A 264,685-nucleotide genomic window follows, 5' to 3' on the forward strand; every position below is an offset into this window, starting at 1 on the left:
CACTCGGAAATTCTATAATGCACACTTACACACAAATGCATAAATATATATATTTGCATGCATGCACATCCACATCCACATATATTTACCCATGTCATTATGTTAAGCGTTTTGGGGTAGTAGCAGCAATAGTAGCTGATAGCTTAGTTGAGCAGAGAGTTGCTGCTGCTGCTGTTGATTTGTGCAAAAGGAAACATGTTTTAATTAGCAAAATTGTAATTCCCATGAAGTCAATAACAATAAGCCAGGCAGCCATGCAGCTAGTCAGCCAGCGAATCATGCATCCAGCTCCCACTCCCTCCCACACAACATGGAAATCTTAGTTTGCCTTCTTCCTTGGGGAAATTGTAATGAATGATTTGAGACGGAGGTGAGGAGGGGGCGTTGGCAAACGGTTTTTGGGGTCGGGTTAGAATATTGGGCAATTACGAATTTAAATAATTACAAGTTGTGCAAGCAAATGTATAATTAACAATACCAATTTACATATGAACTGGTGGTGTAGAGTGTTGCAATTTGTGAAAATCGATATTTAATCAATTGAAGATATGTTTAAAGTCATTGCAAATTTGAAGGAACAATTTTGGAGGTATTTTAAGTTAAGGAAACGAATTTTTGATATGGAAAATAAAATCATTTGTGAAAGCATAGAAAACATTTAAAATTTCAAAATATCCAAATTTAAATTAACTCTTAAATAAATTAAATATCCCCTTTTTGTAAAAGGAAGTGGGAGTAAAATTTAACACCACGTTATAAAATACGTCCCAAAATTTAACCTCGTTAAAATTTAAGCCTCGTTAAAGGTTACAAACGTTGACCCGTTCGTGGAAAAGTACCTAATAAATTTGGAACGAAAAAATACATCTTCCTGTAAGATCGAATGCTGTCTAATTGGAATATGCAAAGCTTGAAGAGAATTGAAAACTGATTTCACATTTTTTATACCCTACACCACATAGTGGTAAGAATATTAAGTCTTTGGGCATTTGTTTGTAATATGGAGAAGGAAGCGAGGTAGATCCATACTTATTTTCGAGGATCTCTATAGAATCACTTTCTCAGTCGATTTTTGCATGTCAGTCCGTCTGTGCATATATTTTTGTAAACAAAATACAGGTCGAATTTATTATCAGATTTTCCAAAAAATATATGTGTTTAGCCCAAGGACGAACTCATTGAAATTAGTGAGAATCGGTACAAATCTAGATATAGCTCTTTTATATATATCTTCAATTCAATTGTGTGTCAATTGTGCACCAAATTGCTAACATCAGTCCAAATAGCCTGAATTTTGACACATTCGACCGAATTCAATCTAGAAGCAACTACATCAAAAAACAAGTAAGCAAAGGCTATAGTGGTGCGGGGCCGACCATGTGATACCCTACAACACTATAACATGTTAGAAGCCCCTTTATGTCCGAATCCGCGTTGGAAGATTTCGCTTTTGAAATTATGTCACGGAGCACTGACCAGATATTACCCTTAGCATTTTGAAAACGGACATTTGCCCAATATTTACACACTCCGTCGTGCTGTTAGTTGTTGTGGTCCATTTTACAGATAAATATAATCCAATGGCCATCTAGAATTCTTCCCAATCTTTAACTCTCTTCTCAGGCGTGTCGATTGACTTCAATGGTGTGATCAGGAAATTTTTTCTGTTTTTGGTCAATTTCAATCCTTAAATATATTGCGGATATCTTTGAAAACAATAGGCCGAACACTTCTGAGCCTAACCCTACCCTTGTGAAAAATTTCGTGAAGATCGGACGATAATTGCAGACTGTATATAATAACCCCAACCTGTGTTGTAAAGTAAAAATAAGTCAAACTAAAAAAATCGCATGCGCTAAAATATATGAAAAAATAAAAATATGTCACAAAATACTACAAAATCTATATTAACATCATTTTCGGCATCTTTTTATACGATTTTTTAGGTTTTGTTCTTTTATGGCAAGGCGGCATTCTGAATTGACAAAATTTGTCAAAATCGGTCCAGCCATTCTTGAGATACAAGCATTCTAGCTAAGGGGATGCCCTTCCTTTGTATATAAACATTGTACATATTTCGCTATATATATCCGATATTTTTACTATCGGCATTTACGTAACGATCGGAATTGACCTGTTCGTCTATTTGTAATTTCGCCGGGATTAAAAATATTCGCGGTTTAATGGAAAATTTGACTTTCATTTAACAGAAATGTTATGGTCTATTTCACCTACTAAATATTACCCGACGACCATCCAAATTGGAAGACTTCTACCCAGCCCTAAGTTCTAGCCCCATGCTAACTTCCGCGACGATTGGTCTATAATTGTGACCTGTGGAGCAACTGCAAACTCAGGAAATTTTTCAGTGTTTGGTCCATTTCAACCCCTAAATATTATGCGATCATCACGGACGGACGGACATACATGGCTAGATCGACCCAGCTCGGCGAGATAGGAATATCCATATATACTTTCCTATGTGGGAAAACAATATATCGAGGTGTTACATAATTTTTGGCCCAATCAAACTTATAATACCCCCAACACATAGTGTTGTAGGCTGCAAATAGCTTCAGATATAGCCATGGCTCCCAAATATGTAAATGTTTCATCCGATTTAGTGTTTAAGACCCTCACATTCGCAATATGCATTCGACAAAAATGATATTTAATACCAGATACAGCCCAGAAATAAGTGCTAATCGAGATCGGTTCAGATTTGGATATAGCTTGCATATATCTTTATCCGATATCAGGTTTATTGTGCACCAAGTGGCTAATATTAGCCCAAAGATCTAAATCTCGGCAATTCCGACTGAATTCATCATAGAAACAATTGCTTCAAATTTCGTGAAAATCGGTTCAGGTACAGCTATAGCTCCCACATATATATGTTTTATCTGATTTGTTGTTTAAGTCACTTACATGCGTAATATGCACATCACAACAATGATATTTGGTAACAGATACCAGATACAATACCTCTCCCAAATTTTATCAAGATCGGTTCAATTTTAGATGTAGCTCCCGAATATATATCTTCAAACGCGTTTCGCGTTAACTTTGCACAAAATAGCCAAAATCAGTTCAAATGACCTGAATTTTGGCACATCCGACCGAATTCAGTCCAGAAGCAACTACATCAAAAAAATCACTTCAGATATAGCTATAGCTTCTCTATATATATTTCATTCGATTTGGCGTTTAAGACTCTCACATTCGCAATATTCATTCGACAACAATGATATTTGGTATCAGATATCAAATCTCAAAAATACCGAATGTAGCTGTATATTAGGGTCGATATGACGAATTGGACCTGCATAGGCAACTTCTGTCACAAGCTATTACGATATTCAAATGCGAAACTTGAAAAAGAAACTGTTTATGTTGTAGCTAAAATCATCAAAATACCGAATATAAGGGGGTACCATGGGGGTTATAAAGGAACCTGCCCAGACAATTTTCTGTCATAGGCTGTAGTATCCATTACGAACTTCAAATACAAATTTGAAATAGTTCCGGTAAATAATGTCGCCGAAATCATCAAAATACCGAATATCCGGGGGTACCGTTATATGGGGGCTATACGAAGACGTTGACCTGCTCAGAAAATTTTCTGTTATAGGCTGTAGTATTCATTATGAAATTCAAATACCAAATTTGAAATAGTTCCGGTAAATAATGTCGCCGAAATCATCAAAATACCGAATATCCGGGGGTATCGTTATATGGGGGCTATACGAAGACGTAGACCTACATAGCTCATTTTTGGTCTTAGGAAGTAGTATTCATTACGAACTTTAAATACCAAAATTGAAACAATTTCCCTGAGTAATGTCGCTAAAATCATCAAAATACCGAATATCGGTGGGTACCGTTATATGGGGGCTATACGAAGACGTTGACCCACACGGCCCATTTTCTGTTTTATGCTGTAGTATCTATTACGAACTTTAAATACCAAAATTGAAACAATTCCAGTAAATATTGTCGCTAAAATCATCAAAATACCGAATATCGGTTGGTACCGTTATATGGGGGCTATACGAAGACGTTGACCTACACGGCCCATTTTTTGTTTTATGCTGTAGTATCTATTACGAACTTCAAATACCAAATTTGAAACAATTCTGGTAAATAATGTTGCTAAATTCATCAAAATACCGAATATCGGGAGGTACAGTTATATGGGGGCTATACGAAGACGTAGACCTACATGACCCATTTTCAATACTAAAAGTCCTGCAGACATAGTACACATTTGAGTAAAATTTTATCCACCTACTTTATTTCTTTCGGAAGCTAGAGTGATTTCCACAGACGGACGGACATTGATAAATCGACATAGAATGTTATGCTGATGGGGTCTAAAATGTATATTTCGAGGTGTTACAAACGGAATGACAAACTTAATATACCCTCCATACTATGGTGGTGGGTATAAAAATTGATGTTCGAAGCCTATCGAAGCATCACTTTCAAATGTATGACACTATGGTGTATGACAAGATACGATCAACCACCAAAGTCTGTTTTTTCTAACGTCCACCGAAATTTGAAGCCAAATCAATTATTTTTCTAATCCCCATACATAAATGTGTCCTCCAATAGGAAAAAAAAAACATTCTCTAAATTTGTTAACGAGGCTGGAAACTAATCCGACAATTTTGTTTTTGTTCGCACACGGACTCCTTCTCCTTCATACTCATAATACATGGCCGTTCACATGCGTATGCAACCATCTCCGTGTTTACATGTCCCACACATGTGTTTCTTGGATAAAAGTGAACAATTTCAAAATTGTCCATTCTCTAACAAACGAAGAAAATGGAAAAAACGAAAATGACTTCATAAACTAAGTACTCGTTTTTTTTTTCAATTTCATTTTCATGCTTTAAATGTGATTTTGAATGTAGAACATGCATACTTGCATGTAAATAGCCACGGACACAAGAGCAGGCATGTACACACATATACAGCCAAAGACATAAACGTATTTAATGCACAAACACATGCAAATATTAGGACATTTGCTATGCCATCTTCTTTATTTTTGTTTGTTACTTCTTAAACAAAAACGGACATATAAATACATTTATTTGTGCACGTTTTGTAGTAGTGGTAGTGTGACTTTACAAATACCCGCACACAAATACAGAGGCAAACACATTGAAGTTTATTTTTTTTTTCTCATACATGTGTTAACACAAAATTTGTTGTTGATAACATCAACATCAAAAAAACAACAAAAAAAAAATCATCCAAACAGAGTAGAAAACTAAAAACATATTGTTTTCCAAATGAGATCACAACACAAAATATTTTTTGAAAGTAAGTTTTCATTTTTTTTTTTTTTTTCAAAATAGGTCAGTTGTCAAACAAAAACAGAAACTGAAATAGAAATGGCAGCAGCAGCAGTAGTCGGGAAAAAAACTGCAGTTGTTGCTGTTGTTATGGTTGTCATTCGTCTCATCAACATCATCGTCGTCATCAGTCAGAATGTATCACCACCACCACCACCAGCAGCTGCACCAGCAACAAAATCACCGACAAGCGATTTTGATGGAAAACATTAAATAGTCATTAAGTCTGTTCGCCAAACAGCAAAATTCAGCAACAGCCACACTAACAACACACACACTTACACACTCGCATATGGAGGGATCACTGCTATACCGAACCAAGTCATGAAAAATAAAAAATGCCGAAATTAGTGCCAATGTCCCCGTATATGGAAACTCTGTTTACTCTGTAAAGCACAATGTCAAAAAGTGTTTCGTTCCAAAGATAACGGTAAAAAACCTAAGTCAACGACTGTCATTTTCGACATTTTTCAAAGCAAAAATGAACCAAGTCAGTGTGTTTCACTTTGAATCAGTACTATTAGTGAGCACGTATTTATTGCCGTTCGTTACTAAATCGATAGTAATAATAGCAGTGCCAGTGATTTTTCCAGTAATGAAGATAAGGAATATTTGCCAGCCCCAAAAATGATGAAGACGGACATGACGATTTTTTATGTGTAAATTTTGTTGTATGGTAAAATTAAGAAGGTAAAGTCATTTCAAATAAGCATATCCATCTCTGCATTTTGTGTAATTTACTCTGTCAAATTTCCCTGCATAGAAAGCAGGTTCCCATCTCTGATTTGTATGTATAATGGATTTATAAATATACATTTTGACAATAAGATGTTGTTAAATGGTTAATTTTGAAAAAAAAAAAAAAAACAAGTAAAAAAGCTGTAAGTTCGGCCGGGCCGAACTTTGAATACCCTCCACCATTTGGTACAAATATGGCAATTTTCAAAAAATTAAAATCCATTAAAAATTCTGTTAAAATCTTAAAAATACCGAATGTAGCCGAATATTGGGGCCTATACGAAGATGTGAACCTGCACAGACAATTTTCTGTCATAGGCTGTAGTATTCATTACGAACTTCAAATACTAAATTTGAAATAGTTGTGGTAAATAATGTCGCTAAAATCATCAAAATATCGGGAGGTACCGTTATATGGGGGCTATACGAAGACGTGGACCTACATGGCCCATTTTCAATACCAAAAGTCCTGCAGACATAATACTCATTTGAGTAAATTTTTATCAACTTACTTCAGACGAACAGTCGGATAGACGGACAGCCAGACGTACCTCGCTAAATCGACATAGAATTTTATGCTGATCAAGAATATATATACAGTACAGGTTCTAAATTGTATATATACAAATGGGTTCCAATTTTTTACATATAATTGCATGACTTTACCTTCTTATTTCTACCATAGTTGAAACCTTAAATTTTCCTTTGTCCTTGTTAACATTAATTTATTTTTTTAAAAAATGGATTTACTTTATTTTCCTAAAAATCACAATGATTGTCAATTACAATAGAAGCACCTGCAGCTGCCAGCCGCCAATCCAAGACATGACTTAAAATAAATCTCCGAAACTAGTGGGAAAGTAATCACTAAAGTCAACTATATTTAGTCATATAACGAACACTTTATTTTATTTTTTTGACTTGGTTCGCTTTAGCTGTGAAATCTTGAAATTTTATTCAGAGTAATAAAGAACCAAAGTAGATTTTTTTGTTTTTGAATATTTTTTTAGTAATATATTTAAATTATTTTATTTTAAATTAATATCAGTAGTTAATTTTGAATGTAGACTTTTACATTTTCTTTTGGTAGACTAAAATATTCCTTCCAGAAATTAATGGCAGTGCATTTACTTTACCTCTAAATATCTTCGAATTATGTTTTTATGACTTAGTTCGGTATAGCTGTGAGCCCTTCATATGTGACTGCATCCTCGAATATTTTCGCATTACCGAAACGACATTTAAACACTATTTGAAATCTTTCACAGCATTTGTACGCCAAACAAATGCTGCCACGCACACACAGACTGCTTTAAGTAACAGTTGTGCTCAAGTAATGTAGCACTAATATGCATAGCACAGATTTGTTCATTTTCACTTGGGCGAGAAACTTTCGAGCAGCATTGCTCGAAAATAAGGAGTTTATGACGGAGTCTACTCTTTACTCTCCCGAGCCACTGCTGTTTGAACAATGAGAGTGGGAGCAAAAATGCCCAAAAGAGAGCAAGAGTTTGCTCTAAGAGTGAGAAAATGAGAAGAATAAATTGTTTTTGTTTGATGACCGGTGTTGTTGCGTACCAAAAAGAGGGGGTTTTTCGGGAAGAGAGCGTGTGATCGTGTACAGAAAAAAACAGTAAGGAAAGGTCAAAAGTCGGGCGGGGCCGACTATATGATACCCTACACCACAAAAAAGCTTATATTGGGATTTTATGTGAAGTAGATCATACCGAACCTAATTTGAATGCGTATCATGGCTTTAGAGAGCAGTCATAATTTGGGAGCTACATCCAAATCTGAATCGATTTTCAACACATTTGACAATTTTCAAAAAAATAAAATCCGTTAAAAATTCTGCTAAAATCTTAAAAATACCGAAAGTAGTCATTATATTAGGGTTCATACGACGAAGTGGAACTGCATAGGCAACATTTGTCATATGCCATTACAATATGCAAATGCGAATCTTGAAAAAAATCTTGTAGCTAAAATCATCAAAATACCGAATATAGGGAGGTACCAAATATGTATAGGGGGATATACCAAACCATGGTTCTGCACAGACAGTTTTCTCAGACAGTCATCGGCTATAGTATCCATTACGAACTTCAAATACTAAATTTGAAACATTTTCGGTGAAAAATGTCGCTTAAATCACCAAAATGTGGAAAATTGGGAGGTACCATTATATGGAGGCTATACCAAAACATGGACCTACATCACCCATTTTCAATACCAAAAGTCCTGCAGACATAATATACATTTGAGTAAAGTTTTATCAACCTACTTCATTTCGTTCGGAAGCTAGAGTGATTTCCACAGACGGACAGACGGACAGACGGACAGACGGACCATGCTATGGTGGAGGGTATAAAAATATTTATTGGAGCAATATACCAGACCGAGTTTCAACAAATGGAAAAATTTGGTTAAATATGAAACAGTTTATCTAATTGGGGCTAATATTACGTATATGGTGAACAATAACCGTGAAATCGAATGAAGATGTATATCGAAGCTATATCCAAATCTGAACCGATCTTGATGAAATTTGGAAGAGGTATTTTCGAGCTGTATCTGATGTCCGGTATCAAATATCCTTGGTGTGTAGTGCATGTGAGGGACTTAAACACCAAATCGGATGACACATATATATGGGAGCTATACTTATATCTGAACCGATTTTCATCAAATTTCATGTATTTGCTTCTAGACTGAATTGCATCGAAAATGACAAAGTTCACTCAATTTGAGCTAATACTAGCCATTTGGTGCACAACAAACCGGAAATCAGATAAATATACATATATGGAAGCTATATCAAATTCTAAACCGATCTTAAAAAAAAATTGGAGCTGTATCTGATATCTGGTATCAAAAATCATTCTTGTGGAATGCATATTACGCATGTGAGGGACTTAAACGCCAAATCGGATAAAACATATACATGGGTGCTATAGCTATATCTGAACCGTATTTCATTTTCAAATTTGACAGACTTGTTTCTAGACTGAATTCGGTTGGATGTGCCAAAATGCAGGTCGTTTGGACTGATAATGTACATTTGGTGCATAATTAACCCGAAATCGGGTTATATGGGAGCTATATCTAAATTTGAACCGATTCTCATCAATTTCAATAGTGTACGTTCTTGGGCCAAACAAATACTGTTTCGAAATTTTCATCTCAATCGGATAGTAAATGCGATCTGCATTTTGTTCTCAAAAATACATGGACGGACGGACGAAGAGACAGACTGACATGCATAAATCGACTCAGAAAGTGATTCTATGAATAACCTCAAAAGTAATTATGGGTCTATCTCGCTTCCTTTTCCATGATACAAACAAATGCACAAAGATATAATACCATTATCCCTATGTGGTGTGATACCCCCAAAACGTGGCTCATAGGTATAACCGGTCACAATTTAGACCTAGGCCTCTTTGAACCAAATCCATTTGAGGGCGTTTGGAGTCGATCTAGGGGTTTCCGTCCGTCCATCTGTCCGTCAGGCGTTTGGTGCGCACGATAACTATCTAAGGGAGTTGCCGATTTGGTCCAAACTTGGTACATCGTAATATTAATGTCAAACTTAGATCGAGTTCGGAGATGGACAACATCGGTTCACTCCTTCTAATACCACCCCACAAAAGTTTTCACATTTTCACAAAAATGGGTAAATTTTTTTTTTTTGTCGTAGAAGTTAAAATAACTTCTAGGGAGAATATCCCAGACAAAAAAAAAACAAGGGAACTGATGAGGATTTGTGGCTCTTTCCGAAACCTAGGTATTCCCGGCCTTACCCCCTGATAAACATTACCATCGTTCTCCAATAATAAACAAACGTTGTTTTTATAAAAACAACAATAAAGGGATTAAGCCTGACAATTTTGCAACAACAAAATACTATGGTATCCCGAACAAACAAGCCAACATTGTTCTGAAAATAATTATCCGTAAAGAACAAAAGAGGATCATCTAATTTTGTTCAAATTTTGCAAAACCTCTACATTTCTATCAATGCTATATCAGGTGCGAAAACGGCCCACTCCCTTATGTACCTCCCACACAAAGGGTCAAAATTCGTAATAAATATAACTTTTATAAAACGTTAAATAAGAGTCCGATTCTCTTCAAATTTCACACGTCCTAATATTGTTATTGATATGAAGATGGAATATATCGGTTCTCTCCCTATGGTACTTTCCCCACAACGGGTCAAAACTTTGAATATTCATGAAGCTCATAAAACGCGATATGAGTATACGATTCCTCTCAAATTCGGAACGTCGCAATATTTCTATCAACACAAGATCTGGTGTGAATAAGGAATATATCAGACCACTCCATCAGGTACCTCCCCCACAAAGGGGAGTTATGATTTGATTTAATCACAACTCTTATAAAATATCAAATAAAAGTCCGATTCTATTCAAATTTTAGTCATCCCAATATTTCTATCAATACAAAATCTGGTATGAAGATGGAATATGTCAGACCACTCCATCTGGTACCTCCCACACAAAGGGTCAATTATATCTCTCATAAAATGCGAACTAATCATCTTCAAATTTTGTAACACTTCTATAAACACAAGATCTGCTGTGAAGATGGAATATATTGGACCACTCCTCCTGATACCTCCCCCAAAAAATATGAACAATTTTAATTCCATGAAGCTCATAAAACGCGAAATTAACATCCGATTTCATTCCGACTTGGTACTTAGATGTAGATTCCCATCAACACAAAATCTGTAATAAAGATGGTAGAGATCGGACCTCCCCCACATAGGGCACATGCAACTCTCTTCAAATTTTACACATACAAACATTTTTATTAACACAAGATCTGTTGTGAGGATGATGTATATTTGCGAAGCCCTTCTGGTACCTCACCCAAAGGGTCACAATTTTCAATACTCATATGTGTCAGAACTTGCGAAACAAGTCAGCGATTCTTTACAACTTGCTATATCTATATATTTATCTCAACCAGAAACCTGAGATGAATGTAGTAGAATTTAAGATTTTTATCTGTATTAGATGAAGTATGAAAATGGAATACTTCGGTCGAATATATTTGGCACCTCACGCACATTGTAACATTTTGTAAAAATTATCACGTGTCTTGTGAAGGAAGTAACCAATATGTGGGCGGGGAAGGGGATGGGTAGGAAATGCTATACGAATGTGTAGCACCTTTTTATTTCAATTCACTTTCATAAATATTTATCTTTTGGCGTTTTTGGTAAGGCTTTTCAAACTTAAATGCCGACTTAAGCGATAAGCACAAGTTTTGTTAGGCTAGACTGGATTTTTATCGATATTAAGGTGGCTTCATCCGGTATAAGTTCTTTAACGTATACAAGAACTATAGAAGAGTTGTAGCAGCTCTTCTACGTATCGAAGAGCTATAGCAGCTCTTCTACGTATAGAAGAGCTATAACAGCTCTCCTACGTATCGAAGAGCTATAGCAGCTCTTCTACGTATAGAAGAGCTATAGCAGCTCTTCTACGTATAGAAGAGCTATAGCAGCTCTTCTACGTATAGAAGAGCTATAGCAGCTCTTCTACGTATAGAAGAGCTATAGCAGCTCTTCTACGTATAGAAGAGCTATGGCAGCTCTTCTACGTATAGAAGAGCTATAGCAGCTCTTCTACGTATAGAAGAGCTATAGCAGCTCTTCTACGTATAGAAGAGGTATAGCAGCTCTTCTACGTATAGAAGAGGTATAGCAGCTCTTCTACGTATAGAAGAGCTATAGCAGCTCTTCTACGTATAGAAGAGCTATAGCAGCTCTTCTACGTATAGAAGAGCTATAGCAGCTCTTCTACGTATAGAAGAGCTATAGCAGCTCTTCTACGTATAGAAGAGCTACAGCAGCTCTTCTACGTATAGAAGAGCTATAGCAGCTCTTCTACGTATAGAAGAGCAATAGCAGCTCTTCGACGTATAGAAGAGCTATAGCAGCTCTTCTACGTATAGAAGAGCAATAGCAGCTCTTCTACGTATAGAAGAGCTATAGCAGCTCTTCTACGTATAGAAGAGCTATAGCAGCTCTTCTACGTATAGAAGAGCAATAGCAGCTCTTCGACGCATAGAAGAGCTATAGCAGCTCTTCTACGTATAGAAGAGCTATAGCGGCTCTTCTACGTATAAAAAAGCTATAGCAGCTCTTCTACGTATAGAAGAGCTATAGCAGCTCTTCTACGTATAGAAGAGCTATAGCAGCTCTTCTACGTATAGAAGAGCTATAGCAGCTCTTCTACGTATAGAAGACCTATGGCAGGTCTTCTTTATATAGAAGACCTGTGTAAGGTATTCTTTGTTTTGAAGACCCTTATAAAGTGTTATATATCTATGAAAGTTAGAGCCATACAAGCGTATGATTAACATGTTTACCAATACTGCGTTTATCATACGCCTTAAACTTAACCCAGAAGAAAGAAACTCTTCGAAATTTCTGCCATGTGTAGACAATATGGATTTTACACGAATATAATTTGTAATTAGTGATCTGAAGTGAAAATGTTTGCCGTTTGTCCTTGTTGGAAGTTGACTATTGTGGACTTAAAAAATCTAGTCCTCGAAAATATTAAAAAATCCACATTCTTAAAAAATATTAAAAAAATCAAGGTCCTTAAAATATTAAAAAAATCCTTAAAAAATATTAAAAAATCAAGATCCTTAAAAATATTAAAAAAAATCTTTAAAAAATATTAAAAATATTAAAAAAATTCACGTCCTTAAAAAATATTAAAAAAATCAAAGTATTTTTCAAAAATATTAACAAAATCCACGTTCTTAAAAACTATTAAAAAAGACAAGGTCCTTAAAAAATATGAAAAAAAAATCAAGGTCCTTAAAATATATTAAAAAAATCAAGGTCCTTAGAAAATATTAAACAAATCAGGGTCCTTAAAAAATATTTAAAGAATCCACGTCCTTAAAAAAAATCCACGTCCTTAAAAATATTAAAAAAATCAAGGTCCTTATAGTCCTTTAAAAACTAAAAAAAAAACACTTCCTTATAGTCATTTAAAAATATTTAAAAAAATCCACGTCCTTATAGTCATTTAAAAAATATTTAAAAAAATCCACGTCCTTATAGTCATTTAAAAATATTAAAAAATCCTCGTCTTTATAGTCATATAAAAAATATTTAAAAAAATCCACGTCCTTATAGTCATTTAAAAATATTAAAAAATCCTCGTCCTTATAGTCATTTAAAAAATATTTAAAAAAATCCACGTCCTTATTGTCATTTAAAAATATTAAAAAATCCTCGTCCTTATAGTCATTTAAAAAATATTTAAAAAAATCCACGTCCTTATAGTCATTTAAAAATATTAAAAAATCCTCGACCTTATAGTCATTTAAAAAATATTTAAAAAAATCCTCGTCCTTATGGTCCTTTAAAAATATTAAAAAAATCCTCGTCCTTATGGTCCTTTAAAAATATTTAAAAAATCCACGTCCTTATAGTCCTTTAATAGCTCTTCTACGTATAGAAGAGCTATAGCAGCTCTTCTACGTATAGAAGATCTATGGCAGGTCTTCTTTATATAGAAGACCTGTGTAAGGTATTCTTCGTTTTGAAGACCCTTATAAAGTGTTCTCTGTATATATATATGAAAGTTATAACCATACAAGCGTATGATTAACATGTTTACCAATACTGCGTTTATGATACGACTTAAACTTAACCCAGAAGAAAGAAACTCTTCAAAATTTCTGCCATGTGTAGACAATATGGATTTAACACGAATATAATTTGTCGAATAAAATGTATTAAATTAGGGATCTGAAGTGAAAATATTTGCCGTTTGCCCTTGTTTGAAGTAGACTATAGTGGTCTAAAGGCAATATATGTGAAAAGACAGATCGGTTCCTCAAAGAAAAAAAGATAAATATTTTTCCCTTATTTTATTTCGTATCTATCTCCAGTCCCTCAAAAGGCACACCTCAGCATTCCATTGTGCCTCTTTTTCCCTTTGGAGAAATTCTAATCAAATAACTTGCCATTTATTTTGAAGTAAAACCATCTCCTCGCTTTGTAGTTGCTTTACAAGTCCCACACAAACACACACACATTGCCTCATATCAATTGCTGGTTGGCTGCATTGCCGCAAGAACCCTGAGATAGAAAGCATCAACGACTTCTCTTGACCACTGCAATCATTTAATGTGTCATGACTGGAGGAAAGACCTCAAGAAGACCAATGGCCGTTGGAAAAAAAAAACAAAGAAAACGAAACCCCATCAACGAAACAACATTGTCACCAGTCAACTCATTTGAACTATCTGTCACACCACAAAACCACTCTTTCGTGTCGCTCTCAAAGCAACAAGGTAAAGTTGAAATGGAAGAGGCTATGAAGTGGAGAGCAAGAGTGAGAAGGCAGGACAGTGGGAGGTGAGTTTGAAAGAGAAATTTTAAAATATTGAGACCCCTAAATAATGGAGAGTCATTTGGGTTAGAATGGTGTGTTGGGAAAAATTACTCAGGTATATGAGGGCATTCTTGAAATTTTTTTTTTTTCAAGGGGGGACAATGGCGTTTTTTTTTTTAATTTTTGAAATAAAAAATAAATATTTTTCAAGATTCTATAATCGTGAATTTTTAAGAGTATATTTTGACCCCACTTTCCCACTGTTGCAATACAACCTTTCCTTGCCCATTTTCTCCTTCCCATGTAGCTATATATGTGGCGGACCAATATCTACTTGACGTGTGCAGGACTGACTACTGACTTCTAAGTGTGTTTCTTTTCATATTCTATATAAAAAATAGATACATAAACATTCTTACATACAACTGCATATCGCTCACTTCTTGCAACCACGGTAAGTGGCATGTTGCCTTAGGTCAACCAATTCACGTTCAACCATTCACACTCATCACTTGCGAGCTTTCTTGCACCCGGCACACTGGTGCTTGCTCAGCCATTTAGTTGGTCGTGGTTGTCGTCGGTTCACTAGAGTAACCATGAAAGGATAATTTGCCTGTGCATTTCTCTCTCCCACATGCCTGATATCAGTCAGCTTCAATACCTCACTCCTGCTCCCTCACAACCTGTCTCGGTGTTCTGGCTTTCTTTTTTATCGCTCTTGAACATTTTTCATCATGTGCCAAATGCTACTCTCCCACTCCCACTAACACGGTGATGTTCTTTTTTTGTGAGAGAGAAAAAGGAGCAGATTTTAAATGAATGATATGTGTTGCTATGAGTGTAGGTGTGTGTATGTGTGCATGTAGATGAGGGAGTGTATGTGATTTGTGCAATGTTTGTTGCTGCTGGCTAATGTTGGTTGATACAACATGCAACAAAAAAGGACAAGACACATTGCCTATTAGGGATGCCCATAAGGATTTGAGGGGGATTTTTTAGAATACCTTAAGGACTATAAAGAAGTGGATTTTTTAAATATTTTTAGAGGACCATAAGGACGTGGATTTTTTAAATATTTTTAGAGGACCATAAGGACGTGGATTTTTTAAATATTTTTAGAGGACCATAAGGACGTGGATTTTTTAAATATTTTTAGAGGACCATAAGGACGTGGATTTTTTAAATATTTTTAGAGGACCATAAGGACGTGGGTTTTTTAAATATTTTTTAAAAGACTATAAGGACGTGTATTTTTTAAATATTTTTTAAAATTTTTTAAAAGACTATAAGGACGTGGGTTTTTTTTAAATATTTTTTAAATATTTTTAAAGGACTATAAGTACGTGGATTTTTTTAAAATATTTTTTAAATATTTTTAAAGGACTATAAGTACGTGGATTTTTTTAAAATATTTTTTAAATATTTTTAAAGGACTATAAGTACGTGGATTTTTTTAAAATATTTTTTAAATATTTTTAAAGGACTATAAGTACGTGGATTTTTTAAAATATTTTTTTAAATATTTTTTAAAAGACTATAAGGACGTGGGTTTTTTTAAAATATTTTTTAAATATTTTTAAAGGACTATAAGTACGTGGATTTTTTTAAAATATTTTTTAAATATTTTTAAAGGACTATAAGTACGTGGATTTTTTTAAAATATTTTTTAAATATTTTTAAAGGACTATAAGTACGTGGATTTTTTTAAAATATTTTTTAAATATTTTTAAAGGACTATAAGTACGTGGATTTTTTTAAATATTTTTTAAATATTTTTAAAGGACTATAAGTACGTGGATTTTTTTAAAATATTTTTTAAATATTTTTAAAGGACTATAAGTACGTGGATTTTTTTAAAATATTTTTAAAGAACTATAAGTACGTGGATTTTTTTAAAATATTTTTAAAGGACTATAAGTACGTGGATTTTTTTAAAATATTTTTAAAGGACTATAAGTACGTGGATTTTTTTAAAATATTTTTAAAGGACTATAAGTACGTGGATTTTTTTAAAATATTTTTAAAGGGCTATAAGTACGTCGATTTTTTTAAAATATTTTTAAAGGACTATAAGTACGTCGATTTTTTTAAAATATTTTTAAAGGACTATAAGTACGTGGATTTTTTTAAAATATTTTTAAAGGACTATAAGTACGTGGATTTTTTTAAAATATTTTTTAAATATTTTTAAAGGACTATAAGTACGTGGATTTTTTTAAAATATTTTTTAAATATTTTTAAAGGACTATAAGTACGTGGATTTTTTTAAAATTGTAAATATTTTTAAAGGACTATAAGGACGTGGAATTCTTTTAATATTTTTTAACGACGTAGTTTTCTTTATTTTTTTTTAAGGATGTGTACTTTTAAATATTTTTTAAAGAGGTGGATTTTTTTAATATTTTTTAAGGACGTGGAATTTTTTAATATTTTTTAAGGACGTGCATTTTTTTAATATTTTTAAGGACCTTGATTTTTTAATATATTTTAAGGACCTTGATTTTTTTAAATATTTTTAAGGACCTTGATTTTTTTTAATATTTTTTAAGGACGTGGATTTTTTAATATTTTTTAAGGACCTAGATTTTTTTAATATTTTTTAAGGACGTGGATTTTTTAATATTTTTTAAGGATCTTGATTTTTTTTAATGTTTTTAAGGACGTGGATTTTTTATAATATTATTTAAGGATCTTGAATTGTGTTAATATTTTTGAAGGACCTTGATTTTTTTAAATATTTTTTGAGGATGTGATTTTTTTTTTTAATATTTTTAAAGGACGTGGATTTTTTTAATATTTTTAAGTACCTTGATTTTTTTAATATTTTTTAAGGACAAAAATTTTTTTAAGGACGTGGATTCTTTTTAATATTTTTAAAGGACGTGGATTTTTTTTAATATTTTTTAAGGACCTTGATTTTTTTTAATATTTTTTAAGGATGTGGATTTTTTTAATATTTTTTAAAGAACTTGATTTTTTTAATATTTTTTTAGGACAAACATTTTTTTAATATTTTTTAAGGACCTCGATTTTTTAATATTTTTTAAGGACGTAGTATTCCTTTAATTTTTTTAAGGATATAGATTTTTTAAATATTTTTTAAAGAACTTGATTTTTTAAATATTTTTTAAAGAACTTGATTTTTTTAATATTTTTTAAAGAACTTGATTTTTTTAATATTTTTTAAGCACGTGGATTTTTTTAAATATTTTTTAAGAACCTTGATTTATTTTAATATTTTGAAGGAAGTGGATTTTTTTAAATATTTTTTAAGGACCTTGATTTTTTTTAATATTTTTTAAAGACGTGGATTTTTTTAATATTTTTAAAGGACGTGGATTTTTTTAAATATTTTTAAGTACCTTGATTTTTTTAATATTTTTTAAGGACAAAAATTTTTTTAAGGACGTGGATTCTTTTTAATATTTTTAAAGGACGTGGATTTTTTTAATATTTTTTAAGGACCTTGATTTTTTTTAATATTTTTTAAGGATGTGGATTTTTTTAATATTTTTTAAAGAACTTGATTTTTTTAATATTTTTTTAGGACAAAATTTTTTTTAATATTTTTTAAGGACCTCGATTTTTTTAATATTTTTTAAGGACGTAGTTTTCTTTAATTTTTTTAAGGATATAGATTTTTTAAATATTTTTTAAAGAACTTGATTTTTTAAATATTTTTTAAAGAACTTGATTTTTTTAATATTTTTTAAAGAACTTGATTTTTTTAATATTTTTTAAGGACGTGGATTTTTTTTAAATATTTTTTAAGGACTTGGATTCTGTTTAATATTTTTAAAGGACGTGGATTTTTTTAATATTTTTTAAGGACCTTGATTTTTTTTAATATTTTTTAAGGACGTGGATTTTTTTAATATTTTTTAAAGAACTTGATTTTTTTAATATTTTTTAAAGAACTTGATTTTTTTAATATTTTTTAAGGACGTGCATTTTTTTAGTATTTTTTAAGAAACTTGATTTTTTCAATATTCTTAAGGACGTGATTTTTTTAATATTTTTTAAGGACCTTGATTTTTTTAATATTTTTTAAGGGCGTGGATTTGTTTAATATTTTTTAAGGACCCTGATTTTTTTAATAATTTTTAAGGACGTGGATTTTTTTAATATTTTTTAAGGATGTGGATTTTTTAATTATTTTTAACGACGTGGTTTTCTTTAATATTTTTTAAGGACGTGAATTTTTTAATATTTTTAAGGACCTTGATTTTTTTTAATATTTTTTAAGGACGTGCATATTTTCAATATTTTTTAAGGACGTGGATTTTTTAATATTTTTAAAGGACCTTGATTTTTTAATATTTTTTTAAGGTCGTGGATTTTTTTAATATTTTTTAAGGACGTGGATTTTTTTAATATATTTTAAGGACCTTGATTTTTTAATAGTTTTTAAGGACGTGGATTTTTTTATTTTTAAAAGAGAATTTGATTTAAGAATCCAAAAATTCCGAACCTTCATCCCTGCATGCTCTAAAGGCACCGCACAAAAGACAGCTTTAGAGAAACATAGAGGAAATGTTAGCTATTCAAAAAAATGGAAAAATAAGACTAAAAAAGATACAAAATAAGTTGGTCATACTACGACTACCAGAACGAAGTCAAGTTGAACTGATTTGCTGTCAGCAGCCTCATGGGGATTTGTAACAGTTTTTCATTCATTCTCAGCTTTTTTGAGTTAGTGGGTGTGTGTGTCTGTATCTGTGTCTGTGTGCTTTTTTATAAAATGTTCCTCAACCTCTGCGTAGCTTTGGATATTTTATGGCTACACTGAAATTTATGTTTAAGAATTCTCTTTTACCCCACATCTTCGCTTTTCATCTTCTTCTTCAGCAGCCGTGGGCTGGGGAACGCTTTGCTCCACACTTTCCGCATTTATTTACTCCTGTGTGAAAGGGAATTTTAAGTGAATGTTGAGTTAGACGACGAGCAGTGATAACAACTCGTGGTAAACGGCTAAGAGCTTTCCTGGCCGGAAACATGCAGTTTTTTTCTTTTTCTTCGCACAATTTGCGTTAGGACTGGAGGTGAAAGAAAAAAAAAGGGAGAATGAATCACAACTAGATTATTATTAGCTAAATTAATGTGAGCATTAGGGAGAGTAATATTAATCGTGTTTTAAGGATTTCGAGGGACCATGACGGGTTTCCTGATTTTTTTTTTTAATAATTTCAGAGAACATACATCAGATTATGTAAGTCTTTACCAATAATTCTAAACGTAATCCAAAGATCTCTGTAAAATTTCAAAGTTCTACCCTGCATGTTGCGTATTACAGAGTGAGATGAAAAAACTGCAACCAAATTCAGACTGTTGTCATTTGGGGGGTAAATCTCAATGTGGACCTCCATGTTATGCTGGAGATTATAAAAACGAATCGTGTTTTTTTAAATTCAATTTTTGTCAAATAATTGTTTAAGCACCGGGGATTTAAAAAAATTGAGAATATCAATTTTTCTAAAAAAATGTTTGTTTTTAAGGATAAAAAATTTGTGTTGAAAAATCCTAGATTTATTCCTGGGATTAGATGCATTAGTTTGTTAAATTTCTTGTATTTCTTGAAGAATTATCAGATTGTGGGTTTGAATATATTTTTCAAGGACTATAAATGATTTCGTGGATTTAAATACATTTTTGTTTCAAGGATATTGGAGTATAAAAATAAAAAAAGATTTTAAGGATCTTAGATTTTTTTAAAAAATTTTCAAATGTACTGGATTTTATAAAAAATCCTGGATTTTCAAAAAAAAACCCGGATTTTATAAAAAAAAATCCTGGAAATTCTTTGATAGTGGATTTGCAAAAATTCAAATATCCTGGATTTTTTTAAAATATTTTTTAAGGCTGTGGCGAGCTCTATGTTTTTTTAGAAAGTACTTTTCAAAGGACTAGAAAGTCGTTGATACCTCAAGGAATTATTTAAGAACTTAGATTTTTTTAAGAATTTTTAAATTATCCTTCATTTAAAAAAATAAAAATTTTTTAAGCCTTTTTAGAAACATGGAAATTTTTAATCGTTTTTCGAGGTCTGTGTTTTTTTTTAGAAAGTATTTTTCAAAGGACTATAAAGTCATTGATGCTTCAAAGAATTATTTGAGGACTATTAAGTCCTTGATAGATAACAATTTCAGAGATCGTAGTTTTTTTTAAGAATTTTTAAATTATCCTGGATTTAAAAAAAAAATATTTTTAAATCTTTTTAGGAACAGGAAAATTTTTTAATCGTTTTTCGAGGTCTGTGTTTTTTTTAGAAAGTATTTTTCAAAGGACTATAAAGTCATTGATGCTTCAAAGAATTATTTGAGGACTATTAAGTCCTTGATAGATAACAATTTCAGAGATCGTAGTTTTTTTTAAGAATTTTTAAATTATCCTGGATTTAAAAAAAAATATATATTTTTAAATCTTTTTAGGAACAGGAAAATTTTTTAATCGTTTTTCGAGGTCTGTGTTTTTTTAGAAAGTATTTTTCAAAGGACTATAAAGTCATTGATGCTTCTAAGAATTATTTAAGGACTATTAGGTTCTTGATTGATAGAAATTTCAAAGGTATTCGATTTTTTAAACACTTTTCAAGTATCCTTGATTTTTTTATATAAAACATTTTTAAAGAGTTTTTTCAGGACATTGAATTTTTTAAATTGTTTTTCGAGATCTGTGTTTTTTAGAAAATATTTTTAAAAGCACTTTTAAGTCCTTGATTGATAACAATTTTAAAAATCTTAAATTTTTTATAAAATATTTTTCAAAGTATCATGGATTTTTAAAAAAAATATTTTTAGAGAATTTTTTAAGGATATTCAATTTTTTTTTAAAAATTTTCGAGGGTTCTTGATTTTTTAATTGAATTTTTTTTTTTTTGAGAAAATATTTGCTCAAGGAAAATTAAATTAATTATTATTAATTATAAAAATTATTAATTATTTAAGGACTATAATGTCCTTGATTTTTCAATGACTTTATTTTCAGAGACTATAAATAACATCCTGCAATAAATATTATTGCAACACTTCCTGCAAACTAATATTAATTGTTGACATCCTGACATTTGTTTCCCCCCTTCCTGCCAACATGTATCCATCCATCCATCCATCCACCTCATGAACTCATTTTAATTACACATTTCCCACTCATCGCTGTAGACAAAATGATGTCAATTAATTAATTGACTGGCTGGGATATGTAAATTTTGCCCAATTATGGTAGTAACTTTTACTGCTTTCACTTCTCAAGGTGCAGGTGCTTCTGCTGCTACTAGAGACTTAAGCTGCTACAACAAAGCGGTAGCAGCAGTAGCATCAACATCATCGGCAAGAAATCCATCATTATGTCGACCCAAATGGCAAGGCATGGATTCATTATGACATTTATAAATCAGATGTGTACCTGGGCCATACCCCTTGACAACCATGGTTGCCAGCCTTGGAGAGGGGGGAATGGGTAGTCATGCAAAGCCTGACTGCATGCCTGCCAGCTCGCTTCTTTTGGTCGTTCTGCCAAGTTAATGGGCAGGGAATCCTTTAATCCCTTTGAATGTGAATCGTGACTGGAATTTGTGTCATTCGTTGAAGTAGCAAAGGATCTTCTGAAGATGCAGCCAGCGAAAGGCGTAATGTCGCTCTCAGGTATGGAGTTTGTTACTTTTTGACTGCAGTGCAAGGCATCGAGCGAGTGACTAACTGACTGACTGGCTGGGTGAGTGAATGATTGAGTTTCGTTCTACAACTCTCTTAAGGCCTTAGTTTGTGCTGTTCGTCTGTATGTTTGTCGCTAACTTCCATCCATTTGTTTGTTCCGCCTGTCTTCCATTGCCATTACTTCTGCCTCCAGCATCGTTGGAACAATTGTGGCCGAGCTGCAAAGTGTGTCATCATTTTCAATATCGTCGTGACAAGACACGACACGATAACATTCAAAAGCACTGCCGGATAAACTTGAATGACAAGCCAAGAGATTTGTTTAAGGCCGAAGGACGATGGGGAATCAGGCTGCTCTCTCAGTGGTGTCATATGCTTATTTTTTATAGATGGATTCCAGAATTCGGTCTTCCTAATGGGGCATAATTTGAGTGAGGAGATTTTGTCAGGTGATATTTGAAATATTGATAGATGGGAGTAATGGTAGTTGAGACCTCTACTTCGTCCGCGAAAAGTCCACTTTAAAATGGACCTACATCCAATTTTTCTGTCCCAAATTATTTCGACGTCTCCATGTGTAAACCGTGACTCAATATCAAATTTCTACATTATCCCTTCACACAAAACCAAATTTAATACCATTTAATACAATTATTGTTCGCATATCCAAAACCACCTCCATAACTTATTCCCAAATACCAATAGACACCTCAATATCAAATTTCAGAATTTCAGCTCTATTCCTTAACCCAATACCCATTTTAGTAACACTTAGTACTTTTAGAACAATTGTAGTACACATTTCCAAAACAACTCTCAATGTCAGATACCCACAGAGACTTCAATATCAAATTTCAGGATTTCAACTCTATTCCTTCATCCAATACCGAATGTAGTACAATTTGGTAGTTTTCGTACAATTATAGTACGCATTTCCCCAACCACCTCCATAACTCAATCCCAGATACCAACAGAGACCTTAACACCAAATTTGGGGATTCCAGCCCTATCCCTTCACCCGTTATCAAATTTAGTACCACTTAGTACAGTTCGTACAACTATAGTACACATTCCCAAAACCACCTCCATATCTCAATATTAGACACCAACAAAGGCTCCAATATCAAAATTGAGGATTCCAGCTCTATCTCTTCACCCAATATCCAATTTGGTATCACGTAGTACTTTTCGAACACTTATAGTACACATTTCTAAACCACTTCCATATCTTAACCGCAGACACCAGCAATGACATCCATACGAAAATTCCGGATGTTAGCTCATACCTTCACCCAATGAAAAATTTAGTACTATTTAGTACTTTTAGAACAATTATAGTACACAATTCCTAAACCACCTCCATAACTTAATTCCAGATACCAACAGAGATCTTAACATCAAATTTGAGGATTCCAGACCTATCTCTTGACCCAATATCAAATTTAGTACAATTTAGTACTTTTCGTATAAATATAGAACTTATTTCCAAAATCACCTTCATATCTCAATATTAGACACAACAGAGGCCTCAATATCAAATTTGAGGATACCAGCCCTATGTCTTTACCCAATACCAAATTTAGTACCATTTAGCACTTTTCGTACAATGATAGTACACATTTCCAAACCCATCTCCATATCTCAATTACAAATACCAACAGAGACCTTGACATCAAACTTCGGGATTCCTGCTCTATCCTTTCACCCCATACTAAGTTTAGTACCATTTAGTACTTTTCATACAATTATAAAATACTTTTCTGAAACCACCTCCATATGTCCAGGCTATACATGAAAAGCGACCCCAACACCCAAATGTCGGATTTCAAGCACTATCTGTTCACCCAATACAAAATTGTACTAATTATAGTACTATTTAGTACTTTCGTGCACTTGCAGTACACCTTTGCAAAACCCCCTATTTTTCATAAACCTAGCCGGAACCCCAATACAAAATTTCAAAATTCTAGCTTCATCCGTTTAACCTAAACCAAACTGTACTATATTTAGTACCATTTAGTACATTTCACACACTTAGTACACATTTCTAAAGCCATCTTCATATATAAAACTTACTTTCCAAACTTGATTCTCATATCAAATTTAAACATTATTAGCTCTATCCGTTCACATAATACCAAATGGTACCATTTAGGAAGTTTAGTACCATTTTAGAACTTTTCGTAACCATAAAGTTATAATTTCCAAAATCCTTTTTTTACATCTATCCTGCACTCCATCAGTGATTCTCATTCCGAGTTTCAGAATTCCAACTCATTTCATTTGTTCAATACAAAGTATAACATTATTTAGTACATTTTAGTACTTTACGTAACCTTTTATTACGTTATTACACAATACAATGTTACAGCTCTGATATTCCTTGGAAATATATTTCTTAAAAGTCCACTATAAAATTTCCTTAAAAAATCCGCAACAACGATAAATGATCTTTGAAAACTTCAAAGTCATGAATAATTAAAAACTTAAAAAAAATCTCCAAAAAACTTTGATGGTCCTCAGTATTTCGTGTTTATCTTCTCCGTTGATATTCATTACAAATTCAACAATAATATTTTTAAATTAATCAACATTGAAATTATTTAAACCAATCATGTTATCTCCTTCTTTACGTGCAACTTTTTACTCGAAACGTGTTCGCTTAAGGGGAGTCGTGTTTACACTCTGCTATTTTTGCAACTTTTATTATTTTGAGAAGTAAGGAAACAAAGCTATTGATTGATTGATAATTGTTTAAATAATTAATGTTGATATTCTCAAAATAATACACATTTTTATTCTTTAAAAAGTACACTTTGATATACTTTCAAAATCCTTTTCCAATTTTTTACTTGAAACTTGTTTCCTTACAAATAATGGCAACTCAAAGACAACAACGACTCAAGGGGTCGTGTTTACATCTTTCTATTTTTGCAACTTTTATCATTTACCAATCATGAAAATAAAATTCGTTTAAAAATCCAATTTGATATTCTCCAAATATTCCTTAGAAAATTTTCTTTTATATTCTTTAAAAAAATCCACTCTTATAACTCAAAAAATTATATAAATTTAAATTACCACTTCAATGTGCCTTTCATCTTGTGTAAATACGCCTCTTCTGCCGTTTAATTCGTTACACGTCATTACCGACATGGTCTCTGCTACTCACCGCTAAATGATAACACTGTTCCATTGTCAATTCGATGACAAAAGAAAAACAAATCGACTATTATTGCTATTGGAGTTTTTTTGTGCTATCGGATTCGTACTAGTGACGACTACAAAAATAAGTTTAATCATTTTCAATTTTCTGATGGAAAACAAAAACAATTGTGTAAATATTTATTTTAAATCGTTTGCCGACAATTGATAAGGAAATAAATCTACACGTTTGAGGCGAGAGAGTTCGTCTATATTGACAGTTTCTTGGTATCCCAGATCTGCTAACTGGTAAAGAGAAGGAGAAAAGAGCGATAACGGGGGTATGTAAAATTGTGATAAATTAGTTTCAGGGAATCGTATAAATTTTCCTAAAGATAAAATGGAAAAATTGCACACTAGTACATATCTAAATAATGTATATTTTTTTTAACAGGCAATGTCCGGCGAAAATAATGAATATACAAAAGAAATTGCAGCCTCCAGCGTAAGTACTTTGGCATAATGAAATCTCAACCCCGGCATATATTATAAAAAAGAACACATCATTGTTTTTGTAGATACGTTCTGGTTTGGCTGAACTAGAATTGAAAACGTCACAGGTATTGCAACGTTTGGAGAATGTTAAGGCCGTACCCGTTGAAACCCCACCCGATGGGGCACCGTCAGAGGCATTGGAGAATCTAACGTTGGAAGAACGTACTGCCGCCCAACAACAACAGCAACAAAACTCTGCCAATAGCACCACTACACCCACTCGTGTTGCCCAGCAGTTACATGGCATACGCAAGCCTCCCTCAGAAATTCTCAAATCATTGGAACTTCTTATCTCGTATTCTGATTCCGATGAAGATCCTGAATTCCCCCTACCCGCTTTAGATGATGTCTCACACCTGGCATTGATTTCTCACAGCATTGTGGCCTACTTGTCACATTTGGATGCCAAACAGTTGGTACGTGTTACCCGAAGTATTGCTGGCGATACAACCCATTGGCTGGGAACGTTGTTTCGTTTTATGGATCCATCTAGCAGCTTTCATAATGACAATGCCGATGCTATATTACGTGTGGTACGTTTAGCCATTGTGGCCCGATGTCCAGGCTATTTGGAGGGTGGTATACCGGCATTGGCCCATCCCTGCTTGTATATATCGGAAAATACAACACCAATGCGTTTGCAATATGCGTGTCGTCAATTGGGTATACCCTTGGATGCAATCCGCCTAATACCCGGCAATACAACATTTGGTACAATGGATTTATCCGTACTCCAGAGACAAATACAAATTGATCTACAATCAAATCGTACCCCCTTGTTGGTCATTGCCGATGTGGGCGCCTCCTTGTGTGGTTATGTGGATAATATTATGCGCATGCATGAGATTTGTAAGGCAAACAATCTTTGGCTACATGCCACAGGTCATGGCCTGGCGGCATTGGTTTGTTCTCAAGGTCCGGGGGTGGTGAGTATGGAGAGTAACTTGAAAATCGATTTGAATTATTATTATCCTACCTCTTTTTAGATAAGTTCATTGGTTGATTCAATAACTTTGTCCCTGGGCAGTTGGTTGGGTATACCCAGTTTACCCATTGTGGTATGTCGGATATTGTTTAATTCATTCTTATAAGTTTTATTAATTTTAATCATATTTCCAGCTATTGCATCGCCAGCTTAATAACTCAGCTCTGAATGCCTTTGATCAGGATCCCATATTGTCAAGGCGCCTCAACTCTTTGGCCTTGTGGACAAGTTTACAGGCCTTGGGTCGTGATGCCATTGCTGAACGTATACATGTAGCCTTTCAAACTTGTAGTATTCTCTTCGAAATGGTATCCGAATGTGAGGGCATTAAAGTTGTGGTGAGTAATACTCTGATAGAATACCAATACGAGAAATAAAGGGAAAAGGTGATATATTTATTCAGCTTACATAAAAGATAGAGACACGTCATATACTATTAGATAACACCAAACAAAGAATTTAACAAGAATATGGACTCCAATTGCAACTGAGAAAATATGTACCTCAAACATGTCCTATTCTGACAACCCAGAAGTTCGTTATGACGTTATTTGTATTGTGTATGTTAAGTAGTCGCAATATCGTATCTCTGTTGACACAAAGATAACATTGACATACCTAAAAGGTGTTCCGTTTTTAACATGAACTACTTTCAATTATTAGAAGAACATCACTTTGATTTTTGTGTAAATGGGGTTGCTTTAATGATAAGCTAAATGTAGGGTAATTAATTCGCCACGCGTTATAGAAGCATTCCTTAATACTTTTCAGTCGTTATTTTCAAAAAAGAGCAGAATATCATGTCTAATTCATTTTTTTTTACAGAGCCGTCCACCAGGAGCTCAATCTGGAAAAACATTATCCGATGTAATAAACAAACCTTTAGATGTGAATGTAAGTATTTGAATATCAAAAAATGTAAACGTTTTTTAACTTTGCCCCTTCATAGTTGCTCTTCGAAACAGCAGCTCCTGTTGTGGTGTTTCAATTCGATGGAAGTGTTACGGTGACAGCTAGCTCTCCTTCTGACAACAATACAAGTCATGGTTCGGATGAGATCAAACCCTTAGAGAAAGTCAGTAATCCCTCATATTTTGACCGTTTAAATTCCTGGCTGGGTCAAATTCTGCAAAGGGATTGTCCAAACGTAAGTAATTTTAAAATTTCCAAATACATATTCTTTACCTCTACCTCTTTTTCAGTTCGATTTTGAAATAATTGAGCATGCCACACATGGTACATGCATACGTTATTGTCCACTTGAGCTGAGCCTAGGGGAACAACCGCCTACAGCGAAAAATCTCGAGAGTTTAGCCCAAAGTTTGGAGACACATGTGGATATCTTGAGGGCCACCATAAAGCACAAAGCCACATTTATGTATTTGGTTGAGAAAAGTGATGTTTTACGTTTTGTCAATCTACCCGATTGGGCTGGTATGGGTGGTGTGCGATTTGTTCCCGATGGCTGGGAGTCACTGTTAACGGATCAAGCCAAAACTGAGCTAAACAAATTAAATGCTGATTTGGTGGAATCTTTGAAGGCAACTGATAATGCATTCTCTTTGGGTGAAGGTCCAGATGGTCTCATATGTGTACGTTTTGGTATGGTGACCCATGAAACCGATGTTGATGAATTACTCGATTTGGTGGTATCGGTGGGCAGAAATGTCCAGGAAAATTCAAGGGTATTGGATACGATGTCGGAAATTGTTAAGAGGGTAAGAAAGAAGTCTAGCAACATAAAATGAACAATTTCTAATGTGTTTTGGTTTTTCAGGGCATTGAGGCAGCCACTGCTGATTTGCAAAGAGAAAGTGAAGAAAAGCTATGGCAGGAGGGTATATTGCGTCATGTTCCCGTTGTGGGCAGGGTATTTAACTGGTGGTCCCCTCCACCCAAGGAAACGGGCATTAAGGGACGTAGCCTGAATTTGACCCAGGGTGTGGTCGAATCAACGGAGAACATTTACAAGTATGTTAAAGATTTGCAACTCCTTTTTTGTCTGTGAAGATAGTTAATAAAATTTCCTTTTTATTTGTTAGATACCACATGCAAATCTCCGCCACGCATAATCAACTGCCGGCAAACAAGTCACCACCCACACCAATGGTACAGACACCACTTATAGATCCAGCCGATAAAGTGCCTCCAGTATTTCCTACTTCTTCAAATAATTCACCGACTTCACAAAAGTCCCAAAGTGGTGATGAGGCCTCAAATTCACCAACGAAAACAGCTACAGCTGCCGCCGCAACAACTGGCAACGCTGATCCAGGACATAATCGCAATGTTAGTCAAAGTAGTGCTGCTTCTTCGGTACCCGAGTTGGTGGCAATAAATAATAGTGCAATTAATGGTAGTGAAACAACCGTAACAACAACAACAACTAATGAAAATAGCAAATCATAAAATCACCCCCCCCCCCCCCTCAATTCAAAAAATATTTAGATATTGAGACTCTCTTTACTTTAACAACTATCTATGGTTTTCCGTTTGCGCTTGACACCTTCTTCGACTACTTTGTAACTCTTTTTACCAATGCCACAATGCACCTCCCCATACACAACCCACACCACAGTCATATACAAAACTTATGCTTCCCTGACTTTCAATGCATCAAGCTTTACAGTAAATCCACACTGAAAAAAGTGAAAGAAACATAAATGTATGGTCATTTATTATGGAGGTCCTCTCGGGATAATTTTAATAATACTAGAAAAAATACAATTCACGTAGTTCATTTTTAATGGAGCTGTTGGACCATAAAGGCCATCATGGGCAATTACAATATACACTAAACAAAATACCAATATTTATATAAACAAAACAAAAAAAAAAAAAACAACCCGTAAACAAATAGTATATTATTTTTATTGTATTGTATTATTATAACTATGATTAGAAAGTGATTTTTTTCTCAGCTTTCTTTAAAACGTTCCATTTTTAATTTATATAAATTATAAAAGAAAAATACAATTAAAACAAATGTTAATCTTAAAGATTAAAAGTTTAATAAATCTTTGATGCTATTACAGTTTGATTAGAAAAAGAATGGAGAGTTTTTGTTTATAAAATGGAATATTACTTTTCCTTGGCTTTGTGAGGACAGAGAGGGGTAGCCTAATGGTCTAAAGTAGGAAGTTTTCGACATAGTACCTTCAGTGTGGTTTTGAAATTTTGAATTTAATTAAAAAACAAGTAAGCAAAGGCTACAGTAGAGCGGGCCGACCGTTGAATACCCTACAACACTATAATAAACCATACAGTTTATATAGGCGAAGTACTCGACAGTATTCCACAAGATATTGAGACAAATAATTAAAGAAAACCATCAGGTTTCGTTCTCTAATTTTCGAAAAATAGCAACTTAAACTAATTTGCTCATTTCCAATTTATTGGTAGATGTTGCACTTAAATGGCCTTCCTAGATCTGGAACCAATATTTCCCAAAGACCTATAATCTCTCAGAAGTGGCAAAAGATTAACATTTATTATTGGTTTTTGACTGAAACACATCTATATGAGATACAGACACTTGACTATATTTTTCAACGAAATAGTCAGAAGTGCGTCTTTCCTGTATTTGTGAATTCTCCAAAAAGTCTCTGGAATGGACATTTTCGTATTTTGTCTACAAAAGTTGGCAAACTATTTCACACATTGAATATTTTTGGATGGCCATTAGAAACTGCTTGACTTTTGCAATGTCCGGTAACCCCCATTCAAATGTGCGTGAGGATCGGGCGATAATTACGACCTGCCGACAATTTTGCAGTTTTTTGGTCCATTTCAACCCCTAAATATTTGGCGAGAGTAGGCTCCTATTCTGACCCTCATCTTATCCCCATGCAAAATTTCGTAAGGATCGGGCCATAAATGTGATCTGTATATGATATCCTGATATCCCAACTACTTAGTTTTGTTAGCTGTAGGAATATTACCAAATGTTTAATTCAAAATGAAAATATGCCAAAAATATGACAAAATTGAAAAAATATGAGAAAATTTTACAAAATCAATATTTTCATCTTTAGAGAGATGTTTGCATGCGATTTTTATATACGTTTTTTCTTTCCTGCCAAGAGGCCATTCTGAATTAATGAGAATTGTCGAAATCAGTTCAGCCGTTCTCGACATATAAGAGATCTTTCAAGCATATCTTCTTTGATAGACATATATATCGCACATATTCTGCTATATATCCGATTTGTTGGATGTTAACATCAATGTAAAGATCAGAAGTAACCTTGTCATGGCTTTATGATTTCGCCGGGATTTAAAATATTCGCGGTTTGATGAAAAATTTTGAATTTTTTCAATACAAAAGATATGGTCTATTTTACCCGCTAAATATTATCCGATGACCACCCAAATTGGTAGGCTTCTTCCCCTCCCTAAACTCCAGCTACATGCGAAATTCCGTCGATTGGTCCATAATTGAGACCTGTATAGCTTCTGCAAAATCCGACATTTTTTCAGTATTTGGTCCATTTCAACCCCTAAACATTTGGCAATCATCTCCAAAAGCAATAGGGTTCTATTCTGGTCCAAGCCCCACCTACATTCTAAATTTCGTGGAGATCGGACCGTAATTGCGACCTGTAGAGTGATTACAAATTAACATGGACAGACGGATAGACAGACGGACGGACGGACATACATAGCTAGATCGACTCAGTTCGGCGAGCTGGCTATCGTTAGAGCACTCCAGCATTTAATTATGAATAAATCGTTTATGTCTCGTACCATCGCTCGTTACCGTGATAGCGTACCGTGGTAGCGTAACCCGACGTCAAGGAAGTGGACAGAAGAAAACAGCATCATCAGCAGAAACGGTTCGAAAAGTAAAGAAGCGACTTGATCGAAACCCGCGCCGAAGAGGCTGAAAAATGCCTCGTGAGCTGAACATATCACTATATTCCATTTGGCAAATATTAAAAAATGGGCTCGGGGTAAAGCCATTGAAATTCCAAACAGTGCAAGAACTTACACTGCAACGGAAAGAAAATAGACTCTGAAGAGCTAAAGACGTGCTTCGCTTGGCCGAAAGTGGTAAACTGCCGAATTTGGTTTTCTCCGATGAGAAAACATTCGTTGTCCAGCAATTTGTAAACAAACAAAGTGATCGTGTTTACTTGCCAAAGAGGTCAACTGAAAATGTGCACCTTCAATTGGCCAGCAGAACTCAATCGCCGGCAATGGTGATGGAATGGGCCGCCATAACAGCCGATGGTCGCTATCCGCTCGTATTAATCGACCGTGACATCAGAATAAATGTCCTTGGACCTTGGACACTCCAACACGACTCCACTCACCATCGCAACAGCACGCGCCACTACTTTGGAAAGTAAGGTCGGCACTTAAAAATACCAAAGCGTCGATCACCTCAAGCAAGCGCTTCGCCGGGAATGGTCCAAAATACCGCAGAGCAACATTCGGGCAGCGTGTGAAGGTTTCATTGGCCGTTTGAAGGCCATAATTCGTGCCAATGGTGATCAATTCGAACAAATCTAAACTTATTCTTAAAATTGATGCTATTTCCGACATTTTTGATTTCATTTAACGACATTATTCACCGGAATTTTTTCAAATGTGGTATTAAATGTTCGTAATAGATTCTACAGCGAGATTGTCTGTGCAGGTCCACGTCTTTGTGTAGCCCTCATATAACGGTACCTCCCGATATTCGGTATTTTGATGATTTTAGCGACATTATTCACCGGAATTGTTTCAAATTTGGTATTTGAAGTTCGTAATGGGTACTACAACCTATGACAGAAAATTGTCCGTGCAGGTCCTCGTTTTATTACCCCAATGGTCTCTCTATATTCGGTATTTTGATGATTTTAGCTACATTATAAAAATAATTTTTTAACATACGGCTACATTTTTAAGATTTAAGAATATTTAACGGATTTTATTTTTTGAAAATTTTCAAATTCGTTCCAAATGGTGGAGGGTATTTAAAGTTCGGTCCGGCCGAACTTACAGCTTTTTTACTTGGTACATCCCTATATTCCGTAATTTTAAAATTTTAACAGAATTCTTAAGGGATCCTATTTTTATTTTTTTTTTAAATTTCCCAATTCGTTCCAGTTGGTGGGGGGGGGGGTTCATTCAAAGTTCGGCCCGGCCGAGCTTACTTATTATTAACATGTTTTTGGGAGCTATATAAGAAATGATTGTAAAACTGACTTATGGCAACATTCCTGCCTTGTAAATGTGTTCCCAACATACCAAATTGACTTGAGAATAATATTTTAATAAGCTTTCAAAAATAAGCCTTAAGCTTGAGAAAATCTTGAGAATGTATTGAAAAATGCTTGTTTAACAATTATAGAATAATCGAAAGGGAACCCTTATTCATAAGCTTATTCTTGTAATTGCAGAATAAGCTTACGAAAGTAATATTATATCAAGCTTATTTTTTCAATTGTATAAAATATTTATTTTTTAATTATTTTACACATTTCATTCATTGATCGCCATCCCAGCTGTCGCTGCCTCCTGTTGCATTGATACCTAGATGATTTCTTTCCCCTTATTTGAGCTTCCGCATCTCCTCCACTAATTCTTCACTTCTCTTGAATTCTTGCAACTTTTTGACGCCTCTATTCTGAAATGAGATTGAAATAATATACACTACAGATTCCCAGATTTATTATTCATCATTACTTTAGAGTTTCGTCCAGAAATGGGTCTTAAATTCGCGTGATTTTGATTTTAACCAAAGAAAATATTTTTTGTCGACAATTTTCACAAAAAAAAAAATCAAAACAAATTTGTCAACAAAGGACAGATTTGAGAAAAGTTTGTGCAAAAAAGTTTTTCTCTAGCATTGTTGAGGAATTCTTACGATAAACTATTTTCATAATATTATTCTCAAGCTGTATTGTATTTTTGGTATGTTGGGATATAATTCAATGTTATTTGGTATTAAAGTTTAAAATGTCTCCGTCAAATTCAGTGAAAATCAATTTAGCATTGCATATGCCTCCCATATATTATTTTCTCCTGAAACCAAACTATAACTGCTCTAAAGCCAAAGGTTGATAGGAAGGCTATGATCTACTTCAAATAAATTCTTTTGTTATGGAAACACTAATAAATTGGTATAGCCTATCATATAGTAGGCCCCAACCGACTTTTGACTTTTCCTTACTGGTTTAGCTCTACCTTTTAAAGTCTGCTAGATTTCCCCAGCAATAATTTTTATACCCTCCACGTTGGAAAGGAGTGTATATTAACTTTTTCATTCCAACATCCTAAATATTCGTCATAAACCCCATAAAGTATATATATTCATAATTAGCATAAAATTCTGAGTCGATTTAACGATGTCTGTCTGTCTGATATATCGGTCCACGTTTTGGTATAGCACACATATAATGCTGCATCCCGATATTCGGTATTTTGATGATTTCTGCCACATTTTGTCACAGATTTGTCTAAAAATAGTATTTGTTGGTCATAATGGGTTCTAGCTCCGGTGGAGAAACATTGCATACATAGGTCAACGTTTTGGCATAGCTCCCATATAACGGTACCTCCTCATATTCGGTATTTGAATATTTTTCCACGAATATGTCTAAAAATTAGTATTTGTGAGTCATAATGGATTCTAATGTTTCCTTTACTCTAAGGTGGAGGGCATTAACATTTAAATAAAACACCTTGTGCATTTTTTATGGAATATATGTATGCGTGTTCTGTGTATATTTATTTTATATCCGGTTTTTTGGTTTCTCTTCTCTTTTTTTGTTAAATATTTTTTTTGTCTTTGTTTCTTTGATTTCTTTTTGGTTTTATTTATTGTTACTCATTTTGCTGTTACTGATTTTAACATTTTGTTATAATATTTTATGTTTTTTTATTTATACATCTACTATGTACTCGGTTCTGTATCTTTTTTTCTTGAGGGAATTTTTTTTTCATAATTTTCAGTTTGAGTTTTTGTAAATTTTAAATTGGGGATTTTCATTGCATTGTTTTTTTTTTGGTGTTGTTTGCTGTTGTTGTTGTTGTTCTTTTTTGTTGTAATTGAATATTCAAGTTACATATTTAATATATATTTTAAACATTTGTTGTTGTTGTTGGTTTCTGCTAGTTGTCCTTTTTGTGTGAATTGTGAATTGTTGTTGTGTCCGTTTGTTCAATTTTATTGCATTTCTCCTGCTATTGCGTGATTTCTTCCATGATTAGGTTTTGTCTATCGGATATTCGGCCTAACTGCAACTGGATATATGCTTTGAAGTTGAAATTTTCAATATATTTTCTTGGAATTTTCCTTTTTTGTAGTTGTTTTTTTTTTAGTTTAACTTATATATAAATTTGTAATTTATTTTGGTTTTTTATTACTAATTTATTTTTGTTTTTATTTTAAGATTTCTTAAGTAGTAATTTTACAATATGATACGTAATAATAACACATTTATTTAACGAAAATTACAAAAGAATTGTTTAGAACTAAAATAGAAAACACACAAATTATTTCTAGATTTGGTTTTTTTTTATTTTTTGGAGTTTTTAGTAGCTAAGAAAAATGGTTTTAAGAGCCGTACTATATTCCCTTGAGCCCATTTTTCTTTCCCACAATAATTTATTATTTGATTTAATTTTTGGTTCATTTTTTTAAGTTTTAGTTTTCTTTTTTTCTTTATTAATTACTAATATTAGCATTTACAATATATATTTTTTGTTGTTGTAATTGATTCGTTTTTATTTTGTTTGTTATGTCTTTTCTTTTCATTTCTTTTTTGTTGTTTCCTTTTCTTTGTTTTTTTGCGGGTTTTCTATTTTTTTTTTTCAATATATATTATTTTTATTATTTGTTTTGTATAATAAATATAATATAATAATAATCATATAATAAAATTCGAAATTCAAAATGTAAAAATCGAAACTTACAACTTATATAAATGCAATACATTTCTTTGTTTTAATTCCTTATTATTTGTTGTTTTGTTTTTGTTTTTTTATTTTAAAGTATACTTTTAAGTACATTTATCTAAAAGTTGTTGTTGTGATGTTTTATTAAATTTTGTTTCTGTTGTTGTTATCGCTTCCTTTTTCACTTTTTTGATACAATCAACATTGAAGAATTTAATGGCTACAAAATTCCCAAAGTGGGAAATATTTTGAAATTTGAAAAAATATTAACTCTTTAATAGTTGCCGGGAAATTCAAACCATTAACAAGTTGTGAGAACATTTTGAAATTGAAAATATTCATTTGTAATTTGGGAATTTGGACGTTTTAATTGAAATTTATTTAAACAAGTAAAAAAGTATCAGCCGGTTTTTCCGACCCTCAGCCAATGTTCGATTGTTTAAACATATTTTGGTAGCAGAAGGGGTTCGGATATATCTCCGAATCATATTCACAACACATCTTTCTATAGAAAAAACTCAGCCTCAGTTCTCCGAGGAGTTTTTTCTTTTGAAAAAAATCAGAATCAGTTCTCCGAGGAGTTTTTCTCTACAGAAAGAAATCAGAATCAGTCCTCTGAGAAGTTTTTCTCTATAAGAGAATCAGAGGATTACTTCAGATTTTATAATTATTATGGTTATGGAGAGGTACCAGAAGGAGTAGTCCGATATTGTCTATTTTCACAATAGATCTTGTATTGATAGAATTATTGGAATTAGCCGAGTTTGAAAGAAATCAGATCCTTAATTCGCGTTTTATGTGTTTAATTGTTCTTCCAAATTTTGACCCTTTGTGGTGAAGGTACTAGGAAAAGTGATCCGTTCAATCCATTTCTTCATAGCTGGTATTGTTTTAGTGGAAATATTGAAATGTGCAAAATTTGAAGAAAATCGAATTTTATTAAATGTCAAAAATAAAATGTCAAAATGTTAATTAAGATCTTGTGTTGATAGAAATATTGAGATGTGCCAAGTCTAGATGGAATCGGATGTTAATTTTTCGTTTTATGAGCTTCATGAATATTCGAAATATTGAGCCTTTGTGGGGGAGGTGCCAGAAGGAGCGGGCCGATGTATTCAATCTTTACAACAGATCTTGTATTAGTAGAAATAATGGGATGTGTGAAATAAAAAGAGAAGCGGATGCTTATTTAGGATTTTATGATCGTTTTGGTTATTCAAAACTTTGACCCTTTGTGGAGGAGGTACCAAAAGGAATGGTCCGATCTCTAGCATTTTTATAACGGATTTTGTGCTGATAGAAATATTAAGATGTGCCAAGTCTAAACGGAATTTGATGTTAATTTCGTGTTTTATGAGCTTCATGAATATTCAAAATTTCGACCTTTTGTGGGGGAGGTACCAGAAGGAGTGGACCGATATAATTCAACTTCACACTAGACCTTGGGTTAATAAAATAATTGGGATGTGTGAAATTTGAATGCAATCGGACTCTTACATCACATTTTATAGGAGTTGTAATTAGTCAAAATTTTGACCCTTTGTGGGGGCGTTACTTGATAGAGTGGACCAGAAGGAGTGAACCGATACTGTTCATATCCGAACTCAATCTAAGTTTGACAAAAAGATTACGATGTACCAAGTTTGGACCAAATCGCATACTCCCTTCAATAGTTATTATGCGCACCAGCCAGACGGACGGACGGACATCACTAGATCGACTCCAAATGTTCTGAAACGGATTTGGTCCAAAGAGACCTAGGGTCTAAATAAGTTATTTCGGCTAGGCACATTTTGACTGATATATACCCTCTCTAGCCATACATAAACAAAAAAATATCTAAATATCCCTGTAATTTTCATTCACTGTCGCTTTAACATCGAAAAAGAGTAAAGGAGCAGGTTCGTTAAAACTTTTACTAAAAATCTTCTTCAAATTAAATTAGCACGACAACTCTGATCATTGCATTTCTTCAGTTTATTTTGTGTTCTTATTTAAATCGGTTGTTGCATACTTCGTGCGTGGTTATGGTGGTTATATAATTCTCAATTTCAGTGTGTTAAATTAAGAACTGCACTGCTATTAGGCGGTTTAATATGTTTATTGCAAATAAAACAATAAATTTTAAACATTAACATTATTGGAATGCAGTTAATTTAAGTTAAATTGTTAATAACTTTAACAAGGAGTTTCGCTTTTGTTTTTTAATTTTTATGTGCTTTTATAATTGTGTGTATCCATTAGAACACTCTCACGGGAGAGTTAATGTGGTTTTTTGCTCCATTACTTTTCAAAAGAAGAGTAGGTATCCTCTTTATATTGTACTGAGTGCAACAAAGACAGTGCGAGAGGGAGAGAAACAACAAAGGGAGGCTTTGTCGAGCGCAATTTTTTTTGGAATTGTCTAGTTAACTACCGTCTCCATTTGATCGGGCTTCCGTTTTATTTTGCAGTGACACCATTAGAGATGCAAATACAAAAAATATCCGCATTTTTTATAGAAACTCCAGGGTTGTATATTTAAAAAAAATAATATATGGATTAAGGTTGTGTATTAAATGGAAATAGGCATAAAAGCATAAATGCAAAGTGGACGATAATCTTGGGCACGCCCTTATTCGGTTCTTTATCTATGATAGAGGGTAGAAAAAATCAACAAAACTCTTCAAAATACAGGACATTTATAAACAAATAAGCAAATAAAATAATGCTGTACAATCCTGCACAAATGTTACATTTGGCCTTGTCCCATATTTACGCTTTTTGTCGTGCTGATAAGATAATTTCACACGAAAATTGTGGTCCATTTGACACGCTAAATATAATCTCATGATAATCCAAAATGCTAGACCCCTGTCTTGTTCCAAACTCTCTCCTCATGCAAAATTCCGTTTCATTTGGTTTTCAATTGTGACCTGTAGGGCGGCTTCAAAATCAGGAAAATTGTTTTTTTATACCCTCCACAATACTATGGAGGGTATATTAACTTTGTCATTCCGTTTGTAACTCCTCGAAATACTCATATCAGACCCAACAAAGTATATATATTCTTGATCAGCGTAAAATTCTAAGACGATTTAGCGATGTCCGTCTGTCTGTCTGTGTGTCTCTCTGTCTGTTGTAATCACGCTATCATTCGAACAAATTGAGACAGGTGGCAAAAATGTTGTACACATGTTTATTTTGCCAGTAGGGTCATATCAGGTCCACGTTTTCATATAGCCTCCATATAACGGTACCTCCCGATATTCGGTATTTTCATGATTTTAGCGACATTATTCACCAGAATTGTTTCAAATTTGGTATTTGAAGTTCGTACTGGATACTACAGCCTATGACAGAAAATTGTCTGTGCAGGTCCCCTTCTCCATATAGCCACCATATAACGGCACCTCCCAATATTCGGTATTTTGATGATTTTAGCCTCATTATTCACTGGAATAGTTTCAAATGACGTTTTTAGAGTTCGTTATGGGAACTAGAGTGTGTTAAAGAAAATTGTCTATGCATGGGTATGTATGTAGATCTTCGTATAGGCCCCATATATCAGTACCTCCCTATATCCGGTATTTTGACGATTTTAGGTACAATACTCACCGAAATTCTTTCAGATGTCGTATTTAGAGTTCTTAATGGATGCTACAGCCTATGGATGCTACAGCCCACCTCCCTATATTCAGTATTTTAATGATTTTAGCGACATTACTCGCTGGAATTCTTAAAATTTTGTATTTAAAGTTCGTAATGAATACTACAGCCTATGACAAGGCTATAGCGGGTCCACGTCTTCGTATAGCCCTAATACAACGGTACCTCCCAATATTCGGTATTTTAATGATTTTAACCATATTTTTACCGGCATTGTGTTGTACCGCCCAAGACTATTAATTCTTATGAATAATTTGATTTGTGTCACATTTTTCACCGGATTTAAATGACATTTGGTGTTTGGAGTTTAAAATGGACACTACCTCAAATGAAAATTGCATTATTGTACAATTATTATCAATTCAATTCATGCATTTTTAAAAATCAAGTCAAAATAGCTAAAATACTAAATATCGATATTGGCTCGATGTCAGGTGAGGTCAGGTAATTTTTTTTCCGATATTTCAACCATTATTTGTGATCATTGAATTGACTTTACTTTTCTCGCTGATCACCACATTCTGCTTTCTGTTCTCCTTCGAGTCTAATATTCAAAATGTGGTTATCAGCGAGAAAAGTAAATTCAATCACCTGATGTTGATCATAAATTATATTATTTATATTTTGCCCTCTCTAAATCGTCTGCTACAGCAAATAAATATGCTGCATCTTTAAAGATTCCAATCTTAGCCTTAAGGGCATATTTTATCTTCCTTTTTTTTTAAACATTTTGTTTTCACACGAACAATGTGACGCCATTCAATAAAAATGTCATCAAATTTTTGGGTTATTTCAAATGACATTTATCAAAATAGTTCGAAATATGTATTTTTATGAAGTTCGTACCACTGTGATTTACTCAATTCTCGCTTGAGTCAAAATATTAAAGAGCTATAACTAAATTGTTGTTTCTAAATGGCAATTTTTAATCTAACCCATTAATTAACTCGCAATTCCCCACATTTTTCAATATTGTTTGTATCATAAAAAAGAGGAAAGCTTTTCCTTTTTTCTTGGGTTGGGATCCATCTAAAAAAATATTTATGTATGTTTGTATGTATGCGTGTATGCTGTTAATGTATGCATTGTAATGTAATGTTTCTTGTTTTGTTTCGATATTTGTTTTAATAATTTTTGTTAAATTTATGATTTGTACACGTCCTTGTATGACCAAGGATATTTTTTTTTTCAATAATTATTATAAATAAATATTATCTACAAACATATTACAAATAGGTCCGATCAATGATTCGATCAGATGATGATAATCTGCTGCTGATTTTGAAAAAAAAATTTTATCAGCCTGTAACTGGTAAATGTCTCAAATTGTGATAAATTAATTTAATTAGTTTTGTATTGTTCGGGTGTTTTTGTTTTTTACTAATGTACATGAGAAGGATGATTCTACAGACTCTTTTTCACATATCAATGTAAGAATTTTTGAAGACATTTAAGGAATCATAAGGATTATTTATAAGCCATTTGAAAATGCCATGAATTTATATAGAAATATCTATTTCAAATATAACGACTTTCGTAAGAAATCATAAAAATACAATTTCTAACGTAAGAAATTTCAATAAAGAACCGGATTGTAGTATTAGAAAGTTTGCCTGAAAGCAGTTGCAAAAAAAACTTGTGAAAAATACTCAATTCGTAGAGGGAGGATGTGTGAAATATGTTAAAAGCTCTTACGTACTGAACAGGGACATCTGGATTTATAGCAGTCCACTTCTAGTCGGTTCAAACATGAACAAGTACTAACTGAACCGATTTTCACAAAAAATGTAAAACACTTGCTTATGGGCTAAATTCCGTCGGAAGTGCCAAAATTCAGTCCATTTGGACTGATCGGATAAATATATAGCTATAGCTATTTCTGAACCGATGTTGTTTCTAGGATGAATTCAGTCGGAACTGACAAAATATAGGTCATTTGGACTAATAATATTAATTTCGTGTGCTTTAAACCTGATATAGGATAAAGAAATATATATGGGAGCTATATCCAAATATGATCCGATCTCGATAAAATTTGAAAAAAAGGTATTTTTGAGCTCCATAAGTTATCTGGTACAAAATTGAGCTCCATAAGTTATCTGGTACGATTTTCTCCAAATTTGACGTACTGAATTCGATCGGATGTGCCAACATTCAAGTCATTTGGACTAATATTGGCCATATGGGGCACAATTAACCCGAAATCGGTTGAATATATATATGAAAGCTATATCCAAATCTGAACCAATCTTGACTAAATTTCAGGTACTTATTTCTGAGCTGTATCTGATATCTGGTACCAAAGATCATTGTTGTGGAGTGCATATTACGCCTGTGAGGGACTTAAAACCCCAAACATATATATGGGAGCTATAGTTTTATCTGAACTGATTTTCTCCAAATTTGATATACTTGCTTCTAGACGGAATTCGATCGGGTGTGCAAAAATTCAGGTCATTTGGACTGATATTGGGTATTTGGTGCACAATTAACCCGAAATCGGTTGAAGATATGTATGGGAGCTATATCTAAATTTGAACCGATTCTCACCAATTTCAATGGGGCTTGTTCTTGGAAAATGTCATCTAAATCGGATAATAAATGCGATTTGCATTTTGTTCACTAAAATACATTGAAAGATGAACGGACGAACAGGCGGACAGATATCTATTAATCGACTCAGAAAATGATTCTATGAAAATCTTCAAAAGTAGCTATGGGCCTATCTCGCTTTCTTCTCCATGTTACAAACAAATGCCCAAAGACATAATACCCTACCCTGGTGTAGGGTATAAAAACAGACCCTCCTTTACGATAGCCTAAATATTTGTAACTCCTTCAACCAACGACTTCATTGTTTTCCAGACGGAAAAAATAAACTTCACTATAACGGTATCTATACGTCGATACGTCGATAATCAGGCGGACCTGAAAACACTCAAATCACGCACCATCAAATCTGACATCGATGGTCTGGCTGACTTGAAAGCACTCAAATCGCGCACCATCAAATATCTGACAGTTTTGAAGCGTAGAGCACAGGATATGTTTAAAGGGCTAAGTACATAAGAAGCTTGAAGTCATGGCTAGGCATATTTTGTGACAATTCACAAAGGGATTACAGAGCCGCACTAAAATCCAGCCCTCGATCCATTATAATTTGACATTAATATGCCTAGCCATGACTTCAAGCTTCTTATGTACTTAGCCCTTAAGTCCTTGATTCCTGTTCCTGTGTTGGATTCCTGGCCATCGCAACATATAGGGTAATGATACAGCGAATCTAATAACAAGCTGCAGATCCGAGTCAGTCGATATGTAAATTACTCGGTGAGGATAGTGGGGCCCTACATCTTTAGAATGATATAGAAACATTATTCCGGGAAAGTCCTGGCTAAATGAGAAGGGATGCAATATCTTGAAGACAATTTGGCCAACACTTTCTTGGAAGAGAACAAATTCCCTTAAAGATATTACAGTTAACTGCAAGATGGCGATCTCACCGACTACGGCAGGCTCTATCAGTTCACTGCAAGATGGCGATCTCACCGACTGCGGCAGGCTCTATCAGAAAGAGGAGGAGCCTGAAAATGTCCTACATTTTCTCTGACACTGGCCAATGCTCTCCGGAGTAAGGCTCAGGCTTATGGAAGAACAAATTTGCAACAATTAGTCTTCCAACTCCGATTCCACTGACTAGAAGATTAAAGTGGCTAAAACCTTAACATTGATATGTGAAAATGTTGTAGATATATAGTCTTTTGGATCTTTTACTTTTGCAAAGAAAAAGAACGCTCATCATAAGATCATGGCTATGCAAATGAAGGTTGAGATGAAGATGATTGTTTAGGTCCCCAGCCCGTCAAATAGTGGCATTGTGTGTGTGTGTGCGTGTTTGTTGATGTAGAACTAGAAGCAGAGAGCAACTCTTAACGAGTCACATTTCTCTTTTCTTCGCCTATAGTTCAATGGAATAACTATTTCCACAGGATAACTGATATTGTGTTGAGAGTTTGTGTGTGTGTCTGTATTTATTTATGGGTAGATTCCTCTTCTCTTTTATATTATTGCTACAAAAAATCCTTGGGTTTTTCTTATTTCATTATCTATAAACTACAAAAAATGTTACCACAACTTTCTGTTTTTGTTTCTTTGCTTTTTTTGGTTTCCTAGGGGAATGGGTTCCTTTCTCTCTCTCTCCCTCTCTTTCTCTTTCGGCTGTCAACATCAAGAGCGCCCTCTACATTCAACGATCACCCATTGCATGATTGACATAACATTTCTTTTGATTCGTTCACTCTGCTTAAAGTTCCGTTACGGCATAATTCGAATCATCATTCATTGCAGGTGGTGGCGGAGGCGGGGGTAAATCATCTTCATCGTTCATATGTTGTGCTGGATTATTCTTGTTTGTGCTGTTGTTATTGTGATGCATTATATTGTTCGTCTTGGGTCCACTATCCTCTGGTGTGTCCAGAGGCGGCGGTGGTGGCAGTGATGCATCGTTGTTCATTTGACGATTAGTATCGGACACATTTGTCGTGGTATTAGTATTGGTGGTATTTGTTGAGGCGCCACTGGATGTATCAATGACGCCACCACCCATGTTCAGGGTATTACCACCATTCTGATGGCTATAGGGTTTGGGCATATTGCCACCATTGTTGTCCGTGTTCTCTGGCGGAGGTGGTGGCGAATTGGGTGTACCAACTCGTGGTGGTGGTATAGCCTTCATTTGTGGGGGTAATTTCATGGGTGGTCTTTGTAGAGTTCTGCAAAGGAAGAATAGAGAATTGGGAGATTAAATAGGGCTTTAGTCGGATTTGTAAGAGAAGACACAAAGCCGCAGGCAGAATAGGATTTCCTTTAGGAAAACTTCTATTCAGCCTGCGTGGATAGAGTTTCCTTTAGGAAAACTCCTATTCAGCCTGGCTGGATAGAGTTTCCTTTAGGAAAACTTCTATTCAGCCTGGCTGGATAGAGTTCCTTTAGGAGAACTTCTATTCAGCCTGGCCGAATAGAGTTTCCTTTAGGAGAACTTCTATTCAGCCTAGCCGAATACAATTTCCTTTAGGAGAACTTCTATTCAGCCTGGCTGGATAGAGCTTCCTTCAGGAAAACTTCTATTCAGCCTGGCTGGATAGAGTTTCCTTTAGGAAAACTTCTATTCAGCCTGGCTGGATAGAGTTTCCTTTAGGAAAACTTCTATTCAGCCTGGCTGGATAGAGTTTCCTTTAGGAAAACTTCTATTAAGCCTGGCTGGATAGAGTTTCCTTTAGGAAAACTTCTATTCAGCCTGGATGGATAGAGTTTCCTTTAGGAAAACTTCTATTCAGCCTGGCTGGATAGAGTTTCCTTTAGGAAAACTTCTATTAAGCCTGGCTGGATAGAGTTTCCTTTAGGAAAACTTCTATTCAGCCTGGCTGGATAGAGTTTCCTTTAGGAAAACTTCTATTCAGCCTGGCTGGATAGAGTTTCCTTTAGGAAAACTTCTATTCAGCCTGGCTGGATAGAGTTTCCTTTAGGAAAACTTCTATTCAGCCTGGCTGGATAGAGTTTCCTTTAGGAAAACTTCTATTCAGCCTGGCTGGATAGAGTTTCCTTTAGGAAAACTTCTATTCAGCCTGGCTGGATAGAGTTTCCTTTAGGAAAACTTCTATTCAGCCTGGCTGGATAGAGTTTCCTTTAGGAAAACTTCTATTCAGCCTGGCTGGATAGAGTTTCCTTTAGGAAAACTTCTATTCAGCCTGGCTGGATAGAGTTTCCTTTAGGAAAACTTCTATTCAGCCTGGCTGGATAGAGTTTCCTTTAGGAAAACTTCTATTCAGCCTGGCTGGATAGAGTTTCCTTTAGGAAAACTTCTATTCAGCCTGGCTGGATAGAGTTTCCTTTAGGAAAACTTCTATTCAGCCTGGCTGGATAGAGTTTCCTTTAGGAAAACTTCTATTCAGCCTGGCTGGATAGAGTTTCCTTTAGGAAAACTTCTATTCAGCCTGGCTGGATAGAGTTTCCTTTAGGAAAACTTCTATTCAGCCTGGCTGGATAGAGTTTCCTTTAGGAAAACTTCTATTCAGCCTGGCTGGATAGAGTTTCCTTTAGGAAAACTTCTATTCAGCCTGGCTGGATAGAGTTTCCTTAGGAAAACTTCTATTCAGCCTGGCTGGATAGAGTTTCCTTTAGGAAAACTTCTATTCAGCCTGGCTGGATAGAGTTTCCTTTAGGAAAACTTCTATTCAGCCTGGCTGGATAGAGTTTCCTTTAGGAAAACTTCTATTAAGCCTGGCTGGATAGAGTTTCCTTAGGAAAACTTCTATTCAGCCTGGCTGGATAGAGTTTCCTTTAGGAAAACTTCTATTCAGCCTGGCTGGATAGAGTTTCCTTTAGGAAAACTTCTATTCAGCCTGGCTGGATAGAGTTTCCTTTAGGAAAACTTCTATTCAGCCTGGCTGGATAGAGTTTCCTTTAGGAAAACTTCTATTCAGCCTGGCTGGATAGAGTTTCCTTTAGGAAAACTTCTATTCAGCCTGGCTGGATAGAGTTTCCTTTAGGAAAACTTCTATTCAGCCTGGCTGGATAGAGTTTCCTTTAGGAAAACTTCTATTCAGCCTGGCTGGATAGAGTTTCCTTTAGGAAAACTTCTATTCAGCCTGGCTGGATAGAGTTTCCTTTAGGAAAACTTCTATTCAGCCTGGCTGGATAGAGTTTCCTTTAGGAAAACTTCTATTCAGCCTGGCTGGATAGAGTTTCCTTTAGGAAAACTTCTATTCAGCCTGGCTGGATAGAGTTTCCTTTAGGAAAACTTCTATTCAGCCTGGCTGGATAGAGTTTCCTTTAGGAAAACTTCTATTCAGCCTGGCTGGATAGAGTTTCCTTTAGGAAAACTTCTATTCAGCCTGGCTGGATAGAGTTTCCTTTAGGAAAACTTCTATTCAGCCTGGCTGGATAGAGTTTCTCTTAGGAAAACTTATTCTTAGCTACAACAAAATTCCCTAACTTACTTGGAATAGTTCTGCTGCTGTTGTTGTCGTTGCTTTTCGTATATCGACTCCACACTGGGTGGATCTGCATCTTTGGGTATTTCTGGCAGTGGACAATTCAAAATCGATGGCTTATATTTGGGATCAAATTTACCACCCTGTCTCAGAGTTGAACACTTATATATGCCCTTCTCACGATCATATATAGCCGTATCCATTGCCTCGGATCGCGAGGGATCACGCATGCCATCTTGTGGCGATTTCACACTGATCGACTGATGATGTGATGTTGGTGGCATTCGCCCGCCACCCTGTTGCTGTGACATGCCATGATGCCCGGGGATCTGAGGATGGCCGGCATTACTTTGTTGCGAATTCTGACGACGCATTGTGGCCAAATTTGAGACATAGATGGAACCCTGGCTAACAGCAACTAATGGCTGGTAAATGGAATGAGGATTTGCCTGGCCGCCATTCTGAGACATTTGACCCATATGCGGTGGTATCTGTTGATATATTTGACTCTGCTGTCCATGTGGTCCGGCCGCCACCAAATGATGTTGTCCATGAGCCGCTGTGGAATAGGTGCCATACTGTTGCTGCTGTTGTTGATGATAGATGGCGTGCTGATGCTGGGCAGCGGCCACGGCTGCGGCAGCTTCGTGTGAGTGAGGATGTGGATGAGGATGGTGACAATAGATTGGTTGGGGAGCCATCTGGGATTGTTGCTGCTGCTGAAACGTCGCCTGTTGACTTCGGTTGGGATCGCTACAGACTGATGATGATTTTCAGTAAAAATCATTTGCTTCCAAAGTTTTGCATTGTTTGCTTAAAGTTGCATATTTACCGTTATTTGGGCCTAAAAGAAAAACGAAAGAAAAGAGAGGAAAATAAGCAAATTGCTCGCCAAACACACAGACGGAAGACTATAGCCAAGGAGAAGTGCAGAGAGAGATACAGGAGAGTTAGAGACAGAGAGGCCATTCCAACTTACCAGTCAGGTGTGTGGGGCTATGATTGTGCGACGGCAAACGACCCAGCGTATGCGTGCCCATAGCCCTCATATTCTGCTGCATGTGCACGTGAGCCATCATCTCGTGCTGCTGACGCTTCGATGGGTGCTGCAGGGTGTGCGAGCCACTGATCACCGGTGGACTAAAGTGCCTGTAAAGAGATTGCAACCAGAATTTAAATAAAATCACTCTCATTTATTGCGCTCACCCATTGTGGTTCCTGGGCAGGGTACGGGAAGCATTCAACATTTGTTGATGATTCTGCGGGGCAGGGTGGGAAATATACGATGGTTCATCCACTTGAGCATAGTCATTGCGTTTCCTTATATAGATCCATGTGTGTGAATCGACCCAAACCATGATGGTGAGCAAAATGGCAGCAATAAAGCTGGCAATGAGCATTAGGACAAGTCCGAGGAGGCCACCCTCGCACAGACCCCTTGAGGCGGCCAGGAAGTTGTGATGCACAGTTTTACAATCCACCAAGGCAGTCAGTTGGGTCAGCAGACGTTCGCTGCTATTCAAATCGGCATTAACTGCTCCCAATTTCGGCTGTAATCCCGAGGATTTGAATAACACCAATGAGATTTTCATTACCGTGGCCATGGCACTGCGAGCATTGTTTAGGGAATTTTGTGATTCCCTGAGACGTTGGGTAAAGGGATTGGTGTGTCCGGGTTCACATTGGGTATAGTGCAGCAAAACATTGGTGGGAAGATCACGGGGTGCCACTGAGACCAAAAAGTCCGCTGGGCTAATGCAAAGATCACCCACAGCCACCGATGAAGACAAATACAGGCCAGACATTAGCCAGGAGCCGGTGACAGCCAATAGACCGCAGACACTGAACAAAATCAAAGCACAGCGGGAGTGGCGGGCCACTCCCACCAATAGCACGGCACACAAGACCAAAAGCAAAGCCAGGGTGGCCACTGTTCCGGGCCATCGTATCAATTCCATTTTATCACCCTCCTAAAAGAGCAAGAAATATAAATTTCTGTTCATATCTTCTTCCCTACTTCCTACTTACCGAAAGAAATTTCGTCATTGTAACACTTGTCAATGGCCTCCGTATATCACTGGCCGCATTGGTTGCCAGTGTGACATTACCTTGCACAATATTCAACGATACAAAGAGTATAGAGAGAGCTGTAGAATTTGTCACCGGTTGATCGAAAATATCGGCCAGCTCCACCAGCTGAGGTCGGATGCGATTTTTCAAAGTATTTTCCAAAATCAATGTTTGATTTCGTACCGTTGTGACCAATGTGTCCACCTTACGTCCAGCAGTTAAAACTTCCAATAAACCATTGTGTAAATCATCATTTCCATATAAACCTGAGAGAGAGGGATAGAGAGAGAGAAGTTCGTAAGTAACTCTTCAAGAGATGGCTGAAACATCACTTACCCAATCCAATGGCAGCACAACACATAACCGTCACAATGGAGAGTGCCACCTTGAGACTGGTAATCGAATGGGCAGGTCTGGGTTTGCGATCGCAACATCTTGTCATTAAATACAGCAGGAGACCCAACAGTGAAACGATGAGCAGGGCAGCTGGCACAGAGCCCAAAATTCCCAGGCTCTGGAAATATAAAAATTATTAATTTTTCTTCAGAGAAACACATAGGTCCCTAGAAGTTTTCCCAAGAATTCCCTGGATTGGACTGGATTGAAGTTACCGTACAGGAAACCCCATCTAGCCGGGCTGACTTGAAGCCTTCTTATAGAAGTTTTCATCGAGAGCCTCATTTACCAAGGCTAAATTGAAGTTTTCTGTTTAGGAAGTCTCTTTACGGAAAGCCCTCTTCAGCCGGCCTGAATTGAAGATTTCCTATTAAAACCACCATTCAGCCGGCCTGAATTTAAGTTTTCTCATGGCAAAGGTATTTTCGAGCTCTATAAGATACATTCTTCGAATTCGGTGTACTTGCTTCTAGTCCGTATTCAATCGGATGTGACAAAAATTCAGGTCATTAGTTCTGATATTGGCCATTTGGTGCTCAATTGACCCGAAATCGGCCGAAGATATATATGGGAGCTATATCCAAATCTGAACCGATCTTTATGAAATTTGGCAGAACTATTTCTGGACTGTATCTTGTACCAAAGATCATCTCTGTGGAATGCATATTACACTTGTGAGGGACTTTAAACCCCAAATCGGATGAAACATATATATGGGAGTTATAGCTATATCTGAACAGATTTTCTCCAAATTTGATGTGCTTCTAGACTGAATTCGGCGAGATGAACCAAAATGTAGGTCTTTTGAACCTTTACTGGCCATTTGGTGCACAATTAACCCGAAATCGGTTGGAGGTATATGGAAGCTATATCTAAATCTGATCCGATTATCACCAATTTCAATAGGGTTCGTCCTTGGGCCAAAGAAATATTATTTGGAAAATTTCATCTTTTTCGGATAATAAATGCGACCTGCATTTTATTTATCGATAGACAGAGGGACGCACGGACGGACTGACATGCATAAATCGATTAAAAAATGATTCTATGAAGATCCTCAAAAGTAACTATGGGTCTATCTCGCTTCCTTCTCCATGTTACAAACAAATACACAAAGACATAATACTCTTGCCACTATGAGGGGTAGGGTAGGGTATAAAAAACTCACCTCCAAGTAGATTTCATCATTTGGCCGAAATGTGCTGTTAATTTTATGGAATGTTATGTTGTAGTGGGGCAGGGCATGCAGCAGTTTGGCAATAACCGGCACCTTATATTGATCCGTATACTCATGATAGTCACCCATTGTGTGAGATTTTGCTTCTGTGTGTGTGTGTGTGTGTGAGTTCGTGTGTGATCGTCTAGTGGCAGTGACAGGTGCTGAGGGGTGGTGGTGGTTCAGAACTTCTAATGGCAGTGACTGGTGCTGTGGAGGGCGGTGGTGCTTCTTCCGGTCTTATGGCTGCTGGTGTGGTGTCTTGGCTGTGCGCTGAGCCTCTCTTAAGATAAACCAGAACGTATGGAGTGTTCATTCACTTCTGTTTGCCGCAAACCAATACTGTGTCCAAAAGCTATAAAAAGAAAAAGAAATAGGCAATCAATCGATTATTTACTAATGTGTGGTTCGGCTTTTTTTTTTTTTTTTTGAGGAGAATTAATCTTTTAATGGCAAATAAATTTGAGTTCTTTTTTTTTTTTTTTTTTTTTTTTTTTTTTTTTTTTTGAGAAAATATTGGCCTCTTGACTCTAACACTGCCAAGATAAGTGTCAATGATCCCGAAATAAAGCGAAAACAACAAATCAACTGACTAGTATTACAACAACAGTAACAACAATAACAAAACACACAAATAAAAGAAGGCGAGGCAAAATATTCACGAACTTCAGTTGTTACTCTGGATAATGTTGCCGTTGTTGTTGTTGGTTTTATCCTCTTTAGGAATTCCTTTTTTGTTGGATTTGACCGCATGTCGTGGCGGCCCGACTGCCACCACAAACCAAATGAGAGCCAATAAACAGAACGACCAAAGAACGAGTGGCGGTGGTTTGCTCAGAAAATATAAACACTCACATTTAAGCAAATATACAGACAGACAGACAGACACACACACATACTTATACAAAGTAGTACACAGTTAAGTTCTTTTGCTGTTTCTTCTTCTTCTACTGCTGCTGCTGCTCTTTGGGTATCCTCTTTGGTACATTATTGCCACTGCTGCATTTCATCATTGCTACAATAAAGAGGACAACAGACCGACTGTCAGACAAAAGTCGTCAAATAAACAGACGACATACATTTGCACATGAAAGAGCCTCTTAAAAATGCGAGCAAACACACACACCCTGCCACTCACATCCTTTATCCTTACTTTTAAAACACAATTTGTTTTACATTCATTCATCTAAAAATACACACTTGCATAGAGGCATGCACACATATGTCACACTCGTCAAAAATAGAGAGAGAGCGAGCGAGACGCAAAGGCACTTATGTAAGTGTGTACGACACACATTATCTCACAAACATTTAGTATATCACCGTTAGCTGTTATCCCCATGCCTTTCTAGGCTAAATTGTGTTTTTGTTGGTCCCATTCTTCTTCTTCTTCTTCTTCTTCTTCTTAATTGTTGTTGTTGTTGGTGATGTCCGTCGTCGTCGTCGACATCATCATTGTTCGACGTCTTTAACATCTTAAACATTTGTCAGCATGAGAGTCGTTGATACCGTTATCTGTCATCGTAATCGTTTCAACAAATTAGAAAATGTCGACCATTTGATACCCTACAAATCAAAGTGTTGTGTTTATAGCCTCAGCCTTATGTTTAGAGATGGTATTTATTTGATCAGGCAAAAAAATTAACACATTTCCCATACTCGCCCGAAAATTGAAGAGAACATAGGAGATATGGCGACCCTATTACTATTTTTTAAAAAATAAATTTAATTGGGCAAAAAATATAAATCACGGTTACAAGGATCTCATTGACTTATATGCTGATTGTAATTAGTCGCGTACACGAGCATCCACTGGAGTCGCTGTCCAAAAAAGCCATCATTCAAGGGAAAACAAAAATGCTATTTTTATACCCTCAGCCATATGGCTAGAGAGGGTATATATCATTTGATACGGCCAAAACGTTCCCTCTCGAAATAATGGTTTTAGACCCTAGATCTGTTTGGGCCAAATCCGTTTGAGGACATTTGGAGTCTGGTGATGTCCGTCCGTCCATCAGGCTGTCTGGCTGGTGCGCAAGATAAATCTCGAAGAGAGTATCCGATTTCATCCAAACTTGGTACATCGTAATATTATGGTCAAAGTTAGATCGAGTTCAATCCTCTCCTTCTTTAACCTCCCACACAAAATGTCAACATTTTCTAAGAAAATGTACAGAATGAGAAAAAATAATCCGATTTTGCAACAACATTGCATATTTTAATATTTGCATCAGTGCTAGGTTAGGTGTGAAAATGTGCAATATCGGTACACTCCATCAAGTACTTCCCCAACAATGGGTCAACATTTTAATAATTGTAACTCTTATAAAATGTGAAATAAGAGTCCGATTGTCTTCGAATTACATATATCGGAATATTTTTATTAATCCAAGGTCTGGTGTGAAGAGGGTATATATCAGTCCACTCCTACTGGTACCTCCACCACAAAGGGTCAACATTTTTAATATCCATGAAGCTTATAAAACACGAAATTAACATCCGATTCAATTCAGGTAAGTCTCAATATTTCTATCAACGCAAGATCTGTTATGAATATGGTAGAGATCGGACCATTTCTTCTGGTACCTCCCCCACAATGGGTCTAAATTTCGAATAACAAAAACGTTTCCCATTCACATAGTCGCTTTTTCACTATCTAAATATATATGATCTAGGATCAAGGCCCAGACGAAACGGATGAATCTGGAATCTTGAAATTTTGCACAAGAGCCAGTTTTGGTGCATAGGCGTGGTTTTTTTGAAATTCGTACTAAAAGGGTACGAAAAGTACTAAAATATACTATCGGACTGGAAAGTTAGTATGATCTATGAAGTCTTGTTTGGAAAACTTTTTTTTGGGAAATTCGTACTAAAAAAGTGCGAAAAGTGCTAAAATGTACTCTGTATTTGACAAACAGAATGAGTTAGAATTCTGAAATTTCGAATGAAAGTCACTGATGGTGTGCAGGATAGATGCGAAGTTAAAAGTTACGAAAAGTTATTAAATGGTACTAAACTTCTACAATTTTGCCATTTGGTGTTATTTCAACGGATAGAGCTAAAAACTTAAAATTTGGTATGAGAATCAAGGTTGGAATGTAAGTTTGATGTATGAAAATGTGTATTAAGTGTGCGAACTGTACAAAATGGATGTAGTAACATTTTGGAACAGTTTGGTTTACAGTTGGTTGGAATGTGATAAAGAGGTGGTTTTGGAAATGGATACTACAAGTGCACTAAAAGTACAAAATAGCAGAGTATTTGTTACAAATCTGAAATTTGATATTAATTGAAATTTGATAATAATTGTACAAAAAGTGCTAAATGGATGAGATAAAATTCTGAAATTTAATATTTAGACTCTGCTGATGGTATCTGTGTTTTTGTACAAAAATATTTAAATGGTTCGAAATTTGGTATTGGGTGAAGCGATAGGGCTGGAATCCCCAAATTTGATATTGGAGTCTCTGTTGGTATCTGGAATTAAGACATAGAAATGGTTTTGGAAATGTGTCCTATATTTGTACGAAAAGTACTAAATGGTATAAAATTTGGTATTGGGTGAAGCGATAGGGCTGGAATCCTCAAATTTGATATTGGGGTCTATGTTGGTATGTGGAATTGAGATTTGGCAATTTTTTGGAAATGCGTGATTCAGGGCGGGTTTTGGCAGGGTGTATTATAATTGTACTACATTTTATATTGGGTGAAAAAATTAAACTGGAATTCTGAAATGTGATATAGATGTCACTTTGGTATCTGTGGTTGAAATATAGAAGTGGTTTCGGAAATGTGTACCATATCTGTTCGAAAAGTACTAAAGTTGGTATTGGGTGAAACGGATGATGCTGGAATTCTCGAATTTTATTTGTTCATATCTGGAATTGAGACGTGGAGCTGATTTTGAAAATATGTGCTATATTTGTAAGAAAAATACTAAATTTAGTATTGGATGAAGGGATAGGACTGAAATCCAGAAATTTGATATTGACGTCTCTATTGGTATGTGGAATTGAGATACTGAGCTGGTTTTGCAAAAGTGTACCATAATTGTACGAAAAATACTAAACGGTACTAAATTTGTGTAAAGGTATAGGCTAGAATCCAGAAATTTGATGGCACTGTGGTTAAGAAAAAGAGGTGGTTTTGGAAATTCGTACTATTTACGGACGAAAAGTACAAAATGCCACAAATATGTGCCTTTTGATGTTGGGGTAAAGATATCGAGGTCTCTGTTGGTGTCTTAGATGAGGTTTGGGCATGCATAGTATAAGTGATCGATAAGTGTGGTAATAAATTCGGGATTAGGTCTTAGGATAGAGCTGGAATTCTGAAATTTGATTTGGAGACGACTGTTGGTATATAGTTTTGAGAATGTGTACTTTAATTTATTTATTTATTTGTATTTGCATGTATACAAAGTACTAACTAGTACTATATTTACCGTAGAACTTGAATCCTGAAATTTGATTTGAGGTCACTGTTAGTTCATAGAAAAACAGTGAAAAGACGTTGAAATAGTTTTGGTCCGGAATAATTGGATGTTGAACGATTGTACAAGGGCTCTTCTGAAGATGTTGGTGCAAAAAGTAATAATTTTTCGCTTATCCTTTTCGGAAAAAAACTTGAATTGGATTAAGTGTTATTGTTACGTGCTGAGAATAGTGTATAAAATTTTGTTAAAAAATTGAAAAAATGTGAATTTTTAAACAAATCTAAATCTTCATAGGCTGTAGTAACTGTTCCGAACTTTATATACGAAATTTGAAACCATTCCGGTGAATAATGTAACAAAAATCAAACACCGAATATCTGTGATACCGTTTTATGAGGCTGTACTAAAGCGAGGACATATTTAAACAATTCGCTTCTAGGGGGTGAAGTACACAAAAGGACCCCTTGAGTGGATTTTAATACAATTCCATTGAAAATTTTGTCTGAAATCACAAAAATACCGAATATCGGGGGGTACCGTTAAATGGGGGCTATACGATATCATGAACCTATACAGACAATTCTCTTTCAGGGGGTAAAGTACTCACAAAGAACACCTTGTGTCGAATTTCAGACAATTCCGTTGAAATATGTTGCTACAATCATTAAAATACCGAATATCGGAGGGTACCGTTATATGGGTGCTATAGGATATCTATATAGCCTACCTTCGAACTTGACCTACCTACAGACAAAAGACTGATCTGTGCAAAATTTTAGTTTCCTATCTTTATTCGTTTTGAGTCTAGCATGATTTGACAGACGGTCGGACGAACAGGGCTAAATGGTCTTAGAATTTTACTCTAAACAAGAATATATATCCTTTGTTATGTCTAAAATTATTATTCCGATGAATTACAAACGGAATGACAAACTTAATATATACTCCATACTATGTATGGTGGAGGGTATAAAAACAAATAAAAAGGCATAGGCCGGACCGAACTTTAAATACATTTTACAATGGTATATACCAAGGACAGGCAAAGGATGAATGTATGTGTGTTCACCAACATATATCAGCGTTACCTAAAATTCGACGTACTCAGTCGACGTTTATTGGTAATAAAACTTTATATTCAAGCTATGTCAAATGAATGTCTCAATTTTTAAGAACAACTATATGATCCCTTCAATTCTGTACCTTAAAATGCATGCATATTTCTAATATTATCCGACTTTACTAATTGTTCGAAAAAGGCAACTTATTGCACCCTCTACCCTAATCAGAGAATGATATAAATTGTAATCCTTCGTTCGTTTTGTTGTTGTTCAAACTAACCTAGAGTGCATGAAAAATTTGTCATAAATTTCATTCCGTCATGAAAAAAGGACATACAAACACACCTCGTCCGCATGGCAGGCGGGGTGCTATGTAGGTGGTGCACCGACCAGCTTAGACGAAACGAATCATTTGGTCACACAACAAACACAATGGTCGGACGCAAAGCGCAAATATACTTGAATGTTGTTTTTGCATGGACCTCAAATTGAATAACATTAACGAGGACATGTGGGCTTGTCAGAGTATTCGTGTGTGTGTGTCTATGTATTGTTGTTTGTCTCTTCACCATTGTTGTTGTCGCTTCAGCGGTTCAGTAAATGCTTGCAAAAGGTAAATATAGAAACGGAACTCCTTTGCAAACAACATGAAAAGCAAAAACAAAAAAAAAAAGAAGAAAAAACAAACGGAAACAATTGTCAATTGTACTCATCATAATTGCATTAGTTTGTGCGCACAGAGTCCTGTTTTTCTCTCCCACTCTGTCTCCTTTGGTTTTATTTTGCTCATAACTTCTACCATTGCTCTCATGTGGTTCTTTCATATTGTGTATGTCTCTCTCTCCACTCTCGCTGTGAACATGTGTATCTCTGCTCTTTACATCTGCTTCCTGTCTGTATCAAGAGATAAAATAGTTTATGTTCCTCTCTCCTAGTTGGAGAAAAACGGAAGTAAAATAAGTAACAGTGTTACCATTCCTTTGTTATTTGTTTAACTGTGGAACACAATTCGGGAGTAATGTAAACAGGAAATGCTTTGTCAAAAGCCGAACATTTACGAGTGTAGTACAATAACAATTTATTTTGCCCGATGGTTAAAGTCGAAATATTGGTCAGTTTTTATTTTGTTTCATCGTAAGCCGTTGAGGTTTACATTTAGCTTTCTAAGGAAAAAATTTTCTTTTGTTATAAACTATTTGATATTAAATTGTGAAATAGATTTTCAAACGAAATAGTTCCAATTAAAATACAAGTGGAATTGTATTTCAGTGGAAACTTCTGACCACGGTACAATTAAATCAAGATAACCACATTTCAAATAATAATAATAATAGCCAACGCTAAATTTTTCTTTAATTTATCTACATTTTAGTTATGTAATATCCTTTAATATTTAAAACAATGAGAAATCGTACCGGGTTAAATAAATTTTGATATTCAGAAAAATAGATCACAGGGTCTGGCAAACACACTGCCCTTCTAAAGGGTGTTTTTTAAGCTAGATAGAACTTTAAATTGTAAAAAGTAACACAAAAAATTAAATTTGGATGAAACTTTTTTTTATTTGTTCTCTGACAAATCATCATGAATAGACTCACGCTCGAACAACGCTACGAAATTATCCAAATTTACTTTGAAAATCAGGCTCTAGAGCAGTTGGGAAATGACCCGTTGTTTTATCGCAAAATTGTGTTGAGCGATGAGGCGCATTTTTGGCTTAACGGGTTTGTTAATAAGCAAAATTGCCGCATATGAAGTGAGACCAATCCACAAGAGACCCTACATACTCCATTACATCCAGAAAAATGCACCGTATGGAGCGGTTTTCACACTGGTGGCATCATCGGACCTTATTTCTTCAAAAATGAGGCCGGAGCTTGCGTTACGGTCAATGGAGATCGTTAACGCACCATGATCAATGATTTTTTGTTAACAAATATGGATGACATTGATCCGGAGACAGGATGGTTTCAACAGGATGGCGCAACGTCGACTTATTGAAATCAAAAATTTGGTGATAAGTTGATTTCGAGAAGTGGACCTGTCAATTGGCCTCCAAGGTCGTGCGATTTGACACCTCTCGATTATTTCCTGTTAGGCTACGTAAAGTCACTGGTTTATGCTGATAAACCAGCAAAAATTGACGCCTTGGAGACCAGCATTGTTCGTAACAGCAGTGCTCGAAAAAGTGGCCACAAATTGGACGTCAAGAATGCACTTCGTCAAGAACAGCCGCGGTGTCCATGTGCCCGAAATCATTTTCAATGTTATTGTCATGTATTGATCTTTCGAATAAAAAAAAAATTGATTAAAATTTAATTTTTTGTGTTATTTTTTACAATTTCAAGTTCTATCGGGCTTAAAAAACACCTTTAGTTACAGACCAAACTCTTTCTGAAAATATCATTTTTAACGCGATAATATAATAGCAAAAAAATGGAGACTTTAATCTTTTTATTACAAAAATCCTAAAGTCTAATTGTACCCACTAGAGTACCACATGATTTTGTTGTGAGTCCAGCCTGTGTATCTAAAGGTATCAAAGTCACCAGGTGGCTTTTCTTAAAACGACAATGTATTTCCACATTTCAATTATGGACCAAAATAAAACTAAGTCAACTCAAAATCTTTTTTTACGTCTTATGCAAGAAAAAATCCTCTTATATATTCTCACATTTATACTTAGCAGATATGCCACAACCATCATCATCCTTACAGCAACAACACATGCAAGAGTCAAAAAAGAAAAATCAGTACCTATGTCAATACGTGTCTATAATACTAATACTTGTCTAAGTATAACAAACCTTGAAACCATGGTACAATAAGGAGGTAGAACAGCTTCATAAAACTACAGAAATACAGCCCATAGGCTATGCCCGCTTCCTGTCAGACTCATTCAAAATTATATACCACAAGTTGTTTTCATTTTTTTTTTTTCATATTTTTCATCATTTTTTAAAATGCGAAAAATGAGTGAAACGCCTGGTATACTCTCAAAAATATGATCCAAACTGTCCAATCTTTCAATTTCATGGCTAAACTGGTTAATAGCTTCAATGCGCGTCTCGCAATTTACACGCCTTCCAATCATTGATTTTGAAAATATTCTGTTTTTATTTTTCAAAACAATAAATACACACAAAATTGGAGCCGGGCACACTTAGAAAAAAATTGTAATCAGCTGGTAGCTTTACCTTACCTTTTTATTGTACTATGCTTGAAACTGTCTTCGAGTAGATTTCAATAATACATGAGTTTTAATGTCAGAATACAAAAGAGGACTTTATTCTGGTATAAAAGGCATTAATTTTGACTTCGTTCAATTTCGGCCTATAATTTAAGGTTGTTCACACCGATGTCCAGCCGGCGACTTATGTTAGAAAAGAGACCTTCAGATTCCAATGCTACTACATATTACCATAAAAGATAAATTGTCTAATCAAATAAGTTAAGTCACCTATCAACAAACAACTTGTTAGGCCCACAATGGTATCTGCTCTTCCCGTGTGGTAATATTTTAATTTACTAGAATATTTCAAAAAAATGCTTTTATACTTTCCACAATAGTATTAAGAGTATATTAATTTTATAAAACCTCGCAGTAAGCCCCTCACAGACTTCTGTGGAAATCACTTTGGCTTTCGAATGAAATGAAATAGGTCTTAAAATTGTTTTCTTATTTGCATTTAAGGTCCGTTGAACTCTTGGTATTGAAGTTGGTATTTTCTGTAATTTACCTTGTCATGTTTCACTGTCTAGAAAACAGGCTCCCATCTCTGACACAATGAGATGATGTCAGATGAATAATTTTCAAACATCCTTCTTAATTCTACCATGAAGTTCCGAATAAAATAAAGTCCGAACAATATTCCATTCATATTTTGTAGTTTTCTCCACGGTGCAAAAAAAACGTAAAAACGTAGAGCTTCCAGCTGTCTGCATTTTTTTTTAAAGTGTGTGTTATTGTTTTGAAAAAATAAAAATAAAATATTTTCAAAATCAATGATTGGAAGAAGCATACATTGCAATGCAGAAAAGATGTTACAGTTTGGCCATGGAATTGAAAAATTTTAAATAACATTTTTGAAAGAAATCCAGAAATTCATTTGACTCATTTGAAAAATGAGGAAAATTATAATATAAATAAAAACAACTTGTTGCATAAATATTTATGATCAATTCAAAATACGACTCCAGTACAGAGTTGCATTTTTTCTAGTTCCTTTGAAGTTGAACAAATATCTTTTTGACCCATGTTTTGCACGAGATTGTGGATTTTTTAAAAGATTTTTCAGAAATTTGTTAAGGATTCTTGGATTTTATTGAACAACGTTTTTTTCAAGCACTCTTTCCAAGGATCTGTTTTATTAAATCGAGGATATAAAAAAATAACAAGTTTGGTTAATGAGTCCCCAATTTTTCAAAAGATTCGTGGGTGTTTAACAAGATTTTTCAAAAAACTTGTGGATTTTTTAAGGATTTGTGGATTTTATTGAATAACTTTTTTTCAAGCACTATTTCCAAGGATATGTTTGTATTAATTCGAGGATATAAAAAATAAGCCTTGATGGATTTTTAAAATAAAAAAATAAATTTTCAAATGAAAGATTTGTGGATTTTTAAAAAAATCCTTTGATTTTTTAAAGATTTTTTTCAAGGATTTGTGGATTTTTTAAAGGACTTTTTTTCCAAGAATTCACAGATTTTTAAAAAACTTTTATCAAGTACTCAGATTTTTAATTTTTTCTTTTCAAATATTCGCAGATTTTTATTGTTTTTTTTTTTAATATTTGCAAATTTTTAAGAATTTTTATCAAAGACTCGTAAATTTTTAGACATTATTTAAAGGATTCGTGCATTTTTAAAAATTTTTTCAAAGATTCGTGAATTTTTAAGAATTCTTTCAAGAATTTGTGGATTTTCAAGAATTCGTTCAAGGCTTCGTGGATTTTAAAGAATTCTTTCAAAGATTCGCGGATTTCAAAGAATTATTTCAAGAATTCGTGGATTTTTAAAAGAAAAACAGTTATTTTATTTTTTTAAGAGTTATGTTTTCGAAGTATTCGTGGAGTTTTCAAACAGTTATTTTATTTTTTTACAGTTTACAGTATTTTATTTTTTTAAGAATTCTAATTTAAAAGAATTCTCAAAATAATTTTAATGACGATCATGCCAACAATTGAGGTTATTTTAATTTATTTCTAAAGACTTCTTTATATTTGGGAATTTTAAGCAAATGTCAGGGAAAAACAGCCATGACTGTTGATTTTTCTTAAGATTTTTCCACAACATTAAGGAATTTTCAAAGTTTTTAGTATTTGTGGAACCGTAGTCGTGGAATTTTTAAATTAATTTTTGTAAGTATATTCCGAGGTTTTTCATTCACCATCACATTTTTTCGGCCATTAACGGGATTTTTAAATACTTTCATTCGGTTAATTTAGTGGGAATCACAGATGGTCCATCTCTCTTGGGGAGTATATCCCAGACAAAAAACAAGGGAACTGATGAGGAATGGTGTCTCTTTCCGAGACCTAGGTTTTCCCTGTCTTAGCCCCTGGTAACATTACCATATCTCTTCACTAATAAACAAACGTTGTTTTTATATAAACAATAATAATGGGATTAATCCTGACTATTTTGTAACAACAACATACTACGGTATCCCGAACAAATATGCCAACACAGTTTTGCATCTTAGAAACGTAAAATTCGGAAAATAATTAAAAAAAAAAATAGGAAGAGCTTCAAAAGTATATTTAGACTAAGAGAAGTTAAAAGGATCAAATCAAATGTATAAAAGGCATCTAATTTTTCCAAACGTAATCCTCCTGATTCTACCAACTTCGATTTGAATTAAAATTCGGCAAATTTCAACATCCCTTTACATGTTTTGAAACCTCATTTACATGCAAACTTAAAATTAGGATATTTTTTTAGTAATATTTACAAATACACAAACCATGTTGTGTATTTGAGAGAACGACAACAAGAAAACGAACAAATGTGAGAAACAATTGATGTTTGAGTACTTTGCAGACTACCTCACACCGCATACCGATGGTGGGTAGTTTTAGTTTTATGTTAGTCCTTCGGGGAATCAAAAACACTCTCCCAAAAAGAGGCTAACAAAAAGGGAAGAGAAGTCTCAACATTTGGGATTTCTGTTGACCTGGCATCTCTGCGCCAGAGTTACTTCAAAAGACGAAAGTATCAAACCACCAACATCGAAACTGTAGAGATGTATAAACTATTGCAACTTAAGAACTGCAAGGACATCATGCATGGAGGATGGCTGGATGGAAGATAATGAAGATGATGGGTGGTAGCTGTGATGGTGGTAGTGGCGGCGGCGACGGTGAAGGTGGTGTGATTAAAATCCTCTGTTCTTTTTTTGCTTTAGTTGTAATGAGACCAGCCAGACCAGGAACAATTTTTTTTTGGCAAAAAATTTGGGTGTGGGGAGACCAAAGAAAGGAAATACTCAAAAGGAAGTTAACTAAGGAGCTGAGGGGGCGAGGGGATTGTATATGGGAAAAAATAACAAAGTATGTGATATGACGATGAAAAGTTTTGCTGCAGACAGGGAGTGACTACTATGCTTAATTCTATTAAAATAATTGAAAAATAGTACGAAAGTCTCACACACACACACGTACACACATAAACACAAGTTTTGTTGTATCCTTTTTTCCTGGCTCTGCTATTGTTCAAATGTAGCTGCTGATTTGTTCCATTTCGCTGAGCTAATGTATGTAGATTTTCCTTTGAGTGGGATGGAGTAGCTAGCTCAATGGCTTGCTTGCTTGCTTGCTGGTTGGTTGGCTAAGTGGGTGCCTCTAGCTGTAAGGCGAATTCGTATCTGTGGCACACATATATCCGCGGTTTTGCACTATTAATTCATGGCGTTTTCCTTTGCACTGTTTTAGGATTTTCTTTTCACATTAGTTATGTATGTATCATAGCATTTTTCAATTACAATACGAATTGGAAAATTTTTCTTCATTTTTTAATGGGCACGTCTCGGTTACACGGTTTTCATGTTTTCACAAATCGCCAACATTTCAATGATAATTGATCTTTTTTTTCTAAATTTCATTTTGAAAAAAGGTCGATTTTGATTCACAATTTGTCTTCTGATTGGAAATATTTCGAATTATTCCAATTTTTCTTTTGGTCGCAAAAACACACACAAATGGACACACACTTAGAATTTCTTGTCTGCGGTTTGAATTTTTACTATCACACGGCGAGGACGACCGTAAAACAGAACTTTACATTTTGAGCAGCGAACAAAGTATGAAAATTTTTCTATTTAACCCGGTCACACCCTCAATATACAGGATAAAATACAGGATTCGATTATGCGTACGAATACACACAAAAAGCAGAAACCACACACACACACACTCACACACACCCCGACGAGTAAAGGAAGAAGAGCATAAAAAGGTAAGCAAACTGTGAGTGCAGAGTGTGTGTCTGTGTGTCAGCCTGGCCACTGTTGTGTCACCAGTGTATCCTCTATCCTTCGTTGATTGTTATGCTGCCACACAATTGTATGCTTCTGTACAAATTACTATTCTCCCACACTCTCTGGCTCTTGTGTGTTCCTGTTGCTAACACACGTTCTCATATCCATGTTCCATTAATTTTACTCTCCTCTCTCTCTCTCTCTCTCTCTCTCACATGATTGCTATGTTCAGGGGTGCTCAAGAAAAAATACCTCTTTTCAGTCAAATTTCTCTTTGCTTATTTAAATCAAGAACAAAACTGTGTTAAGTCATTATTTATACAAATATTATTTATCCATTTGCTTTTTAAATTAATTTGGCAAACATTCGTGTCTAAAAACAATTTAATAGAACCGTAAAATATAAAGAAAAACAGAATTTTAATTTTCTCTTAAATTATCTCTCTTTTCGGTTCATGTTCTAGAACACGGTTTTGAGCACCGCTGCTATGTTTCATTTATAGTTGTTACTCTTTACCGTAGCATCATCATAAATATTGTCGTCTGCCATCCATGTGCCATTGTTTCCTTGCCTTTGCAGCTGTGGACAAACACTTAACACTGTTTTCAATGAGTCAGTGGTGAGTGCAGTGTGTGGTGAATATTAAATTGTTCTGTGAAAAAATTTGATTTTTGACTCTCTGCTTTCTAGCTCTCTTGAGAAGTAGTATTCAAACACTACAGTAGTGGTCAAAAGTTTTGAATTATTTCTATATTCGGGGAATTTCCTATATATAGATCTGATTTCAAAGCATAATATATTTCCTATTCTTAAAATTGCTTAAATAATTGTCATTCGAAGACTACACAACAAATGAAAGCGCCGAGAAAATTTATTTAAGATGAAAAATATAAAATCACGAGCTTTATATGTTCTAGCCCAAGAAAATATAAAGCATTTAAGCTCTATAGAAGAGGAACAAAAGAATTAAATAAAACTAAAATTCTTTTGGCAAGTCTTCTAAATCTTACAACCGCACTTATAAAAATTTTCAGGTTTAACGAAAGCATAACAAGTGGAGAAAGATGTAAATGTTTATAAGTGCTGTTGTAAGATTTAGAAGACTTTCCAAAAGAATTTTAGTTTTATTTAATTCTTTGGTTCCTCTTCTATAGAGCTTATGATCTCGTCACTTGGGTAAAAATGTTTTTTTTTCATAGAAGTTATTTTTAAAATAACTTCTGGGGAGAATATCCCAGACAAAATACAAGGGAACTGATGAGGATTGGTGGCTCTTTCCGAAACCTAGGTATTCCCTGCCTTACCCCCTGGTAAACATTACCATCGTTCTCCACTAATAAACAAACGTTATTTTTATAAAAACAACAATAAAGGGATAAAGCCTGACTATTTTGCAACAATAAAAATGTTTTCTTCACCCAAAGTGGACGGTATTAAATGTTCGGCCGGGCCGAACTTAATGTTTTTTACTTGTTTTATATATATTCACACAAAAAACTATGTTGTTAAATACGGAGTGAGATGAAAAAACTGCAACTAACTTCAGACTGTTGTCATTTCTAGCCCCTCGTCCGACAGCTGTTAAAATTATTCCAGTTACCGCTCATTATATTGTTTACAAGCGTAAAAAAGCATTTTGGTGAGAATATTTGAGAAAAAAAAGTTATTCGTCATGGAATTCAAGCGGAATTCGAGTGTGATTTCTTTACATTTGGCTGCGAAACCACAAGTGGCTATCGTTAGAGCACTCCGGCATAAATAGATTTTTTGTGTCTCGTACCATCGCTCGTTACCGTGATACTGGTAGCGTAGGCCGACGTCAAGGAAGTGGACGGAAGAAAACAGCAACATCAGCAGAAATGATTCGAAATGTAAAGAAGCAACATGATCGAAACCCGCGTCGCAGTGGCCGAAAAATGACTCGTAAGCTGAACATATCGCAATATTCCATTCGTCAAATATTAAAAAATATGAGATCGAGCCATTGAAATTCCAAAAAGTGTAAGAACTTACATCGCAACAGAAAGAAAATAGACTCAAAAGAAATTAAGAGTTGCTTCGCTTGGCCTAAAGTGGTGAACTGCCGAATTTGGTATCCTCCGATGGTTGCAAATTAATGTTCCTTACTTCATTTCCAGCGCACATAAACCACTAAAATCTCCGGATACCAATCCGTTCGACTATTGTGTCTGGAGTTTTTTACCACCTCAAACAAGCGCATCGCCGGCCATAATTCGTACCATAGGTGACCAATTCGAACAAATCTAAACTTGATATAAAATTTGGTGACCAATTCGAACAAATCTAAACTTGTTTGCTTATGTGGCGTTTCCACTGCACTTGATTCGCTCTCTTTTCGTTTGGCCCTTAACTATGTTTGGCCCTTAACTATGAAAAAACTATCTAATTCTTCACACAAAATTTCCTGAGCGAACACTCATATTTGTACGTTGTTCAAATCAAATCACTCTCAGAACAACGAAAAAATATGTCCCATCCCTAACAAATGAAAGCATTTATCGAAAAAATAAATTATGACATTTAAAAATTAAAAATAGGAAAATTTAATGAAATTTTAAATTTTTTTGGGAAGACTGAAAATTATGTATGAAAACTACAATGTTGAATGGCGTATGTACATTCAAACGAAAGTAAATTTTGTTTTCTCTCTCATTCGAAGTACGCATTTGGTCCACGAGATGAAATTTCCACAGAAAACTGCAAACAAAAGAGGCAATATTTTCAAAATGTTTCTATTGGCAGAAAAAAAGTTGGACAAGTGTCTCTCCAGTAGAATTTAAAAATGGAAAAACACAAAAATATGTTCAAAATTTCAAGATTTACACAAAAAGTTGAAAACGTGAATGAAAATTATAAAATTATTGATATAATACATATTTGGGAGAAAAACAATCATTTCTTTTATTCATATTAGTGAGAATTTAATGTATTTTAGTATAAATTCCCATTAAAATCAAGAAACAAAATTTTTGAAAAAAGGAATTATTTTACTATGAATTACGAATCGTGCCGTATGAACGGGTTAATTCGTGTACCTAATTCTGAGAGCGAACAACGTTGTTCGGTTTCCAATGGAAACATGCTATTAAAATTAATTTATTTAATCAAAAATCAACCTAAATATGACACATTATTTAATAATCGTTAATTTATCGATTACGAATATTTCGTAATATCCACTATCGATTCTATTAAAAAGCGACCTGTATATCCATATAACACCCACAGCTGTTCGAATTTCACCATTCCCTTTTCGTAAACAAAGAACCATTTCGGACGTTATGCATCACACTCATTCGTAAACAGCAGAGTACTCCGAGTCTTTGCTTTCTGTTTATTTTTTAGCGGGTATTCCTTTGTGGCCTTCATATTCGTTTCGTTGGGACGTTTTTAATTTTGGTTAACACGCTCGCAACAAACAACCAACCTTGGAGCAGAGACGACGAGAATCAACCAACTCCTGAACACCAATAGGATAGAACTAATAAAGAAAGGAATTGGATTGGACACATTTATTGGACAGGATTATTTAAAAAACAGGTAAGTAAAGTAATTCTAATTGCTTTGCTATGCATACACTTTGGACAACCAATAAAGTGGATATATACATTTTCTCAATTTTTTTGAGACATTTGGTGGAAAATGATTTAATTTATAAATACAACGAATATTTATAATATTTATACCCCCAAACATTGTTAACGAAAGCAGGAAACAAATGATTGGTGTTGGAAAATAGTTGGATAGTCTGTGAAGCTTGCAATGCCGAAACACCAAAAGACCAATCAGACTGTGGGGGATGGTCCACCATACAACGAAGAGAACGGTGGTGGGCCTCCAAATAACATCAAGGAAGGCTATGGATTAAGTACAAAGGTAGCCTTGGGTCGTTTACACGATGAAATTGAAAAAATTCTCAAGGAATTTGAGCAAAAGTGGGAGGCAGAGAAGTGAGTGTTTTGCACAGAACTCATTTTTTTATTGACATTTTAATTAACACTTATTAATAATTCCAGCTGGTACCTCAAGATACGATCGGCATTTGTTAAACGTTACGATAGTCCCTTAGGATGGTCATCAATTGCCACCTCACTTCTGACGACAGTGGTATTGCTTATCGCCCAGTCATATTTAGCAGCGTTTTGTTTGGCAGCTATCTTATCTTTAGATTTATATGTTGTCATACGAGAGAATAATCTGCGACGCACTGAGGTTTACCGCAAAACGCGATTAATATTAAATGATATACGTTTGGCTGAAGTTGAGCTGTGTGCCGATTGGCAGCCATGTAATTATCCGCACAATTGTTGCCCCCTGTCACCCTGTGTGTCCTTGCAATGGACCTACAGAGATGGAGTTATTGTCAATTTGCCATGGGCTTTGTTGGTGAAGGGTGATTATATTGTAATGCGACCGGGTCACATTACTCCTGGGCCCTGTACAGAACTGAATGGAAAACGTAGCTTCAATGCTCATGAAATTTATGGCGTTACACATAGTGAGCCGCCACCATTAAAGCCAATTGCACGTACCCCCTTGCCGGATATGGTGTGTTGCCTGGAATCGACACCGTACTTGAGTAATTTAAGATTAATTTTGGAAAATTGTTCCAAGCGACCACCGACAATCTATAATCAGCAGAGATATTTGGTAAGGTAGCAAGAAATTAAAGTTTTTAAGAGACTATTGTTATCACAATCCTATTTGCAGCTGGTTACAAAATACATACAACAATGGGGTTTTATATGTGCCATTGCTGTTACCTTTTTTGCCGGAATTCTGAGGCTACATGGTTTCGGAATAAATTCTTCCAACAACCTTTATCATGAAACTTGGATGGATGTAATGATTGACTCGCCTGCCTCAGCAGTCATACCGCTATTGCCGTTAATATTTCCTCTTCTCTGGATTTCTATGAATCATTGGGGTGTGGCACGTTTACAGTGTTTCTTGAGGACGCCACAGCTGGTTATGGGCAAAGACTCGGAGAAATCCTTTGAAGAAGACGATATGCCGGCATTTGACTATGAAAATATGGCATTACATCGTTCAAAAGTGTTTCGCAATTGGTTGCAATTGTGGCGTGGTAACAGTGAATTGCTACCACGTTCGGCAAACTTGGTACAAGTTTTAGGCTCTATAACTGCCCTCTGTTGTGTGGATAAAAAGGGTATTTTGTCATGGCCAAATCCAACTGCCGAAAAGGTATTTTTTCTACACGATACCGAAGAAGATGAGATGGAGGAGAAAAGTTGTCAGAGTTCATTTAATTCGGAAAGTGACATTGCCGACAATGCAGTGCAAAAGGGAAATGGTGTGGTTGCTGAAGTCTTGGATTTAACCCATGATCAGCACTGTCCATTTCGTTTGGAATTTGATGATCAAGAATGGAAAAATCACATAAAGTCCTTGAAGCCTTTGGGTAAGATGATTTATATATATGCAAAATGCAAGCAAACATTGGTCGATTTTTAAACAACTACGATTTTGAAACAGTACACCAGAATTATTTAAAAAGTTATATTAAACAAAATTTTAAAATGTCGTAGTTTGTAATACCTTATGCTGTGTTAAAAGGCGGGTTAATGATAATTGTATTTCCGGAGTTTGCTTGCTTTGATAAAGAAAGAATATCTCTTTGTCTCTTCCAGGTCTTGCCATACTCTTAAATACCTGCTCACCATTGACCCATGGCCATTATGCCCAATTTTGTGGCCATGTCACAGCAGTGGCTATGCTAGATTCAAACTTAGTTCCTGTCACTAACCGGTATGAGCTCGTAGAGTCCAGTATGAAAAGCTTTTTGCATGGGTATGTTGTTCATTTTCATTTTTTATTTGTTGTACTTTTGTCTTTCATTTTCAAGTATATTTATTTAAACTTATTTTCAAATTGGCACTTCTATTCCCAGCACATGGATTAATTATTTATATTTTTATGACGGTGTAATTATTACCCGCACAAACAAAAACCCCTACCGAAAATTTAAAATATTTGGTCCGAGAAAACTCTACAACAAAATTGTGTTTCCATCATGGTACAATGAAATCAAGATAGGCATATATTTAGAACATGTTTTTGAAATTAAATCTTCAAAATTTCATTCCGTTTTTGCGCTTTAATTTATTTATTCAAAATCAAACCAACATAGTGGTTTTGTTTATTTGATACAAAACTACTTGTTGATGTTGTAATTCTGGACATACAAGTAGGCCTCTTCAATTGCAACTTTCTCTAATTTATCCTACGTTGTCTTTATTGTACCATGATTTCAATCCCCAAAACAAAAACACACATAACAAGAATTACCCTTTTGTGTTTTTGCCTTTTTCTGTTAGATTTCCTATAATTGTATCCAAATTATTGATGTTTGCAGTTTTTCTCTCATCCCTAAAATGGTAATCAATAAAAAAAATTAAAGGTTTTTGTACCAATGAGCATTTTCCTGGACAATTTGGGTCCTTGTTACAGTAAACGGATTTATAGAAACTCCCTTTAATCAAGAGACTATAATCCTTCTACATTTTTGCTTCTCCCTTAAAGGCAAGGAAAAATTCCAAATTTCTAAAATTTTAACTCAAAATTGAGTTACAAATTTCCATTGTGGTTTTGCTGATTTTTGGGAGTTTTAGAAAAAAATTTAATTTAAACTCCAACATTCAAATTTTGTTTGAGATGATATATTTTAAAAATTTGCAGTGTGAACCTATTTGAAAAAAGATACAAATAATTTGTAAAAATTTTAAATTCAAGCCAATGGTAATTTTTTACAATTTTTAGCACCATTTTAAAATTCAATGTAATGTTTAATTAATTTTTTGATGTAAATTCCTTTATTTTGTAATCTTTTTGGAATAGCATCTTTGGATAAAAGAAAGTGCCTCACAGGAACTTGTTTTTCTTTGCAGCCAAAGACATATTCATTTATTTATTGGTAGTGTTGATATCATAACATAATTTGAATTTTGTATATATTTTTTTTAGTTTTTAATGTAGATCGTTGTTTTCATTTTTTTTAAATAATGTTTAATTTTATATTTGAAATAGAAGAATGAGAATTTATTAGATTTAAAGACTTCCAGATTATGTTAGGCTTTCTGGTTGTTAATAATATCCGTAGTTATGTCGCCCGGTTAAATTGAGACAATTCTGAAACAAATAAGTTAAAATGTGGAAATAGAAAGGCTGGTGGCTTAAAGTTGTCAACTTATCTCCTCCTTATTTTTTCAACGATTTTGGTGGAACCATCGATACAGGCTTTTTGCATAAGTTATGTAGAAAACAAGTAAAATAGTAGCAGTCGGTTTGTTCTGACAGATGTATACCCCAATGGATACGAGATGGCATAGCTAATGGCTTAAAATTGTCAACTTTCCATTTCCTCAGTTTTTGACCGATTTGGAGGATTTAGGTGGGCTCCTTGCATAAGTTCTGCAGAAAACAAGTAAAATAGTATTATTCTGTTTTGCCGATAGATGTATACCCTCAGCCTTAAGTTTTGATTAGTCAAACTGTTGACCCTCTATGGGGAAGGTTCCGAAGCAGTTGGCCAATATTGTCCAATTTGTATCTGAGCTAAGACTGATATAAATATCACAACGTGCCATGTTGGGACTCGGGGGTTTTCCAGTAATAAGGCAATGTAGCCCATGAGAAACACACATATCTAGATGATTTTTGGAAAATGTGGAATTATGTGTGAGATAGCCGAAGTATTCCATTTTCATATTTCATCTAATACAGATAAAAATACTGGTATGTTCAAAATTTAAAGGAAATCGAACATCCACTTTTATGCGAAATCAAAAATTCCGATAAATTATAATTATTGGACCGATAAATTATAATAATTGGAAATTTTGTGGGTGAGGTATCAGATGGGGTTGGCAGATATATATCATTTTCACAACAGATCCTGCGTTAGCAAAAATAGTTGGGTGTGTGAAATTTAAAAGAGAGTTTGATGCATTTTGCGCTTCCTTTGAGTGTTTTGTTTTTCAAAATCTTGAACCCTATGTGGGAAAGGTACCAGAAGAAAAGGTCCGATCTCTACCATCTTTATAATAGATCTTGTGTTGATGGAAATATTGAGATGTACTAAGTCTGAACGGAATCGGATATTAATTTCGTATTTTATGAGCTATATGGATACTCAAAATGTTGACCCTTTGTGAGGGAGGTACCCGAAGAAGTGGACCGATATATCCCATCTTCACACCAGACCTTGGGTTGGTAAAATTATTGTGATGTGTATAATTTGAAGAGAACCGGATGCTTATTTCAGATTTTATGATCGTTTTGGTTATTCCAAACGTTGAACCTTTCTGGGGAGGTCCCAGAAGGTCTCTACCATCTTTATAGCAGATCTTGGGTTGATAGAAATATTGAGACTTGCTAAGTCTGAATGAAATCGGATGTTTATTTCGTGTTTTATGAGTTTCATGAATATTCAAAATTTTGACCCTTTGTGTGGGAGGTACTTGATGGAGTGGACCGATATTGTCCATTTTCGCACGTGACCTAGCACTGATGCAAATATTAGGATTTGCAAAGTTGGTACAAAATCGGATCTTTCTTTTTCTGTAAAGTAAATTATTTTCTTTGAACATTTTTACCTTTGTGGGGGAAGTACCGGAAGGAATTGACCAATATTGCCCATCTCGAACTCGATCTAAGTTTGACAATAAAATTACGATCAACCAAGTTTGGATCAAATCGGATATTCTCTTCAAGAGTTATCGTGTGCATCAGCCAGTCAGACATATGAACGGACGGTCATCGCTAGATCGACTCCAAATTTCCTAAAACGGATTTGGTCCAAAGAGGCACGTTTTGGCCGTATCAAATGATATATAGCCATATGGCTATATGGCTGAGGATATAAAATGAAGAAGGAATCTCCCACATCGTCAGTGTTTCAAACACATTGGGTATATCATTAACCAGATTGAGTATTCCATAATACGATTTATTTATTCTATTTTAGGTTTAAGTTATTTAGATGCTTAGTGTTCAGTTGAGGAACATAGATTTGACTATTAGCAAGGAAGCGTACAAAAATTTTGGAACTGACTATAAGCTTGGAGCTTGCTATGGGGTTACACTTGTTTAGAATTTGCTACGTGCTTGAAGCTGGCTAAGAACTGGCTATAAGCTTGCTAAAAGTCGAGAGCTAGGACTAACAAAATACGAAGTCTGTGAAGTCGAAATAATAAACATCCTTCTTGATCAATATTCTAATTATTTAAATGCTGCACAGTGGAGTTCGGATCGGAGGATGTAAAAAAAAATCTAAAAAAGAAAACTTTAAAATTTCTACAACAATAAGATCGGCCAGTAAGCCCATCTGACAACTAAGTTTTCCGTCAAAAAAAATATTGTGACTTAAAATTTAAAGAGAGCCAAATCACAATAGTACAAAAACAACTAATTTGATTGTCAAATCCTTGTCAAAAAGTAGCCTTCCAGGCTGACTTTATGTAGGTCTTGTTTCAAGTCACAATTATTTTTTTTTTTGACAGCAAACAGAGTTGTCCGATGGACTTACTGGCCGACCTTATATAGGCCATGACTTTAAGTACATTTGTTCAGGGTTGGAGGTATTTTATGATTTTATCTGGATTCATCAGATTGCTAAGAAACAAAGTTAATCAGTTGGTCTGTTCCAGAATTTCAAGAAGAAAATTTTTTGGTGCGATAACCGATATTCTCTTTATGATATCGAAAAAAAAATTGAAAAACTGGTAGATTCTTGAAGGTTCTGGAACAGAGAAAATAATACATACTGGCGCCCAATGTTAAACATCGTTTTTCAGTTCACAGAACATTCAGTAGGATAAATTCCATCTGATCATTAAACATAGTTTTCAAATGCGAATTTCAATGTAATTAATTAATTTCTTTTCCGAACAATTTCAGTTTTCATCGATCTTAACTTCTTCTTCTTCTTGATATTAACTAATTCAGTTTGTTTTCTTCTATTAACTTCTATCTGCATTACAAACTCTGATTCGAATTTCAGAGCATTCTTCATCGTTTTTGTTCCTTATTTGTTATTTTTTTTATTCTGAAAAATTCTCTTCCAACCAAAAACACACCACCATTAATTCGTGCACATTAATTGGCCTCACACATTTATTTTTGTTAATTTATACAACATACCTACCTAGTCCATAGTCCTTAGCGTTGTTCTTCTTCTTTTTAATCACAATCACTTATTTTGTTTTTCTCTCAAAACATTTGTACTCTGTCGATTGTTTTTTGGATTTTCTTGTAACAAAAAGCTTCATGCCTTCAGTTTTCTATTAAAAAATGAAAAAAAAGAAAATTCGGTTATAAATATAAACTAATCTCTATATTTTACTCCAAAACTAATCATCAACCAACTGTTTAGACGATGCCTTTGTGAATTGGCTAAACAAATAGGTTTTACAGATCATGCCACCGACTGTTTCAGTTTGGAGGGCCAATTGGCCACGTATAGACATTTAGTAAGTAGTTTGTTTTCCCCCCACCGAATAGTATATCCGCATTAACGTCACCTCTATTTCAGCAACCTGATGTTGTGCGTCGCGATATACGTTTTGCCCGCCAATTGCAATTATCCTCAAAAGTTAAGGTACCCTTTCCCCACTCTCTGTCGGTGGTTATGCGTGAAAACCCCGGTGGCTATTTGTCGCTCTTCACCCAAGGCACTGCCGACATAATTTTGGATTGTTGCGACGATTTTTGGGATGGCATCGATTTGCGTCCCCTCTCGCCACAGGATCGTAAACGAGCCTTGGATTTCTATCAGCGTAGTGCCCTAACTGCCTACTGTACAGCCTTTGCATATCGCCCACTAAGACATGGCATCAATGGAGCCTTGAGTGGCGGACCCAATAATGATGGTAGCATTGCCTATTTGGAACTGCCGCCCGAATCTAAATTACGCATGCAACATGTCGATAAAATGCATTGTGATTTCGAAGGTGGCCATGGTAAATTGAGTCACAGCATTAGCACAGATTCTCTGCTGTTTTCGGAAAGCAAAGAGGAAGACATTACCGATGTGGAGGGTTGCTTTGAGATGCAGTGTCATCAAGTATTCATAGGCATGGTGACAATGCAGTATCAGGCTCAGACAGATATAGTACAGTTAGTGGAACGTCTGGAACGGGCCTGTATACGGTTTGTCCATTTCAGTAAAGAGAACGAATTGCGGTCCCGTGTTTTCTCAGAGAAAATGGGTCTGGAATCCGGTTGGAATTGTCACATTTCATTGTTGAGTGAATCGGATGAGAAATCAGCGGCGGCCACGCAGCAATCACCCAAAATTGCGGGTAAAACAGATCTCACCAACACCACCACTACTACTACGACTGCGACGAACAATCCCATTACCCCGAGTTCTCATGTTAACACCAAAATCACCACAGCCCATAAAACCAACAACACCACCACCACCACTACAACCACTTGTTCTACTAATAAAAATCGTAATAATCCAACCATTATCGCCACCTCCACCAATTCCACATCCAATAACCGCTCATCAGTAGTATCTCATGATGCGAACGACCTCATACCGACTTCAGCCACAACCACCACCGCCATCATAACAACAACAACCTCAGCCACATCTGACATTCATGATAATTCCATTGCAACTAATGTTTTAGGTAATATGGCCACGGACGATGAAACATCCGATTTGAATTGTCTCTTGCCGCCGGTAACCAATTTAGAGTCTTCCAAAACTTTGAGCTCATCAGCGCCCGGTGCCATATCGGATCACGATTGCACTTTACTAAATGCCACCAATGGAAACCATGAAACCTATTCGAATGCCAGTTTGGCGGGTTCAAGAGAATCCCTCAACGATCGCCGGCGACAATCGCAAGACTCGGCACTAGATGAGAATTGCCGTTCCATAAGCATTCTAACCGAGAGCACCGAACAAAGTGCTCCGGTACATTTTGACATGTCAAATCGTGCCAAATTGCCACGTGGCATAGAGAATATACGGCCTCACTTGGAGAAGGTTGACAATGTTCCTCTGCAAGTTTCCCTCTTCACGGACTGTTCAGCTGAGGCCACTAGGCAGATGTTGGAAATAATGCAGTCGTATGGAGAAATTGTGGTTTGTTTGGGCTCGTCGGCCAGCAATTCCAATGCTGAGATCTTTTTGCAGGCCGATTGTAGTATAGGCGTGGAACCGCTCTATCCTCAAGTATGTCAGGATATTGAGGCCTATACCGAGGCAAATATTGTCAACAATAAATTGAGAGCTAAGACAATAAAACATTCGACAGCGGCGGAAACTTTGCAGGACGAACAGTGTGCCGCTGAAGAACTATTGGAGACAGGACAATATGGTGGTTGTTCGAGCAATGCTCGTCCCATGCAATCGCCGGGCAATACCATTTCACCGATCTATTTAAGTCGTATGCTCAATTCACTGCCCTGTTCGATATCGGTGAAACGTGAAGACCCCCTGTCGCTTGTGGCCATTATTGAGTTGTCACGACGTTTCTCCTCTGGCCTCTGGAATTGTATACAATTTTGGGCATGCTGTGCAGGCTCATTGTCATTGATAAATATGTTGTGTGCTTGTTTGAGTCTGAGACCCATACTGACGCCACTAATGGTTATCTACTTGATGTCAATACCAGTTCCATTGATCTCCTTATCATTGGCCCACATCGATTTGGATCCGAAAATAATGAATCGTGCAACGGGGAAAAAGCAAACGGAATATGATACGAGAGTTTTTGGTTTTGTCCTGTGGTGTTATGGTTGTAAATTTCTGGCACCGGTACTGGTAGTGGTGAGTTGGCAATTGGAGATGAATGTTTTTTACGTTGAAATATATTCCGCTTTTATTTGTAGATTTTATCTTATTGTGCATTTATGGATCATCCATTTAAATTTATGGACGTGGAGGAGGACGATAAACATATCAATTTGGAAATTGCCCGAATATTTGGAGTATTGGGAGTATTATTGCATTTTGGTATGTACTTGAAGTGGAGGATGGAAATTTTTGGGTGAAGTGAGGTTTTATAGGGCCAGTGTCCAGCCTTAGCGTGGCAGTTTTTTCATAAAATATTTTTAAAAATTTCTCAGTAATAGTCTTTGAAAATGGTTTGATTTTTTATACCCTCAGCTATAGAGGTAGGTTGTATATCATTTGATATGGCCAAAAGTGCCTCATAGAAATAACGGTTTTAGACCCTAGATCTCTTTGGACCAAATCTGTTTCAGGACATTTGGAGTCAATCTAGCAATGTTCGTACGCCCGTCTGTCTGTCTGGCTGGTTGGTGCGCACGATAACTCGCGAAGGGAGTATCCGATTTGGTCCAAACCTGTTACATGGAAATTTTGAAGGAACATATTTTTCTGCAGAGAGAGAGAGAGAGAGAGAGAGAGAGAGAGAGAAAGAATAATCCGATTTGGCCCCAACTTTGCAAATCCTAATATTTTTATCAGTTTTAAGTCAGATGGAAAAATGGACAATATCGATTCACTCCATCAAGTACCTCCCATACAAAGGGTCAAAGTTTTGAATAATTAAAACACTTTTATAAAATGTTATGTAAGAGTCCGATTGTCTTCAAGTCTCACACATCCCAATATTTTTATTAACCCAAGGTCTGGTGTTGGTAGACTTGGTACATCTCAATATTTTGATAGACGCAAGATGTGGTAGAGATAGGACCATTCCTTCTGGTACCTCCCCCACAAAGGGTCAATGTTTTGAATAACCAAAATGATTATAAAATCCGAAATAAGCATCCGGTTTTCTTCAAATTACACACATCACAATATTTTTATTAACTGTGAAATTGGGATATATCAGTCCTCTGTTTCTGGTACCCCCCTCACAAAGGGTAACAATTCTGAATATTCATGGTACATCTCAAAAGTTCTATAAACACGAGATATGATATAAAGATGGTAGAGATCAGATCATTCCTTCTAGTACCCCTCCCACAAAGGGTCAAAGTTTCGAATAACCAAAACGATTATTAAATCCGGTTGTCTTAATATTTCACACATCCCATAATTTTTACTAATACAAGGTCTGCTGAGAAGATGGGATATATCGGTACACTGCTTCTGGGACCTCCCTCACAAAGGGTCAAACTTTTGAATATCCATGAAGATTATAAAACGAGAAAATAGCACCCGATAATAGTTCAAAACTGCAACGTCTTAATATTTCTATCATATTTATTTAGGTTCGATACGAAATGGACAATAATGACCTATTCCTTCCAAACCTACTCCATAGAGGGTTAACAATTAGAATAATCATAGCAGAAGTCAAATATATATTTGAATAATCGAACATTGGCTGAGGGTATACATTTATCGGGAAAAGCTACTGACACTTGTTTGATTATAGTTCAAAAACATTTAGAGGTTTTAAGATCTTGTCCTAAAAAAATATTCATAAAATAATTAAAAAAAAAATTATCCTCAAATCATTTAATATTTTCTACCTCCAGTTACGGTATCCGCTTCCTTTGTGCATCGTGATCATTCGTTGTGGCAAAAGAATCCTTTTCGCAATAGTATTTGGACCCTCAGCTGCTGTAGTATTCTTGTATTTCATGCCTTGGTAAGTGTCACACAAATTCTTCTTGATGAAGAATTGCGCGATCATGTCGCAGAAGCATGGCCGGCGATTGTTTTCATATTCTGCGGCATCCTGATAAGTCTGATTGTATCGGAAATTTGCAAATGGCAAGAAATCAAGTAAGAACAAGACAAGATTTATAAAATATTCCTTGAATGTTTCAATTTCGTGTTCTTACAGAGTTAACACAAGATATCAACGACGTGCTCGCTTAGATTTTGGTACCAAATTGGGTATGAATTCGCCTTTCTAAATCCAAACTTGGTTATAAAATGAACGGAGAAAAGGCGAATAAAAAAGAACATAAAAGACTTCCATAACAAGTATACATTTTTTATTGGTTTTAAACTACATTCAATGGATTTCAAATTGATAATCATTGGGGGCAAAAGTGTAAATGTTATAAAGGTAGGGTAAGTGTATAAGATTAAAATACAATATCTGAAATATTGGGTGTCCTAAATCCAATTACAACAGTTTCCAGTGACCTACCTTTGTGAATTTACAATTTTGCCAAAGAAAAGAAAAAACTACTACTACTTTTGGCCAAATATTTTTTTAAATTTATGTTTCCCTCTTAGTTTAGAATGTGTTCAATTGTATAATTTTATGAATTTGTGTATAACAGATATATACGTATGGATGAATGTATGTACGATTTTATAGAGTTAACACAAAAACAAAAAAAAAACGATTTCAAATTACAAAATTCTGTATAAGCAGCCTACAAGTACATATATTTTAAAAAATAACATATACAAGTATATAGATTTAGAACGTATACATCATATTTAAATTATCATCCACATTTATACGAATATTTGACATTTGAAAATGTCAACGTAGGTTTTATTCAATTGTACTTACAATTTTATTGTGTTTTAATACTTTTCCCCCCTCCCAAACTTTTTTCTTTGTTATTTATGAAAAACACTATTAATATAAGTAAATTGTATATAAATGATAAAACATTTTTTTTTAAATAAATGTATGTATTATATAAAAAACAAATGAGTGGATTTTATGTGTTCTCTTTAATGGAAAGGATTATCAATCCCATTTTATTGAAGGAAAAGTAAAAAAATCTAAAGAATATTTTTCAAGGACCATCACATCAATAAGCGTGGATTTTTGGAAGAATATTTTTCAAGGACCATAACCAATAAGCGTGGATTTTTTAAACAATTTTTTTTAAGGACCAAAAGACAAATAAGTTTTAATTCTTTAAAGAGTATTTTTAAGGACCATCACATCAATAACCTTGGATTTTTTAAACAATATTTTTCAAAGACCAAAAGACAAATAAGTTTTGATACTTTAAAGAGTATTTGTCAAAGACCATCACATCAATAAGCGTGGATTTTTTAAACAATATTTTTCGGTGACCAAAAGACAAATAAGCGTGGATTTTTTAAACAATATTTTTCAAGGACCAAAAGACAAATAAGAGTGGATTTTGAAAGACAAATTTTTTAAACAATATTTTTCAAGGACCAAAAGACAAATTTTTTAAAGAATATTTTTACGGACCAGACTATAAAGCATGGATTTTTTAAAGAATAATTTTTAAGGACCAGACCATAAGGTGTGGATTTTTTAAACAATATTTTTCAAGGACCAAAAGACACATTTTTTAAAGAATACATTTTAAAGCATGGATTTTGTAAAGAATAATTTTGTAAGGACCAGACCATAAGGCGTGGATTTTTTAAGGACCATAAGGCATGGATTTTTTTAAAATCGTGAATTTTTTGAAGAATATTTTTCAAGTACCATATGGCGTGGATTTTTTAAAATCCTGAATTTTTTGAAGAATATTTTTCAAGGACAATAAGGCGTGGATTTTTTTAAAATCCTGAATTTTTTGAAGAATATTTTTCAAGGACAATAAGGCGTGCCTTTTTTTTTAAATCCTATATTATTATTTTTCAAGTATTATAGGCATATTTATCAAGGATTATAGGCATGGATTTTTTTAAAATCCTGAATTTTTTGAAGAATATTTCTCAAGGATTATAGGCATGAATTTTTTTAAAATCCTGAATTTTGTTGTTGCAAAATAGACAGGCATTTTTTGAAGAATATTTTTCAAGGACCATAAGGCGTGGATTTTTTTTTAAATCGTGATTTTTTTGAAGAATATTTTTTAAAACCCGTCAGACTCAAAATCGTGAATTTTTTAAAGAATATTTTATTAAAAATCATGAATATTTTAAAAAATACTTTTTAAAATCATGATTTTTTTAAAGTATTTTTTTTATTATATATATATATTTTTTTTATTTTATATTTTTTAAAAAATCGTGTATTTTTTAAAAAATATTTTTTAAAAATCATAAATTCTTTAAAGGATTTTTTTTAACCCGTCAGACCCAAAATCGTCCATTTTTTAAAGAATATTTTTTTAAAAATCGTGAATTTTTGGAGATGAATTTTTAAAACTTCAGACCTAAATCTTGATTTTTTTAAAGAATATTTTTTTAAAAAATCTTGAATTTTTTGAATGATATTTTTTTATAACTTGTCAGATCCAAAATCGTGAATCCCGTCAGACACAACAAAATCGAGAAATTTCAAAAGAATATGTTTTAAAAACCTCCAGACATGAAATCTTGAATTTTTTAATTTTTTTTAAGTCTTTCAGAATTATGAACATGCTTTTATTTTAAAGAATTCAAATTCAAAAAACTTCGGACACAAAATCGTGATTTGTTTAAAGAATTGTTTTAAATCCTTCAGAATTGTAATCGTGGATCTTTTATCGAATATTGTATGACCTGAAAAGGCTCTCAAATATTGGCTTAAAATATCCATTTTCCTAATTCCCTTAATTATTGATGATAGATCTCAAACACATTATTTTTAATTTGTTAATATATAATTTTGTTTTTATTGTTATTGGCTTAACAAAACAAATTAGAAACGAGAATACAAAAAAGAAAACATGATTATTATTATTTTATGTATTAATTTAGAAGATGTGATTTTTTTAAGTAAATATGCATGGTCCAGCAGTCAATGATTTCGAAACTTCTTCCTCTTCTTGTTCATCTTGATAGAAAATTTATGGATATAACTGAATACCATCAATAGCTGGGTGATGATATTTGTAATTTGTGTTTTTTATATACAAAAAAAGCTACATATATAAATTCGCACATTTGTAACACAACAAATAATTCAGAGACATATTCGGCTATGAATTTTGGTTGGTTGGTTGATTGGTTAATAGATTTATTGATTCTTCATAATTCACAGTAGATTTCCGTTGTGGTGCCTGGTGTCTAAGGACTTTCCTCCATATGGGGATGTTGATGAACTTTAAATATATTGGAAAGTTCATCGAGCAAGGTCTCCGAACGATAGGCCACACGTATATCGGGTACATTAGTGCGTGTTATATCGTTGCCGGCAACACCCTCCCGGGTATAGTTGGGTCCCAGCCAATGTTGTTTCATCTGAAAAAGGGAATTTTATTATTCCACGAAATAATAAAAGTGGAGAAGAAACACCCCTTACCTTATGTGGAAAACCACTCATCAGAACACTGTTACGTGCCAATTCACACATATCGCATGAGCTCAACTTCCACACCTGTGCGGCAATACTGTACTCTTCCATCAAGGGTTCTTTGGTGAAATGGAATTGTAGGGGATCATCAGTTGATAGCGACACAATGAGACCACGTGCCAAATACTCCGGCAATGGATTACGATGATAGTTAAGGAAAAGTGAATTATTCGACAGCGGCGACATGGCAATACCGATTTGAGATAAGTAATATAAATACTGTAGTACAGGTACTTTACGCAGCAACAAGCCATGGGAGATATTCTCCGCCATTAGATAGCCACAGACCAAATGTTGCACCGGACCAGCTTCACCACAATGGGGACGTAAGACAAAGGTATTTAGGCCACGTTCCCTTGGAAAGGAAAATTAAGGTTTTATTAAATTTAAAAATCAAAGACAAAACGGTATTTTTTTTTAATTTTTTAAAACAAATATTTTAAGGATATTCAGAGCTTTCAAAAATATTTTTCTAAGACCATCAGTGCAATAAACGTAGATTTTTTAAGAATATCTTTAGGGACAAAAATTGTCGATTTTTGAAGAATATTTTTCAAGGATCATCACATCAATGAGCGTGGATTTTCTAATGAATATTTTTCAAGGACCATCACATCAATAAGCGTGCATTTTTTAAAGAATATTTTTCAAGGACCATCAGACCAATAATCGTGGATTTTTTAAAGTATATTTTTCAAGGACAATTAGAACCATAAGCGTGGATTTTTTAAAGAATACTTTTCAAGGACAATTAGAACAAAAACGTGGATTTTTTAAAGTATATTTTTCAAGGACCATGAGACCAATAAACGTGGATTTTTTAAAGAATATTTTTCCAGGACCACTTGCACCAAAAGCGTGGATTTTTTAAAGAATATTTTTCCAAAACCACTTGCACCAAAAGCGTGGATTTTTTTAAAGAATATTTTTCCAGAACCACTTGCACCAAAAGCGTGGATTTGTTGAAGAACATTTTTTCAAGGACAATTAGAACCAAAACTTGGATTTTTTAAAGAATATTTTTCAAGGACCATTAGAACCAAAAGCGTGGATTTTTTAAAGAATATTTTTCAAGGACCATGAGACCAATAATCGTGGATTTTTTTAAAGAATATTTTTCAAAGACCATCAGACCAATAATCGTGGATTTTTTTAAAGAATATTTTCAAGGACTTTAAGTATAGAAATCGTGAATTTGTCAAGGACCTTCAGACCAAACATCTAGCTTTTTAGCTTATTAAGAACCTTCAAATTTATAATTTTTAAAGCCACTTTCACAATTAAAATTGAGGATTCTTCACACATATTTGACAAGAGCATTAAAACAGAAAATCATTAATTTGCTACATTTTCAGATCAAAAATCGTGTACTTTGTTAAGAACGGTTTTAAGGCAATCAAATAATCGTAGTACCATCAGATTAATAATAGCGGACTTATAAAGTCTATTTTTAAGGGTCATAATAAAAATATGTTTTTGGAATACTTATTCAATCTCCAGTGTGATTGGTCACTTACTTTCTAAACTGATTCAAAACAGCCATATTGGCATACATATAATAAATATAGTATGCATAGGGAGGATTCTCATCATCTGTCCATTTGGGTGGTGTGGTTATGTCACCATCAAACAAGGGATTCTCTGGCTTCGATTCATCATCGACCGAATCGAAACCAATGACATAACGCAAGAAACGATGTAACTCCGGGTGTTTGCTGGGTTGGGCTGTGGCCTCGAACAATGGCAAGAAGATGTTATCCAAAATATCTTGGAACGATGTCATCAATTTGTTGGATTTGAAAATATCACTGGAAAAAAGAAGTAATAAAACGTTACTTTCAAATTTGTTAGAGTTTATAAAAAAAAACAACAACTTACTAAAGACGTGGAATTTGTATGAGCCAGCGTATATTGGTGGAATAGACATTATAGTCAATGGCCCATTTGGCCAATTTTTTCCATTCATCACGAGATTTACCATAGATTGACAAACGTAGCTCAGCATTTTGATATTTAGATTCTTCCAAATCGAATGCCACTTCCTGGAAACCACAAACGAAATATATTTGTAAAAACTAATAAAATTTACGAATTTAATTGTTTTTCCTCACCCTTATAATTTGCGCAAAATATTTGCCATTCAAATAGTTATCCGTCTTCAGGAATACCTCACGCAAACGTGACTCACCAATTGGATTATATTTGGCATTGAACTTATCGAAACGATGGAAGGTATTACGATCGGCATGTACATCCAACATATCGACAGTTAAGTCATAGGTTGTCAAATTCATGGACTGAAATACTTGGGCCAATGTCATTTGCTGTCCCTTGGTCACCGTCACCACTTCATTGGCATTATTTTTCAAAGTCTTTTTAATGAAACGCAGTAAATGTTTTTGATTCATACACGAGGCGGCATGAATGTGGGTATCAACTTTTCTGTAATGGAAGAAATGGAAGAGTTAGAATATTTTTTTAGTCGATATTGAAGTGTTTGTTTTAAGAATATTCCTGGGCTATTTTGAGTTTTTCCAACGTCTTTTCTTCAAAATATTTTTTAGGACTTTTGAGAAACATTTGGATTAAAAAATGCTAGCTTGGGCCCTAAAATCCAAGTTGGTTATAAATTATATTTTAGCCCATATATAGCTCAATCAGTTTGGAATTTTAGGACTATATCAGAGCTTACCAACACAGATTTTTAAAAATGTTTCAGGAGCAATCCTAAGATTTTTTTGATGTGAATTTTTTGAATATATTTTAGAGCCTAGCCGAGCTCTTTTAAAATTGTTTTTTTCAATGGCTTTGTTTAACTCTAGTAAATAGTATTTCTGAGCTCTAAAAGCATGGATTTGTGAAAAGAAAATTTTGTGTTCCATTCTAAGTTCCATGAACCTGGTTTTGTGAAGAATAGAATTCGTAAAGTTGCTTCAACTGTATCCACGTGAATTTTAAAATAATACTTTCTGGGGAATTCGTAATGAACGTTTTCTGGACTATTCTGAGCGTTATTAACGTAGTTTTGTAAAGAATTTTTTTTTTTTTAGCAAAACTTCCATGTTTTTTCTGACCTCTATCAACGTTGATTTTGCAAATCATATTTCCCGAGATTTTTTGACTTCTATCTATTACTTCCAGTATTATTGTAAACTCTATCAAAGTGAAATTGTAACAAGTTAAAAGGTATCTGTCGGTTTCCATTGTTTAAATATATTTTGACTTATATGATTATTCAAATTGTTGACCTTCTATGGAGTAGGTTCCGAAGGAATGGACCAATATTGACCATTTCATATCGGACCTAAATAAATATGATATAAATATTGTGACGTGCCAGTTCTAAACTACGTTGGTTACTACTTCTACTTCATGTGGGATGTGTGATAATTTTTAAAAAATGTTGAAATGTGCATGAGTTGCCAGATATAGTCATTTTTCATTTCCATTTTCATACTCTATCTAATACAGATAAAAATTTTGGTATGGGCAACATGAAAAGAAAATTTAACATTTATATCCAAATTTATTCGAAATCATAAATTCCATATTCAACTCAGGTTTCTGCTTGAAAGAAATATTAAGTGGTAAATAATCGCTGATTTGTTTCGCAAGTTATGACAGAAAAATGTATTGAAATTTGTGGGTGCGGTACCAGAAGAGGTTTGCAGATATATCCCATCTGCACAACAGGTTAGCGTTAGTAGAAATAATGGGACGTGTGAAATATGAAGAGAACAGGATGCTTATTTTGGATTTTATAATAGTTTTGGCTATTCGCCTTTGTGGGGAAAGTATAGTCCGATCTCTACCATCTTTATAACAGATCTAGTGCGATATGCCAAGTCTGAATGGAATCGGATGTTAATTTCGCTTTCTATAAGCTTTATGGATATTTAAAAGTTTGACCCTTTGTGGGGGAGGTACCAAAAGGAGTGGACCTATGTATTCCATCTTCATACCAGACCTTGGATTAAAAATAATATTGGGATATTTGAAGATAATCAGACTCTTTCATCACATTTTATAAGAGTTGTAATTCAAAATTTTGACCATTTATGGGGAAGGTATTTGATGGAGTGAACCGATATTGTCCATTTTCGCACCTGTCACAAAATATTATTATTAAAATATTTTCTTTGAAAATTTCGACCTTTTGTGGGGAAGGTACCAGAAGGAGAGGATCGATATTGCCCATTTCCGAACTCTATCTAAGTTTGACAATAATATTACGATGTACCAAATTTGGATCAAATCGGATTTTCTCGTCGAGAGTTATCGTGTCACCAGCCAAACAGACGGACGGACGGAGATCGACTCCAAATGTCCTGAAACGGATTTAGTCCAAAGAGACCTAGGGTCTAAAGCCGTTATTTTGATATACCCCCTGTAGCCATATGGCTGAGGGTATGTAAAGAGTAGTGAAATAACTGACTGACTGATTGACTTATCTAGAATCATGGCCAGACGAAATGGCTGAAGCTAGAATTTTCAAATTTAGCATGAGGGTTAGTCTTGGTGCGCAGGCGTGTGGTAAGGCTGAGTTTTTGGAAATTCGTACTAAAAGGGTACGAAAAGGACAAAAAATGTAGCACTTTAGACAAACGAAGCCAGCAAGAGGATAGATGTACCAAAGGGTTCTTAAAAATTCGAACTTTAAGGTTACGAAAAGCTCTAAAATGTTAATGAATGTCTAAAATTATACGATTTCTTATTATGTAAACTTATAGAGCTAAAAACTTGAAATTTGATATCAGAATCAAAGTTGGAAAGTAGGTTTTATATATGAAGGAGGTTTTGAATGTGTACTAAGTATAGGACTGTATTAAATGATGTTAAATTTGGAACAGTTTGGTTTAAAGCGAACGGATAAAGCTGGAATTTTGAAATTTCGTATGGTGGTTCCTGTTGGTGTTATGTTTGAATATGTGCAGGAAAAGTACTAAATGGTACTATATTGGTATTGAAATCCTAATATTTGTTATGGATGTCAGAGTTGGTGTCTCTGGTTTAGAGAAGGAACTGACTTTGGATATGCGTACCATAATTGTGCTAAATGGTACTACATTTGGTAATGGGGGAAATTAAATAATAAAAAACCTAAAATTTGATATTAAGGTCACTGATGTTGGTATCTGAGGTTGAGATATGGAAATTTTTTTGAAAATGCGTACTATAATTGTTCAAAAATTTCTGAATGTTACTAAATTTGGTATTGGGTGAAGGGATAGGGATGAAATCTTGAAATTTGATATTAAAGAGGTCTGCTGGTATCTGGTGTTGATATATTGAATTGGTTTTGAATAAATGTACTATAAAAGTGCAAAATAGTACTAATTTTGGATCACTGTTGGTATCTAGAATAAAGATATGTACATGGTTTTGGATATGGGCACTAAATGTTACTAAATTTGGTATTGGATGAAGGGATTGAGCTGAAATTCTGAAATTGAATATAGAAACGATGAATTAGGCTTGGCAAATGAATTGGCAATGGTTTTACTAATATCCTCCTCGCTAAACTTAAAAAATGAACGATTTTAAAGACTTTTTGGTGTAAAAGGTAGCGGGCACTTACTAGTATTTAATATACAGCTTTGACGATTTTAGAGGGCTTGCTTAAAAAATCATTGATTTATAAAATAGGTCATGTCAGTCTGCTACTTCTCATAGTTTCGAATCAGGACATTTTTTTACGTTTAATTATATGTTCCATTTAATATCGCCAAATATTGCTGTTTTGAGTTCTTATGATGTAGAAACGCTACTTTTTAATAAAGATCCACATTTTAATATAGCCCTTATGTAAATATAGCCCAGGATTTATTTTTATAGCTCTACTTTTATTTCATGTGTTGCACAGAGTTAACGTTATTTTCTCTTTCCTTTTCTTGTAAATTGCTCATTCCCTCATTCCTCAATACAAACCTTATATTGTAGAAGTCACGATGTGGCACGGCCTTTTGAGAAGCCAGTTCTCTCAGTTCATTGAGTAAGACATGCAACTGGAACTTGGAGGACAAATAACATAAACGGCGATAACAAAATGATTTCCTAGAAAAAGCATACAGGACAAAGTTAAAATTAATTCATAAAAAACTGCATTCACAATACTCACAAGGGTCCATCGGCAATCATGTTGCACATGATTTGCATGTCATTGCAGAAGTCCTTAAGTTTTGGATAATTCTGGATCATGGGCTCTTGGGAATCCTAAAAAACATACAATGAATTATTACTTTTTTATGAAAAGGTCTTAAGTTGGAATACCAATTCGGACCTGCAACGCATGGATCGCATCACTTACCTCATTGAGAAAAACATTGTAGACACCATCAATGGCACGAATGCTGTAATTCTTATCGGTTGGAAATTCAATGTCCCAGGGATCGCTGGTCTCCGTTGGTGGGTGAATGGGATGATCTACATTTTACGCATGTGAGAGTTTTGCCGCAAACAAATGTGTGTGTGTGTTCGCATGATGACGATGATGATGTTGGTGGATTCGTGCATTCGGTAACAAAGTGCATTGTTTCAAAAATTGTTTTTTGTTTTTCGGTTCGGTTGTTTCATTATGGACGGACGCATGTGAAAACAAATCGAATGAAATGAATAAAAAAATTGTTGTTGAAATTATTTTACCATTACTCAAGAGACGAAAGAACAGACAAGGAATTATTTAACTTAAAAACAATCTTATTTCATTAGAAAAAAAGTAATTAACAAAGGATAAGAATTATGTAACAAACGAACGAACGAATTAACTCACATACAAAGTAACGGTGAAATGTGGTTATAGGGAGGATTTCGGAATTATATCCTAAGGCCCATTTTTGTATAATGATACGAAAGTAAAAGCGAACAAAAAATACCATTCCAAGGTCTATATACGGTCGGCCAAGAAGACAACTTTTGACAATAAGGTTAGTAGTTTTAAACCCATTGTGATTTGAATCTCTTTGCATTTCAAATCACAATTATGTATTTTGACAAGAACCTTAGTTGTCAGATGAGCACACTGACCGACCTTATTATATAGACTATGTACTACTCCAAATAAGATTTTAAAATTTTTTTAATAAAAAAAAGGATTTTTTAAAACATTTTTGGAATAGAGTATTTCTTTTGCTTTCGTATCGTCATAGAGAAATTGGATCTTTAATGTTTGCTTTAAAAAAATAATTTCGAATTTTTATTATAACCATATTCCACTTGAATCGATTTGAATGCGTTTGTGTGTTGTTGTCGCTTTTGTGTTTGTCGAATCCGCAATATTTGGACTGTAAACATAGCATTTTGTGTTAAATGGACATATTTTTGTACAGGATAATATGTATGATAAGAAGGTAGGTTCGAATCGTATTTTTTTATGAGATGCTAAAACGATGAAATTTCAAAATAGTCCCCAGAGATAAATGTCTTGATGCAGTGAAATGCTGTTCAGTAATGTAAGTCGTCCAGGTTTGTAATAGGATATTAGTTGGAGTCAAACGGAAATCCTTTGATATCAATACGACATTGTCGAGTAAGGAGATACTTCTCCGCTTTAAAATCGAAAGTGTTATAATTACAAATAGGGATTCTGAAGACAAGGTCGGGGAAGAAACAATGGGTCAAAGTTACGAATATCACAAGCAAACCGCTTGTGAGGCAATGCATCACTAGTTGAAGAAAAGGTGACAACTAGATTTATCGGGAGTAAACGTGATTGCTTTCATATCCTGAACTTTTTCGTGAGCTACTGAGGCAAAGTCCCTTGGAGGTAGCATTAAAAGAATTCTAGACTTCAATGTCAATACTAAAGCAGCCTTAAAGTTCTCAATTAATGTACCACAAACCCAAGATAAATTTCTGACGACAAGACGGATTTTCTTTAAATACATGAATGAGCTCTGCGTGGATCTTAGTCGATTGATCTTCTAAACCTCGACATGATCAAACTGCCTATTAAATATTTTTTTAGCTGTCTGAACAAGTTTCTATTCGAGAATACTGGCTCAAGGTGGCAATTGGAAACCGACTTTAAGGTATCCAAGTGGATACGAAGGAGCTTCTGCTTCAAGTTATATATGATATAGATTACACTGGCCGACAAATTTATTTTTTATAATTATAGGAAATGTCCAGTAGATTATGAAAGTAGAGATAAAAATGGAGGACACGAAAAGCGCCATGTTGACAGTTTATAATTTCAAGTGACCTCAGCAGAGGATGCAAGATTTATGATGTCTTGAAATTCTCACATTTTAGGTGAGATGAAAAACTGAAACCAAATTTAGACTGCTGTCAATTCTAAGCCAATCGTCCGACAGCTGTTAAAATTATTCCGGTGACAGCTCACTAATATTCCATTCGACAAATATTGAACAATGAGCTCGGGGTAAAGCCATTGAAATTCCAAAAAGTGCAAGAACTTACACCGCAACAGAAAGAAAATAGATTCAAAAGAGCTAAAGAGTTGCTTCGTTTGGACGAAAGTGGTGAACTGCCAAATTTGGTTTTCTCCGATGATAAAACATTCATTGTCTACCAGTTTGTAAACAAACAAAATGATCGTGTTTACTTGCCGAAGAGGTCAGCTGAAATTATGCACCTTCGGTTGGCCACCAGAACTCAAGCGCAGCCCATGGTGATGGTGTGGGCCGCCATAACAGCCGATGGTCGCTCTCTACTCGTATCAATCGACCGTGGCATCAGAATAAATGCCGAATATTATCGCGAAAATATTCTGGAGGGTGTATTAAAGCCTTGGGCACGCAAACATTTTGGCCGCAGACCTCGGACATTCCAACAGGACTCAGAGTCACCCAAGAATGGTTACAAAATGAGGTTCATCGCTTCAATAGCCACCAAAATCTCCAGATACCAATTCATTGAACTATTGTGTCTGGAGTATTTTGGCAAGCAAGAATGGCACTAAAAAATACCAAAGTGTCGATCACCTCAAGCAAGTGCTTCGCCGGGAATGGGCCAAAATACCGCAGAGCAAGATTTGGGCAGCGTGTGACGGTTTCATTGACTGTTTGAAGGACATAATTCATTGCCAAAGGTGGCCAATTCGAACAAATCTTAACTTATTCTAGAAGTTTATGCTATTTCCGACATTTTTGGCTTTCATTTAAAATTAAAAAAAAATGCGTTTGACTTTCTTGCAGTTTTTGTATCTCACCCTGTATACTTGAAATGTAAGGAATTTAAGGAATCTTAATCCGAAAATTTTAATAAAAGGACTCCTCCATTGAGTTTACTTTTCGATGTGAACTTTCAGAACTCCGATACAGGGGCTTTTATTTGTAAGTCTGCTTTCGTTATCTACCGAGTTTTTTACTTTAATTCTTTTTTGTAGCTTTCTCGCGCTCTGATTGTTAAGTCACTGGTCACTTCAAATCAGCTATATCAGGGAACATGTGCCGTAATCGGGTGTCGCGTGCCATCAATGTTCTTTATAATAACCCTAGGAAGCCATTTCCGTCTGTTAGGGCAAAGGTGTGAAAGAAAGCCATTTTAGGAGCAAACCCCAGCGTTTATTTTCCACTAACAGATTCTAATCATTTTTTCTTGTGTCAGGCGTATTTTTATTTTCATATAAGGGTATTTTTGTAATTGATTCTTTTTGAATTTTGGTTAAGAAAAATATAAAAATTCATAAAAATGAATCTGGGTAGATTACATAATGATAAAGTAAGCAAAATGGTAGCAGTTGTGCCTTTCGTGTAAGGTGTTCATTATGGTTGAGCTGATTGTTTAGAAACAGAATTTAAAGATTTTCTACTTATTACTTAAAACTATTTTCTACAGTCCATTTAGAAGTTCTGATTTATAAAACAAAAAATATTTTTTTATAAAAGTTGAATTTTTCATTTAAAAGCTAATTTCAAGTACAGCATGAAAACTGACGTTGGTCCAGCAAAAATGTAAAAAAAAACAAAACGGTTCTTTTTGAAGAAAATCCGATTCTGGAGGATTTTTGATAGATTATCAGCAATTTTAAATAGACTGTAGTTTTTTTTTTTTTTTTTTGAATTCTTAAGGACAAGTGTACATTTTTGATAGTGTCAAATAAGGAGGAGAAGTTTTCTTCAGCAAATCGGTACATTTGAGTGAAAATATAAATCGAAAGTTCTCCTCCCAATGGGCATAACAAAAAGGGCAAGAGAAAAACAAACTGCAGTAAAAGCATTGGTATTTTAGTGATTTATAAGGCGTTGTCAAACAGCTGGTGTTACAGAACTATTAACAAAAAGCAGGCAATTAAAATTAAACAAAAATTAAAAAAAACAGCAAAGAAGAAAAGAAATAAACTTTCACAAGTTCCAACATATTTACATAATTTTAAAACCAATAACGGTGATCAAAACAAAGTAATGCAGTTTGTAATCGGTTTTCATCAACTAGTAATGAAAACTGTAATGTCTTTATAACTATATGTAAAATTGTTAATTTTCTTAAAATTTTTTTTGTAACTTGTGAAAATCTCTCTTTCAAATTTAAAAGCATTCTAAAGGCACAAGAGACACATTTCACTTAAAAAACTTCAAACATAGTTTTTTTCTTCTTATTTTTATATAAGGAAAGCAGATGAAAAGAAAAATCATAACTCAACATAAAAAAGAAAACACAACTCAAAATATCAACAAAAGAAACAAAAGCAATTAAAGAAACAACTTAAAAATTGTCTAAAACAAAAACTTATTCTTTCAGTTTTGTGAACAAGGAGATCATGTTGTACCTCTGGGTGGAAAATGGATCATAGGTAGACTGATCTTGCGGATTAATTCTATAAAAGAATAATGAATGAAATCAAGGTGTGTACCAGAAACAAGAAAGGAAATAATTATAAAATCATAAAAAATAAATAAAATAATAATGGAAAGAGAAGAAAATAATAAAAGAAAATATTATGATTTATGAAATGGATTTTTTAAGAAAATTGTCTATTGTGACTCACTTGAAAAAAATGTTAAAAAAAAATTAAAACCGATAAACTTTTTATTCATTTTGATTTACACAGCACATTCGAAGGTAAAAAACAAAGTTACGACAATCCTTATGAGCTCCGTAAATGGGAAATTCTTAAATGCCAGGACGTTGGCAATAACGAAATTAAGCAGTTCAATATTTTCCTAAATTACAAATATGACAAAGTCCCGAGAATCTCAGAAATCACTTTCTTAGAAATGAAAGCAAATGAAGGGTTAAAACTTTTTTTCGAATGAGAACGAAAATAAAAAGAATAAGAATTTTCAAACTATTTTTTATTTACATCTACAATTGCCTTTTACAATTGCGGAACATTTATGTTGAGCATTTATGGAGTATAGTCCAAAAAGGTTAATTAAAAAATTTTTGGGCTCGCCTTAAAGTCTGCTATAAAATTGTTAACTATAAAATGGGTCATAGTCATTTTACATATGACTCTGACACGATGTGGAAACTGACCTTAACGAAGTTGAGTATTATATACCCATTATATAATTTATTTTACATAATCTAAACCCTAGTAATTTACTATCCCGAATGAAATTATTTATTTTTTATGGTTTGTACGCAAATTGAACACAATATCAAAGAGACGAGACATTAAAAAAACATCACTATGTACTACAAATAAAAAATAAACCGATTAATGTTTAAGTGTTCCTTGGAAGTAGACCTCCTCGAGCACTGTCTACTCAAATTCGAGCGGGGGTACATTTGCGAGTAACCTTCATTAAATATATATGGATTTTCCTATCTCGCCGAGCTGAGTCGATCTAGCTATGTATGTCCGTCCGTCAGTCTGTCCATGTTAAATTGTAATCTTGGTGCAGGTCGGAGTTATGGCCCGATTCTCTCGAAATTGAGAATGATTTGATGATTGGGTTAGAGTCAGAATAGAAGCCTATCGCAAAATATTTACGGTTTGAAATGGACCACCAAAAACAGAAATATCTCCTAATATTGCGGTTGTTTTGCAGACCACATTTATAAACCAATAAATTGTTGTATGGAGTTAGAGTTTAGAGCTGGGCAGAAGCCTACCAATTTCGGCGGCTATCGGACCATATTTAGCGGGTAAAATAAATTATAATGCGAAACTTTCCACTGAACCGCGAATATTTTTAATCCCAGCTAAATTACAAATACATTACAAGGTCACTTCTGACCATTACAGTGATGCTGATAGATTTTAGCCAGAAAATGGTAAAATCTAAGAAAATAGCGTAAAAATATAAGAATTAATAAGTGTATATTTTTTGTTTTTGTTTTTTTATTTTTTGTCGTATTTTTTATCGCGTGCGATTTTTTAATTTGACTTATAATTTTGATTTGTACATTATGTAAAGTTTTTCTACACCCCGCAACATTTAAGGGTTCAAATTTAACATAAAATTAAAATTTTGAGAATAGAATTAAGGAAAAGGAAGAAGTCTAGTATTTTGCATAACCATTGGATAATATTTAGTTGTAAAATGGCCAACAACTTTCGCATGATATTGTTTTGAATACCCCGGATCTAAAAAACGTGTAAAACTCCTACAAGCAATCTAGAAATTACAAATATTTGAAGACTTCTGAAACACTTAAACATTAAGAAAGCGAAATACCTATCTAACATATTTGATTATTAGAAATATAGCAAACAATATTACCAAAAAAATCAAAATTAGTGCAATAACAATCGGTTATAGCCATAGCATGTGATTTTATTCTTACAACATTAATTTTAATATTATTATATGCAAAGTAATTATGAAATTATTCCCTAGCTGACTACTATGTTGTCTTGAATACAGGGTGAGATAAAAAAACTGCAACAAAGTCAAAAGCCATAATTTTTACATTATTTTTAAATTTTATTGAATTAAAGCAAAAATGTCGGGAATAGCATCAAATTTTAGAATAAGTTTAGATTTGTTCGAATTGGGTACCTTTGGCACGAATTATGACCTTAAAACGGCCAATGAAACCGTCACACGCTGTCCGAATGTTGCTCTGCGGTATTTTGGCCCATTCCCGACGAAGCGCTTGCTTGAAGTGATCGACACTTTGGTATTTTTAATGCCAACCTTGCTTTCCAAAATACTCCAGACGCAATAGTCCAACGGATTGGTATCCGGAGATTTTTATGACCATTGTGCGCTGGAAATGTAGCGAGGAACCTCATATTGTAACTATTGTGCTGAGTGCAATGGTGCTGAGTCCTGTTGGAATGGCTAAGGTCTGCGTTCAAAATGTTTCGCGATAACATTCGGCATTTATTCTGATGCCACGGTCGATTAATACAAGCGGAGAGCGACCAACGGATGTCATAGTGGTCCACACCATCACCATTGCCAGCGCTTTAGTTCTGATGGCCAACCGAAGTTGCACATTTTCAGCTGACCTCTTTGGCAAGTAAACTCGATAATATTGTTTGTTTACAAACTGCTGAACAACGAATGTTTTCTCATCGGAGAAAACCAAACTCGGCACTTCACCACTTTCGGCCAAGCGAAGGAACTCTTTAGCTCTTTTGAGCCTATTTTCTTTCTGTTGCGGTGTAAGTTTTTGCACTTTTTGGAATTTCAATGGTTTTACCCCGAGCTCATTTTTCATTTTTTACCGAATGGAATATTGCGATATGTTCAGCTCACGAGCCATTTTTCGGCCACTGCTACGCGGGTTTCGATCAAGTCACTTCTTTACTTTTCGGACCATTTCTACTGATGTCCACTTTCTTGACGTCGGACTACGCTACCAGTAAAATGCTTTTGTACGCTTGTAAATATTATAATGAGCTCTCACTGGAGTAATATTAACAGCTGTCGGACGAGTTACTTAGAAATGACAACAGTCTTAAGTCGTTTGTAATTTTTTCATATCACCCTGTATATATGCTTTGTTGGGTCTAAAATTATTATTTCGATAAGTTTCAGATGGAATGACAATCTTAATATACCCTTCATACTATAAGGGGTACCGATACAAGTCCAATTTTTAAATTGAACTGTTCATAAAAGACAGATATTTTCCAGATCAACTTGTTCCGAAGATATCGTAATACCAACAGAGAGGCGGATTCGTTTCAACGTTTAAGTAGCATTTTAGGTTGCTAGTGGCTGCAAGTCTACCATGGTAGCACCCAATTTGCTTTATAACTTCTGGGTTTTTTACACAATAAAGCTGAGTGTGGGTCAGAGTAAAACTATCAATCCAGAACCACATTCTTAGGAAACATGTTTAATTTTAAAAAGTCTTAAAAAATTTAAAAGGGAATAATTTCATAATTACCTCAATTTTTTACATAAAAAATTTAAATATTTTATACAGAAGCTTATTCTTATATACTAAGACACACAACATCTAATATTTACAAAGTCTCAGTGATAAAGAATCCAAGTGCTATTTACATTTGACAATTTAAATTCCAAACACATCTCCCTCTTTCAATAACCGAACAATTGCTGTACAAACCATAAAAAAGTGGTGAATAATTGGTGAAGAAAAAAATTAAAATAAAAAAAAATCAAAAGAAAAAATTATAAAAAAAATGTACAAATATTTAGCCTTTATTTTTGGAAAAAGATTTAAGTAAATAAATTTTCAAGTAAATCGAAGTAATAAAACTTTCAATATATGTATATAAATTAATAAATAAATATATGTAAATAAAAGAAACCATCAAAAAGAATACAACATCAAAAATAGAATTGAAATTGAACTTACCGGCAATGGATTTACGATCTTCGTATTGGATTTTATTGAAACGATCACTTTCGTGTACGGTCTTCAGGAAACGTAGAGTGGTAGTGGGAAACGATTGCTCCGAGATGGACATGTAGCGTGAACGCATTTCCAGTGCCTGGATGAGGAGAGTGGAAGCTCTTTCTAAATCTTCCAAAGGCACACCGCTGGTATCCTCACCGGAAATGGAGACACGTTGGAAATTTGGTATCAAATCATGATCCAAGACATTTATGGTATCATCGGTTGTGTCACCCTGTATCGAATGCTTATCGGTCATGGCACTGGAAAGAGAGGCAGAGGGAAAATGCTATTAATGTTTTTTAATTGAAATAAAAAAGAGAGAGTGCTGGCGTTTAATATTTGAAGAATTAAAACAAAATATTACAAAATTTAATTTTTTAGGAATTTCTTAAAGGTTAAGATTTGAAAAATTCAGTTTTTTAAAATCGAGAAAATTTTCAATAAAATATTTACAAAATCTTTTGTATATAAAAAAATGTTTTAAAATGAGGTCAAATGATAAAGGTTAAAGGTTGAAAAGGGCAATGTTTACCTTTTCCCATTGGTTATCTTTTGAAACGTGTAACAGTCATCCCGAAACGACATTGCTGAGCGTTTTCGATAACTATTCAATTATTATTTTGCGGGTAATGACAACATTTATCTTGATTACTTTTTTTTTTGACCGAACCACACGAAATATCGATGAAAGTCCAATAAAATTATGCCCAAAAAACACGTGTCACTTAAATTGAGTTTTATTGCCACTTTGTTGGTGTCGGAGGGGAAAAGCGGGAGTAGTGTCAATATTTATTGCCCATTGGCAGAAGATATGTCTTCATTTATTACACAATAATTTTATTCTATTTTAATATCCTTCTAATTATTTTTGACAATACCAAAGCAATGAATACATTTTTTAAAGAAATGATGTGGGGGAAAATTGGAATAAATTCAGAAATACCATAGCAATTTCAATATTTCCAAAAATATCCTTTACTATAATTTTTAAATCTGGCATCTTTACAAAAAGCCAAATTTTAAAAGTAAAAAAAAAACAAGTTAATAGGTATCAGACGGTTTTGCCGACAGATATATACCCTCAGCTAATGTTCGATCATTAAAATATATTTTGACTTCTGTTGTGATTGCTCAAATTGTTGACCCTCGATGGAGTACATGCCGAAGTAATCCCAATATAGTTCATTTCGTATCGGACCTCAATAAAAGTGATATAAATATTGCGACGTGCCATGTTTGGACTAGCTCAACTAATTCCTTCACTTTAAATGAAATATGTAATAATTTTTAAAAAATGTTGAAATGTGGGTGAGTTACCTGATATAGTCGGACGAAATATTAAATTTCCATAATTTTTCTAATACAGATAAAATATTGGCGTGACCAAATTACAAGAAAATCAGACATTTGTATCCAATTTTAGGCGAAATCATAAGTTTCATATTTATCTCAGGTTTCTGGTTGAGAGAAATATTTACATAAAAGTATTGAAAGTTATGACCCTTTGTGGGTGAGGTACCAGAAGGGGTTCGCAGATGTATATCATCTTCACAACAGATCCTGCTTTAGCAAAGATGTTTGTATGTGTGAAATGTGAAGAGAATTGGATGCTTATTTTTTTTTTTTTTTTTTTTTTGAGCGTACCAAGTCCGAATGTAATCGGATGTTAATTTCGCGTTTTATGAGCGCCATTGATATTCAAAATTTTGACCCTTTGTGGGGGAGGTACCAAAAGGAATGGTCCGATCTCTACAACCTTTATAACAGATCTTGTGTTGATGGAAATATTGAGATGTGTCAAGTCTGAATGAAATCGGACGTTATTTTCAAGTTTTATTTTTCATTATTATTTTTGATTATTCAAAACTTTGACCCTTTGTGGGGGAGGTACCAGAAGGAATGGTTCGATCTCGATCTCTTTATAAAAGATCTTGCGTTGATAGAAATATTGAGATGTGACAAGTTTGAATGGAATCAGAGGTTAATTTTGCGTTCTATGAGCTTCATGGATATAATTCAAAAATTTGACCCTTTGTGGGTGAGGTACTTGATGGTGTGGACCGATAAATTCCATATTCACACCAGACCTTGGGCTAATAAAAATATTGGGATATGTAAAATTTGAAGACAATCGGACACTTACATCACATCAATTATTCCAAATGTTCACCCTTTGTGGGGGAGGTACTTGATGGAGTGGACAGATGTTTTCCATTTTCTCACCTGACCTAACACTAAAGCAAATATTAATATTTTCAAAGTTGGAGCCATATCGGATTACCGTTTCTCTTTCTGTGCAAAAAATATATTTTTTGGAAAATTTCGGCCTTTTTGCGCGGGAGGTACCAGAAGGAGTGGACCCATATATTCCATCTTCACACCAGACCTTCAGTTAATAAAAATATTGGGATGTCTGAAATTTTAAGACAATCGGACACTAACATCAACTGTTATAAGAGTTATAATTATTCCAAATTTTGACCTTTTGTGGGGAAGGTACTTGAAGGAGTGGACCGATATTTTCCATTTTCGGACCTGACCTAGCACCAATGCAAATATTAATATTTGCAAACTTGGAGCAAAATCGGATTATCCTTTCTCTTTCTGTGCAATAAAATATTTTCTTTGAAGATAGCGACATTTTGTGGTGAAGGTACTAAAAGGAACTTGACAATAATATTACGATGTAACAAGTTTGGATCAAACCAGACAGACGGACGGGCGGACATCGCTAAATCGACTCCAAATGTCTTGAAACGGATTCGCTCCAAAGAGACCTAGGGTCTAAAACCATTATTTCGATGAGGCACGTTTTGCCTGTATCAAATTATATATACCCTCTCTAGCCATATGGCTGGGGGTATAAAAAAACTATTACAAATAATTTCAAAAAAAAACTTAAATTTCCAATTTTTAATTTTTTTTTTCTAAAAATATTGATAAATTATATTGACGTAATTTCAAATAAAATATCGTAAATTTTCAATTTTTAAAAATATATTTTTATTTAATTTTGTACTTTTTTCACTACCTTTTGTGAATCATTTATCAATATTTGCTTACGAAGCAATGCAATGCAAGCGCAATTTAGCAAAATATTTAAATATTTCTTTTTTATTAACTCAATATTTTCACCCCCGCGATAAAAATAGATTCGATATTAGCAAGTGGTTCTCTCTTTTGGTGTTGTTGTGTTTGCTGTTTTGCGTTCATGATGACACCAGACGTTATTGGTTATTTATTATTTTGGCCGTATTAAAAATGATTGCAGTTCGCTTGGATTCGATACGAAAATAAATGTCAGTTCGAAATAAATGAGACGCGTGTGTGATCTGTTTTTGTTTGCATTTTGTTTTATTTTTTTTTTTTTTTCAGATTTGTTTAGCAAAATTAAAATTTTTTTAGAACTTTTGAAAACTTGCAAAAACCTTATCTCAACTTTCAAGCCAACCCATTTTGTAGTTCTGGAAACGCTATTTTTGTATTTGCGGTTTCTCAGCACCACTTCTTTTTACCCAAATGCATCAATTTCCCCTCTCAGAATCCGGTCCTCTCTGAGTTAACTGCATTTCACCACATATGGTGGTGGTTATCAGACATATGGCTAGAGAAGGTATATATAATTTGATACAGACAAAACGTGCCTCATTGAAATAACGGTTTTAGAACCTAGGTCTCTTTGGACCAAGTTATCCAATTTGGTGCAAACTTGGTACATCGTATTATTATTACCAAACTTAGATCGTGTTCGGAGATGGGCAATATCGATCCCCTTATTATGGTACCTTCCCTACAAAGTGTAAAAATTTTCAAAGAAAATAATTTTCTGCACAGGAAGAGAAAGGATAATCCAATTTTGTTCCAACTTTGCAAATCCCAATATATGCATCAGTGCTAGGTCAGATTCCACTTCAACAAGTACCTTCTCTACAAAAGGTCAACATTTTGAATATGTCTGATTATCTGAAAATTACACATATCCCAATATTTTTATTAACCGAAAGTCTGGTGTAAAGATGGAATATATCGGTACACTCCTTTTGGTACCTCCCCTACAAAGGGTCAACATTTTGAATATCAAAGAAGCTCATAAAACACGATATTAATATCCGATTCCATTCAGACTTGACATATCTCAATATTTTGATCAACACAAGATCTGTTATTAAGATGGTAGAAATCGGACCATTTATTTCTGGTACCTCCCCCATAGGGTCTAGGTTTTGAATAACCAAAACGATTATAAAATCCTAAATAAGCATCCGATCTTCTTCATATTTCACACACTACATTATTTTTACTAACACAATACCTGCTATGAAGATGGAATAAATCAGTCCATTCCTTCCGGTACCTCCCCCACAAGGGGTCAAAATTTTGAATATTCATGAAGCTCATAAAACACGAAATTAACATCCGATTCCATGCAGAGTTGGCGCATCCCAATACTTCTATCAATACAAGATCTGTTATAAGAATGGTAGAAATCGGACCTTTCATTTTGGTACCTCCCCCACATAGGGTTTAGGTTTTGAATAACCAATACGATCATAAAATCTGAAATAAGCATCCGGTTCTCTTCAAATTACACATATCACAATATTTTTATTAACCGAAGGTCGAGTGTGTAGATGGAATATATTGGCACACTCCAAGGGGTCAAAATTTAGAGTATCCATGAAGTTCATAAAACGCGAAATTAACATCCGATTCCATTAAGACTTGACACATCTCAATATTTCCATCAACACAAGATCTGTTAAAAAGATGGTAGAGATCGGCCAATTCCTTCTGGTACCTCTCCCAAAAAGGGTTACAATTTTGAATAACCAAAACGATAATAATCTGAAATAAGCATTAGGATCTCTTCAAATTGCACACGTGACAATATTTTTATTAATCCAAGGTCTGATGTGAAGATGGAATATATCGGTACACTCCTTTTGGTACCTCCCCCACAAAGGGACGCGAAATTAATATCCGATTCCATTCAATCTTGGTAAATCTCAATATTTTCATTAACACAAGATCTGTTATAAAGATGGTACAGATCGAACCATTTATTCTGGTACCTCCCCCAGAAAGGATCAAAGTTTTGAAAAACCAGAACGATCATAAAATCCGAAATAAGCATCAAGAAAGCGAAATAAGTATCCAACTCTCTTCGAATTTCATACATTTTTGCTGACACAAGATCTGTTGTGAAGTCAGTGAACCCCTTCTGGTACCACATCCACAATGGGTCAAATTTTTCAATACCTTTATCTGTCATAACTTGCGGGAAAAAGTCAGCGATTCTTAGCAACTTGCTATATTTAAATATTTCTCTCAACCAGAAACCGGAGAAGAATATGGAATTTATGAATTAGCATAAAATTGAATATAAATGTTCGATTTTCTTGTAATTAGGACATGCCAACATTTTTACCTGTATTATATAAGGTATGAAAATGGAACACTTCGGTCGACTATATCTGGTACCTCACGAATATTTTAACATTTTCTAAATATCACATATCTCATATAAAGAGAAGGAAGTAGTCGCTATATAATTCAAATCTGGCACGTCGTAATATTTATATCATATTTATTTAGGTCCGATGCGAAATGGGCAATATTGGCCCATTCCTTCGGAAACTACTCTATAGAGGGTCAACTACATGAATAGTCGTAACAGAAGTCCAAAAATATTTTAATAATCTCACTTCGGCTGAGAATATACATCTATCGGCAAATCGGAATGATACTTTTTAACCTGTTTTTTTTTCTGCTTTTAATTCCATATTTCTCAGGACGAACAGATGGTCCGACGGACATGGCTGAACCGACATAGAATTTTACTCTAAAATTGAATATATTTACATCAAAAGGTGTCGAACAGTTTTACCAACGAAATGACAAATTTAATATAGCCTCCATTCTATGGTGAGGCATTAAACATTTTTATACCCTCCACCTTGGAAAGGTAACATCCCTAAATATTCGTCGTAGACCCCATAAAGTATATATATTCAGAATCAGCATAAAATTTTAAGTCGATTTAACGATGTCCGTCGGTCTGCCTGTCTGTCTGTCAATTGAAATCACAACCACGTTAGAGCTCAAAATTTAGCAGAACAATTTGTATTGTGTCTAGGATGGTTGTTATTGAAAATGAGATGTATCGGTCCACGTTTTGGTATAGACCCCATTTAACGGTACTTCCCGATATTCTGTATCTTGATGATGGTACTTGTAGGTCATATATGTAACAGTACCTCCCAATATTCTGTATATTGATGATTTTTGATACATTTTTCACGGATTTATCTAAAAATTGGTATTTGTTGGTCATAATGGGTTCTAGCTCCGGTGGCGAAACATTGCATGTATAGGTCCACGTTTTGTTATAGCTCCCATATAACGGTACATCCCGATATTCGGTATTTTGATGGTTATTGTCACATCTTTGACGGATTTGTCTAAAAATTGGTATTTGTTGGTCATAATGGGTTCTAGCTCCGGTGGCGAAACATTGTATGTATAGGTCCACGTTTTGTTATAGCCCCCATATAACGATACCTCCCAATATTCGGTATTTTTATGTTTTTTCCCCACATTTCTTCGCGGATTTGTCTAAAACTTGGTATTTGTGGGTCCTAATAGGTTTTTGCTCCGTTGGCGAAACATTGTATGTATAGGCCCACGTTTTAATATAGCCCCCATATAACGATACCTCCCAATATTCGGTATTTTTATTTTTTCCCACTTTTCTTCGCGGATTTGTCTAAAAATTGGTATTTGTGGGTCCTAATAGGTTCTAGCTCCGTTGGCGAAACATTGTATGTATAGGCCCACATTTTTGTATAGCCCCATATAGCCGTACCTCCTGATATTCGGTATTTTGATAATTTTTGCCACATTTTCCCACGAATATGTCTTAAATTGGTATTTATGGGTCATAATGGGTTCTAATGTTTCCTTAACCCTAAGATGGAGGGTATTAAAAGTTCGATTCGGCCGAAATTAATGTTTTTTTTAATTTTTTATAAAACATTTTGAACGAATGTATGCCGGTATATTTCCCAATGTTTTCATTTCCTCATTGAGTAGGGTCTCATATGATTGGTTCGTCCGAAATTTAGGTATCTTTTTTTACATTTGTCAAATTTGATTTTTTTAAACTTTTGTATCTTTTTACTATTTTTACAGAATTATTAAAAAAATTTATGTTGAACAATATGTGACAAAATTTATGATTGATTTGAATTTTTTTCTTTTTGGTTTTAATCCCATATTTTCGAAAGGCAATAATATGTACACACACTTTTGTTCTTCACTGTAAATCACAATTTATCACTATTCCACGGCTTTCTTTATGTAACATCTATTATAATTTGATTTACAACGACTACGGAATAGGCGGTCACATATTAGCGTTATTGTAGCCGTAGAAACACTTAAAAACATTTCAAAATTCTCAAGAAAAGGAAAACCGGTCGCTAATGTATTATTGCTTATATCACGCACAGTTTACGCATAATTACATTAGATACTTTTCTCCGAGTTATACACAAAATTAATTTTTATAAAAAAATTGAAATAATAAATATTTCAAAAACATGCCAAGATATCCGACCCAATCAATATTTTTTTTTTCTTTCTTTAATTTACTTTCTCCGATTAATTTTTATTTATTACCACTTGAGCATAAATTCAAAATATATGAGCGAAATCAACTAATTGACTGCGTTAATTTTTACCAGAGAAAGAACAATTGTAACTAAAACTGGCAAAAATGAAAATGTATTGACAAGCCCGCCTGCAGGCCGAATATGGTACTGAGTGCGAAGACAACTAATTGTATTAGAAAGGTGTTTGGCGCAAAAAAAAAAATGAAATGAAATAAAAAAACGCTGAAACAATTGACACTTTACATCGCTGCTTGCGCTGGTGGTATTGGGAGGCCTAAACTGTTCTCTTTTGGCTTTGGCATGTTTGGCCATTTTCCCCAAACGCACACCGGAGGTCTCAAAGCGGACAGCTGCCGCTGCCTCTGCAATGGTTAAAAACCAGCAAGACCATGTGCAATAGGTAAAATGGATGAATGGGGATTTTAACCAAAACACGGAATATTTTAATTCATGTGAACGACGGACGGACCGCCATCACGAAGAACCTTTGCTGCCGCCGCCATTCATAAAAATATCGCTGTCACAAAATGACAACAATGATATTTATTTTTCCTCTTGCCATACATTTTGTTAATCTTCGCAATGAAGGAAATCGCCAATTTGACGAAAGGTTAAAGAAATGTCGAAACCATGGCAGGACGCGTAACGATTATGGCATAGAAATGGATATAAATACAAACTTAGAAAAAGGTTTAGGCCTTTATTAAAAACAAGATATAAAACCAATGGGTTGTTGATGAACAGAAGGGAACAGAAATAAGCAGTAAAGTAAGGTTAAAAGTCGGATCGGGCCGACTATATGATACTATACGATATGCGTGTTTGTTTGACTTGTTTCAAAGGTTGTGAGAGATAAAACTTTTGAAAATTGTGATTCTTTGTGGGGAAGGTACCAGAAGGGGTAATCCGATATCTATCATATTCATATCATAACTTGTGTTAGTATAAATATTTGATAGTGGGAAGTTTAGATGGAATGAGATGCTTAGTTCACATTTTATGAGAGATATAATTATTTAACATTTTGACCCCTTTGATGCCTTTTTGAGGGATGTGCCCAAAGGACTGGACCGAAACATCCCACCTTCACACCAGATTTTTCGCCAGTAGAAATATTGAGATGTGCGAAATTTAAAGAGAATTGGATACTTATTTTTAATGAGGGATATGATTATTCAAACTTTTGACACCTTGTGTGGGAGATAACAGAAGAAGTGGTCCGATATATTACATCTCATACCATATTTTAGGATGGTAAAAAAATTCAGATGCGCGAAACTTGAAGACAATTGAACTCTTATTTTACCCTTTATGGGGGACTCTTTATGGGGGAGGTATTTGATGGAGTGGGTCCATTTTCCCACCTGACATAACCCCAATACATATATTCGAATTTGCAAAGTTTGAACTAAATTGGATGATCCTTTCTTGTTCTATGAGGTATATTATTTTCTATGAAACTTGTAACCTTTTATGAGCGAGGTACGAGAAGGGTTGGACCACTATTATCAATTTCCGAACTCGATCTAAGTTTGATAATTATATTACGATGTATACTCCCTTCGAGAGTTATCGTGCATACCAATCAGCCAGCCAGACGGACGAACGACTCCAAATGTCCTGCAACAGATTTGGCCCAAAGAGAGTCTAAAAAAGGATTAGGACCTATCTTTTAATTTTTAATAATTCATCAAAAATTATATTTTTAACTATTTTAATAATAGGATCTTTAATTGCAATTTTAGCAAATTCTTGAATAGGAGCCTGAATAGGCACGTTTGGATAGTATCGATATCAAATGATATATATCCTCTGTATCCATATGACTGAGGGTATAAAAAAACATTGGCTGTCTAAATAATACTGATCATGTCCTGGTGACAAATCAATAGTTCAATTTTTAATATTAGTTACAATGTCTCCATATGCCGCTTAAGAGGTACTGACCATGTCACTAGAGACTTCTGAGTACAAAAGTCGAGAAGAAAAATCATTACTTATCCACACTTGGTAAGTAGTACTGGTGATAAAGTCAATAGTAAATCAGCACTTATTTAAATCATCATTATTTAAATCAATACGTATTTCCTACAGGGTTGCAATTTAAACTTTCAAAACTCCGATAAATGTGTCTTCTATTTTTAGCTCTATTTTCAAAATCGACCTGGTTTTCCGGTATTTTTTCTTTTTTGTTGCTTTGTGTCAACATGTTTTTTCTTTCTTTTTGAGAACTTCTAACCCTTGTGATTTTTTTAAATTCTTTTAAAATTCTTCGGTCTGGAGTTTTTCTTTAACATTCCTCTACTTACCGGACATTAAGTTGTCTCTGTATTTGTAGTTTCTTTTCAATCTGCTCAATGGGAAATTGTGGAACTTCGTATGGTGCGGAAATCTCATTTGGCAAGACATCATCGACAGTGGCCTCATCGAGGGCGCCGGGTGTTTTTGGTGGTTGTAGCTGGCCCGCAGCAACAGCACCGGCCAAAGGTGAATCACTTCCTGAAAAAATAAACCAAAAAATAATAACGATTAATATCTAGCCCATCGAAAAAAATTACAATTTCTTTCTGGAAAATACTTTTCGCTTCTTCGTATGAGTGGAAACTTTGATAGAGCTTTTCAAAAGTCGGAGTATTCTCCATTAAATCGGAGCTATTAAAATTCATTGTTAAAAATATATTTTTTTTGCTTCCTAAATGTTTTCACTGCCAGCTTCTAGCGAGGACTACCGATGAGATGCTTCTACTACTGCCGCTGCTGCTGCCGCTCTATGAAGATGTTTATGACTTTGTGATGAAAAATATTGTTGTTGTTATTATTGTTGATTCTTTTTTTTTTCGTTGGTGATAGCAATTGCCGGCTGATGAAACATATCTACGTACGTACAAATATACACATAGTGCAGTTTGATTTGTAAACATGTATGCGGGTATGTGTGCGTGTGTATGTTTTGTAATCAAATTATGGTCTATGGCAATCAAAATAAAATAAAATTAATCGCTCTGGCCCACTCTCGCACCAACAACAAAAAATAAATAAATAAAAGACAAGCAAATTACATTCACGTTCACATTCGCAAATCATGATCACAAAAAAATGTTCTGCTACGGATCAGCAAAAATTGGGTTATTATCATCAGAATATCGGTGTGAGAATCTGAGTGTATGGGTCTGGGTCTGTGTGTGTGAGTCGATTTGTTTGTTTGCTTGGGTCAATTAATTTTGTCTGACATGAGAATGGCAAAACCTGGTGTTGATGCCTGTTTTTTTCTAAAAAGGGCGATAAGTCCCAGGGTGGTAAATATTTTGAGGCAGGCGAGCGAGATAAGGTTGGGAGGTAAATATATTTAACGAATTTATTGGTGTTGTTGCTAATGTAAACGCAACTTTGTCACTATCTGTAAATATTATGAGAGCGTATAATAAATCTATTAAAGAATTGATTAGCATTAAATGATATGGAACCATTGGAAAAGGCTTATTAAGATATGGTTCATGTAACTACACAGTAAAGGTTTGGTAGGCACATGTGCCACTTTTAGCCCGACTGGTAATGACAACTGCATACAATTTGAATTACCAGAAAGGTAAATAATAATTAGTAGAGGGTATAAAAAAATCAGAAACCACAAAAAATTTGTCGATCCACATCAAGTTGTGAGTTCATGGTGTGCCTAACTACACGTCCGAAGATCGCAAGTTCAAGCCCAACATTAGGCAAACCAAAATATTGACCAAAAGCTCAAAGGTGGCGAAATTAAACACAAATGCAATTCTAGTATTTAAACAAGTTAAAAGGTATCAGTCGGTTTTGCCAACAAATGTATAGCCTCAGCCTTGCCTTATGATTGTTCAACCTATTGACCCTTTATGGTGGTGGTTCTGAAGGAGTGTGCCAATTTTCATCACAATTTATAAGATAAGTCATAATTTTTGTAAAATTTTGAAACATACCTGAGGTTCCACATTATATAGCGGACCAAAGTACTTCATATTGATAAAAATGATGGTAAGTGCAAAATTTAAAAAAAAATAAACATTTATTTCCAATTTTATTCCAATAATCAAAATATTGAACTTTTGTGGGGAAGGTAGCACAAGGAGTGAGTCGATAAATTCCATATTCACATCAGATCTCTGGGTGAGAAAAATATTAGAAGGCACCAAGTTTAAAAAAAAACTTTGACTTTTTTCGCAAACTATGAGAGATATAAGTATTGAAAATTGTGGTACTTTGTGGGGGAGGTACGAGAAGAATCGGATGGATATGTCACGTTTATGAACGTTTTGTTATTCAAAATGTTGACTCCATTGTGGGGGAAGGTACCAGAAAGATGGGATCGATATCTACGATCTTCACGACAGATCACGTGTTAGTAAAAATATTGGGATGTGAGAATTTATAAAAAATTCTGATGCTCATTTCACATTTTATTAGCGATTATTAAAAATTTTGACCCGTAGTGGGGGAGGTACCAGAATGAGTGGGCCCATATATCCATCTTCTGCCACCAGATCTTGTGTTAGTAAAAATATTGCGATGTCTGAAATTTATAGACAATCTGACGCTTATTTTATATTTTATGAGAGATAATTACTGTGGACCGTTGTGGGGGAGGTGCCGCAAGGAATGAACCGATATATTCCATCTTCACACCAAATTTTTTCTTTATAAACATATTAAGTTGTGTGAAATATAAAAAGAATCGAGTGCTTATTTCGCATTTCATGAGAGAAATAGTTATTCAAAATGTTGAACCCTTGTGTGAGAGGTACCAGAATTAGTGGTTCGATATTTTTCATCTTCATACTAGATCTTGTGTTGGTAAAAAAACTAGGAATTTATAAGAGTTATAATTATTCCAAATATAGACCCTTTGTGTGGGATGTCCTTGATGGGTCGGGCCTATGTTGCCCATTTTCGCACTGACAAAAAAATTGGGATTTACAAAGTTTGGACAAAATTGAATGATCCTTTCTCTTTCGATGAGGTAAATTATTTTTTGTTAAAATATTGATCTTTCGTAAGGGAGGTACCAGAACGAACTCGATCTAGGTTAATAAAATTATTACGATGTACCAAGTTTGGATCAAATCGGATACTCCCTTCGAGAGTTATCATGCGCAACAGCCAGCCAGACAGACGGACGGAGGGACAAACCTAGATCGACTCCAAATGTCCTGAAACGGGTCTAAAACCGTTATTTCAATGAGGAACCTTTTGGCCATATCAAATGGTATATTCTGTCTGTGGCCATATGGCTGAGGGTATAAAAATTGGTCAGCACCACTATGTCTAAATCAATATCAAATTTCAGGTTTCGAGATCTATCTATTCACTCAACAAATTTATTACCATTTAGCACTCTTCGAACAATCATAGTACGCATTCCCACATCCACCTCCTTCTCTCAAAACAATATACCAAAAGTGGCCTCCATATCCAATTTCAGAATTCCAACTCTACCCTAAAACCGAAGTCCATATTTACTACCATACTGTTCGTAGAGATATACTACGAATATCCGAAACTACCTACTACATACACCAACAGTGACCTCGATACCAAAATTTAGAATTTTTGGCTGTAAGATTTTACCCAATACTCAATTTAGTAACCCTTAATACTTTTCATAGAAATACAGGTCGCATTTGCAAAACCACCTCCATATCTTAACCACAGATACCAACAATGGCATCAATATCAAAATTTCAGGATTACGACTGTATTTCTTCACCAAATGACAAATTTAATACTATTTAGTACTTTTAGTACAATTATAGTACAAATTTCGGAAATTATCTACATACCTCAATCCCAGATACCAATAGAGACCTTAATTTCAAATTTGAGGACTCCAGCCTAACCCCTCCACCCAATACCAAATTTAGTATCATTTAGTAATTTTCGTACAAATATAGTACATATTTTCAAAACACTGCCAAATCTCAATTCCAGATAATAAAACAGACTTGAATTTCAAATTGGAGGATTCCAGAAGGACCTATTCACCCAATTTAGTACTATTTAGTACTTTTCCTACAACTATAGTACACATTTCCGGAACCACCTTCATATCTCAATCCCAGATACCTCAATTTCAAATTTGAGGATTCCAGCCTGACCCCTTCACCCAATACCAAATTTGGTAACAATGAGTACTTTTCGTACCAACATAGGACATATTTACAAAACACTGCCAAATCTCAATTCCAGATAATAAAACAGACTTGAATTTCAAATTGGAGGATTCCAGAAGGACCCCTTCACCCAATTTAGTAATATTTAGTACTTTTCCTGCAACTATTGTACACATTTCCGAAACCACCTCCATATCTCAATTCCAGGTACTAATAGGGACCTTAATTTAAACTTTGAAGATTCCAGTCGGATCCCTTTACCCAATACCAAATTTAGTACCATTTAGTACTTTTCGTAGAAATAAAGGGCATATTTCCAAAACACATATTTCTGAAACACAGATACCCATAGTAATCGAAATATTAAATTTCAGAATTTTATCTCTGTCCCTTCACCCAATACCAAATATAGTACCATTTAGTACTTTTCATACAATTATGGTACACCTTTCCGAAATCATCTCCATATGTCAGGCAACACATGAACAGCGACCCTAATACCAAATTTACGATTTCAAACACTATCTGTTCATCCAATACCAAATTGTACTAAATATAGTATATTTTAGTACTTTTCGTGCACTTGTAGAACACATATCCAAAACCAACTCTTCTTTACAAACCTATCCCTAATAGCGACGTCAATACAAAATTTAAAAATCCCTGCTTCATCCATTCTCCCTAAACCAAACTGTTCCAAATTTAGTACCATTTAGCCACCTTCAGAATTTTTCGTAACCTTAAAGTTCGCATTTCTAAAAACCCTTGGTACATCTATCCCTGGACTCTCTCAATGTCTCTCATGACCCCCATAGATTATCCCCTCGATCAATTTCGTCAGAGTATAAAGAAATTTTTTTCACCATAATATTCGGCAATATATCATTGTCAGATAATTATTTGCCCGGCATTCTGGCGCTGTTTGTAGGATAACGACAAACAATAGAATGCCAAAAAAATATTATAAATTGGTATATAAATACATATATGTCTGTCTGTTTGTATATTTTAACATCATAATCAACCCCATTATGTTGGATAAAACATCAACCAACCTCTCTGTAGTTTTTGTTTTTATTTTTTTTTTTTTCTTTTGTTCGGATTACAACATTTTTGTTTTCAAACAAAGCGTGAACAAGCTAGCTAACTCAAATACAAAACAAAACGAACAATGCGAAAGCAAACTAAATTACAAAGCAAAGAAGTGTTTGGCCGCAATGGTGTCTAAAAATCAAAATAATTTTCCCTAGCGTCCTTGACCATATGAAAAGGTTAGTTGAAATGCGTTTTGGTAGGCATTGGTAACAAAAGGGGGAGGGGGAGGATTGAAAGTCTGCAATACAGTATTATTGTTATTGTTTCATTTTTAACAATACCAATACACGCATGGGGAAAGTGAAACGCAAAGGAAAGCATTGGAAAATTATGAAGAAATATTTTAGAATTTTTTTCAATAATCGTGGATTTTTTTAAAAATATTTTCAAGGACCCTGAGGCCAATAAACGTGGATTTTTAAAGAATATTTTTCAAGGACCAAAAGACCAATAATCTCGGATTTTTTTTAAAAGGACTACATGGTCAATAAACGTGGATTTTTTAGAGTCAATGGTCAATATTTGTGAATTTATATTTTTTTAAATCAACTCTTATTCGATATCTTGATTTTCGTAATATATGGTCGAACTTCCATTTGTTTTTAATTTTAGGCCCAAACCAGAATTATTTACCCCACCCTCCCATTCATGACTTGGTGATGATGTCTAGTATCTCTGATATTTCTAATCTCTTGGAAATGAGATTTACTATCTCCATATATCAAACAGATTGGAATTATTTATAGCACGATTCTTATCAGTTAATATTCTATTTATTTATGATAGCAGCTCCCCAGAGGAATTTGTATATAACCTCTGTGGCGCTAATCAATTACAATCAACAATCAACCCATTTATATATTGAGCAATTAGCAGCTAGCTCAGAACACACAAAATATTTGATTTTTTTTAAAGAGTTTATAAATATATCTACCCAACCCCTGCTGGGCCTTAAAAATATTTAATAGAGACATTTCTATGATTGATTATCAGCTCCATTAAAAATAAGGTTTGACATCGCGAACCGCATGGAGTAATTGGTAATAAATTAATTGTATTAACAATTATTGTATTATTTATAAATTTTCTAGGTAAACACTTTGGTGCGCCAACCAGTGGTGTAGGTAGATTACCCAGCTGGGAGGGTGGCTGACTGAGAGATAATAAATGTCTCAGCGAGAGAGAGAAATGTCACCAATTTTTAAATATTTTTCCATGAAGCATAAGATCAGTTTTTTTTTTAATATTTGCTTTACTTATTTGAAGACCAATAACAATTTTAGTTAAAAAGTATAGCTAAAAATTATTTTTTATTTATTACTTTTTTAATTTTTTTAAAATTTAATATAACAGGGGTTAAAAGGAATATTTTTTAGATTTTTTTTGATTGACGCTGATATTTGATTTGGCAGAGTTTTTTTCGAAAATAAATTAATCCCCCCTCTTAATATTCCTTTCTACGCCAATGTCCGATACAAAATGCATTTGAAATTCAAACAAACGTAATAACGCCGTGGCCCTCATTTTTTTTGGGTGTTTGGGAATTCTATTTAAACGTCATTCCGTTTTGCCAAAAATTTTCCTTTCTTTCATTCATTTCATTCGTTTTCAGTTCGTTTAATGACGCTTACCGCTTGCCATTAATTTTGTGGCGAATTGTGGTGTAAATTGTAAGCAAATTGTCTTTTTGGTATGTCGCGGTCATGCAACGAACAAATAATGATAAATTCTTAGATAAATATTTGGCCACAGTTTCGTAGTTCTGTGTTTTTTTTTTTTTCTTTTTTATATCGGTTAAATGGTCTTTGACTCATTTCGAAAATGATGGGGGACAGATACGTTCTAAGTAAAATTCCCCCAAAGAGCTGTTTTTTTTAAAGAAAATAAATTTTTCTCAAACAACATCGGACCACCAATTAACATAGGCTAAAAAAATATTTTTTTTTCAAGAATCTTTGCAACAGTAATTTTGGATTTTATAAATATTTTCTAAGGTATTTTTTTTAATATTTTATTTTTATTTTATTATTTCATATAAATAAAATTCTTTTCTAGAAATATATTTTTAGGGCCATCAATTCCAGGATTAAATATACTCTTAGGAAAATTTTGCAAGTTCCACCAGATCAATAATAGCCGATTTTTTAAAGAATATTTTTCAAGGACCAACATTTCAATAATCGCAGATTTTTTAAAGAATATTTTTCAGGGAGCAGCAGACCAGTTAGCGGGGATTTTTTAAAGAATATTTTTCATGGATCATGAGGTCAATAATATAAGAATATTTTTCCAGAAATGAAGAATATTTCTAAAAGATCATCAGACCAATATTCGTGGATTTTTTAAAGAATATTTTTCCAGGACCATTAGACCAATAAGCGTGGATTTTTTAATGAATATTTTTTAAGAACCACGAGACCAATAAACCTGGATTTTTAAAGAATATTTTTTAAGAACCACGAGACCAATAAGCGTGGATTTTTTAATGAATATTTTTTAAGAACCACGAGACCAATAAACCTGGACTTTTAAAGAATATTTTTCCAGGACCATTAGACCAATAAGCGTGGATTTTTTAATGAATATTTTTTAAGAACCACGAGACCAATAAACCTGGATTTTTAAAGAATATTTTTCCAGGACCATTAGACCAATAAGCGTGGATTTTTTAATGAATATTTTTTAAGAACCACGAGACCAATAAACCTGGATTTTTAAAGAATATTTTTCCAGGACCATTAGACCAATAAGCGTGGATTTTTTAATGAATATTTTTTAAGAACCACGAGACCAATAAACCTGGATTTTTAAGAACAACGAGACCAATAAACCTGGATTTTTTAATGAATATTTTTTAAGAACCACGAGACCAATAAACCTGGATTTTTAAGAACAACGAGACCAATAAACCTGGATTTTTTAATGAATATTTTTTAAGAACCACGAGACCAATAAACCTGGATTTTTTAAAGAATATTTTTTAATGACGATGTGACCAATATGTAAACCCTAGAAACCAAATTTCTCTCAATATTACATTTCCGGATTTCATCTCTATTCCTTTACCCAATTTAGTACGCCTATCCAAAACAATATACATTTTTCCATTTTAGACATCAGCAGTGATCCAAAATTAGTACAATTTAGTACTTTTCGTGCAATTATATGGAGCATTTGAAAAAATCAGCTGCATAACCTAACCTAATAGAGGCCTCAATATCAAATTTCGGGATTTCAGCTCTATACATGCACACAATACCAAATTTAGTACCAATTAGTACTTTTCGTACAAGTATAGCACACATTTGCAAAACAACCTCCACATCTCCATTCAATATACCAACAGAGATCTCAGTATCATATTTCGGGATTCCAGCTCCGTAATTTACCTCATTAAAAAAATTAGTACAATTATAGTACGTATATCGAAAACCATCCCCTTCTCTCAACAACAGACACCAAGAGTGACATCCATACAAAATTTTCAAGATTTCAGGTCTTTTTCTTCACCCAATACCAAATTTAGTACTATTTAGTACTTTTCCCACAATTATAGTACATATTTCCAAAACCACCTTCATATGTCAATTCCAGATACAAAAAAAAGCCTCAATACCAAAATTGAGGATTCCAGCCCTATCCCTTCAACCAATACCAAAATTTAGTACCATTTAGTACTTCTGGTACAAATATGGAACGAACTTGTAAACCACCGCCAAATCTAAAGCACAAATGTAGTAATCTAAATATCAAATTTAAGAATTTTACCTCTATTCCTTCACCCAATACCAAATATAGTACCATTCAGAACATTTCGTACAAGTATAGTACACATTTCCCACACAACCTGCATATTTCAAAGTTGAAAAGCGATCCTAACCCTTCACTCAATGCCAAACTGTACCAAATATAGTAATTTTCGTACAAGTATAGTGCGCTTTTGCAAACACACCACCAGGTACCAACATAAACCTCAATATCAAATTTCTTAGACACCTACAATTGTTACAATTTAAAAACTCATGGTTTCTAGTATATCCCTTCACTCAAATCCAAATTTAGCTCAATAAATATAATACGCATTTCCAAACCTACCTCAGATACCAATAATTATATATAAATCATATTTAAGAATCGTATCTCTATTCCTTCACTCAATACTAAATATGGTACCATAAAGTACTTTTCGTACAATTATAATACACATCTCCATAACCACCTCCATATGTCAAAACTTCAAATGAACACCGATACTATTAAAAAAAATGTAAACTGGAAGCACTATCTGTTCACCCGATAAAAAACTGTCCCAGATATTGTATTATTTAGAACTTTTCGCACACTTGTAGTACAAATTTCCAAAACTACCACTTTATTATAACGTCAGGGAAGCCAATACATAATTTAAAAATCACTGTTTCATCCGTTCACCCTAAACCAAACAGTTCCAAATTTAGTACCATTTAGTACATTTCGCACACTTAGTACACATTTCCAAAACCATCTCCATATCACAATTCCATACACCAATAGAAACCTCAATATCAAATTGGAGGATTCCAGCCCTATCTCTTCAACCAAGACCAAATTTAGTACCAATTTGTACTTTTGATACAAATATAGGACGCATTTCAGAACCACTGCCAAATCTCAAATACAGATTTCACCATATTATAGAGTTCGCAAACTGAGTACCCATTTTCAAAACCACCTTCATATTCAAAACTTACTTTCCAACCTCGATTCTCATACAAAATTTCAAGTTTTTAGCTATATCCGTTCACATCTATACCAAATGGTATCATTTTAGAAGTTTAGTACCTTTTAAGGATTTTTTGTATCCTTAAAGTTTGAAATTTCCAAAGACCCTTTGGAAAACCCGCACACTTCATCAATGATTCTCATTCAAAATTTCAGAATTCCAGCTCCATCGGTTTATCACAATTCCAACTTGTACTAAATTTAGTACCACATAAGTACGAATTTCCACTGCTTCGTATATACCCCAATCCTATACTCCGCCATCGATGTTAATTTTAAATTTCAAGATTTCAGCCCTATCCGTTCCTCCAAATTCAAATTGTACTAAATTTAGTACCGTTTAGTACTTTTCGTATACATGATTACACGCTTCCATAACTAACTCCTTGAATTGACTCTACTCCTCAACCTTTATTTCATTTCCAAATTTCAAGTTTTTAGCTTTAACCCCTCACATGATACGAAATGGTACCAAATGTAGTACATATTAGTACTTTTCGTACGAATTTCTAAAACTCTTGGTACATCTATCATACACTTCTTCGGTAACCCTCATCCCAAATTTAAGAGTTCTAGCTGTTTCTCAAATGCAAAGGGTACGATGTATATAGAACCTTTTAATACTTTTCGCCTTATCTAACACCTCCGGACCAAGAGTGACCTTCACCTAAAATTTTAAGTTTTTAACTTCAGGCGTTTCATCTGGACGTTGATGAATTGTTAAATCAGTCAGTCAATTGCTTCACTCTTTTATTAATATAAATGTAGATAATATATAATATTTTCATGGCTTAAAATATTTTTTTGGAGGATTAAAAAAAATATTCCTTAGTAGCCAGATATTAAAATCTTCAGAAGAAAAACTCATATTTTTGAAAATGTGTTTTTACAAAAAAAATTAAAGAAATTTTAGGAAAATTTTTTTCATGAATGATTTTGGATTTAAAGCAATATTTTTAAGAACAAAAAAAATAAATTTTGTTTGTCATATTTCCTTTAGACACTATAAAAATGGATATATTTAAAGGCCATCAAAAAATATTTCGAATTTCCCACTTCTTTTAATACGAACAAATTTGTTTTCCTTAAATACTAACCTTCATTCGGTTGACACTTGCACTTGGACAGCTTTAAATCGCTAAAACACTTGCAAACCAGCAGACAGGGTGTAGCACTGCCACTGCGATTGCCGGTGTTGGGAGCGCTCGTTGGAAAGCCAATATCTTCACTGCTACTGATGTTCAAGTGTAGAGGGGGTGTTTTCGGGGTGTGGACATTGTAGGGATCCAGCACTTGAATATCCATTGATTCCATGGAATCGGTTGCAATTAAAACGCCACGCGAACTCATTATTTGTTTGTTTTTTTTTTTTTTCTTCCTTTGTTTATTTATTTTATTCCTTCTTGTTGTTGGTAAATACACAAAAATTAGTTTCCTTTTTTCTTTTGTTCAAAGAGGGGAATACCTTGTATTGTATGGTTGTTGTTATTCCTTTTGGTAAAATTTATTTGTTAACTTTGTTTATTGATGTCAGTCGTAGACACTTCGTAGAAATTACACAAAATTAAGGTGATATTATTAATGACACTCCGGCCAGCCAGCCAGTCAGCCAAGCAACCAATCGATTCCAAGCTATTGGATAATGTTGTTCTGGGAATGTATGAATTATTTTGAATGTAGGTGAGGGTTTTCCCAACCCCTCCCCTACACTTGCTTTGTAAAACAATGACCATTTTCTTGTTTTCAGAGAATAATTAACCCAACAAATAAACAAACAACCCACATTTCCCTTTGTCTCTGAATTGAAATACCAAGAAATAAAGATAATCACCAAATTCTATTGCCAATTATAAGAAAACCCTATTAAAATTAAATACTTTGTATTTTTTGTCTCATATAAAAAAAGTTAATTTAAAATATATATTTATTTATTATAATATAAAAAGATATATATGAAATACCACTTCTTGTTTATGCAGATGTTTTCAATAAAATTTTTTTTTGAAAAATTTCGAAATCAACATTTCGACAAACAATAAATAAAGTGCATCACACTTAAATCGGGCCACCGGGCGGACCGTCAAGCTGTCGCACGTCGTAATAAATAACATGCCTCGGACTGACTGACGTCATGGCCATTGAGGAACATCACAGCCAGAGATGGCCACACAAGATGGCATATTTAAAGGAAAATTCCCACTTAAAAAATATTAAAGGAAAAATTGCCAGAGTGAAATTTTGCACTGAAAAAATTCGAATAGTTCCCAAGTAATGTACTGTTCTCAATCAACGGTTAAAACCTTAAATAAAACCAAGTACGAAAGCTGTAAGTTCGGCCGGGCTGAACTTTGAATACCCTCCACCATTTGGTACAAATTTGGCAATTTTCAAAAAAATAAAATCCGTTTAAATTCTGTTAAAATCTTAAAAATACCGATTGTAGCCGTACATTAGGATATAGACGACGACGTGAACCTTAATAGGCAACTTTTATCACAAGCTATTACAATATTCAAATAAGATACTTGAAAAAAAAATCTGTTTATCTAAAATCATCAAAATACCGAATATCGGGGGTTCCGTTATATGGGGGCTGTACGAAGACGTGAACCCGCACAGACAATTTTCTGTCATAGGCTGTAGTATCCATTACGAACATCAAATGCGAAATTTGAAACAATTCCGGTAAATAATGTCGCTAAAATCATCAAAATACCGAATATCGGGTGGTACCGTTATAGGGGGGCTATACAAAGACGTGGACCTGCACAGACAATTTTCTGTCATAGGCTGTAGTATACATTACGAACTTCAAATACCAAATTTGAAGCAATTCCGGTAAAAAATGTCGCTAAAATCATCAAAATACCGAATATCGGGTGGTACCGTTATAGGGGGGCTAAACAAAGACGTGGACCTACATGGCTCATTTTCTGCCCTAGGATGTAGAATCCATTACGAACTTCAAACACCAATTTTGAAACAATTCCGGTAAATAATGTCGCTAAAATCATCAAAATACCGAATATCGGGTGGTACCGTTGTAGGGGGACTATACGAAGACGTGGACTTACATGGCCCATTTTCAATACCAAAAGTCCTGCAGACATAATACATATTTGAGTAAAATTTTATCAACCTACTTAATTTCGTTCGGAAGCTAGTGTGATTTCCACAGACGGATTGACGGACGGACATTGCTAAATCGACATAGAACTTTATGCTGATCAGGAATATGTATACTTTGTGGGGTCTAAAATGTATATTTCGAGGTGTTACAAACGGAATGACAAACTTAATATACCATCCATACTATGGTGGAGGGTATAACCAGTAAAAAACATTAAGTTCGGCCGGGCCAAACTTTTAATACCCACCACCATTGGATAAAGAAAACATTTTTACATTAAAGTATCTGAATGCAAATGTGTTCCTCTTTTAACTAGAAATTCCAGTAGGACCGTTTTGATAATACTGTTAAACTTTTCGAAAAACCATAAAGTGAGTGAGGCCGTTGTATGGGGGCCACACCAAAACGGGAACCTCTATAGACAATTTTATACTTCTTAAATACCAAATTTGAAGCAATTTCGTGGGTAAATGTGACTAGGATTACCATAAAATCTATGACCTACAAATACCAATTTTTAGACAAATCCGTGAAAAAATGTGGGGAAAATCATCAAAATTCCGAATATCAATATCAACAATCCTAGACACAATACAAATTGCTCTGTTAAATTTTGAAGCTCTACGTCAAAAATATAATGATTTTAACCGACAGACGGATATCATTAATTTTTTTCCACCTTTTCTAAATGGAGGGTATAAAAATGCAAAACGTACTGAAAGGTACATAATTATATGAAATATGGAACGTAGAATACGGTTGCATACCAATCAGATCAGATACGACAAAATTGGTATGATATATTGTTGTATTTTTTGGGAATTGGAATCAAAAGAGGAGAAAAGTATTAAATATAAAGAACTAGGAAGTGCCACCTACTTCGTCAGCGAAAAGTGGACCTAAGATTGGTTTCAACAGTTTGTGTTGGGCCTTTTTATATCCTACAAAATGTTCAGGGTATTATGTCTTTGTGCATTACGTTCAGGGTATTATGTCTTTGTGCATACCTGTTACGAACAGGCTAAAGGAAACGAGATAGACCCATAGTTCCTTTTGTTGATCTGCATAGAATCCCATTTTGAGCCGGCTTATGCATGTCTGTCCGTCGTCTGTCTGTCTGTCTGTTTGTCCCTGTATTTATGTAAGCAAAGTACAGGTCCCATTTATTGCCCGAAATGCCCAAATGAAATTTTGCACAAGTCATTCGTTTGACTCAAGGATGAACCCTATTGAAATTGGGGATAGTGGGTCGAAATTTAGATATATCTCCCATATATATCTTCGTCCGATTTGCCTTTTACTGTGCGACAAACGTGTAATATTAGCCCAAATGGGATGGAATTTTGCATATACGACCAATTAAGCCTGGAAATAAGTATGCCAAATTCGATCAAAATCGGTTCAGATATAGCTATAGCATAATTTTGTCCTCCTATGCACTCTGTAACAACAATATTTGGGGAAATATAACAAATACGGCAAGACAATTCCGAAATTTTATCGAGATCAAAATCGGGATTCAGATTCGGATATAGCTCCCATATATATCTTCGTCCGATTTGCCTTTTATTGTGCACGAAACGTGTAATATTAGCCCAAATGGAATGGAATTTGGCACTTGCGACCAAATTGGGTGTTGGGTCAAGGAATAGGGCACCCAATACCCAATTTAGAACCACTTAGTACTTTTCGTACAATTATAGTACACATTTCCAAAACCACCTCCATATCTCAATTGCAGATACCAACAGAAACCTGAATATCAAATTTGACGATTTCAAATCTATATCTTCACCCAATACCAAATTTAGAAGCATTTAATACTTTTCGTAGAAATTTCGGACGCATTTGCAAACCACCGCCATCCATCTTAAACATACATATCAACAATAACCTATATATGATATTTCACACTTTTATACCTATTCCTTCACCCAGTACCATATGTAGTACCATTTAGTACTTTTCGTACAATAATAGTACACATTTCCAAAACCAACTTTAAATCTCAATCCTATGCACTAACAGTGATCCTAATACGAAATATCAGATTTCAAGCAATATTAGTGTCTTTCGTTACCAGCTTCTATCGTTCACCCAAAACGGAATTGTACTAAATTTAATACACATTTCCTAAACCCCATCTACAAAAATTAATTCTCGTACCAAAATTCAATATTATACCACTATCTGTTTTCAAATTGTACCAAATTTAGTGAATTTTTGTACTTTTGGTACAAGTATTGTTATAATTTCAAAAAAAAAAAAAAACTTTAGTTTGTCTAACCTACACAAAATCAAGGGCTCTTAATTAAGATTTCCAATCTTATTCCATTACCCAATACCCAAATTAGTACTATTTAGTAAATTTCTTACAAACATCGGACGCATTTTTAAACAACTAAAAAATCTCAACCTCAGATGCCAACAGTTATCTAAATATGAAATTTCAAAATGTTATCTCTATCCCTTACCCCAATACCAAATGTAGTACCATTCAATGCTTTTCGTACAATAATAGTACACATTTCCGAGGCCACCTCCATATGTCAAGGCTATACACAAACAGCGACCCTAATACCAAATTTAAGATTTCAAGTAATATTTGTTCACCAAATACCAAATTATGACAAATATGGTACTGTTTAGTACTTTTCGTACAATTATAGTACATACTTCCAAAGTTATCTCTCTAGCACAAACCTATCACCAACAGGGAGCCCAATCAAAATTTTCAACTTCATCTGTCCACCCTAAACCAAACTGTTCCAAATTTAGTACAATTTTGTGCAGTTCTAGTACACATTTCCGAATCCACCTTCATACATAAGACTTCCGTTGACATAATACCAAATGGTACAATTTTAGAAGTTCAGTGCCATTTTAGAACGTTTCGTATCATTTAAGTTCGAATTTGCGAAAATCATTTGGTACATAATAACTATCCTGCACTCCATCCGTTACTCTCATTCCGAATTTGTAAATTCTATCGTTTTCGAACCCTCGTGTAAAATATGAAGATTCAAGCTTCAGCCATTTCGTCTAGGCGTTGATTCTAGACCACACAGTCAGTTATTTCACTACCCTTTTATATTTAGATTATTACTTTTTTTTATTAAAATTATTATTTTTTATTTATTTTATATTATTATTTATTTATTATTTTATTTATTATTATTATTACTATTTTTTTTTTTTTTTTTTTTGATCAAAAATCGTAAAACCTAATTTTTTCTTTAAAAAATATTTACGGTCACAAAATCAAATATCTATGTCCCAAAGAAGATGATTTAGATTTCTTTGCACTCAAATGTTACTTTATAAATTGCACGCTAATTATAATCAGCATTAGCATCTGAAAAACGAATTGCCACACACACACAAAAAAGTGTCAACGCGGTATGCAAAAATACTCCCACACCAGCGATGCCAAAGACACCAGCCGCCTTGGAATAATATGCAAATTTAGCAAATTCAATTTCTATTTTTACACTCCGAGCATTGGCGTGGACGGATCGTTCTTAATGAGGAGTTGTATGGTGCAAACATAATAATTATTATTTTTCAGAGGTCTTGGCTACGCCACTGGATCCTGTAAATTATTTGCACTAATTTTTCTCACTTAGCGATCAACGAGTGGCATAAATCTTTTTTTGAACGTTGTCATAATTAGGCGCATAATTAGAACTATCATGATATTCATTTTTGTCATATTTCTTTATTATTTTTTCTATTTTTCCGATTTCAAAATTGTAGATTTATTTATTTTTCTGTGCATTTATGTATCTCGGTCATATCAATTGAGATGAATCATTTCCCATGACACAATGGACAGCGTAGTATAGTTGAGTACTACAAAACGCTGATATTCTGAAATTTGCTACATATACCGCACTTGGGGTCATTTTAGAATTTCAAATTCAGGAATACGGCGGTCAGATAACTTGGCATTAAATTGGAATGTTATTTATTTTAAGAATAAGAACAAAAAAATACACAGATGGGTAGAATTAGAATTCCAAAACTAATCTAATTTACTGTTAGTGTACAGTGCCAAATTTCAGATTTCAAGCAATATCAGTACCATTTAGGACCTTTCGTACACTTGCAGAACAAATTTCCAACCCCAACTATTTATCTTAAGCCTATTCACCAACATTTCAAATTACCGGCTTCTTTCGTTTACCCAAAACATCATCCTTATATCAACCCCATTTCTAAGAATTGATTCTCATACCAAAATGTTACCAAGTTTTAAATTTTACCAAAATTAGTGCATTTTAAGACTCTTGGAAATTTCGAAAAACATTTTTTTTGTTTTTTTTTTTTTTGTAAAACTTTTTTCAACCTTATGCCTTCACCCGAATTATGTACCATTTAGTACTTTTCGTACAATTATACACATTTTCAAAACCCCTTCCATGTCTCAATCCCAGATACCAACAGAGACCTTAATATAAAATTTCAGGATTCCAGCTCTATCCCTTCACCCAATAACAAATTTTGTACCATTTAGTATTTTTCGTACACATATAGGTCAAATTTCCAAACCACCGCGCAGATACCATCAGTAATCTTAACATCCAATGCACCACGGAGATATGAAAAAACTGCAACCAACTTCAGACTGCTGTCATTTCTAAACCACTCGTCCGACAGCTGTTAAAATTATTCCAGTGACAGCTCAGACAGATAAAAAGTTATTCGTGATGGAATTCAAGTGTGATAGTGTGATTTTTTTATATTTGGCTGGAAAACCACAAGAGGCAATCGTTAGAGCACTCCAGCATTTAAATGTGAATAAATCTTTTGTGTCTCGTACCATCGCTCGTTACCGCGATACGTGATACTGGTAGCGATGCCCGACGTCAAGGAAGTGGGGGGAAGAAAACAGCAACATCAGCAGAAATGGTCCGAAAAGTAAAGGAGCGTCTTGATCGAAACCCGCCTCGCAGTGGCCGAAAAATGGCTCGTGAGGTGAACTTATCGCAATATACCATTCGGCAAATATTGAAAACATGAGCTCGGGGTAAAGTCATTGAAATTCCAAAAAGTGCAAGAACTTACACCGCAACAGAAAGAAAATAGACTCAAAAGAGCGAAAGAGTTGCTTCGCTTGGCGGTTATAATAAAATTCTATGTCGATTTAGCGATGTCCGTCAGTCTATCCGCCTGTGAAAATCACTCTAGCTTCCAAACGAAATGAAGTAGGTTGATATAATTTTGCTCAAATGTATATTATGTAGGACTTTTAAATTTGAAAATGGGTCATAAAGATCCACGTTTTGGTATAGCCCCCATAAAACCGTATCTCCCGATATTCGATATTTTGATGATTTTCGGGGATTTTCACCGGAATTGTTTGAAATTTGGTATTTGAAGTCTCTAATGATGCTACAGCCTATGACAGAAAATTGTCCGTGGAGGTCCACGCCTTCGTATAACCCCCATATTCGCATTTGAATATTGTAATGGCTTAGCTCGTATAGAACCTAATATAACAGCTTCATTTGGTAATTTTAAGATTTTAACAGATTTTTTAACGATTTTTTTTTTTTGAAATTTGCAAAATTCGTTCCAAATGGTGGAGGTCATTCAAAGTTTGGCCCAGCCAAACTTACAGCCTTTTACTTGTGGTTTTCTTTAAACATTTTTTTGTTCATTCGTATCTTGTATTTGTTCAGATCTCCTCTCATAATCTACTTGTGTTTCCTTGTACATATAATGGAACTCGTCCATATAATAAGACTCTTCCACACAACTAAACTCTGTTTTTTTTAAGATTTACTCATATTTTACTATAACATATTTATATATTTTTTTCTAATTATAATCATTTGGTTGGCAATGAAGCACGTCCACCTCTGTTGTAAACAAAACAAATAGAGCAAAATCGTGAGAACAAAATATGTGAGAGAGAGTGAAAAGAATAAAATGAATCATGCCATATCAACTCTCTCTCTCTTGTTCTTGTCCCAATTGTGTTATTGTTTTGATTTTTCTTAATTCTTAAATGCAATAAAATTTTAATTTTTGTTTTTCTTAACAAAAAATGTATGATAATCATCCAGATATGGCGACGACGATGACAATGATGTTATCTATGAAAGTCGACAGACCACGACGCAAAATACACAAAAGAAATTATGTGAAAATGCGTCTTGAATTTTCGAGGGGCAACCCAAAAAAAAAAAAAAAAAAAACAAAGCAATAAACCTGACAGCGACCGTTTTTGGTAGAGAGATTGGTTGGTTGTCTGATGGGGGGAGCGGTGTTTGGAGACAATAAAAGGATGCAGTTAATTTCCAATGCTTGGCATTCAAATCTTGGCTTTGATGGCGTTCGTGTCATTTCAACGTCACAAGGCATTTTATATGAATTTCCATTGGGTCTTTTTTCTTTTGCCGACAAATGTCATTTGGCTTAACACAAATTGCATAATGATGCATTTTCTTTTCAATTTTGTTTCACAATTTTTTTTTTCTTTTTGACACATTTTGTAAATTATTCCGCCGGAGCACACACTTACAAATGACACACACGGATTATCGAACTAAAAATTTTTTAAAAGTCAAATTTTTTAAAATATTTTTTGTGTTTCTTTTATTCTGCTTGATTCCTTGTTTATCGTTTGACACAATCTTTCTTTTTGATATCTGCTCCAACACGAAGTAATACTGTTTCGCTTGCTGATTGACTGACTGAACAAAACAATTTGGTTTTTCAAAGCAACGACGGTCTCTGGGTTTTTGGTCGGTCTCCCCATCAGCTGGCTGAGTGCTTGTTTGTATTGTTTGTTTGTGTGGGAACCAAAAACAAAAAAAAAAACAACAGAGAAAAGAAAATAGGAGAGATGTTTGTTTTCGGTCGATAGGTGCTTTTTTTGTTGTGGGACTGGTGCTTATCATGTTTTATTCCTTTGCCGGGAACGTATTTAGAGTAGACTCTCCTCATTGTCATTTAAAGTACAGAATAGTGAATATGTCGTCAATTTATATTTGACGTAATTATCGTCATGGCTCGTTCGTTTGGTACTCATATGAATGGAAATTCAAACAAAATGCCGCTCTCCGTCGTTCGACAGCACCCTCCCAATTAGACCCCTTTATAGCTCAACACATGCAAAGAACAACAAAGTCAGTCAGTCAGCCAGTGAGAAGTAATAAATGAAAACTTTGTGTTTGATATAAATTTAGCCATTTGTTTGTTTTTTTACTTTGCAAAAACAACAACAAAACAATGAGGTGTTACTTTTTGCACAAAGTATTGTTCGAGGGAGGTTCGTTAAGACAGTAGTGTTTGGCTGGCTCTATTAGGGAGGGAAAACCAAAAATTGTATAGGGTGCTTTTTTAAGAGCTGTAGGAAAGTTATTCGAAATCATGACTTAACTCTAGTTTAGAAAAAACTCTTAGATTTTTTCGAAATTTCAGAGGTTGGTATTTTTAACCTGATTCTGGGAAACTATTTTTTCTTGGGGGACGGACTCGGACCGAAAGTCCGGGTCAATATATGTTTTTAATAAAAAAATACTTTATTTCGCGTAGCCTACGTTGGATTTACAAAAGTATCAAGTTTAGAAAATTTTGGTTTGCGATAGCCATACCCAGAAATAAAAACCTCAAGCAACGGCCAAAGGCCGGTTACTTTCAATAAGTATTAAATTAAAAAAAACCGAAGAGAAAACCTCAAGCCCCGGCCGAAGGTAGGCTACTTACAAAAAGTATTAAATGTAGATACCTTATTTCGCATATGCCCGCGTGGGACATACCCAGAGGAGAAAATCTCAAGCACCGGGCGAAGGCCGCCTGCATACAACCACTGTTTAATTTAGACAAATTTTAGTTTGCGTGGCCAATTTAACATACCCAGAAGAGAATATCTCTTAACCCAGAAAAGGTATTAGCACAAATTGTAGCATTTTGGAAAGATAAGAGTGTAGGCTATAATTGGAATTTCTTTGTTGTTGCCCATAAATGGGCCCTTTTTCGACTTTTTGGGGGTTTTACAAAAAATCCGGGTCCAAAAAATCGATAATTTGACTATAACTTCCGAACCGCTTTAAACAACCACCTCACGTGTCCACTTATTTTCTATATCGGGTAAGTGGATGCGGAGCTTTAACCCGGTCTCGGGTCCGTCCCCCTAGAAAAAAAATAGTTTCCCGGAATCAGGCTATACATACCTACCTCTAAAAAAAAATTAAACTAGAGCTAAGCCGTCTTCATGGTTATGAAAAGGGAAATTTGGTTATCGTTGTAAAAAGTTGTACATTCTTGCAGTTCTGGAAAAGGCCGCTTATTACATCTTTGTGTAAAAATTATGTTGCCGGACAAATACAACGTTTTTCGTTGTTACAAGTTTCGTTTATATGTGAACTGTCCGATAAGCCAAAGGTTTGCCATAATTTAGATTAAAAATATGGCAAAATTCATTCAAATAAAAAATGGATATCATTTTCGCTGCAAATTAAAAATGTTGACCCTTTGTGGGGGGGGACTAGAAGGAGTGGACCGATATTAAATTTAAATTGATTTGAATTATTTAAATTTTGTAAAAAAAAGCACTAAACAAGTACTAGTCGACATTAAAAACTATAAGGCCGGACCGAGCTTTGGATACCCTCCAGCATTTAGAACGAATTTAAAAATTTTCAAAAAAAATAAAATCCGTTAAAAATTCTGTTAAAATCTTAAAAATACCAAATATAGCCGATATATTGGGGACGTGGACCTGCATAGACAACATTTGTCATAGGCCATTACAACATTCAAATATGAAACTTGAAAAAACGGTGAATAATGTAAGTAAAATCATTAAAAATACCGAATATAGGGAGGTATCGTGGACCTGCACAGACAATCTCCTGTCGTAGGCTGTAGCATCCATTATGAACATCAAATACCAAATTTGAAACAATTCCGATGAATAATGTCGCTAAAATCATCAAAATACCGAATATTGGGAGGTATCGTTATATCGGGGCTATACAAAGACCTATACCTGCATACACAATTCTCTGTCACAGGCTGTAGTACTTATTAGGAACTTCAAATACCAAATTTGAAACATTTCCGGTGAATATTGTACCTAAAATCTTCAAAATACCAAATATAAGGAGGTACTGATATATGGAGCCTATACGAATACCTGGACCTGTATAGAAAATTTTCTGTCATAGATTGTAGTTCCCATTACGAACTCCATATGTGAAATTTGAAACAACTCCGGTGAATAATGTCGCTTAAATCATCAAAATAACGAATATTGACAGGTACCGTTTTATGGAGACAATACGAAGACGTGGGATTGTATACGCAAGTTTTTGGCGTAGGCTGTAGTACCCGTTACGAACTATCATAACGAAATTTCAAACAACTCTGGTGAATAATGTCCCCAAAATCTTCAAAATATTGAATATCTGGGGGGTACCGTTGTATGTGGGATATACGATATCGTGGACCCATATAGATATTTCTCTTCCAGGGGATTAAAGTGCTTAGTGTGGATTTTTAGACGATTTCATTGATCATCAAAATATCGAATATAGGGAGGTGTCGCATATGGGGATATACGATATCGTGGACCCCTTCCAGGGGTAAAGTTCTCAGAAGGAACTCCTTTTGTGGATTTTCGAACAATTGCATTGTAATTGTATAATTGCATATGAGGGGTTCCGTTATATGGGGGCTATACGATATCGTGGACCAATATAAATATAGCCCATCTTCGAACTTGACCTGCCTGCAGGCTAAAGACTGATTTGTGCAAAATTTTAGCTTCCTATCTTTATTTATTTTGACTCTAGTGTGATTATAACAAACAGACAGAAGGACGGACGGACAGAAGCACAGACGGACAGGGCTAAATCGTCTTAGAATTTTACGCTGATGAAGAATATTTACACTTTGTTATGTCTAAAGTTATTATTAGACCTCCAAAGTATGTATGGTGGAGGGTAAACAAAAACACACAACTATTGATAACTGGTAATATTGACACTTACAATACCGATTCCCGACCAACGACGTTGAATCGGCTTCAACACATAGAAAAAGGGCAATAACTTATATATATAAGGGCGAATAACTTATTTTTCTCATTACCAAAAAATGAAAAAGGGTGAATAAAGTGTACGTGTCTGACTACAGAACCAAGCGTCGCGTTTTTAAAACTCATCGCCGAATATAAAATGCAACGATTTGTTAATGTAGATGTTACCAGAAAAATTTTGGGAGTCCCATTAGCCGAATAACTCATTACATGGTAATATAAACAACGCATATTCTGCATTACCTGTAGGTTCAAAGTAATATGTTATTTCTAAAGGCAAATTAACTTATTTTCACCGATACCAAGTAATTAGTGTGTAGTTAATGCAACTACAAATCTGAAGATCAATACCAGCAGCGAATAAAATAAAAGAGTAGAAAGCTGAATTCAAAAATGCTGGAAACCTATTATTTGGTAATGAGAGTTTTTACCGGGATTCATCCGGAATGTATCACACGAATGCTTCGAAAAGCACTATTAAAAACAACAAAAACTGGAAGATTTTTATTTGTGGATTTTAATATAAAATTCAAATTGTTAAAAAATTGTTTGCTGGGTTAATTTTTCTTCATTACCACAAAAAATTAAAAATTTTTCTCACATTTATTTTTTGCAAGTAATAGATACGCTTGGCATCGGCGTCACCCCTGCAGTTAGTCACCTTTTGTTTGGAGTGTGGCCAGAAATTGAGTAGTCCAATGAACTGCACAGTTCAATTAATTGGATAAACAAAATCATAATGTACGATTAATGGTCTAAATTTATTATAATTTTTAAATTTAAATTTAATAAATAACAACAATTTATGACAATATAACAGATTTGCGATAATATGTAAAGACAGTGAAAACATTTTTGTATTAAAGCTTCTGACGATGATGTAATGAAGTCTTCTGGTGTCGTATGCTTGATTACTGCATGTAAACAAAAAATAAAGGGATTTATTTTTAGCAAAGAAAAGTATCTTCCAAGAACGTGAAATGAAATTCCGATTTATTTCAATATTTTGAGTAACTAACATTTGGGTTAACTGTTTTTGTTTTAATGAAAAATCTTTATCGCTTTCAAAAGATTGACTACAAGGTGAGATAAAAAAAACTGCAACAAAATCAAACGCCATAATTTTAACACTTTTATTTTTTTAATTTTATTGAATGAAAGCAAAAAATTTCAGAAATAGCATCAAATTTTAGAATAAGTTTAGTTTTGTTCGAATTGGTCACCTTTGGCACGAATTATGACCTTCAAATGGCCAATGAAACCGTCACACGCTGCCAGAATGTTGCTCTGCGGTATTTTGTCCCATTCCCGGCGAAGCGTTTGCTTGAGGTGATCGACACTTTGGTATTTTTTAGTGTCAACCTTGCTTTTGCAAAATACTCCAGACACAATAGTCCAACGGATTGGTATCCGGAGATTTTGGTGACCATTGTGCGCTGGAAATGAAGCGAAGAACGTCTTTTTGTAACCATTCTTGGGTGGCACGTACTGAGTACAATGGTGCTGAGTCCTGTTGGAATGTCCAAGATCTGCGGCCAAAGTGTTTGCGTGCTCAAGGCTTTAATACACCCTCCGGAATATTTTCTTGATATTATTCGACATTTATTCTGATGCCACGGTCAATTAATACAAGAGGGGAGCGACCATCGGCTGTTATGGCGGCATACACCATCACCATGGCCGGCGTTTGAGTTCTGGTGGCCAACCGAAGGTGCACATTTTCAGCTGACCTCTTTGGCACGATTATTTTGTTTGTTTACAACTGCTGGACAACGAATATTTTCTCATCGGAGCGGAGAAAACTAAATTCGGCAGTTCACCACTTTCAGCCAAGCGAAGCAACTCTTTAGCTCTTTTGAGTCTATTTTCTTTCTGTTGCGGTGTAAGTTCTGGAACTTTTTGGAATATCAATAGCTTTACTCCGAGCTCATTTTTTAATATTTGCAATTTTTCGGCCACTGCGACGCGGGTTTCGATCAAGTCGCTTCTTTACTTTTCGAACCATTTCTACTAATGTTGCTATTTTCTTCCGTCCACTTCCTTGACGTCGGGCTACGCTACCGGTATAACGTTAACGAGCGATGGCACGAGACACAAAAGATTTATTGACATTTAAATGCTGGAGTGCTCTAACGATAGCCACTTGTGGTTTTCCAGCCAAATATAAAGAAATCACACTATCACGCTTGAATTACATCACGAATAACTTTTTTTCTAGAAAATTCTCACCAAAATGCTTTTGTACGCTTCTAAACAATATAATGAGTTGTCACTGGAATAATTTTAACAGCTGTCGGACGAGTGGCTTAAAAATGACAGCAGCCTGAAAAGTGGTTGCAGTTTTTTCATCTCACCTTTACAAAAACAGTTTTTCGTTTGGTCCTGCATAATTGAGTTTAAATATGTAGAAACAATGCCCCAGCCTTCCCCACCCAACAATATTTTCAACAAAAACCAAACAAAGCTATCAACTAAAAAACCTTGTGAAATGGAATTTCCATTCTTTATACTTTTGCCGGTCACCACTCCCAAAACAAAAAAAAGAAAAAAAAAAAACAAACAAGCCAACAAATTTTCAATCGATATTTTGTTTGTGGAAAACGTACATTGACCTCTCATGCATCAAAGTCGCCTAGAGGTAATTTGACGATTTTTTATGTCAATATTTAAATGTGTGAATAAGGTAATTTATTTGTGTTGCGGAAAATAGACAAAGGCACAAAGGAGGATATTATTATCCGCACAAAAAAAAAATAGAATTCAAAGATATGGGCTCTTTGTATGGCTTTTATATCTATTGAGAAATGTTAAGAAATATCTACCATAGGCAGTTGCAAAAAAACCGCTTTACGTGTATGTGTGTGTGTTTTTTTTTTCTATGTGAATACAGTCGTCATAATCTGGATAAGATTATTTCACAAGTTATTGCAACAAAATTAAAAAAAAAACAAAATATTCCACCGGCCGGTAAATGAGAGGTAGAGTAAGCGATAAGCCGAACAAAGCAAAATCATTTAACCCAATGGAATGTTGAACCATCACACATTATTTGTTGTGAAAGCAATTTTATTACACGTTGATAAACTTAATTAGAATTTAATTTTTTGAATTGTAATTGAGGGATTTTCATAGATGAAACTACCTAGAAATGGCAAGTAGGTCATATGGAGCCGGGAGCAAATGTCGGGTTTTGCCTTAATTTGAGAATTTAAATTAAACCCCAGCACTGTAAATATAAATATATAAAGAATTGAGTGATTCACTGACTGCGGATTAGGGCTAACCTGGGGGCGTTGGTGCCAGATATGTCTGCCTTTTTATACCCTCCACCATAAAATGGAGACATTGTCGTTCCGTTTGTAACTTCTCTAAATAATCACAAACTTTATATATTCTGGATCAGGGTAACATTTTAAGTCGATTTAGTGATGTCCGTATGTATGTGGTAATCACACTTTCTTTCGAACGAATTGAGACAGAAAGCTAAAATATTGCAGACATGTGTATTTTTCCAGCAGGCTGGTTAAGTTCGTAAATGGGCCATGTAGGTCCACGTCTTCGTATAGCCCCCAAGTAACGGTACCTCCCGATATTCGGCATTTTGATGATTTCAGCAACTTTATTCACCGGAATCGTTTCAAAGTTCGTACTGGAAAATTGTAATGGGTACCACAACCTATGGCAAAAAAATTCGTATGCAGGTCCACGTCTTGGTATAGCCCCCATATAACGGTACCACCCGATATTCGGTATTTTCATGTTTATGGCGACAATGTTCACCGGGTACTACAGTCTGCGTGACAGACATTGGCTATACAGGTCCACGTCTTCGTGTAGCCCCCATACATGGTAAGATGAAAAAACTGCAATCAATTTCAAACTGCTGTCATTTCTAAGCCACTCGTCCGACAGCTATTAAAATTATTCCAGTGGCAGCTCATTATATTGCTTACAAGCGTACAAAAGCATTTTGGTTAGAATTTTCCAGAAAAGAAGTTATTCGTGATGGAATTCAAGCGTGATAGTGTGATTTCTTTATATTTGGCTATAAAACCACAAGTGGCTATCGTTAGAGCACTCCAGCATTTAAATGTGAATAAATCTTTTGTGTCTCGTATCATCGCTCGTTACCGAATTCGTGATACTGGTAGCGTAGCCCGACGTCAAGAAAGTGGTCGGAAGTGGACAGCAACATCAGCAGAAATGTTTCGAAAAGTAAAGAAGTGGCTTGATCGAAACCGGCGTCGCAGTGGCCGAAAAATGGCTCGTGAGCTGAACATATCGCAATATTCCATTCGGAAAATATTGAAAAATGAGGTCGGGGTAAAGCCATTGAAATTCCACAAAGTGCAAGAACTTACACCGCAACAGAAAGAAAATAGACTCATAAGAGCTAAAGAGATCCTTCGCTTGGACGAAAATGCTGAAATGCCGAATTTTCCGATGAAAGATGAGAGAGTTTTCCGTTGTCCAGCAGTTTGTAAACGAACAAAATGATCGTACCAAAGAAGCCAGCTAAAAATGTGCACCAGAACTCAAGCGCCGGCCATGGTGATGGTGTGGGCCGCCATAACAGCCGATTATCGCTCTCTGTTCGTATTAATCGACAGTGGCATCAGAATAAATGGCGAATATTATCGCGAAAATATTCTGGAGGGTGTACTAAAGCCTTGGGCACGCAAACATTATGGCTTCAGACCTTGGACATTCCAACAGGACCATCGCACTCAGCACGTGCCACCCAAGAATGGTTACAAAATGAAGTTCCCCCCTTCATTTCCAGCGCACTATGGCCACCAAAATCTCCGGATACCAATCCGTTGGACTATTGTGTCTGGAGTATTTTGGAAAGCAAGGTTGGCACTAAGAAATACCAAAGTGTCGATCACCTCAAGCAAGCGCTTCACCGAGAGTGGGCCAAAATACCGCAGAGCAACGGTTTCATTGACTGTTTGAAGTCCATAATTCGTGCCGAAGGTGACCAATTCGAACAAATTTAAACTTATTCTAAAATTTGATGCTATTTCCGATATTTTTTGTTTACATTCAATAAAATTAAAAAACAAAAAGATGTAAAAATTATGGCGTTTGACTTTGTATTTTTTATCTCACCCTCTATGTGTGGCATATTCAATTCTGAATCGATTTTCATTAAATTTTACGGGCACATTTTTATTTTTTATACCAAATAAAATTGCAATAAATTGCATGACATCACTTCGAGAAGGATTATATTAAAGAAATATATATCGGAACCGAGTTCCACCAAATGGAAACGTACGTCCCGAAATTCACTACATTTGGACTGATGTTAGCCATTATTTGCACAATAAACCTGAAATCGAATTAAGGATATATATGGGAACTATATCCAAATCTTATCCGATATTGATAGAATATAGCAAAGATATTTCGAGAGCTCTATAAGACATATGGTATCATATATCATTGTCGTCAAATGCATATTACGAATCAGAGGGACTTAAAGACCAAATGGTATTAAACGTAAATATGGGGTCTATAGCTATATCTGAACCGATTTTCTCCGAATTCAATGTACTTGCTTCTCGCTTGAATTCGGTCGGATATGCCAAAATTCTGGTCATTTGGACTGATATTGGCCATTTGGTGTACAATTAATCCGAAATCGGTTGAAGATATATATGGCAGCTTTATCTAAATTTGAACCGATCCTTACCAATTTTAAAGGGGTGCGTCCTTGGGCCAGACAAATATTGTTGGGAAAATTTCATAGCAGTCGGATAATAAATGCCACCTGCATTTTGTTCACAAAAATGCATGGATAGTCGGACGAACGGACAGACGGACTGACATGCATAAATCGACTCACAAAGTGGTTCTATGAAGATCCTCAAAAGTAACGATGGGTCTATCTCTCGCTTCCTTCTCCATGTTACAATCAAATGCACAAAGACATAATACCCTTACCACTACGTGGTGTAGGGTATAAAATTGGTTATCAGCTGGTAGCTTTACCTTACCCTTTCTATCACGATTTTAAATAAAATTGGAATCTACATAGAGGAAATCAGCTTAGCCTCGATTGGGAATCTTATAATGTTGATGTAACGTATATTGATGAAGAGATGTCCCACTATAGTGAATAGTAGTGTAGAGTATCATATAGTCGGCCCGCCCATCTTCCTCCTTTCTTTACTGGTAATAAGAAATAAAAACTTTTTGAATTGTGCACCTAATTTCCATATACTACCTACTACAATGGGTTAAATGATAATACAAGCGAGTTATCTTCATCAAAAAGTGCCCACCAGGGTACACACAGTTTACGTATGTAAATATGTCTACCTTGTCTCAATTCGCTTTTTTCTTCTTCTTCTCCATTTTTGATAAAACAAAATGCCCATTTACTTACTTGATTTAGTTTTTCCGATATTCTGCCTCTCGCCATTCATATCCATTTCCATGTCGGTATCGAAGCCATAGCTTCGAAAGCATTCATCTGCATAACTTTGCATTTCTTTGCAGCAGAGCAACGGCAACAACGAGGGGAGGACGGGGGGTTGATTTTAATTCACCTAGTTTTGTTTTGGAATTTCTTTGTTTTTTTTTTTTATTCTTCTACTTTTTTGCGTTTAATTATTGCTTTTCAAACAACACAATTCTTTTTCGCTTTTTTTGGAATGTTCCACACACAAACACACACGCTTACACACTGACCGAATATAGTGACGGTGACTGACAAACTTGTATTTTTTCAGATATAAAATCGCAACACTTCCAAGAGACGACGACGACTACGACGTAGTTGCCGACAAGTTTGCTGTGCTATATATCTTTTCTCTAGCGCTGTAGGATTGGTGTCGTCGGCGGCAGCGGCAGCTCACACAATGCAATGCAATCACCACCAAAACACAATCACTTAACTACCTCAAGTCGGCACTTCTTTGCACTGCTCCCTCTTTCCGGCTCAGAGAGGAATGACGTGTACAAACCGGCAGGAAAGATTTTCTACTGCTGTTGCCTGCGTGTTGAGTTACCGAAAGAAATTTCGCAAAGGATGTTCTAGGCAGGCGGCAAGGATTAAAATCACCAGCTGACTGGCTCTCTATTAGTGCAGATGTTTGATTGTTTGAATGTTGCTTCGTTTAATGATGGCCCGTTTTGTTTGTTTGTTTGTTTGTGCTGGGGCCGACTGGACTTGGTTTGCAAGAGGAAAAAAGAACTCTGAAAACACGCAAGTATCCAAACCACCACACACAGATACACTAACTACGGGTCCAACAATATGTTTGTTGATACGTCACAATGTAGGTGTAAAAAACACGGCTGTAGAAAAAATTTAACTTTGTAAAAAATCTTTGTAAGATATGAAACACTTTTGTTGTGCGCTCAGTTGTTGTTGTTATTTTTCTTCCTTTTTTAAATATTTTTTTTATCACTTCTTTAATTGTTAAATTTTAAAAATATTTTCTCTGGTTCACAGATGCCTTCTTGTTATCTCAAGAAATATGTTAATATGCTGTGCTTCTTTTGCAGAAATAAATTTCTATTGTTGTTTTTTTATTATGTTCTTCTCCACGGTAGGTAGTTGGCTCTCTCTCCGTACGAATTCAATGCGAATTTGTCAACTGCTCAAAATAAACTGAATTCATATTCCTTTATGCGCTTGTTATTAAGTTCAGCATATTGAGATAGAGTCTGAGAACGAAAGAGAACGCGTATGTGAAGGAGCGGAGAAAATATGGGGAAAGAGTGTAAACAAGCCCCCCATTTAATGAGTGTTGCCAATCAAAGTATTTGTAAAAAATCGTATTTCTGTGTCTTTGTTATTAATGCCACGTCTTGGCGGCCGTTATGTTTTGGGGGGAAAATAGGTTGGAAGCCTTGGAAATGAAACAAAAAATCAAAGGAACATCGTGAGAACCGAACGACGGAAATTAAGGAAGACCATTGAAAGGAAGTAAACATGGTGATGGAACAATAAAAAAAAACTAATAGCACGTTTACATTGGATCTTTTGCGGGTTAACCTCAATGCAATGCAATGGAATCGGAAATTTAGATCCACTATATTTACTTATCCGTGTTAACTGTAAACTTACTGCTCTAGTTATCCAAAAATTTAGAAAAAAATTTGAAAATTGTTACTGATAGTCGTATGTTAACCCAAAAGATCTGCGAAAAAACGAATCGAGTTTATAAATTCTTGCCAGACAAAGCAATTTAAAAACATTATCTTTAACAAATTTGTAAAATAACAATTTTTTTAGTTTTTATAAAATACAACATTTTTTGTGGTATGTTTCTTTTTATGGAGGATACAAGATCTATTTAATAAGGTTACAATGGAGGCAATTCACCCATTAAGGAGAGAATACATAAAACGTTTTTTGACTGGCTTAAGTTATCGGCGTCTTCGGAAAGGAACAAATGATCGTAGGGCCAAAATCGTACTAAGTCAACCTTAAACTTCTTTTGTACCTCGTTGAAGAAGCCAGTCGATGACTTAAGCCAGTTAAAAATAAAATTTATGTACTCTCACCTTTAGTATAACTTTGCCTATATTTTTTTATCAACAACAAAATGTTTCTCAAATTTTTACACTTTAAGGCCATACAAAAATCTATAAAATAATTAAAATAAGAAATTGAATTTTAATAGCAAAACAATACCCCTGGGCAGGCTAATTGTTTTGTTTTGACAAATCAGCTGATAGTTCCCAGATTTAAGGTGAGGGTAAGCAGCTTGGCATCATTGTTAGGCATATTAATGTCAAATTATAAATGAAAACGACGGCAGGATTCGAGTGCGGCTCTGGCATCCCTTTGTGATATGTCACAAAATATGCCATGCGAAGACTTCATATTGCTTATGTACCCTCACCCATAGGTACCATTTCAATTCTAATTTATTAATTTGCATGGATTATCATGTCAAATTTAGTTTTGAGTATGTGTGTCTATGCTTTCAATTATAGCTCTATTCCAGAACCTTCAGGAATATACTAGTTTTGCTAATTTAAATATTTTAAAATACTTCTTAAAATATTTAATTTTAATGTTTTCATTTTATCCCTCTAAATGTATAGTTGTTAGGTTAAGATCCAAATTCATAATTTGAAGTACATGCTTTTGGGCTGAATTCCATCTATATATATATATATATATATATATATATATATATATATATATATATATATATATATATATATATATAATAAATTAATTTTCAATAAAAAATTAATTTTCAATAAATTATTTTAATTTCAAACATCGCCATTTTTCAAATTTAGATTCTTAATTTAAAATACAAAAAAAAAATACTTCTTAAAATATTTAATTTTAATGTTTTTATTTTATCCCTCTAAATGTATAGTTGTTAGCTGAAGATCCAAATTCATAATTTGAAGTACATGCTTTAAATTAAGAATCTAAATTTGAAAAATGGCGATGTTTGAAATTAAAACAATTTATTGAAAATTAATTTTTTATTTTCATTTTTGTACATAAAAGTCCGACATTTGTATTACCTACAAAAACAAATTTATATGCGATTGTTGTTACGTTCGTTGTACTGTTACCTGTATTATGCTACCATGGATATCATACAGGTTATATTTCCCAAAATAATTTAAGGTTTAAAATTGAGAGTTTGGTAACCCTACTATGACCGTTTGACAAGTGTTGCCAATATTATATTTCTCTTCTTCCATCAGGTTGGCAACTCAACTAACAGGAAGACACAAAATAGTGAAACAAGAGGGAATTGAAACAAAACTGTTAAAAATGAGTTGTTATAATTATTTGAATTAATCGTATTTGAATAAATAGTTACATCAGTTAGTTTAACATTTAATGTATCGAAATTAGTGGAGAAAACAATATAATCGAGACAAACGAAGAAAATAAACTTTATAATTTAACATCGGCAATGAGCAATGGGACTCACGTTAATAAGTGTCAAAGTTTATCGTTGATGTATGTTTTTTTTATACATACACTTGATATAAATAATATAATGCCATAGTATTTTTCTGGAATAGTTGTTTTAACGCTATTATTATTCCGAAAGAGAATACCTAAAATAATAAAGACCAGTATTAATAAAGAATACAATGCAATGTTAACAACGGACGAAGATAGTGAATCCTAGTATAGTTTCAAGTTCGTTTGACGTTTATTGTATACAAATACCCTGAAGATGATATTTAAAGAATTGCGAAATATCGGAAAACGAAAAAAAAATCAAAATTTGGTTTAGATTGTATTATGATTCTTAAATTTTAAAATAAGTTTTTAACTTAAGTTGAAATAAATGCCTCTGACTATGACTGTTGATGGCAATAGAGATATTCATAAATATTTCCAAACAAAAAGGACCAAAATCATCCATAATATATTTTTGTTTTTCTTTGAATAAACTAAAAATCCATGTAACAATATTGTATTAAAAAATGCTATTCGTTGCTATAGCCCTAGATCCAATTTCTTGAAATTGAAACCTTAATCAGTTTTTACAACATTTAATCATAAGAAGCACTTGTTTTTAATTCGATTATGACCGATATCAAAACTTTGTATGTGTGTCACTTAACAATCAGCCAGATGTTGGCCGTCTCGTTTCATATTGTATCTTGAAATACTAGCCGGCTGGGTAGCCAACAATAGGTGAATGAATAATTCCCGCGGACTTATCAATCTTTAATTGCTTTTAGCTAACCAACCAACTCCCTTAAGACGTCAAGTTGTATTCAAGAAAAAAAAAATGTTTGGAAATATCAACAGGTGTTCAATTCGTTATCAGAATGAAATTTGGCTATAAAATGTGATAGCTAATCTTACACCTGTATTAAGTGTTCATTTCATATGTAAAAGAATGTGTTTTTTTGTTCTTCTAGGCAAGGGGAAGAAAATAAATGTCAAATACCAGTGACTATGCAAAAACAAATGTGTATGTATTTATTTAAAAATTTTATGACACTTAATCTGTTGAAAATTCCAATGATTTTTAGAGTTTCTAGACTAGACTGAACATTTGTTTTAATTTGTTTCAAAATTTTTCGTTTTTATTAAAATATATATTTTTGCGGGATTGTTATATATTTAAACCAATTTTTATCCAGGTTAAGAGTGGAACTCTTATACATCTTTATGTATAAGAGTGCAATACTTCCCAGTTGCAAGTAATATCATCTAAAGTTTAAGGAATATAGATGTAATAGATGTATTTCGTTACAAAAACAATACATTTTGTTCATACAAAACTTTTACTACCATTGGGTGTGTCTGGTTACTTTTCGTGCATGAATTGTCCAGCAACATCTTTCTGAGAGAGAGTAGAGTAGTTTTTTTCTCTTTTGCAAGAAAAATGCAAAAAGTAAACAGACGGTATTCTTGCAGAAGTTTGCAACTAATCAGCTGTCTGGTCAAAACAAACCAATTTGTCCCCCATTAAAAGAATTAAAAGAAAGGAAGCACCAACAATTTTACAAGTTTTATTAATAAAAAGGAAATTATCAATAATAGAAAGATAGATTTGATTTTTCCCGTAATCCTTTAAACGTGTTGCTAATGGCGTTTGTCTAAAAATGTTGGAAATAGTTTTTTTATTTTCTCATTACATATGGATATTTATGTTTTTCAAATTTTATAAAGTTGTTCTCCATAAACAATTAGTCTTGCTAATTCCAAAAAAATATTTTCAAATTGAAAGCAGAAAAGGAAATAAACAAACAATGGAAAACATCTGATTGAATGTCGATGAATGAGAAGAAGAAGAGTTGCAAGTGATTGCAAGAAGAAATTTGTCCAGCAAGAATGTGCAAACTCTCACTGAAAGAACTGTCAAAATTTCTCTCTCCAACCGCTCTATTTTGCAGAATTTTCGGGTTAACAGAAGACTTTCAGTAACAATTTTTAACAATTGTTACAAATTTTAGGATAACCAAACACACCTATTTTTGTTACAACTGAATTGTAATTTCTTCCAAACGATTTTGAAAAGGGAACACATAAGTTTGACTGAATCTGTCTTGGAAATCACAAGTAAAAAAGTATCAGTCGGTTGTGCCGATATTGCCCATATTCGACGGACCCATCTGGCAACGCCATAACTTTTGACAGAGATGTCACATCGCTTAATGACATACCGCGTTTGAAGCGTCAGTCCAAGCAGATTTTTACCATGAACCAATACACGCCACGCGAAATAGTTGAAATTTACATTCAACAGAAGAAAGCAATTGTGAAAACTCAACGTGCTTTTAAAACATTAAAAAATGTTAGAAGTGCGCCATCTAAGAACACCATTAAGCGTTTATACGAAAAATTTTCGACTGGTAAGGCTCTTTCTAATCCGAAGAGGCCATATAAAAGTCGACCAAGGCGATCGGCCGAGAATATCGCTGCCGTACGAGCCAGTGTTGAGAGGTCCCCAAGAACATCCCAAAAACGCCGTTCTCAGCAGTTGGGCATGGCTTGGTCCACTTTACAACGGATTATTCGCCTTGTTTTGCATTTGTTCCCGTACAAAATTCAACTGACGCAAAGAATGTTGCCTGCGGACAAGCCTCGTCGATTGGAATCCGTCGAATATGGGCAACCCTGTGCCCTCAGTTAATGTTCGATTATTTACATACAAGGTGAGATAAAAAAAACTGCAACAAAGTCAAAAGACATAATTTTTACATTTTTTTTTAAATTTTATTGAATGAAAGCTGTTAAATCACTCAAATGATTTTTTAATATTATTTAAATTTGATTTGTTGCTCAAAGAGCATTTTTGAAAACATAACATTATTTAAATTAATTATTTTCAGTACTTAATATTTTAACGCTACAAGAGCCACCTTAATGTCATTTTTTCTGTTTTCCCTTTTCTATTATTTACTTTGAATTCGCCCTAAAGAGAATCCATCATAACTAGCATTGTTATTGTAAATATGGATGAGCAGTCAGACGATCAAGTGATAGGCAGAGAACGCACATACGTACAAACATACATACATACGTTGAGTGCATCATATCTGTTTATGTTATTGCTCTGCCTCTGCTGATCGCTCTGCTGCTATTCAATGCAAAAAATATTGTCCCGCTATTCCTTTGGTTGTTAAACCAGAATAGAAAAGAAATAAAACATTCTTATTTGAAACAATTAAAGAGTGAAGAAGTGTTTTAATTTGGTGACGGGCTAGAGGCAAACAAAAAAGGAAAAAATAACCCAACACAGTGATGAGTAAAAATTGCAAATTAATTTTGGAGAAAATTGCATAAAAATTAAGCTAAAAGTGGAACTAAACGAAGGCGAGAATTGTGGCGTGTCTCAATAGAGGAAGATAATATTTGGACAAATTGCTCTTCCAGGAGAAAGAACTTGCTCAGGGAATTCTACTTGCTGTTGGATAACCGTGGTCAGATTAAAGGCGGAGAGGTGTATTAAAACACTTTTGTCGTAAGTGGCCCTATAGACAACACAATTGCCCAGAGTAAGTCAATTTACATACTCAAGTCGAACCCTTGAGTTAGGAGTGTGTTTAATTACATATGAAACATATTCCGGGGTTGTCAAAATAGGCAATCCTCAAACATTGGCGACCGTGACAGGACACTTGTGTCTTTTTAACCTACAATTTTTGCTCCATTTTACCCAAGTGCATTTGGATTTTGTTTGCCCGCCTTTTTACTGTCAGCCATTACTCCGTCATTTTGCGAAAGAATCGAAGCCATTTTTATAAGCGATAAGGAATATTGCTGAATTGAAAATTTAGAGTGAGACAGCATTCTCGCCTACTTTTCATCTAATTTTTTGGTGCCATTTTTAAAACTATCGTTGCTCAAGTGGCTGAAGCTGAAAATTAAACTGAGACGGCATTCTCATAAACCGGCTTCTCTTTCTTGCGAAACATAATCCTATCATCGGTAAACAACGGAAAACATTTTTACACAAATTTATAAAAAATTATAATTCCAAATGACCGATGAACAAGTCCAGGGTTCCCAAAGGGACACAACCATTGAGGAATTGAAACAACAACGTGGCTCGTCAAAGGGGAGTATGACCCGAATTAAAAATATAATTGAATCCAACACTTCATTGTCTCATACAGAACTTGAGTGTCGGTTGGGAATTGTAGAATCCCACTACAAGCAAGCTTCTTACTACCAAAGTCAGATAGAAAGATTGTCTCCCAGAGATAATGGAAGAGCCGAAATTGAGGAACTATATGTTTCAATTAAAACAAAAATTCTTACTCAAATTGGGCAAGATAGACGTCCTAGTGTAACTGATCAATCTTTTGTGTTGCCTCATGTCCCATCTAATAGATTACCCAGCTTAAAATTACCGAAGTTTGACGGGAAATATCTGGAATATAAGAACTTTATAAATACGTTTAACAATTTGGTCCACAATGACCCAAATATTTCTACTTCGGAAAAATTCAACCACTTACTCTCGTGTCTTAGTGGGGAAGCGCTTGCAACCATAAAGGCATTCCAAGTCACTGATGAAAATTATTCTAGTGCCCTTAAAAGATTGAAGGAGCGGTACGATAATGACACACTAATCTTTCTTGAAAATGTGACATCAATGTTTGAACTTCCGAAGTCCAATAAACCTGTTCCAAGCAATTGAGAAATATTGTGGATACAATTTCTGCTCTCTATAGCTCTTTGAAATCCCTTGGCTCCTTTGAACAAATTTGTGATGCCTTCATAATTCATCTCGCAATGAGCAAGGTTGATTCTGAAACCAAACAACGATGGGATGAATACATCGATTACTCTAAATTACCCTCTTGGACTGAATGTTGCTCCATGTTGGACAAGCGTTGTCAGCAATTGGACGCACAGTGCCGACGGTCTTCAAAACAGCATAACCCTACCATAACAACAAATTACTCACATAGTAATAATCAAAAACAACATTCATTCGTAACAAAAAATGTGGCTCAAGATTTTGTGTGCAGTCATTGCTCCAAATCGGGTCATATGATATCAACTTGTCAGCGGTTCATCGTTCTTACTCCTAATCAACGAATTGAACAAGCTAAACAACAAAAACTTTGCCTCAACTGTTTATCAAAAGGGCATGGTTACATACAATGCCCCTCAAAATATTCATGCAGATTTTGTAAACAACGTCATCACTCGCTTCTTCATAAGCAATCAGAACCAACCTGTCTCCGGGAAGAAGAAGAACCGTCATCATCATCTGCTACCACCCATAGCACCTTTCAAACCAAACCCAGTCCCCAAGTGAGTACTGTAATTCTTGCTACTGCATTAGTATTGGTTCGTGACTCAGAGGGAAAATATCAACTGGGCCGTGCTCTGCTTGACTCTTGCTCTCAAGTTAATTTCATAAGTGAGACATTATGCAAATCTCTTAATCTCAAGAAATGCACAAATTCAACAGATGTCTCTGGAGTTGGTTCTTCTAAGTTGAGAGTTACTCATAAAACACAAACGACAATAAGATCTCGTCTTAATAACTTCAATATGTCATTAGAGTTCCTGGTTTCTCGCAATATAACTGGTTATCATCCTGATGAAAATCTTTCCGCTAATAATTTCAATTTGCCCTCCAACATAGAGCTAGCTGATCCAGAATTTCATCGTCGACGAGGAATCGATATTTTACTCGGAGCAGAATCATTCTTTTCGCTCTTATCCGTTGGTCAAATTAAACTTGGAGAAAATTTGCCCACTTTACAAAAAACTCTCTTGGGATGGATTGTCTCTGGAAAGTATACAAGTCAAACGGCAATATCATCACAAAGGTCTACTTACTCCATTGTACAACACAAAGATATTTTCCAAGAGATAAATAAAAATATTGAAATGCTATGGAAAATTGACGTCGTTGAAAGCAAATGCCAAAATATGTCCCGAGAACAAAAAGTATGTGAAGACCATTTTGTGAAAAATGTATCAGTCCAATCGGATGGACGCTTAATGGTGAGATTACCCTTTAAAGGTGACCCAATTGTGCTTGGCGATTCACGAGACATTGCCCTGCGTCGTTTCTTTTCCATAGAGAGAAAATTGAACAAAAACCCTGAATTAAAAGAGGATTACTCACAATTTCTTAAAGAATATGAGGAATTGGGCCATATGTCTCAGGTGGACGACACTAATATTTCAGTTCCCAACTATTACATACCACATCACTGTGTTCTTCGCCCCAGCAGTGTGTCGACCAAGTTGCGTGTTGTTTTCGACGCATCATGTCGAACCACTTCACAAACATCCCTGAATGAAATTATGATGGTGGGTCCAACAATCCAGAACAATTTATTAATTACTCTGCTTCGTTTCAGGTGTCATCGTTACGGAATGACAGCTGATATCGTCAAAATGTATCGTCAGGTTTTGGTTCACCCTGAGGATAGACAACTTCAGCTTATACTGTGGAGAGATGACTCCACCAAACCGATAAAAACATTTGCCCTCAACACCGTTACATACGGGACAGCTTCGGCACCATATCTCGCAATTCGAAGCCTACATTATGCCGCAGAACGTTTTCCCAACCCATACGAAGTAGGAAAAGGCATAATCATGAATGATTTTTATGTCGACGATATGGTTACTGGAGCGGATGACCTTGTATCTTTAAAACGCATTAAGAACGAAGTCACCGAAATTTTATCTTACTCGAAATTTTCACTCTCGAAATGGCATAGCAATTACCCAGGTTATGTCTCAAGTGAAGATGAAGTAAAAGAAATGAAGCTAAATGATGACGTCACAAGTACTTTGGGTATGACATGGCACTCAGATAATGACACATTCCATTTTGAGTTTCGCCCATCCAAAACGTATGCACATAATACGAAAAGAAACATTCTTTCCCTGACGTCGACGCTCTTTGACCCAATGGGTTTAATAAGCCCTCTCATCATCAGGTCAAAAATATTGCTCCAACATCTTTGGATCATAAAATGTGATTGGGATGAATCAGTTCCTCAAGAAATTGAATCAGCGTGGGAATCCATCATGGCTGATTACAATAATTTGTCTCAAGTAAAGATTCCTCGATACATTCGACTACCAAATTCAACTAACATAGAGGTCCATGGATTTGGAGATGCTTCAATAAAGGCATATGGTTGCTGTTTATATCTTCGCTGTGAAGATTCTTTGGGAAACATAGCAGTAAATTTAATCGCATCAAAGTCAAGAGTTGCGCCTTTGAAAACGAGAACGTTGCCTCGATTAGAGTTGTGTGCTGCTCATTTACTCGCAATCTTCTGGAGCCAATTAAAGCAATATTTTAAATTCCCGATTTCTCAAATCTACTTTTGGTCGGATTCTCAGATTACTCTTCATTGGATTAAGTCCCACTCTTCAACCTTGTCTACTTTTGTGGGTAACAGAGTAGCTGAGATTCAAGAAACTTGCCCTGATGTCCTATGGCAATATGTTCCTACTGAACTCAATCCCGCTGATTTAGTATCCAGAGGTTGTTCTGTTTCCGATATACTGGTTTCGCCTTGGTTCGTAGGCCCTTCCTTCCTTATGGGTCCATCTTTCAATTGGCCAAATTATTCTGGCCCAAGTCTAAGCGAAGCGGACATGCATCTTGAAAGACGAAAAATTACATTGATAACAAAAAAGGAGGACTTACCCTATATCCTAAAAGCAGTCCATAAATTCAGTAACTATTTAAAATGTCTCAGAATATTCTCATATATATTTCGAATTCGTTCAAGGAAATCGCTCCACTTGCCCTCTATATCTCCAGATGAGTTGACACATTCTCTCCATAGGATAGTCTGGTGCATTCAACAACATTATTTTTCGGAGGAATTCCTTGAAATATCAAAGCATGGATTTGTCTCTGGTCAGCTGTCATCATTGGCTCCATTTATAGAAGATGTCTCTGGAGTGCAATTAATAAGAGTTGGCGGCCGATTATTAAATGCCGAGCTTACACCAGAGATGAAGTTTCCTTTGCTCCTGCCCAAAACCGATCCCTTCGTAAAAATCATGGTGATCTACATTCATCGCTCTAATTACCATGCTCGTCCAAGAGCCTTAGTATCTTTGGTTCAGCAGCAATTTTGGATTGTCAATTGTCGGACTTTGGCCCGAAAGGTGGTTCATCAGTGCATACATTGCACAAGATACAAACCGAAATTACTCACTCAGGTAATGGGCAACTTACCCAAGGATCGAGTTACCGGTTTCCGCCCATTTGATGTTGTTGGAGTTGATTTTGCTGGTCCCATACCAACGTATCTCAGGATTCGAGGGAAAGCTCCATCAAAATCCTACATTGCTGTCTTCGTTTGTTTCGCATCAAAGGCAGTACACCTAGAAGCGGTATCCGACTTGTCCAGCGAGGCCTTCATAGCAGCATTAAAGCGGTTTGCTGGCCGCAGAGGTGTACCGTCAAGAATTTATTGCGATAACGCTACCAATTTTGTTGGAGCAGAGAGGAAATTGAGTGATTTTCATAAATTTTTCCACCTCGACAAAAATAAGGAAGCAATTGCTCATTATTCATCTGCGAAGTTCATAGAATTTTCCTTCATTCCTCCCAGAGCTCCTCATTTTGGTGGACTATGGGAAGCTGCTGTGAAATCAGCTAAAGGCCACTTGCTCAGAACGCTCCCTAGTGCTCGTCTTACATTTGAAGAGCTATGCACAGCCCTTGTTGAAATAGAGGCAATTTTAAATTCCCGTCCTATCTGCCAGATATCCACAGATCCCAACGACTTAGAAGCGCTTACTCCAGGGCATTTACTCATTGGTTGCCCGTTGCAGTGTATTCCAGAGAAGATAAAATATGACTCTGACATTTCTCATCTACAACAGTGGCAACGAATCTCAGCCATAAAGTCTCATTTCTGGAGCAGGTGGCACACAGAATACTTGGCTCAGTTACAAAATCGTTATCGCTGGAAAAACCCACAACAAAATCTACAAGTCAACGATATGGTGCTCATACACGAAGACAATGTTCCCCCCATGAAATGGGCCATCGGTCGTGTTACCAAACTTATTCCAGGAGCAGACGGTTTTGTTCGAGTGGCAGAAGTCAAGACATCACAAACTACATTAAAGCGTCCCGTGGCAAAGTTAGCCGTACTTCCTAAAGAATAAAGTTTGATTGAAACAAGGGTTTCAATGGGGCCCGGGATGTTAAATCACTCAAATGATTTTTTAATATTATTTAAATTTGATTTGTTGCTCAAAGAGCATTTTTGAAAACATAACATTATTTAAATTAATTATTTTCAGTACTTAATATTTTAACGCTACAAGAGCCACCTTAATGTCATTTTTTCTGTTTTCCCTTTTCTATTATTTACTTTGAATTCGCCCTAAAGAGAATCCATCATAACTAGCATTGTTATTGTAAATATGGATGAGCAGTCAGACGATCAAGTGATAGGCAGAGAACGCACATACGTACAAACATACATACATACGTTGAGTGCATCATATCTGTTTATGTTATTGCTCTGCCTCTGCTGATCGCTCTGCTGCTATTCAATGCAAAAAATATTGTCCCGCTATTCCTTTGGTTGTTAAACCAGAATAGAAAAGAAATAAAACATTCTTATTTGAAACAATTAAAGAGTGAAGAAGTGTTTTAATTTGGTGACGGGCTAGAGGCAAACAAAAAAGGAAAAAATAACCCAACACAGTGATGAGTAAAAATTGCAAATTAATTTTGGAGAAAATTGCATAAAAATTAAGCTAAAAGTGGAACTAAACGAAGGCGAGAATTTTGGCGTGTCTCAACAGAGGAAGATAATATTTGGACAAATTGCTCTTCCAGGAGAAAGAACTTGCTCAGGGAATTCTACTTGCTGTTGGATAACCGTGGTCAGATTAAAGGCGGAGAGGTGTATTAAAACACTTTTGTCGTAAGTGGCCCTATAGACAACACAATTGCCCAGAGTAAGTCAATTTACATACTCAAGTCGAACCCTTGAGTTAGGAGTGTGTTTAATTACATATGAAACATATTCCGGGGTTGTCAAAATCAAACAAAAGCAAAAAATGTCGGAAATAGCATCAAATTGTAGAATACGTTTAGATTTGTTCGAATTGGTCACCTTTGGCACCAATTATGGCCTTTCAACGGCCAATGAAACCGTCACATGCTGCCCGAATGTTACTCTGCGGTATTTTTGTTCATTCCCGGTGAAGCGCTTGCTTGAGGTCACCTTTGGTATTTTTTAGTGCCAACCTTGCTTTTCAAAATACTCCAGACACAATAGTCCAACGGATTGTTATCCAGAGATTTTAGTGGCCATAGTACGCTGAAAATGGAGCGAGGAACCTCATTTTGTAACCATTCTTGGCTGGCGCATCCTGAGTGCGATGGTGCTGAGTCCTGTTGGAATGTTCAAGGTCTGCGGCCAAAATGTTTGTGTGCCCAAGGCTTTAATACACTCTCCAGAATATTTTCGCGATAATATTCGGCATTTATTCCGATGCCACGGTCAATTAATACGAGCGGAGAGCGAACATCGGCTGTTATGGCGGTCCACACCATCACCATAGCCATTTTGTTGCTCTTTTGAGTCTATTTTCTTTCTGTTGCGGTGTAAGTTCTTGCACTTTTTGCAATTTCAATGGCTTTACCCCGAGCTAATTTTTCAATATTTGCCGAATGGAATATTGCGATATATTCAGCTCACGAGCTATTTTTCGGCCACTGCGACGCGGGTTACGATCAAGTCGCTTCATTTCTGCTGATGTTGCTGTTTTCTTCCGTCCATTTCCTTGACGTCGGGCTACGCTACTAGTACCACAGTAACGAGCTATTCCACGAGACACAAGCGATTTATTCTCATTTAAATACTGGAGTGCTCTAACCATGGCCACTTTTGATTTTCCAGCCAAATATAAGGTAATCACACTATCACGCTTGAATTCCATCACGAAAATTTTCATACCCTCCCCCATAGTATGGAGGGTATATTAAGTTTGTCATTCCGTTTGCAACACCTCGAAATATAAATTTTAGACCCCACCAAGTATATATATATATATATATATATATATATATATATATATATATATATATATATATATATATATATATATATATATATATATATATATATATATATATATATATATATATTTATTTATATATATATATATATGTATATATATTCTTGATCAGCATAAAATTCTATGTCGATTTAGCCATGTCCGTCCGTCTGTAAGTCTATCCTTCTGTGGAAATCACTCTAGTTTCCGAACAAAATGAAGTATGTTTATAAAATTTTACTCAAGTGTGTATTATGTCTGCAGAACTTTTGATATTGAAAATGGGTGATTTAGGTCCACGTTTTGGTATAGCCCCCATACCTCCTTTTTTCGGTATTTTGACATTATTCACCGAAACGAACTTCAAATTTGGTATTTGAAGTTCGTAATAGGTACTACAGCCTATGACGGAAAATTATCTGTGCAGGTCCACGTCTTCGTATAGCCCCATATAACGGTACCTTCCGATATTCGGTATTTTGATGATTTTAGCGACATTATTCACCGGAAGTGTTTCTAATTTGGTATTTTAAGTTCGTAACGGATGCTACAGCCTATGACAAAAAATTGTCTATGCAAGTCCACGTCTTCATATAGCCCCTATATAACGGTTCCTCCCGATATTCGGTACTTTCATGATTTTAGCGACATTATTCACCAGACTTCGTATAGCTCCAATATAACGGTACCTCCCTATATGCGGAATTTTACACATTATTCAACGAGTTTTTTTTTCAAGCTTCGCATTTGAATATTTTAATGGTTTATGACAAAATTTACCTATGCAGGTCCATATCGTCGTATAGACCCTAATATAACGTCTGCATTCGGTATTTTTTAGATTTTAATAGAATTTTTAACGGATTTCATTTATTTGAAAATTGCCAAAATCGTTCCATATGGTGGAGGATATTCAAAGATCGGCCCGGCCGAACTTACAGCTTTTTTACTTTTTTTTTCTGGAAAATTCACACCAAAATGCTTTTGTACGCTTGTAAACAATATAATGAGCTGTCGCTGGAATAATTTTAACAGCTGTCGGATGAGTGGTTTAGAAATGACAGCAGTCTGAAGATAGTTGCAGTTTTTTTATCTCACCCTGAAAATGGATTTGTATATGTTTTCCGATACGCCAATCGGAGGTTGTGATATATATTTTTTAATAATTTTTACAAACTAAAATAATTTTCATTCAAAATTTACAATTTCAAAATTGGTTTGACAATTAATTGACCCAGCATCTACTTGGATGCGACTACCTGTATTCTTCTACAATGGTTTAAGTCGCAATGACATGCATTTTGACAATATGGATAAAATCAGCGGGTTTTATCGGATGATCTTATAGATAGGCTATTGGATGTTTTTTTTAGAAAACACACAACAAAGGAAATCATGTTCTCTTATAATATCGAAAAAATTGCAAAATTAGTAGATCTCTGCAGATTCTGAAACAGAGTAAAAATAAGGTAGAAATTCAAAATGTCTTACTAATTTTAGAAAAAGGGTTTTGAGTTATTAAATATTTGATCTAATTCTAGAAATTAAAGATAATAAAGATAGGTCGAATAAATCAATAAATAATTAATTAAAGATATTTTCCATTCTATTTTCAATTGAAATCCTTCATTGCCTGAAATAATTCAAACTCCATATTAGCTGTCTTTTATTGTTCGATCCGTCAATCACGATTTCAAATCTATACATATGTAGATATACATATATACACACTCCGAAACTAAAAATACATTCACATGTTTTCACTAATCTTTTGGATTTCCCCCGCCCCTAAATAACCACACGACGCTATAAAGGATCCATAAACCTATTCTATTGCTCGTATTTCAGTCAATTAAACACCATTAAATGACAAATAATTCACAGCCGGGCCAAAATTCGGTGGTGCAGGTGGTTGGTGGTTGAACACCTTGGCAGTTAGTTTGGCTTATCGTTGGTTGTTTGACTGGCCGACGCCGAGCCGAGCCGAGCCGAAATAATGATTCGTCCTCCGCGGAAATCTTATCAAAATCCACACAGGTTTTTTTGCGATAGATTGGTTTATCTCAAAATAAAACACTGGTAATTCGGATAACCAATAAGTTCGGCAACATGTGAATAATTCATACAGTTTTCGACGGTCGTTCATTGCACGCGGACCGGTTTTGATATTCAGCGTAATTAGTTTTGTGGCATAAGTGATAGTGAAGTCCTGAAAGGGGGAAAAAATAAAAATTAATTTTATATAATGGAATAAATGCAAACGCTAGCTCCGAACAAGGATTAATTGTGTTGAAAAAAATATATTTTCGAAATTGAGGATTTAATCGAACAAAAAGTGAAAATGAATGGTATTTAAAATTTATTTTAATATTTTTTTAATTTAAATTATAGTTACACAAAAGCAAAATTATTCATCATGGTTCGATTATCAAAGTTCAAGTGTTTGATATTTGTGGAAATTTTTTTCAGAATTAAAAAAAGGGCTTGATTGAAAGGGCGATTGTCAATTGAAATTGAGAATTAAAGATTGTATCGATGTCTTTTTGTGATTTATTTAAAAAAAAAAATGACTTGAAGCAAGATTAAACTAAGAGCTTGTGTAAAACAAATCGATACGAAAAAATAGTGTGTCGCACGTGCTGGAAAATATAGTATAATATGGAAAATAATATGCAAAATTTTGAATTATTTTTTAATTGAAATGTTAACGACATAATAATTTATATTAAGTTTGTCATTCCGTTTGTAACACCTCGAAATATACATTTTAGACCCCACAAAGTGATCCGTGCGTCTATCCGTCTGTGGAAATCACTTACGAACAAATTGAAGTAGTCTCTACAGCATTTTGGTATCGAAAATGGGCCATGTAGGTCCACGTTTTGGTATAGCCCTCATATAATGGTACATCCCTATTTTTTGGTGATTCACCTGAAATGTTTCAAATTTGGAATTTGAAGTTCGCAATGGCAACAACAGCCTATGACAGAAAATTTGCTGTTCAGGTCCACGTCTTCCTATAGCCCTCATATAACGGTACCTCCCTTTATTCGGTTCTTTGATGACCGGAATTTACATTATTCACCGGAATTGTTTCAAATTTGGCACTTGAAGTTCGTAATGGATACTACAGCCTAGGACAGAAAAGATTTTAATAGAACTTTTAACGGATTTAATTTTTTGAAAATTTTCAAAATCCTTTCAAATGGTGGAAGGTATTCAAAGTTCGGCCCGGCCGAATTTACTGCTTTTTAACTTTTTAATAGTTTTTTAAGAAAATTACATTAGAAGTTATATATTTCAACTGAAAATTATGTGTTTAAGTTTCATTAATGCTAATTTAGCACGTTTCCCTTCTGAGTCAAAATCTCACATAATACCTAATTTTTTGGGGAAACTGTCAAAGGATGAAATATTCTAGATCAAATTTCATTGTGAGTCTCTGAACAAAAGACATTTGTATATGTAACTTGTACCACATAAAAATGTCATATACTTTTGGTTAAAAAAAAAAAAAAACCTTTTTTATTTTCGAATAATTTTAAATTAAATTAAAATTTTCAAAATTTCCAGCAAATTTCCTAATAATTTTATCTTTCAATAAACAGTGTGGTTATTGGAAATTTCCAAGTGATTATAAAAAGAACCCGGTTTTTGGACAAAAACCCCAAAGAGTTTCGGGTTCATAGGCCAAACTTGTTTAAGGCCTTTTATACAGCCTTGACCATACACAAAGGGTTCCCTAATATTTTAAGATACCCTTCGCAAGATTTAATATAGAGCTTTAAAAAAGTTTGCAGACCTCCGGATTACTTCAAGTTTCATTGATCTAAAAAATGGGTCATATCGATCCACTTTTTGGTATAGCCTCCGGGTAAACACCGATTCAAAGTATTGCTTGAGTTTTTATACTCTCCACCATAGTATTACTCTGGCTTCCGAAAGAATTGAAGTAGCTTGATAAAATTTTACTCAGATATGTGTTTGGTATGCCGGACTTTTGGTATTGAAAATGAGGTTCACGTTTAGGTATAGCCTCCACATAACTGCACCTCCCTTTATTCGGTATTTTAATGATTTTAGCGACATTATTCACCGGAATCGTTTCCAATTTTGTATTTGAAGTTCCTAATAGGTACTACAGCTTGTGACAGAAAATTGTATATGCAGGTCAAGGTCTTCGTATAGCCACCATATATCGGTAACTCCCTGTATTCGGTATTTTGTTGATTTTAGATGTATTATTCATCTTTCAAATTTCGAATTTCTTTGACACAAAATTATCGAGGCATGTCCAGGTCTTCGTATGGCTTGGAAATGGGTACAACAACCTACAACCTAGTAAGTTCGGCTGGGCCAAAGTTTGAATATCCTCCACCATTTGGAACAAATTTGGAAATTTAAAAAAAATAATAATAATAAATAGAATCCTTTAAAAATTCTGTTAAAATCATCAAAATAACGATTATAGGGGGGTACCGATATTTGGGAGCCATACGAAGACCTGGACCTACATAGACAATTTTCTGCTATAGGCTGTAGTACCCATTGGAAACTCCAAATACGAAATTTGAAACAATTACGGCAGGCAATGTCGCTAAAATCAACAAAATACGGATTGTCGGAAGGTACCGTTATATAGGTGCTATACGAAGGCGTGGACCTGCATATGACATTTTTTGACAGAGGCTGTAGTACCCATTAGAAAATTCGACTAGAAAATTTGAAATAATTCGGGTGAATTATGTCGCTAAAATCATAAAAATACCGAATATGGGGAGGTACCGTTATATGGGGGCTATACGAAAACTTCGACAGATATGGCCCATTTACGAACTTAACCTGCCTACTTCCGAAATACACATGTGTTTAAAATTTTAGCCTTCTTTCTCAATTAGTTCGAAAGACAGCATGATTACAACAGACAGACACACCGGCAGGCGGACATCCCTAAATCGTCTTAAATCGTTTTAGAATATACAGGGTGAGATGAAAAAACTCCACTGCCACTCGTCCGACAGCTGTTAAAATTATTCCAGTGACAGAAGCGTACAAAAGCATTTTATTGAGAATTTTCCAGAAAAAAAGTTATTCGTGATGGAGTTCAAGCGTTTGGCTGGAAAACCACAAGTGGCTAACGACCGATGTTCGCTCTCAGCTCATAATAATCGACCGTGGCATCTGAATAAATGCCGAATATTATCGCAAAAATATTCTGAAGGGTGTAGACCCAAACATTTCAGACGCAGACCTTGGACATTTCAATTGGGGGTCAGCACGCGCCAGCCAAGAATGTTTACAGGATGAGGTTCCTCGTGGATACCAATCCGTTGGACTATTGTGTCTGGAGTATTTTGGAAAACAAGGTTGGCAAGAGCTTCGTCGGGAATGGGCCAAAATACCGCAGAGCAACATTCGGGCAGTGTGTGACGGTTTCATTAGCCGTTGGAAGGTCATAATTCGTGCCAAAGGTGACCAATTCAAACAAATCTAAACTTGTTCTTAAACTTGATGCTATTCCCGACAAATTTTTGCTTTCATTCAATAACATTTAAAAAAAAAAACATGTTAAAATTATGGCTTTTGACTTTGTTGCCGTTTTTCTTATCTCACCCTGTAAGTACTTTGTAGGGTCTATCATGAATATTTCAAGGAGTTACAAACGGAATGACAAAGCTAATATACCCTCCATAGAATGGTGATGGATATAAAAATCAAATAAAAAATGCCCTATTCTCTTCCTCCTTATTTCAATAGATTTTGAAATAATTTTTTTTTTTTAATTTAATTTAAATGTTTTATTTATTTCAGTACCCAAGAATAACACAGCTGTGATATTGTCCATAAGTTGTCTCCTGCTCTTTTTACAAACTCTACCACAAAGCGATGGCAAATGCATATGGTATGGCCACAGTCATATGGTTGGGGCACATTGGAAAAATAAGGCCTATGGTGGTGAAGCTCTGCCTCTGAATGATAGCCAGGCCGAGGCAATATTCAAAACACGTTGTCCCATCCTATACAATGAGTATAAAGGCAATGATCCGGATGGTGAGAATTGTTTTCTTTGAATTGTTTTTTTTTCCCCTAATTTCCTCCTCCTCTCTCTCTCTCTCTCTCTCTTTTGAAATAATGAAACGTTTCTCTCAGCTCCCTTGAATTTGTGCTGTGACAGCGGCCAAATCTTAACCATGGATCAGGGTATGTCTCAGGCGGATGGTATATATTCCCGCTGTCCAACGTGTACATTGAACATGGGTCTCAGCATCTGTGCCATGACATGTGCCCAAAATCATAGCCTCTTCCTGACCGCTTATACCGCAAAGCACGATACCTGGGATTATGTGGAAAAAATCGATTTCCGTATTGATGATGGATTTGTGGAGGGCGTTTATAACAGCTGTAAGGCCATACAGCATTCACAAACAGGTCGTCCTGCCATGGACTTGGGTTGTGGTGCATACAATGCTCGCACCTGTGACCATCAGAAATGGTACCGATTCATGGGTGACACCGAACTCAGCGACTATGTGCCGTTTCCCATCAACTACATATTCTTGGAGGATGATACGGAGGATGACCGATTTAAAATGTCTCCGCTATCCTGTTCCGAGGCCTATGAAAATTCATATGCCTGTGCCTGCATTGACTGTGCCGAATCGTGTGCCATTACCGATATTCCCGTGGGCCATGAGGAGGTTTTTGTTTTCATGGGTTTGTTCATCGCTGCCGGTTTAGTTGTCGTCATTGTGGCGGTGTGGGTATTTGAAAGGTTGCGCTCGAACAGTAATAGTCCCCAGTGCTTCTGTTTTTCGGGCTTTGGTTGTTTCAATGATGTCCTGTACAAAGTGTTTCGTGCGGGCGGTACATTCTGTGCCAAACATCCCGTTTTGGTTCTGGCCGTACTGTCATGGATAATTGGCGGTCTCTGCTATGGAATTATTTATATGCAAGTGACCACGGATCCCATTGAGTTGTGGGCTGGCGAAGAGAGTCAAACCCGTATAGAAAAGGAATATTTCGATGCCCACTTTGGCCCCTTCTACAGGACCAATCAAGTGTTCATTAAGCCCACTAATGCCTCAGGGGTAAGTTGGACTTGAGGCAAGCATTTTAGATGTAGGTCATACTTATGATCCCTCTCTCTCTCTCTCTCTATCTTCCTCTCTTAGTTCACCCATGTCACTTCTGCCGGTACAGTGGAATTTGGTCCGGCCTATCAAAAGGATTTCCTCTTGGAAGTATTCAAACTGCAGGAAGCCATTGAGGCAATTGGTATGGAAGATGGTATTGGTCTGGATAAAGTATGCTATGCTCCCGTCATGTATCCCGGCGAAAAGACCACTGTCGATAAATGTATTGTCCAATCGATCTATGGATTCTTTCAAAATGATTTGGAATTTTTCGAAACGGAATATGAGGATGAAAATGGTTATGTCATCAATTATTTGAATCATCTGGAGGATTGCTTAAAGTGAGTACACCTGATTCGGCCAAAGTGAATAGAAGTTGTCCAATGGAAAACCATTAGAAAATATGTTTTCCTTTGGGGGAAGAGCCCTATTCAGTCAGGCTGAATAGAAGTTTTCCTAAGGGGGAAGAGCCCTATTCAGCCAGGCTGAATATAAGTTTTTCTATATGGGGAAAAGCCCTATTCAGCCTGGCTGAATAAAAGTTTTCCTAAGGGGGATGAGCCCTATTCAGCCTGCCTGAATAGAAGTTTCCCTTTGGGGAAACCCGCTGAATAGAAGTTTTCCTATGGTGAAAACCCTATTCAGTCTGGCTGAATGACGGTTTTCCCATGGCGGAACCTAAGAAAAAATCTAACCCTGGCTATTTTCATTTTTCCCTACCAGCGTTCCCATGTTGGAGGCCTGTTTCGGTCCCTATGGTGGCCCCATTGAACCTGGCATTTCCGTGGGCGGCATGCCCAAAGTAAGTGGCGACGAAGAACCCAATTATCTGCTGGCCACCGGTGTCGTTTTGACCTTCCTTGGCAAAAATCAAAACAATGAAGCTCTGCTGGAACCCAACCTGGAATGGGAAAAACGTTTTGTGGACTTTATGAAGAACTATACCAATGATCAACTTGATATTGCCTACTCGGCCGAACGTTCCATTCAGGATGCCATCGTTGAGCTTTCGGAAGGTGAAGTCTCCACGGTGGCAATCAGTTATCTGGTGATGTTCATCTATGTGGCCATTGCTTTGGGTAAAATCCGTAGCTGTTTACATTTCCTGCGAGAATCGAAGATAGTCCTGGCCATTGGCGGCATTATCATTGTGCTGGCTTCGGTGCTCTGCAGTTTGGGATTCTGGGGTTATTTGAATGTGGTCACAACAATGTTGGCCATTGAGGTTATACCGTTCTTGGTCTTGGCTGTGGGTGTGGACAATATCTTCATTATGGTCCATACCTATCATCGTTTGAATCGCAAAAAGTTTGACAGCATTGCCGAGGCCATTGGTGAGGCGATGGGCCAGGTGGGACCTTCGATACTGCAAACGGCTGGTTCGGAATTTGCTTGTTTTGCCATTGGTGCCATATCGGATATGCCGGCTGTCAAGACCTTTGCCATGTATGCTGCTGCTGCAATTTTCTTTAATTTCCTCTTCCAAATTACGGCCTTTGTGGCCATGATGGCGTTGGACGAGAGACGCTATGAGTCGGGTCGCCTGGATTTGTTCTGCTGCTGTAAAACCTCTAAGCAGCTAAAGGAGAGCGAAAGTGATGCCAGTGTTGGAGTTTTGGAAAAGCTGTTTAAAAATTTCTATGCTCCCTTCATTCTGTCGAAGTAAGTAGTGGATTTTTTTTTTTGGATATGAAATAATTTTGAAATTCATTTCCATATTCCAGACCCGTAAAAGTCATTGTCTGCATTGTTTTCTTTGTGGTCACCACCCTGTCTTTGCTGGTAACACCCAATTTGGAATTGGGTTTGGACCAGGAAATGTCCATGCCCAAGGATTCCCATGTTGTTAAATATTTCCGTTACATGGATGATCTATTGGCAATGGGTGCACCGGTCTATTGGGTTCTGAAACCCGGTTTGGATTACACAGAGCGTGATCATCAAAATCTCATATGTGGTGGTGTGGAATGTAACAATAATTCGCTGTCGGTACAGCTGTACACACAGTCCCTCTATCCCGATATGTAAGTATTGAAAGGTTTAAGGAATTTGCTTAAATAACCCGTTTCATTGGAGCTTAGGAAAGATTTTTGAGAGATTTTCTCAAAAATGATCTTAGCTGGAGCTCCGTATAGGTTGTGAAAAATTCACTTAAAATGCTATTGAAATAGATTTACAATATCCCCTAGACTAGATATTCAGAGCTTCCTTAGGACTTTATTCTTGAACGCTGCATGCACCTCGAACTTGCAGGACTTTATGGTGGCCCTTGAAATTTTCTGAAAAGTTTAAAGTGACCTTGGAGATACTCAAAAAATGCCAAGAATCTTAAAATTTTGGACGAGGGCCAATGTTGGTGCGCAGGCGTGTGATAAGGCTAGGTTTTCGAAAATTCGTAACAAAGGGTACGAAGAGTACTAAAAACTGAGTACTTTGTGTTGGACAAATAGAATAAGCTAGAATTCTGAAATTCGGAATGAGAGTTACTGAAGAAGTGCCGGATGGATGTACCAAAGGGTTTTTGGAAATTCGAACTTTAAAGTTACGAAAAGTCCGTAAATGGTACTAAACATCGAAAATAGTACCATTTGGTATTATGTGAACGGATAGAGCTATGAACTTGCAATTAGGTATGAGAATCAAGATTGGAAAGTTAGTTCGATAAATGAAGGTGGTTTCGGAAATGTGTACTAAGTATGCGAAATGTACTAAATGGTACTAAATTGGGAACAATTTGTTTTATGGATGAATGGATGATGCAGGAATTTGGAAAAATTGTATTAGATTCTCTGTTGGTGGTAACTTTGTGGTTAAGAGGTGCTTTTGGAAATGGACACGAAAAGTGAACGAAAAGTACTAAATAGTACTATATTTGGTACAATTTGGTATTGGGTGAGCAGATAGTGCTTGAAATCTTAAAATTCTTACTAGCCTGGACATATGGAGGCGCTTTCGGAAATGTGTACGAAAAGTACTAAATGGTACTAAATTTAGTATTATGTTAAGGGATAGACATAAAAATTCGGAAATTTGATGTTTAGATTACTGATGGTATCTATATTTTAGATTTAACGGTAGTTTGGAAATGCGCTCTATATTTGTACGAAAAGTACTATATGGTGCTAAATTTGATATAGGGCTGAAATCCTCAAATTTGATATTAAGATTTCTGTTCGTATCTGGAATTGAAATATGGAGATGGTTTTTAAAATGTGTACTATAATTGTAAGAAAAGTACTAAATGGTACTAAATTTGGTATTGGGTGAAAGGATAGAACTGGAATTCTGAAATTTGATATTGCTATCTCAGCCTTGAAATATTGTGAAAAAAGTCCCTCGCTATGGAGCCTCTGTTATATAGCCTTTGAAATATTGCCAAATAATCCCTTTCCATGGATCTCAGAATAACCTTTGAAATATGGAGCTCAGAATAACCTTTGAAATATTGTAAAATAAACCAATGCTGATAGATCTCAAAATATTATCTGAAATATTTTAAATAATCCTCGTTTTTGGTTCTCAGAATAGCATTTAAAATATTGTTTTAAAAATCCATGGTTTTGGAGCTCAGAATAGCATCTGAGATTCCTCGATGTCTGCAGTACTTCATATTGGCTCTAAAATAAACAATTAAAAAATATATTATTTTTTATTTTTATATATTATTTATTATAATTTTATTTTTACAGAACTTACCTCGCCCGTCCAGCAACATCATGGATTGATGACTACATCGACTGGTTGGGTATTGCCGATTGCTGTAAAGTTAATACGACCGATAATACGTTCTGCCCCAGTAGTAAGTACAATATATATTTTATTTTTTTGTGAAAATTCCTGACGTTTAAGTAAGATTTAGAGATTTTGTACACTGTATAACACCAAAAACTACTTTCGGGGAAAATCCAGCAAATTATGAAAGTAAAGCTAAAAAAGGAGACTCGTGCATCGGCGTTTTGAAAGTTTACGTCGAAGGGTAACCAAAAGAGAAGGGGAAAACCCCCCTTTAACACATTTTTGAAAATTTTCGTAATAGGATTTCTCGGAATTCGTACATTTATGGTGTATAGTGTCTTCGGCGAGGAATTTTTGGTCCTTTTTTTAAAATGTGGTTAAAAACTCTCTAAGCGAGATGGTAGCTAGTCCAAATGTTCTACAAAAATATTTGTCATAAAATTCTACTATAGGTCCTAGAAGACGTCAAAGTCTTAATCATAGCTAAATGCCGGGAATTGATATACAGGGTGAGATGAAAAAACGGCAACTAACTTCAGACTGCTGTCATTTCCAAGCCACTCGTCCGACAGCTGTTAAAATTATTCCAGTAACAGCTCTTTATATTGTTTACAAGCGCACAAAAGCATTTTAGTGAGAATTATCCAGAAAAAAAGTTATTCGTGATGGAATTCTAGCGTAAGCGTGTGATTTCTTTTTATTTGGCTGGAAAACCACAAGTGGCTATCGTTAGAGCACTCCAGCATTTAAATGTGAATAAATCTTTTGTGTTTCGTACCATCGCTCATTATCGTTGCCCGACGTCAAGGAAGTGGACGGAAAAAAACAGCAATCAGCAGAAATGGTTCGAAAAGTAAAGAAGCGACTTTATCGAAACCCGCGTCGCAGTGGCCGAAAAATGGCTCGTGAGCTGGACATATCGCAATATTCCATTCGGCAAATATTGAAAAATGAGCTCACGGCAAAGCCATTGAAATTCCAAAAAGTGCAAGAACTTACAACGCAACAGAAAGAAAATAGACACAAAAGAGCTAAAGAGTTGCTACGCTTGGCCGAAAGTGGCCGAATTTGGTTTTCTCCGTCTCCGATGAGAAAACATTCGTTGTCCAGCAGTTTATAAACAAACAAAATGTTCGTGTTACTTGTCAAAGAGGTCAGCTGAAAATGTGCATCTTCGGTTGGCCACCAGAACTCAAGCGCCGGCCATGGTGATGGTGTGGGCCGCCATAACAGCCGATGGTCGCTCTCCGCTCGTATTAATCGACCGTGGCATCAGAAAAAAAATGCCAAATATTATCGCGAATATATTCTGGAGGGTGTATTAAAGCATTGGGCACACAAATATTTTGGACGCAGACCTTAAACATTGCAACAGAACTCAGCACGCGCTACCCAAGAATGGTTACAAAATAAGGTTCCTCACTTAATTTCCAGCGCACAATGTCCACCAAAGTCTCCGGATACAATCCGTTGGACTATTGTGTCTGGAGTATTTTGGAAAGCAAGGTTGGCACTAAAAAATACCAAAGTGTCGATCACCTCAAGTAAGCGCTTCGCCGGGAATGGGTCAAAATACCGCTGAGCAACATTCGGGCAGCGCGGTTTCATTGGCCGTTTGAAGGCCATAATTCGTGCCAAATGTGACCGATTCGAACAAATCTAAACTTATTCTAAAATTTGATGATATTTCCGACATTTTTCGCTTTCATTCAATGAAATTTAAAAAAAATGTTAAAACTATGGCATCGGACTTTGTTGCAGTTTTTTTTTATTTCACCCTGTAAATTCTTGATCAGCATAAAATTCTATGTCGATTTAGTGATGTCCGTCCCTCTGTCTGTCTGTGGAAATCACTCTAGCTTCCAAATGAAATGAAGAAGTTTGATAAAACTTTACTCAAATGTATATTATGTCTGCAGGACTTTTGGTATTGAAAATGGACCATGTAGGTCCAGGTTTTGGTATCCCCATCCCTCCCTATTTCCGGTATTTTGATGATTAAAGCGACGGGAATTGTTTCAAATTTGGTATTTGAAGTTCATACTTGATATTGCAGCCTATGACAGAAAATTGTCTGCACAGGTCTCTGTTTTTGTATAACCCCTTATATAACGCAGGTCCACGTCTTCGTATAGGCCCCATATAACGGCACCCCTGCGATATTGGGTATTTTGATGATTTTAGCGATATTATTGTTTCAAATTTGGTATTTGAAGTTCGTAATGGATACTACAGGCTATGACAGAACAATTTTCGTGCAGGTCCACGTTTAAGTATAGCCCTCATATAATGATACCTCCCGATATCGGTATTTTGATTATTTTAGCTAAGTTTCGCATTTGAGTATTGTAATGGCTTATGCCGGTCCTCGTCGTCCTATAGACCCTAATATAACGTCTACATTTGGTGTTTTTAAGATTTGAACAATTTATTTATTTATTTTTTTTTTAAATAGTCGAATTCTTTCAATGTTTGGCCCGGCCGAACTTATTACTATTTTATTTGTTGCTTTTATAATTCCTTCACTCTAACATTTCCATGCTCTCTCTCTCTTTTTATTTTTCAACAGATTCTAAGGAATACGAATGTGAACCCTGTCCCCGCTCGTTTATGGCAGATGGCCTTAGACCCACTAATGAAACCTTTAGGAAATATATTCCCTATTTCTTATCTGACTTACCGGATGCTGAGTGTGCCAAGGCTGGCAGAGCTTCCTATGCCGATGTAAGTACAAAATATAACAAAAAAAGGATTTCTTAAATCACCATCTTCACATCCCTCCCCTCACAGGCCGTTGTTTACACCCTGGACAATGAGGGAGATAGTACCATATTGGATACGTATTTTATGCAGTACTCCACAACCTCAACGACCTCCATACAATTCTATTCGGCTTTGCGTGAGGCCCGACGTGTGGCCGATGAAATCAATGCGATGTTAAAGGAGAACAATGTTGATGCCTCCATCTTTCCCTATTGTGTCTTCTTCATATTCTATGAACAATATTTGACAATATGGGATGATGCCATCTTCTCCTTGGGTATCTCTTTGCTGGCTGTATTCATGGTGACCTTCCTCATAACTGGATTCGATATTATTTCGGCTGGCATGGTACTCTTTATGGTCTTCCTGATTTTGGTAAATATGTGTGGCATGATGTGGGCCTGGAACATCACCCTGAATGCCATCTCATTGGTTAATTTGGTGGTGTGTGTGGGTATTGGTGTGGAATTTGTATCGCACATTATACGCTCGTATAAGAATGCCATTGGTACCAGACAGGAACGTGCCCGTCAATCGCTGGCGGTGACGGGTAGCAGTGTCCTCTCCGGCATTACGCTCACCAAATTTGCCGGTATCATTGTCTTGGGTTTCTCAAATTCCCAGGTCTTTGAGGTCTTCTATTTCCGCATGTATTTGGGTATTGTGCTAATTGGAGCTGCCCATGGTTTGATATTATTACCCGTACTCCTGAGTTTCTTTGGTCCCCGCAACAAAGAAGAACCGGAACCAACTGAATATACAGTAGCACTGGCATAACTTACTTTTATCACCATATCCAGATCACATTTAATTATTTTTAAGGAAAATGTCATTCATTAATAAGTCTGCAATTAGTTGTTTAAGTTAAAAATTAAAAAAATATTATTTTTATACAAAATAAAAAAACTATTCGATTAAAAAATAACTTTAAAAAAGATATTATTTTTTTTATTGCAAATGAAAACGCAAGCCATTAAATCCCGCTCTCTCGGTAATTTTATCGCTCTGCAGTATCTCTCCGTAAACGGTAAGGCAACATCGCTGTTTGGGAGCATTGATAAAATTCAATTCTCGAAGCAACTGGGTGGCCTTGAGTGTCTGAGGCATCCATCCATATACATGATTTTCCGTTTGATGTCGTTCGGGACAGGGTCTTTCAATAAAGTTGCGATATGCCTTATCATTTCTGGGTTCCCGCTGTTGATGATGAGCATAGAATTTGGCCGTTATGTGATGTGCTAAAAAGAGAGAGAGATATAAAGAGAAAATCAGGAGGTATTTTATCCATGCAATAAATGAAGAAAGGTTTTTTGTCATCAGAAGTTCTATTAGAAGGACCTTTGTCTCTGGCAGCTCTGTTGACATGTAACATTCAAAAATCTCGGATTTATAGAATTTTTAGTGCGTATGGAAGTCCTTTGGAGGGATTTTTTGTACGGAAACCCTTTATCATATCATTTATAATATTATTTCAAACGATTCCGAACTCCAACATCGATAATTTTTGAGGATATTTTTGAAAATCAAATACTATTTTGAGTCCAAAAAAAAACAATTATTTTTAAGAATATTACAATGATTGCTCTTAAATTTCAATAATATTTGCGATTTTTTAAGAAAATTCCAAAGGCTAGTCTGAGTTTCATAGATATGATTTTTACAACATTTCAAGTACTAGTCCGAGCTACACAAAAGTGGATTTTTTTATAAATTTTTTAAAGTCTATTGTGAACTCTAAAAACAGAGCCGAAAAATAGCTCGAGAGCTGAACATATCCCAATATTCCATACGACAAATATTGAAAAAGTGAGCTCGGGGTAAAGCCATTGGAATTCCAAAAATTGCAAGAACCTACACCGCAACGGAAAGAAAATAGAGCTACGGAGTTGCTTCGCTTGGCCGAAGGTGGTGAATTGTCGAATTTGGTTTTCTCCGATGAGAAAACATTCCTTGTCCAGCAGTTTGTAAACTGACGAACTGACCGTGTTTACTTGCCAAAGAGGTCAGCTGAAAATGTGAACTTTCGGTTGGCCACCAATAACTCAAACGCCGGCCATAATGATGGTGTGGCTCGCCATAACAGCCGATGGTCGCTCTCCGCTCGTATTAATCGACCGTGTCATCAGAGTAAATGCCGAATATTATAGCAAAAATATTCTGGAGGGTGTATTAAATCCTTGGGCACGCAAACATTTTGGCCGCAGACCTTGGACTTTTCAACAGGACTCAGCACCATCGCATTCAGCACGCACCACCCAAGAATGGTTACAAAATGAGGCTCCTCGATTCATTTCCAGCGCACAATGGCCACCAAAATCTCCGCATACCAATTCGTTGGACTATTGTGTCTGGAGTATTTTCGAAAGCAAGGTTAGCACTCAAAAATATCAAGTGTCGATCACCTCAAGCATGCGCTTCGCCGGGAATGGGCCAAAATACCGCAGAGCAACATTCGGGCAGCGTACGACGGTTTCATTGGCCGTTTAAAGGCCATAATTCGTGCCAAAGGTGACCAATTCGAACAAATCTAAACTTATTCTAAAATTTGATGCTATTTCCGATATTTTTTGCTTACTTTCAATAAAATTAAAAAAATAAAATTATGGCGTTTGACTTTCTTGCATTTTTTTTTTATCTCACCCTGTATATATTTCGCAATATTTAGGGTAGAGCTTTGAAATTTGTTAGGGTTCTTTGTATTGCATCCAGAATCATTGGTATACAAAATGGGTCATATCGGCCCACTTTTTGAAAAAGTCCCCTTGTAAGGATAACTCCAAATTCAAGTATTTTTTTAAGCATTGGAACTGTTTTCCATTTAATTTTGGTAAATGTGGACATTTTGAGTTCTTATTATGTAGTAATGTTATTTACAAAACAAGTAAAATAGCTGTAAATTGTGAATACCCTCCACCATTTGAAACGAATTTTGCAGTTTTCAAAAAAAAATAAAACTGTTAAAAATTCTGTTAGAATCCATACGACGACATGGCAACGTTTGTCATAAGCCATTACAATATTCAAATGCAAAACTTGAAAAAAATCGGTGAATACGTTCACCTGCACAGACCATTTTCTGTCATAGGCCGTAGTACCCATTATGAACTTCAAATACCAAATTTGAAACAATTTCCGTAAATAAAGTCGCTAAAATCATCAAAAAACCGAATATGGGCAGGTTCCGTTATATGGGGGCTATACGAAGACGTGTACCTGGCACAGAAAATTTTCTGTCTTAGGTTGTAGTATCCATTACGAACTTCAAATACTCAAATTTGAAAAAATTCCGGTAAATAATGTCGCTTAAATCACAACAATACGTAAAATAGGGAGGTACCATTATAGGGGGCCTATACCAAAACGTGGACCTACATGGTTCATTCTCAATACCAAAAGTCCTGCAGGCATAATATACATTTCACTTCACTTCCTTCGGAAGCTGGGGTGATTTCCACAGACGGACGGACGGACATATCTAAATCGGCATAGAATTTTATGCTGAATATATATACTTTGTAGGGTCTAAAATGTATATTTCGCGGTGTTACAAACGGAATGACAAACTTAATATAGCCTCCATACCATGGTGAAGAATATAATAAATAGGGTATAATAAAATAGGTCCAGCTTTTGGTACAGCCCTTATAAAAAGATATCCCCTGATTTTATTTATTGTGGGGGTCATGCCATATTTTCCAATCAATTTGGCTTCAAATTGGTGCGTGGAACTCTCTTTTAATTCCCAATAATTATTTATTTGATAGAGATCTTTCGATTACATCGAGAATCATTGGTACAATTGTCCCTTTTTGGATAGTTGTCCCGTAATTATTGAAAAAATTGAATTTTTGTTGCAAAGTGTTACTCCACACAGTCCATAAATGTTTACTCACTATTCCGGGATGGTACAAAATCGTCCACCACATAGATGTGTTTATTCGCTTTATTTATCAATTCCTTTTCGAAGAGATATGGCATAGGTCGGGGTTCATTTATGTCACTTATGACTGGAATTACTTCCGGATTATCGTTATTGCTTCTGTTTGCACTAGACTTTCCCGTTTTAGGACTTGAATTTGAATTGGAAGACATGACTGCCGTTTTCTAAAGCCTAACCGCTAACGTGCAGCCTTAATCAACAACTGAAAATAGGAAAACCACAAAACTACTCTGGTGGTCTAGTAAAACAAATACGTCAACAAATTGTTTTATTTTTATACATTTGTTTTTTATGTTTATCATTGATTTAATTTCATGTTCATGCCAGTGACGATAATTATTGTCATAACTCCTACCTACCTATCTACCTCCTACCAAGTTACAGGTGGAACCTACAAAAACGTATTAAAAATCCTCGCTATATTCTTAGTTCAGAAAAAGAGTTGTTTTTTCTGGTGGGGGACGTGGGATGGTTTCTATTATGTCAAGAAAAATTCATGTAAAACACGCATTTTAAGTCCGTAACAACAGAACAACAGTCTTCCTTGTACACAAACACACACACACACAGTGAGAGAAGAGAGATTTGCAAAGGACCTACTTTCCGTAAATGATAACAATAACAAATTTGCAAAATATTTGTTGTCCCATTTTTTTTCTTCATCTATTTGTTGATTCTTTTTGGGGTTTATTTATTTTGTGTGGCAGGAACGGAAGCTATCATCGTATGGCAAGGTAATGAACCACAAAACTATTTCCATACTCCAAAATAAAAGTTTTTAAATTGCGCTTTTCTGTTATCGCAAAGTTTTTCAAACTTCGTTTATTTGCATAGAGGCGGAATTGGCTGTAAAAGGATGTAACGACAAATCAGATACCAATCCGTTGGACTACTGTGTTTGGAGTATTTTGGGAAGCAAGGTTGGCACTAAGAAATACCAAAGTTTCGATCAAGCAAGCGCTTCGTAGGGAATGGTCCAAAATACCGCAGAGCAACATTCGGGCAGCGTGTGACGGTTTCATTGACCGTTTGAAAACTTATTCTAAAATGTGATGCTATTTCCGACATTGTTTGCCTTCATTCAATGAAATTTAAAAAAATGTAAAAATTATGGCGTTTGACTTCGTTGCAGTTTTTATCTTACCCTGTATAGGGGAGCTAAAGCTATATCTGAACCGATTTTCACCAAATTTCATGTACTAGCTTCTATATTGGATTCTGTCGGATGTGCCAAAATTCAGGTCATTTGGACTGATATTGGCCATTTGGTGCATAATTAACCCGAAATCGGATAAAGATATATACGTGAGCTATATCCAAATTAGAACTGATCTTAATACAATTTGGCAGAGGTATTTCCGAGCTCTATAAGATATCTGGTGCAAAATATCATTGTTGTCGGATGTATGTTACGAATGTGAGAGCCACCAATCCTCATCAGTTCCCTTGTTTTTGTCTGGGATATTCTCCCCAGAAGTTATTTTAAAAATAACTTCTATGACAAAAAACATTTTTTTACCCAAGTGACGAGATCGTAAGCTCAATAGAAGAGGAACCAAAGAATTAAATAAAACTAAAATTCTCTTGGAAAGTCTTCTAAATCTTACAACCGCACTTATAAACATTTACATCTTTCTCCACTTGTTATGCTTTCGTTCAGCCTGAACGAAGTAGCATAACCATGTAAGTTGGTTTTGTCTGTTACAACAAGAACCCCTTCGTCGACCGTGCCTTGTCTATTAATAGAACAGTGTGGCTTGTTTGTTCGGGATACCGTAGTATTTTGTTGTTGCAAAATGGTCTGGCTTTATCCCTTTATTGTTGTTTTTCTATTGAGCTTACGATCTCGTCACTTGGGTAAAAAAATGTTTTTTGTCATAGAAGTTATTTTTAAAATAACTTCTGGGGAGAATATCCCAGACAAAAACAAGGGAACTGATGAGGATTGGTGGCTCTTTCCGAAACCTAGGTATTCCCTGTCTTACCCCCTGGTAAACATTACCATCGTTCTCCACTAATAAACAAACGTTGTTTTTATAAAAACAACAATAAAGGGATAAAGCCAGACCATTTTGCAACAACAAAATTATTGAATGAAAGCAAAAAAATTTCGAAAATTTTAGAATAAGTTTAGATTTGTTCGAATTGATCACCTTTGACCTTTTGAAACGCCCGTTACACGCTGCCCGAATGTTGCTCTGCGGTATTTTGGCCCATTCCCAGTAATCGACACATTGGTATTTTTTTAGTGCCAACCTTGCTTTCCAAAATACTCCAGACACAATAGCCCAACGGAATGTCCAAGGTCTGGGGCCATGGCCTGCGCTTGAGTTCTGTCCAACCAAAGGAGCACATTTTCAGCTGACTTCTTTGGCAAGTTCACACGATCATTTTGTTTGTTTACAAACTGCTGGACAATGAATGTTTTCTCATCGGAGCGGAGAAAGCCAAATTTGGCAGTTCATTACTTTCGGCCAAGCGAAGCAACTCTTTAGCTCTTTTGAGTCTATTTTCTTTCTGTTGCGATGTAAGTTCTGGCACTTTTTGGAATTTCAATGGCTTTGCACCGAGCTCTTTTTCAATATTTGCCGAATGTAATATTTCGATATGTTCACCTCACGAGCCATTTTTCGGTCACTGTGACGTGGGGTTCGATCAAGTCGCTTCTTTACTTTTCGAACCACTCCTGCTGGTGTTGGTGTTTTCTTCCGTCCACTTTCTTGGCGTCGGGCTACGCTACTAGTATCATTTATTTAGATTTAAATGGTGGAGTGCTCTAACGATAGTCACTTGTGGTTTTCAAGCCAAATATAAAGAAATCACACCCCGCTTGAATTCCATCACGAATAACTTTTTTTCCTGGAAAATTCTCACCAAAATGCTTTTGTACACTTGTAAACAAGTGTAAACGAGTGTCTTGGAAATGACAGCAGTCTGAATTTGGTTGCAGTTTTTCATCTCATTCTGTATGTATGTATTGTATTAACTTTATAATGGTGAAAAATCGAAAATACTTACTACCTACAACAAGTCCATGGTATTATAAGGAGCTACTGTTTTGTTAGCTGCTGGTGCTAAAATGTAATCAACAAAATCATTATTTGGTAATGAGATTTTCAGCAGGCTATTGGATCGATGGCTCTACAGATTTCCCTTAACTGACCATTAAATGAAGTTTTCAGTACACTCAACTGCTATTCCACCTTCTTAGCCTTGGTAAAAAGTTTAGCTGGTTCAAGGGTTGAGATTATTCAGGCCGTCGTAAAACCATTTGAATAAAGTTTTTATTTTTTCGACTTTGGCACATCTTTTTTAGAAAACTTTGAAATTGTTAACTCAGAAAATAGCTGGCTCTCTTTTGAGCTAAACAATAAATTCCTTGTTTTCGACTTCTTTGTCTTTTTTGGAGGTTGACTTTTAGTCGTCGAAAAAAATTTACCTTTCCAGATGTAAAGCTTTCCTGACAGTTGCCTTTGTCTTTCTCCATTACCTTCTTTGACAAATTCCCTCATTCCCTCCCGTTCATATTTATTTATTTGAGAATGAAACAATCCAACTTCTTATTGCAATAGTTTATTTTCTTCATAATCAAATCACACTCAGTCACACAGTTTGTCAATGAAACTAACACAACACACGATCGATTTGGTGGAATGATGATTGTATCTCTTGTTCCAGGTTTCCATTTTTGTTTTTGTTTCTTTCATTCAACTAGTTATTGCTTACTTATTTACAATTTCCATTTTTTCCAATTCTCCTTGCTCGGCACCCCGGTTCAACAACAGTCTTTAATATAAATACATATATATATATATAAAAATATACAAACGTTTTTTTCCGATGTGGATACATTGTCAGATTATGCTCACGGATGATAGTAACGATAAGCAAATTGTTCAATAAATCTAGGACGAGCACATGTTAGCAAATTATAATTAATATCCAACGATTGATATTGTTCCAGAGATTTGCGAGTTTTTTGTAACAGTTCGCCGGCATCAAATTTGAATTTTTGCGATGAACTTTTGCCCAAAAATGTGTCAACCAAGTGGGTCCAAACTGAGACGGAATTATTTTCATTGTCTTTGGTTGGAGGGGAATGCATGAGATTGGTGCCCACACTAGAGGCTGTTGGGGAAGTTGTATTTGTCATAGGGGAATTGTTGTTCTTATCCGTCGCAGTGGGATTTTTCTTGATGGTATCCGCTTTAGTCTTAGACTCTGTAGTTTGTGCAATTGCTTGCCCTCCTTTTTTGTTATCTCCCTTTTGTTTGGTGTTTATATCGGCCATAAGTTTTTGCAATTGTTCAAAGGTATCTGTGACACGTTTCTCAGCTTCCACAATCCGTTTGGCATAGGAAAATTCCTTTAAATGTTGCGATACATCCACATGTTCATTGGACAATTTTTGAATTTCTTGATCTGTAAGTAATGCTTTAAAATTACCCGGTTTTTCCTCGGAGCCATTAATGAGGATTTTCAATAGGAAATTTTGTATTTCGGTGGTATTTGTTAGCGATTTGGAATATTCCACATAAAGTTCAGTCATTTTATTCCATATAATATTATTGGTGACATCAGTTTGATCTCCCGCCAAGACCATCAGGACCTTTTCCACCATTTTGCTGTCAAAATCATCAAGCACATGTAAATTGAATGTCATCAATAGTTTCATATTCATTTGATATTTATGTTTTAAGACATATATATCCCACAGGGTTTTGGTGGTACTGCTGTATTCTTTTTGCGTAGCCGATCCCAGATATTCGGTCACGGTCTTATCAAAAAGTTTTAGACTTAAAATATACGATGGATCCAAGGTAAAGTTCTTTAAAAATTTCACAGTGTAATCTAAAACTTCCTGGGGATTTTTAAAATGCTCACGTCTCTTGGCAAAGAAATCTTGTAAATCTGAAACCGTTAATTGATTGCGAAGTTGCGAGCCATCAATGGTTGGTGGTGCTCTGGTCATGGTAATTTGCTCATTTTTAACCCGTTCAAATGATTCTACCAAAATATCTCCAGCTGGTTTATTGTTTTCATCGAAAACCTCAATATCCACTGCCATGCTGGGTTCCTGTGGAGGCTGTGGTTTTCCAGCTTTGGCGTTTGGTCTCGTTACTCTCTTCACGGGTTGCCGATTTACTGGGCGGGAACAATGGGAATCACTTTCTACCTTATCTTTTATATTTAAATCATAATCACTTTTGGCCAACGTCGAGTCGCTGAAGTTCTGCAAATCCAAACCATCGAACATGTCCTGTTTGTGATCATAACAACAATACAAAGCTGACATGTCAATGGGATGAGCTTCGGTATTGAATATATAAGGTCCTGTATTGATAACACATTGTCCGCCACCATTGCTGGCACCTAATTCTATGATTTCTCCCTTGGCAGCATCGTTGTGCAGGAAATTATCTTCATCGAAAAGTAAATACAAATATTTTGTGGTTTCCGACAGAAAGAATGACTCCATGCGATTTTCCTTTTCATGGGTGACCACATTACGTATCTAAAAATAGTCGACTGCTATGATTTAATTCAAATTATGCTATTACTTCTACTTACTGTGGCATATCCACATCTGGTTTTGGCACTATGTTCAATGGTTTGCAGCATACTTTCACCTAGCTCCAAAAGGAATTCATTTTTTGAAGCCCTATACAAATACATTGCCGATTCGACAAGTTCAGGGCGCAGGGGATAGCTCTCTCGATTAGCTGCAGCTTCACCAGTTGTTATGGTATAAAATTCGGGCAAGAAACCATATTTTCTCCAAACACTGGCATAATTTGCCATTGTCTTAATGGCCGGCGATCTATCGCCGATCATACTCAAGATGCCAGGCCAAAAGGATTCCAAAGATTGGAAAACCGGCAATGTAACCTGGCCCTTATTCATATTAGCCCACACATACCAGTCTTCATGGCGTAAATATTTATCTATTTGCTGGCGGGCTGTATGGAACATGTCCAACAATTCCGGCCTCTGTAATAATATTGCTCCCTTGACCATATACTCGAAAAGGGAATCGACGCCAGCACCGATTCCAGAATCTAAAGCTGTCCAACGACCACTTTGTACATCTATATGATTACCAAATAAGCCAATATTGGACCTCCTCTTCCACAGCGAGTGTAAAGCATTCAAGGCCACTTCTTCGTAGATAGTATTTCCCGTCAAACGTGATAAGGTACCGAATTCCACCAGCAAAGTGCCAACCCCAGCTGTGCATGTTATGGAGGTTTCTCCCTTGGGAACACCATAACGTAAATTCACCGTACCATAAGGCATGCCGGTGGCCGTGTCAAAAGCCGGCAGCAAACGTTTGGCCACATCTTCGGCCATACGCAACAGCGGACCCTAAAAAAGAATTTTATTATTTCAAATTTACGAATCAAATCATTTTGCATACCTGACATGGCCATCCCTTCTCCAACTCTACTCCAGCCTTTTTGGACAATAAATGGGCAGATAGTAGACCTCCCACAATACGTATATTGGTTTCAAAAACCGACACATTTATATCTCTGTCAAAGTCCATTTTTTCCTCCAATAGCTTTGCTACTCTTCGGAACTCAGTGAAATTCCCCATTGTGGCCAGTGTATCCAGGGAATCAATCATGGTCAGGGAATAACTACCCCATGTATCTACTCCATCACACGTCAGCGGTCTCAGTTCATCATAATCTGAGGCATATTTCAAATATCCTTCATAGGCATGTTGAAACATGCCACGTACTTGTTCACTACAAAAGACAGACATGAATTAGCGATTTCAGAAGAGGGCTTCCAAACTAACCCACTTACCGTAACTCTAATTTTCGTTCTTTGGTATAGTGTTTCAAGGCGCGTACATAATTGGATTTGCTAAAGCTGCTAACATTCAGTATTGTAATAAGAATAAAAGTTCGCCATGCACAAGTTAGTAATGGAATTCTAATTCTGTTGCTAATTAACCACATTTTGATTTGCCAGTTTCACGTCGTTGATTTCCCCACGAACCTGTCATTTGTTTTTCTTGATTTTTGATTAATCGTTTGATTCTAATAGAATTTGTTGTATTATTTTATTGATAAATAAATCATAATATTTTTTAAATAATCCCGTCCAACAAACAAATGTGTCCAATTCCCTTGGTGTTGGTTGATTGTTCGTTGCGAGCGTGGAAACAAAAATGAAAAACGAACCGACGAAACGAATATGAAGGCCACAAAGGAATACGCGATAAAAAATAAACAGAAAGCAAAGACTTGGGTACTCTGTTGTTTACGAATGAGACGTGAGGAAAATTGAACATCTTCACTAAAGAGAGCGCGGAACTAGTTGTTTTAGCCTTGAAAACGTCAGTTGCAGTCACAACCCAGCGAACTATATTGTCCGAGATCGGACCGAAAGTAATATGGAGTGATTGGCATGTTTATCTTCTTTGGAAATAAAGTCTGCCCGAACTTGCATGGATATTATTGGGACATTCTGAAGGAAAATTAGAGTTGTCGAACAAGACTTTTAACAGTTTTCGGCTTAAAGAAAGTTCTTAAGAAATACTAAAGTCTTTGTCGAATAACGCTCTGTGTCATAATGTAATGGAAAACATTTGTTGAGAATAAAGTTCAACTAAAAAGTCGAATAACTTCATAATTGTAAGCACAAATAAAAACATAAATAAACAGAATTCTGACATACTCGGTCAGATGCGTCGGAAAAACTTTAGACTTGGAGCAGATGAGCCGAACATCCGTCATTTGGTTCGCTGGGTACTAACACTACCAACAACAACTCAAAACATATATGTGGTACGTTCAGTGATCATTTTAATACCGACATGTCCAAATTAGGGGTGTTCGGTAAATTCATAGTGGAATTAAGGACGTAGTCTTTAAATCGATAATGACAATTTGAAATTAATTTCAACTCTACTTCCATAAGAACTTGCCAAAACGAGTAAGAACCATGGTTCAATTGAATACAGGTGCATCGACGCACCTGCTGAACTGTCAAAACTACTTTGAAATTGAAAATTTTGAATGAAATATTTTTTCATAATAACCTCCGGTTTGTGTCGTATATTTTTTCTTTTGAAAAAAAAAAAATAAAATTTTTGACATATCAATGCTCCCAAGTCTTATAGTTCTTATAGGGCTTTTAGTATCTATTACTAAATCGTAAATGGTGTTCCTTTTTATACCCTCCACTTTGAAACGGAAGGACTATTAACTTTCCATTCCGCTTGTAACATTCCTAAATATTTATCGTAGACCCCATAAAGTATATATAATCAGCATAAAATGTCCATCTGTCTGTTGAAATCACCATAGATCCCACGTTATTTGACGTATAGCTTCAAAATTTGGAGCAACGATTTGTATTATGTCTAGGATGGTTTGAATTGAAAATCAGGTATATCGGTCCACGTTTTGATATAGCCACCATATAACGATACCTTCGGTATTTTGATAATTTTGGCCACATTTTTTCACCGATTTGCCTAAAAATTGGTATTTGTAGATCATAGGAGGTTATAACTCCGGTGGCAAAACACTGTATGTATAGGTTCACGTTTTGTATGGCCCTCATATAACGGTACCTCCGGTATTGTCACGATTTTTGCCACATTTTTCCACGGATATATCTATAAATTGGTACTTGGGGGTTATAATAGATTCCAGCTCCTGTGGAAAAACATTGTGTGTATAGGTTCAGGTTTTTGTATGGCCCCTACATAATGATACCTCCAGATATTCCGTATTTTGATGATTTATGCCACATTTTCCACGGATTTGTCTAGAAATTGTGATTTGTAGTTCGTAATGGTATCTCATATAGCGGTAAATCCCGATATCCGGCATTTTGATAATCCTAGTCACATTTACCCATAAAATTGTTTCAAATTTTGTTTTTAAGAAGATTTGGTTGATGATAATACTTGAAGTATAAAATTGTCTATGGAGATTCCCGTTTTGGTATGGCCACATACAACGACCTCACACACTTTATGGTTTTTTGAAAAGTTTAACAGCAAAACGGTCTTTTTTTATTTGTTTAATTCTATGATGCTCCCATGGTAAAATTAAGTGGGTCATTTCAAATAAGTGTACCCATCTCTGCCTTTTTTGTAATTTACCTTGTCAAATTTCAATGTAAATTAATCCATGGTACAATAAGGATTTAGAATAGCTTCGTAAAATAACAGAAATACAGCCCTGAGGCTATGCCCGCTTCCTGTCAGAATTATTCAAAATTATATCCGACAAGATGTTTTCATTTATTTGATATTTTTTGTTCATTTTTAAAATGAGTCAAATAGCGCGAAAGATGAATGAAATACCTGGAACACTTAGAAACAAATTGTAATCATCGGGGTTCCCATCTTTGATAATCAGCTCTAGAATACCTTTTTATTATACAATCTTAAGTTCTTCGCAAAATCTCTGAACACAACTGTCAACATTTTATTCTATTAGGCCTTATCTGTCCATTTTTTCACCATGCAATCCTGCAATTCAGGGATCAATGTATTTATTTGGCATCTGTTAGATATGTCATATGTTACTAATAAAGTAGTAACAATTGAAATGAGCTTTGACTTAAAATATTCATTGAATCGGCATATCTATTTTTTAAAAATTGTATTTTTTTTCCTGAAAAATATTGAATTGAAGACGAATGACAATTCTATTAAAACTCTCCTACACTGAACATACTCACTCGAGAAAACACGTATGTCGCTCTTTGTTAGTACGCATTAATACAACTCTGTGAAGACGAATGACAATTCTCTTAAAACTCTCCTACACTGAACATACTCACTTGAGAAAACAAATGTCGCTTTTTGTTTAAAACTTCATTAATTGTGTAAAAACAACAATTAAACATAAATTATTTGAAATTATCATCAATAATACCACACAAAGGAATAATATTAAGGTAAGTGAACGAAAATATGTGTTTATTAAACGAATTTGTGCGATCCTTGAGCCGTTTGCTGCATGAATGGGAATGCTGGCCAGTTGCAGTTTCCACGGTTTGGAATCACGGAGGAATTCTACAAAAAATACATGATGGGAAGAGCTATAAAACATTTGTACGTAGTTGTGTGATGAAACCTTAAATAGTTTTCTTTACAAATATTTTTTGAAAAGTTGTAAAATGTGGAAACCATATATTCCGTAGTGCTTCGCATGAGATGCTGGCTTCTAACCGTGAGTTGACTCCACGGAGAAATGTTGTGGAGACAATGTTTACAGAATAAGTGTTATGTCTGAAAGCAGTTGTTTTGTGTATATGACGCAAATATTGTCCTAAAGATGTGGTCAACATATGTAATAGAAGCATTGATTTCAAAAGGATTTTTTTAAAGATTCCATTCATAGCAAATGTCTCTCAATTACGTTACGTCTTTTTGACAGAAGCCTACCAACGTTTCTCTACATAGGGCACGAAACAGGGTTGCTTAAGAGAGTACGTAAAAATGTTAAGCGTATTTTGTTAATAACTTTGCAAATTTCGTGATTTTAAAGAATTTGTATAAGTCTTTTTGTATATCTCTGGTATCTGTAGATTTGTTTTATGCTTTGGTGTTTGTGGCGAATTTGGTTTCTTTTGTTCCTGTGTTTTTGTTATTAACCACTTTGACATTTGTGACATTAGGTAGTGGGCTGTAGTGTAGTTACGTTCCAATCCAATTTGACAATTATGACAGACGCGAGTCAATCGATATTTTTTTTATAGCTCGGTCGATATTTTCGTTTTTCTGCGAGTTAAAAGACATCAAATATTATTAAAATTTGTGCAAAAATCGAGCAAATTGCAAGAAAATTCGCGTTTGTCGTTCCCAGACACAAGAAAAATGTTCAAATTATAAGAAAATCAAAAAATATAATTCGCAAGAAAACATATAAAACGACGTCGTCTACGTCTTAATTTTTTCTGAATGTTCATTGTGTGTGGAAGTGCACGACATTGAAGTTCCATAACTGCTGATTTGCTGCTGTCCGTTGCTGTTGCCGTCGTCGTCGTCGTTGTCACCACCATCACCACCACCACCGTTGTCGTCTGCTTGTCTGTCTCCATTAGTTGAGTTCATGACTGCTGCTGTAATTTTTTGGAGTAGTCACTTTTGTTATGACATATATCTGCATTCAGTAGTGTCATTGGATTAAATCGAAATTCTAAGCAGCCGACGAGAAGGGAGACCTACCAACAAAAAACCCATATTGTGTGGTCAAAAGTGCAAAAAGAGAAAAGTGTGTCCACCATCCCATAACACATCATAATAATATCGGACGGTGCGGACGTTGGTCTTGGGCCATATAAAATTGTGGAAAAAGTGTTACTGTGAAACAGTTGTCAATTTCTTTTGTGAAAAATAAAACTATTAACAAAACACACAACACACACCGAAGAAGAAGAAAACAGCAAGAGGGGGAGGAGAAGGTGGAGAAACAAGTGTAAGTTTTTTGTTTCATTCTTCTGTCTGCCTGCCTGCAGCAGCTTGGCTCGCATTGTCACCACAAATTAAAACGAGGAAGAAGAACAAAACAAAAATTAAAAACAAATTATTTTTTTCGTTTTTAACTTGTGTATATTTTTACGTCCCCCGTCTCACCGCGCGCCCCGTGTTGTTCTTTTTTATTATTATTATTATTACGCCACAGGTATTCATTTGTAGTCATATGCCGCTGCTTAGTTTGTTTGATGTTTCTGTCAGGTATACCCTACATAACTCGTCATGTGTTGGTCGAAATGTTTGGAACGCGTTTGTTAAAGTTGTGGAGATTCAGGACATCTGGAAGTAAATTTTTGGCAGTCCTATATATATGTAAGGATCTATGACTATAGAGTATTTTGGGACACTGAAAAATTCGACAATTGACCATTGTTGATGGTATGTTACCGTACTTTCCATAGCTAACTGGCTAGACCCGGATCTACTTTCCCGATATAGACAATATAGGTGTCACATGATGGGGTTATTTAAAACGGTTCGAAATTATCGATTTTTTGATCCGGATTATTTATAAAACCCCCAAAAAGGTTCCATTAAGGAGATCAACAAAATTATAGCTGACCCTCTTACCCTTCCATGCTACAATTTGTGCTAATACATTTTCTGGGTCCAGAAATATGGGTCCTTCCACCAGCATAACTCGTTACGAAAAAGTTTATTAAAATTATTTTTTCAATAAAAATGCTTTATTTCGCGTAGCCGGCGATTAACTTACAAGAGTATCAAATATAGAAAACTAACTAAGTAACCCTTAAAATTTCTATCCTAAAAGTTTTAGGGCTTAAGTTTGTCGGCTATGCAGATGACGATATCCCACATCAAGAAGAACATACAACAAATTAGATCGATTGTTCCCATTCGAAAGTTGTTTAATCCGGCTGTAGTATCTGACCAAGGTCGTACTTTGCATTGAAGAGAACAGCAGAAAAATGTATAAAGTTGGACTATACTGATATAGTACCCCACAACAGGCATACAACTTGTGGACTTTTCCGATTTGACACACATTTTGAATTTTGTTCTTGGTTTGGGTAGAGTGCATTTTTTCCCATCTTCAGTCACCAGACTTTTTATACCCTCCACCATTCTATGGAGGTTATATCAGCTTTGTCATTCCGTTTGTAACTCCTCGAAATATTCATAATAGACCCTACAAAGTATATATCTCCTGGATCAGCGTAAAAGATGCCCGTCTGTGTGTCTGTTATAATCACGCTTTCGAATGAATTGAGATAGAAGGCTGAAATTTTGCATACTTGCATAGTTTACCAGTAGGCATGTCAAGTTCGTAAATGAGCCATGTTGGTCCACGTTTTCGTATTGCTCCCATATAACGGTACTTCCTGATATTCGGTATTTGATGATATCAGCGACATTATTCACCGGAATTGTTTTAAATTTGATATTTCGAGTTCGAAATTGATACTACAGCCTAAGACAGAAAATTGTCTATGCAGATACAAGTCTTCGTATAGTTCCCATGTAACGGTACCTCTCAATATTCGGTATTTCGATGTCCGTATGTTTCGATGTTTCGTATAGGTCCCATATATATTAGTACCTCCCTATATTCGGTATTTCGACGATTTTAGGTACAATACTCATCGAAATTGTTTGAGATGTCGTATTTGAAATTCGTAATGGATGCTACAGCCTGTAAAAGAAAATTGTCTATGCAGTAATGGCTTATGACAAACAATGCCTATGTAGGTCCACGTCGTATAGATCCCAATATAACGGCTATATTCGGCATTTTTAAGATTTTAAAGGAATTTTTAACGAATTTTATTTTTTGAAAATTTACAAATTCGTTCCAAATTGTGGAGGGCATTCACTGCTTTTCCTGCTTTTTAACTTGTTTATTTTTCAAGTCATATAACGTCTAGCCCCCTCTTTCTAAAAACGATGTCGTTCTGTCTGCGACGTCTCCAAAAATTGTTCGGAGTTCAGCTCAAGATTTCAAAAAAAAAGTTTTAAAAATCATGTTTTGTTTTTCATTTTTTATGGAAAATATTCTTAGTTTTATGAGCTCCGCCATAAAATACAGGGTATGTTAAATTTGCTATTACTTTTGCCAAATTAAGAAACCCCGAATACGCCATAAAGAATATACATTCACGATCGGCGTGGAATTTGATGTCGATGTTGAAATCAGGAATTAGCCTAAGATTTTTCGGCTTCGGTCCGAATTTCCAAGTAAATCACCTGTAACTTGACATTTCAGGTTTTCAGTTCTTATGCAAGCCACACACGATACAACCGTTGGTACAACCTGGAGGGTTGTCAAATTCTATGCTTCGGCCACAAACGATACAACTTTGTGTACAATCTCTTTGTACAACTTCACTTTTCGAAAATTTCATTTGAGTTAAGATGACACCGGAAATAATTTCGTGCTCCATAATTTACTATATAATAGCCTTTATTTATTATTAATTTTTTGAAATTCTGTTTCATATATATTTGTATTTTTTTATATTTTCTTTGAAATCACACATTTGATTGGATTTCGTGTTGTTTTGATGTGCGAAACAATGGTGTTGCCTCTTTGAAAATAAACACAAAATGAAATTGTATGCGACATGCCCACAAACATTACAATCGGTTGGTACAACATGCCAAATATCAAAAAATTTTGATTTTTTGTACAACCGAGACACAACTTCGTACAAGCGGGCCACAAACGATACAATCTTGAATACAACTTCTCCAAGATGTACAACCAATTGCTACGTTTGTGGCTTGCATTAGATTTAAAAAAAAATCAATATAGACGTCTCGATTTTCGGGTTTGGGCCCGACATTTTGACATTTTGGGTTGTTTTTGTTGGGGGTAGACTAACTATTTGCAAGAAATATTTATGGTCGGTCCACTTTTTAGAAGACCATCTTATATAAGGTACCTTCTGATTCTTGGTATTTTTAAGTATTCCGCTTAAATTTCAAACCAAATTAGTTGATATTTGATGTTTTGGGCCTTTTTATGTGTATTTCAGAGTAGATCTCAAAACATATTTAATGTGGGTCCACAATTTAATGTAGACCCCATATAACAGTGCCTGCTGATTCGAATGTTTCGGATCGATTTCCATCAAAGAGTAAATTATCTCCTCTCAGGAAATATTCTGTATAAGTGTAAGATAATTTTTTTTTTTTTTTGCAATTTTGAGGTTAGCCTATTTCTACATGGGTCAAATATTAGAGTGTAAAATGTTCCTTCCGCCCGCACTTAAGATTTTTTATACCCTTTACCATACTATGGAGGGTATATTATGTTTGTTATTCCGTTTGTCACACCTCGAAATTTTAGACCCCACAAAAAATTAGCATAAAATTCTATGTCGATTTAGCCATGTCTGTCCGTAAAATGGGCCATGTAGGTCCACGTTTTAATATAGCCCCCATATAACGGTACCTCCCTATTTTCGGCATTTTGGTGATTTAAGCGACATTATTTTTACCGGAATTGTTTCAAATTTCGGTGTTTGAAGTTCGAAATGGATACTACAACCTAAGACAGAAAATTGTCTTTACCAGGTCCACGTCTTCGTATAGCCCCCATATAACGGCACCTCCCGATATTCGGTATTTTGATGATTTTAGCGACATTATTCACCGGAATTATTTCAAATTTGGTATTTGAAGTTCGTAATGAATACCAAAGCCTATGACAGAAAATATAATGATATCTCCCTATGTTCGTTATTTTGATGATTTTAGCTACATTATTTTTTAAGTTTCGCATTTGAATTTTGTAATGGCTTATGACAAAAGTTGACAGGTCCACGTCGTCGTATAGACTCTAATATAATGACTACATTCGGTATTTTTGAGATTTTAACAGAATTTTCAATGGATTTTATTTATTTATTTATTTTTGCCAAATTTGTTCCAAAGTTTGGCCCGGTCGAACTTACTGCTTTTTTACTTGTTTATATTTGTAAACCTATAAAATTGATTAAGATTACAGTTTCTGGGGAACCATCCAGCACAAGAGATATTCCATTGCCTGCAACGCATTGTGGCTTTTTCTCAATAAGTTTTCTCTGAATTATTATTTCAATTCTGTATTAATTGATAGCCATACATTACAAAACGGTAGATTATGTTGTAGATTGTTACCGAATAGGTTTTTGTATCCGGATCGTCAAAAAATGATTTGTAGCCAAATCAAATTTTGTATTGCGGTTGGCCTTGGTTTAGTGATTGCAGCTGATAATTTATAATTTTTTTTTGCCAACAAAATATAAACAGAGCGTCAATGGTAGCTCATCACATGGCCGTCTCCACCCGACATTCAATTTTTTTTCTTGTCTCTGCATTTTCTTTTGTATTGTTTGTTTTGAAAAAAGTACCTACCTGCCTGCCGTTCTTCATCTTATATTATTTACATTCACATAACTCATATATGAATATGTCTCAGAGTGTGCTCAGGGCGTGCGTGTGTTTGTGGATTTTCATTCTCAGCCAATAGAAAATGCTACAAATAAAATAAACGTTAGTGTTAATTAGAAATGTTGGCCAAAAACATATTGTAATTAATCTTGCACGATTCATTTTGGCTTTAACAGCTAAGCTTGCCAAGCACTTGACCGTCATCATATATACATATGTGGTATATTCTTTTCAAGATAAGAGTTTATCACAGCATTTTCGTCATTTTAAAAATAACATTATTTACAAATCTATTTTACTTGATGTAAACGGGTCTTGGTTTTTTTTTTGTTTTTCTGGTCGAGAAGTGGGTTCATTGACATTTGCAGATTTTAAAGCAAATTTATTTTTAATTTTGTTGCGCGGGGGAGAGGCATATAAACAAACGACAATTTTTATTTAATTTTAGAAAATTAAATATAAAAAACAAACTTTGTGTCTTCTGTGCAGTAGGTAGCTCTCTAAGGGTGATATTAAATCAATATTTGTTTATGATTGCATAAGAACTTTAATTATTCCATAATGTGTGTGTGTGTGTTTACATACATTAAATAACAAAAACAGCTGTTGATCACATTTTTTAAGAACAGTTATGTTTATAGTTTTGAAATTGGTCTATAATATTGGAGAAACTTGTTTATGTGGAAAGTTGGATGCGTTGTCAGTTGAGATGAGTCGGAGTTAAAATTCGACTTCAACAGAATGTTTAAATCGTCAAGGAAAATCAACGATTGAGAAATTCTTAAGATTTTTATATGGATCACAATAGGTCGAGACATAATGAAGTCTGTAAAATATTTGACAGAATGGAATATTTTTATATATATTATGATTGCCTTTGATACATTATATCAATTTAAAACTACTCTCTACTCGAAGACCTTCTGGCCAATTTTTTTCAACCTTAATTTGGAAAAACGAGAAGAAAGGGAGAGAGAAATAGTTTGGGGGAGATAGATATTAGGAAGGAATAAGACTATGTTATCCCCGCCTAAAAATTTGGCTGTGTTGTATTTAACCACTTTAATCTTCTGGCTAATTGAAGAGTTGTTGCAGGGTTTATATTAGAGAATGAAAACAGATCGTGTGATAATTGTTCCCCTACTAGCCAGCTGTTATTATTTACATGAGAATAAGAGCTGGACAGTGGCAAACAAAATGTTCGACCGACTCAATTTCTTCTTCATTTTGACACATTCTACAGTAATCAATATCATTGCTGTTCCATTTAGAAGACATTGCTCTCATACAGCAGTGACCCATGATGACATCCACCACAATTTTTAGGTCAGCTTTCGACAAGGACATTAGCGATTTTGTTCTTTTTTATACTCTCAGCCATATGACTAGAGAGGGAGGGTATATATAATTTGATACGGGCAAAACGCGATAACTCTCGAAGTGAGTATTCGATTTGATCCAAACTTTGTACATCGTAATATTATTGTCAAAGTTGGATGGAGTTTGGAGATGGACAATATCGGTCCACTCCTTCTGGTACCTCACTGCGCAGAAACAGAGAAAATAATGCAGTTTTGCTTTAACTTTGCAAATCCTAATATTTTCGTCAGTGCTAGGTCAGGTGCGAAAATGGAAAATATCGGTCCATTCCATTAAGTATCTCCCCACAAAGGGGGGGAGGTTTACTCCTTCTGGTACCTTCTAAATTTTGAATGTCCATGAAGCTCATAAAACACGAAATTAACATCCGATTCCATTCAGACTTGCCGCATCCCAATATTTCTACCAACACAAGATCTGTTATAAAAACGGTACAGTTCGGGAAATTCCTTCTGGCCCTTATATCTGTCCAAATTTGGGAAACAAGTTGGCGATTCTTTACCTGAGATGAATATGGAATTTTGCTTATTCCGCATATTTTTGACCTTAAAGCAACTGCAAAATTTCGTAAGGATCGAGCGATAATACAAAAGCTTTTTGGGTTAAAATCCTCATGTTTACATTAAAACACGGAAAATCTTGAATTTCATATGCATCGAACGATGAATCATAACCAGAAATGTCCAAAATATTTGGATTCTTTCAGCAGATTCTTAAACGTCTTACAAGTTTAATATACATATTTTTATACCCTCCACCTTGAAAAGGAGAATAGGTATAGGAGGATTAAAAAAAAACTGCAATAAAGTTAAACGCCATAATTTTTATTATTTTTTTTTGAATGAAATTAACAAACGTTGGAAATAGCATCAAATTTTAGAATAAGTTTAGATTTGTTCGAATTGGTTACCTTTGACACGAATTATGGCCTTCAAACGGCCAATGAAACCGTCACACGCTGTCCGAATGTTGCTCTGCGGTATTTTGGCCCATTCCCGGCGAAGCTCTTGCTTGAGGTGATCGACACTTTGGTATTTTTTTGTGTCAACCTTGCTTTCCAAATACTCCAAACACAATAGTCCAACGAATTGGTTTTCGGAGATTTCGGTGGTCATTGTGCGCTGGAAAGCGAGGAACCTCTTTTTGCAACCTTTCTTGGGTGGCGCGTGGTATGGTGCTGAATCCTGTTGGAACGTCCAAGGTCTGGGGCCAAATGTTTGCGTGCCCAAGCCATAATGCACCCTCCAGAATATTTTCGTGATAATATTTGGCATTTATTCTGATGCCACGGTCGATTAATACGAGAGGAGAGTTAGAGCGGCCCACACCAACACCATGGCCGGCGCACTATGGGTTTTTTTACGTTTATTTTGGCATAAACTCTAATTTCAAAGCTATTGAATTGAAATTTGGTTTATATGCATTTTTTATGCTTCCAAGATGACCTACCAATTTTCATATGATTTGGGGCACTATTTCATATAGCTGCTATATAGCCGATCTGGCCGATTTGACCCAACTTTTTTGTTTATGAAGCTATTGAAGTGAAATTTGGTTTGTATTAATTTTTTATACCCCAAAGATGACTTACGAATTTTCATATGATTTGGGGCACTATTTCATATAGCTGCTATATAGCCGATTTGGCCGATTTGACCCACCTTTTTTATTTATGAAGCTGTTGAAGTGAAATTTGATTTGTATTCATTTTTATGCCCCCAAGATGACCTACGAATTTTCATATGATTTGGGGCACTATTTCATGTAGCTGCTATATAGCCGATCTGGCCGATCGGCTATGATGATTTGGAGAAACATACTGCTCATTCATTACAATAATTATACTTTTGCTAAGCCATTTTGAATGTTTAGTTTTAAATCGCTCTAGTTTACGGATGCACTTTGGCAAATGTTTTTTATATAATTAACAAAATCTTTCACTTGTTTTGATATCAAACGCATTTGGTCTTCATTTAAACTGATATTATTGATATTCTGTAACACATATTTCACAAGTGCATCTTCTGAGCGATTGTTGCTTCTCCAAATTTTAATGAGCGCTGCATGGACAAACACATGTTTATCTGCAAAACACGTGTTGGCACAAAATAGAACAAAAAAGGCTAGTTACTCATTAATTAACACACTTTTGTTAATAACTTGGCATTTATACCTTTTTGCAATGCTTTGCCATTCACAAGTTACACTCCACGGGACACAACTACAATTTATAGATTTTATATAAAGCTATACATAAACGAAACAATTCACAGTACTACAACAACAGACAATTATGACAAAAAGGGCACCTCGTCTTAATTTTACATACCTGCACTAACGTTTTCCATAATTACACATTTTATTTTTTTCAATTTTGTCAAATCAGAAGCACTTGAACTTAGCTGATCTTTACCGCCAGTTGTACCAAAGCAAAGTGAGTTTCAAACAGCTGACTTTAAAAGCTCGCCAGCAAAAAAGGGTTGCCACCCGTATTGATATTAAACATTTTTTTTTCTATTATGGGTATCTACATTTAGGAAATCAGTTAAATTTCAAAATATGAAACCAAAAAAAAATGACTTTATGCCAAAAAATCATGCTTTTTACCCATAGTGCGGCGCTTGGGTTCTCGTGGCCAACCGAAGGTGCACATTTTCAGCTGACCTCTTTGGCAAGTAAACACGATCATTTTGTTTGTTTACTAACTGCTGCACAACGAATGTTTTATCAGCGGAGAAAACCAAAAATTCTGCTAACCGAAGCAACTCTTTAGCTCTTTCGAGCCTATTTTTTCTGTTACAGTGTAATTTCTTGCACTTTTTGGAATTTCAATGGCTTTACCCCGAGCTCATTTTTCAATATTTGCCGAATGGAATATTACGATATGTTCAGCTCACGAGCCATTTTTCGGCCACTGCCACGCGGGTTCCGATCAAGTCGCTTCTTTACTTTTCAAACCATTTCTGATGATGTTGCTGTTTTCTTCCGTCCACTTCCTTGACGTCGGGCCAGTATCACAGTAACAAGCGATGGTACGAGACACAAAAGATTTATTCACATTTAAATGCTGGAGTGCTGTAACGATAGTCACTTTTGGTTTTCCAGTCAAAACGGAAAATTCTCACGAAAATGCTTTTGTACGCTTGTAAACAATATAATGAGCTGTCACTGGAATACTTTTAACATATGTCGGACGAGTGACTTAGAAATGACAGCAGTCTGAAGTTAGTTGCAGTTTTTTTATCTCACCCAGCCTTGAGTTATGATCATTCAAACTGTTGATCCTTTATGGGGGAGATTCTGAATCAGTTGACAATATTCACCTAACGTATTTGACCTAAGACTGATAAAAAATATTACAACGTACCAAATTCGGTCTATAACGACTACTTTTGATACTTTATATGGGATATATGTGTAAATGTTTGGAAAATGTGAAAGAAAATGTGCACATTATATGTTTGTACAGTGCAAAAAGTATAGGAATAGACCCATGCTTTCTTTAATGATCTCCATAAAATCACATTCTCGGGTTGATTTACACATTTTTTTTTTCTTTAGAGTAGTTATGTATAGAAGTTTTTGGAACCGTCCATGGCCCTAGGGTCTAGGTAACTGTGTTATTTGAATATAAATAATTAATTGAATATAAATAAATAAAAAAGTAAGCATGTTGCAGTCACAGTGAGATTGCATTTTTGTGAGAATGATATAAAATTTTATACAATTAATTTCTTTGGCCCAAGTACGAACCCTATTGAAATTTGTGACAATCGACCCATATGTAAATATAGCTCCCACATATATTTTTGCCAGATTTTACTAAATTTTGAAATATCATCCCAAAAGGCTTGGATTTTGGACTTTACGTTGGAATTTAACATGGAAGCAATCATGTCAAAATTGTTGAAAATCAATTGGTACAATTATTTCTATGGCTCCTACTTTTTGCTTGTACTTTGTAAAAGAGGGTATCTTCTCTGTTGTCTTTCAACATATTTGGAATAAGGCTTTTTTCCCCATCTCAAAGAATTTCAAAATGAAGTGTTGCACATTAATCTTTGATTATCTTCTTTGATGTTAGAATTGAAAACTTTTAAAAAATATAAATATTCTATTCAAAAACCAGTAAAGAAAGTCTTAAAGTCGGGCGGGCCGACTTTATTATACCCTACACCACTTTGCTAATTTAGTAGAGCTCATACACATACACAATTATACACGCATTGATTATAATTATAATTTAAAGTTCAAAGGACTAAATATGCCAAAGCATTTGTATTTTTTAAATTCGGACTTGTATTGCCCATTTGGTGCACAATTAATTTGAAATCGGATAAAAATATATATATGGGAGCTGTATGCAAATCGGAACCGATCTCGATAAAATTTGGCAAAGATATTTCTGTGCTGTATTTGATATATTTGCCTGAATATCGTTGTTACGGAGTGCATATTACGGCTGTGGGTAACAAATATGACAAATCGGTTGAACAGTATATATGGGAGCTATAGCTATGTCTGAACCGATCTTCACCAAATTTGACATACTAACTTCTAGACTCAATTCGGTCGTTTGGTGCACAATCAAAGGTAAATCGGACGAAGTTATATATGGGAGCTATATCCAAATCTGAACCGATCTTGATAAAATTTAGCAAATGTGTTTCTGAGATGTTTTTGATATATTTCCCAAAATATTGTTGTTACAGGGTGCATATTACGGCTGCTGACGAAAAAAATAGCAAATCGGAGGAACAATATATATGGGAGCTATAGCTATATCTGAACCGATTTCGATCAAATTTGGCATACTTATTTTCAGGTCCAATCTGATCGTACTTGCAAAATTCCATACTATTCGGATTGATATTACACGTTTGGTGCACAATACAAGGCAAATCGGACGAAGATATGTATGGGAGCTATATCTAAATTTTGACCGATTATCTCCAATTTCAATAGGGTTCGTCCTTGGACCAAACAAATGACTTGTGCAAAATTTCATGTGGATAGGGCAATAAATGCGAATTGTACTTTGTTTACAAAAATACATGGACAGACGGACGGACGGACGGACGGACAGACGGACGGACATGCATAAATCGACTCAGAATGTGATTCTATGCAGATCATCAAGAGGAGGTATGAGTCTATCTCGTTTCCTTTTGCCTGTTACAAACAAATGCACAAATACATAATACCCTGACCACCTTGTGGTGTAGGGTATAAACACCGATTACCCTAGCACACATAACTTTCGTTTAATTTAAATTTGCCCGGAATCAGCTCCGCTGAATACGTAATTGAATCAGCAAATGTTTGTTGCTGTACGAAGTGAATTCAATGAATTTCATGTTTACAAAACGTATCAAACGCTTCGTCGTTTTTATTGACATATTCCATTAATCTTGACCGTATCACACAACTAACAAACACATTACGATTATTTTTTTATTATTGTGGTCGGGTTGTGATCCGAAAATGGCCAAAATACGATCACATTATTAAGGCTTTGGTTCTGTTCCATTATCAAAAGTTTATTGAGGTTGCATAAAAATCAAACTTTAGCTGGCAGCATAAAAAAGAACAACACACACTTTTTTTCATTTCATTCATTTTTTTTTTTTTTTGGTTACAAAACCCTTTTATAAGGTCTTGTGCCTGGTCGTCGTCGTCATCTTCTTCTTCTTCGTTTGATTTGTATGGGTGCTGCGTGCGTGTGAGTGATGACTGAGAACTTTGAGTATTTTATCTTATGGAATATTTCGTTATTTGTTTCTTTTCTTTGATATGGACGCTACGCTAACGTTTTGTGTGGTGACGTCGTTTACTGTCACGTTTCGAAATGAAAAAATACCATTTGCTGTTGAAAACATCGCATCCTACCCCACCACCACGACCTAATTTGCATTGGCAACGCTTGATTTACTTTTCTCATCTCTACTACCATTTCGATCCACCTGCAGATTAAGCCCTTAGAAGGCAATTGAAATATGGTTAGCACCAATCTAGTGGTGCCCGTTGTGCTGTGGGGGCCATCGGCCCCCACTCATTGTGTGTCCAGTGTTTATTTGTCTGATGATCAAACCACATTGGCAACTGGCTGCTACGATGGACAAATCTGTTTGTGGCACGTCGAACCGGGTACCCTGAAAATGTCACCGCGCTGCCTCCTGGTGGGTCACACGGCACCGGTTCTATGCCTGGTACGGGCATCCATTATGACAGACAGCAACTTTTTGGTAAGCTCCTCGGAAAATGGCGAAATGTGCACATGGGATATGACCGATGGCAAGTGCATGGAATCGGTGAAATTACCTCAGGTTCATACACAAATCCAAAGTTATCACACGGCGAACAGTGCTGATTTGCATCTCTTCTGTATTGGTTATTATCCCGAAATAATGGTAATGGATCCCATTAGCCTGGAAGTGATATATACGCTGAGTTCGAAAGTTAAGCCCGATTGGATATCGGCATTGCATGTTTTGAGACCAATGCGGCGTAAAGACGATGTGGTGCTGGCCATTACAACGACCGGAACTGTAAAGGTCTGGACACTGGTGGGCAATGAGAACAAACATGCCGAACCCATCTATGAGAATGAATCGAAGGAGATCCGCTGCCTCAATGCCATCACCATGAACTGTTGTTCACAGAATCAACGAACGGTGCTGATTGTTTGCACCAAGTATTGGCAGATCTATGATGCCGGTGATTTTACAGTACTTTGCTCGGTCATTGCACCTACACGAGAACGATGGCAGGGCGGTGATTTCATTAGTTCGGATCGTGTAATGCTTTGGACCGATGAGGGCAAAGGTTACTTGTATAAATTACCTGCAAATTGTATACCTGACAATAAGGAGTTCCACTCGAAGAGTGTGGTGCGGGATGCCCCATACCTGTACTATGTGTTGCAGCATCCTGGCGACAAGGTGTTATCGTGTCCACCAGCCATGAGACTGATACGCAGTGAACCCGAAGGAAAACCAGTCTCACATTGCCTGCTGCGTGGTGATTCAGAGGGGTTCATTTCTGTGTGGACCGTGCCGGATGTTCCTCTGGATAATATAAGTATTTTACAAGCAAAGCAAATGCCTCCTCGTACATTGAAGCCGTCGGTATGTACGTCTCTCATTGAGGCCTGGTCCTTGATGGATCCACCGCCAGTTGGTATTTTGGATCAATTGGCCCGTATCACCGATCATCCAGTGAAATTAACATCCAGCATTTATTTGCCCCAACAAAGTCGTCTGGTCATTGGCCGGGAGGATGGTTCGATAGTCATTGTTCCGGCCACCCAGACTGTAATGATGCAGCTATTGGTGGGCATCAAACAGAACTTCAGCGAATGGCCCTCACATCAGATATTGTATGGCCACCGAGGTCGGGTCAATTGTCTGCTGTGCCCCTCCCTGGTGCATCCCCGCTACGAAAAGTCTCTGTTGCTTTCGGGAGGTGTGGATTTCGCCGTTTGTCTTTGGGATCTGTACAGTGGCAGTCTATTGCATCGCTTTTGTGTACACGCGGGAGAAATTACGCAGCTATTGGTGCCCCCTGAAACGTGTAGTCCACGTATATTGAAATGCATTTGCTCGGTGGCCTCCGATCATTCGGTCACCTTGCTCAGCTTGCAGGAACGCAAATGCATTACACTAGCCAGTCGCCATTTGTTTCCAGTGGTAACCATCAAATGGCGACCATTGGACGATTTCCTCATTGTTGGCTGCTCAGATGGTTCGGTATATGTTTGGCAAATGGAAACTGGCCACCTGGATCGCGTTTTGCACGGCATGTTAGCCGAGGAGGTATTGGCGGTTTGTGACGAGCAAAATGCCGATGAATCGGGCTGCAATTCACACGCCTCCAATACAGAGGGTTTGGCCAATCCGGCTGTACACTTTTTCCGGGGTCTCAAGTCACGCAATATGAACGCCATTAGGCATGCAACGCAACGCGGTATAACGCAATGGCAGCAGCTACACGGTCACAATCAGGGTAACTTTGATTTTCTCATGAAACACCGCAGCAACCCGCTGATAATCCAGGGTCTGCGTACCAATCCCAAGGATGCAGAAAGCCACATTTTATTCTTCGACATAGAGGGCCTGATTTTCGAGCTCCATAGCGAGGAATATGCTAAAATGACCCCAGCCGAACTAGAGACTTTGGGCGTAATAATTAACAATCCCAAAGACAAGGCCCTGCATGTGGAGGCCTCCAAAAAGATTAGCGATTTCTTTGGCAAGGTAAAGAACAAAGCAGGCGATATGGAGAAAATGCTGAAGGACAAAGACAAACATGGTTTGGTCCAGAAATTCAAAGAAAAAACAGAAATTGTGGAGAAGAAGGTTCAAGCCAAAGTCCAGGAAAGCATACAGAAGGTGCTCGAACCCCAGGACATACCCGAAGATGGTTCGACCGATTTGAAATCCAAAATGGCCTCAAAAATGGAAGTTACACACGTCATGGAAGTAGCTCAACTGCTACTGTCCCTGCTGCACTCTTGGGGCTTGGATACCCATTTGGATAAAGTTTGTGAGTCACAATTGGGTCTATTGCGACCCATGGTACCCGTCTCCTTTGGTATTCTCTCCAAGGGAGGCTACATGTCCCTACTACTGCCCACTTGGCAGAACAACTTCGAACTAGGCGAGGGAATTGTGGTTGCAAGCAGCTCTAAAAAGCGTGACATTCCAGCCGAATTGCTGCGTCAAGAACAGCTTACAGCCGTATTCACCTCCCGTCTGCACTGGGAATTGAGCACCACCCTTACCTCTAATCACATTTTGGCCTTGGTGGCCATGTCCAATACTTTGTTATCCATGAATTCGGCCTCCTTTCTGCCCGACAGCGAGCGCAGTAAAAAACTATTGCGCCTGGCCCAACGTTCCGAGTCGCAAATGGCCACGGAAGAGGAACGTGAAGAACTGCTGGCCCATCACATTTCACAAATCAAACAGGGCTGGAGTCTGTTGTCCACACATCATTGCTTTTTGTTGCCGGATAAAATTGAAGCTTTAGAACCAAAGAAATTCAAACGGCCCCAGGTGGAAATGATGGCGAAACGTTGGCAGCACCACTGCATTGAAATACGAGAGGCAGCTCAACAGATTTTACTCGGCGAGTTGAGGCGCATGGGCAAACGTGTGCGTAAGCAGCTGGTAGAGAGCTGGGCTCAATATCTGCCAATGTATACGCACACAGAACCCATCGCCCAACAAGTTCATCATGCCGCCAACGGAGCCAACGGTCATTCCAATTCATCTCTGGGCAATGCTGGTGGCATGGGTCACAATGGTGATGGGCTAGATGGCGGTGAAGACTACGAAGAAGAGGAGGAGGAGATAATACGCAAGCCGTCCAGTTTATCGGAGCTAAAGCGTAAACAGACCACTGCTGTGATATTATTGGGTGTGATTGGAGCTGAGTTTGGTCAGGACATAAATCAGGATTCACCTGTTCGTGGCACCAGTATTACTACCATCAGCGGCGAGAGGAGAAAATCGTCGGTGGTTGAAGGTTTTGGTATAGCCAATAATTTGGCACGTCTCACATCAATGGCATTGGCCCATCTCTTGTATGCCCCACCCACACCTAAGTTGCCTCAGTACACCCCTCTAAGGCGGGCTGCAATCGATTTGCTGGGACGTGGTTTCACAGTCTGGGAACCGTATTTGGATGTTAGCAAAGTATTACTGGGTCTGTTGGAATTGTCATGCGATGGCAAATCGGTGCCAAACCTCAACTACAAACTCCCTCTAACACCACAAGCTGATGCCTGCCGAACAGCAAGACATGCTCTGAGGTTGATTGCCACAGCGCGACCTGCAGCCTTTATAACAACAATGGCCAGAGAGGTGGCCCGTTACAATAGTATGCAACAGAATCCGCAATCAATAAATGTGCCATTGACGCAGTCGGTGTTGTTCAAGGCCAAAGGAGAAATACTGCAGTGCGTCGAAATGCTGATAGACAAAATGCAAGCCGAAATTGCCAGCCTTCTGGTCGAGGTAATGGACATTACCCTACACTGTTTGGATAACTCCGAGCTGAAGACACGCGGTTTGCCCGACGTCTGCCCGGCCATATGCCGTTTCAATCAGGTATCACATTGCACCCAGACACGACGAATTGCTGTGGGTGCCATCAATGGCCATTTGGCCATTTACGAACTGCGACAGAACAAGTGTCAAATGATACCAGCCCATACACATCCGATCACATCGTTGGCATTTTCACCCGACGGCAAGTACTTGGTCTCATATTCATGCAATGAAAATCGTTTATCCTTCTGGCAAACTAGTACGGGTATGTTTGGCTTGGGCCAATCACAGACCCGTTGCACCAAAGGCTATTCCACGGCACCAATACCGGATGTGTCGCGTCTCAACCCCATGCGTTTGGCCAAGCTGGTGTGGATCAATAATCGTACGGTGACGCTGATGTTGGCCGATGGTTCGGAAACGCGTTTTAATGTCTAAGCGACAACGAAACGAACGAACGAACGGACGGACGGCGGAGTGTTGTGATGGAATGAATCGTGGGACGTTCGTTTTGGTGCCGAAAGACATTTACCCAACGGTATTATATGGACATCTTACCACACAACCCCCACGCCCGTTGGTGGGGGCCATTGTGGAGATGTTGAATTTAAACTATATAATGTAGCCGCAGAGCAGCATGATGTGTCTATTTAAACAAGCAAAAAAAAAAGAGAACCCTATTCATGTTTCGATGTTAAACTAATTTTAAATAAAAAAAGAAAATAACTTGTTTGCAAATATTTTTAAACGACCTCTGGGTTGGGGGTGCAATGACCCCCCACACCCAATTTTTAAACAAAAATAAATTCCTTTCTTTAATTAGAAAACACAAGAAAATAATAAAAATTAAAAATAAAAAAACGAAAAAATGCCATTGAGTAAACCAAACACCAAATCCTTATATTGTTAACATAAAAAAAGAAAACAAAAATCCCCCAAGAAATTTATTTTTGATTCATTTTGAATCCAAAGAACAAATCCAGAAATTCAATCCAATCCAATCAATTACTTATTAGATGTCGGCGAACTTTTGTTTTGAAAGCATACAGCAATCATAAATACATGAAGGTATTATATACATACATATATATAATATATAGAATGCATGGCAATCCCGTGTTAGTTAAAAGACAATGATGGAAGGGGTGGGAAGGAAATAAAGGACCGAAACATTTGGGAGACTATGAGTTAATTTTAAGAAGTTATTGTGTGCTTAATTGGAATAGTATTACTAGGTCCTTTTAAATATACTATCTAAAGTCGAATATCGGCTTGGAGGTCATCCCTAATTGTACCCAGTTAGTATGGCGTATAGGCTTCAAGTTCACTCCTCTTTGGTTTGATATTTCCTAGAATATTTTGGTAGTCATCGTTGTCATTGCCATTGTCATAGTCGTAGCTAAAGGAATCCCAAAAACCCCAAATAAGACACAATTAAGAAAAACGAAAAAAATAGCAAAACATTAATTAAAAAAAAAATTAAAATAAACTATGAAAAAAGGCAAACAAATAACGAACACAAAAAAATATATAAGAAAATATGTTAGAAAATTAAAAGAAAACACATATTTAATAAAGAAAAGTATATATATACATACACAATTAACTGTTATACGAAACGATAATGATATTTGTTAAACTGTTATAAATTGTTTTTATTATTATTATTATTATTATTATTAAAATTAATTATAATTATTATTCCTACACTTAAACAAATAAAAGAAAAAACAAACTACACAAAAGAAGACAGCAACAACAATTTTAGAAGATTAGCAACAATTATAACTACTTTTATTCAGCTGCTGCTGTTGTTGTTCGGTTTTTCTTTTCGATTAAATCACAAAAACAGAAGAACAGAAAATTCAATTTTATTTGCATTGTATAGTAGTAAGTGTAACTATTGCAAAAACCAGAAAACAACAACAATAATATATAAATATGTATTGTGTTTTATGTATATGAAAATAATAAAATAAAAAACAATTACTTATATATATATTTATGAAATAATAACAGAGCAAAGAAATATTCTATATAAATAGAAAAATTACACAAAATGTTTTCCTTGGTTTTTATCCCCCTGCAACAATCTAAAATTGCTGCAAACATCCCCACTTTCTCCCCTCCCAAGGTATTGGCAGGCCTGTAGATAAACATCAAATTATAAATAATAAATTAAAACTGAAAACAAATCCCTTAATAGACATCAATAAACTTTTAAATCTTTTTGTATCTCTATGTGTGTGTACTAGTAGTAGAAGTAAATTGTTAATATATCTTAAATAAATTATTTTTTTTAACAAGTTGTTCCTTTTTTCATTTTTCTACAGTCCTTTTTAAAATACATGTGCAATGCCTGCCGATGCCAATACCATTTTCTCCCTTTTTACCTTATTTTTTTGAATTCTACAAAAACCAGAAAAAAACTATATAGTATTTTCATTACACATAAACATACATTTATTGTATTATTTAGTTATATTCCTTTCCTTAAAATAAAATAATAAATTGACACAGTCATTAAATTAAAAAAAATTATTTTTTTTTTTTGGATATTTAAGTCATATTTATTAATTTCTCATCACAAAATTGATATGTTGTGAATTTACCAAAATCTTTTTGCCTGACATGTTTTAAGATGGAGGGTACATTTAATTTCAAAACTTCGAAATAATTGTCTGAGATCAACAAAGTAGACTTAATCCAACCCTTTGGCCTTGAAAGAGTCTAGAAAAAATGTTGGACAAATGTACGACTTAAGGCCTTAAGGGAGTCCAGAAAAAATCTTGGATGAGTTCACGCCAAATATTTAAAATCATGCTTTCACGCCTTGAGGAAGTCTAAAAAATCCACGGCTTGGACTTTGAGGAAGTCTTGAAAAATTCAAAAACAAATCTTTAAGAGTTCACGCCAAATCATGTTTTCGGGTCTTGAGGGAGTTTAAAAAAAATCCAAGTGTTGGGCCTCGTGGAGACCTTGAAAAAATTAATTAACAAATTGTTGTACTTTTATAGTTTGAAATAAAAGCCAATGTTTGTTAATACTAAAGGTGTAAAGATTTATTGGATGAAGAGCGTTCACAGCTACTAATTTGAAAGGAATGAAGAAGTTACAATGTAGTGAGTCAGACTCGAGTGACAGACAAAACAAGACTGAGCAAGCTAAAATGGCGGTAGCACGGCGTCCTATTATATGGGCGTTGCCGTATAGGATGTTGCAACATGAGATGCCATATTGTTAATGTGGGTTGCCCCAACATCTCCCTCCTTAAGATGAGAAGGTGATCTTGAAATAGGTTCGACTGGTTGTCTGCGACTTGTTATTCTTTGAGGTGTCCAGTTTGGTGAACCTGTTGGAGTTGCAAAATGTTCTTGATGGTTAGGCAAAGCGATTTCGAATTCTTCAAGTAGTACGTCCAATGGTAGTTTTTGTCGTTCTTGACTGCTTGACTCTACCGATTCTCTATGTCGAAGTTGATCAGTATGAGCTCGTACTAGAATTTTCCTGTCCCCAACGTCGATTAGAGTGTTGTAAATGACTTTCCCTTTACGCTCGACTATTTCGCCTGTTGTCCAGTAACTTTTGTTTCCTTTGAAGTTTCTGGCATAGACCAATTCTCCGTTGCTAAACTCTCTGTTTTTGGTACCGTGTTTGGTATTGTACTGCTGTTCCATTTTGTGATTGACGTTATACTCAGGCGATTGTTGCTTCCTTAGAACGTCGAAGACCGTTCTCATTTTTCTTCCGATGAAGGATTCTGCTGGAGACTTACCTTCTGGTGCATTTGGATTTGGTGTGGATCTGTAGACTTCTAGGAAGGTTTGGAGAGATTCCGTAGGCGTTTCTTCCCCTTCTAGTTTTTTTAATGCACGTTTAAGTGTATCAACGAAACGCTCGGCTTGTCCATTTGAACTTGGATGAAAACGAACAGTCCTTGTGTGTTTAATGCCTTTTTTGCTGCACCACTTCTCAAATTGTTCTGAACAGAACTGTGTTCCGTTGTCCGAGACCAATTGTTCAGGATTTCCGAAGAGTGCACAATATTCGTTTAGCATTTTTAATGTTGCATATGTGGTTGTCGTTGTTGTCTCGTATATAACAGGGTATTTTGAATACGAGTCGATGATAAGAAGATAATATTTACCTTTTTCTGGACCAGCATAGTCTATATGTATCCTTTCAAGAGGGTGTGAAGTTAATGGCCATGGGCAAAGATTTGTTTTTACTGGACTTTTTGCCGCATGTTGACAATTTTTGCATTTCCGAACAAAGTCTTCAATTTGTTTGTCGATGTTTGGCCAATAAACATAACTTCTGGCGATGGCTTTGCTGCGTTCTGCTGATAAGTGTCCTCTGTGAAGTTGTTGTAAGATTTGTCTCTGATATGATTTAGGAATTACTATACGATTATTGAAGAGAATACAACCATCGAAGGTTGAAAGATTTTCCTTGCGGTTGAAAAATTGAATAATTGATGGGTTAATATTTTTCTTGCTTTCTGGCCATTCTGTTTGAATGTATTTGAGGACCATTTGTAAATCCGTGTCTTTTGTTGTTGCATCGACGATCATTTTAAATGATACTGGGAGAACTGACATAGTTTCATTTATCTCGTTACGTATGTCTTCTTCGAATGATATTGAAGCCACTATAAAGTCATCTGCTGGTTTTTCGTGATTGTTGACTAATCTTGATAATACATCAGCGTGACCAAAGTCCTTTGTGTTTGTGTATTTAATTTCGAAGTTGTAAGCCAGTAATATAAGGGCCCATCGTTGTAAACGATTTGCTGTGTAAATTGGAACTCCCTTCTTTGAACCAAATATTGCGAGTAAGGGTTTGTGATCGGTGTGTAAAGTAAATTTGCGTCCGAATAACATTTTGTGAAACCGTTGAACGGCGAATATAAGGGCTAGGCCTTCTTTTTCTATTTGGCTGTAATTCTTTTCCGCTTGTGTGAGTGATCTGGAAATATGATGTATTGCCTTCATAGTGTTGTCTGGAAACATATGATAGATAACCGCGCCGATTCCGTGAGATGATGCATCGGCTGCTACATGTATAGGCAAGTTTGGATTGTAATGCGTTAAAAGAAGATCTGATGTCAAGATGTTCTTAAAGTCGTTTAATGATTTTTGACACTGTGACGTCCACTCGAACTTGGCGTCCTTTTTTAGTAGATCGTCAAGAGGTTTACGTAGTGTTCTCATGTTGTTTACAAATTTCCCGTAATGATTAATAGAGCCTAATAACGATCTTACTTCCGAGACGTTTTCTGGTGTTTTAAGATTTTGAACGGCTGCTATTTTGATTGGGTCAGGTTTGATTCCATCTTTGCTTATTATGTGTCCTATATATTTGATTTGTTTTTGAAAGAATTGGCATTTTTCAAATTTCAGCTTGAATCCGTGATCTTGAATTCTTTGTAAAAGCTTGTTTAAATTTAATTTATGTTCCGGAATAGATGGACTTGATAACATGATGTCGTCTATATATGCTTTTGCTCCTTCTATGCCTGCGCATAGCTTATCCATGATCCTTTGAAATGCTCCCGGAGCTGATTTTATACCTGGGGTTAGACGGTTGAACTTATATAGACCTTTGTGTGTATTGATGGTGAGAAGCTCTTTACTTTCGTCGTCAACTTCGACTTGTAAGTATGCGTCTGAGAGATCTAAGTGACTAAAGATTACACAGTTGTGGCAATCAGACATGATTTCTTCCGGTGTTGGTAATGGATACTGATTAGGTTCTACTATTGAGTTTAGTCCTGTTGAATAGTCTGCACATATTCGAATTTTTCCATTACGTTTGCTGACCACTATCGGCGCTGCGTACCTCGATGAATCTACCGGTGTGATTATTCCTGCGTTTTCTAATCTGAGGAGTTCTGTTTCAATTTCCATTCTTGCTGCGAAAGGAACTGGTCGTTTGGGAACGAATATTTCTTTTGTGTTTGGCAATAATTGTATGTTGACTTTTGTTTTGCACAGACCTGGGGTACTGTTATCAAAAACTGATTGATAATTCGTTTTCAATTCTGCTATTTCATCAACGAAGTTTATTTGATGACACCATGAGGTTATTGGTTTCTGCCATAGATTGAATGCTTGAATCCAATCGATTCCCATGATATTGAGTTTTTCTATATCTGTTATATAACATTTTAATGTTTTCGATGTTTTGTCGATTGTGACGTCACATTGAAATTCTGCTAGGAGCTTGATTGAGTTTGCGTTTGCGTCGCTAGCGTTGTCAAAAGTTTCGTAGGCTTCAGGCTTACCTATAGCTTTCCATGTGTTGATAGATACAATTGATATGTCTGATGCAGTATCAATTTGAAGTTTTACAGGATTGTTGTTGATTAGGACAGTTGTGTATTTCCTTAAGTCGCGGAAATTAATGTTGTGTGTTTTGAAAACTGCCTTAGTTTTGAATGATTTCCTTGAATTGCTGTATTTCTTGAATTCGTTCTGGTTGTTTTCAGACGATGATTTGAAATTCTTACCAGTCTTAGCGATGTTGCAAAAGTTATTTTTATGACCCACTTGATTGCATGTTGTGCATTTATGTTTCTGGAAAGGACAAAATTTGACGTAGTGAAGGTCTCCGCAATACCAACAGGGTGAATTGGGTGTTTTGTGCTTCTTAAAGTCTTTTGCGTGCTTGTTGAGTGAACAGACGATTTTTGATTGATGTTCAATGAGAATGTTGTCCGATTTGAGATCTAGAATTCGTTGTGTTTCGTCTACTAGTTGATCTAGGTTCATTGTAGTGTTTTCATCATCCAGTACCTTTAGTAAGCGAAGTCTTATGTCGTTGTCCTTTGCTGACTTGAGTCCTAAGACGAAAATGAGACATTTGAATTGGTCGATTTTCAGTTCTTTCATTTTGAATAGTTCGCATTGTAGGTTTACTCTGCTTGCGTATTCTCTGAAATCTTCGCTGTCGCCTTTTGCTAGCTGAAGGCATTTGTATCTTTGTGAGACTTGTGTTTCTGTTTTACCAAAGAGTTTCTTGAGTTTCTCTACTGTATCCTTTAGAGTCATGTCTTCAGGTTTTGCTGGTAATACGTAGTTGGCAAATCTTTCATGTACTTGGTTCGACATTTTTCTCCATAACAAGGCCACTTTGTCATGTTCTTCGAGTGAGCTTGCTTCTTTTTCGAAAACATGCACAAACCTGTTGTACCACGCTTGAAATATCAGACCGCTCTCTGGCTCGTAAACGAATGCTGTCATTGACTGTGCTAGTGATTCCATTAGTGCTGCTTTGGATGAATTTGATGTTTGTGGTGAGTGTGGTGAATTTGGTGCTCCTTGTGCTTGAAGAAGATCAGCCATATGCTTTAGCAGTTGCGTTTGTTGCGACATTGCTTTTTGTTGCTCTGTTAACAATTGTAGAATTATGTCTTGAGACATTTTTGCGGATTGTTGTGTGTGCAATTATTGATCAATTTCCACTATCCTCGTCGCCACTTTTGTTGTACTTTTATAGTTTGAAATAAAAGCCAATGTTTGTTAATACTAAAGGTGTAAAGATTTATTGGATGAAGAGCGTTCACAGCTACTAATTTGAAAGGAATGAAGAAGTTACAATGTAGTGAGTCAGACTCGAGTGACAGACAAAACAAGACTGAGCAAGCTAAAATGGCGGTAGCACGGCGTCCTATTATATGGGCGTTGCCGTATAGGATGTTGCAACATGAGATGCCATATTGTTAATGTGGGTTGCCCCAACACAAATCTACGCCGTAGGACCTTGAGGAAATCCAAGCCTTTGGCCTTGAGAGAGTCTAGAAAAAATTTTGTAAAAAATCTACGACTTAAGACCTTAAGGGAGTCTAGAAAAAATCTTTAAAGAGTTCACGCCTGAAATATAAAATCAGCTTTCGGGCCTCGAAGGAGTTTAGAAAAATAGTTTTACAAAACTATTTGTTTTTTTTTTTATCGAATCGACGCCTTTAGGCTTTGAGGGAGTCTAGGAAAAATCTTTGAAAAGTCCATGCCATCGGGCCTTAGGGGAGTGTGGAAAAATCTTTAAAAAGTTCATGCCATCGGGACTTAGGAGAGTGTAGAAAAATCTTTAAAAAGTCCACGCCATCGGGCCCTAGGGGAATGTAGAAAAATCTTTAAAAGAGTCCACACCATCGGGTCTTGAAGAAGTCTAGAAAAAAACTTTAAAAAGTCTATGCTTTCATGCCTTGAGGGGGTCTAAATTTTTTTTTGAAAAGTTCACGACTTCATGCCTTGAGGAAGTCTAGAAAAAATCATTGAAAAGTCCAAGCCTTCAGGACTCGAGGGGGTCTAGGAAAATCTTTGAAAAGTCCACGACTACAGGACTGGAGGAGGTCTAAAAAAACAATCTTTAAAAAACCCACGCCTTCGGACTTTGGAAAACCTAGAGAAATTTATTTAAAAAGTTCACGCCTTATGGCAGTCTAGATTATTAAAAAGACCAAGTCTTCATGCATTGAGGAAGTCTAGAAAAAACCTTTCAAAATCCATAAAAATCATGACTTGGAGTCCTTGGAGTTGCCTAGAAAAAAATATTTAAAAAGTCCACGCCATCAGATCCTTGACACGTCTAGAAAAAATCTTTAAAATGTTCATGTCTTTGGACCTTGGAGGAGTCTAGAAAAATTCTTTAAAACTGTTCATGCCTTCGGACCTTGGAGGAGTCTAGTAAAATTCTTAAAAAGTCCACGCACACACACTCTGAGGGAGTCTAGAAACAATTTTAACAAATTTACGCCTTCGAACCTTAAATGAGTCTAAAAAACCTTTAAAAAGTCCACGCACACAGGCGCTGAGGGAGTCTAGAAACAATTTTAACAAATTTACGCTTTCGAACCTTAAAGGAGTCTAAAAGCAGAAAAAGTCGGTCCTTTGATGGGTCTAAAAAATATTTAAAAAGTCCACGATTTCAGATCCCGGGAGAGTCTAGAAAAAATATTTAAAAAGTCCACGATATTAGACCCCGAGAGAGTCTAGAAAAAAAAAATTAACAAATGCATACCTTCGGACTTTGGAGGAGTCTAGAAAAAATCGTTTATAAGTCCACGCCTTGAGGGAGTCTAGAAAAAATCGTAAATAAGTCCACGCCTTGAGGGAGTCTAGAAAAAATCTTTAATAAGTCCACGCCTTGAGGGAGTCTAGAAAAAATCGTAAATAAGTCCACGCCTTGAGGGAGTCTAGAAAAAATCTTTAATAAGTCCACGCCTTGAGGGAGTCTAGAAAAAATCTTTAATAAGTCCACGCCTTGAGGGAGTCTAGAAAAAATCGTAAATAAGTCCACGCCTTGAGGGAGTCTAGAAAAAATCTTTAATAAGTCCACGCCTTGAGGGAGTCTAGAAAAAATCTTTAATAAGTCCACGCATTGAGGGAGTCTAGAAAAAATCGTTTATAAGTCCACGCCTTGAGGGAGTCTAGAAAAAATCCTAAATAAGTCCACGCCTTGAGGGAGTCTAGAAAAAATCGTAAATAAGTCCACGCCTTGAGGGAGTCTAGAAAAAATCTTTAATAAGTCCACGCCTTGAGGGAGTCTAGAAAAAATCTTTAATAAGTCCACGCCTTGAGGGAGTCTAGAAGAAATCTTTAATAAGTCCTCGCCTTGAGGGAGTCTAGAAAAAATCTTTAAAAAGTCCACGCCTTGAGGGAGTCTAGAAAAAATCGTAAATAAGTCCACGCCTTGAGGGAATCTAGAAAAAATCTTTAATAAGTCCACGCCTTCGGACTTTGGAAGAGTCTAGAAAAACCTTAAAAAATCAAAGCCTTCGGTCCTTGGATGAGTGTAGAAAAAATTTTGAAAAAATCCAAGCCTTCGCTTTCAAAATTTTGATATTTATTTAATTTTAAGAATATTCATAAAATTGGTGTTTTCGAGTTCAATTTCGAATCGTCATACAGAAACTCTAGAGAAGAGACCTTCACAGAGACTTTCCTAAGGTTGGAACTATGTTTCCCCGCACATTTTCAAATTCTAAATTGGAAGGCTTAATAAGACATATTGTCCCCTGGTTATATATCAGCAACTGTTAAAGGCTGTGCAATTTATATTTTTAAAAATCTTATTTTTAATTTATTTGCTACTCCCCATTTTTAGTTCACATAAATATGCACACAAAATACCTAACAATTGTAAACGAAAATTATCTAAAACCTATTATATGTAACAAAAGTAAATGACATAAGAAAATAACTAAAACAAAAAAAAAAAAAAAAACTATAAATTACTAAAACACTTCACTAACCAAATTAAAAAAAATCTTTGAAAAACAAAAAAAAGGACAAACAATTGTTGCAATTAAAAAGTATATATATATATATACACATAATGTAAATGCGGCTTATGTTTAATATTCCCGCTTTTTTTCCTCCTCTCTTTCCCAAAAACCTAATCGACCTCTCCAATTCAATCAACTAAACTAAAAATATATAGAAAATATAACAAAAAAGTATAACATTATAAAATTTTGTGTAAATGTTTATTTCACATATAACAACAACCACAATCAATTACACCGACTGCGACCCCTCTCCCAACCACAGAGTAATGTATGATGATGATGAAGATGGAGATTGGTGGTTTTGAATCGAAGGTTTGGAAGAGAAATTATTGAATTTCTGGACAATAATAAATGTATTAATTTATTTTAGAATGAACCATACAAAAAGCGATCGTTTTAAATATTTTATAGGGAAATAATTCCTGGATCGAAGATCGTTGGAAATGGAAAATTCACTTCTATAAAAATATGAGATAATTCAGTTTGGGAATTTAAGGGTAATGTATTGCTGATTGTGAGCTCAATGCCGAGACATTTTTTATACCCTCAGCCATGTGGCTATCATTTGATACGGCCAAAAAGAGCTTCATCGAAAAAACGTTTTAAGACTCTAGGTCTCTTTGGACCAAATCCATTTCAGGACATTTGGAGTCGATCTAGCGATGTCCGTCCGTCTGTCTGGCTGCCTGCTGCCATGATAACTCTCAAAGGGAGTATCCGATTTGATCCAAACTTGGTACATCATAATATTATTGTCAAACTTAGATCGAGTTCGGAGATAGGCAATATCGGTCCACTCCTTCTGATACCTCCCCCACAAAAAGTCACCATTTTTAGAGAAAATAATTTACTACACAGAAAGAGAAATGATAATCCGATGTTGCTCCAGCTTTGCGAATCCTAATAATTGCATCAGTACTAGGTGAAGTACGAAATTGGACAATATCGGTCAACTCCATCAAGTACCTCCCCCACAAAGGGTCAACATTTTGAAGAAGTATGTAAGTAAGAGTCCGATTGTCTTCAAATTACAAATATCACAATAGCTTTATTAATCCAAGGTCTGGTGTGAAGATGGAATATATCGGACCACTGCTTCTGGTACCTCCCCTACAAAGGGTCAACATTTTGAATATTCATGAAGCTCATAAAACACGAAATTAACATTCGATTCCATTCAGACTTGGCACATCCCAATATTTCTATAAACACAAGATTCGTTATAAAGATGGTAGAGATCCGACCATTCCTTCTGGTACCTCCGCCACAAAGGGTCAAAGTTCTGAATAACCAAAAATATCTTAAAATCCGAAATATGCATCCGGTTCTCTTCAAATTACACACATCACAATATTTTTATTAATCCAAGGTCTGGTGTGAAGATGGAATATATCTGTTCACTCCTTCTGGTACCTCCCCCACAATGGGTCAAAATTTTGAATATTCATGAAGCTTATAAAACAAGAAATTAACATGATATTCCATTCATACTTGGCACATCTCAATATTTCATTTAAAAGAAGTTCTGTTATAAAGATGGTAGAGATCAGACCATTCCTTCTGGTACATCCCCACAAAGGGTCAAAGTTTTGAATAACCAAAAGGATGATAAAATCCCAAAAAAGGATCCGGATCTCCTCAAATTACACACATCACAATTTTTTAATTAAGCCAAGATCTGATGTGAAATTGGGATATATCGGAGCATTTCTTCTGGTACCTTTCCCACAAAGGGTCAACAATTTGAATATCCATGAAGTTCATAAAACTCGAAATTAACATCCGATTCCATTCGGGCTTGGTACATCTCAATATTTCCATCAATACAAGATATGTTATAAAGATGGTACGCATCGGACCATTTCTTCTCATATCTCCCTAACATAGGGTTCAAGATATTTGAATAAACAAAACGCTCAAAGAAAGCGAGGTAAGCATTCAACTCTCTTCAAATTTCACACATCCAAATATTTTTGCTAACGCAAGATCTGTTGTGAAGTTGATATATATCTGCCAGCCCCTTCGGGTACCTCACCCACAAACGGTCACAATTTTCAATTCTTATATCTGTCATAACACACACATTTTCATATTTTCCAAAAATTTGCACATATCTCAAATAAAGTATAGGAAGTAGTCAATTTTATGCTGATCAAGAATATATATACTTTGTGGAGTCTAAAATGTATATTTCGAGGTGTTACAAACGGCATGACAAACTTAATATACCCTCCATACTATGGTGGAGGGTATAAAAAATGATTGCTAGGCAATTTCCTGTTTCGGCTTTTCAGATGATTTCAAAAATAAATCACCAAAAAATGTGTTGTCTGTTCCAACGAAGGCCAATTTCAGGGTCAGCTCAGGTGTAGCTCAAAATCCCATTCATGCAAAAAACGATCAAGAGTCCACAGACATATTTGAATACAAGTTTATTTAATAATTTATTTCATCTTTGTTTACAGCTCACCCCAACAACAACAAAACAGGAAAACGACCACACCATGCACGAGGAGGAGGACAGTAATATGGGCGAGGATTCGTCGTCGACAACATCCCATAAAACAGAGAAAAAGGACACAGAACAGCAACAACAACAGCAGCAGCAATCACCACCAATGTCCGATGAAGAACCAGAAGAGCCACCTCCATCTTTTAGCTTAGCCACATTAGGTCTACAGCGTGTGGGCACGGCGCCACCACCTAAACCGCAACCCCAGCAACCCATACAAATGCTCAATGCACGTGGTATGCCGGCAAGAATACGTAAACGCAATCGACTCTTTTTCGACGATGACATTATCAACGATGACAAACCTTTGCGGATGAGTCTGTCACCGCGTAAGAATTCTCTAAAAATGAATTCACCGCACAAGACACCGACAAAGATTTTGAAAAAACGTAAAGGGGTCGCATCACGCTATATGCGATCCGATGAAAAACGTCACCATTCACCGTCCACATCATCGGGTGGCCGGGGTGGCAATTCGCTTAACACCACCCCCAAATCGGGATCTGGTCGCAATAATCCCAGCACACTAAGTGGTAGTTCCCTGGGTTCTATTATACCAGCAGATAAGAAAATTGGCCAAAGGATTGGTTTGCGTCTACGCAATCTTTTGAAATTACCCAAAGCCCATAAATGGGTGATTTATGAATGGTTCTACTCGTTCATAGATAAACCCTTGTTTGAGGGTGAAAATGATTTTCAGGTTTGTCTCGCCGAATCATTTCCCAATCTGCGTACCCGGCAATTGACTCGGGCCGAATGGCAAAAGGTGCGTTCATTGATGGGCAAACCACGTCGTTGTTCGCAGGCCTTTTTCGATGAGGAGCGGCGAGAATTGGAAAAGAAACGGCAAAAAATGCGTTTCATGCAAAGTCGCCGATCGGGTGAGGTCAAGGATATGAATTTCCTTAGAGATTTGCCCGATAAAATACCGCTAACATTGCCGGTGGGCACCAAGGTCACGGCAAGATTACGGGTACCACAAGATGGTATATTCAGCGGTACTGTGGATGCTTTCGAATCCATGACATCATCGTATCGTGTCACATTTGATCGTCCCGGCTTGGGTACCCACTCCATACCAGACTATGAAATTGTTTCGGAGAACTTTAATGAAATGTTACCCTTGCAGTGTATCACCAAAGATTTCCGACCCAGTCTGATGAGTGTCTACAATGGAGCCACCCGAAACACAATGTCACCAATGCGTGCGGGTGGTGGGGGCTTACGCCAGGTACGTTCCTCCTACAACATGAATTTGAATAAAAGTGATCCTCTGTTGGGTGAGGTCATTGACAGTCCCTTTAAGAATCCCATCATACGAGAGGAGAATATTAACGGCTATCCGCCCAAATTACTCGAGACCTTGGTGCGCCTAAAACGGGCCTTGAAAATCAAACAATCCAAGTTGGTGCGTCTCAATGATATGAATAATGAAGCGGAATTAAAAGTGTCACAGCAACTGGTAGCTGCCCACAATAATTCGGGATCCTCGTCATCGGATGAAAGCCAAAATGTAAATGCCGCCGATGCGAATGGACCTCAGCTAAGTGAAGAATTCCAAAGGCGTTATGCATCCATCATAATTTCAATGGAGAAAATGAATCGTGACATCCAGGACTATCTCAATGAAGTGCAATCCTTTGCCTCGGACATAACAAGGGATCCCACAGTCCAGGCCATGTTGACACCGTCGTATTTGCGTGAAAAATGTCGAGAGGCAGCCGAGGAGGCTGTGCAGCGCAATAGCCAAGGTATTCTAAAGAATAAAAACATTCTAAGTCTCATCAAGAAATTGGCAACTGTGCTCCTGGTTGCCTCCCATTTGAGCAGCGAAAACTCGGCCCAAGTCAATAAGGTACTTGAGGGCTGTATTGAGGAAGTGCGTTCAAGTTTGTGTGGCGTCAATGTGGAAACGTTCCAGAAACATGTGCAAATACATTTACATCATATTCGCTTGGGCATTGGCCAGAGCATGATGAATACGAGTGCCAACATGATGAGTGTTAGTGGTGGTGGAGGAGGCGTAGGAAACGTAGAGCGTTGAATAGAAATTGGTGGCGTATTACCGAAAGGATGTTCTTTATTTTTGTTTCACATTTTTCCAAACACACACACACACACATTTTGTTTGATTGTGGATATTCTTATTTTATACCTTAATTGTTCAGTTCTCATTACGTACTCTTGTATAAATAAATAAATATATGGTGACTTTTTAACAAACAAATGTTTCTTTTTTCTTTGTTGTTGTGTTAATAAAAACATACAGACATTATATTTAAATATCTACACTATTTCAGTCACTTTCTTCTTCATCATCATCGTCATCGTCGTCCTCTTCTTCACTGGATTGCTGCAGCCATTCAATGAGTTTTTGTAGAGATTTACGCAGACTTTCGTGTTGCTCCACATCCAGTTCCTCGTGCCAGGCCAAAATGGCTTCTTCACTTACGAAATCTTTGTCGTAAAGGAAGTGGACAATTTGTGAAATCTTTTCGCGCACTTTGGGATTTTCATCATAGATATCCTGGAAAAGGAATACATGTTTTAAATTTCGTTTTTTTTTTTCATTTAAATACAATTACTTACCTCCAAAGCCTTTAAGCAATCCAGCATGGCGTCTTCACTTTTGATATAATTCGACATTACTGGACCCAATTGTTTGAATACCGCATTTATGTCCGCCAGTACGTTGCCGTTGCACTCCTTAATGTTGGGTAAACTAAATATGGCCTTGACAACATAAAAATTGACTTCCTTTAGTGACATATTATAGGCGTAGCGGGATGAGTTGATTTCCAATATAAGAAAGTCGGGGTTGGATTTTTCTTGGAAACCACGGGACAAGGAATCAACGACCTCCGAAAGGAATACTAAATTACATGGAATATTAGCAATTAAAAGTGGCATGGAAAATATATGTATTCTTTCTTATATATGTATTCGTTCTTACTATTAGTATCATCAGGCATTGGCGAACAGGCTCTGGACTCATCTTCATCACTGCTGGAACAGTAATCACTTTCTTCATAGCTAATGGGAAGTTTCATCATTTTGGGCACAATGTTTCCTTCTTGCAATACCTCATCGTCGTCCTCGTCTTCGGAGTTGGCTACATTACGATCTGAATGCGTAATAATAAAGGCCTTGTCACTCAGCTTTTTAATATCACCGCATTCTGAAAAACAAGGGCAAGAAATGTTTGAATGAAAGACAAGTAAAAAGGCAGAAAGTTTGACCGAGGAAATTGTCGAGGTCTGAATGGAATCGGATGATAATTTTGCGATTTATGAGCTTCATGAATATTCTAAATTTTGACCCTTTGTGGGGGAGCTACCAGGAGTGGATATATTTAATCTTCACGCCAGACCTTGGATTAATAAAAATATTGTGATGTGTGCAATTAGAAGACTTTGTGGGGGGATGTACTTGATAAAGTGGACCGATATTGTCTATTTTCGCACCTGACCTAACACTGAAGCAAATATTAGGATTTGCAAAGTTGGAACAAACTCGGATTATCGTTTCTTTATCTGTGCAGATTTTTTTTTGAAATTTCGACATTTTGTGGGGGAAGTACCAGAAGGAGTAGACCGATATATTCCATCTTCTCTCCAGACAATGGGTTAATAAAAATATTGGGATGTGTGAAATTTGAGGACAATCGGACTCTTACATAACATTTTGTAAGAGTTGTTATTATTCAAAATTTTGACCCTTTGTGGGGGAGGTACTTGATGGAGTAGACCGACCATATTCGCACCTGACCTAGAACTGACGCAAATATTAGGATCCGCAAAGTTGGAATAAATCGGATTATCGGTTCTCTTTTTGTGCAGAAAATATATTTTTTGAAAATTTCGATCTTTTGTGGGATTTCGATCTCCTTCACCAGAAGGAGAGGGCCGATATTGCCCATCTTCGAACTCGATCTAAGTTTGACAAAAATATTACGATGTAACAAGGTTGGACAAAATCGGATACTCCCTTCGAGAGTTATCGTGTGCACCAGCCAGATAGAGGGAGGGACATTGCTAGATCGACTCCAAATGTCCTGAAACGGATTTGGTCCAAAGAGACCTAGGGTCTAAAACAGTTGTTTCGATGAGGAACGTTTTGGTCGTATCAAATGATATATACCCTCTGTAGCCATATGGCTGAGGGTATAAAAAGCGACCGCTGAGAGCGCCAAACTTTAATCCCCTTTTTCATTAAAGACCGAAAACTACTTAAAAAGAGCTTTACTTACCCTCATCATCTTCTGTAACTTCAGCAGTGACTATGGCACTTGACAATGTTGTATTGGCCGGCAATACGCATTCATTCCCCACAACACAGCCCTCGGTAAGTTTCGATTTACAGCCAACCTTTGCCTTAGCTCCTACCACACAAAATTCCAAAACACAATTATCGTCCACCACAGCATCGTCTAATATGAAGGCATTCACCAAACGGCAGTTTTGTCCAATCTTTACATTCCTGCCCAAAACACTGGAGCCCAGCGTTGACCCACTGCCAACAAAACTACCAGCACCCGCCACAACATTTTCTCTTAACGTGACTTTGGACATATTCGATTCGGGACTTCTGTAGATGTTATTTTTCAAAAAGATATATTGTTGTTTAAGGCCCACCACACCCATATCGGGTACAAGAGGATATGACCAACGGCTAATAATATCATTGCTAACAATTTGATATGTTAGCCAATTGTTTACTTTGCGGGCATATTGTTCACGGGGCAGCAAGGAGACGTAGATACGGCTATCTAGAATTTCTTCATTTATCAATATGCCTTTGACGAAGTCGTCACGGGTTTCGAAATCGAAATTGTCCGAAAATAACGAGAGCATGGATGGTGAACCAATGGCCATTTGAGGATCGATGAGATTATGATACAATGCCACCTGGGAATTGTTCATAAATACCTCCAGGGGGATTTCGAAATCTTTTTCCTTGCCATTCAAACGCAGCCGTTGATGATGATGTAGCCGGTTGTTTTGAACATCAACAGCAATCATGATTTCGTTGCCGGTACGTAAATGATTTTCTGCCTCCTTGAAGATGAGTGTGGCCGCAGCACCTTTATCATATTTGGCTATTTTCCTAGAAAGGTAACAGATTACTATGGCAAACTCCGTTTTTATTATAATTCTCTCTCACTTATGTTGCTCGAATATAGGCCTAAAATCGGTATTGGTTATAGTATCAGCTCCCAAAATAACAAAATTCCCTCTTATCAATGCCTTGCTATCCAATTCTCTCATGGCATCGCCAAAACAACGACAGCCCTCGCCACCAATGACAGTAACTTTCATGTTGACCGACCAAGAGCTGAGTGATGCAATCCCTTTCCTATGCCAATGAAAATGTAAACAAATTAATGTTAGCCATCATGTTGGCATATAGAGATTCCTTCTTACTTGATATAATCCCTAACACTTTGCAGGTGCAGACTGGCAAAGACAAACACTTCCTCAATTCCACTGCGATTTAAAGCCTCCAGGGCATAATCCAACATAGAAACATTGACCAAAGGAATGAGAGCCTGCAAAAGAAAGACAATCATTATAATAGTTCAATGTAGGTAAGGGGTTCTTGGGCCCTATCTCACCGTGGAATCGTTGTCGGACAATGGCTTAAAGTTCTCCACATTATTATCGGCTATGAGAATAGCTTGTATAACGTCTTTCTTGTCAAAATGATCCATTCCGTGTGTATTTTCGCAAACCCAAAGAAAACTCTTTTCCGCATGCAACGTCAAATAAATTCACATTATTTGTGAAGGCACAACAACGATAAGAATAACAAATGACCGATAACGATAACATATACTGTATGTGAGAAATATCGATAGTAAAGCGCAAAACATATGTAGTGGTTGTTTATAACGGACGTGCCAATTTAAAGAGAATTAAAAATATAAATAATATATGAACGCAAAATTTTGATATAAAAAAGTAAAGGTTGACAACATCGGTATCTATGGGTAGGTCTTTCGTCGCAAAGTTACCTATAAATTAAGTCAATTACCGAATTTATAAGCATTTTAATTTTTCCGAATTTTGTCGGTAACTCCAAAAATTTAGTTAGAAAATTCCACTACTAGTCTATACATCCTAATATTCATAATATTTTAGATTTGAATGACTTTAGTCTTTTCACTCATACCCCTAAAACAACATAGACGACATCTATTATAGACAAATGAAAATATAGACGAATCGTCGCTTATAGTACGTTTATATATATGAGGGTTAACCCACTGGATTTGGATTTAAATTGTCATATCCATTACTTTTACTTCAAATAAATCCTCTCAAAATAGGTTAACCCTACAAAAACTTCTAACGTAAACATGGCATTATCATCGAAAAAAAAAATCGAATCAGCAGATGTCGTTTTAGGGGTTTGAGTGAAACACTAAAGCCACTCAAATCTAAAATGTTAAAAAATGTAAGATGTTTCATAATAAAATTTAAAGGGAAAATTACAACGAAAAATATGTGAAATTCTTGAAAACGATATTTTTGTTTTTTTTTTTTCGAATAAGCAGATCAAACTCTCAAAGCTAAAATGTTAAAAAAATCATAAACCGTAAGATGTTCCATAATAAAATTTAAGTGAAAATCACATGATGACATCGAAAAATACGTGAAATTCTTGAAAAACAATGTCTTCGATTTTTTTATATAATAATAATAATAATGAATATTTCTTTTTTCAAAGTCGAGTAGGTTGATTGCGGCCTGAATTCGCAAAACTGTAGTGGCGCTATCTGGTGGGAAAATACGATAACACACCAAATATTATGTAGTCGATGGTCTATTAATTCATCAATCTATGATTTCATGTAAGGTAGTATTTATTTAAATGAGTATGAGTTATATTTTATTTTCTATATAACAATACTTTCTCATTTTCGGCAATTGATCTCAATAAAATGTTGCAGGCCGTTCACATTCGGCGCAAAAGGCAACAAATATATGGGGCCGGGTTTTTTGGCAAAACCTGTCCACAACCACCGCAGAAATTATCCCAATTCTGTTGGTAGTGCATCCCATAATTGGTCCTCAAATGGATTTGCTCAGTTTTCTTGGGTTTTTAGTGAGGATGGTGAGGATGCTTCGAGATTTCAATTTGCTTGTAATTTCTGCGGGGTGTGTAGTCTGGGTGGCGATGGGATCAAAATGCCGGAAATGGTTTGATAGGGTTCGCTACGTACGAAATTAGGCTCGAACAGGGTTGAGTTAAAGAGTATTATAAAGGTAGTGAATGACAGGGTGACTCAGGCTAAGAAGTGACTAGGCAGCCCTATGATTGCTGAGTAGGTGGGAACCTACTACTACTCCGGGGTGAGCTGAAATGAGAATTCACAATAGAATAAAAAATGGCTATTGACAGTTGAAAAGAAAAAGGAATGAAAATTGAAAATGGCTCAGGAAAATGGTGTTTCGTGGAAAATGAGCGTCTGGCGGGATTCACTGAGAAGAGGGGTATAAAAGGCTGCGAGCATAAGAAAAGCCAAAGTTAAGAATAAGACGTTACCGGTGAAACTTAGCTAGAGAGCAGTGAAGAAGTGGAAAAATTTAATTTGTGTGTTGCGATTTTTTTATTGTGTAAGTAGTTTGTAACAGTGGTTTGTTGAGTAATGTGTTGTTATATGTGATGTGTGTTGCTCCAACAGGAATATTCCGGTGGTGTATCAAGCTTTTTTGGAAGCACCGAAAATTGTCCGGTTTTGGTCAGCACAACGGCGGGAAATTGCCTTTTCTTTTTGGTAACGCAAGGTAGTGGCAAGTTGTCCACAGGAGAAAAAAGCCAAAAAAAGTTACATTGAGGGTGTGGAGATTTGAATTGTAAACTGGCCAGCTGCAACTTTGAGCTTTTTGCTGTGCCTGTTATTGATCCCGCCCAGAACGCCGGCATTGTAAAAGGACCAGTCAACAAGTCCAGCTTCATTTCAGGGTTTGCCTGGCGTTCAAAATCTGTTTCCTCCGGAAAGAAGCGTAAACTGGAAGAAGAGATAAGAAGAATTAATCAATAACGTTATAAATCACTGCTCAGGTAAAAGGTGTCTTACCGTTGTGTTGTCCTTGATAGATATATTTATATATATATGTGACGTCCATAAAATTTGCTGTCTCCTTTTTTGGAACTAAAAGAAAAGAAAAAAAGAGTTAATAATCATAAATTTCGAGAAAAAAAATATAATATTCAGTATAAAGATTTAGTAATAAGATAGGTTATAGTTCTTAGGATTTAAGTAATAATCAGTTTGTAAGGGAAAAATACCGCGTTTATTTTCAAAGGCTAGGAGGTGTTACAGTAAAATTATCTTGAGTCCTTGTGATTCGATCTGATAGTTTAGGCCGTGGAATTTTAGCGGCAATTAGGCCGGTTAAGAGAGCTCTTTTAGGTGGCTAGTAATTTCGTATAGACGCGTGAATATTGCGCGGGAAAAGCAAGGCAAAGGATAATATATTGGTTTCTACCGAGTAATTAAAGCCATAGATTTAAGAAAGCCCGGTATTATTCTTAATTTGTTTTTTTTTATACCATACAGTTTGTCAATTTTAGTGTAAGAAAAAAAATAGTAGAGAAAAAAATTAAGAAAATATTTAAAGCTAACTTATTTTTTTTAATAAAATTAAAAATGATTCTTTTGTAAACAGTAGATACTAATATGTGTTGCTAAGTTTGTATAGCTTGGGGGGAAGGTGGTATGAAGTAAGTGTGTGATTCGAAGCGTGTGGCTCAAGGGGATTCAGAGAAACGCAAGAAATGGAAATACTGGATCCAGGTAGGGTGGGCGAGTGTGGGATCGATCCACCGAGATCCCTGTATGATGACTCCTATTTTGTATATCGTAGAGTAGAGCAATTGTAGTAAAGTCCCCTTTCAATGTTAGTGTGTTGGATTCGATTGGCGGGTTGAGATCCCTAGCCCTGGGAGTCTCTGTGACAGTCGGATGGCCTAATCGTATGCCGAGCATATGCACACATAACAGAGATGGCGCCCAATGTTCTAAAATAAAGCTTTATTGTACCTGATACCACTGTCAAAAATGGCGACTCAAACATGGCCGTGTTAAACTGTGATATTAGGTTAGTAACTCTGTGCAGTAACATCGACGCACACAGCCATAGAATGCTAGTAGATTTTAAATAGACAAAAGAAAATGTTTTTGACAAATAATATTCTGTGATATTAGTATGCATCCGAACTTTAGAGAGATGGGTTACGAAGTGCGATATTACTATATCAAATATATTATGGGAACGTTTTCTCCACTGTTCTAAGTAGGGTGTAATCAATAGCTTGTAATTCCGAGCTGGAATAAAACAATTTGTATTGAGAATCCTACTGTTAAAATTTGTTTTTGTGAAATAACCCAAATAAATTATAGACAGGAATAAGTACATCGAGTAGCAGCAATAGCGATTTTGATCTGAGAGATGCAAAAATCTTAGTATTGCATATAAAAACCCTGAGCTTTCATTTATGAAATGTAATAGATATGTCAGGGGTCCGAAGTTAACAAAGCACTATAATTTATTAGAAGAATAAGAATGTCTAAGGGAAGAGTCATACACCTCATAAAGGGCACTAAAATTATTAAAAAAAAATAATAATAATAATAAAAAAATAAATAAATAAAAAAAAACCACACACACACTGCTTCTGAAAATTACACTTCCCCCGTAGATCTATGTTGTAATTGTCAAATTTGAAAATTTGTATGCGTAATTGTAGTCGAATGTATTTATAAAAAGTATTTGTTTTGCCGATGTTTCATATTTAAAAAAAGGTTAATTCAGTTAAAACTTACTTACAAGAAAAGGTTTCTTCCGAGATTCAATTGATAACAAGTGAGAAGATAAATTTTGGGTATAGGTCATGATCTACAATACCCGCAATAGTAAAAGAAATAAGAGAGGCAGACCCGAAAATTTTGACCTAAACCGATCGACTTATTTTCCAGAGCAGAGTAAGCAAAGACGAATAGGGTCGGACGAAATGGCGAATGAGGATAGGAATATGAGTGCTTTGCAATTTATCGATCTAGCAGACACGATAATGCGAAGAGATCAGAACACCAATCATGTGCCAACAGTGAGTGATAATTTGAATAATAATGGTCCAACTACTTCCGACTTACATGGACTAGTACAAGATGAAGCAGCGTCTGTCCAGAAGTCATTGGAAGATAAAGTTAAAAAAATGGTCGAAACAGAAATATCTGATGTGAAGAAAATGATAGATTCTTTATCAAAAGGCATGAGAGAACTATCCGACACTGTGCGTAAACAATTAATTGTACCCCCAACGGCTACAATAGCCTCTAATTCTATTACAAATAGTAATGCTAATCCGACGTCAAACAATAATAATGACGCAGTAAATAGGAATATGCCACCAATTATCCAATTTCCGAGTGCTAGTCAAACTCCATTATCAGATCAATTTACTGGCCCGATAACGAATACGTTTAGAGTGGAACCACTAGGAATACGAGTTGATAAACTTGGTTTAAATTTCAGTGGTGACCCGAAAGGCTTAAGAGTTATGGATTTTATTAAGCGGTTAGAGATCATGCAGGCTCAATATAACATTCCATGGTCTGAAGTGTTGAGGGATTTCGCCTTTCTGGTTTCTGGTCAAGCCAGAGAATGGTTTTGGCTGCATAGACAAAGTAATGTTTACACCGATTGGGTGGGTCTTAAAGAAGCGCTGATAAGCCAGTATCAAACCCCACAATCCAAATTCGACATACTCAGGGATTTGTTAGAAAGGAAACAAAGGCCAAATGAAAGCATCAATAGTTATTTTCACGAGATGGGAATTTTGCGATCTAGATTACTTCAACCTATTTACGAGTACGAAATGATTAAGATCCTAAGGGGAAATATACGTGAAGATATAAAACGACATGTATATCAGATGACCATTTCGTCGGTTGAACAGCTACGAATAGAATGTATTGAAGCCGAGAGAAATTTCCCTAGGCGCGAAAATAGAACTGTAGCGTTCCCCCAGCGACCTATCCGCCAAGTAAATGAAATATATGATGAAATTTATGAAAAGCCTGTAGAAGTACCGGAGGAGAATATTGGTGAAGAGCTGTCAGCTATCCGGATACAAAGCCAAATTAGAGTCCCAATTATCTGCTGGAACTGTCGAGAAAAGGGGCATGTTTTTATGGACTGTCCAGTAGAAGTCCGGAAATTGTTCTGCTATAGGTGTGGGAAGCCGGACACAGTAACCCCAAAGTGTCCTGTCTGTCAACAGGGAAACTCCCGAAGGGGTGTGGAAGTAACAGGGGAAACACACCCGTCAGAGAACCCTGTGAATCGGAAGAATTAGCACCCAAAAACGTCCGAATTTTAATAAAAAACAACGATAATATATTTAGAGATAAGAGTAGTGTAGAATCGAAAAATTTTTCTGCAGGTCAGAGGCATTACATTCCATTAGAAGATCGCCAAAGAAATTATGCTAAGGTCAAGGAGAGAATTTTTAACTCAGAGTTTACTGTAATCCCGAAAAAAATTATTGAATTGAGACAAAAATCCAAGAAGTGGCGTGAGCAGCGAAGATATTTGATAGAAACTATTTCGAGAGTGACTGGTATTGCCTCAGATCCCAGAGTTTTCTCGGAAATCAGTATGCAAGGAAAAATCATGAATGGGCTCCTAGACACCGGCGCTTCGGTTACTATGTTAGGGAAAAATTGCCGAGAGATAATAGAAGAACTTGGCATTCCAATTATACCAATGTCCAGCAGGGTAACCACCGCCGGAGGTACACAGTATAATGTTTTAGGGAAAATTAAAGCCATCATAAAATACCAAGAGCAGGAAAAATTTATGACACTGTATCTATGTCCTCAATTGGAACAAGAACTATATCTTGGAATAGACTTCTGGCGAACATTCGAATTAGCCCCTGATGTGATAGGAGCTGCTGAAATTAATATAGAAAAAGTTTTCAGGGATATGACTGCTACGGGTCCCGACTACAAACTCAACCCTCACGAGTTAACAAATGATCAAGAGAATCGATTAAAATGCATAGTAAAAAAATTCAAGACCTTTGAAGAAAATGGGCTAGGTTGTACTAGTTTAGAAAAGCATTCGATTAAGCTCGTGGAAGGTGCGGAACCGGTTAAAGACCGCCACTATCCAATGTCTCCAGCGGTTCAAGCTATCACGTACCAAGAAGTCGATAATATGTTAGCACTTAATGTTATTGAGGAAAGTGAAAGCCCTTGGAGCAATCGTACAACTATCGTACGAAAGCCCGGAAAAAATCGTTTCTGTCTGGATGCTCGAAAGTTAAATAAGCTCACGGTCAAGGACGCATATCCCCTGCAAAACATTGAAGGAATACTAAGTCGCATTGATGAAACTCATTACATTAGCAGCGTGGATCTTAAATATGCGTTCTGGCAAATCGAATTAGACGAAGAAAGCAAGCCGTACACCGCTTTTACGGTCCCAGGCCGTCCATTGTATCAATTCCGTGTGATGCCGTTTGGATTGTGTAATGCTGCACAAAGGTTATGTCGACTGATGGACAAAGTCATTCCCCAACGACTCAAGGAGAATGTCTTTGTGTACCTGGACGACCTGTTGATTATTTCAAGTGATTTCGACGAGCATCTTCGTCTATTGAATGAAGTAGCCGATTGCCTTGACCGAGCGAATTTAACAATCGGGTTAACCAAGTCAAAATTTTGTTTTCGTCAGTTGAGATATTTGGGATTTATTATTGGAGAAGGCATGTTGCGTACTGACCCCGAAAAAGTAGAAGCAATTCGAAAAATTAGAATTCCCAAAAGTGCTAGGGAAGTGAGAAGTTTTCTGGGTACAGCAGGATGGTACCGAAGATTTATTAAAGACTTCGCGTCACTTTCAGCTCCCCTTACTGATACCCTGAAGAAATCGCCCAAATTCGTAATTACGGACAAGGCAAAGGAGGCATTTGAAAACTTAAAGAGGGCCTTAACTTCCGCACCGGTGTTACGCCACGCAGATTTTTCCAAACCCTTTTTTATTCAATGTGATGCTTCGGAATATGGCATCGGCGCTGTTCTATTTCAGCTGAATGCCGAAGGACATGAGCATCCGATCGCTTTCTATTCGAAAAAGCTCAATAAGTGTCAGAGAAATTATAGCGTGACAGAGAAGGAATGCTTGGCGGCGGTGATGGCTATCAAAACTTTCCGTCCTTACGTGGAGCTAATGGAATTCACCGTGATAACAGATCACGCTAGTTTACAATGGCTGATGAGTCTAAAGGACCTCAGTGGTCGTTTAGCTCGCTGGTCATTGCAACTTCAGGGATTTAACTTCAAAATCGAGCACCGAAAAGGAAAGGAAAATGTTGTCGCCGATATGCTATCCCGCCTACCCAATGCCGACGAAATAGACATGAATCGGGTTTTTGAATTCGAGACCACCGAGTTTGAAAGTGATTCGTACAAACAGCTTAGAGAAATTATTGCAAATAAAAAGGAGAATCTCCCCGATCTAAAGATTGTCGACAATATGGTATTTAAAAGAGATCACAAGTCCTATAACCCAGAAACACAAGAGTTTCAGTGGAAATTGTGGGTCCCAGAGTCTTTGACCCATTCTTTAATAGAGCAAGCCCATGATAGAACGACGTCAGCTCACGGAGGCATATCAAAAACCATTTTTCGTTTAAGAGAAAAATATTACTGGCCTCTAATGGTATCCCAGGTTAGGCAATATGTGTCTAAATGTACTGTTTGCAAAGAGACAAAGCCTACCAATGAAAATACTCAGCCTCAGATCGGAAATGAAGTCGTGACAAATCTTCCCTTCCAGAAACTCTACGTTGACTTCCTCGGGAAATACCCCCGGTCTAAAAGTGGCAACGCCTTTATATTTATAGTGGTGGACCACTTTAGCAAATTTACATTTCTTAAGGCAATGAAAGAGGCAACAGCTTCCAATGTGGTAAAATTTATGGTTGAGGATATATTTCGTAAGTTTGGCGTACCCGAGACGATACATTCCGACAATGGGGCACAGTTCGTATCTAAAACTTTCAAAGACATGATTGAAACATATGGAATCAATCATATCCAAACAGCTCCATATGCTCCGCAGTCTAATGCATCTGAGAGAGTCAATCAATCAGTATTGGCGGCGATTAGGGCATATCTAGAAAATGACCACAGAGATTGGGACCTGTATCTAACAGACATAGAGTGCGCCTTAAGAACATCGATTCATACTGCAACTGGTGTAACGCCATTTTTCGCGCTGTTTGGTCATAGTATGTATACCCATGGTTCAGATTATAAATTAGCTCGGAAGCTCCACTCATTGGCGGACCATGAAATTATACATTTAGATCGTAACGACAAGATGGAACTAATCCGAAATAAAATTAGACAGAATATGCATCAGGCTTATCAACAAAGCGCAAAAAGGTATAACGCAAGGGCTCGTACGATTATTTTCTCTCCGGGGCAAGAGGTATATAAAAGAAACTATGTTCTTAGCGATTTTGGGAAAAATTTTAATGCTAAGTTTGCCCGGAAATTTACGAAGTGTCGTATAGTAAAGCCCATAGGAAATAATATGTATTCTCTCGAAGATCTAAATGGAAAGGCGATTGGAATCTGTCATGCAAAAGATCTTAAAAGATAAGTGGAAAAGAAAGTCTGTTCAATCCCCTTTCCCAATTCAATTTTTATAAAAAGAATTCTAAAATAACTTTCAAAAACTATTTCACATTTGGTACCAATTCTATATCACATTTATCAGCAATTGTTTAATTCAAAATCGAATGAATCAAAACAAAACATAGAAAATGTGTCGGATGAAACTAAATACGATAGTAAAATCACCTTCGTACTGAATTCATTCGTATTAAGGTTCAAAAATATCAGCTGATCTGTTCCCCTAATTGGGTAATTCAAAGTAATCAGACTCTAGTTTCACGTTTATCACAGCTGTCTAATTTCTTTTACAAAATATTCTACGCGACATACAAATTTGAAAAAAAAAAAAAAAAATTTTACTCGAACACACCCGGTGGCGATAAAAATAGCACAATCTGGTTTATTCCGGCATAAATTAATGAAAGATTCCCATACATAAAAAGCGAACATACATAAAACTACATTCTACCAGACAATCACGTAGACACCACGATTATGGTATTTGTTTACCTATCAATCACATCAGCAAATACCGCATACAAAATCCGTTCTTCGGCAACCACGACGACAAGACAGGCATAGGCACAAATATTTCCGCATGCAAAATGTTTCACCACCTATTAAGGAATGAAAGTTATTAAATGTTCAAAACAAACAAAAAAGTACCGAAATACATTCCTAGGGCTATGCCCGCTTTCTGTCAAAATACTTCAAAATTGTATGCGACAAAATGTTTTGATAATTGTTGTTATTTTTTGAATGCGTTATTGAACGCACGGATTTTTTTTCAAAAATGTGATCCAAACTGTTTATTCCTTCAATTCCAGGACAAAACAGGGTAATATTTTGAACGCCGGCCACGCAGTGTTCGTTTTTCCAAACATTGACCTTGAAAATATTTTTTTTTATTTTCAAAACAAATAATACACAATAATGACAGAAGTCGGGCACACTTGGGAAAAAAATTGTAATCAGCTTTCAGATCTACCTTACTTTTTTATTGTACCATGATTTCAATAATTTGATCAAATTATTTGTGTATCAAAGTACGTATAGATTCCAACTTTGAAGATTATATCCATAACCAAGAAGAATGTGTGAAATTTTGATGAAATCGGAGAATTTTTCATTTAGAGCTGTTGGGTGTTACCAGTGTGGATCCGCCAGAGAGGACAAATATATTCCAACTCCACACAAGGTCTTGGGTTGGTAGAATTATTGGGTTGTTCCGGATGTTTACCTTTTTGTAGTGAAGGTCCCAAAGGAGTGGGCCGATAAATCCCATCCGTTCCTCTGAACTTGTCTTAGTAGAAATACTGAATGCGGGATTTTATAAATAACCGAATGCGTATTGTAAAATTTATGAGCGTTTTTGATCTTCCCAAATGTTGACCTGCTATAGGGGAATTACCAGCGAGTTTCCCGGACTCGGAACTCGATCGATGTTTGGTAGTGACACGATATTTTCAGGGTGTCGGATCGAGAATTATCAGGCGAACTAGCAAGACATGTTTCACAGATCTGATGGACAGATTAGAAAAATAAATTAATTTATGTGGTTCTATTTCGATGGGGGATATTTACCAGCATGAGGGGGAGGGCTTTGACCAGCCTGCTGTTCGGAGCTTATGCCCGGCATGAGACCTTCAGGGAGTGGGATGTCCCCACGTAAATGAGTAATGCGGCCGTGCACATCACCTCCGTCCTCGATTTTGTGGCCGAAGTTGAAGTTTTGTTGCAGGCCGTTCACATTCGGCGCAAAAAGGCAACAAATATATGGGGCCGGGTTTTTTGGCAAAACCTGTCCACAACCACCGCAGAAATTATCCCAATTCTGTTGGTAGTGCATCCCATAATTGGTCCTCAAATGGATTTGCTCAGTTTTCTTGGGTTTTTAGTGAGGATGGTGAGGATGCTTCGAGATTTCAATTTGCTTGTAATTTCTGCGGGGTGTGTAGTCTGGGTGGCGATGGGATCAAAATGCCGGAAATGGTTTGATAGGGTTCGCTACGTACGAAATTAGGCTCGAACAGGGTTGAGTTAAAGAGTATTATAAAGGTAGTGAATGACAGGGTGACTCAGGCTAAGAAGTGACTAGGCAGCCCTATGATTGCTGAGTAGGTGGGAACCTACTACTACTCCGGGGTGAGCTGAAATGAGAATTCACAATAGAATAAAAATGGCTATTGACAGTTGAAAAGAAAAAGGAATGAAAATTGAAAATGGCTCAGGAAAATGGTGTTTCGTGGAAAATGAGCGTCTGGCGGGATTCACTGAGAAGAGGGGTATAAAAGGCTGCGAGCATAAGAAAAGCCAAAGTTAAGAATAAGACGTTACCGGTGAAACTTAGCTAGAGAGCAGTGAAGAAGTGGAAAAATTTAATTTGTGTGTTGCGATTTTTTTATTGTGTAAGTAGTTTGTAACAGTGGTTTGTTGAGTAATGTGTTGTTATATGTGATGTGTGTTGCTCCAACAGGAATATTCCGGTGGTGTATCAAGCTTTTTTGGAAGCACCGAAAATTGTCCGGTTTTGGTCAGCACAACGGCGGGAAATTGCCTTTTCTTTTTGGTAACGCAAGGTAGTGGCAAGTTGTCCACAGGAGAAAAAAGCCAAAAAAAGTTACATTGAGGGTGTGGAGATTTGAATTGTAAACTGGCCAGCTGCAACTTTGAGCTTTTTGCTGTGCCTGTTATTGATCCCGCCCAGAACGCCGGCATTGTAAAAGGACCAGTCAACAAGTCCAGCTTCATTTCAGGGTTTGCCTGGCGTTCAAAATCTGTTTCCTCCGGAAAGAAGCGTAAACTGGAAGAAGAGATAAGAAGAATTAATCAATAACGTTATAAATCACTGCTCAGGTAAAAGGTGTCTTACCGTTGTGTTGTCCTTGATAGATATATTTATATATATATGTGACGTCCATAAAATTTGCTGTCTCCTTTTTTGGAACTAAAAGAAAAGAAAAAAAGAGTTAATAATCATAAATTTCGAGAAAAAAAATATAATATTCAGTATAAAGATTTAGTAATAAGATAGGTTATAGTTCTTAGGATTTAAGTAATAATCAGTTTGTAAGGGAAAAATACCGCGTTTATTTTCAAAGGCTAGGAGGTGTTACAGTAAAATTATCTTGAGTCCTTGTGATTCGATCTGATAGTTTAGGCCGTGGAATTTTAGCGGCAATTAGGCCGGTTAAGAGAGCTCTTTTAGGTGGCTAGTAATTTCGTATAGACGCGTGAATATTGCGCGGGAAAAGCAAGGCAAAGGATAATATATTGGTTTCTACCGAGTAATTAAAGCCATAGATTTAAGAAAGCCCGGTATTATTCTTAATTTGTTTTTTTTTATACCATACAGTTTGTCAATTTTAGTGTAAGAAAAAAAATAGTAGAGAAAAAAATTAAGAAAATATTTAAAGCTAACTTATTTTTTTTAATAAAATTAAAAATGATTCTTTTGTAAACAGTAGATACTAATATGTGTTGCTAAGTTTGTATAGCTTGGGGGGAAGGTGGTATGAAGTAAGTGTGTGATTCGAAGCGTGTGGCTCAAGGGGATTCAGAGAAACGCAAGAAATGGAAATACTGGATCCAGGTAGGGTGGGCGAGTGTGGGATCGATCCACCGAGATCCCTGTATGATGACTCCTATTTTGTATATCGTAGAGTAGAGCAATTGTAGTAAAGTCCCCTTTCAATGTTAGTGTGTTGGATTCGATTGGCGGGTTGAGATCCCTAGCCCTGGGAGTCTCTGTGACAGTCGGATGGCCTAATCGTATGCCGAGCATATGCACACATAACAAAAATGTATAAAATATATAATAATTTAACATTTTTATCTCTTCCTTCAATGAAACATACCAACGCCATCTATATTTCACTTACACAAAATTGTAAACTGTTAATATGACAGAAGAGAAAGTTGAAGAGCGGGAGAGCAACTCATGTGGAATTTCATGATAAACCAACCAATGACAATTGCATGTTTAACGAACTCCACAAACATTGTTGGATTAAACTTGGTGTGGACAACACGTAAAGCGCGGATTGAACGTTGCCGTTAAAAGCTAATCTAGGCGGGAAAAAAAGACTAAAAGAAAAATAGATAACAAATATGTATCGAAGATCAACATAGAACAAGTGTTAGCAGTGAGTTAATGGAAGACGTCTGTTCAGTGAGTGTGTGAGTGATGAGAAAACACTGAAATGAAAAACACGAAGTGTTTGCTATTAGAACAAAAGTAACAAATTAATAAAAAATATTAATTAACACAACAACAGCGATTGCTATGCATTGAGAATACAATAAAGCTACCTACACAACAACATTTAATGCAAAACAATTTTTGCAGTGGTACCTAGTTCTTGTAACTGTGTTGGCTCTGTTGTGCACTTGTAAAATAGTTACGATTTCCTTTTGTTTGGAGTGTTGACTGCACGGAAAACAAAGAATATTATAGAAAATAAAACAAAATAAATTATAAATACATACCAAGATAACTTAATAAGAATTCAATAAATAAAGGTGCTTAGTTGTTTGCAAAACTTCATTGCACACCTGGATATTAAAGAAGTGAATTTTGCAAGACTCAGTGTTTGTGTGTGCATGGGCATGCCTTTCTATTGCATCTGAGTGTGCGTGTGTGTGTGTTGTGTCAAGTGGTAAAGAAAACTCATAAAGTGCTTGTTTCTTAAGTTTTTCATTTCAAAAAATAAATAAAATAAAGGAAACCCAAACAAAATAAAAAGTGAATTGAGCAAAAATGCAATAACACAAAATAAATAAACAAAACGACCGACCAAGCGACCTACCCAACCAAACCAATGCATGGTATTTTGGATGCTACCACCACCAACAACAACAACAGAAACAACAACTCCCATAACAACAACCACTCAACTCACCTTACCCTGCTGCTTCTTCAAGTGTAATCGCTTCTTGTTCGGCCATTTTATAAACGACTTTTGTTGCCTAGATGTGGTAAGTTAGCCAGCCAGCCAGCAGTTTGCTATGGCATTTGAACTTTTATTATGAACTTTTTTATGACCGTAGGAAGTTTATTGTTTGTCGACGGTTGTTGTTATTTTCTGTTTGTTTGTTTGTTGGTCAATGTATACCCGGGATAGTACAGTGATGATAAAATTAAATAATACCGGAAGATAAAAGAGATGGGGCCGATGATAAAGAAAGGAAATAAGAAATTTTTCTTGTTTTAAGAAAAAGAAAAAAAAAAAACAAAATAGCTTTCATTGGGAAAGAATTTTAATTTTGGTGATATTTAAATGCTTCTAGTTTTATTATGGCCAATCTTATTGGAAGATTGTAATCTCTAAAAGCGAAAGTTCATTGTTAAATTTAATGAAAGAAATAAGTGAATAGGAAAATTGCAAAAATAATGTTGTCTGTCACCACCTAAAATTAATAAAACATGAAAGTAGCGAAATGATTTTTAAATATAAGGAAAACGGGTATAGAAACGTCTGAAGGGAACTTGGGAATTAGAAACGCCATTCTTCAGAAGATCAAAAGTTTGTCTTCGGACTCCAAAGTTCCCGATATCTCCACCTTTTTCAGATGTAATTCGAATTGTAAATCTAGAATTAAAATTGTATTTATTATTATTATTATTTTTTTTAGTTGTAATTCGAGAATTTAAATTGTAAATCGAATTACTCCAATTGTAATTCTAATTGTTCGGTTTGTAATTCAAATTATTTTATTTGGATAATTCTATAATTATATTCTATCTTCGGATTAAGATAGAAGTCTAAAATTTTCCCACACATGTGTTTTGCCAATAGGCAGGTTAAGTTCGTAAATGGGTCATGTCGGTGGACGTTTTCGTAAAGCCCTCATATAACGGTACCTTCCGGTATTGGGTATTTTGATGATTTAAGCGACATTATTCATTCGAATTGTTTCAAATTTCGTATTCGAAGTTTGTAATGCCTAAAAATTTCGTATGTAGATCAACGTCTTCGTATAGCCCCAATATAACGGCACCTCCCAATATTTGGTATTTTGATAATTTTAGCGACATTATTCACCCGAATTGTTTCAAATTTCGTATTCGAAGTTTCTAATGGGTACTACAGCTTATGCCTAAAAATTTCCTATGCAGTTTTACGTCTTCGTATAGCTCCCATATAACCTTACCTCCATATATTCGGTATTTTAATAATTTTAGCGACATTATTCGCCGGATTTGTTTCAAATTTGGTATTTGAAGTTCGTAATGGATACTACAGCCCATGACAGAAGGTCCACGTTTTGGTATAGCCCCCATAATGGTTTCTCCATATATTCGGAATAAGCCACATTATTCACCGATTTTTTCAAGGGTTGCATTTGAATATTGTAATGGGTTATGAAAAAAAGTTGGCTATGCAGGTCCAGGCTACATTCGGTATTTGTAAGATTTTAACAGAATTTTTAACGGATTTTATTTTTTTGAAAATTCATTCCAAATGGTGGAGGGTATTCAAAGTTCGGCCCGACCGAACGTACAGCTTTTTTACTCGTAGCAAATAAAAGTATTCCACAAAAGAATTTTTCAAAAATTCTATAGGTCCTAGAAGACGTCCAGAGTCTAAATCTTAATTAAACGTCAGGGATTGTTATGTATTAAAAACGTATTTTAGCCGTACTTTGTGTGAGTTTATGCAAACATCTCCTACAAAGCATCGTTTTCATTAAATTTTACTAAAAATTACCACAGAAAAAAACAAGTAAGCAAAGGCTACAGTCGAGCGGGGCCGACCGTTGAATACCCTACAACACTATAATAAACGATATAGTTTATATAGGCGAGACACTCGAAAGAATTCCACAAGATATTGTGACAAATAATAAAAGAAAACCATCAGGATTCGTTCTCTAATTTTCGAATAATAGCAACTCAAACTAATTTGCTCATTTCCAATTTATTGGTAGATGTTGCACGTAAATGGTCTTCCTAAATCTGGAACCAATATTTCCCAAAGACCTATAATCTTTCAGAAGTGGCAAAAGATTAACATTTATTATTGGTTTTTGACTGAAACGCATCTATATTTGATACAGACATTTGACTATATTCTTCAACGAAATCAGCGTTAACGAAATAGTTAGAAGTGCGTCTTTCCTGTATTTGTGAATTCTCCAAAAAGTCACCGGAATGGACATTTTCGTATTTTGTCTACAAAAGTTGGCAAACTCCTCCCACACATTGAATATTTTTGGATGGCCATCCAAAACTGCTTGGCTTTTGCAATGTCCGGTAACCCCCATTCAAATGTGCGTGAGGATCGGGTGATAATTACGACCTGCTGACAATTTTGCACTTTTTTGGTCCATTTCAACCCCTAAATATATGGCGATCATCTCCAAAAAGAGTAGGCTTCTATTCTGACCCTCATCTTATCCCCATGCAAAATTTCGTAAGGATCGGGCCATAATTACGATCTGTATATGATATCCTGATATCCTAACTACTTAGTTTTGTTAGCTGTAGAAATATTACCAAATGTTTAATTCAAAATGAAAATATGCCAAAAATATGACAAAATTAAAAAAATAAGAGAAAATTTTATAAAATTAATACTTTCATCTTTAGAGAGATATTTTTATGCGATTTTTTTAGACGTTTTTCCTTTCCTGCCAAGAGGCCATTCTGAATTAATGAGAACTGTCGAAATCAGTTCAGCCGTTCTCGACATATATGAGATCTTTCAAGCATATCTTCTTTGATAGACATATATATCGCATATATTTGCTATATATTCGATTTTTTGGATCTTAACATCAATGTAAAGATCAGAAGTAACCTTGTCATGGCTTTGTGACTTCGCCGGGATTTAAAATATTCGCGGTTTTATGAAAAATTTTGAATTTTTTCAACAAAAAAGATATGGCCTATTTTACCCGCTAAATATTATCCGATGACCACCCAATTTGGTGGGCTTCTTCCCCGCCCTAAACTCTAGCTACATGTCGATTGGTCTATAATTGCGACCTGTATAGCTACTGCAAAATCCGAAATTTTTTCAGTATTTGGTCCATTTCAACCCCTAAGCATTTGGCGATCATCTCCAAAAGAAATAGGGTTCTATTCTGACCCTAGCCCCACCTCCATTCTAAATTTCGTGCAGATCGGGCCATAATTGCGACCTGTAGAGTGATTACAAATTAACATGGACAGACGGACAGACGGACAGACGGACAGACGGACGGACGGACATACATAGCTAGATCGACTCAGCTCGGCGAGCTAGGAAGATCCATATATACTTTCCTATGTGGGAAATCAATATTTCGTGGTGTTACATAATTTTTGGCCCAATCAAACTTATAATACCCCCAACACATAGTGTTGTAGGGTATAAAAATTATTTCCAATGTGTATCAAAAAAATATTTGAGCTAATGTTCCCAAAGAACCCCGAAAATTTTTTTTTAATTTTTTGATCAATTATTTCATGAAATTTTTTCGAGTTGCAACAAAGTCAAACGCCATAATTTTGACATTTTTTTTTTTTAAATTTTATTGAAAAATTGTCGGAAATAGCATCAAATTTTAGAATAAGTTTAGATTTGTTCGAATTGGTCACCTTTGGCACGAATTAAAGCCTTCAAACGGCCAATGAAACCGTCACACGCTGCCCAAATGTTGCTCTGCGGTATTTTGGCCTATTCCCGGCGAAGCGCTTGCTTGAGTTGATCGACACTTTGGTATTTTTTAGTGCCAACCTTGCTTTCCAAAATACTCCAGACACAATAGTCCAACAGATTGGTATCCGGAGATTTTGGTAGCCATTGTGCGCTGGAAATGAAGTGAGGAACCTCATTTTGTAACCATTCTTGGGTGGGGCGTGCCGAGTGCGATGTTGCTGAGTCCTGTTGGAATGTCTAAGGTCTGCGGCCAACATTTTTGCGTCCCCAAGGCTTTAATATACCTTCCAGAATATTTTCGCGATAACATTCGGCATTTATTCTGATGCCACGTTCGATTAATACGAGCGGAGAGCGACCATCGGCTGTTATGGCGGCCCACACCCTCACAATGGCCGGCGCTTGAGTTCTGGTGACCAACCGAAGGTGCACATTTTCAGCTGACCTCTTTGGCAAGTAAACACGATCATTTTGGTTGTTTAAAACCTGCTGGACAACGAATGTTTTCTTATCGGAGAAAACAAAATTCGGCAGTTCACCACTTTCGGCCAAGCGAAGCAAATCTTTACCTCTTTTGAGTCTATTGAGTCTTTTTCTGTTGCGGTGTAAGTTCTTGCACTTTTTGAAATTTCAATGGCTTTACCCCGAGCTCATTTTTCAATATTTGCCGAATGGATGATATGTTCAGCTCACGAGCTATTTTTCGGCCACTGCAACGCGGGTTTCGATCAAGTCGCTTCTTTACTTTTCAAACCATTTCTGCTGATGTTGCTTTTTTCTTCCGTCCACTTCCTTGACGTCAGGCTACTCCACCAGTATCCCGGTAACAAGCTGGAGTGCTCTAAGGATAGCCACTTGTGGTTTTCCCGCCAAATATAAAGAAATCATACTAATACCCTTGAACTCCATCACGAATAACTTTTTTTCTGGAAAATTCTCACCAAAATGCTTTTGTACGTTTGTAAACAATATAATGAACTGTCACAGGAATAATTTTCACAGCTGTCGGACGAGTGACTTAGAAATGACAGCAGTCTGAAGTTGGTTGAAGTTTTTTTTATCTCACCTTTATACGATTTCTGAAACCCGTACCCAGGAACAAATTACTTTCCCCAAATCAGGGTTAAGATTTCTTCCTCTGGAAAAATTAAAAAAGGAAAGTTTTTTACTGAACAGGAGTTGTTGGGAAGATTTTTCTAATAAATGTGATTAGTTTATCCAAATAAACCCTGGGCAAATATAAAAATAATTATCGTCCAAGTTCATTGCCCGGCAAGACTTTCATTTCAATAAACTAGAAACTCTCCATTAATCCGTAGCACTTTGATTTTCTCTTATTGTATGTATATTTGCGATAGTGAGATGGTATACTTTCCATAAGCAAAGGAAATCTTTTCCATTAAACATTCCTGAGCAGTGCTTCTTTGGCGGTCGGTTGGTCGGTCGATTCACTTGTCTCAATCTACAATTTGAATAAAGCTCCGTTATTACTTTTAATTCCCAAGATTTGCGTAGCCTACCAAAGGTAGCTGCGCAAAAGGCCCGCTAACTGTGTACGCTGCGGCGTGTGGAACAATTTCAATATTTACAACATTCAATGAACGCGGTGATGAGTCGGGGTATTCCAACGTCAATACCTGTTGTTGTACTCACCATCACAATCATTACAAAGCGAGTACATCTTAATAGCAAAGCCGAGCAATCATTATTCATTGTAATTATTACCTTGAAGATGTAGAGGAAGGGAAGACCAGGAAAGGGGTAGAAAACTACCGCGGAGGCTATGAAAAGATCTTCCAAATGCAATTTAACTTGAAAATAATCAACTAAAAGACCATTGTTGTTGTTATTGCCGTACCAGAGTAATCACAGCCAAATGATATTCCACTGTCTTTGCAGCAGTTGTTTTTTGAATGAGACACCAAAACAAAAAACCCAAATGGAAAAGAGATGCCACAAAAGAACGGCAAGAAATTCATTCAGGTTCGGTTATGATGGTGAGAGACCACAATTGCTGTTGCTGCTGCCTGACTGCCGCATAATTAACTCAAGATGACTTGGATTTTTAATTCTCATGCAATTAATTGTCTATCAGCAAAAACTGTTTGAGAAGAAGAAGCAGAAGCTTCTTCTGCTCTATGCCGGTGTACAGTTAGGATGACTTGTTGCTTGACGATTGCTGCTGCTGATGTTTTCCCACCATAATGTCCGGTCATTTGATGAAATGCCTCCAACGTCCATTCTACATTGTGTCCAATGTTTAGGCAATCATTAAGGCGTTGCGGAGATTTTAATAAGTACACACCCAGTAGAATGGGAAAACTTGACTGAGGCTTTTAATTGTGTAATTGAACGGTAAAATGTTGCGTGTGGAGCCCACAGATGGCTTGGACAGTCAAAGTTCGTAAGGTCAACAGAAACTCAAAAGATCATCAGGGCACCTATTTATTTTTTCTAGAAGACCCTGTGGAAGAAGTCTTCTATACAGAGTAGAAGAGATTTCTATACATAATAAAGGGATCTTCTATGCAGAGAGAAGACCTGAGGTCTTTTATTCTGTATAAAAGACCCTGTTCTGTATAGAAGGTCTTCTTTTCAGTTTAGAAGACCCCAGGGTCTCTTATTCTGTATAGACGACCCCGAGGTCTTCTATTCTTTATAGACGACCCCGAGGTCTTCTATTCTGTATAGACGACCCCGAGGTCTTCTATTCTGTATAGAAGACCCTGAGGTCTTCTATTCTGTATAGACGACCCAAAGATCTTCTATTCTGTATAGACGACCCAGAGGTCTTCTATTCTGTATAGACGACCCAGAGGTCTTCTATTCTGTATAGACGACCCAGAGGTCTTCTATTCTGTATAGACGACCCAGAGGTCTTCTATTATGTATAGACGACCCAGAGGTCTTCTATTCTGTACAGAATACTCTGAGGTCTTCTATTCTGTGTAGAAGACCCTGAGGTATTCTATTCTGTATAGAAGACCCTGAGGTCTTCTCTGCTGTATAGAAGACCCTGAGGTCTTCTTTTCTGTATAGAAGACCGAAAGGTCTTTTCTACTGTATAGAAAACCATGAGGTCTCATTTCCTATATAGAAGACCCTGTGGTCTTCTCTGCTGTATAGAAGACCCTGAGGTCTTCTTCGCTGTATAGCAGACCCTGAGGTCTTCTCCTTTGTATAGAAGACCCTGGGGTCTTTTCTTCTGTATAGAAGACACTGAGGTCTGTATAGAAAACCCTGAGTTCTTCCTTGCTGTATATAATATCCTGAAGTCTTCTCTGCTTTTTAGAAGACCCTAAGGTCCCCTATTCTGTACATTAGAGCATGAGGTCATCTAGTCTATAGAAGACCCTAAGGTTGTCTCCTTCTGGCTAGGAGGACCAAATAATTTAGTAAGAAGGAAAGAACAGCCTTATTCTTTGGGTTTAGTTTCGATTCTCTATCAGGCTACCTAAGCTATAAAAGAGCACAACCGTATGCTTCGATTGTTGATTCGCTTCTCTATCCGGCTCGAAGGACCAAATGCAAGAAGGCGTGATAAGAACACAACCGATTCGATTCTGGGGTTTATTTAAAATATGTTCCTCAAGTACTACTTAAACTAATCTATCTTAATGTAGCCACACGATTATACTTAGCAATTCTAATATTGAATGGAGAACATTTCAGAGCTGCTTGTCCTTTCATTAGAGTGGTGTTGCGTAACCACAGATCGCATCGATATCTGTGTGTTTGGGTCATAACCTTTATTATCTTACACATAATTTTTATGGCAGCGGAATAATTAATAATTTTGGAATGTTTATTTTTAATTGCTAGATTTTGCCAGCGCCTCATCCGCACTCAAGAGTATTTTTTCTATAGAATACCCCTTAGGTCTTTAATGCTACACTGTAGACCCATCTGTAACAGAATATAAAGCTTTTTGTTATTTAACATCATGAGATTTTCCGTTGTCGAATTATTATTCCACCTCAATTCGATTTTATCCTGTTTCGCATAAATAAGTTATACCCGATGCCATATTTGGTGCAATTCTTTTCAATTCCATATGAGAAAATTATGGAATTTTTGTAATGCCGATTATGATTTAATATTTATGTCAAATTGCAGCAGCAACTTGTAGCGCAAGCAGGTTTACAAAACTCCCGCTCAGCGATGTCTTGTATTCGAAACATTGCAGCAACAGATCTTTTGGGGGAACAAAGATTTTTCTGCCTGCCAGCCAGCCAGCCAGCTTCAACTTTCATTCATCACTGATGTAATTAGAGTGGTATTTTCAGAGCAATTGAACTGAAATGAACTGAATTATTATCATTTTTGTTGTCTGTCAGGGGAGTATTGTCCCCGCTTGTGAGGAAAACATGGCAACTAAGTATTCCATGGATATGCAATGGTCTGGTGGCTAGATGGGCCAATGAATAAATGCATTATTATTGGCGGCATGTCTGACAAAGCTCTCTGTGGCTGCCAGCTGTTAATTTCAGTGCAAAACTGCTAATCATTGGTCTCTTCAAGAGATGCTAGCACTTTGTGTGCCGACTGGCTGGCCAATGTGGTTATTAGGGAACATTTGTAACTTGTTGGAATACAAAAAACAAAAAATCCTAAAAAACACATAACAAGATACCTCATTGTCCATATCTATAGATCTCCCCGATACTGGTCTAACAATTGAACACTAATTTTGTTGCTCGGAAATGGTAATATGATAACAATGATGATGGCCGATGAGCCGGCCAATGGTGATTGTGGTAGAGCGGTCTTCTTTTCCCGTCCATGGGTCAATTAACTTAGTCGATTAGTTTCAATGGTGGTCATCAATCTTGCCATGGCTTGGCCTAACCTAAACCTAAAGAATTACATTTGCCGCATTTCCTTGCTTCGTATTTTGCTCTGGTCTATCTTTTTGTGTCTACTTCTTTTGTTTCTCCTTGTCTTCGTTTTTTTCTGCTTTAATTACACGTGGGCATATTGGAAAGAATTACCTCTACTTTGGTATCGCCATCTTCGCCGGGGACAAATGTTGAAAAATTCCCGCATTTGAGTGGCATAAAATATTGAGAAAAATACAACAACATACCTTTCGTGTTATTTGGTTTTTCTTGGGATAAAACATTTCTATGCATAACAGGCGTTGCACAGTGTTCGGAAATAGAATTGGATAATCACTTGGATTTCCAGAGTTGCTACGAATCTTAAGAGATAGATAAATGCGACGAAAAATAAAATAAGAGAGTAATGTTACATAGATCTCAAATCAAATTATGAATCATTATAAATATATTATACTATTATTGATCTGTTCCAGAACTGCAGGAATGTCAAAGTTCTTACTACAATAACAGATTTTCTCTTTATGATATCGGAGAAAATTGTAAAACTAGTAGATTCTTGTAGGTATATCTTTATGTAAAACATTTCAAATTTGTAGTCATTGAAATAAATTTATTCAAATCCTCATCTATCTGAATACAGGGTGAGATAAAAAAACTGCAACAAAGTCAAAAGCCATAATTTTTAAATTTTTTTTTAAATTTCATTGAATGAAAGCAAAAAATGTCGGAAAGCAACAAATTTTAGAATAAGTTAGATTTGTTCGAATTGGTCACCTTTGGCACGAATTATGGTCTTCAAACGACCAATGAAACCGTCACGCGCTGCCCGAATGTTGCTCTGCGGTATTTTGGCCCATTCCCGGCGAAGCGCTTGCTTGAGGTGATCGACACTTTGGTCATTTTTAGTGCCAACCTTGCTTTCCAAAATACTCCAGACACAATAGTCCAACGGATTGGAATCCGGAGAGTTTGGAGGCCATTGTGCGCTGGAAATGAAGCGAGATACTTAATTTTGTAACCATTTTTGGGTGGCGCGTGCTGAGTGCGATGCTGCTGAGTCCTGTTGGAATGTCCAAGGTCTGCGGCCAAATTGTTTGCGTGTCCAAGGCTTTAATACACCCTCCAGAATATTTTCGCGATAATATTCGGCATTTATTCTGATGCCACGACCGATTAATACGATCGGAGAGCGACTATTGGCTGTTATGGCGGCCCACACCATCGCCATGGCCGAAGCTTAAATTCGGGTGGCCAAACGAAGTTGCACATTTTCAGCTGACCTCTTTGGCAAGTAAACACGATCATTTTGTTTGTTCACAAACTGCTGGACAATAAATGTTTTCTCATCGGAGACGGAGAAAACTAAATTCGGCAGTTCACCACTTTCGGCCAAGTGAAGCAACTCTTTAACTCTTTTGAGTCGATTTTTTTTCTGTTGCGGTGTAAGTTCTTGCTCGTTTTGGAATTTCAATGGCTTTATCCCGAGCTCATATTTCAATATTTGCCGAATGGAATATTACGATATGTTCAGCTCACGAGCCATTTTTCAGCCACTGCGACGCGGGTTTCGATCAAGTCGCTTGTCTACTTTTCGAACCATTCCTGCTGATGTTGCTGTTTTCTTCCGTCCACTTCCTTGACGTCGGGCTACGCTACCAGTATCACGGCTCACGAGCCATTTTTCGGCCATTGCAATGCGGGTCTCGATCAAGTCACTTCTTTACTTTCCGAACCATTTCTGCTGATGTTGCTGTGTTCTTCCGTCCACTTACTTGCCGTCGGGCTACGCTACATGTATCACGGTAACGAGCGATGGTACGAGACCCAAAAAAGTTATTCACATTTAAATGCTGGAATTTCATCACGAATAACTTTTTTTCCGGAAAATTCTCACAAAAATCCTTTTGTACGCTTGTAAACAATATAATGAGCTGTCACTGGAATAGCTTTAGCAGCTGTCGGACGAGTGGCTTAGAAATGACAGCAGTCTGAAGTTGGTTGCAGTTTTTTCTTCTCATCCTGTAAAGCGCAGCCACTGAGGTAAACCGACCCGATGAGTTTTTATAAGCAAAAGAAACGACATTAACAAATTTACTCGACGGGATCGTGATCTAGTCCAGTGAGTAGCCAAAAGTCCCTGTCAGATTAAGCTGCGTAGTGCTTAACGAAGGAGTTACTCCGACATCCAGCTGCGAACAGTTCAAGTCTCGGTCCAGACACGTATTCTCGCTGATGAAATTATATTTTTAGAATAAACTGGATTAAACGAAGATAAACAATTTTTTCCTATTCAAGTCACGGACTGAAATAAATTTCTAAATTTCGGAGGAGCTCGAGAAGTTACGACCTCATTATACCCAGAAAAATTAGTGCTAAATGACCCTTTACTACAAAACCTCGAGCCGAAGCATACATTTCGAGCATTAATTAAAAACAAGTTAAAAAGCAGTAAGTTCGGCTGGGCCGAACTTTGAATAGCCTCCGCCATTTGGAACAAATTTAGAAATTTTCAAAAAATAAAATCTGTTAAAATTTTCAAAAATAACCGAATATTGCGTAAATATTGGGGTCTATACGACGTTGACCTACATAGGTATTGCTTGTCATAAGTCATTATCATATTCAAAATCGAATCTTGAAATAAACGGTGAATAATGTAGCTAAAATCATCAAAATACAGTACATAGAGAGGTACCGTTACATCGGAGCTATACGAAGACCTGCACTTGCATAGACAATTTTCTGTTACAGTCTGTAGCATCCAATATGAACTACAAATACATCATCTCAAAAATTTCGATGGGTATTGCACCTAAACTCGTCAAAATACCGAATATAGGGAGGTACTGGTACATGGGGACTATACGAAGACGTGGACCTGCATAGACAATTTTCTGTCTTAGGCTGTGGTATCCATTACGAACTCTAATTACGTAATTTGAAACAATTCCGGTAAATAATGACGCTAAAATCATCAAAATACCGAATATTGGGAGGTATCGTTATATGGAGGCTATACGAAGACGTGGACCTGCACAGACAATTTTCTGTCTTAGGCTGTAGTATCCATTACGAACTTCAAATACCTAATTTGAAAAAATTCCGGTGAACAATGTCGCTAAAATCATCAAAATACCGAATATCGGGAGGTACCTTTATATGGAGGCTATGTGAAAACGTGGACTTACATGGCCCATTTACCAACTTAAGCTGCCTACTGGAAAAATAAACATGTGTGCAAAATTTTAGCTTCTATCTCAATTCGTTCGAGAGATAGCGTGATTACAATAGACAAACAGACGGACAGACAGAGGGACATCGCTAAGCCGACTTAGAATTTTACGCTGATCAAGAATATATATACTTTGTTGAGTATTTCGAGGAGTTACAAACGGAATGACAAAGTTAATATACCCTCCTTAGTATGGTGGAGGGTATAAAATATTGATTTAAGAACCTGAAGAGAAAAATGTTCCGAACATTCTTTTAAAGATCATAGGAGCTATTAGCACGACCTTCTTGGGAAACATAATAACACACCTGTCATTAATGGATTAGCTATTATCCAGGCGGGGAATCAATAACTAAAGGTCATGGCATGGTCCAAAATAATTACAGGTCTATTAAATATTTATTACATAACTATCCGCCTAATTTTCAAAGCGCTTTCATAATTTTGATTGATATGAGTGAATGTGTGTTTTGGTAGTAAGCACCAGCAAATTAAAATATTAAGCGCGTTTCATACAAATCCAGGAGGTGTAACCGCATACACTGCACTAGGTCACAGAGTAATTAACTTCTTTGGTTTTTTGGGTTGTGGTCTGCCTTAAGTTCATAATCACTGTGCCAACATCGATAAGCCCGGCCCGGTGCTCTGAAATATTAAGCGACATACTAACCAGAAATACATACATTCACGTTCAGTCTGCCAGGCAGCAGCTAGTCAGCCAGGCTGCCTGATCGCCATTCACAATGGTGTTTAGTACACATAACCATAAAATATCCAAGCATCCATCCACAGATGCGAAATGACGACAAGCCAAATGAATATATTTCGCATGAAATAGAAATTCATAATGGAATGGAAAAATCTGGTTTTTCCCCCCATCTGATGTGTGTGTGGTGGCTTGGCGGTAAGGCCGCCTCATGCAAGCCAAGATGTGTGGCGTACATACAGGGATTATCTTAAGTTTTACCGGTATCCATTTGGAGTTGGAACATTTGGGTAGATTTTTTTGTTGCTTTGCTTCTACCCTGTTTCAGATGTCTGTCCTTTTGCTAGACACAGTGTCTATCTAGGTACATATGTGGCTGTGGCTGTACTTTTGATCGGCCAGCCTTTAGCTCTCAGCTGCAATAAGTTTGGGGTTTTTCTTGTTGCTGTTGCTTTGCCACGACAAGAGTTCAGAGATAGCAAATTGCAGCTGCAGCTAAAGTCTTTCCCTAGCAATTCAATATTCACAAATTATTCAAAGTATATTTTTGCAATTTATTAAAATAAATTCAAATTTAACGTTTCGTTTCGTGGTTGGTTGGTTAGTTTCGGGTGACGTCGACGTTGGATTTCAATTGCCGTTGATATCGCCGCATAAACTGGCACTAATTTAAGTACGAATTTGGTCAGTAAGATATCTTTGGGAACGTTTAAATGAAATCAATATAGGAAAAATATAAAAAAAACAAAATGAGTATATAAATAAAGTTTTTGATTCAGTGAGGATCAAAGTGGGCTATGTTGAAAAATTGGAAAAAATGAGAAGTGGAAAATGCTCAATTACAGCAGGTTAGCTGCTACAAGAATAAATAAATAAGGCAACTGAGCTTATGTCTGATTTGTTTCCCAAGGCATCGCGAAGAAAGCAGATGCTGCTAGGAAATCCTAGCAGATAGAGATCCCTAGGTCAGAATTTTCAACAGCTACTTTATCGTTTTCTATGTCTGCGTGTAAAGTACTCACAAGGAACTCCTTGTGTGGATTTTCAGATAATTCAATTGGAAAAAGTCTCTAAAATCATCAAAATACCGAATATCGCTAACCTATGTAGAGAATTCTCTGTCGGAGGGGTAAAGTGCTCACAAAGAACCCCTTGTGTACAAAGAACCCCTTGTGATCATTCCGTTGAAAAATATGGCTAAAAACATCAAAATACCGAATATCGGGGGTACCGTTATATGAGGGCTATACGATATCGTGGACGTATATAGATAATTCTCTGCCGAGGTATAAAGTACCCGCAAGGAACTCCTTGTGTGATTTTCAGGCAATTCCGATGAAAAATGTGGGTAAAATCATAAAAATACCGAATATCGGGGGGTACCGTTATATGGGGGATGTACGATATCGTGGACCTGTATAGACAATTCTCTCTCAGGGGGTGAAGTACTCACAAGGAACTACTTGTGTTGATTTTAAGACAATTCCATTGAAAAGTGTGGTTAACATCATCAAAATACCGAGTATCGGGGGTACAGTTATATGGGGGATATACGATATCGTGGACCTATATAAAAAATTCTTTTTGAGGGGGTAAAATGCCCACAAGGGATTCCTTTTGTGGAATTTCAGACAATTCCATTGAAAAATGTGGCTAAAATCATCAAAATGTCGAATACCGGGGGTACCGTTTATGGAGGCTATACGATATTGTGGACCTATATAGATAATTCTCTGCCGAGGTATAAAGTACCCACAAGGAACTACTTGTGTGGATTTTCAGACAATTCCATTGAAAAATACCGAATATCGGGGGTACCGTTATATGGGGGCTATACGATATCGTGGACCGATATAGCCCATCTTCGAACTTGACCTGCCTGCAAACAAAAGAAAGATCTGTGCAAAATTTTAGCTTCCTATCTTAATTCGTTTAGACTGTAGCGTGATTACAACAGACGGACGGACAGACGGACGGACAGGGCTAAATCGTCTTAGAATTTTACGCTGATCAAGAATATATATACTTTGTTGGGTATAAAATGATTATTTCGATTAGTTACAAACGGAATGACGAACTTCCATACTTTTTTTGTGGAGGGTATAAAAAAATCTGTGAATAAAGTAGCTAAAATCAACAAAGTCCCGAATATCGGGAGGTACCATTATATGGGGGCTATATGAAGATGTGGACCTGCACCGAAAATTTTCTGTCTTAGGCTGTACTATCCATTACAAACTTCAAATACCAAATTTATAACCATTCCGGTGAAAATTATCGCTAAAATCATCAAAATATCGAATATCGGGAGGTACCGTTATATGGGGACTATACGAAGACATGCACCTGCACAGACAATATTCTGTCTTGGGCTGTAGTATCCATTACAAACTTCAAATACCAAATTTGAAACAATTCCGATGAATATTGTCGCGAAAATCATCAAAATACCAAATATCGGGAGGTAACGTTATATGGGGGCTATACCAAAACGTAGACCTACATGGCAAATTTTCAATACCAAAGGTCCTGTAGACATAATATACATTTGAGTAAAATGTTACCAATCTACTTCAATTCATTCGGAAGCTAGAGTGATTTCCACAGACAGACGGACATCCAAATCGCCAAATCGACATAGAATTTTATGCTGATCAAGAATATATATACTTTTTGGGTTCTAAAATGTATATTTCGAGGTGTTACAAACGGAATGACAAACTTAATAAAAATACTATGGAGGAGGGTATAAAAACTGCAACCAATTTCAGACTGCTGTCATTTCAAAGCCACTCGTCCGAGCACTGTTAAAATTGTTCCAGTGACAGCTCATTATATTATCTACAGGCGTACAAAAGCATTTTGGTGAGAATTTTCCAGAAAAAAAGTTATTTGTTATGGAATTCAAGCGTGGTAGTGTGATTTCTCTATATATTTGGCTGGAAAACCACAAGTGGCTATCGTTAGAGAACTCCAGCATTTAAATGTGAATAAATCTTTTGTGTCTTGTACCATCGCTCATTACCGTAATACTGATAGCGTAGACCGATGTCTAGGAAGTGGACGGAAGAAAACTGCGACATCAGCAGAAATGGTTCGATAGTAAAGACGTGATTTGATCGAAACCCACGTCGCAGTGGACGACAAATGGTTCGTGAGCTGAACATATCGCAATTTTCCATTCGACAAATTTAAAAAAATGAGCTCGGGGTGAAGCCATTGGAATTCCAAAAAGCGCAAGAACTTACACCGCAGAGGAAAGAAAATAGACTCAAAAGAGCTAAAGAGTTGCTTCGCTTGGCCGAATTTGGTTTTCCCCGATGAGAAAACATTCGTTGCCCAGCAGATTGTAAACAAACAAAATGATCGTCTTTATCTGCCAAAGAAGTCAGCTGAAAATGTGCATCTTCGGCTGCCCACCAGAACTCAATCTAAAGTGTCTCTCTCCCCGCTCATATAAATCGATCGTGGCATCAGAATAAGTGCCGAATATTATCGCGGGCGAGATAAAAAAACTGCAACAAAGTCAAATGCCATAATTTTTACATCAAATTTTAGAATAAGTTTAGATTTGTTCGAATTGGTCACCTTTGGCATGAGTTTTGGCCTTCAAACGGTCAATAAAACCGTCACACGCTGCCCGAATGTTGCTCTGCGGTATTTTGGCCCATTCCCGGCGAAGCGCTTGCTTGAGGTAATCGACATTTTGGTATTTTTTAGTGCCAACCTTGCGTTCCAAAATACTCCAGACACAATAGTCCAACGGATTGGTATCCGGAGATTTTGGTGGCCATTGTGCGCACAATAGTCCAACGGATTGGTATCCGGAGATTTTGGTGGCCATTGTGCGCCGGAAATGAAGCGAGAAACCTCATTTTGTAACCATTCTTGAGTGGTGCGTGCGTGCTGAGTGCGATGGTGCTGAGTCCTGTTGGAATGTCCAAGGTTTGCGGCCAAAATGTTTTGCTGCCTAAGGCTTTAATACACCCTCTAGAATATTTTCGCCATAATTTTCGGCATTTATTCTGATGCCACGGTCGAGAGCGACCATCGGCTGCTATGGCGGCCCACACCATCACCAAGGCCGTGGCCATGGTGCTTCAGTTCTGGTGGCCAACCGAAGGTGCACATTTTCAGCTGAACTCCTTGGCAGGTAAACACGATCATTTTGTTTATTTACAAACTGCTGGACAACGAATGTTTTCTCATCGGAGAAAACCAAATTCGGCAGTTCACCACTTTCGGCCAAGCGAAGCAACTCTTTAGCTCTTTTGAGTGTATTTTCTTTCCGTTGCGGTGTAAGTTCCTGCATTTGAAATTGAAATTTCAATGGCTTTACCCCGAGCTCATCTTTCAATATTTTCCGAATGGAATATTGCGATATGTTCAGCTCACGAGCCATTTTTCGGCCAGTACGTTTCGATCAAGTCGCTTCTTTACTTTTCTAACCATTTCTGCTGATGTTGCTGTTTTCTTCCGTCCAATTCCTTGACGGCGGGCTACGCTACCAGTATCACGGTAACGAGCGATGGTACGAGACACAAACGATTTATTCATATTTAAATGCTGGAGTGCTCTAACGATAACCACTTGTGGGTTTCCAGCCAAATATAAAGTAATCACACAACCACGCTTGAATTCCAACACCGAATAACTTTTTTTCTGGAAAATTCTCACCAAAGTGCTTTTGTACGCTTGTAAACAATGTAATGAGCTGTCATTGGAATAATTTTAACAGCTGTCGGACGAGTGGGTTAGAAATGACTTAGAAAGTTAGTTGCAGTTTTTTTTCGTCTCACACTGTATATTTTTGTATTTAAGTCCCTCACATTCGTAATATGCATTCGACAACAATGATATTTGGTACCATATATATTATAGAGCTCGAAAGTACCTTTGCCAAATTTTATCGAAATCGGCTTAAAAATGTGTTGTTAAGTTCCTTTGACTTAGCCCACTTTAACTCTCAATGCTTGGGTATGTATTTAATTTTTTAGCAAATATTAGATTAAAATGTGGGTTAATTTGACAGTTGACTAGACAAATATACATATATAAATATACGCTAGCCATTCAAATGAGTCTGTAATTATGTCGCAAATGTTGCAACATTTCATTGTTGCGACAGTTCCCGATGTCTGGCGACAAATGTGTGAAAACAATAATTTATTGATTTCGATTTGGAAATAATTGTTAGCGGTTGGTAATTGAAAAAAAATTTAATATTTGTTGGTGTTGGTGGTCAGTTTATATATTAAAAAATAGTATTTAGGACACTTTGCTTCACATTGGGTTTCAATTGTGCCTTTTAATTGGTGTGCGATAATTTTTTTTTTTCTCAGCCAGCCGAAAAGATTTTGTAGGGTGGATATTTAACCTACTGTACGTACCACAATGGCTAATTTTTGGTCTTATCTTTAAATCTAAATTTTTCACCTGAGATGTGGTAACAGAGTTGGCAAAGATCATATTTTTCTTTATCATTTGAAAGAAACATCAAACATTGCCTCAGATGACAAATGACGATGCTAACGCTAGCTAAGCTGATGGCTTTGCAGATAGCCCCAGTAATGCGCTCCCCTCCTCCATATGTAAAGCTCACATTGTAATTAAGGAATGCGAATGCCATGAGGAACAATTATAGCGTAAACAAAATTTCGGCGAACAGTTTTGGATTTCTTTACGCAACTTCAATTCCAAACTCAGCGCCGTGGCGAATTGCAATGCAGATGTCTGTCTAGGCCTATCACAGAAAATATTCTTCAAAATTGATCGATGACACAGACATGTGAAGTGGCTGATCGTACCTCCCCCCCGCTCTAATGGATGGCTGCTATTAATCAGTGACTGACTGACTTGGCTTGGCTTGAAAGCAACAAATGTTTTCGTTTTTTTTTTTTTTTTGTAGGTGATACCTAATAAACTTTCAATTTGTTAACACAGCTGAACATTTGGTTTTGTTAAATGGATTTCCTCGAAACTCGATTAAATGAAAACCAATCGATCTTTAACAAAAGTGTGTTTTTAAAACAGTTTTCCTAAGTTTTTAACTTTTTTGTGTGTGCTGTGTTTTGTGAGTAGACATTTGGACACTGATGCTTATCTCTTTCGAAGCACAACGTCATTTAGCTGGCTGTTAGATGGCGTTGCATGTGGGGGTTGTTGGTCGTTTGGCAGGCATAGAGCTTTTCAGTATTTTTTAAAAGTGTTTCCTTTTATGTAAGGAAAAAATGTTTGTGGGGTTTTGTAATCCTACATGAATGTCTGACAGTCTGCCAGTCGATAAATGAGTTTGACTTGAGTGAATTTGCGAAATATTGTCGAAGATTTGAAGGGGCTAAGTGTTTTTGTAATATTTTTCACAAGGATCCTGCGAAGCGTGTTTATACCCTCCACCAGTAAGTAACCATTTGTAACACCTCGAAATATACATTTTAGACCCTGCAAAGTTTATATACAGGGTAAAATGAAAAAACTGCAACCAACCTGCTGTCACTTCTAAGCCACCCGTTCGACAGCTGTTAAAATTATTCCAGTGACAGCTCATTATATTGTTTACAAGCGTACAATAGCATTTTGGTGAGAATTTTCCAGAAAAAAGTTATTCGTGATGGAATTCAAGCGTGATGGAGTGATTTCTTTATATTTGGCTGGAAAACTACAAGTGGCTATGGTTAGAGCACTCTAGCATTTAAATGTGAAAAAATCGTTTGTCTCGTACCATCGCTCCTTACCATGATACCGGTAGCGTTGCCCGACGTCAAGGAAATGGACGGAAGAAAACAGCAACAGCACCAGAAATGGTTCGAAAAGTAAAGAAGCGACTTGATCGAAACCCGCGTCACAGTGGCCGAAAAATGGCTCGTGAGCTTAACATATCGCAAAATTCCATTCGGAAAATAGACTCAAAAGTGAAGCGGCGGTGAACTGCCGAATTTGGTTTTCTCCGATTGGAAAACATTCGTAGTCCAGCAGTTTGGAAACAAACAAAATGATCGTGTTTATTTGCCAAAGAGGTCAGCTGAAAATGTGCACCTTCGGTTGGCCACCAGAACTCAAGCGCCGGCCATGGTTATGATGTGAGCCGCCATAACAGCCGATGGTCGCTCTCCGCTCGTATTAATCGACCATGGTATCAGAATATTATCGCCGAATATTATTGCGAAAATATTCTGGAGGGTGTATTAAAGCCTTGGGGACGCAAACATTTTGGCCGCAGACCTTAGACATTCCAACAGGACTCAGCACCATCGCACTCAGCACGCACCAGTAGTATTTTGGAAAGCAAGGTTGGCACTAAAAAATACCAAAGCGTTGATCACAAGCGCTTCGCCGGGAATGGGCCAAAATACCGCAGAGCAACATTCGGGCAGCGTGTGACGGTTTCATTGGCCGTTTGAAGGTCATAATTCATGCCAAAGGTGACCAATTCGAACAAATCTAAACTTATTCTAAAATTTAATGCTATTTCCGATATTATTTGTATTCATTTAATAAAATTAAAAAAAAAAGTAAAAATTATGGCGTTTGACTTTTTTGCAGTTTTTTATCTCAAAAACCACCACCAGATACCAGCAAAGACCTCATATCAAATTGCAGGATTTGAACTCTATTCCATCACCCAATACCAAATTTAGTATTATTTAATACGTTTCGTATAATCATAGTACACATATATAAGACTGCTCCCATATCTCAATCCCAGGGACCTCAATGTCAAATTTGAGGAATCCAGCCATATCCTTTCGTCAAATACCCACTTTAGTACCCTTAAGTACTGTTCGTACAATTATGGTACACACTTCCAAAACCACTCCCATATCTTAATCCTAGACACCAACATAGACCTCAATATCAAATTTGAGGATTCCAGCCCTATCCCTTCACCCAATACCAAATTTAGTACTTCTCGTGCAATTATAATACACATTTCCAGAACCGCCTCCATAACTCAATTCCAAATACCAATAGTTACGTTAGTATCAAATTACAGAATTTCTATTCCTTCACCCAATACCAAATTTAGTACTTTTTGTACAATTATAGTACACATTTCCAATACCACCTCCATTCCTTAATCACAAATACCAACAGAGACGTCAATTTGAAATTTCAGGATTTCAGCTCTATTCCTTTACCCAATACTAAATTTTGTACTATTAAGTACTTTTCGTTAAATTATGATACACATTTCCCAAACCACCTCTATATTTTTACCACGGACACCCAAATTTATATCAAAATTTCAAGATTTCAGCTCTATTCCTTCATCCTGTACCAAATTTAGTACTTTTCGTACAATTATAGTACACATTTCCAAAACCACCTCCATATGTCTAGCCTTCACATGAACAGCGATCTTAACTCACTCACTCACTCAATACCAAATATAGTACTATTTAGTACTTATCGTACAATTGTGGTACACATCTCCGAAACCGCATCCTTATCACAAACCAACCACCAGTTCCAGTTTCGTCCGTTCACACTAAACCAAACTGTTCCAAATTTAGTACCATGTAGTACAGTTCGCAAACTTAGAACAGATTTCGAAAAGAATCTCCAGACCTTAATATTAAATTTTAGGATTTTAGCACTCTAATTTTCTCCATTACTAAATTTAGTAGCATCAAGTACAACTGAAGAACGCGTGTCCAAAACCAACTTCCTCACTCATCCACAGTTACCAACAGAGACCTCAATATCAAATTTCGGGATTCTAGCTTTATTTCGTTCACTAATACCAAATTTAGTACCACTTAGTATATTTTCTACAAATATTTCCAAACATTGCCGAATCAAATTTCAGAATTGTACCTCTATCCCTTCACCCAAGACCCAATCTAGTACCATTTAGTACTTTTTGAAGAATCATAGTACACCTTTCCAAAACCACATACATATGTCTACACAGTCTAATACAAAAATTTCAAACTGCAAGCACAATATGTTCGCCCAATAATTGTATCAAATATAGTACCATTTAGTACTTTTCGTGCACTTGTAGCACCCATTTCAAATACCACCCTTTTTATCATAAACCAAACACAAACAGGGACTCAAATACAATATTTCCAATGCCTAGTTTCATCCGTTCACTCTAAAGCAAACTGTTCCAAATTTCGTACCATTTAGTACAGTTCGCACTCTTAGTACACATTTCCAAAACCGCCTTCATATACCAAAATTTACTTTGCAACCTTGATTCTCATACCAAATTTCCGTTCACATAATACCAAACGGAACCATTTAAGAAGTTAAGTGCCCTTCTAGAACTTTTCGTAACCTTAAAGTTCGAATTTCCAAAAACCCTTTGTTACATCTATTCTACACTCCATCAGTGACTCTCATTCCAAAATTTAGAATTTTAGCTCATTCCGTTTGTCCTATACAAAGTATTATATTTTAGTACTTTTCGTACCCTTTTATTCCAAATTTCAAAACCCACACGTCTACGAAGCAAGTCTGACCCTTCATGTAATTTTTTACCCATAAATAAAGGACTAATAAACGTGGGATTTTATGGAAAATGTTTTCCATAACCCATTTAACTTGGATTTTCTTTTTTGCAAAATTTTTTAAAAATATGTTTTTCATTTTTTAAAATTGTAAAAATTAATTTCTGCCTTACATTTTTACTGCACCATACACCTGTTATTTAAATGTCTCTTTCACAATAGAATCCAACACTGTTTCGAGCCAATAAATATTGTTTTTGTTTCAAATAACAATTGCCGTTGTTGTTATGGTAAACAATTGTTTTGTGAATCTAACCAAAAAACACCTCCTTTTCCCCTGGCCGGGTAGATGATGATCATCAACACATTTCAGTCATAAAGCCATCGCAAAATAATCTATGTATGCTCCGATGTATTCAGCATTTCAATGTGAATTATAATAATTCAGCACAAACCCGATGCTGAATGCGGCGGCGGCATGAGTGTTGCATGAGAACAAAACCCATTTATCTGGCCCCACACGCCAAAGTGTTGGTGGGAATCTAAATGGAAGTCATTTTAATGTAGCTGACATCATGGGCACCCAACATACGAGTACTGCCAACCAATTGGCAGGCTGGCTGGTTGGTTGGTTGGCTGAGTGTTTACCGGGCCAACTGGTAGCATTCATCAGCCAGCCAGTCATACCATCCAACGTCGCCGTCTCTGCTGCTCGATTTCCGAATAATCCGGAGTAGTATCACCAAAGTAAAGTTCAATAACATAAAGACATGCAACAGCATTTTGTGGCAGAGAGCGACCGACAGACAGACAGACAAACGACCAAACGACCGACCTGCTACCATAACAAAACAACAATAAAAATAATAAAAACAACACTACAAATAAACAATCTAACAATCGATTGAAATGAACTTTAAGTCATAAAATATATTTCTGTTGTTGTTGTAAAGCGTTTTGGAACACCAAACACATCATGGGACGACGTCATTACTTACACACGAGTGTGAGCGATGTGTGGATGAATGTTCATAGGTGGAAATAAAAACGACATTGACTGACAAAAAAATTAAAAAACATATCAGCAATGAAAAATGTTATGGCTGAAAAAATAGAGATACCTTAAAGCCTGAAGAATTTCATAGAGGAGATTGTTCTAAGATACGAATAACACAGAGAGGCGTCTCATATCTCAGTAATTGTTCGGGCTTATAAATTTCCAATTTAAAATCCAAGTTAAAAAAAAAAAAAAACTTAAAAAAAACGTTGAAAGCTAAAAAAAAACTTCGTTTGAAGATTTGAGAAAATCTTTAAAATTGATTGAAAACTGAAGAAGTAAAAAAGCTGTTAGTTCGGCCGAGGCGAACTTTGAATACCCTACATCATTTGGTACAAATTTGGAAATTTTCAAAAAAAAAAAATCCGTTAAAAATTCTGTTAAAATCTTAAAAATACCGAATGTAGCCGTATATTAGCATAGGCAACTTTTGTCATAAGCTATTACAATATTCAAATGCGAAACTTGAAAAAAAAACTGTTTATAATGTAGCTAAAATCATCAAAATACCGAATATAGGGAGGTACCATGGGGGTTATAAAACGTGGATCTGCAGAGACAATTTTCTGGCATAGGCTGTAGTATCCATTACGAACCGGTAAATAATGTCGTTAAAACCATCAAAATACCGAATATCGGGGGTACCGTTATATGGGAGCTATACGAAGACGTGGACCTGCTCAGACAATTTTTTGTCATAGGCTGTAGTATTCATTACGAACTTCAAATGCGAAATTTGAAATAAATCCGGTAAATAATGAAAATATTGAATATCGGGTTGTACCGTTATATGGGGGCTATACGAAGACGTTAACCTTCATATTAAAAATGTTGTTATAGGCTGAAGTACCAGTTGCGAACTTAAAATACGAAATTCGAAATAATTCCGGTAAATAATGTCGTTAAAATCATGAAAATACCGAATATCGGGAGGTACCGTTATATGGGGGGCTATACGAAAACTTGGACCGACATGGCCCATTTACGAACTTTATCTGCCTACTGGTAAACTAAGCATTTATGGAAAATTTTATTCTTCTACCTCAATTTGTTTAAAATATAGCGTGATTACAACAGACAGACGGACATCGCCGTCGATCGTCTTAGAATTTTACTCTGACCCAGAATATATATAGTTTGTAGGGTCTATTATAAATATTTCGAGGAGTTACAAACGGAATGACAAAGTTAATATACCCTCCATAGAATTGTGTAGGGTATAGAAACATAGTAACAATGAAGAATATTATGGCTGGAAAAACAGAGATAACTTAAAGCCTGAAGGATTTCATTGAGGCGGATGGTCTAAGGTAGGAATAAAACAGAGAGGTTCCTATATCTCAATACTTGTCCGGGCTTATGAAATTTAATGTCCCCTTTTAAAGATTTAAAAAATTCTTTTAAAATCCAGTGTTTATGTGTAGCCTTAACATTTGTAGGTGGCTCCGGAAATGTGTACTATAATTGTATGGAAAGTACTAAATGGTACTAAATTTGGTCTTGGTTGAAGGGATTAAAATAAAATTCTGAAATTTGATATTTAGATTAATGATGGCATCTTTATTTGACATTTGGCGATGATTGCGAAATGTGTCCTATATTTTTACGAAGAGTACTAAATGGTACTAAATTTGGTATAGGGTGAAGGGATAGCTCTGGAATTCTCAAATTTAATATTGAAGGTCTGTTGGTATCTGGAATTCACTTGTTTTGAAAATGTGTACTACAAGTTCAGGTAAGGTACTAAATAGTACCATAGTTGGTACAATTTGTGTATAAGGTGAACAGATAGCGCGTGAAATCTGAAATTTGGTATTAGGGTCGCTGTTGGTATCTGTGGTTAAGAGAAGCAGCTGGTTTTGTATATGCATTCTATAACAGTACTATATTTGGTAATGGGGGAAATTAAAGAGCTGTAATCTCGAGACTTGAAATTGAGGTGTCTTTGGGTATGTAGGATTGAGATATGGAGGTGTACTATAATTGTACTAAAGGTATTAAATATTACTACATTTGGTATTGGGAGGATCGATAGAGCTGAAATACGAAATTTGATAGTGCCTGTTAGTATCTGTTGTTGAGAGAAAGAGCTGGTTTTGAAAATGTGTACAATAATCGTACGAAATGGTACTAAATTGGGTATTGGGTGAAGGAAGAGAGCTAGAATCCTGAAATTTGATATTGAGGTCTCTGTTTGTATCTGTGGTTAATAGTAGGAGCTGGTTTTGGATATGCGTATTATAATTGTATTATATTTAAGTGGGGGAAATAAAAGATCTCTAATCCTGAAATTTGTTATTAAGGTCACTTTTGGTATCCGGGGTTAAGATATGAAGATCGTTTTGGGGTTGTAATTGTACGAAAAGTACTAAATAGCATTAAAATTAGTATTGGGTGAAGGAATTGGGCTGGAGTCCTGAAATTTGATATTGAGGTCTCTGAAATTGAGACATTGATGTTGTCTTGGAAATGTGTACTATAATTGTACAAAAAGTACTAAATCGGACTAAATTTGGTATTGGGTACAGGGATAAAACAGAAATTCTGAAATTTGATATAGATGTCGCTGTTTGTGTCTGAGGTTAAGATATGGACGTGGTTCTTGGGATGTGTATTATAATTGTGCGAAAGTGATACTAAATTGGGTACTGGGTAAAGAGATGGAGCTGGAATCTCGAAATTTGATATTGAAATTTGTAATGGGGATCCCCATTATCCTTCTCGTTCAAAAAAACTTGGAATATGAATTAAGAGTTGTCCAACTGGCTGCTGAAAAGTTAGTACGATGTATGAAGGTTGGTTTAGAAAATGTTGTCCAAGAAATATTGAATTGGTGAAACGAATCTAAAATTTAAAGGTGGACTTTTCGCTGACGAAGTTGCGGGTAGCTTCTAGTAATAATGTAATTTAAAAATTTACGTTTGATGGATCTTTGAAAAGATTTCCTTAAAATCCACATTTAAAAAAAATATTTTTTTAATTCACTTTTGATACTCTTTGAAAATGACATTCTTTTCAAAAAATCCGCGTTCAATGGTTCTTGAAAAAAAATCTTTGAAAAATTCTGGATTGACGCACCTTGTAAAAAGTTTTCATTCAAAATCAGAGACTCTCTTTTGAAAAAAATCTTAAAAAATACAAATTTTATAGATTTTAGATTCCATTCAAAATAATTTTTTTATATTTTTCTTAAAAATATTAATTAACATTTTTTAATTTTTTTTTCAGAGGCCCTTAATGTAATACGGTAAGTGTAATGACCCCTTTTTTTCTCACTACCTCACATGTCGTCACATCGGAATGGCAAATGCTTTTTAGTTCGCATTCAAAACTTTCACAGCCGAAATTTTTAAGATCGGTCAAACCCTGTTTTGTGACTAGTCACGTAATAATACTTAAGATAGAAATTTGTACAATTTATGATTATTTTTATGACCTCTTCAGTGATCATATCATCCGAGCATTGGTATAATTCCCCAGCTGGTTTCCTGCTTGGCCAGCAGAGCAGCAGCAATTACAATTAAATACGAAATGGGAAGTTGTTCAAATTATTTTGTGAGGAAAATGGACTAAAATTGTCTCATTAAATGACATTACATTCTTGGCCAATGGCTCTCAAGTAGCAGTTGTTGTTGTTACTGCCTTTGTTTAACAAATACAATTAATTAATAAATTTAGGGCATATAAAAAAAAACAAAACAGCGAAGAAAGTTAATAACAGCCGGTCAACGACAATCATGTTTCTGCAAAATGGAAAAAGTGAAATTATTCCGTTACTTCGACTTTTTACAACAACAAAATTATTAACCGATCTGCACATTGTTGTATTATGAAACTCCTGAGAAATTGTTGCATCGATGCATAACATTTAGCCAACATCGGCAGCAACATCATTATTAGCCTTAACTTGGCCCAGCAGTAGATGATGCCTCCATGACAATGGCTGGCTGGCAGCATCTCTGGCAATGCCACAGCACATCTTCATTGCGATCGGAAACCAGTATCGCTTAGTTTCAAGTGAAAATAACACTTGATCGGCGTCGCGAACGCCAATCTAGCTACAAGTTTTTGGTTTCTTCCATTTCTTTCTTTTTTTGTTTCTTACATTTTTATAGCAAAGAAACGCATCTTTGTGGAGAGTTTACATCTGCCCATGGCCGATGAGAACCTTTTTTCTAGCTGCCCATCATGGAATGAGAGCTGCTTCCCAATACTGATTTATTTATGCGATAAAAACAAGTTGTGGCCAGTTTTTCTTTTTTTAATTTAGATGCCAGAGAAATGTGAAATACACTCGAGAAAAAATGAGTATTCACGAAACTAGAAGGTGGGTTTTCTGTGGAGCCGAAATTAAAGCTAGACCCTATGGAAATTTTTCTAAGAAAACCCGTATTCAGCCAGGCTGAATAGCAGGCTTTATTAAGAAACCCTCTATTGAGCCAAGCGGAATAAAAGTTTTCCTATGAAAATCCCTATTCATCCAAGCTGAATCGAAGTGTTCCTATGAAAAGCGCAAGTTTTCCTAAGGAAACCGCTCCTACCCAGCAAGGCTGAATAATAGGGTTTCCTACGGTTACCGCTCCTATTCAGCCAGTTTGAATAGAAGATTTCTTATGGAAAGAGCTCCTATGGAAACAGGTCCTATTCCGCGGATCCTATTCGTACTATTATAGTACACATTTCCAAAACGATCTCCATATCGCAATTCCAGATACCAACAGAGACCTCAATATCAATTCCAGCTCAATCTCTTCACCCGATAACCAATTTAGTACCACTTAGTACTTCTTGAACAATTACACATTTCCAAAACCATTTGTATATCTCAACCAAAGACACCAACAGTGACATCCATATCAAATTTCAGAATTCAAACTCCATTCTAAGAACCAAAACCTAATTTAGTACTTTTCGTACAATTATAGTACACATTTCAAAAATAACCTCCATATTTCAGTACCAGATACGAACAGAGATATAATATCAAATTTCGGGATTTTCAGTCTATCACACCATCCAATACCCAGTTTAGTACCATTTAGTACTATTCGAAGAATTATAGACACATATCCAATACCACCTCCATATCTTAGCACAGACATCAATAGTGGCATCTACATCGAATTTCAGGATTCCAGCTCTATTCCTTCAACCATTACCAAATGTAGTACTTTTCGTACAGTTAAAGTACGCATATCCAAAATCAGCTCCTTCTGCCAACCACAGACACCAACAGTGACATCTATATCAAATATAAGGATTCCAGCTCTATTCCTTCACCTAATACCAAATTTAGTACAATTTAGTATTTTTCGTACAATTATGGTACACATTTCCTAAACCATCTCCCTATCTCAATCCCAGTTACCAACAGAAACCTCGAGTTAAATCATAGGATTTCAGCTCTGTAATTTCCCCCATTACCAAAATTGGTACCATTTAGTACAATTATAGTACGCATATCCAAAAGCAGTTCCTTCTGTCAACCACAGATATCAACCGGGACCTCAATATTAAATTTTGGGATTCCAGCTCTATCCGTTCTCCCACCACTAAATTTAGTACCACTTAGTACTTTTCGTACAAGTTTAGGACACATATCCAAACCACCGCCAAATTTCAAACACAAGTGACATCAGTAATCTTTATATCAAATTTTAGAATTATATAACTATCCCTTCACCCAATACCGAATATAGTACTACTTAGTACTTTTCGTAAAAAAATAGTACACATTTTCTAAACCACCTCCATTTGTCCAGGCTACACATGAATTGCAACCCTAATACCAAATTTCGGATTTGAAGCACTATCTGCTCATCCAATTCCAAATTGTACCAGATATGGTACTATTTAGTACTTTTCGTGCACATGTAGTACACATTTTCAAAAACCTAACACCAACAGGGACTCCAATACAATGCTTCAAATACCAGTCTCATCCGTTCACCCTAGAACAAATTTAGTACCATTTAGTACAGTTCGCACACTTAGTATATATATCTCCAAAATATTCTCCTTATCTAAATTCCAATTACCAACAGAGACCTCAACATCAACTTTTATGATTTCGGCTCTTTAATTTTCCCTATTGTCAAATGTAGTACCATTTAGTACAATTACAGTACGCATATCAAAATCAGCTCCTTCTCTCAACTGCAGACACTAACAGAGATTTCAATATCAAATTTCGGTATTCTAGCTCCATTCCTTCACCCATTAATGAATTTAGTACCACTTTTCGTACAAATACAGTACACATTACCGAAACCACCTCCATATGAAAAGCGACCCCAATGCCGAATTTTTAGATATGAAATTCTATCTGCTCACCCAATACCACGTTGTACCAAATATAGAACTATCCTGTACTTTTCGTGCACCTTTTCAAAACCACCTCCATATTTCCAGATACTAACAGAGGTCTCTATATCAAATTTCTGGATTCCAGCTATTTTCCTTCACTCAATACCATATTTAGTACCATTTAGTACTTTCGTACAAATATAGGACACATTTTCAAACCACAGCCAAATCTCCAAAACAGATGCTATCAGTAATCTAAATATCGAATTTCAGAATTGTATCTCTATACCTTCACCCAATACCATAAATAGTACATTTGGCATTTTTCGTACAATTACGAGGGTACACAAAACCAGCGACATATCCAAAACCAGCTCCTGTTCAGTATTTTCGGGATTCCAGCTTTATCCCTTCGGTCAATATTAAATTTGGTATCATTCAGTACTTTTCGTCCAATTATAGTATACGTTTCCGAAACTACCTCCATGTGTCCCGGCTACACACAGATAGCGACCCCAATATCAAATTTAAGAATTGGAGTACAATACCAAATTGAACCAAATATAGTACTATTTAGTACTTTTCGTACAAATATAGGACATATTTCCAAACCCAAATGCCAAATCTAAAACAGAGAAACCATCAGTAACCTAAACATTAAATTTCAGAATTTTATCTCTATCCCTTCACCCAATATAATATGTAGTACCATTGAGTACTTTTCGTACAATTATGGTACACATTTCCGAAACCACCTCCAAATGTCCACATTACATATAATTTGAAGCACTATCTGCCCAATACCAAATTGTACCAAATATGGTACTACTTAGTACTTTTCGTGCTTGTAGTACACATTTCCAAAACCACCTTTATATATCAAACTAACTTTCCAACCTTGATTTTCATACCACATTTTAAGATTTCAGGTCTATCCTTTCGCATAGTATCAATTGGTACCATTTTAGAAATTTAGTCCATTTTTAGAACTTTTCGTAACCTAAAAGTTAGAATTTCCAAAAATAATTTCTTACACCTATCGTGCACTGATTTCAAATTTCAAAATTTTGACCTTGATTACAACAATAATTGTTTAATTACAAGAACATAAGTCATCTCTATGCTAGGCCTACAACCACTTTTGCTTTCAACGCTTTTTTTTACAACGTCGTTTAATATTCCCACTCAATCATCATTATTTTTTTTTCAAACAATATCTTAAATCAAATCCCTGGCCCACTGATTTATAATCATTCTCTTCCTTACAATAGAAAATAGTAACAATCGATGAATGCCTATCTAGCCCCAGGTCAGTCCGGCTATGAAAATTAAATCAATTCTCTTATTGTGTGAACATCTACAGAAGCGAACCACATTTCTCATGGTCCGAGCAATGCCGTTGCCGCCGCCGATGAGGATGATGATACATCAACGATAATTTGACGATAAAGTCAACAAGTCATGCCATGTTGAAACATACAAGCTACGGTTACAACATTGTTTTTAAGCGAGAAGTCGCAAGAGTAGCAAATGTTGAACAGAAATATTTAAAAGATTAAAATGATTTGGCAAAAAAAAAAAAACAAGTAAAAAAACTGTAAGTTCGACCGGGCTGAACTTTGAATACCCTCCACCATTTGAACGAATTTGAAAATTTCAAAAAAATAAAATCCGTTAAAAATTCTGTTAGAATCTTAATAATACCGAATATAGCCTTTATATTGGGGTGTATACGACGTGGACCTACATAGGCATTGTTGTCACAAGCCATTACCATATTCAAATGCGAAACTTGAAAAAAAATATTTTTATAATGTAGCTAAAATCATCAAAATACCGAATATAGGGAGGTACCATGGGGGTTATAAAACATGGACCTGCAGAAACAATTTTCTGGTATAGGCTGTAGTATCCATTACGAACTTCAAATACGATATCTCAAACAATTTCGGTGGGTATTGTACCTATAATCGTTAAAATACCAAATATAGGGAGGTACTGATATATAGGGCCTATACGTAGACCTGGATCTGCATAGACAATTTTCTGTCATAGGCTGTAGTATCCATTACAAACTTCAAATACCATAATGTCGCAAAAATGATCAAAATACCGAATATCGGGAGGTACCGTTATATGGGGGCTATACGAAGACATGGAGACATGCACAAAAAAGACATGCACATGGAGACATGCACAAAAAATGTTCTGTCTTAGGCTGTAGTATCCCTTTGGAACTTCAAATACCAAATTTGAAACAATTCCGGTGAATAATGTCGCATAAATAATCAAAATACCGAAGTATCGAGAAGTACCGTTTTATAGGGGCTATACAAAGACGTCGACCTGCACAGGCAGTTTTCTTTCATAGGCTGTAGTATCCATTACGAACTTCAAATACCAAATTTGAAACAATTCCGGTGAATAATGTCGCTAAAATCATCAAAATACGGAATATCGGGAGGTTCCGTTATATGGGGGCTATATGAAAACGTTGACCTACTTGGCCCATTTACGAACTTATCCTGCCAACTGGCAAAATAAACATGTCTACAAAGTTTTAGCCTTCTATCTCGATTCGTTCGAAAGATAGCGTGATTACAACAGACAGACGGACAGACAGATCACAGACAGACAGAGGGACATGGCTAAATCGTCTTAGGATATTACGCTGATCAAGAGTATATATACTTTGTTGGGTCTCAGATCATTATTTCGATGAGTTACAAACGGAATGACAAAATGAATATACCCTCCATAGTATGATGCAGGGTATAATAAACAATGTGGGAATGCGGCAGTTGATGTATTGACAAGTTATTTTGGGACAGAATCAAGATTAAGAGAAGCCTGGCTGAAAAGGGCTTTCCATAGGTCTTCCTATAGTAAAACCTCAATCTAGCCTCTCTGAAAAAGTGGCTTTCCATAGGGCAGCTTCAATTCAGCCTCTTTCAAATGAAAGGAATGCAACATAGTGCTAATCCGTGAACTTGTGTGTTCCATCATAACTTTCTCCTTTCATGCATATCAATCCCTGATGTGTTTGGTGTGTGTGTGTGAGTGCATGTAATTGTTTGTTTACGGCCAGAAAATATGCCTTTCATGAATTCGCCACAGATGAATAAAACTTTAATTACGACTTGGCTTAACAAAATTAATTCAATCACGACAATTGTTCAAATTTTAACGCCTTCCAAATAAAATTCAATTGTCGTGCAAATGGCAATTTGTCAATTCAGAGCAGAAAAGTGTGACATTAAAAGCCAACAAAACAAAGAGTACTAAATATTTTTTTTCAAGATCCAAATTCAAAGATTTTAATTACAGGGGAACCTGTAATAAAACAACTTTTTAACTAACTCAGAGGATAAACCAATAAATTTTGAATTAAAAAAGTATCATTCAGTTTTGCCGACACATATATACCCTCAGTCTCAGCCCTCAGATATATACCATTTATTTAAATATTTTTTGACTTCTGTTGTGATTATTCAAATTGTTGACCCTCTTGAAGTAGGTACCGAAGGAATGGGCCAATATTTTCCAGTTCGTATCGGACCCTTATAAATATGGTATAAATATTGCGACGTGGAAGGTTTTGATTATATTGGTTTCCTCCTTTACTTTATATGAGATAATTTTTAGAAATGTTAAAATGAGCTGAGGTATCAGCTATAGTCGACCGAAGTATTCCATTTTCATATTTCATCTAATATAGATGAAACAAGTAAAATCGTATCGGTCAGGTTTTCCGACACATGAATACCCCCAGCCTCGAGTTATGATTATTTAAATCGTGGAACCTTTATTGGGGAGTTTCCGAAGCGGTTGGCTAATGTTGACCAATTCGTTTAGACCTAAGACTGATATAAAAATTACAACGTGCAAGATTTGAAGTATACAGGGTATTGAATGAAAGCAGAAAATGCCGGAAATAGCATCAAATTTTAAAATAAGTTTAGATTTGTTCCAATTGGTCACCTTTGGCATTAATTTTGGCCTTTAAACGGCCAATGAAACCGTTACACGCTGCCCGAATGTAGCTCTGCGGTATTTTGGCCCATACCCGGCGAAGCGCTTGTTTGAGGTGATCGACACTTTGGTATTTTTTAGTGCCAACCTTGCTTTCCAGAATACTCCAGACACAATGGTCCAACGGAGCTTCATTTTGTAACCATTCTTGGAATAATTTTAACAGCTGTCGGACGAGTGGCTTCGAAATGACAGGAGTCTGAAGTTGTATGTGTGAAATTCGAAGAGAGTTGGATGCTTATTTCGCCTTCTTTGTTTTTCAAAATCTTCAACCCTAGTGGGGGAGGTATTAGAATGAATGTTCCGATCTCTACCATCTTTGTAACAGATATTGTGCGAAGTCCGAATGGAATGCGGTTCATTTCGCGTTTTATGAGCTTCATGGATATTCAAAATTTTAACCCTTTGTGTGATAGGTACCAAAAGGAGTGGACAGATATATTCCAACATCGCAGCAAATCTTGTATTAGTAGAAATAATGGAATGTATGAAATAAAAAGAGAACCGGAGCTAACTTCGGATTTTATAATCGTTTTGGTTATTCAAAAATTTGGTTATTCAAATAGTTTTGGTTATTCAAAAATTTGACCCTTTTGTGGGATGGTACAAGCAAAAATGGTCGGATATTGAGTTGATAGAAATATTGAGATGTACTAAGTCTGAATGGAATTGGATGTTTATTCCGCGTTTTATGAGCTTTAAGGATATTCAAAAGGTTGACCCATTGTGGGGGAGGTACCAGAAGAAGTGAACCGATGTTTCCCATTTTCACAGCAGATCCTGTGTTAGTAGAAATAATGGGATGTGTGAAATATGAAAAGAACCGGATGCTTATTTAGGATATTATAATCGTTTTGGTTATTCAAAACGTTGAGCCTTTGTGGGGGAGGTACCAGAAGGAATGGTCTGATCTCTACCATCTTTATAACACATCTTGTGTTGGTGGAAATATTGCGATATGCCAATTCTGAATGGAATCGCATGTAAATTTCTCGTTTTATGAGATTCATGGGTATTCAAAGTTTTGACCCTTTGTGGGGGTGGTACCAGAAAGATTGGACCGATATATCCCATCTTCACATCAGACCTTGGGTTAATACAAATATTTTGATGTGTGTAATTTGAAGACAATCGGGCACTTACATCACATTTTATGAGAGTTATAATTATTCAAAATTTTGAAACTTCGTGGGGGAGGTACCACAAGGAGTGGGAGGATATTGTCCATTTTCGCACTTGACCTATGTAAAATATTTTTTTTTTTTTTTTTTTTTTTGAAAATTTCGACCTTCTGGTAAGAAGGTACCAGAAGGAGTCAACCGATATTGCCCATCTCCGAATTCGATCTAAGTTTAATAATAATATTACGATGTACAAAGTTTGGACCAAATCGGATACTCCCTTCGAGAGTTATCGTGCGCACCAGCTAGACAGACGGAAAGACAGGTGGACGGACATCACTAGATCGACTCCAAATGTCCAGAAACGGATTTGGTCCAAAGAGACCTGGGGTCTAAAATCATTGTTTCAATGAGACAGATTATGGCCGTATCAAATGATATACCCTCTCTAGCCATTTAGCTGATGGTATAAAATTAACTCATGAGACCGCCAAAGATATTGCGTACCCCCCATAACTATTGTTCGGCAACTTTTGTCCACCATAGCCAGGCGTGCCTGTATTTCTAAATCTCTTAAAAATAACATTTCAAGAAAGCTTTCTTTTGAACATTGTCACACTTGAAAGTGTTAAACCCGCACTCAACGAAATTCATTAATGGTCCACAAATATTTGCTCACATCTCAAATATTAAGACACGCACACACACATAATTAAATGTGTGTTCGTGTATGTGTGCCTCCGTGAAATATGAATCCGCATTTAAATGCCATAAACCGTGAAAATTGTTTGGTTGCAATTAAAACATATTTTTATTGTCACCGGTTGGACGAGACATTCAGACCTGATCTGATTTGACATTCCTTGGCATTAAATCGCATTTACATAATTACTTTATATGGTCGAATAGGATTTGTTGTTATTGTTTTTGTTGCAGTTGGCTTTGCATAAATATGCTCAATGTGCAGGCTAACTGTATTTGTCATAAAGGCACTATGGGTTGCGGAACCGAAGTTTCCCTGAACATTTTCCCTAAGGGGAAAAAAAGTTCAGCAAGGCTGAATAGGGTTTTTCATTAGAAAACTTCTATTTAGCCGGAGCTGAATAGGGATTTTCATTAGAAAACTTCTATTTAGCCCCGGCTGAATAGGGGTTTTCATTAGAAAACTTCTATTTAGCCCCGGCTGAATAGGGGTTTTCATTAGAAAACTTCTATTTAGCCCCGGCTGAATAGGGGTTTTCATTAGAAAACTTCTATTTAGCCCCGGCTGAATAGGGGTTTTCATTAGAAAACTTCTATTTAGCCCCGGCTGAATAGGGGTTTTCATTAGAAAACTTCTATTTAGCCCCGGCTGAATAGGGGTTTTCATTAGAAAACTTCTATTCAGCCCCGGCTGAATAGGGGTTTTCCTAAGAAAACTTCTATTCAGCGTGGCTGAATAGGGGTTTTCCTAAGACAACTTCTATTCAGCGTGGCTGAATAGGGGTTTCATTAGAAAACTTCTATTCAGCCGGGGCTGAATAGGGGTTTTCATTAGAAAACTTCTATTCAGCCGGGGCTGAATAGGGGTTTTCATTAGAAAACTTCTATTCAGCCGGGGCTGAATAGGGGTTTTCATTAGAAAACTTCTATTCAGCCGGGGCTGAATAGGGGTTTTCATTAGAAAACTTCTATTCAGCCGGGGCTGAATAGGGGTTTTCATTAGAAAACTTCTATTCAGCCGGGGATGAATAGGGGTTTTCATTAGAAACTTCTATTCAGCCGGGGATGAATAGGGGTTTTCATTAGAAAACTTCTATTCAGCCGAGGCTGAATAGGGGTATTTATTAGAAAACTTCTATTCAGCCGGGGCTGAATAGGGGTTTTCATTAGAAAACATCTGTTCAGCCTGGCTGAATGGGGGTTTTCATTAGAAAACATCTATTCAGCCTGGCTGAATAGGGGTTTCATTAGAAAACTTCTATTCAGCCTGGCTGAATAGGGGTTTTCATTAGAAAACTTCTATTCAGCCTGGCTGAATAGGGGTTTTCATTAGAAAACTTCTATTCAGCCTGGCTGAATAGGGGTTTTCATTAGAAAACTTCTATTCAGCCTGGCTGAATAGGGGTTTTCATTAGAAAACTTCTATTCAGCCTGGCTGAATAGGGGTTTTCATTAGAAAACTTCTATTCAGCCTGGCTGAATAGGGGTTTTCATTAGAAAACTTCTATTCAGCCTGGCTGAATAGGGGTTTCATTAGAAAACTTCTATTCAGCCTGGCTGAATAGGGGTTTTCATTAGAAAACTTCTATTCAGCCTGGCTGAATAGGGGGTTTTCATTAGAAAACTTCTATTCAGCCTGGCTGAATAGGGGTTTTCATTAGAAACTTCTATTCAGCCTGGCTGAATAGGGGTTTTCATTAGAAAACTTCTATTCAGCCTGGCTGAATAGGGGTTTTCATTAGAAAACTTCTATTCAGCCTGGCTGAATAGGGGTTTTCATTAGAAACTTCTATTCAGCCTGGCTGAATAGGGGTTTCATTAGAAATTCTATTCAGCCTGGCTGAATAGGGGGTTGTCATTAGAAAACTTCTATTCAGCCTGGTGCAATAGGGGTTTTCAATTAGAAAACTTCTATTCAGCCTGGCTGAATAGGGGTTTTCATTAGAAAATCTATTCAGGCCTGGCTGAATAGGGGTTTTCATTAGAAAACTTATATTCAGCTGGCTGTAATAGGGGTTTTCAGTAGAAAACTTCTATCAGCCTGGCTGAATAGGGGGTTTTCATTAGAAACTTCTATTCAGCCTGGCTGAATAGGGGTTTTCATTGAAACTTCTATTCAGCCTGGCTGAATAGGGGTTTCATTAGAAAACTTCTATTCAGCCTGGCTGAATAGGGGTTTCATTAGAAAACTTCTATTCAGCCTGGCTGACTAGGTGTTTTCATTAGAAAACTTCTATGCAGCCTGGCTGCATAGGGGTTTTCATTAGAAAACTTCTATTCAGCTGGCTGAATAGGGGTTTCATTAGAAACTTCTATTCAGCCTGGCTTGGAATAGGGGTTTTCATTAGAAAACT

At 35.9% G+C, this 264,685-nt stretch overlaps 12 protein-coding genes and 4 long non-coding RNA genes across 23 annotated transcripts; 8 read left to right on the top strand and 8 right to left on the bottom strand.

The window, feature by feature from the left end:
• The first annotated feature begins 25,407 nt into the window (after nucleotides 1-25,407).
• Nucleotides 25,408-29,684, top strand: LOC131802179 (pyridoxal-dependent decarboxylase domain-containing protein 1-like). Its single transcript, XM_059121781.1, has 10 exons — nucleotides 25,408-25,640; nucleotides 25,754-25,804; nucleotides 25,878-26,780; nucleotides 26,841-26,912; nucleotides 26,974-27,177; nucleotides 27,665-27,733; nucleotides 27,789-27,986; nucleotides 28,042-28,557; nucleotides 28,617-28,810; nucleotides 28,882-29,684. Exons 2-10 carry the CDS (start codon nucleotides 25,757-25,759, stop codon nucleotides 29,246-29,248), a joined length of 2,571 nt encoding a protein of 856 aa, XP_058977764.1. The 5' UTR covers nucleotides 25,408-25,640; nucleotides 25,754-25,756; the 3' UTR covers nucleotides 29,249-29,684.
• Nucleotides 29,685-42,588: 12,904 nt separating this feature from the next.
• Nucleotides 42,589-62,866, bottom strand: LOC131802180 (protein tweety-like). Its single transcript, XM_059121782.1, is given in 8 exon segments — nucleotides 42,589-44,148; nucleotides 46,375-47,212; nucleotides 47,348-47,517; nucleotides 47,575-48,338; nucleotides 48,397-48,704; nucleotides 48,775-48,952; nucleotides 50,003-50,405; nucleotides 62,209-62,866. Coding segments are annotated over 7 exon segments (2,865 nt in total). The 5' UTR covers nucleotides 50,141-50,405; nucleotides 62,209-62,866; the 3' UTR covers nucleotides 42,589-43,679.
• Nucleotides 62,867-66,394: 3,528 nt separating this feature from the next.
• LOC101900535 (transmembrane protein 94) lies at nucleotides 66,395-78,680 on the top strand. 4 transcript variants are annotated; one of them, XM_059121784.1, is made up of 11 exons: nucleotides 66,395-66,585; nucleotides 66,757-66,995; nucleotides 67,062-67,695; nucleotides 67,756-68,467; nucleotides 68,697-68,856; nucleotides 73,439-73,535; nucleotides 73,598-74,366; nucleotides 74,706-75,853; nucleotides 75,916-76,039; nucleotides 77,539-77,788; nucleotides 77,850-78,680. In XM_059121784.1, exons 2-11 carry the CDS (start codon nucleotides 66,808-66,810, stop codon nucleotides 77,920-77,922), a joined length of 4,155 nt encoding a protein of 1,384 aa, XP_058977767.1. In that variant the 5' UTR covers nucleotides 66,395-66,585; nucleotides 66,757-66,807; the 3' UTR covers nucleotides 77,923-78,680. The 4 variants fall into 4 exon arrangements, with proteins under 4 accessions (XP_058977767.1, XP_011290672.1, XP_011290671.1 ...); XM_011292370.3 differs by having other exon boundaries at nucleotides 66,754-66,995; nucleotides 73,598-75,853; XM_011292369.3 differs by having other exon boundaries at nucleotides 73,598-75,853.
• Nucleotides 78,681-80,525: 1,845 nt separating this feature from the next.
• Nucleotides 80,526-136,354, bottom strand: LOC101900828 (AMP deaminase 2). Of its 5 annotated transcripts, XM_005178917.4 has the most exons (13): nucleotides 125,298-125,489; nucleotides 116,736-117,181; nucleotides 105,952-106,141; nucleotides 95,928-96,229; nucleotides 91,969-92,016; nucleotides 87,547-87,662; nucleotides 87,358-87,452; nucleotides 87,168-87,293; nucleotides 83,351-83,681; nucleotides 83,118-83,281; nucleotides 82,757-83,047; nucleotides 81,189-81,594; nucleotides 80,526-81,127 (listed from the first exon to the last, which is right to left on the bottom strand). In XM_005178917.4, the coding sequence occupies exons 2-13, from the start codon at nucleotides 116,986-116,988 to the stop codon at nucleotides 80,954-80,956; spliced, it is 2,496 nt and encodes an 831-aa protein (XP_005178974.1). In that variant the 5' UTR covers nucleotides 116,989-117,181; nucleotides 125,298-125,489; the 3' UTR covers nucleotides 80,526-80,953. The 5 variants fall into 5 exon arrangements, with proteins under 5 accessions (XP_005178974.1, XP_005178977.1, XP_005178976.1 ...); XM_005178920.4 differs by lacking the exons at nucleotides 116,736-117,181; nucleotides 125,298-125,489 and adding an exon at nucleotides 135,214-136,354; XM_005178919.4 differs by lacking the exon at nucleotides 91,969-92,016 and having other exon boundaries at nucleotides 125,298-125,488.
• A 7,172-nt stretch (nucleotides 136,355-143,526) lies between these two features.
• On the top strand, nucleotides 143,527-147,909 carry LOC131802148 (uncharacterized). Its single transcript, XM_059121615.1, has 2 exons — nucleotides 143,527-145,619; nucleotides 147,663-147,909. The coding sequence occupies exons 1-2, from the start codon at nucleotides 143,527-143,529 to the stop codon at nucleotides 147,907-147,909; spliced, it is 2,340 nt and encodes a 779-aa protein (XP_058977598.1).
• Nucleotides 147,910-151,927: 4,018 nt separating this feature from the next.
• LOC131802181 (NPC intracellular cholesterol transporter 1 homolog 1b-like) lies at nucleotides 151,928-164,341 on the top strand. The gene is made up of 9 exons (XM_059121785.1): nucleotides 151,928-152,165; nucleotides 155,629-155,868; nucleotides 155,968-156,905; nucleotides 156,990-157,291; nucleotides 157,674-158,612; nucleotides 158,675-158,974; nucleotides 160,640-160,749; nucleotides 163,255-163,409; nucleotides 163,476-164,341. The coding sequence occupies exons 1-9, from the start codon at nucleotides 152,159-152,161 to the stop codon at nucleotides 164,223-164,225; spliced, it is 3,741 nt and encodes a 1,246-aa protein (XP_058977768.1). The 5' UTR covers nucleotides 151,928-152,158; the 3' UTR covers nucleotides 164,226-164,341.
• Nucleotides 164,342-164,368: 27 nt separating this feature from the next.
• On the bottom strand, nucleotides 164,369-167,576 carry LOC101888756 (uncharacterized). Its single transcript, XM_005178934.3, has 2 exons — nucleotides 167,342-167,576; nucleotides 164,369-164,686 (listed from the first exon to the last, which is right to left on the bottom strand). Exons 1-2 carry the CDS (start codon nucleotides 167,538-167,540, stop codon nucleotides 164,397-164,399), a joined length of 489 nt encoding a protein of 162 aa, XP_005178991.1. The 5' UTR covers nucleotides 167,541-167,576; the 3' UTR covers nucleotides 164,369-164,396.
• Nucleotides 167,577-170,945: 3,369 nt separating this feature from the next.
• Nucleotides 170,946-174,580, bottom strand: LOC101901457 (uncharacterized). Its single transcript, XM_005178922.4, has 4 exons — nucleotides 174,202-174,580; nucleotides 173,807-174,140; nucleotides 172,960-173,754; nucleotides 170,946-172,903 (listed from the first exon to the last, which is right to left on the bottom strand). Exons 1-4 carry the CDS (start codon nucleotides 174,354-174,356, stop codon nucleotides 171,254-171,256), a joined length of 2,934 nt encoding a protein of 977 aa, XP_005178979.1. The 5' UTR covers nucleotides 174,357-174,580; the 3' UTR covers nucleotides 170,946-171,253.
• A 2,578-nt stretch (nucleotides 174,581-177,158) lies between these two features.
• On the top strand, nucleotides 177,159-209,757 carry LOC101901790 (protein lin-9 homolog). Its single transcript, XM_005178924.4, has 2 exons — nucleotides 177,159-177,318; nucleotides 207,484-209,757. Exon 2 carries the CDS (start codon nucleotides 207,523-207,525, stop codon nucleotides 209,572-209,574), a length of 2,052 nt encoding a protein of 683 aa, XP_005178981.1. The 5' UTR covers nucleotides 177,159-177,318; nucleotides 207,484-207,522; the 3' UTR covers nucleotides 209,575-209,757.
• Nucleotides 178,078-196,398, top strand: LOC101901620 (WD repeat-containing protein 7). The gene is made up of 2 exons (XM_005178923.4): nucleotides 178,078-178,841; nucleotides 190,645-196,398. Exon 2 carries the CDS (start codon nucleotides 190,672-190,674, stop codon nucleotides 195,163-195,165), a length of 4,494 nt encoding a protein of 1,497 aa, XP_005178980.1. The 5' UTR covers nucleotides 178,078-178,841; nucleotides 190,645-190,671; the 3' UTR covers nucleotides 195,166-196,398.
• LOC131802182 (uncharacterized protein K02A2.6-like) lies at nucleotides 197,790-202,487 on the bottom strand. The gene has a single exon (XM_059121786.1). The coding sequence runs from the start codon at nucleotides 202,149-202,151 to the stop codon at nucleotides 197,919-197,921; it is 4,233 nt and encodes a 1,410-aa protein (XP_058977769.1). The 5' UTR covers nucleotides 202,152-202,487; the 3' UTR covers nucleotides 197,790-197,918.
• On the bottom strand, nucleotides 209,739-213,321 carry LOC101887331 (translation initiation factor eIF-2B subunit epsilon). The gene is made up of 7 exons (XM_005178925.4): nucleotides 213,145-213,321; nucleotides 212,954-213,078; nucleotides 212,694-212,885; nucleotides 211,780-212,636; nucleotides 210,484-210,708; nucleotides 210,120-210,403; nucleotides 209,739-210,057 (listed from the first exon to the last, which is right to left on the bottom strand). Exons 1-7 carry the CDS (start codon nucleotides 213,238-213,240, stop codon nucleotides 209,827-209,829), a joined length of 2,010 nt encoding a protein of 669 aa, XP_005178982.1. The 5' UTR covers nucleotides 213,241-213,321; the 3' UTR covers nucleotides 209,739-209,826.
• A 965-nt stretch (nucleotides 213,322-214,286) lies between these two features.
• On the top strand, nucleotides 214,287-216,207 carry LOC131802185 (uncharacterized). The gene is made up of 2 exons (XR_009342075.1): nucleotides 214,287-215,149; nucleotides 215,218-216,207. It is a non-coding gene; the product is annotated as an uncharacterized LOC131802185 (long non-coding RNA).
• Nucleotides 216,208-222,605: 6,398 nt separating this feature from the next.
• Nucleotides 222,606-224,218, bottom strand: LOC131802183 (uncharacterized). Its single transcript, XR_009342073.1, has 3 exons — nucleotides 223,816-224,218; nucleotides 223,220-223,752; nucleotides 222,606-222,848 (listed from the first exon to the last, which is right to left on the bottom strand). It is a non-coding gene; the product is annotated as an uncharacterized LOC131802183 (long non-coding RNA).
• Nucleotides 224,219-224,389: 171 nt separating this feature from the next.
• Nucleotides 224,390-225,697, top strand: LOC131802186 (uncharacterized). The gene is made up of 2 exons (XR_009342076.1): nucleotides 224,390-224,639; nucleotides 224,708-225,697. It is a non-coding gene; the product is annotated as an uncharacterized LOC131802186 (long non-coding RNA).
• On the bottom strand, nucleotides 224,609-226,031 carry LOC131802184 (uncharacterized). Its single transcript, XR_009342074.1, has 2 exons — nucleotides 225,104-226,031; nucleotides 224,609-225,034 (listed from the first exon to the last, which is right to left on the bottom strand). It is a non-coding gene; the product is annotated as an uncharacterized LOC131802184 (long non-coding RNA).
• Between the last annotated feature and the right edge of the window lie 38,654 nt (nucleotides 226,032-264,685).

This window comes from Musca domestica, unplaced genomic scaffold, assembly GCF_030504385.1.
Source record: "Musca domestica strain aabys unplaced genomic scaffold, Musca_domestica.polishedcontigs.V.1.1 2, whole genome shotgun sequence".
In the NCBI taxonomy this organism is placed as follows: domain Eukaryota; kingdom Metazoa; phylum Arthropoda; class Insecta; order Diptera; family Muscidae; genus Musca; species Musca domestica.

What these genes read in the sequence shown, in the direction of transcription:
- LOC131802179 (XM_059121781.1), top strand. Translation starts at nt 25,757, where the DNA reads ATGTCCGGCGAAAATAATGAATATACAAAAGAAATTGCAGCCTCCAGC. An exon ending in ACAAACCTTTAGATGTGAAT is followed by an intron (nt 27,734 to 27,788) that starts GTAAGTATTTGA and finishes GCCCCTTCATAG; the next exon opens with TTGCTCTTCGAAACAGCAGC. An exon ending in TGCAAAGGGATTGTCCAAAC is followed by an intron (nt 27,987 to 28,041) that starts GTAAGTAATTTT and finishes CCTCTTTTTCAG; the next exon opens with TTCGATTTTGAAATAATTGA.
- LOC101900535 (XM_011292370.3), top strand. Translation starts at nt 66,808, where the DNA reads ATGCCGAAACACCAAAAGACCAATCAGACTGTGGGGGATGGTCCACCA. An exon ending in CAAAAGTGGGAGGCAGAGAA is followed by an intron (nt 66,996 to 67,061) that starts GTGAGTGTTTTG and finishes TAATAATTCCAG; the next exon opens with CTGGTACCTCAAGATACGAT. An exon ending in TGGCCACGTATAGACATTTA is followed by an intron (nt 73,536 to 73,597) that starts GTAAGTAGTTTG and finishes CCTCTATTTCAG; the next exon opens with CAACCTGATGTTGTGCGTCG.
- LOC101900828 (XM_005178917.4), bottom strand. Translation starts at nt 116,988, where the DNA reads ATGAGTTCGCGTGGCGTTTTAATTGCAACCGATTCCATGGAATCAATG. An exon ending in ATTTTGCGCAAATTATAAGG is followed by an intron (nt 83,282 to 83,350) that starts GTGAGGAAAAAC and finishes TGTGGTTTCCAG; the next exon opens with GAAGTGGCATTCGATTTGGA. An exon ending in ATACAAATTCCACGTCTTTA is followed by an intron (nt 83,048 to 83,117) that starts GTAAGTTGTTGT and finishes TCTTTTTTCCAG; the next exon opens with TGATATTTTCAAATCCAACA.
- LOC131802148 (XM_059121615.1), top strand. Translation starts at nt 143,527, where the DNA reads ATGAGCAAGGTTGATTCTGAAACCAAACAACGATGGGATGAATACATC. An exon ending in GAGTTTCGCCCATCCAAAAC is followed by an intron (nt 145,620 to 147,662) that starts GTATGCACATAA and finishes TTTCTGGAGCAG; the next exon opens with GTGGCACACAGAATACTTGG.
- LOC131802181 (XM_059121785.1), top strand. An exon ending in CATCTGGAGGATTGCTTAAA is followed by an intron (nt 157,292 to 157,673) that starts GTGAGTACACCT and finishes TTTCCCTACCAG; the next exon opens with CGTTCCCATGTTGGAGGCCT. An exon ending in CAGTCCCTCTATCCCGATAT is followed by an intron (nt 158,975 to 160,639) that starts GTAAGTATTGAA and finishes TTATTTTTACAG; the next exon opens with AACTTACCTCGCCCGTCCAG.
- LOC101888756 (XM_005178934.3), bottom strand. Translation starts at nt 167,540, where the DNA reads ATGTCTTCCAATTCAAATTCAAGTCCTAAAACGGGAAAGTCTAGTGCA. An exon ending in TTTTGTACCATCCCGGAATA is followed by an intron (nt 164,687 to 167,341) that starts GTGAGTAAACAT and finishes CTCTCTTTTTAG; the next exon opens with CACATCACATAACGGCCAAA.
- LOC101901457 (XM_005178922.4), bottom strand. Translation starts at nt 174,356, where the DNA reads ATGTGGTTAATTAGCAACAGAATTAGAATTCCATTACTAACTTGTGCA. An exon ending in GAACGAAAATTAGAGTTACG is followed by an intron (nt 174,141 to 174,201) that starts GTAAGTGGGTTA and finishes TGTCTTTTGTAG; the next exon opens with TGAACAAGTACGTGGCATGT. An exon ending in AGAAGGGATGGCCATGTCAG is followed by an intron (nt 173,755 to 173,806) that starts GTATGCAAAATG and finishes ATTCTTTTTTAG; the next exon opens with GGTCCGCTGTTGCGTATGGC.
- LOC101901620 (XM_005178923.4), top strand. Translation starts at nt 190,672, where the DNA reads ATGGTTAGCACCAATCTAGTGGTGCCCGTTGTGCTGTGGGGGCCATCG.
- LOC131802182 (XM_059121786.1), bottom strand. Translation starts at nt 202,151, where the DNA reads ATGTCTCAAGACATAATTCTACAATTGTTAACAGAGCAACAAAAAGCA.
- LOC101901790 (XM_005178924.4), top strand. Translation starts at nt 207,523, where the DNA reads ATGCACGAGGAGGAGGACAGTAATATGGGCGAGGATTCGTCGTCGACA.
- LOC101887331 (XM_005178925.4), bottom strand. Translation starts at nt 213,240, where the DNA reads ATGGATCATTTTGACAAGAAAGACGTTATACAAGCTATTCTCATAGCC. An exon ending in TGTCCGACAACGATTCCACG is followed by an intron (nt 213,079 to 213,144) that starts GTGAGATAGGGC and finishes TTTCTTTTGCAG; the next exon opens with GCTCTCATTCCTTTGGTCAA. An exon ending in CCTATATTCGAGCAACATAA is followed by an intron (nt 212,637 to 212,693) that starts GTGAGAGAGAAT and finishes TTACCTTTCTAG; the next exon opens with GAAAATAGCCAAATATGATA.